Here is a 214,964-nt window from a genome sequence, read left to right as displayed (position 1 = left end):
CTTCCTGTGCCGCTTTCTCCTTAATGCCGGAGAAATTCAGTGCACTGTCACCGTGGACGGTGGCGGAAGCAACCGTCGATAGTGCCGAAACCGGTACTTTCGCCGGAGTTGTCGTTTTCAACATGCTATTTGCGACACCACCCGTTGTGACCAACCGTTTGCCAGCGGCTTCCGGTGGCAATTTTCTGATCGTGGCCATCGCCAAAGGTCTAGCCGGTTCCGGTGCCACGCGGGCGACAATTTTACCGTTCAGTGGTTCAACCTTTGCCGAAAGCAGCACCTTCGGAACGACTTTCTTCTTGCGCTTTTTCGGTCGCATTATCCGTCGTTCCGGTGTGGGAACACCCGACGGTTCCTCGGTGGTAGAGAGATGTTTCTTGTTGACAATCAACCCGTTGTTGATGACGTTCGATACGACAAGTTTGGCTTCCGATCCGCCGCAAAAAAGGCCATTGCTAGTGTTGGAGGTAGTTTTCTTTTTTAGTGGAGATGCGTCGGCTTCCGCTGAACGGAAGATGCCAGAATTGCCGTAGCGACAGTCGGAAGGCGAAAGCGGTCGCTTGATGCCCTTTTCAATGCAGTACAGTGTCTTGGATGGTGGATCCGGTGGTATTCCATTGGCAACCGGTGGTTCAACGAACACCGGTTCTACACAGGAGGAGGGTTGGTTCGGTTTGGTTACGATTGGGCATTGGATTTGTGGTGTCGGTGCCGGTGCCGGTCGTTCGATTTCTTGTGACGGAACGAAACTGCCGGCCAGTTCGCAGAATGTTCCGGATTCGTTGGAAATGTAGATTTCATTGTTGGGTGTAACTTTCAGCTGAAACTTGGACACAATCGGAACGGGCGATGTTTGATGATGTGACTGTGACGGGGTGGTCTCATGTTGTAGATGTGGCTGCTGCTGCTGCTGTTGCTGCACCGTGGGCTGGACCGGCTGAATGAACGGACAGTGCTTCGGAGTTTCCAGCAGCGGAGCGGGTTCCGGTATCGGTGAAGGTGTTTTCAGTAGTGCCCTTGAGTTGACGGTTGTGACGGACGAATCGAGCGGCACCGGCCCCGGAAGGTGATTATTCTCCAGCGTCGGTATCGAGTTCGAATCAAATCCAAACAAACTGTTGGAAAAGTGGAACCCATTGAGGTTGGTGGAGTGGTCAAAGTCCTAAAAATAGAAAAACAAAATAACTTTCAGATCTTTTTTTCCTAGCCAACATCAATCGAACATTTCCGAACCCCTCGGTTACTATCAGCAGGCGTGTGTAAAATAATCATTTTCTTTGCATGGAGGGAGGGGAAGTCGTTTTTCGACAGCCGAATGAACAGCTAATATTGGTTAAGCAAGAAAAAAAAACACTTCATCTCAAAGTACGGACGCATCCGGCACATTTCTGTCAACAGATGACATCATTGCAAAATCTGTTATGTTTGGTGTTTGAAAACCAACATTTTCATTTTTTCTTAAATCGCACTCATTCAACCAAAACCAACATCCTACATACAACAGTGTCGATTCGTTCATTCGTAGCAGCAAAGGTTGTGATGGATTCATGCGCCCCGTTATGAAAAAAGGCAAACGAACGAACGATGAACCAGAATTCACCCGATAGCGAGTACACAAACCACAGGCGTGTTCATTCGTATCTCGTCAAGACAGTGTTGACATCTTTACCGAATAAATCGGACCGTATCTTTACGTCCACAGAAATGGTATTTCGAGGATAAATTATTGTTTCGTGTCATTTTCTCTCATTGTTTAGAGAACGAAAAATTGATCGATCAAAAAGAAAAAATTGTTTCCATTTAAGCCCTTCGTCCAAGTACCATGCGCGCGGGTGGTTTTAGGAAATTTTCGATAGAAAATTTGAAAAATTTGCCTAAACCAAAAACAGACAGCCCGTAAAAAAATAAACCATTGATTGTACAGCATAAGCAATTGATTCACAATTAGATATATGGGTTACAATACATTTTATTGTATCTTGACAAGATTTTTTTCATTTCCAACGATTCAATATATTGTTTCTACGATTCTACAATTGAATTTATTGTACACGTGCTGTTTCAAACAATATGCAAACTGTACATTTTATTGTTTTCCAAGAAAACATATACGAAAAAACTTTATGATTTGAATTGTTACGATACTTAACGACCTATACATTCTATTGTAAAAAGCATTTTCACAATTAATTGAATAGTGTATAACAATACATTAAAATATTTTTCATCGGTCAAAGCATAGTTGTGGCAGGTTTTGTAACAGCAAATCGTATTGTTTTTTTACAATATTTTTTATTCGGGAGGCCTTTGAAAAACTTTTGTCTCTCTGCAGGGCGAAAATGGTTGGAAAATTCGGAGGATTTTCCTAGTGTTATCTAAAATAGTTCTCGAAAATGAGTGTTTTTGTAATCTTTTACGGATATTTAGTGATCTTTCACAGATTTTTGTTCAAATAAACCTTAAGCTGGCTTCTTCAATGAATTGAAGAAAATCCGCATCGTTGCAAAATAATTTGTATTTCATTTAGTACTTCCAAATCATCAAAATACAACGAAATCGGTTATATGAAATTCGTTGATTTCCCATGAAAAGCGTGAAAAGCTTTCCCAAAAATGTGTTCGAATGTAATTCTTGTAGCCAGCATAAGGTTTATTTGAAAAAAGGCGGGTGGGTAATGTCAGAGACATAACTGGATGTCGTGAATACGAAAACAACTGACATGTTCCTTAACACTTCCGAATATCAATTAGTTGATCAATTGTATAAATTATGCACGCATTCCCTATTTCCACATTCTTCGCAAAAACAAAGAAGGCTTCACTTGATCTCGATTACTGTGAATTTCACACAACGAAATCTAACAAATCTAACCAAACTGTTCTTGATTTGAACTAAACTGAGGATAATTACCTTCGATTCGCGAAAACCAAATCCTAATAGTACTTTAGAAAACTTTTAGAACCATTAGAACGGCTGATTTTGTGTGATGCTCTCCACCGTTGTTTTTTCACCAATGCTAATCACTGGCAGCTGTAACGTAACCGTTCTTGTCGAAAGTGAAACCAGCTGTGCAGACGACACAAAACATATCTGCTCGCAGTAGCGATAGAATCCAAACTGGTTCAATTTTTGTTAAGAGGTTTCTTTTTATGTGATTTCGTTTGTAGCTTTTCCACTAATGGGTCCTAATGGCTATAAAATTCGGCTATTTTAATGTCGATTATTTCATTTCGGATTTGCATTTCATTGAAAGAAACTATCAGGGTGCTGTACGGGATTCATTCCTGCCTTTCAGAAGGACCAAATTGTGGAACTCACCACGATATTAAACACTGTTCGGAACATTTTCCTCGAACGATTTGTTGTACAGCAGCAGATATTTTGTTCTCTTCCTCAGAACGCGTTCTGATTGGCTGTTGTTGACATGGGTCAAATGAGACAGGTTTTTCAAAAGAGTACAATAGAAATACTTCAATGCTTTTGCTATACATGTTCAAGTTGAAAAATTTCGATTCTAATGGTAGTTAGATTATATAAATCCTTTCACAGATCACTGAGCTATGAGCTTTAAAAATACGAGCAAGGCAAACGCGCCTTATGAATTATCCTCTTTGATACTCGTTTATACCAAACATTTAAGAAAAGTTTAATTTTGGATTATTTGAGATTATGTCACGAAACTGAACATTTTATCATAAAATTGTGATCATATTTCCGATGGCATGTAGCAAAAATTATGTTGATACAACAGGAGATATTCACGATCAAAAACTTATCAGTCACTCAGAGGGTAAATTTTGAAAAGGCACCTCATAGTAAAGTAAGTCGTATTCACAACAAAAAAATGTTGAAATCGGATGAACCGTTTGTTTTATAGCATGTTTAAAAAAAGTTACATGGCGGACCCTGTATTTGCAACCTTTATCAGTGTATCAACCTTTATCAGTGTTCTGTTGGAAGAAAGATGCGGTGCTGTCTTAAGTTACCATTATTTTATTAGATTAATTCAGCTAATTTAGTTACTAACAGCTAGGTAGCAACTTGAAGAGCCATGATTTAATAAAGAATTTGGATTTTTTTAAAATACATTTCTAAATTTTCAGCTACGTCTAATTTCCATGGGTTGGAAATTTGCCTGAAAATATTTTATATCATCGATAAATAAATGTTACGTTTCATTTGAATTTTTTAAATTCATTGAAGGCTTTCGCTATTTCTGCGATGTGCTCTTTGAACCGAATTTCCAGTGTCCTCTTCGTTTGTCCAATATATTTTTCCCGCAATAAAAATATAAAATTTTGATATATTCCGGATTTCTCAAACTATCTATATGATCTTTTGTAGATCCTAGTACAGTTTTTAATTGATACTTCTTACTATTTAAAACCGAATCCAAACAAAACTTTATCAGTTTGACTTTGAACGGAAGTGCAATATCTGGGTTGAAACATTCCCCTCAAATTTTCTGTTGGTTTGGATAATGTCGAAAGTGTTTGCTTTTTCAACAGTATTAATTTTGATGTGGAACACATCTATGTTTTCTATACAGAACTACAAATTAGAAATTCAAAGTTAAATTCAAGTAGAAATGTGGTCAGTTTTTGAACACTTACAGCTCAGTCAGTTTACTTTCAATCAGTAATGTTATTTCACCAATTCATTGGAAATATTTCCACGATCAATACGTGAATGTTTTTAGACATGTATTTTCAATTATCAGCCCTATTCTGTATTTCGATCGAATCGGATTGTTTCGGATTGTTTCGATCGAATCCGAAATTTGGCATTCTGTAGCTCGATCGATTCGAGTTTTCCATACAAAAGCATGGAAATGTAAATTAATAGCTATCATTGTCCTGCGAGTTCGGATGAAATACCATGTTATGTCGTTCACAACTGCCCCAGGGTAAATTTGACTGCCTAAGATTAATATCTAATGTATATAATATGAACTCGATTAATAAAGAGAAAAAGTTTATCGCTTTAACTGAATCTGCGTGCATACAAAACTTGGAGAAAAGAAGCTTACATATCGAAATCCGTATAGCAAGTATGTACCAAGATATAATTGCATACATTTGGGATATTGATGTAATTTCGTCGGCTACAAAACAAATACAAATCTAGACAGAGTCTATATTCAGGGTTCGCGAGTTCGGTGAAGGTTCCTAATCAAAATCAATCTGAGTAGACTTTCGTGCAATTCCGGATTCAAAAGTGTGACGATTAATTGAACTGTTTGATTGAAAATGTCGATCGTTAGAAATTTTGGTTATCTTGTTCCACATAAATGACTCGAGCATCCCCATGGGGCTGATTCTTGTAGTTTTTTTATTGAAAAAATTGATCGCTCTGAAAGAATAACTAAGAAAGATGAACTATAACCTTTTTCTGTTTAACAAAGGAATTTAATTTTTTTATGAAGGTTGTTAATAGTTTCCAAAAAACTTGAAAAACTATCACGTTTGATGATGCAGAAAATATCATCAACGTATTTCCATCAGCGATTAGGTAGGTTGTTTTTCTAGTCATTCCTCAAGATTTTCCATGAACAATTCGCATAAAAAAGGGGACAGAGTTCATAAGGTACCTTGCAATTGAACTCCCCTCTAATTTTGAAGTAGTTTACATCCATGCAAAGGTGAGTCACTTTGCTTTTCTATAAACTGTTTGCCATGTTGTTGAAGTAACCAATCTTCCAATCTAATCTAAGGATATTCCTCTTTTAAAAAATGCCTAATCCCTTGCTGCAAAAGTAAAAATGGAAAATTCTATCTTTAAAAACATTTGTGAAAAAATTCTAAATGTGAAAAAAATCTAAATTGTGAACTCGAAAATCAATCAATTAGGTTTTTTATCGTGACGACACAAATGAACAAGTATTCATCCTTGACAGTTCAGCGGTACTGTTTACAAACAAGCTTAAACAAAAATCGAAGAGCACATCTAAAACAATCATCTTTACACTTTGCAACTAGTCACTTTTATTTAATAAATATTAAAAACGAACCGTATTAAATCGTGAACAAATGTTTTAAAACTTTATTTAGGCGATACGGACCGTGAATGGTCTGATCCAATTTGTCAATAAACAAACAAAAGAAACTTCTGTTTACAAACAGTACTGCTGAACTGTCAAAATGTGTTCATCCGTTTGAGGTTAGCAGTGACGGTAAAAAACCTAATAGGTTCATTATTCATCCAGCGGTAAAAAACAAAAACCTACTACCAAACCGGCAGCACTGTCACGCACTCGAGAATTGAATCAACATCTATCGCTGGCTGGCTGACTCGCCATCAGCCACTGGAGAAATGAACTCCCCCGTTCCCTCCCGAGAATGGACAGAGGAGAAAAACAGAAATAAACTGTATCGAGGTCGAATCAAGAGCAAAGAGGGGGGCAACGCACACGGCAGGAAGCAACGATGTTTGGGGCAAAGAGCATATCACACAATATACCTGCTATAGGTTCGGGAAGGAAAAATGCTTACCAGCAGCTCCTGGAAGGAGGTGAAGAAACTCATTTTCCTGTTCCGCCGTTCCTGAATATTCCGTTACTGCTGGGCACTAACTGGACGGTTCCGGAAGGGTACTTCGCAGCGGAGTAAAAGAAATCCCCTACTTGGGCACGGTCCGCTACTTCGCCACCGAATACCACTGAAATTCCACACCTGCTCTGGTTTGGGCCGTGTGCTTCTACGAATCCGTCACCATCATTGTCACTGCGTGATTTCACTTTTTAAGATGTTCCGGTGGCTTTTTCCGCAGATTTTACACACTCGTCGGGATGAAATTGGTCAAAGTTTCAGCTATTTGGTTCGATGCAAAATAATGCACTTGGACAAGCACTAATTACTTTCTCTCTTCACTCCGCAGTAATCCGAATAGTGTATACGCGAAATAATGCACATAAGTAAACGCAACGACGACGACGATGAAGCAAAACTCTTCATTTGACAGTCACAGTCACCGACCGAGGTTAGGGAAAATGTAAACGAAATCGAAAGGATTCTTGACAGCAATGTTTTTGACGTTCGAAGCATTTCTCACAAACCGAGATGCCAGATTTCATGCTGAATATTGATTTCATGTACCTTTCATAAATTCAGCTCCATTTGGTAGCATTGTCGAGTCAAGTTTCGTAATGAAAAAATCAACATTCGAATTGAAAATATTTTTAAAATTGTGCAGGTATTTGTCGATCATTTTGTTTCATTGATTTCGATTTTTGGTGAAAAATTACAATTTTATTTTGTAATTGTAGACTGAGACATGATAAAAAAGATTTCATATAACATTTCTTTACTATTATATCACTACCCGGTGGATGTTGTCGACCCGCATCGGCCCGATCATCGGGCCGATTATCGGACCGATTGAGCACGATATAGGGCCGATTGTAGCGCATCGATCGGCCCGTCATCGGACAATTCTGCACCATTTGCATCAATCGCGTCGACCTAAAAAAGCTTTATGTTTACATTATGTATCGCTAGAGAAACAGAGCGAAGGAATATCAAACAAGGCATTTTCGAGCCGACGTCTCCCCGATAGGGTGTGCAAGAGTGTTAAACATTCTTTTGTCTCGATCATGGAGGCTTTAACCTTTAGGTCATTCGCCTCTTAGGGCCAGAAAAACTCTGGCCCTATGTTTGAGGTTGGAAATCCAACCCCGATATATCTCATCACCTGAGTATTGGATATCCGCTCTCTGCTTTGGTATATCTTCACTCTTTTGTTCAACCGATACACTATGTAAGCTCGAAATGCAATCAAAAGGTTTCGTGCACGATGCGTCCGATGTTCGAATTTACTGGGTAATGTCACGAAATAGTAACAGACACAAATGCCAGGTTGTATACTAGTACGTTAAGTACGTAATGCCAATTTTCTATGAAAATATCTGGCATCTCTGCACATGAAGTGATACCGTAACGGCTACGAACGTTACCTACACTGAAAATAATCTGCCCGTTGCTTTGGGTAGTTTTACACTTCTCGGTTGATTTTACAGAAGGCCGTAACAGCAAGTGACAGTTTCTCTTTGTTTACTTTCTCTTCTATTAATTACCAAGCGGTTTACACGTTTATCACTTAACTCTTTGCATAGAATGATGCTCGAAATATTCGACTTCCAAACAGAACTGTGAAATCCAAGAAAATCTTTTTAGATCACATCACAATAATCGAAAGAGAGAGTGAACAAAGAGAAACTGTCACTTGCTGTTACTGCCTTCTGGAAAATCAACCGAGACTTGAATCTGTGAGTCATCACTGGCGCGCGCTGGTGAGCGAACACTTATGTGATTTAATTTTTAAATTTATAGATGGTAGCGCTGGTCTTGCGGTGAAAATCTTTTTCACAGCCAGAAAGAACGAAATTTTAACGATAAATTGCATTTTTGCTGAATTTGCGTGCCTCACGCTTCTCCTATGAGAATCGTTTACATCGTATTTTTTTACCGAATTTTCAACAGCTGAACGTTCAGTAATCGGTAATTGAATTGATTTCTGATCATTCGAAAATTCCTGAATTGTCAAACAACTGCCGTAAACTGCAAACCAAATGGATCTAACGAATGGTTCGTAAAGTTTTTGTGTTTGTTTTCTTTTGGTTTAAATTCTGGATTTGAATGGATTTATGGATTTAAAAAAAACAGCACAAATTGAAGAATAGGGTCTAATATTTTTCGTTCTCAATTAATTGAAAATAATTTCATTCATTTTTATGTTATTTTTAGTTCTAGTACAGAAATATAGAACACCCAATGACTGTACAAGTGAAATTGATTCTGTTTTACTATCACCAATCAAATGTTTTATGTGAATATTAATTATTTGGGTTGGTAAGAATTTGCTCTATTATAACTTCCGAAGTTTTCCAGTCAAACTAGTCCAACGACTTCTCACATAGAAAACAGCTCAACAGTGGACCTCTGTCTGCTGAGTTCATTGAACGAAAACGAAAATGGCACGAGGTTTAATGGTCAGTTTCAAAATTTGGACAATTTATTGGACATTCATCGGACAAACGGTTCAAAGTATTGAACAAATGAAGGATTTCCGATGGACAATTTTTTCTTACAGAGAGGGTAATTCATCCGATTGATGACTTCAAAATTTAGGTAAATGTAAGTTTACCCAAAGTATTACGCCATAGCAAAGCACGCTACCCATTTTTTAGAATCAAGTCAAAGTTTGAGTAGATTACAATCTAATTTTGGGTAGCTTATAGAAGAGCTCGACAATGAGTGATTATTCCTAAAAAAATAGGTAAACTTGATTTTAAGTGTGTACTTCCAATTCAGTATTCATAAAGTTCGATTGAGACGGTCCGTCATAGTCTACCTTCGTCACCGTAAAAATTAGCTGAACGCATTCTTATGAAGAATTAACATACACATAACGTCACCGTCACGGAACATTTTGACGGCCGGCACGTATGTACATTCCGGTGAAGAAAGCATTAAATAAGATTCAGACGATCCGGTACCTTCCGTCATCGTCACTGTCAAAATTAGTTGCATGCATTCTAATAGAGACATTCACACGTTACGTCACAGTTACGGAACGTCTTGATAAGCGGAATGAGTGAACGTTCCGGTAAAGAAAATATTAAACTAATTTTGACGAACGCTGACGTTTCGGTGACGGTGAAGGAAGAAGACGGGACCGTCTGAATCATACATTAATCGGACATAACTGATGGATTTCGTGGCAAACAGCTCATTAATGCCCAAAATTCCTCAATTGGTCGAAGTTGTGGGCAATTTGGTGGATTAATGTCTTTTGGGACGAAAGTGACATTTTTGGTAGTATACCATTCTACCGTTGATTTCGAGTAGTGGCAAGAAGCAAGATCTGGCCAGAAGACAACAGGATCCATGTGGCTTCGAATCATGAGTAGAAGTCGTTTTTGTAAACACTCCTTGATGTTATTTCGCTGTTCATTGAAGCAGTGGTGATGAAGGGTTTCGAAATCATACCGCAGCTACAAATTGCTTGCCAGATCATAGCTTTCTTACCAAATTTTTCGACTTCAATCGATATCTCGGACTGGTTTAACACTTGCCCTTCTCGCACCGTATAATATTGTGATTCCGGCAAGGATTTGTAGGTGAGTTTCACGTAGCTTTCGTCGTCCATGATTATGCAGTTCAAATTTCCAGCAAGAATCGTATTGTACAGCTTTCGAACCCTCAGCCTGATCGATGCTTCTTGTTTCAGACTACGTTTTGGTTGTTTCTGCTTCTTACAGGTTCGAAGATTCAAATGTTCTTTAGCACGAAGAACATTTGACTTCGAAGTGCCCACTTTTTTGGCCACATCCCGAACTGAAACCTCCTTCTTTTGCTCGAACGCATTCAGTATACGTTTATCCAACTGAGGGTTAGCAGGACCTTTTTTTCGACCCGTTTTTGGTTTATCCTCAAAGGTGTTATCCTCGCCGAACTTCCTGATTGCATTTCGCACGGCTTTTTCACTTACTCCTTCCATATTTGCTATCTTTCTCAGTGACAGTCCGCGTTCTGTGCACCATTTGTACACAATTTTTTGACGTTGTTCTGCTGAAATTCCACGCATTTCAAAACAAACTAATGAAAACGAATAAACAACTGCACAAGTGGTTAGACTAGAGTGTAAACAACAGGACGCAGCCATAAAAATTGACGGATTCTGAACCATTGCGAAATGGCAGCGGTTTTTGGTTGCGTCCATGCTTTTTGGGACAGTCTTTATTAAACTAATTTTGACAGACGATGTCGTTCCAGTGACGGCGACGGAAAAAAATGACTATCGGAGTATAAAACTAACAGCTCACATTCATAATTAACATCTAAGTATAATATTGACCTCAATGAACTTTGTTTTAAATAACAAGTAAGGGGTTTTATTATGATCAGTATCTAACGGGGTTAACAGATTGAAAAATTGACATGTAGCTAACTCCTAACCGGGGAAATTGTTTTACCAATTAACTGACCCTGTATATGAAAACACATGGAGAGAAAGTCCAATTGACTAAAATGGCATTTAAAATTAAAATATTATTTCGAGCATATGACTATTTTTCACAAAAGTCATTCTGGAGGTCCAATTTTCGACGACTTTTTCAAGTATTTAAGAGCGTATTCCAGCAACGACACGTTGAATATTTCCAAAATAGCAATCGTTGCTGGTTCACGTATCTGCATAAAAAATAATCGAGTGGCGTCAAATCGCACGAACGCTGAGGTCCATTTCTCGAAATAATGTTGTCGTTAAAATGTTTTTTAATTAAGTTATTTGTTTTTGGTCGTAGTATGACAAGAAGAAATTTTTGAAAGCATAAGAAATTACGCTACACTAGTTGCAAGAAAAAGTGTGCATAGCAAAATTCTTATTAGCAGATGGGACGAGGGCTGCGAACGGTACTGGAGACAGTCAAACCGCAAAAACAGAGATGCTAGATCTGCAGATTTGTCTTTAAATCTGCAGATTTTTTATATAGTGCTGCAAACATTTTTTGTTGTGCAGACTTTTGAAAATCGAGTTTTTTGCAGACTCGTTTTTTTGCTCGTAAAATCAGTTTAGCGTATCTTACTTTATAGAGAAATGGCTGCCAGCAAGACATACTTCATGACTGCAGATTTTTTTCTTATATACAAACTTTTTCAACCCTGGCTGAAAATATTTGAATTTGTCATAGGTCTCAAGCACCCATCTGACACCGGTATGTGAGCACCAGCCATTTGAAAGTATACCGATTACGTTGAGCCCCTCGCGTTTCGAGCCCCAAACACTGCGATGTTTTGATACTCATCGCGACTCTCAAATTGTGAAAATTATCTCCACTTGATGTACCAAAACACTGCCAGCTGTATTTTAGGTAAACCGACAAGTTATTGTGAGAGAGTCGACCCAAAATTCACTAATTTTCGTGCACTAAAGAAGGTAAACGCGTAAAACAAATGTATTGCTGTTTGTTTGTTTACTTGCAATCAGCTGATTTTGAAGTTCCGATTTTGATCTCATCAAGATGGCGTCGTGACCGGTCTCATGACGTTTTCTCTCGTGAATGTCGTCTCATCGATAGCTATTCTACTCTTTTCAATCTGAGAATGGCTAGCCACAATAAACAGTAGCTCCTTCCAAATTCAACAACTTTCGAGAGATAGTTGCCAATAAGGCTCAACTTTGTAATTCGTTTTATGTCGATTCTCATGAGGTGTAGGGAGACATGAACAAGAAAGTCTTGCTTCCCAATGCAGACGGTTTTTTTTTGTGTTTCTCTGCACTCCCGTTGGAAGGAAGCGGTTCAGTGAGAAAAACAAAGTAAATGTTTTGACTTCCAGAATTTGGATGCACTTTTTCGATCCAACAATTAAACCCCGTTTAACATGAAACAGAATTGTAGAAGTAATAGGAGCGCAAAACTTATTGTCTCTGCTGTAAGATTTCTTGCCTTTGTGTCATACTAGGAAGACAAAAGTTGCACTCCTGATTCTTCGTGTATGGAATTTAAGTACCTAAATAGTTGTAATATTTTTGAAACATCTGCATGAACAAGCATTGTGATTAAATTTTTTGCATTTACTTATCAACAGTACCTTTATTCAATATATTTTAACTGATCATTATTCAATTTTTAATCCACGCTATCAAAAATCTGCATTTCTTGCCAAAAATCTCTAACCTGTATATAAGCGACCCTTACACGATCATTAAAAGTGTCATTACTAAGTAATGACACTTCTGCTCGAACGCTCGTCATTACTGCATTAGTGTACATCATTACTTTTTAGCATTACACGTTCATTATTAATGATGAGTAACTACTCCAGCAATAGCAATAGCAATGCTTTTATTTTCGTTTAGCTGAAAATAAATTTGATTTGCCAATTTAAATCTACACTTTGTCATTTTTTCGCGTATTGTTCTAAAGATATTCAGCAATTCCACAAAAAAATAAGAAAAAGAAATAATGTTGGTAATGATGGAAAATCTGGAGTTCCATCATTACTCGTGTCATTACTGAACTCGTAGACCTTACACGATCATTAAAAGTGCCATTACTTTTTAGTAATGACACTTTTAATGATCGTGTAAGGGCCGCTATACAGAAACTTGGTCACAAATTTATTTGAAAAATCTGTATAGCGGCCCTTACACGAGTCATTAAAAATGTCATTACTAAAAAATAATATCATTTTAATTAACGTGTAATGGTGCACTAATGACGAGATTTCTAACAATTTCATCATTTAAAATGACATTTTACGCTTATATATAGCAGCCCTGCTGAGTAGAGACGTCATTTTACACTGTCAAAACAGCTTTCAGATAATAGAGTAATTCCTATTGAAAAAACAAACCTAAAAAACACCCGTTATTTTGAATCAATGTGAGATTTCAATGGTAATCTACCATAGGTTTCTTATTAGGGATCACTGATAGAAAGCTCAATGTCGATATGGTTCAATTTTTGAACATTACTCGATCGACTTGCGTACGACTTCTGTTCGGTTTCAGAACAAATTGGCTCAAATGGCGATACGTTCGTATCACAAATCCGTCGGATTGCGTCGGAATCGGGGTGATTTTTCGGCGACTTTCTCCCTAATTTGCAATTCAAATTTTCCCACTTGGTTCAAAATCAAGGAGTCTTCAAATTAGAAATAAAACAAATGAATTTAGTTTGATTTTTATTATTTTGCCATCCGTGAAGTACGAATTATTTAACAAAACAGTCGTTTCTAATCGCGTACAGTTGCCAGCCTCTGCTCAACCTATGTCACTGAGCCACCTACCGCGCATTGGATTATCGAAACCACATCACTTGAACGTTACAGTAGTCGAATCGATATTTGTTCAACCAAGGTTTGTTCTCGAATCATCACGAAACATAAAAACTGAGTGTCCTATAAGCATTCGTCTCAAGTTGGAGGGTTTTCCATTTTACTTGACTTATCGGATTGATTGGGATTTTTTGAGATTGTCTGCTTGTAGTTAAAACTCAGTAGATTAAAAAAAATTTTTGTTCACTCAAGCCATTCCATTCATTCACTAGATTCATTCTATAGATTAAACCACGGTCTTCACATCTAAAGCAACCTAACTGCGCAAAATTATCCTTGTACTAAATTAGCCTATTGTTTGCAGGATGGTTTCCACCTCTTCACGCTTCTTCAGAAAACTGAAGCGTCGGTAGATCACGGTAAAGCTCGAATCAACCTGCACCACTGTGGAGTTTGTGGGGTTTACTTGAACAAACATGCATTAAGATATAAGTCTAGATATAGAAACGACTGGGAGGTTGGACTAAGAATAAACTGTTCTCACTGTATTCTAAAATCTAAAAACTCATAGTGGGCTAGTATCGGAAACGGACGAAACGGAGAAAGTAAATCGTGCGAGCTCACCGGTTTTGCTTGTTTGTTTTTCTCGGATACTTGGGAATTGAATGGTTAAAGTACACTAGCGTGCTGGTTTCCACACGGTGGATGCACGCAGCTCACAGTTCGTCCTTCAGCAGCGTGTACCGCTTGTCCGACGGTCCCAGGTGTTTGAAGGTGGATTCCGGTGGCGTGGTACCCTTTTTGACGTCCTGATTTGTCGCCACCTCGATGGTGTTGTCGTCGGTCAGCTCCGGACCGTAGTGGAATTCACTGTGCGTGAAGAATGAAACAAGAAAACTGTTAGAGACCGCTGATCAAATCATGCACAATCCGTTCCTACCGATGCAGCTTTCCGCTGTAGAGATCATTCAAGAATTGCTTCAGTTTGCCCGGAACGAACATGTCCTTGAAACTGGGAAACAGATACATATGCCGGAAGGAATCGATCGCAATCAGCGGTAGGTCCGATTGGCTTTTGCCAAGATGATGCAGCGGATGGGCGAACCGCTTTCCGTCAGCCGTCAAGAAGTTGATGTTCTCTGTTGAATGAAAATAGCAATAAAATCTTTTCCGCAACCTCATCGAATTACGTACGTTTTTCGGAAAGCAGTTGACCTTCGATGATTGCCTTATAGTCCTTGATTGATTGGGTGTCGTCCGGAGCGTGGAACAGAATCAAGAACGGCAGGCCCTCCTCGGTCAGTTCTTCGGCATTTTCAAAGGTAATTTCCCGCACCAGAGGAACACATTTTTCCTGAGCCCAAATGTTCAGCTCGTCAAAATTGTTTATGTTTCCTTTGAACACCTCATCGTTACCGTCCGTAACGGCCACGTCCGGTCGGAAAACAATGATGGGTTGTCCTAAACATAAAATAACTTGTAAGACTACCAACAAAAATTAAACCAATCCACGTACCTGGGGGATGCATGGCCGCCACGGTATCTCCGAATCCGGCATTAAACACGCAATCCTCCTTCAGATTGGTTGCCACCCGTCGGAACATATTGTACTCGGGCATATCGCGTCGGTCGAAGTAACCGACCACGATTCGCTTTTTGCTGTCCAGAACTTCCAGATCCTTCAGATTGTGGAACTCCTTGATCGGATCCTCCAGCTGCTTCTTGATGAACTCAACAAAGGCATCCACAGTGCGAGCTCCTCGGAACTCTCGCTTCGTGGGTTGCCCATTCCGAATCACCTTCAGCGTGGGGTACTTGGAGATGTGGAACCGGCTTGCCACTGAGGATTCTTTGTCGCAGTCGACTTTGCCCATGACCACCCGGCCGCCATCGGGGAATGCTTCCCGGACCTGTGAGGAAACGAGAAATTACATTTTAACTATAAATCGAGAACGAAGTAAATTTCCAAAGAGAAACATTGGATTTTGGAGCCGCGGGAGAGCCACGCTTGGGATCGGTAGCACAGAAATACATCGAAAAAATGCATATTGTTTCATTCGGATAGTTACTATCTTAACATTGGATGCCGAACCTAATCCAGCTTCAACTCTAACTGCTCTCAAACCAATTGAGTTTCAGTGTTTTTTTTTGTTTTATTTGAAGTTTTTTTTTATTTGAAATAACTATCCTGAATTAGTTCAATATTTTCAAACAAAAAAACAATTAACCATTGAATTTGACTTGAAATGCGAAAAGTGCGAGTGTCATTATAATTCAACCTTTTATGTGATCATGCTGATATCGAATGATTCAAACATAACACTAAAGTGTGTAACTTCATGACGTTGTTAAAACATGTTAGTTTGAAGTGTCACCATAGTGATGTATATATGTATGTCATATCAATATTTTTGTCGTGAATACGACTTACTTTACTATGGGGTGCCTTTTCAAAATTCACCCTCTGAAAGAGTGATAAGTTTTTGATCGTGAATATCTCTTGTTGTATCTAACGATTCAACATAATTTTTGCTACACGCCATCGGAAATATGATTACAATTTTATGATAAAATTATCAATTGTGTGACATAATATTAAATAATTCAAAATTAAACTTTTCTGAAATGTTTGGTATAAACGAGTATCAAAGGGAATAATCCATAAGGCGCGTTTGCACTGCTCGTATTTTTAAAGCTCAAAGCTCAGTGATCTGTGAAAGGATTTATATAATCTAACTACCAATAGAATCGAAATTTTTCAACTTAAACGTGTATAGCAAAAGCATTGAAGTATTTCAATAGTACACTATTGAAAAACCTGTCTCATTTGACCCATGTCAACACCAGCCAATCAGAACGCGTTCTGAGGAAGAGAACAAAATATCTGCTACTAATTTGGTCCTTCTGAATGCTAGAAACAAATCCCTACAACATATTGATAGTTTCTTTCAATAAATTATGCAAATCCGAAATGAAATAATCGACATTAAAATTCTGTATGCTGCTATTTTTATAACCGCCGTTAGGACCGCCCATTAGTGAAAAAGCTACAAACGTAATCACGTAAAAAGAAAGCTCCTAACCAAAATTGGATCAGTTTGGATTATATCGATACTGCGAGCAGATAGGGTAAGGGCTCCCTATTTCATCTCATTTGTAAGGACGTCGCCTTCAAACCCCGATTTAGCCACTAAAATCACTGTAACTATTTCATATTACTGCTTCATTCGCCTTGCTCCATGTTGAAAATTGATTCACATTTCTTGAAAATTTAACTAATATTTATAAAACAGCTAAAAACACTAATAATGTTTTCATTACTATGCTCCTAATTTCATCTCAATGGATTTTTATCCATCCTATCGTTGATCTTTTATTCATCCTATAAATTAGCAATGGCGACAGCAATCAAAACAAAATATTCCACTATTACACTCTCACCCGCATTCGCATGGCTGCCAGATGGCTGACTAAACGCTGCAAGCTGGAAAAATATGGCTGGCAGACATTCTGGTGACCGACTGCCTCACCGCTGTCAGATATACAACTCAAACGATACAACCGTATCCACCAGGATTTTTCCACATTATTATTGGTAAAAAAATTACACGTTGAATTATCTAATTAATGGGGCAATGGCTTACGGAGATCTAACGAATTATCCTTTAACATCATTTTATTAGTGAAAACAGATAGAACAGATATAGACTTTCTATGCAAAGTAATACATATTTTCTATGAAAATACCTGGCATCTCTGTGCACAGCCGATGAAACACACACACACTTCACAGCGTTATGTTGGCGTATAGCGGAATGAAACCAGTGCTACTAGATTTGCCACAATGGTTATTTCATTAGTATTTAACACGCTCTTTGTGGTAATATTCGAAGCCAAAACAGTTTTATTTAAATATTAATATCAATAATATAATTAAACTAATGTCACGGATACCAAAAACATACTTTTTGATAATAATTTGAAGAAAAACAATTTATTTTTTGTAACAATATGAGATAACTTGGCAACTTTGCGAAACCAAATGAGATGAAAACAAAGCGCAATCAAGTGAACTAAGTGAAAAATTTTCATCTCAAGACTTTTATTGCCTGTCGGGTAATATTTGAAGTTTTAAATCGTTAATTAAACAAGTGGCAAGTGAACATTACTAATTATGAAGCCATTCAGCATTCAATGGTAGTGTAATTTTGCGAAATAGTGATCATGTTTTGAGACGAATCGATTAGTAGATATTCAGAAACATGACGAACTGTAAATCTTGAGACGAAAATGTTTCCTAAATTGAAAAGTGAGTTTATTTTATATGAAAAAAAACGATAACCGAAGAATTTAAAACCATTTTTTTCAATAGGAAAGTGTGACAATAGCTTTTCAAATCATTTTAAAACATTTCACAGTTTGCTTCCGGTAGATTGTAAAATATTATTCATGTTCAAAGTTATGATGTGAAGGGATGAGATGGAAATAGGAGCTCAGATGAAATAGGGAGCCGTTGCCCTATATTTTGTGCCGTTTGCAAAGCTAGTTTCGCTTCCGACAAGAGCGATTACGTCACAGCTGCCAGTCATTTGCATTGATGAAAAACAACGGTGGAGAGCATTACACCAAATCAGCCGTTCTAATGGCTCTAAAAATTTTCTGAAGAACTATCGAAATAAAATATCCTCAGTTTAGTGCAAATCTAGAACAGTTTGGTTAGATTTGTGCACTTTTCGCTGTGTGAAATTCACAGTAATCGAGATCAAGTGAAGCCTTCTTTGTTTTTACGAAAAATGTTCCAAAGTTTAATGTTGTAGATAATTACGCAATTTGATCCTTCTGAATGCTAGAAACGAATCCCTAGAGCATATTGATAGTTTCGTTCAATTAATTAGGCCTATTATTTCATTGATCAACCCAGCGAAATCATGTTTTTTATTGGAAGATTATAATCGGTTGTAAACGCTACACCTACACCAACCATATCAGTATCGCACCCACGTACAACAGTTCAGCCTGGAATTAGATGACGTAAGTCAGCGGCATCCATCGGAATTCGAATTCAACTCATCACAAACACTTTCATAAAAGGTTCTTTTCAGAGCCACCATTATTTTATTATAAAGAACTATACTGGTTATTTCATAATATTTGTGTTTCAGAATGTTAAATGTAACTAATCTGTACTTTAGTTTAGGTGCATCGTTTCAAATTCTACATACAATTTCATCAACTAATTGATATTCGGAAGTGTTAAGGAACCTGTCAGTTGTTTTCGTATTCACGACATCCAGTTATGTCTCTGACATTACCCACCCGCCGTTTTTTTTGGTTATCTTTTTTGAGATTCTGTGACCCCATTGATGTGTGGTACTTACTCGACATTTACGATCTCCGCTCAGTGCGATTAACAGATTAAAGTGTCATTGTATTGATGAGTGATTCTATTTATTCGTTGTTTGTTATGGCGTTAAGAAGTGCTGTTTAAACGGCTTGCCGCATGAACTGCATTACATCACATCCAGAAGAGTTTAAATTCTGTCAATTATTTTCGCAATTTTTCAATTTCTCTGTCCCATTATTATTAATTTTTTCGTTTTTCGTTTTCGTTTTCGCTAGTGTTAGTTGAAATAAGTTCGTAGCAACTTTACGTCATAACCAAATGATTGTTAAGTGCTTGTCATAATGATTGACGACTAAAGGAATGATGCATCAAATTCCCAGTTGCCAGTCTAGAGTTCATAAGAAATATTTCCAGAGCATCAGTTTACATTCTACAGCAATTCTAGCGACTAATACCACAGAAAAGATTGATAACCGTTCAAGACTTAATGATCGTTTAGATACACTACTCAGCCGAAATCTCAAAATCGCAACTCCACTTACCTTATCAGCCGCTTCATCGAATATCGGCTGCAGAATGTTGCTGAACCTACACCATTCCGCGTAGAAATTGATAAATACTAGTTCATTAGAAGCTGAAAGGGCAAACAAGAAAATGTTTTCAAAAATACAACCATTATCAGTGTGATGGAGCATTCTCATACCTAAAGTCATATCTAGATTTTCACTGTTGAGCTGAACAGCACCGCTGTCGGTAGGATTGTAGAAAAGATACACCACCTGCAAACCAAAAAAAAAACATGAGACACGCATTAGTAAGAACAACAACAACAAATTTCATTCAGAAACATTGTTGATCAGTTATTGTCTGGAAACGCGTGTCGATCTAAAGTCAATGCAAATTATGATTACGTTATTAACATGGTCGCCTCGGAGATTATCTGTGGGTTCATTCCATATTTTATCTGTTGCTTTTCCGACATCTTTCACACCTCGTCGTTAACATTAATTTATCTTATCCAAACCCAAACTAATTATCCCTACAATTATGCTACAGCATACAAGTGCTTAAACTGAAGATGAGCTAGTTAAAACATGACCCTTTCCACCATAGCATAGAAATGACATCGGAACACCGACGAACGCGCTCGCCTCGCACTCGTGGCACTGCACATTAACTTGTGCTGATTCTACAAGCCGATTACTACCAAGTGACCTGGTTGGCTGATAGTAATTTGAAGACATGTTTTCTTCCTTCCCATTTCCCACTTTTCAAACCTGCCCTAATGGAGGCCAAGCGGTGCGAACAAGAAAATTCATTCAATGTCGCTGCCACCCACCGATCGTCACCACCAGGAGGGCCATTGGATAGTACTGCAATCAGTGCTACCGGGCGATCGATTCGGTAATTAATGAACGAAATTTGAACTTTTGAAATTCCATCATCGATGAATGATTTGCGAAACATTTATTCATTTCAAATCATGGCTAAAATTCTAGTTTTAATTTTCTATTGATGTTTGATCTTGAAAATGCTACAACAATAATGCTAATTGCTAGTTTCCCGTGTTTTTCGTCTAACACCGATAACACGTCATCTGGCATCCATGCCCTTACGGTGCGCGGTGCCGTAGAGCCGTACGAAAAATGTCAAACGCTGATTCGTCGAAACCAGTCTGTTGTGTTGGATAGAGATTGGTTGAATGAGTGCCTTGCTTATCCACATCTAAGCCGCTATGTAAATACACCTAATTAGGTTATCGTGTTTACAAGTGTCTAACGATACAACTTTATGCTTGATGGGTCGATCAAGCTGTACTATTGATGTTTATTCCACACAAACTTCCGATGCACCCCGAATAGGATACCCGATACTTACCATGAGATAACTGAATATCACTAATTTTGCACGACTCATAGAACACATTTTCAGGTTCCTTCACCGAACCGAACCGGACACTACGAAAACTTCCACCCACTCAAAAACCGTACGACGAAACGTTGGATGCTTTTGTTTATGCGAAATACTGCTTGATTTTCACACCCGAGCCGTATTTTCACCCGTGGCTGCTGTCTAGCCTGCAAGTACAATCAGGTGAGCTGGTAGTACAAAAGCTTTGGCTATTAGCGATGATCACAGACGAGCGGTTGGTGCTTGACCGAATATGAACTGCTGCCGAAAGGTGGAAAAGACGATGACGACACGCGTACGCAGCTAGCAGCGAAGAAGAAAGGAAATTTTTTGGGAAATAATACACTTATTTGCAAGCACCACAGAGCCACACCGATGCTCTCGCCGATGTTAGCACTCCTCATACAGGAAAAATGACGTTGACATTGAATTTGTGATGACAGACTGGTCGGCCAGGGTGACCAGATCGTCTCGTTTTGAAAGAATGAAACATTCAGAGCCGATGCAATGAATTATGAGTCAAATAGGTGATAAATAATTAAATTTAGCTAAAAATTGTTTAAAATACGATTCTATTACGTTGCAATAAAATTTTAGTAGTTTCGTTTCGGTTTCTTCCGCTCAGCGATTAAATTCGAACATTTTGTATTTATGAAATAAAACAACAAATCTGGTCACTCCGCGTTTGAAAGAAAATTCAAAAAATGCGCAGGGCACATAGGTGTCAATTATACACAGAGATGCCAGGTCTGCAGGTTTCTAACAAAAGTTCCAGACATGTTTTGTAAATTTTCTGCAGACTTTCCGCTGTCTTTTGTTTTGCTAGCTGAATCAATTTTGTGCTCTATTCTTTACCTAGTGAATTGAATTGAACTCCAGAATTGTAACGGTAATCGATTTGAGAAACCTCTTCCATAGTAAAACCATGAGAATATGTAATTGAAATGTCATCACTTAGATATAAATTTCAAATAACTTAATAAATATGATGAAAATGAAGCTATCGAAACTGCTTTTGTTTTCGTCGACTGAAGCTTTATCGTGCATGAAAATAGACATATTGCAAACGATCTTCAACTCCATTATCTGAACACAACAATCTTATGTCAAACAAATAAAATAAAAACAATTAGTTAGTAGGAACATTAGTTTCTCTTTGTTTACATTCTTTTTCGATTGTTGTGACGCGATCACGAAGATTTCCATTAGTTTCCCAGTACTAAACGATATTTGAAATTTTTCGGTTTCATTCCATTTACAAAAAGCTGAAAGGTGAACGTGAGAAATATTTAGTAGAGGAGACCGGGGCTAAGCCAGAAATTTTTAGAAAAAAACATCCATTAGAACTAAGTTTTTACCAGGCAATTGCGAGTTATCTATATCGTTGTGAAGATTCAGCCTTCAGCTACTAGTTTGAAAAACTATGCATTATTTTCCATAAAAAGCCGCGGAGAAATGACCAACGCAAAACCCAAAATTTCAAAAAATGCGGATAAAAGCTGGACACTTTTTAGAAAGAAAAAAAAAACATATAGATCAATGTTTTACTCAATTTTCTATACCGTTGTATAGCTTCGACCTTCAGCTTCCATTCCCAATTTCTGACTTAGAAAAACATGCATTAGTTTTTGTACCAAATCGCGATGAAGTGACACACCCAAAATCTTATATTTAGGAACCGTGGGGCTAAACCGGACTATAAAGTTCTACGCAAAAATGAAGAACGAACACAATAGCGCCAACTCTTAAGATAACTTAATAAGCGCAAAAGAATACAAACCGTGTTCGAATAGATTGTCTGTTGGTTTCATCCGAGCGAAATCAATCTTCAGTTCAGCAACGCCATCGCACGGCATCACATTCAACGTATCATGTCAATTGTATGGGTGTGAAGTGTTGCTGTTTTGGCGCGCACGAATTTGACATTTCTCTTCCCTACTTCTATGTACGAGATTCGATGCGGACTCGCCTGAGGGTGCCATGTTCGCATTAGAAGGAGGTTGCCAATGATTTGTTCGGGAAATGTGAGAGCTGGATATCTTGTTAATATGATGTCTTTGTTTCAAACTAGCGTGAGGCAAAATCCTGCTCACTAGGAAACTAGGTATTGCCTCGAAATTGTGCGTCCTGTAGTCCCAAATAATTTATGTTGAAACTGACTTTAGTGTCTTTATTAAAGACTACTTGATACATATAATTAACGTTTTACCCAAATTTATAGTAAATCTAGTTTTAATAAACAATAAGAAATAGAATGGAAATATAGATATCAATACAAAGGTATGTTTCAAGACCTGGTTAAGAATTTCAAGTCGAAAATTATGTGTCCGATTGAGCCCCAAATTTTTTGTTCGGTAAAGACAATTCATTTTCTAGACGCAATAAAAATTTTATTTTCCACGTAATTGAAAGCACTCAATAATCACTGGATTAAGCACGAAATCAACATTAACAAATAATAGAAAAATGAAATTTATTAAAAAAAAATTAATTGAAAAGAGTGTTAATTTGTAGCAGTGTGTAATTTTTGTATCGCAGCAAAAATCAATTGAATGAGGAGGAATATACTGATGATGAAAAACCAGAATTTCAATTTTCATCAAATAATTTCATTGAAATTCAAATTTTACCACACTGGTAACATATATAATCATTTTTCTAAAATTGAATGAAAAAACACAACATTAAAATAAACTGTGCATTGTTACGCAAAAAAACTCTGTAATCGATTCCGTAAAAAATTACCTAATTCAAATGTTTGGGGTTTGAGCGGCTAGTGGAATGAAACTAAAACCGACGACATAACCTGCCACTCGTTTATCAAAACTGTATCGCAAATTTAACTACCCATCAGTAACTGGTAATGTCAAATAGAAATCAATTAGAAAAATATTGATACTGGCAGCACAAGTTGATAAATTTCTGATTTTTAAAAACAGCTCCATAACCATGGTTTCTGTTTAATGAAGACATGTGAAATGTACACAAAACAAATCTCTAATTAGGTGTTTCATTACAAAAAATTAAGACTACCTCAAGTGAAAGACCCTTTTCATGATAAGTTATAAGTGCTCCTGCATCATTATGTATTAGAGCAATCATAGAAAGTGTTGACAAAATTCGGACACTCATCTTAATTCTTGGCTATGGAACACATTTGAAGCCACTTACTGTGAACACTTCAAAGCCCTTGGTAGAGTTTGCAAATAAACCAATGTTGTTCAATCAGATAGAGGCTCTCGTTGATACTGGCGTTAATCAGGTTAGTTACAAATGAAAAAAAAATATATTATATATATATATATATATATATATATATATATATATATATATATATATATATATATATATATATATATATATATATATATTGAAAAATATACTAAAGATGTAATTAACTATAAGGTAATATGGCGGAATTCAATCGCATGGAATAAATGGAAGTTAAATTGTAAAAATGAAAAAGTGCGGAGTCAAACCGTTAATTTGACATAAAACGGAAACACTGAGTGCAGTTGGTCCTTCGGCAGGTACTAAATTAATTTCGGAGAGTATTGAAACATTTTCTGATGAATTTCGTAACTTTTCTTTTGAGGAACTGAAAAGATGCATCGTAATCACAGAAAGAAATGCTCCATAGTTATAATCAAATTGAAGGAACCGGTCGGTCGTCGGTCCAAGTATGGTGTAGTATTATAAACTGAAGATGGCAGCATAGAAGTGTACAAATAAATAAAGACAAATGGTAAATAAATGCAAGTAAGGTTAGCGAGGATATACTGTTGAATGAAATATATTGTGTGAATAATTCAAGAACATCTCCAAACGTTGTTCAAATTCTAGGGTTTCGTTAAATTGAACGGAGAAAGACTTCAAAAAATGGAGGAAAGAATGTTCAGAATTTGTGGAACCATCATGAAATAGAAACCAACATATTAAAATACCGCTCCAACACTCCCTTGAATAGTTTGTTTATTTATTCCGCCGCTAGTTGCTTACTATTTCGTAACAATCTAACAGTGTTGCTCAAGAATATTATTTTTATTATTATCAAGGGGTCGCTACATTTGTGGTAACTAGCGGTAAATCGCTTAAGGACACTTTATATTCTGATTTTTCTTCAGAGTGCCTGGTCGTGTCGTCGCTAAAACGCTTTTGAAAAAATATGAAAGTTAATTCCCATTATGAAGAATTTTAACTATTTTGTTATAATACTAACTATTACCATAAATAAAATAAACCTAGATTCCCCAGTGTATCAGTAATGTTGTTGAGCACCCGTGACACCAAAAGCGCCGTCTGGTGTAAAATGGGTGCGTGAATGCTCCACAGTAGCTAATGGAAAAAAGTACAACCGTTTCTCACTAGAAGCGCTGTTAGTGTCTCCGTAGAATGGGAAATTTATGTTTATTTGATTTATGCTATAACCATTATAGTTACAGACATAATGCAAATAGCATTCGAAACGATAGTATCTGTCTTTCATCATTACGTTAGTATTATAACGAAATAGTTAAAATTCTGTCTAGTGGAACTCAAGAAAACATTCATTTATTTTCATAAACGGTTTACCGAATTTAGTAAAAATTCCTTAGTGCGTATGGAGTTTGAATAGAAAATTCAGTTATTTTAATAACTATATTCGATTTGAACATGATATATTTATTAAAACGCACTTCATGACAACAGATATTTATAAAATAAACAATATAATTTATTTACTAATTAGAATTCCGGCAATCGGCCATTAAAATAATTCATCAAATAAAAATAATATTAGAAGCCAAATAATGAAACATATACCATATTTACGAGAACTTCGCTCATGCAGCGGCCGGGTGAAATATTTCAACGCGTGGTCGTTGGAAATGATTCAGTTTACATGTTTCTCTCTCTCGCGGCAGATTTCAAACAGTTCTCTCCCAGTCACAACAGGTCACTTCAAGAGTGAGAGGGAGTTTGGTTTCCTGCGATGCGGCGAGGCGAAGCTAGCACATTTTCCGAGCCGAGCGAACCTCTCCGTTTCAGTTATGTTTTAAAGTGCGTACCGTAAGGGTGTTGTGTCTCTGTCTAGTGCTTCTCTGCTTCAGTTGACTTCTGCTAACAACAAAGAATAGAATCGATTACCCGCGGTCGGTTAGTGTGTGGATTATCGTGAAAATAGGCAAACTTGAAGTGTGTAAAGTTTGTTTGTGGTGTCTGTCCACCGCGCTATAATTGCGGTGCCCGCGCGAAACCCCGCGTCGAATGTGATTGATTACTCTTCAACAGTACTTGCTGGTGTTGTTTTGTCTGTAAGAAAATAAGAAGTATTTTTTTTGTTTTTATGCCGCCTAGCGGGTTTTAACAACGGCTGTTTCTGGTGATTTTGCGGAGTGTTTTTGTTTCTCTGTTCTCCTTTGCTGCGGAAGCTGCAAATCAGGTTGCTGTGCTCGTCACTGGTCACCGACCAAATTTCGTCCTGTCATGTGTCATACTTGTTTTTTTTTTCGGTGAGCGGAAAAATTGGAAGGATGCTTCCAATGTTTGGAAAGCCTAGCAGCGGCATCAGCCGACGTAATGCGCATTGGACGCCCACGTTGTCCTTGCAGGCTCGAGCGTTCAAGGACACAATATTGCAAAAAAAAGAAAAAGGGTTCACGTATTACGTATGGCAGTAGAATCCATATGCGAGATGAATTTGTTTTCACTTGTGATGTAGATGTTATTTTTGATAACGACGAATCGGTTGCTATGATGGAGAAAAATTTGACAGTGTCACAGAAAAAGGATAATTTCTGTATTGTAACCTTCAATTCGGGATGGAAAAAAGATCTATGATGTAACGCGAGGGTTTGTAAAAGTTTATAACTGGAAGAAACACTTTGAATAGCGCGTTGGAAATTTTGGACAGGTTAAAACTCGCGCTAAATTCATTCCGGACGTGTCGGACGCAAATGGAAAAGCGCATACCCGAACAAACTCGCATAGCATAGTCTGTGAGCCTTTTGATTTCGTTGTTTCTTGGGCTGCTGCTGCTGCTAATGAGGAAAATTGCCTGTTCGCAAAATTAGACGCAAAATCTTGCTCTCCGCGAGCTCTCTATCGAATCTTTGGAAATGATGTTCGAATTTGGGTGAGTTCAACGCTTCGGAGCCATCTACCGTTGCTGTGGCCGAAAAAGGCCATTCGCGGGAGGAGGTGGATGTGGTGGACCGATCCGATACGTCGGACCGCCAGGAAACCAGGGGTACTAATTATCAATTATTGTTACACTTATACGATTCGATTACACGCGCACTTGGTTACCAACCTGAGTATGGTGTAATTTCGGACGGACCGTGCTGCGGGGGCAGATTGGGATGTGCGGTCACGAATTCGACATTCACTGATCGGCTGGATATGCAATGATTTTGGGGCATTTTTCTGCCTAACGATCGATAGGTAGTTTGGTTAAGCGAGGGAAGTGAAAGTTGAATCCGATTGAAGAATGCTTCGTTGAATTGCAGTATTGCTTCGAAATCTGATTTTCGAGAGACAATCCATAAGTGAATTACTTAAATGTTCGGCTTTCATCCATCAATAAGCAATAGTTTAATTTGAATCAGAATTGTAAGTCGGTTTGATAGATTTGGTCGAGTGAAGTTATACAATTTCAGAGTAAGTAGTAGTAAATACAACAAAATTCTCTGCGGATGAGAGAACGATAGTTCTCTATTCTTATCTATCCATCCCTAGCAAAAAAGTATTAATTTTGTTCGATAGCGAGAGCTTTAAATGCACTTTCAATAACAACTTTCAACAAAGCCATTACAGACTTGACGGTTCGTTGCAAAAGGGAATTGGTTTTACAAGCCAGTTGTATTTTCAAGCCTGAAATAATTCTTGTGATCGTAGCTTATGATTCTTTACGCTAAGTCATGAATTTTACGTTCCAAAAATTACATCTTTTTTATCACATTCATTTATTTTACTTCTGATTTGCGTACATATTTCAATGGAAGAATGTCTCTTTTAGTTCTTTGGGAAAATGTTGTGGCCTTCAGAAGGACCGATTAATTGTGTTTTCTCGAATTCAAACAACCAGGCGCTGAATGTAATCGCCATTAAGCGTAAGTTGCACTACGAACACTGTACGGAACGAATCCAACGGTGCGAGCGATGAACAAAACAGATTTCAATCGTCAGTTTCTTGCTAACGCTGTAGGCCAGGGAAATTCTTGCAGTTAAGATTTTTTTTAACCGTCCGGCAGCAGAACTGCACGCAGTGCGGATTGGTTCAATAGTGAAGCAATTTTATAGAAGGCTTTCTTTTTACATGATTTCGTTTGCAGCTTTGCTTGGGCGGTCCTAACGGCTGCAAAAATATAGGGCGATACTGAATTTTTATGAAATAATATGAAGCTTAAATTCAAAGGTCTTATAGCCCCATACAAACAGGGTTGCCACATATACTAGGGTTGCCACATATTTATCTGCATTTTACAGATTTTTCAGATAAATTAATAGATTTTCAATAGCGTGAATTAAAAATTGAATAATGATCGAATTAAAATATTTTGAATCATAGTACTGTTGTTTCTCGAAGTAAAACCATTATTCTGATTTTGTGTTAATTCTTAAAAGAGGATAAAACTTACATAAACGAGAACACCAAGAACAGTAAACACAGATGTCCTATCTGCTAATAAGGATTTTTCTATGCTCACTTAATCTTGCAACTAGTGTAGCGTAATTCGTTATGCTTTCAAAAATTGCTTCTGATAAGATGGGAAGATGATGGCCTCGGACATCATAACGTAAGGTAATAAAAAAGGAAGGTTGCCAATTGCACTATACCTAATAAACGAAAGTAAAAATAATTTCAGAGTGGATTTTAAAAGTTTTTTATCAAATCATTATTTCGAGAGGTGCAAACTTGAAAATAACTTCCAACGTTTTTCCAACTACAAATTCAGACCAAGAAAGACTTTTTCATTTCTTATCACATTCCATATACAGATTTTCAATACAGGTTTTTGATCTCCTGATACAGATTTCCAGATTTTTCTTCTAAAAAAATGCAGATTTAAATGTGGCAACCCTGCATATAAAGCTCCTGAATTTCGACTTCCGGAATTACAAGGAAATATGTGGAAATTTATGAAAAAAGGCGCACTCAATTTTCTCGCAAATTTCTTCAACGATTTTCATAAACTGAAATGCAAATAAAAGGTCTTCAATTTTTTTAAAAGTCTCTGAAAAGCTGATCCAGGTCCGACTTCCGGTTCCGGTTTTACAGTGCTTCCTTTTTTGTGATAATTTCAATTTCATGAGCTTTTTTCACAAGCGATGGCGAAAAGAGGTGCAAGTTTTTATAAGACTCTAGTTGGCAGATCTTGTTAGTTAGTGCATATAAAACTACTTTGGGACTACTAGTTCCCGGTTTCCGCTTCCGAAAGCACCGATAATAGTGAAAAAAAGTTCCAAAAACGGAACTCACTTCGATTGCTCAGCAACGGTTCCGAAAGTATTGGTCGATGAGTGTCAAACCATTCAAATCGTGATTCATAATGACGATTCAAAATTGGTACACAAAAAAAAAACACCACCGGCGCAGCGTGCTTTGCTCGATTTCGTATAACGCGCACGATTGCCACATCTAAATCTATATATTTCAAGTAGAAATGTGTACATTTGTAAATCCTTCATTCAATTTGTACCTACCTGTTAGTGTTATTACGAAATCATGATAATGATGCTTTTGTATAAACATATACTTATTGCCTTTAAGTATAAGTCCTTTAACGACTGGTTTTGGATTGTTGCATTGTTATGGACGGCTTTTCTCAGTCTAAAAAGTGAGGCAGACGATTTGTTTTTAAATTTGCCCGACGTTTCGGGCGTTTTTGATGGCCTTTTTCAAGGGAAAATTAATTTTGTCGTCTTTGTCGATCTCGTTTATTGCAAACGGTAAGAAGTTTGTTGTAGTCTGTTTTTTTTTCAAAATAATGGAACGGATTCTGTATCAACGGCATTAAACACTTTTATTTACGCGCACTACTAATTGGTATTTTCTCTTATAGAAAGGTTATGCAATCTCTTGATTAATTGACTAGTGAAAATTGGCCCGGAGGGCTAAGTGTATCATTCGACACAGTTCATCGAGCTGAACAATGTCAATGTCATACTCGCGTGTCAAATAATGTCACTCATGGAATCAAAATCTTATAGTTACATAGGTTGCTATTGAATTTCATCATGCTTTCTTAGGGTAGAGTGTTTAAAATTGCACACCGTCATTTAGAACGAAGATGCAAAAAAGGGTAAAATTCTTCTAGATTCGATTTAAAACTGATTCAATTTGTAGGTTATATTATTGACCTACTAAACGAAACGACTTTGGGTATACTGGTTCCAAGTTCCGGTTCCAGAAGTACCGGAAATAGTGGTCAAAAAGTCTAAAACGAGACTGGTTTTTTACACAATCTAGGCGGCCAATTGACCCAAAACGTAAGATAAACTGTTTACCGAAAGCGGCTCTCAATTTGGTAATTGGATTTGGGTTTCGCGTACCGTGTGGGATGTGGCACCGTCTTGTTGAAACCACAAGTTAGGCATGTCAAATTCTTCAATTTTTGAAAAAAATAATCGTGAATCATCACACGGTAGCGCTCGCCATTCACAGTAACGTTCCGCCCATCGTCGCCTTTGAAGAAGTACCATCGGCCCATAATCCGCACCAAACAGTTACACTGGTAGCTCCTGGAATGCTTCTGGCTATTTTTCAGATGTGGCAGTTTTACTTGTTGACGTATCCATTCAACGAGAAAGGAGTTTCATCGCTGAACACAATTTTCTTCCTCCAACTTTGCCAGCGTCCATTCATGATTGAATTATAGACCATACTGAACAAGTTTGACAATGATACAAGACACGATTCACGCGTGATCTATCAAAAACAGTGATAGCAAAAATCACCCTTTACAAGCCTACGCTCGTTTGAAAGCTACTATTAAATTTTGGATCAAGTTCGAAAATCAAATGGTTGTCACATCTGGTTCCGGTGATAGAATGGTATAAGCGACGTGACCAACTTACCGTACATTTATCATCGGATGAGTTTTCACGAAGATGACTACGAACTTCGATAAACTTATTTGAAAGCTAACAACGTCAATCAGATTTGGATGGGTTATAGCGAACATTTCCGGTTAATCGACAAATCTCAGTGTTTATCAATGCAAAAAAAAATCCCTGAGACGAAAGAATCGTTTTCGAAAGATTTAGACTCGATGGAAAGCTACTATTAGGTTATTTGATCAGCTCACAATACCAATGGCCGAGGATAGAATCGTACAAATGTTTTAACGAGACTATTTAAATGGTAAGAGAAAAGCATTACCACACCACTAGGTGGATTGCAGACATTGTGGTTATTGATCAATACAATAGTAAAGCAAAATCCTGTCTATGCTCAATTACTGATGACTTGGCACTGCTCCAGAATACATCTGTGGGAGCTTTTGCCGAGCTAACGTTAGAAACTTTTACCGACAATTTCGGCAACAAATGACAGTTAACGGTTGCGTTTTAGTCTTGTTTGGACTTGTCTTATTTTCGCGTTAGGTACTAAATTGACAGTTACCAAATTTATGACTGCCGAGGAGATTACCGAGTACTCGGCGATGAAATTTCGACATTTTTTTCTCAGAGATTCAGCAATAGAATTAAAGTGTGTAGAAAAAACTGAAGAGCTTTGCAATATTTTCGGTTTGGCTTTGGTTCAATTCGACAATTTTCGATATCACCCAGGACCATGGAACTTTTCGTTTGATCAACAAGTCCAAGTTCCTACTTTTCTGTTATATTCAAATAAGTTCGATTACTTTCCATTTTCACTTTCGCTTCGGGTTAACTATAAAACAACTATTAATACGGAAAAGTTGTCCAAATCTTCCAAAGCGGCGGTCCGTGATCGTTTCTGTTTATCTACGGTAAAAGTTCATTGATGCTTTCGCCGCCTCCATCGCCGTTCGTTTTCTTCAGACCCACGCAAAACAATAGGAAAAGTATGATGAATTTGCGTCTCACGGCACGGATGTTGGATGCTCCGCCGAGGTAAATTGTAACTGATAATACACCCGAAAGTGAAACTCCACACACTTGGCATTGGTAAATAGACTGAGGTGACTTCTCAGCTTGGGAACGGCCGCTCTTCTATCGCAAATGACATTACGAGCGTGGTTTATTGTTTCCCCATAACGTAAGTACGGTACCTACCTACCTACCGCTGCGCTGCCGCGCCGCACTCGGAACGAAGGTACTTTTATCGGTGTGTACACTTGGCCTTCCCGCATCTGAACGAAAATCGTGCGCGCTTCGTCGTCACTGACAGGCTGTCAGTGTCGGGTGTATAAATAATGGGAAAGCGCCCCCTACCGGTGGTGCCTCATACATACAGTCCGGTTCGGTTCGATTTGGTTCGGTCCGTGACGATTCCAGTCATCTTCCAGTTAGAAATCGTGGTGCTTTCATAGTGGTGTGTTATTACACCAGATAAAATACTCTACTGCACTGCATCAGGTAATGAAATTATTACGAGTTTTATTACCGATCTTTGCCTTCCTGTACGCGAAAGAGCTCCGTACGCCGAAATAATGAACGAAAGAAACAGAAACAACAACAAAAAACATGAGCAATTTCGATACGGCGCTGGAGGGAAGAGCAAGACAGCAGCAACCACAGCAGGTCGATTGGTTGGTGGAGTAACGGGCAATCGAAGCAACCGGCAGAGAAAGAAAACAGAGAACAAAGACAAAAGAATTGCGCATCCATTTCTCTCCGCGCGTTCGATTCATCATTAACTTAAAAATATCGAATTTTTTTTGTTACAGGCTTTTTGTGAAGATAAATTGAAAACAAATTAAAACAACAAAAGCAAGTGTTTCGAAAAATACACTCACTCCCTCACTCACACAAGCTGGCCGCACTTGTGAGTCCGTTCCGAGTGGAAGCTGGCATCTCGAAAAACTGCACACACGATTTTGATGCTGCTTCTGTTTTTGCTACTGAAGTGGAAGTGAAGTGGCAGACAAATAAAGAGCAAGAAAAAAAAGGAAACCAAGCATAGCAAAAAATAAAAAAAGAGGTAATACAATTGCTTCTGGCTCCCCTTTTGTGTGAATAAGGTTTTGTACATTGTGTGCATTGCGAAAGTCTTGCACATTTCGATCCAATCCGAAAGACACCAAAAACCAAACCAAGCCCAGTGATGGTCAACTGTCAAAAGTGACAGCTGTCAGCTGCTTTCGTCATGATTGGAATGCTCAGACGTCACATGATGCCCCTGCCGGGACGTACGCCGTTTCGCGGGTAGAGAAATTATTATTTGGTCAGCGACCGTTGGAACGTACAGCATCCAACCGCCCACCCCCCCGTTCTTTCGCTGTGCTAAACTAAAACAAAACGTCCGTCGTTCCACACGTGCGCGCCTTCAGTGTCGGATTTGCTCGTGTGAGTGTGGTTCCGCACTTTTTTTGCTGCTCGTTGTTTCTGCTTTGTTTCACTCCCTTCCGGAGAAGATTATCAACCTCACTGAGCCAGCCCCGTAGCCCCGGTACGGTCCGACGGTCGCATCCAAAACGTCAACAAACGGCACAGTTCCGCAGCAGCAGCATCATCAGAGCTCGGCGTCGCGTCGGTGTATTGGTGCGAATGGATCACCGACCGTCGCGTTTCATTGCGAAAGCTTTCGGGTTCCCGGGAGCGGGAGCTTCTTCAGCAAAACAACAACCCTCCGCGGTACCGAAAGGGTGGCCCAAATAAGTTTTCAGTGCATCTGTGAATCTGTGTGTTGGTGTTTGTTTTTTTTTGCTCAGTGATTTGGCAACTGTGTGTGCTTTCTTTTTCAGTGTCTCTTCTTCTTCGTGTGCACGTGTGTTGGTTAATTCAGAGCATTCTACTAGATTCGATTGAAAAGTAACCCGCAAAAAAATAAAGGAAAATAGCCCACCCGGTTTATATTGACCGTAAACAAAAGAAGAGAGTGTAATAGTAGTGAGCCAGAAAACCGTCCCGCCGTTTGTCGTCACAAAACAAAACAAAACAAAACCGACGCGAGGACGACGGGGTCGGCAAACTGACAAGTGAGCCGAAAGGAAAGCTGCTGCAAAGCAAACGACGCCAGAACAGAAAACGTGACACCCGAAGGAGCAAGCGTCCGGCTGCTGTATTTTCTGTAAAGGGTAAGTTTTCACGTCACATCTCCGCTCAACCGCCCCATCCCCCTCCTTTTCCTGGTGCTGTGATTTTATTCAAAACCGTGGGGCATCATAATGGGTTCGTTTGAAGGATGTTCGGTTCCAGTAGGGTAAGGGAATGATCTAGTTTTTAAGTCTTGAAACTTGAAACGTGACGGGTCGGAGAATTCATACGATGAGCAGAGACGGGTTATAGATGCAGACTTGATATCACAAACAAGGACAAAGCTTATGAAACATTTATGACTATGGTTCAGAATTACCTACTCGCAGCTCGTCGAGTCCAGTTTACTCTTCGTTGTTTCGTCTTCGATTCACCAATGCATAGCAGTTGAAATTGAACTTCTCGTTCCGTTCAACTTGAAATTTCTGCTTGAAGAATGCAATTTATTTATTTGTTATCATTGGACTTTACAATCTAACTGATTAGAGTGGGGAAAAGCCAGTTTGAGTGTACCAACACATTCCAATTGTACTATTCTCAAAGAGCCATAAAACATAACTATCTTTTCCAATATGCTAGAATTGATACATAATACATACGTAATTGTTGTTGTTAAATAAATTTCGAACTTGAATTCCGAATCTGAATCAAGGAACTGAATTCAGTTCCAAAATCTAGCTCTGTAACTCAAGTTCCGAGTTCAATTTCAACGTGCAGGTTCTGAATTCTGGAACGGAATTTTAAAAATGGTATTCTGAATCTGAATTAAGGAATTAGAGTATGACACTAAATGCATGAATTAAATTATGGTTCAGAAGTCAGTTCGTAGATCAGACCTAAAATTTTGTTTCAGAATTCAGATCTAGAATCCATGTCTTGTATTTTGCTCCAGAACACTGAAGTTGAATTTCTGAATCTATGTTCTGGATACGAATTCCGAACCTGAGTTAGGGTACTTCCAAAATTTAGTTGAGTAACCAGTTCCAAAAATCCAGTTACAGAATCTAGAATTAGAATTCAGTTCTGAAACTGAAACCTGATATTAAACCGTAAATTAAGTTCAGAATCCAGACTTTGAACTCAGTTTTGGAATTCAGTTCCAGAAGGTTTGTTTTTGCTGTTTGCTGGTTGAAGGTTCTCACTACGCTTCCAGTTTCGTCTGACGTACAAGAAGAAAGTGCGGTAAAATTTCATTTTCTATCGAATAATATAAGATGAAAATGAAATTTATAACCACTGACTGTCAGCATATCCCTTCTCATTCATTTCACTTTTGTTGCCATACTCAAGTGAAGCTCCAAGAATTCATCGTCATTTGAATAATCGTACCTAGTCATTTGAAGTTTTGCTTGCTTAGTGTCAAGTGCGAAGAAGTCTAGTTGCGGAATAAACTAAGCTTTGTTTAGAAGAGAATCGATTGAATGCTGCCCGTTCGGTACGTCAGCGAACGTTGTGTGTGTGTCAGAGTGTAAAGTTTACTGCAGTAGAGCGATCGTCAGTGTGTTTTACATACGGTTTCAATTGAATTGAATGAAGTTTTACTGTACTGAGTTGAACATCGGAACTGAGACCACAGACTAACAGACATGACAGTATGAGTGAATTCTTATAAAATTAATTTTTCGTGATGCACTAGTTCCACCTATAGTGTACTGCGCGAACTATTTACCATCTGTACACCCCTTGTGTCATGTAAAAGTTTTTTTACTAGTTGGTTTCCCCTCGTTTGTCAACACCGATCAGCTGCTTGCAGTGATGCCTGATTTCATCAAAATATTTGAAAATGAATCGTCACAATAAATTATTGGATTACGTTGATAATATATTTAACTTTTTCGCGATGTTGGAAGGTAACCATTTATTTGACTCAACGTTGTTCGTCTAGACTATTTTTTATTGTGTTGGTAGTTTTCATCCGAAATTAAGTGGTGGCAGACCAGAAGCAAGTAAATATTGTAACGAAACGGGTTCGATTTTGTATTGCGTTGTAGGATGAAAAGTAGGCACAATTATGTATATAGTTTTGGCAATATGTATTAAATCTGTATCCTGCATGAATTTCGCATGGAAGTATACAAATCAATACATTACAGGTAATTCTGTATGAATGGCAACTCTGTTGGTAAATGAAAAAAATAAACACATTCTAGATGACAGACAGGATATTTTTGATAGGGTAACGTGGCGCCATCATGACATATGTGAGTACTGTCCCAAATAAAGGAATATTCGAAATGACCGTTAAAATGATTGAAGAATCTAATTTGAGTGTCCTGTCTGTTAGTCTGTGCTGAGACTTCGTCGAAACCGTCGCACGGATGCGGAAAAGGCAAGAAATCGTTGGGTTTTCCTCATTGTTTCAACTAGTTTGAGATAACTAAATTTTTGAGTTATTTATGGTTATCTCACAATCCACCTGGAATTAGAAAACGGCTGATCAGAGCAAATAAATATCATTTTCATTGACTCAAAACAGACAAAAATGGCGGGAAACTCTCAGCTCGGCTTGCAAATTTTTAGAGCGAGATCCACGTGCTTGTGAGGAATTTTGGCAACCGGTAGAAGCCTAGCTGCATTTCGGCTGCTGTCAAAATTTTCCAGGCGAAATTGTGTTATTCTCTCGCCGTACGTGTTTTGTTAATTTCGCTCTTCCTTCTTTTTTGTTCGATTTTATTTGATATTCTTTTGATATTCGCCAATACCACATGTACATACAAAAAAAATCGAATCTTGAGACGAGGTAAATGAGATTGAAATATGGGTATATTTGGTAGTGAGAAAGCAATGTTATTGTCTATAACATTTTCCATAATAAGTATATATGAAGTAAAATTTAGAAACGATTCAATTCGGTTCTGTTAATTTTGTATGGCAAGAATCCTGCAGAAATAGAACCGTTTATAACCGCTAGGCGAAGTTCTCTATCGGAAACGGCTGTGGCATTGTTGGCGGACTCTTGCCGGAATTCTGGCAGAATGCCGTCTAGGGAAATCTGCCCGCCACGTACAAGTGGGCACGTTCCTTCAACAGCACTCAAATAAAAATTCACGTTCGATTCACTTGAAAAATCACGTAGAATGGTTTCAAATGTCAAATTGGATATTTTACGTGACGAAAATGAATGTTATACGAACATCCCCTAAAATGAATAGAGTCATCACATAAGGTTTACGTGAATTGACCAAACGTCAAACAATCTACGTGAATTTCCAGTGTAAAAAACTCGATTTTGAAAATGGCGAGCAGTGGCCCTCGAAGTGTAAGTAGTGTAAATATTTGCGAGAAAAGTTATTTAATTACAATTTTTTACTCCATCGGCCGGACCATTCCAGTATGAAAGTTTCCATGTGTTCAACTGGACCGAGTGCCTGCGTGAGTCCGGAAGTTTACCCGCTCCTGCCGAATGCTTCAAACAGGCCGTCGCACAGTGGTTCAAAAGCGCAATTTCACGCTCTTGATTATTAACTCATAGGAACGTGGTTTTTTAGGTACAGTATCTTCAGCAAAGTTGTTCAGAATGATAGACGCCATCTTTTGGTAAGTTTTATTTATGTGATTAATCCCCCTAAAAGTGAGATAAAAATATTATTTTAGTTCAGAGAAAACATAGGGACTAAGTTACTTCGACAAAGTTACTCAGAAGATTATTTCAAACAAATTTGCTGAAGATACTATTCCCGTAACTTGAGTGTAATTCATGATATAATGTATTTTCTGAAAAGGGTGTCCTAAAACCAGTTTTTGTATGAAAACACATATATTATCAATTTATATGAGTTTTTCATGTTCTACAAAGTTTTTCATCATTAAAAACTAAAAACTAACAATTTTCTCAAACATACTATGCTGCTATCATTTCAGTTTTATGAAATAGAGCCATTTTTCATGGTTTTTATTACAAAATTTCAACTTGTCTATCATCAAAAGGCGCAGAAAGGTCCAGATGAGACTACTTACATATTAAACTACTTGACAAGAGCTTTCATACCGTGGTTGAATTACTCGTCTGCGATCGTCTGCAGGCGAGATATGTTCTTTTCAAATATCCTTGTCCTTGACATTTGCAATGATAAGGTTCATTGCATATCAGATCAGACTTCAGTATATATTCGTTACCATGTCAACTCTCACAATAAATGATTTTTATGGACATCGAAGTCTACAAATAGAAAAGTTTAGTAATCATTACAGACGTTTTTTGAAAGTGGGATAAGAAGCCACGACTTTGAAAAAGGGCAATCATCATGTCGAATTACATTATGTCATTTTTTGGTATTTTTTTATATAGAAAAGCTCTGCGGATAAATAACCTCTATTTATCACTCTATTTATCAATTGAAGTGGAGATCGATAAACGCTTGCTATATTGTACTGTTTACAATGATTAAGAAGTTTCTTTTATACAGATGTCGGGAGTATTATACACGCGAGCAATACAGATCACTTACGAATCGGGATCCCATGAATTGGTTATTAGTTTTATCGGATCCTTTGATTACAAATATTCGTGAATGGCCAAAACAGTCCAAGAAGAATCTGTCGGACGATGCTAAGAGTCTTTTAGCGGGTTAAGAACATTGTCAGCTATCATAAAATAAATACAAATAACTAAAAAATGAGTTTTAATCATACTTTTCTCTGCCATAAGATGACATAACTTAATTCGATTTGATGATTGCCATTTTTAAAAGTCGTGACAAAACAGTTACTAAACTATTCAATTATTAGACTTCAATGTGCAAAATAAATCATATTTTGTGGCAAGTACCATAGTAATGAATATATACTAAAATCTGATCTGACATGAAGTGAACCTTATCATTGCAAATGTCAAGGACAAGCATATTTGAAAAGAACATATCTCGCCTGCAGATGATCGCAGACGAGTAATTCAACCACGGTATGAAAGCTCTTGTCAAGTAATTTAACATGTAAGTAGTCTCATCTGCACCTTTCTGCGCCTTTTGATGATAGACAAGTTGAAATTTTGTAATAAAAACCATGAAAAATGGCTCTATTTCATTAAACTGAAATGATAGCAGCATAGTATGTTTGAGAAAGTTGTGTAGTTTTCAATGGTGAAAAACTTTGTAGAACATGAAAAACTCATATAAATTGATAATATATGTGTTTTCATACAAAAACTGGTTTTAGGACACCCTTTTCAGAAAATACATTATATCATGAATTACACTCAAGTTACGGGAATAGTATCTTCAGCAAATTTGTTTGAAATAACCTTCTGAACAACTTTGTCGAAGTAACTTAGCCCCCATGTTTTCTCTGAACTGAAATAATATTTTTATCTCACTTTTAGGGGGATTAATCACATAAATAAAACTTACCAAAAGATGGCGTCTATCATTCTGAACAACTTTGCTGAAGATACTGTACCTAAAAACCACGTTCCTATGAGTTATTAATTAAGAGCGTGAAATTGCGCTCTTGAACCACTGTGCGTCGGTATGAAGCTAGAGACACTGGAACCATGTAATGCGACTTCAACCTGCATCGGTAGTGTTGTGGGAGTTCTTGGATCTCGACTTCGGCTTCGGTTGGATGGCAGTGACAACATAAACGATTTCTGGAGGCTTGTCGATTTGAGATACCACGACGTTGTTAGTGGCTTTTTAAGCCATTGGAATTATATGACAATTTTCTGAAATAAATGTTTTATATTTCATGGCATTTTTCATTTCATAGATTTATATCAAAATCTGGAATCTCCCTTTCGACTTCAACCAATATATAAAATAGTAATTTTCTGGTATCTAAATTTGATATGAACTGATAGATAAATGTGATATGAACAGTACATTACATTTTACCTATGAAACACGTTACTTTTACTGGATTATGCATTAAACAGCTTTTAAATGCCAGTCCATTAAAATCTACGTGAAAAGTAGGGTGGAAAATATTCACATAACTTTTCACGTAACTATAATATGATTATTATTTTGAAAGAGTGATTCTACTTTTCCTTTAGGTCAAATCCGTAGATTACAGAAATCCGTAGATACAGATAAATCCGTAGGGTTGGCTTCACTGCCACTCAACGACAAAAGTCACACAGACGTAAAGTTTGACTCTACTTAAGCGAAACTTTGTAATTATGCTGTACCTCCATGTCTGCAGGCATTGCATTATTCTGGCTAAATCTACAAAATCTGGCTAAATATCTGGTTTGTTAGAGTGTCTGTCGAAATGATAAAAATCTGGTAAATGCCAGATAAATCTGGAACATTGGCCAGTGAAAACCGTACACTGAAAATCATTTTCACCTATTTTCTAAGGAGAAACCGCTCATTGTCGAGCTCTTCTATAAGCTATACCCAAAATTAGGTTGTTATCTACTCAAACTTTGACTTGATCGTAAAAAATGGGTAGCGTGCTTTGTTATGGCATAACACTTTTGTAAACTAACATTTACCTAAATTTTGAGGTCATCACTCGTTACCTAAAATTGGGGAGATGCACTTCATTAGTTAATTTTGGGTAGGTTTGTCCCAAAATTAGGTAGCGGCTGGTAAGAGTGTATATACTGTGCAGTATCAATATTCAACCCAGAGATGCCAAGTATGCAGATTTGTCTTATATAGTGCTGCCGACATTTTGTTGCAGACTTTTGAAAATCTAGTTTTTCGAAAAACTTGCGTCAAAATTTACAGACTTTTGAAATGGCCACATCTTTTTTTGCTCGCCAAACCAGTTTTGTATTTCATACTTTATAAAGAAATCAAGCCCGCAGATATTTTTCCGGATTTACAGCCTTCAAAACAGACGAAGTCTGAAGATATTCGAAAATTTTGCCTGGTATATCTGATTCAACCGAAGCTTTGAGAATCGACAACGACAGAAAACGGAACACAATGATTTTTACCTGTTGATGCTGGTATCTACAATAGTTTTAATTTACAAAATAAGTTTCTGGGGGTACTTTGATTTATCATGTTTTGGTTACTCTTTATAGCCAAACTTGACAGATTTTCATTATATCTAAGAAAGAATAAAAATATAAATGCGATTGATTCTCATTGCAGATGTTATTTTGGTTTCGTGTTGTCGTAGGGGAACGCGTGACGTTGGCAACAGCGAAGCCAACCCTACAGATTTCTGTATTTTCTACAGATCTACGGGGAAACATCTGACAATCTATGAATTTTGCAATATTCTTCCAGAAGTTTTCACATATCTATGGAAAATATTATTTTTTTAAACATTTTCATAAATTTATTTTTGCATGTCTAATTATAAAAGTATCAATACTTTTATTTATCACCGATCACTCATTCTTGGGAGCTTACCTTCATCGCTCAGAGCTCCAAGCAGTTAATTTTATATAGGGTAACAGAGGTATTTTGGCCCACTTTAGGATTGATTTTATTTGTAATATTTTTGAAAAACTCTTCCGCAATAGGTAATTTAATGTGATAAGCTTCAAATTAATGCAACATGGGTTACTTAACATCGATAAAATCCGAGAAAACCGATAAAGTTTTTCAGGTGGGCCAAAATATATGAAGTGGCCAAAATACCTCTGTTACCCTACATATATGAACATAACTAGACTTGAATCCAAATCTACGGATTTGACCTCAGGATAAAGTGGCAGCACTGGTTGGCATCGATACGCTCTTTCGTAGCAGTGAGAGACGAATATACTTTCTCTCTCTTCTTCTTCGATTAGGCTGTTGGATTGTATTCTTTCATTGAAAATACGTGACAATTTTTAGCTCTGCGGATGATAGTAAAAATTTAGCTTAGCGCACAAAGAAATCAGCAAATTTTTAATCAGCTAGCTGTTCGGTAATTAGCTGTATGTCACTATCAGGCATCTGACACCGGTATGTGAGCACCAGCCATTTGAAAGTACACCGATTACGTTGAGCCCCTCGTGTTTCGAGCCCTAAACACTGCGATGTTTTTATACTCATCGCGATTCTCAAATTGTGAAATTTACCTGCACTTGATGTCCCAAAACACTGTCTGCTGTATTTCAACTAAAACGGCAAGTTATTGTGAGAGAGTCTACTCAAAATTCACTAATTTTCGTGCACTAAACGAGATAAACCGTAAAGCAATTGTATTATTGATTGCTTGTTTACGTTTCAATCAGCTGATTTTGAAGTTCTGATTTTGATCTAATCGAGACAATTGGGGGGCTGCTTTTGTTCCAAAATGGACCAGTTTCTGATTGGCTGATTTTAATGTTGCTACCCGCACATTGTGAAAAGAAAAAACTTTTTGTAGACGAAAATAAGAAAACAAGTTTATTAAAATGTATAATTTTAGCTCACCAATGAAAATGAAATTTTTCAGAGGATGTTTCACTTTTTTTGTCGTGAATACGACTTACTTTACTATGGGGTGCCTTTTCAAAATTTACCCTCTGAGAGAGTGATAAGTTTTTGATCGTGAATATCTATTGTTGTATCTAATGAATCAACATAATTCTTGCGACATGCCATCGGAAATATGATCACAATTTTATGATAAAATTTTCAGTTTCGTGACTTTCTGAAATGTTTGGTATAAACGAGTATCAAAGAGGATAATTCATGAGGCGCGTTTGCCTTTCTCGTATTTTGAAAGCTCATAGCTCAGTGATCTGTGGAAGGATTTATATAATCTAACTACAAATAGAATCGAAATTTTTCAATTTAAACGTGTATAGCAAAAGCCTTGAAGTATTTCAATAGTACACTATTGAAAAACCTGTCTCATTTGACCCATGTCAACACCAGCCAATCAGAACGCGTTCTAAGGAAGAGAACAAAATATCTGCTGCTGTACAACAAATCGTCCGAGAAAAATGTTCCGAAAAGTGGTGAATATCGCAGTGAGTTCCTCAATTTGGTCCTTCTGAATGCTGGAAACGAATCCCTACAGCATATTGATAGTTTCTTTCAATAAATTATGCAAATCCGAAATGAAATAATAAAATAATTAAAAATCTGTATGTATGGCTATTTTTATAGTTGTTAGGACCGCCCATTAGTGAAAAAGCTACAAACGAAATCACATAAAAAGAAACCTCTTAACAAAAATTGAATCAGTTTGGATTCTATCGCCACTGCGAGCAGATGTGTTTTGTGTCGTCTGCACAGCTTTCGACAAGAGCGATTACGTCACAGCTGCCAGTCATTTGCATTGATCAAAAAACAACGGTGGAGAGCATTACACAAAATCAGCCGTTCTAATATCTCTAAAAGTTTTCTAAAGAACTATTAGGATTTGTTGTTCGCAAATCGAAGGTAATTATCCTCAGTTTAGTGCAAATCAAGAACAGTTTGGTTAGATTTGTGCACTTTTCGCTGTGTGAAATTCACAGTAATCGAGATCAAGTGAAGCTTTCTTTGTTTTTGCGAAAAATGTGAAAAAGGGGAATGCTTGCATAATTCATACATTTGATATTCGGAAGTGTTAAGGAACATGTCAGTTGTTTTCGTATTCACGACCAGTGCGGTAAAATTTCATTTTCAATCGAATAATATAAGATGAAAATGAAATTTATGGCCGCTGACCGTCAGCATATCCATACTAATTCATTTGACTTTGGCCGCCATTTTCAAGTGAAGCTCCCGGAATTCATCGTCAGTTGAATAATCGTACCTAGTCATTTGAAGTTTTGCTTGCTCAGTTTCGAGTGCCAAGTAGTCTACCTGCTTCATTGCCTTCGCTCTTGATAGTAAGCAAATTCGAATGAATAGATTTAAAAATGGAGTAAAGTATTAAAAATTAAAACTGAAGGAGGAAACAATTAATTTATGTGTCTTCTGTGATTGATATTTCAGCTATCTGGTTTGTCTTTCATCTATTATCTTAAACCAATTCGAATGTTAACATGAACCTCATTTGAAGGCCGCTCTCACACTATTGAAAGAGATATTTTGTTACTTCAAGAGATGAACTGACGGTGCTTAAACTGAGCCTCGGTTGAAGAGAAAAGAGTGATGAATTGAATGCTGCCCGTTCGGGCCGTCAGCAAACATTGTGTGTGTCAGAGAGTGAAGTTTACTGCATTAGAGAGATCGTCAATGTTTTCCACATTCAGTTTCAATTGAATTGAATGAAGTTTTACAGCACTGTTCACGACATCCAGTTATGTCTCTGACATTACCCACCCGCCTTTTTTCAATCTCACTGTGTAATTAAAATCAGCATCAAGCCGTTTTTCTTTCTTGTGACTTAAAGTGTAAGCAAAAAAGATTAGTTAAATTAATGTAAACTCGAAAGTGTGTTTAGTTTTACGAGAAGAATGAACTGTTGTGTTCCACACTGTGGTCGCACTAAGCATTTCTATCCAAACTTGACTTTTTCCGGTTTCCAAAAGATCCGGTAATACGTCAACAATGGAATCGATTTTGAGTTCAACATGAGATATTTCGTGTTTTGTCATCAAAGCTCAATTAATTATTTTTAAGCATTAATATATATTAAAAAATGCATTCACCAAAACATTTTTCATGTTTATTGCAAATCGAAAACCGAGTATAAAAATTTAAATTAAATAAATATTTTCTCTTAGCATAATGTTATTAAAAAATCTGTGAATATGGCTACACTGCAGCCGATACGTTGGTATTTATTCCACAGGGAGAAAATGACGAAAAGGATGATTCGAAAGGAAGAATAAGAAGCCAGTTGTCAGCTCTTCCCTCTTGGAAAAAAACGTTCAACGGTGGTTCTTCATTGGTCCAATACGTTGGATCATTGGTCCAATGGAAGTCCAATCAATCGTTCAACGGGAGGCCAACACGGGACCTTCGTTTGCCGATTTTGAAACAGACCGTTGAACCGAATGCCATTTTTTTCATTCAACAAACCCGGCAGACAGAGGTCCATTGTTGAGCCATTTTCAACATGAGGAGTTGGAGCCCCGTTGGACTAGTTTTACTGCAGAATTTCTGAAGTTCTTTCCACTTATTTTTTTAAACTGACACAACATACCTGCACAATACTTCTACTTCACATAGAATAACAACAAATCTTCTTTCTATGTAAAGGTAACACTTAATTTTCACACTATATTTGCAAGAGGAAAAACAACAACAAACTGTTCCAGCAAACTGAACGAATATTTCGTGCAATATGTCGTTCAACAAGATCTAAAAGACCAACAAAATAGAACGGAGAACCAACAAAAAACCTGCTGAGAGGGTTGTCTTTAGAGATGGGCAATTCGCTCCTGACCTGTTCCAGTGAATCGAATCTTCAATGTGAGCTGACAGCTCACAGCTCATTTTAAAAGAACCGCAGCTCACCAGTTCACCGCACTGGTAAGGTGGAAACAAGCTACAGAATCTACGGATATACGGCTCTTGAAGAGCGAGTTCTGAATTAGAAGAAATGTGTGCATGAGCTTTGGTTCGTACTTCCAAATGTGCATCTATTCTTCTTTAACAGATTGAATGAGCCATTGTTAATACGAAATCTTACCTCACACTCAGTAGGCAAGTACATTCAGGGATGCCACTTTTGCAAATATTCTACAAATGTGACATAATAATTATCCGCAGACAAGTTAGTTCGCATAGCATTGTTCTTTATGTATCAATCATGCATATGAAAGAAAAACAGAGTAAAAGAACGGCGCCCAAAACTAACCTTCAGTTCAATCTCAATGACCTGATGAGCTGATACATTGAATCGGTTCACTTTAGTGAGCTGATCGGTTCGGAGCTGCTCACCGGTATGAGCTGGTTCGCACATCTCTAGTTGTCTTAGCTTTGCACCAGAGATGCCATTTATACAGATTTATCTGTATTATACAGATTTTTACATGCTCATACAGATTTAATACAGAGTACAGATTTTATACAGATTTCCACAATTTAATAAAGATTTATACAGATCTTACAAAAAATAAGAAAAAAAAAGAACTTTTCTGACAGCTATCTTTTAGTATTTGATTCCAGTGACGAGATAGAAGTCTATCAATCAACGGACAAATCCCATATTTATGTGGAAATCTGTTGTGAAATCCATTTACATTATAATTTGAAACCAATTTGAACTGATATTCAAGAAAATAATGGTATCATGAAACTTTACTGTCAAACTGAGAGTTGTATGACCCGACTTGACGTTGCATATTGGGCGTTGAAATTCCATATCAAATTATAAAGTCAACAATTTCAAACTAGATAAATATACGGAATTACAATTCAATTGTGGATAAAAAAAGTACGGGTGTGTTATGTTAGAGACATAACTGGATGTCGTGAATACGAATAAAACTGAATTCGAATTGGTAGTTGATCGATTGTGTGAATTGTGATACTTTCCCCTTTTTCACTACTAAAATTTTGAACGATGCGCCTAGACTAAAGTAAAGATTAGTTACAGAACCTTTTATGAAAGCGTTCATGATGGAGAGTGACAACTCGTCGAATTCCTGGATCTGAGTTCAAGAACTAAATTCAGAACTTAGAACAGACACAGAATTCAGTTGGATTTTAGTTTTAGAACTGACGATTTTTCGCCATGACTACCAAAATGGGTTGTATAGAGTACAGCAAATCAAAATTTCGCATAATTATTTGGGAGTATTATTAGGTTCTAAAAAGAACCGAATAGAAGAAGTCTGGAATAAAGAACTGAACCTGAGGTAAAGACGTAAATTTAGAATCAATAACAGACTCAGAATTCAGTTTCAATTCAAGAACTACAATTTCGAAACTGAAATCAGTTCCGAAATATAGTTCCAGAATCCAGTTTCAGCACACAGGCTCTGAATTCTAAACCTATATTGCGGAGATAAAATCTGAAACTTGAACTTATAGCTACGACTACTGGAAAGCAAATGAGAGTTGGGACCTGAGCGTATGAGGTTTTAACCATGCAGAATGTGCTCTCTCCGTCATTGCCGGTTGATGATTTCACTCCCTAGATGGCAGTCTTCACACCCTGATGGCCAGCAAACGAATGAGAGTTACGACCTGTGCGTTTGAGGTTTTAACCACGCAGAAGGTGCACTCACCGTCGCTGCTGGATGATGATTTCACTCCCACGACGTCTGCTTCCATCGAACGCACGAAAAGAAATGATCAATTTTCGACCACGGTTCCCCTTTTATACGCATTCAGTTGAAGATATGTGGCTGGCTACCTCAAAATCGTCGTCCTTGCGCGAAAAAGCCAAAAAGTTTTTCGCGTTGTTTTCAAAGTTTGCGAAAACTTAGTTTTTGAGTTGTTTGTGGTTATCTCACACTATTCAATATATTATCCTAAATTCCTGATCATATTTTTGATGAAATGGTGAAAGAATTATATTGCTGCCATTAATACAAGTCGAGATATTCACGATTAAGTTCTGCCCATTCTTCCAAATGGCTAATTTTGAGAAGGCACCCCATAGTAAAGTAAGTCGTATTCACGACAAAATTTAAAAAACTGAAATTTCGCCGTGGAATGTTCTTGTGAGAGCGGCAATGACTGATTGAATCTACCATCCTACAACCACAATCTATTGGAACAACATCTTTTAGCATCATTTTGTTGTAAGAATTTCATTTTATTAGTGAATACAGATTAAAACAGATTTTTTATATAAAGCAATACAGATTTTTCATGAAAATATCTGGCATCTCTGCTTTGCACTATGAAGATTGGAAAGCTTATGTCACTGGACTGCTGCCAACCAGGCTATGAAAATCACCATATATTGAGTGTCTGAGAGCTGATCTGTCAGAACTTAATTTCTCTTGATGTTACACTCACCAGGGCGCTCATTGATTGCCGATGTGATTGATATTATCTTCATTTCTCGTGTCACTGCTTGTTTACGATGTGACTACATATTAATCAAACAGCATTAACATTGAATCATATTCAATTACACCAATAAACTCCGAAGTCCGATGACTTGTTGCAAACAACAATGAACTTTATCATTTTATGTTTATGTTGTTAAAAAGTATCAAATAGTACTGTTGTTGTACCGTTGAATTCCACTATGTCACATTAGAGTATCGAATAGTTCTATAATCGCTGTGAACACTGACAGATGATTCGGTAAATATGATTTTTATTCTGTATAGTTATTCGATCGATGCCGCTTCATCTGTCCCACTTCAATGTTACAAAGTGTCAGAAAAAAAAAATTATTAGACGTTGATAAGTGTCGATGTAATCCAAACACATATCCTGACAATGAGAAGGTTATATGGTCTAAACATTGTATATTGATATTTTAAAGAATACTTGTTGAAAGTTTCAATTCAAACTACCCAGTAAATACAGTATAATCACCGGTTTGGTTAATCAAAATTCTGAAAATGGTTACTCTTTGCAATGGTTGTCATTGGTTTGTCATTGATTATTCAATCCGGACTCACCGTATAACTAGTATTTTTATTTGCAATGTTCTTTAAAAGAACTTATATTCATTCAAGTCCTATTTATTTTGTGACTCGTTAGAAACTGTGTAATTTCCAAAACTGTAGTTTTTGATACCTTCCGACTCAAAAAGAATTTATTAGAAAGACTCTGCCCGTTACATCGTATTCCTTGCCAAATCATAAAATTTCTCTAAGTTTTAGCTGCATTTTGCTGCGATTGGTTCAAGTGTCAAAGCACAATTTAATTGAATAATTTAAAAAAAATAATGTTTTCTTTTTCACCTACAGTCCACGTTGGTTTCCGTTGGCCTAGTCCCTTTGTTGTTGGCATACCGATTACGCTTCAATCCGACCGTTACGTATAAGTCGTCTAATTACCAGCAGCGTGAGTCCCTCCGGTTGGTTTTGGAAATTCACGCAACCAAAACATTCAAACAACAACAACAACCCTTCATCCGGTGCTGCTGGTTATTGAATTAGGGCCAATCGAGCAGTGCGGATCGAAGTGGTCTCGATCCGTTCGGAAAAATATCCGCTGATTCACATACGTCATCTTCGTAGGGCAAAACGAAACAATTCGGTTCAGAGGGAAAGATGAGTTTTTTAGAGTTTTGCTCGACGGATCGATCTGTGCGTTTAGTTTGTTTAATGAACTTATTACAACAGCCCTCGGTGAGGAACAAGAAGATCTCGGAACGGTCTTCTCGGGTGCAGCGGGTGCTTTTGTAATTGATGAATAAATGATTGCTTCCTTCCCGTAGGTACTTCGCTCATAATTCACGCATCCGTGCCTGTGCGTTCATCATTCATCCGATTGACGCCGGATCACTTCGCATCGCTTCGCATCGCAACTGACCGGAGATTTCAACGGGCTTCGGTTATGAGAAACCATCACGAATGTGTGATGGAAAGATGGTACGAATCTTTTCTTATTGGGGTAAAACACCTGCAATGCGTAAAGGCTTTTGCGCAACGAGAAGATGCTGCCACGAAGCTGCTGCTGTTGGTTGGTGGTGGAGGTGGCGATGGCGGTTACGGGGGATCATCGGCCGGTCCGTCCATGTTGATGCGAAATTGGGTAAGAGAAAAGAAGGAAGCTCCGAGAGGCCTTATACCTTCCTTTGGTCTCTCAGGCACTCAACACAGGTCCGAGACAGATCGACCCACATGTGGCTGCGGTGGCGGCGGCGGTGCGGCTGATACGCGGCTTGTTTTGCAACATAACATGTTACACTCACGACTCTGGGCTGCCGAACTCCAACCGGTTGAGAACTGGTATCGATTGGTTACGGGATTCAGTTGAATGCGCTGATTATATTTGACACTTTATAAGTGATAACACTGTTGTTGCTACCGAAGCTTAGAAAGCTCCCTGGCTCCAGTCAAATTAGCAAAAGTCATACTACCGCTGGCTGATTGTGCACCGAGCAGGAAAATTATTTCACCCGGTATTACCATCTAGGAGCCACCTAGGACTGACTGCGCGGAGTGGGATTTCAATTTCATTGGTCGAATTAAAAAGTAATTACCCTATTACTCTTTAGCCGAGTGCTTTCCACTGGCACTGCCGAGATGTTCGCCCGAATTCTCCGCCCTGACTGCCTGCCACGGTTGTTGGCAGGTGCCAGCGAAGTGCTGGAAGGTGAAATGTGAAAATTTTCAAATGGTAGTTTCAAAATTGGAAAAAATCATACATTACATGGTCTTTGATTGAGCGCGGTGGATCTGCAAATTCCGTACCCCGGGCCCGGTGCCTGGTGCCCGGAGTCTGTCGTCTCCTTTCGAGCGAAGTATAGAAAATTGAATCTCTCGCGTCGACATGTAATTGGAAATTTTTGCTCCATGTCTGCTACTGCTGTCTGTTCGCCCGCTGCCCCAAAGCGGAAAGGAGGGCCGAAATAGTATGAAAAATGGAGGCACTGGCGAATGTTGTTTACCGAAACGAATGAGGTAACCGTTTTTCGGGTCAACCTGTCCTCGGTTGACGGAAGGAGACTTATGCTTTTACGGAGGTCGGAGGAGGTGTTGGAGGATAACTTAATCATCTTCATCATCATCGCCATCTCCATCTCCATCAACGTGCCAAAATACTTGGAAGATGAACCGGAGAATCTGGTTGGTTCCACAGCCGCAGCCACCGCCACCGTCACCGCCGTCGCCGGTTCAAGCTCCGATTTACTCTCGACGGCGAAATGATCGTCTTTTATTATTACATTTTAGGCTTGCTCCACTTTTGAATTCCTTCTTCGTCTGCCTGTTTCATCTCATCTCCATCTTATTTTGCTGGAGCATCGCGAGTAGAAGGCAGCAAAAAAAATAACCACAACAACACAAAGTTTTCAAGTGGTTGTCTGTGTGTCACACCATCACCGTAACTATGTTGAGATGCGCCATCCATCCGGGGTGTATGACCGCGGTAAGTGGGAACGGGCATTTTTCGCGTATTCCCGCAAGTTCTGTTTGTAGTTCATTGACACCGCCACCGGGTCTTCTGCAGTTTGTACTTGTGAATGTTTTCTGCATCCTGGCCGGTAGTGATATTTTTAATCGGCAGGTGCATCGGGAACCATACGATAATTTTGCTAGTCGGATACATGATATAGCCAAACTACTTTAGAAACAATTGAAAATTTCACAAGAAATACATTTGGAAAAATTGATTCAGGACCCTCAGCGTGATCGAAATTCGTATAATATTTGCATGAAGCACAACCACGAAACGGATCCATGAACAGATTAATTTATATGCTTTTCGAAGCTCTCATATCTAACAACAAGATCCGACCATTTTATACACGGAACCGCAAACCTGCCTAATTTTTATTACTTTTCAACTAAAAATTTCGAGGTTCCGTCCAGTAACCTAATTTTAGGTAAAGTAGTTCTGAGTAGTTTCCATGATGCCCTTGCAAAAATAAACTGAAAAGTTAATTATATTTACTCACTAGTAAGTCAACACATCACTCAATCAGTTGTGTGACTAATTAAGGAAAAACACTTTTGCTAAAAATCTATTTTATTCTTTAATGTATTCTTTTTCAAGAGTAATACAATCGTTCCAACGCTTCTCAAAATTTCTCGATACCGTGCTTTTGAAATGATTTGTCTTTCATCAAAAAATAGGCTTCACATTCAGCAATTGCTTTTTCGTTTGAGTTTGAGTCGTTTCAGTCAGCGAATAGTCAATAGTCACTGGGGCTCAGATCTGGACTTTACAGTGGATGGGAATTGGTACATTTGCTTGGTGGAACAATGTTTTTTTCTTAGACCTACTACATTGAATCAAAAGTCTCGTGCCTCTCACAGAAATTGACGTGAATAGTTTCGAACCGTGTATATTTTTGTTGAGAACAAACCTCTAGATACCATTTTTTTATGAAAATCTATCCACTAGTGCTTGAATAACAGCTGATCGTATCAGACGAGTTCTAGTTTTCATCAAGCTATCGAATAAGACGCACTAGTGCATTCATGCATAAAAGGAACGGTGAAATTGAATGATTTGCGGTACGGATTGATCCACCATCCCTCGTATTCTCCAGACCTGGCCCCCAGTGACTATTATCTATTTCCAAACCTGAAAAGGTTTCATCAAGGAACGGAATTATCGTGGAATGCTGCGGTCATTGCAGAAACGGAAGCCTTTTTTAAAGACCTTGAAAAATCTTCTTTTTTCAAAAGGCATCAAAATGTTGGAGGACCGATTGGTCAAGTGTATCGCTCTAGATGGAGATTATGCTGAAGAATAAAAAAGTTTTCACGGTTAAAAATCGACTTTTTCTTTGTTAGGCCCGGGATTTCTCATTACATGTAGTATGATGTCGCTTTTTTTTTTTATTTTTGCATTCAAACGATCTAACAACTCTATGTAGTATTCGTTATCCCCCGTTTTCTCCAGATCTAGCCCCCTGCGACTATTATCTATTTCCACAATGGAAAAGGTTTCTTCAGAGAAAAAAAATTTCGTTGAATGCGGAGATCATTGCAGAAACGAAAGCCTATTTTAAAGGCCTTGACAAATCTTTTATTTTCAAAGGAAATCAAAATGTTGAAATGTTGGATCGTTGAAGAATAAAAAAGTTCTCCCGGTAAAAAATCGACTTTTTATTTGTTAGGCTTGGGATTTCTCATTACATGTAGCATGAGGTCGGTTTTCCTTGATTTTTGCATTCAAACTATCTAACAACTCTATGTAGTATTTGCTATTGATTGTTTTTCCTTATTTAAGAAAGTCGATGAAAATTATATCATCTGCATTCCAAAATACTGATGCCATAATCGTCCTAGCTGGCTGTTGTGGGCACTTCGGACGTGGTTCACCGGCTGCAGTCCACTCAGATGATGATCTTTTTGATTCCAGAGTGAAGAGATGGATCCATGTTTAATCCATTGTCACATATCGATGCCAAATATCTGATTTATTACTTGTAAACATGACCAAACACACTTTAGAAAGAGCATTCCCATGGTTAAATGCTCATGCATAATTGTTAACACACTGCATTCTGATATCTTTACGATAGCTGACGTCGATATCACGCAATTTTATGTATGAAAAATGGTTATTTTCAGTGGAGCAGAATCCGGATAACACTTTTGAAGCTAGTTTGTACAGTATTTTTATTCATCACGAAACAACAATGGATTCGAAACAACTTCGTGTGTTAAATGTGATACTTCACTTCAATTGCTGTCACTTTTTTTTCTGATTATTCAAAATATCGCACATCTAACATTTAACGCCTAGTTTTTTGGCAGTTGGTACTTCCTAAACGTCGTATGAATTTGACGATGATAGCGCCATCTCTATGTCAGTCACACGACTTATTGCGTGATGTGTTTTCGTTACTCAGCGGTTGAGTCGTATTGATACGATTTCAGATTGAATGCGGCTTACTTAATCTTAGTTTATTGAACGAAAATCTCGCTGGGGGGTAATTAGGTAATGAGGAATCAAGCACCAGATAGTTTTCATTTTCTGTGTAGATTACACGTGGATAAATAAGAGCCGAAATTGATACATAGATGGCGCGGCCAACAAAATTTGCGTATTATTTCTAATAAGTACCAACCTTCAAAAGATATCTGTCCAAATTTCATGACATTCTGATTTTTGGTCCACGAGTTACGTGAAAGTTTCAGTAGGGCCAGTCCTCAGTTAGCCATACAAAACTGTTTGCTTAGTAAGGCTTGTTCGCAACAAAATTTGAACACACCTTAATAGGTATATCTCTGGAATTACGTCGCAATGAAAATCCGGTTCTGTCAGTAAAAAAGTGCTTTTCTTGTTTTTCTTGCTGGAGGCGGAACAAAAACGAAGCTACCAGAATGATGCGAAGGTGAAGCAAATATTGCAGAAAAGACCAGATCTTTCGGTACGTACTGTAGCAAGAAAAATAAAAGTGTCTTCAACTTTCGTGCATACTTTCAAACACCAGCCAAGTATGAAGTCGTTAAAAGCGAAAGCTGTACGGAACTGTAATGATAAACAAAATGGGACGGCGTAGAAGAGCATTTTAGAACGAAGAAAAACGCCAAGTTCCCTAAAAATATTTAGTTTGGCAGGCAATGTGTAGCTGCAGTCGAGCAAGCCAGAGCTTCATCACCACCAGAACGACGAACAAGGAAATATACTCGCTTTTCTGGCAAGAATTGGCACCTTGTCACTACACCAAAGTTATTGTGGAAATTGAAGGAATGTAATCCAGCCTTACAAAGTTTCGTGGGCTACATTAATAGTGCTGGGGTTCACTGAGAGAACGATGGTGTCTATTACCTTTCTCCGGACAGAACCAGTCAAGAATCCAAACGGAATACGACTGCGCACAAAAATCTTGCCAAGAGGAATTTCATTGGTTTCCTGCTTCCATGTCGTAAAATGCCACAAATCCAGATAGTTCTCATTCCGTAAACGTTAAACTAGATCAGTCACGTACCCAGAGGGGGGGCCCAAGGGGCCCGGGCCCCTCCCGAAATCAAAAACAGATATATAATTATTTAGAAGGTCTCAGACAATAATGTAATACTATAACAGTTCCAGTGGAGAAGTTTAAAGTGTATGTTAAAAACACTCGTAAAAGGCACACCGAGAATTAGCTACATAAGCAATCTTCAGTAACATTATTTTTTTATCTTTGGGCCCCTCCCGAAACGAAATCCTGGGTACGGGCCTGAACTAGATACACCTAGAAATAAACACTTATGCAGTACTCAGAAATTAGTTAGTACGAATATTATCTAGAATGTGGCGAAGTTTGCAAGAAAATAGAAGCAAGTTCTGGTTAAAAAGTATCTCAAAAATTTTCATAGAATCTGAGTTTGTGCACTTCGGTTGGATTATTAATAGAACACACCCAGGATCAAGTAAAAATGCACAAACTCAGAGTTGAGGTAAATAATTGAGATACTTTCACCAGATATGGGCAAATAAGATTAACAAGATGGTGATTGGCTCTTCTTTTCCAGTAAATTGAATCAAATTCTAGATTATTTTCGTACGAAATTCCGCAGCACCACATTGATATTTATTTTTAGGTGTGCGCTTTTCGAATGGCGAAATTCGCATCAAACGAGTGCAAACAAAACCAGCATTTGGCTGCTTCGTGTTTGTGAAAAATTGCTCTCAACAGTGTCTAATATCGTAAAGAATTCCACAATTTGACCCTTCTGACAAAGCCGTACAAATCCCGTACAGTATTTTGATAGTTTCTTTCACTGAAATTTTAAAATATATGAGCAAATGTATGACTTGTGTTACGATTATATTTATGTTATGACTTCTTCTAGATTATGGCTTGAACTTACTACTGGCGCCCTACCCCTTGGAATACAAACGCAATCTTCCGAAATCAAATAGCCCTTTTCAGGACTATACAAAATCTTAAACGGTCAAACGATATCGAATCAGTTGATAGACGAATTTCGCGCTAAATCGTATTCAGAGTTTGCAGCACCATCTCAGATTTGAATGAAACTTGCTATAAGGAGTGTATCGATAAGTAGTTAGCAACATTCAAGCAGTTATTACTCTGAAATGGCTTAATTTTTTGCAGCGTGTTTTGCGGTGACATGTTTGTTTACATGTCAACAACAGCTGCGCAATCGATTGATTTCGGTACGGTTTATCGTTTCAATGATGAGCTGAATAAATCCGGAAACGCGAAAGGAAATTCTGCACACTTGGTGCTCAGAAAGTTATGTTACGTACAACGAAATTGCCAAACGGGTGAAAGTGCACCACACCAGTGTCAAAAATATTATTGAGAAGTTCGGTAAGACCCTTTCCATGAAGGATTTGCCCCGATCCGGTAGGAAAACGGGTCCCAGCCAGCCCGGCCGGGACTTAAAAGTGGTTGAGTACATCAGGAAAAACCCATCGGCGTCGACGCGGGATTTGACGAAGCAGTTCAACACCAGCATCGGGATGATTCAAAGTTCGGAACTCCCTGAAAACGTACAAGAAACAGAAGATGCCGAAAAAGTCCCTGGTACAGCAAGTTCAGGACAAAACAAGAGCGCGAAAACTGTATAACCGGATTCTTCAGAATAAAGACGGATGCATCCTGATCAACGACGAAACTTACGCCAAGGAAGACTCTCGAGCGCTGCCCGGACCGCAATATTATACGAAATCGGTGTACCAGGACCTGGACGACGCTGACACCACGGTGACGATGGAAAAGTTTGGGCAGAAGGTGTTGGTCTGGCAAGCAATTTGTACCTGTGGTTTGCGGTCGTCGATTTTCTTCATGAAGGGCACAATTAACGCCAAGGTGTACGAGGAAGAATGTTTGAAGAAGAGAATGCTGTCACTGCACAGAAAGCATAAGGCTCCTCTTCTCTTCTGGGCGGATTTGGCTTCAGCCCACTACGCCAACTCCGTTCTACAGTGGTTGTCAAAAAATAATGTACAATTCGTGGAAATATATACAATATATCGAAAATTGATGTAAAAATATGTTTTTTTTTTCGCTTTTTTATTCAATAATCAATGTTGCTAACTACTTTTCGATACACTCCTTATACAATGGCTTCGTCACAAAAAACCACTTTGCATACTTAGTTTCTTCCCAAAATGATCTGGACTGTCTTTTAAAAAGGGCCAAACTTTTTTTACCAATTTTTTTTCAAATGGCTGTAGTCGAAAAATGACAAATTGTACAAATAAGTGTTGTATGAGTGGGTTTTACAAAATTAGTCGAGTCTTTGAATAAAAGTATTGAAAGTAATCCTAATCGACTCATACACTGAAAAAAGTTCGATTTAAAAAATTTAAAGTCGATTTGAATCCAAATTCTAAGATCATGTTTGGAAAAACAAAGTCTGCAAAGTGGTTTTTTGTGAAAAAGTCTTCATGTGCAGAAAGTTTCATTAAAATCTGAGAGGGTGCTGCCAACATTTGTTCGAGTTAGCGCGAAATTCGTCAATCTCGCGGTTAGGCTTCTGACATTACCTACTTCAAATTTTTACAGACACCTTAGAGTATGTATTAAAGAAAAGCATTATCAATGATGGCATTACAGACGATTCGTCACATGAATAAAGGTGATACGGAACGCGGACGAATGGAGTTCACCACCACATCAGCTTCGCCAAACGAACCTTTGCCTAAAACTGTCAAATTGGTCATTTGAAGTAGAGCTATTCTCTGACGAAATTCTTCTTTAAATTCATCAAACCGAGATAAACCGAAACAAGTTGGTTTTACAACTTCATAATTCAAGATTTTATCGGGAATCTATCCGGCCGACCTCCACCGGTCGCACCGTTGACGTTAAACCGGAAATCTTCACATAAATTAAAACAATATGCTCGGAGAAAGTGAATTAGTCTCCATATTTCTATCGGGTGATTGGGAGGGGGGGAGCACCTTCTGTCAACAATCGTGTGCACATTCTCATGATGGTTCGGGAGAAATCAAATGAATGGCTTTCATTTATTCCTAGCCCGGGACGAACGACCTTATCGGTCAACTGATGATGATGATGACGACGATGGTGGAACCAAATCAGCATAGCAGGGCATCGCGACTGTCCCTTCTTCTCCTCTTTCTCTTCCTTCTTCCTACGGTTCATTCCAGTCGTAGTCCGCTATGACCGACCGGCCGTTGATCACTTTTAATTGAATTAATTAATAACGTAGACTCTGGTGCATCTTGATGACTTATCTCGCTCGCTCTCCCTCTGTTTCTATCTGTCACTCTCTCTAGACCGTGTTCTCGGTTGGTGGCGGTGCAATTCGAAGACGGCTGTTGACACAATCCGGCGTTCGCATCCTTAGAACCTCAACCCGGAGAGGACGCACAGAACACAAACGACGTTACAAACAGCAGTTGTTGGATTCTTCTTCGCGTCATCGGCTTCATCGGCATCGGCCAGTTTCTAGACGGCACAAAATTTCCGATGAGTTTCTCCGGAATTGAACATAATTTGAATTAATTTCTGGAACCATTTCATCATCATCTGGCACTTTATGACTCAGAATGACCCCGTTTCGTTGTTTGTAATTCGGAGCGTAACGATGCTGAAACATCGGATGACAGACTCGGCTTGACTCGGCTCGACTGCTAATATGCTACTTGACATGCTCAGGTTGTTTTGATGGTGGGTTCATAATTGCAAAAAGGTTGAAAACATTCCTCATACCGCAACCGACCTGACGAAGATGGCTCGGAAAAAAAGAAAGATTTTCTCGCTTGCTCGAAGGTGGTTAAAAGTCAGTGAGCAACCGAAAGCACCAGAACCACAGCCTCGAAGTTTCTGAAAAAAAGCCGCTTTCAACATAGGCTTCGAAAACAAAAAACACAGAGAAAAAAAACATGGATTCCTACCGGTGCTGCAAACCCGGCGTAAGGTGGTTGTGTGGAAATAGCAGACCGTTTTCTTAATTGCTTCGTAAATTAGTAAATGAACCGTTTCGGGGTCTCACCTTCCGCCCCTCTCCGGTTACCACCTTCAGCAGCAGCAACAGCCAGTCTGATTTATTGTGGTTGGTTTGGAGGCTTTTGTTCTTTCTTTGGGTAAGCAGTTTGTTGGGTGGTTGGTTGCTTCTGTATTCTACCTCATCTGTTTTGGCTGCGCTGCTCCGACGGAACCAACGAAAAAACCTCCTAGTAGAAGTTGTCAATCTTTTTGATCGATGAAAACCGTACCGGGCCGGGGCACACCGAAGGAACAGAAGTCATGTACATACCAAGTCATAAATGCCACCCACCCCAACGCCCATCCACCTGTACCGTGGATGAACAACGATGTTGAAACAGCTTTTTCGGAGGTCATTACTGGCCTGGAAAAAATCCCATTCCATCGGTGATGGTGATGGTGAAGATGAAGCCGACGACGACGACGACTGAGCAAATGTTAGGCTAATGAATAATGCTGCAACTTGAGTCTGAACAATGGCTCGTTTAACTCTCCGTACGTCGATTGCTTTTGTTCTGTCTGTGGGGTTGTGAGGGGCGGTGTGTATATGCTTTTTTTCGTCTTCGGCTCTCTTTGCACTCGGGGGACCGGCAATAAGCAGCGGGAAGCCATGACCAGGGTTACCACGGTTGAAATTCATCCCCAACCCCAACTCGAACCAAGTCGATTCAAAATTCGATACGGAAACAATGGACTTCACCATTTTGATTCCATAATTGCGAATTGAATATGCTTTTCATTGAAACGCAGTATTATTAATCGAATTCAAAATAACGCTCCAGCGAATTTTGTTCAAAGAACTGGAAAATTTATGCATTTACTGGACTATTGTGACTTTTTATTTATCTTTTACCTGTTGAAGATGGTACACATTTCTAACAATTTAGGTGTAATGTATGACATAATGCAACTGAATATTGACTTTTGAACCGAGGGCCGAGTGTCATACCTTCTGATCAAAATTGACCGGACTGAATTAAAAAAAACCTGCTTTAATCCACCTAGTGGGGTAATGATGTCTTTCTCATATTACTTTCATTTCCAAAAACATCACTAGAAGATTCAGTGAAAATTTTTTTTTCAAACTTGAGTAAAATCAAAAACTTTCTTGAGCTTAAGCTTGTGCGACCACCCCTGGTTGCCACTCCGTTACTGATCGGAGTTAGCTGAAATTGTACAGGGAATTTCTAGATGATCCGACCTGGGACTGGTAAATCATCCTTCAATGTACATCTTTTGGTGACCCCAAAATTCATTGATCAGTACCGGAGCCGGCCAGGCCCGAACGTAGATTGTCTAAGGAGCGGGAAGGGATGTTAGTCCCACACTTGTTGTTACTAGAGGCCGTATATAGTACTGCGCACTCCAAAAGAGTCACGGGCGAAGTATATTTGTTAGTATAAATTTCAGTAATGGTAGTATTAGCGTGCGACCTAGTATATTCCGGTTTCAAGATGCTCGGATGCACCACTAAACTCACTAATATTCGATACTGAAGTTCCTATTCGAGGAAACTTCCCTATTTTTTTCTAAATGGAATTACCTGCTACGAAATAGACGAGTGAATAGGATTTAGACAAAATAGATTCATTTTAGTGCCATATTTTATAAACAATATCAAATCATTTTAAATCACCAAACAAAGGTCAACAAATTTCACGCGCGTCTTGATTGTTTATTATTTCCACTTTATTATTTTAATTGTTTATTTCAATGTTTAATTGGTTATATTGGTTGATCTGAGCAACTGAGAAAAAAATATTAATTTATCAAATAAACAAGTATTTTCCTCCTATTTATTCAATATACCGATACATGTTATCTCTGTTATTAACATTGCGATATTAACGAAACTGCGCAATAGTTGATTTTTATCATTCAATTTATAATCCTGAAAGACAATCAATAACATGGAAGAAGAAAAACTACCAAACAAAACATTTCCCAGAAGATAACCGAAAATTGATAAATGAAGAGATAATTTTGTTAAACAAAGTAATCAGATGTGAAATGTTGAAAAAATCTGATAACTGAAAAAAAGAAACTCCTGCAACTGACGCCTTTTACGACATGGAAGCAGGAACCCAGTGGATCTATTCTTGGTGAAGTTTGTTTCCGCCGGATTCCACACGGCATCTAGGCTGGCCCTGTCCGGAAAAAGATAATAGGTACACCAATATCCTAGTAGACTCCAGCCCCTTTGAAAAAAATCAAAAACTCTTCTATGTGTAAACTACCATAACCTTTTCAATTTGTTACCAGCTATTTCAAGTTAATATAAATTTTAATGGGGCAACCCTGCACGCTATACGAAATTGAACAAAGCACGCTGTGTGCTTCGTTCGCAAAGGTGATGCACAGTGGTTCGAATCTATAAAAACGTGGACATAAATCAGTAGCTGCCAAACCGTTCTTTTAATGCATATAGTTGCTTTGAAGAAATTATTTACAAATATATACCACGGAATTTGATTCTATCCATAATTGTTCATGGCCTACTTTGACAAAAAAATATAACCATAACTTTTTTTCTGAAGAGATAGAAATTTTTTTTCTTCGACAAACTTTTAGAACTATTAAAAATAATTTACTTTGTCAAATATACCAAAAGTGTAGGTCGCACCGTTTCGGATATACAAAGCGTTTTTGTGGCAACCCCCTTAAAATCAATTTTTTATTCATAACTTGTTTCAAGTTATTTTTATGCATACTTTGTTTGGAATAAATGAAGAAAATAAAAAATCCAATATTTTTGTTGAAGGTAGTGCATAGGTTTGTTGTTTCCTGGTAAAGTTCAAAAATATTTTACCTTTTTTACCTATGATAAAACCTTACACCGAAGCGAAATATGCAACTTTATGCAGCTGATTTTTACAAAATTTATAGGAAAAGATATGCCCAAAACTATAAAAAAAATTCTAAGTGGAACTCGATGGAACTTTTTTCTAGGCCATTCCAAAGTTAGTTTTAGTTATTGAATTATGACAACCCCCTTAAAACTAATTTTTTAATCATAACTTGTTTCAAGTTATTTTTTTACATATCTTGTTTGGAATAATTGTAGAAAATATAAAATAATTTTGTAGAAGGTAATGCATAAGTTTACTCTTTTCTGGAAAAGTTATACATCGTTTTACCCATTTTTACCTAGGAAACCTTGTACCGAAGCGAAATATGCAACTTAATGCAGCAACCTTCCACAACACTTTTAGGAAATTATACTCCTAATCCAATTTATTTTATAATAGGAATATCCTGAGTACTATTCGTGTGACTCATTTTCACTATGGTCGTGCTGAAACCATGAATGGTTAAGAAACGGAGGGTGTCACGCGTCTGCTATTTCTGTAACTCACTTTTGCTGTGAGCGCCAGATGGGCAATTCGTTCCTGAGCTATTCCAGTGAATCGATTCTTTAAAAAGAGCTGATAGCTCACAGCTCTTTTTAAAAGAACCGCAGCTCACCAGTTCACCGCACTGGCAAGCAGGGATGCCAGGTTAATCTGTGTTCCACGGATTTTTAACCTTTTGCACAGATTTAAAAAATGGCACAGATTTTCACAGATTTCGGAAAATGGTCACAGATTTACACAGATTCTGAAATCGATCACAGAATTTTGAAATTGATCACAGTTTAGCACCAAAAATTACAGAGCGTTAGTAAATAGTGAGACCTTTTTTTTTGCTTTCGGCTCTTGAAGAGCGAGTTATAAATGAGAAGAAATGTGTGCATGAGCTTTTGTTCGTTTTTCCAAATGTGTATTTATCCTTATTTAACAGATTGAATGAGCCGTTGTCAATAAGAAATCTTACCTGTCTCTCAGTAGGCTAAGGTACATTCAGGGATGCCACTTTTGCAGATATTCTCAAATATGAAATAATAATAATTCGCAAACAAGTTAGCTCGCATAGCGTTGTTCTTTGTGCATCAATGATTTCGGTCATGCATATGGAAGAAAAACGGCACAAAAAAAACGGCGCTGAAAACAAACCTTCAGTTCAATTTAAATGAGCTGATGAGCTGATACATTGAATTCATTCCCTTTAATGAGCTGATCGGTTCGGAGCTGCTTACCGGTATGAGCTGCTTCGCACATCTCTAAGTGAGCGTCGCACGATCAATATATCATCTTAAAAAATGTGTTGCTTCGCGATAACTCAATTTATTTACACGTTTAAAAATGAAACCTCTTCGTAAAGGTTTGTACTTTTGCAATACTTTTTCATATTTTGATTGGAAAACATTTTTTCCAGTTTTTTAATGTGTTGAACTTTTGATAATTTTTCGGATTTTCAATATTTAAAACCCACTTTGAAAAGGCCTAAAAAAATTGCATCGAATTCCACTTAGATTTTTTATGATATTGTTAATTGTCAAAAAGTAAACAAAATAAAAAATCCCAACAATTTGCTTAAGTTGCGCGTGCAAGCATAAGCATGTTTATGCATGTTTCCGCGCCCTTTGTAGTAGATACTTAGGTAATAGAGGTAGATTCTACGTAGATGAATCCAAAAAAAATGTTTTTAAAATAAAATGAATATATCTCATAAAATAATTTTTTTACATTATTTATATCTTCAGCAAAAATACTTCAAATGTTTTTTTCTTCAAAATGAGATAGAAAACAAAAGTTTTTTTTTGTGAAAACAAAATTATTTTCATTCGAAATTAGTACTACCCCCTTAACAAAAATTAAGGTGCCACTTTCAAAAGAAGTGTAATACAATCTTGTAAAACTTCTTCGAAGACACGTGAGCTCTTAAAAATCAGTGAAAGTCAGTACAGATTTTTGACCGTCTTTTTCCAGTTTTGGACCACTGTGCGATGGTCGGATAGAAATGGATGAAATTGCACAGTATCTGTTAAAATAATGAGAGCTTTAGTTTTAATCAAGATTTGTGAAAATCAGGCGCGGCAACTATGGAGGGGTAAAGCACTTTTGCTCCCCCTAAAAGATTCATTGGAGTGGCCATGCCCTCCCAATATTTTGGCAACTGGAATAAATATTAGAAAATGTACTAGAAATATCTTACGATATGTAACTTTTTTTCTATTATTATTTCTATTATAAAAGGTGATTTTTTTGAGGTTAGGATTTTCATGCATTAGTATTTGCTCAGATTTTTTGAGGTTATGATTTTCATGCATTATTATTTGCTCAGTATGCTCTGACATTTCATCATGAATAGACTTACTAACGAGCAACGCTTGCAAATCAGTGAATGGGCCCTAGAAAAGTTGGCAGAAAATCCGCTTTTTTATCGACAAATTTTGTTCAGCGATGAGGCTCATTTCTGGTTGAATGGCTACGTAAATAAGCAAAATTGCCGCATTTGGAGTGAAGAGCAACCAGAAGCCGTTCAAGAACTGCCCATGCATCCCGAAAAATGCACTGTTTGGTGTGGTTTGTACGCTGGTGGAATCATTGGACCGTATTTTTTCAAAGATGCTGTTGGACGCAACGTTACAGTGAATGGCGATCGCTATCGTTCGATGCTAACAAACTTTTTGTTGCCAAAAATGGAAGAACTGAACTTGGTTGACATGTGGTTTCAACAAGATGGCGCTACATGCCACACAGCTCGCGATTCTATGGCCATTTTGAGGGAAAACTTCGGAGAACAATTCATCTCAAGAAATGGACCGGTAAGTTGGCCACCAAGATCATGCGATTTGACGCCTTTAGACTATTTTTTGTGGGGCTACGTCAAGTCTAAAGTCTACAGAAATAAGCCAGTAACTATTCCAGCTTTGGAAGACAACATTTCCGAAGAAATTCGGGCTATTCCGGCCGAAATGCTCGAAAAAGTTGCCCAAAATTGGACTTTCCGAATGGACCACCTAAGACGCAGCCGCGGTCAACATTTAAATGAAATTATCTTCAAAAAGTAAATGTCATGTACCAATCTAACGTTTAAAATAAAGAACCGATGAGATTTTGCAAATTTTATGCGTTTTATTGTTTAAAAAAGTTCTCAAGCTCTTAAAAAAACACCCTGTACATATTGGCTCAGGTGGCACATTCCTCTAACAAACTCACTGCTGGAAGATTGTGGAGTTAGAAAATCAAGCAACATCTATACGCACCGTCAGTTTTAGAGTTCCTGAAGATAATCTTCTCGGACTATTTTTCTTTATAACATGCACAAATCAACTGTATGTATGTACTTAAGCGCGTAAAATTTTCTTAACCGAATATTTCTAACTTTTTAGTCTCATAAATTTTTTTTTGATTATTCAGGATCCTTGCAGTTGTACACTCTTACAAATTGATTCCATTTTAATTGGGTGTTATCAAGTACTTTCAAGTATTGGCTCGATAGTGAAATTTTACTGCAATATATATCAAAACTGTAGGTTGCCGTTTTTAGGTCTGTACTGAATTTATTTTGTATTTGGCTCAAATTTTTTTAAACGAATTTTCAAATCACTTTATTAATAAATGTATAAATTGCGACCACAGTGTACAGCTCAACACTTCATTATCCTCGTAAAAGTATACACACTTTCGAATCAATATTAATTGACAAATCTATTTTGGTAACACTTTAATTCACTAAAAGAAAAATGGTTTGATGCTGATTTTAATTACCCAGTGCAGTCTCTATAAATACTTATCACAGATGAAATTGAAGAAAACGATGAAATATTCTCTGAAAATTTTCATTTTCCTTAGTGAGCTAAAATGATAAATTTAATTACCTTGTTTTTTTTTTATTTTCGCTATACTTTGCATCATTGCTCGCCTACTCTGCAAAAGTTTTAATTAAAACAAAAGTAGCAATAACGTTAGAGTCGGCTAGTAATCTCTATTGTTATATAACATTCGACTCAGCTCGACGCGATCGGAAAAGGTTTATGTGTGTGTGTACCTTTCGTAGATTTTCATATCTGCTCTCGGAGATTAGTACACCGATTTCATCAAGAACAGGCACGCTTAAAAGCTATTCTTGGGTCAAGTTCGAAGATCAAATGATTGTTCACATCCGGTTTCGGAGTTAAAACCGTTTAAACGCTAACCTAACCTAACAGCTATAGACCTGGGGTGTCCTTTGCTGTATCAAGCATACGTCTCCACATAACTCGGTCCATGGCTGCTCGTCGCCAGCCACTCAAGGCACGGATGCTTCTGAGATCACCCTCCACTTGATCGATCCACCTTGCTCGCTGCGCTCCTCTTCTTCTTGTACCAGTCGGATTAGATTCAAGAACCATTTTCACTGGGCTGTCGACCGACATCCTTATGGCCTAGCCCATCGTAGACGTCCGATATTAGCTGTCCGTACGATAGGTGGTTCTCCTAGTAACTGTTGCAATTCGTGATTCATACGCCGTCTCCACGTTCCGTCTTCCATCTGCACTCCGCCATAGATGGTCCAGGTCTCGTGGCCATAGAGAACAACCGGTCTAATGAGCGTTTTGTAGATGGTTAATTTCGTGCGTTGGTGTACTTTTCTCGATCGTTTCTGAGTCCAAAGTACGATCGGGTTTTTCTGAGTCCAAAGTACGCACGATTTCCTGCCAAAATACGTCTATGAATTTCTCTGCTGGTGTCATTATCGGCGGTCACCAGTGAGCCCAAATACACGAACTCGTCAACCACCTCGATATCGTCACCGTCTATCAATATTCGTGGTGGGAGGTGTAGTGTTTCTTCTCTAGAGCCTCTTCCTCTCATGTATTTTGTTTTTGACGCATTTATGGTGATACGCCTAGCTTCAGCTTTCAGTCCGATGTAGGTTTCCGTCATCTTCTCAAGGTTACGTGTCACAATATCAATGTCGTCAGCGAAGCCAAAAAGTTGTACGGACTTTCGGGAGATCGTGCCACTCGTGTCGATCCTCGCTCTTCGAATCACACCTTCAAGGGCAATATTGAACAAGATACAAGAAAGTCCATCACCTTGACGTAGCCCTCTCCGAGATTCGAAGGGACTCGAGAGCGTCCCAGATACTTGGACGTAGCACATCACTCTATCCATCGTTGCTTTGACCAATCGCGTCAATTTATCCGGGAAACCGCATTCGTGCATGATCTGCCATAGCTGTTCTCGATCGATTGTGTCGTATGCTGCTTTGAAGTCAATGAATAGGTGATGCGTGGTACGTTGTATTCACGACACTTCTGGAGTACTTGTCTTATCGCGAATATGTGATCCGTAGTGGCGCGGGCTCCAGTAAATCTCGCTTGGTACGACCCTACGAATTCCTTAGCTATTGGTGATAGACGACGGCAAAGGATTTGGGAGAATACCTTGTAGGCGACGTTCAGCAATGTGATTGCGCGATAATTGCAATAGTCTAGCTTATCGCCCTTTTTGTAGACGGGACATACCACTCCATCCATCCATTCCTGCGGTAGAATCTCCTCCTCCCAAATCCTAGAAATCATCCAGAGCAGTGCTCTAGCCAGTGCCTCTCTTCCATATTTGAGCAGCTCGCCTGGCAACTGGTCATTGCCCGCGACTTTGTTGTTCCTCAGCTTGCCGATCTCCTCACTTATCTCCAACAGATCAGAGGCTGGGAATCTGTCGTCGGCTGAGCGTGCACCCAGATTGATTCCTGTACCGTTCTCTGTATCTTGTGCTTCGCCATTAAGATGCTCGTCATAGTACTGCTTCCACCTGTCGATCACCTCACGTTCGTTCGTGAGAAGGTTACCACTGGTATCTCTGCACATTTCGGCCTGTGGCGTGTAGCCTCTACGTGAGCGGTTCACCTTTCCATAGAACTTCCGTGTGTCATTTGCGCGGTACAGCTGTTCCATCGCTTCGCGATCTTGGTCTTCCTGGTGGCGCTTTTTCCTCCGGAAAACAGTGTTCTGTCTGTTCCGTGCCTATCTGTATCGTTCCTCGTTCGCCCTCGTGCGGTGTTGCAGCATCCTCGCCCTTGCTGCATTCTTCTCTTCGACCAACTGCTGACATTCGCCGTTAAACCAGTCATTTCCTCGATTCGATAACCTCGTACTTAGAACGGTTTGCAGCAGTGCTACTCACGGCGGACCTTTTGTTCCTCCAGCCGTCTTCAAGAGTCGCCGCGCCAAGCTGCTTTTCCGTTGGTAGACTAGCTCCAGTTGTTGCGCGTATTCCTCTGCAGTACGAATGCTACGTAGCTGCTCGAGATTGAGTCCCGGCGTTCCTGTGCGACGAGTATTGTGCACCGTCGATAGTTTTGAGCGCATACAAACCGCGACAAGGTAGTGGTCAGAATCAATGTTGGCACTGCGGTAAGTGCGGACATTGATAACGTCGGAGAAGAATCGCCCGTCGATGAGAACGTGGTCGATTTTCCGTATGTTGATCAGGTGGATCTCCAGGTGGCTTTGTGGATATCTTTGCGGGGGAAGAAGGTGCTTCGAACTACCATTCCTCGGGAGGCTGCAAAGTTTACGCATCGTTGACCGTTGTCGTTTGTTACCGCGTGCAGGCTCTTCAGCCAGATCACGGACCTGTACATTGCCTCCCGGCCTACCTGAGCGTTCATGTCGCCGATGACGAGTTTTACATCCCGACGTGGACAGCTGTCGTAGGTTCGTTCCAGCTGCGCGTAAAATGCTTCCTTCTCGTCATCGGGTCTCGTCTCATGTGGGCAGTGCACGTTGATGATGCTGTAATTGAAGAAACGGGTCTTGATCTTCAATACGTGCATCCTATCACTGATTGGCTGCCACCCAATCACACGCTGACGCATCTTGCCCAACACTACAAATCCCGTTCCTAGGTTCGTTGCGTAGGTCTTTGCCGATTATTCCGAGTCGTATTTCTTTCTTGATCGTACGTAACATGTGTTTTCCGGGCGGCTTGTTAGGCCTGCACCAACCTCCTGTCCCGCCGGAGGGCCATCGTATCAGCACTGTTTAGAGTGCCACACTGACACAAGGACGGTAATCACTCGCTCTCTGTAAAGAGAAGGCAAGCCCTCCCTTCCCTGTCAGCATACGACCAAGGTCCCACCGGGGTTGGTTACCCGATCTTTCCTATGGTTGCTCGTACCCCATCCGGTACCGCGGGGAGGTAGGGATAGGAGTTACTGGACAAGAGGCTAAGAACCACACCGGGGCCTGAATTGCGCATTGTCCAGTCGTTTGCCAACCAACCGTTTAAACGCCATTCTTCTTATTCGCTTCATTTTCAGGAAGATAGCTCATTCAGAATTTAGATATAATTTCAACAAACTTGGGCTTATTTCAAACCTACTATGAGTTGAATAATTAAGTGTGGAAGGATCATGGAGCAAATTTCCTGTTCGGGAGATATAATCATATAAGTAACGTAACCGACAAATCACACTCTTTCAATTCCGCAAAGTTTGCTCCAAAAGGGTTTAATGCTCATAGTCAAATGTATTATTACTTATACTTTCTGTCTCAGGAAGATTATCGAATGATCGCGACGTAAGCGGTAAAGCACACTTTTGTAAACTACCCGAATCAAGATTAATGAACTCGTAATTCGTTGAATATTAGTTCAAAAATTAGCTTAATAAAAGTCTAGAAATCCCTTCCGATGAATAGACTTTTAGTTAAGATGTATGTACATATATACGTCAACCGGCTTGGCTTAACTTTAAACATTATAGTTTATCGGATTTTTTAAATTTGTCGTGTGTAGAACATGACTCGAAACCCATATATATACCGGGGCTTGATAGCACCGTAGACTTAACAGAAAATAGCAGGCCGCGATCCGTTTTTGCCGGAGCATTATTTCTTTTTTTTAATTTGGATATTATTTTTACCTCAGCCCACGACTCCGTGGTTACGTCTGGTGAACCGTGCCCGAACAAGCCTGCAGTAGGCCTGCAAACTTCACCCAGAGTGGTTATTCAATTTCACGGTATTGTTACCCGCCGCACAAAGGCGCCCAGTCGTCCGATCGTTTCATTGTTTTGCAGAAGAAACTCGGTCATCGATATAATCAGCTCAGTCTCAATCTCTGAATCTCGGTGATGAGAAACGGGCAGAGAGTGTCAAATACGGTCCAGTTTTCGACACGGCACCGGCCGAGTCGAGGCACTGTGGGGGAGTGGGGAAAAATTTTGCATTTACCGGTGTAACCGGTGGCCAGTGTTAGCTAACTGGGCGCGCTGCCGGCTCCCGGATAGCTCAGTAAACTTTATCTTTATCTGACGAACTCGGGCGGCTCGGTGGGTCGACGACACACGAGACGAGAATCGCACGCGATAGGAAAAAAATTCTGCCGAGATTGTGGGTAGACTTTAACCAGTTTTGTTTGACCTGAATTTTTGCCGAGTTTTGTCATAAATCTCCGATCGACGATTGTCACGGTGCCGTTGATTCTCGTAATATGCAACTTGTGAGGTTCGCAGCCTATGCAAATTCACCGCCGTAAGTTATTTTGTCTTTGCCACAGAATGCTTACAGAGACAGGTTGATGATTGGAAGCGATAAAATTAGTTTACGACTCTCATTAAAGGTTTATCGGTTTATTTATTATACAATTTTGAAGCACTGACCGTTTCATAAGATCTTGGAGGCATCAAAATCTTTGAGGAACGAATGTACAACTAGAGATGTCGTCATATCGATCGACTAATCGAGTAATCGGTTAATAACACAGATAATCGATTAAATTTGCATTGAATAGTTTGACAATTATACTCGATTGTTGAATAATCCAGTAATTCAAAAGATCCGATATCCTTATTGACAACAGAGGTGGTTGCAGGGTTACCAGATATAAGGATTTTTCCGTATTCTTCTGATTTTCAAGCACATTGGTAAAATCTACTGAACTTCATTCGGGTTTTGCTAAAAATACTGACTTTATACAGATTTTTAAGAAATTTGGGGTTTTCCATCAATGTAAATAATTTTACAGAATGTTTTTTTTTACTTTGTCATATGACGATAGAGAAACGCAATCAATCGTACCGGTTCCAGTCGACAAAATTTACTGGGTTAAATCATTGAAAACCTGCGCAAGTTGAAACTAATTATCTCTTGAACTTCTACAATGCACCCAAAGTTTGTAGTACATGTACATGAACATTGTGCATTCTGCACATTCAATACGTTCGCTTCAAGTTGCTCTCAGTCACCTTACAAAATACGTTCTTATGAATTGAGTGATATGAAGATTTGCGAAAAAAAATCAAATTTTCATATGTTGCTGTGTAGACATAAAACCCAATTCTAGATGTACTAGTACTCAAGGATGGCTTATTTATTTATTTATTTATTTTTCGCAGCAACAAAAAACCGGCATGGTTCATTTAACATAGAATAGACACCAGCGCGAGAGCGAATTTCTCTCGATGACCTGTCTGAGCATCACGGGTTAGCACGCTGCTGTGGAGATTCTCTCTGAAGCAACAAACGGTCGCTTATTCTCGTTTCGCGATCCGATTCTATATGGGCAGTTTATAATAGCGATAGAATAATTTTACTATTGCCGCTTATTCTAACTATGTGCATATTATAACCTTTGTATAAGTTGTGTCTATGAAAATGTATGTGAATGCTCCATGCTCCACACAAGGGTTTCTAAATTTTGCAACCTAGTATGAGAATCATCAAGTTGAATCATCGATTCGATTTTCTGCGATAATTGTCAACTTGCGATTTTCTCTTGGTAAATTCCACACAGCACCGATCATTATCAGACTGTAAATTTTTTTATAGCCGTGAAATACTCAGAGTATGGAGTGGAGCAAAGAAATGTAGAAAAATTCTCTCACGGTTCATGCATTGAGAGACACGAGTTCTTGTAGCATCTTCTACCGGATTGAAAATGTTGTATACAATATAGAGCAATATCGAGCAGCTTCTGTCAAATTATCGGCAATCATCAACACTGCTAGTACTAATATATGTTTCTTTTTTCTATTTACAGGTAAGGATTACCAATTTTTTACGTGCAATTTAGGAATTCTAATGTTGATCTGAAAAGTTAAAGTAAGTCCTAATTTTGAATCATAGAATATGAAATATAATATTGTTGTTCTATACTGTTACTATTATTTCAATACGCAGAAGTAGAAACTAAAATCCCGCTTAAAAATGTAGTAAAGGCTTTTCGTTCTCTATAATTGATTTACATGCTGATTAACTTGGATTTCATTGGTTATCTGTGAAATAAATCAATAGCCAGTTCGTAAATCTAGTGAAATCTTCTTACTGGCTATAATTAATTTAAAGGTCGGGTATTATTGGCATGGATTGTCTTTTCGAATATTGAACTATCAAACTATTAACAATGTTTTACTCTCATAAACATTTAAACGCAAGAAATTTTCATCTATTACGGGTTTGATGCTTCGTACTTGCTCCTTAAAATACCTCCTGAACTGGTTCGCTCCGTGCAAATTACGGCACAAAAGAGACGAAAAGCTTTTTATTTTGATGATCCCGTCTCAACATTTCCTCAAGCTTTGTTTTCCGAAAAAAATTCTCTTTATGATTATGATTTATTACATGTGAAATAATTCCTATTTAATGTACCAATGAGTTTTCAGTGCTTCACCAGAACCGCCAATAGATTGCGGGCATGAAAATCAGATTTTTTTTGTTATTTGGAAAACGTGGGCATCTATCAAACAGGCTATCCAGCAAATTAAGATGATGCAATGGTTCACTTTTCACGCCCTCGTCCGTCGGTCCGTCGTCGCTCTTGTTGAAGGAATCAGCATTGTGGGTTTTTGCTGTTTTTTTTTGTTGGGTTTGTTGCTAGCTGAAGCAGACTTCTCTTGTGTATTTGGTGGCAGATGGCGGTCTTGTTGATGAGAATGTTTTAATGTTGATAAACTTTTTTTCAAAAGAGTAGAGTGAAGTTTAGCCATTGAGATATTTGGTTTTCGTGAAAAGCTTGCTCTTGATTTCAATTGAAAATTGCATCGATTTTTGTCGAAATTCGCTTATAATATTATATTAAATTACATCTAATGGTTCAATATTTTCATGTCTGTGTAACTTAAGTGTTTTTTACCCTGTACTCGGAATGACGGGCGAGTGTTACGTATGCGACTGCATAATGCAATTCCATCTTACGCAGTTTGTGGTCAAGGCGGAAGGCATCCTTGTAAATCGCTGGTTACCTACGAGAACCAGGTGATTATTTGTCAGTTTTGTGAACTCACTACGATAAAACCTGCACTGACACAGCAAAAAAAGACATCTTCAACCAAAGACAAGGATAACCGTTCAACAACGGAAATTAGTGAACGCAATATTCCTGTTTCAAAAATGCTTTCACTGAAACTGCAATCAATGTACAACAAGACGCACTTGCAATGAACCCAACACTGTGAACAACAAGGAAAACGAAAAAAACATAAACTGACGATGATGATAAGACGAGCCACGGATAAAGTGCCCCTCAATTCTCGTTAGATGAAAATGGACGCTCCTCTTCAACGTGACAACGAGATGCACTAGTAAAAAAAAATTTCTAACAAAAACATGTCTCAATCGGTCACGGAAAGCTTGTATGAGAATAGGCCCGCATAAAAAGTAATCCTTGGAATACCTTAAAACTTCGTCCAAACGGAAGATATTGGGCCATTCTGAAAAGGAATATATTTGACTACAAAGTGGGAAACGGGTTTCAGATAGGTGACTGAAGCCACTGAACAAAACAGAATGTGTAGAGTCAAATGTGAAGTTACAGTATTGAGCTAGAATATAAGAAGTACGATGTTATTTTAATGTAAGTGAAATTGCAACCCTTCGTTACGATGATTTTTTTTCATATAGATATAAATAGATGTTATCGTTTTTCTCTAGCTAGATTTTGTGCGCATACCTTAAATACTCTTAGATGAATAGCTGAAGAAGGTTAAGGCCCGGGACTAAGTGCGATCGTTGCGAACCACTAATGGAGTCACTGTTCGCAAAGATAACACCTTATTCTGGATTATTTTGAGCAATCTTCTGAAACGATAGGGTATCACTCCAAAGCTGATCAGTTTAAAAGCACATAACTACTAATTGTCTATTTCAAGTGCCATCAGTCAATTCCGTTACGCAGTTCACTATCATAACTTAACCGAGATAGTAATAAATAATAAGAATATTTCGAAACGAGTAAACCAACAGGAGAAAGCGCAATTATTAGCAATATAAAATTTATTGAAGAAGGGTGAGGTATTAAATTCTAATTCTTTTAATGGAATGCATAATATCTCAAGAATATTGTGTCAAAATTTCAAGTCGTTTTAAGCAAAATTGAAGTAGCTTACGAGAAATTTCAACGCAACCGTTTATTTCATAAGAATAGAGTAAAAAAAATAGTGCAGCAGTAAATATTGGATTTGAAATTTTGAAGCGGGGGCTCGATAATGTACATAAATTACTACTGCATTGATGAGCCGAAGGCGAAACATAAAACTAAGGAACAAACTTTGAACGAAAGCGTGTCGACCACAAGAAAATTGTTGAGATACAACTAAACAAAAGTTATAGTGCTGTATACATCCAATTCTCTTCTGAAGGTTAAGCTATTTAAGGGGAGCTTCTCCTGTGAATATGCCCGGGATTTTGCGATTCAATGCATAGGGCCCTCATCTTAAACACTATTTTCGATGCTTCCGGAATCGGAAATCGGAAGCCAGGACAGCTGGAATTAGTTTGATAGTCCGTCAATTAACAACGACTAACGGTTGGAATAGTTTCCAGCCCAGCTTAGATTTGGTTCTTGTTTTTGGTTTCGCCGTTTGAAATGACACTATACATTTTTTAAATACTTTTCACCCCGTAATTCCGGAAACGAAAATTTGCTTTCAGATGAAATTCTAAAGCTTTTCATGGGATCATAAGACCTTGAACCTAAGTTTTTGAAAATCGGTCGCGCTCTATCTGAGGAAAGTGAGTAAGTAATCAGATTAGGTGTTTATTTTCGTTTTCTTTATAGCGTGTACGAAAATGGAACAAAGTCCGCTGTGTGCATTGTTTGTGTTTTCTTCTTCTGTGCCAGCTCGTACCGGTGCGTATTGGTTTTGTATAGTCATTTTATATGGCGGTCTGAATGTTTTGACACTCATCGCCCTGTAAACGCGGAACCGGAAGTCAGATCCGGATGAAATTTTACAGTAGCTTTTAAGACAATATGAGCTTCAATTTACATCAAGATTTGTGAACATCGGCTCAAGCATCGCAGAAAAATCAAAGTGAGTTCTACTTTTGGAGTTTTTCTTCACTACCTTCGGTGCTTCCGGAACAGCAAATGGAAAACTATTAGTGCCGAATCAAGTTTATATATCCACAACCGAATAAGTTCTGTGAACTAGAAGTATTTATCTGTCAGTTTTATGGGTTTTATTCTTGTGTTTGTCATCGTTTATGAAAATATACTATTTGAAATTGAAATTTTTCCGCTTATCGCTTATGTTCTAGAACATTTTTAATAAACTCAAAACTTTTGGTTTGAATCTTAGTTTGGGAAAATCGGTCGAGCCATTTCCGAGAAAATCGATTGCATATTTTTGTTACATACACACACATCCACACACACACATATATACTCGCGCTCGGTTTGTCGAGTATATAACATCACAATGATTGCGGTTCTCACTATGATTGTGTAGCCTTTATATAAGAGAAAGGCAAAAACACAACTCGTTAAACAGTATTATGTTCTATGTTTGTTTTTCAGTTCTTTGTGTTTTAAAAACGGAAGATTTGTAGGAAAACTGCAAAAAAATTTTCATAGCTTCTACAGCGACGCTTGTAATAATGACATCGACAGCTACGACGATTCAATGGACGATGGGTCGAATAGTGAACCAATTGTTCTCAATGTCTCACAGGATAACAATGATGAGCAATGAAACCCAAAGTTGCAGTGACATATTTACATAAATTTCGATACCATCAAGAACCCCAAGTCATCCTTTAACAGGGAGTGTGCGGCCTGATACTCATCATCCAGAACCCGAGATGCATGTTTCTAGAATTTCTAACATTTACAACAATTCCTAAATCTAAATTCTTTGAACTATATAATTCATTTCTTCAGAGTTTTCACATTACCTGCTTTCGATCGCATGACCCTTCGTCGTCGGCCTATCGGGCTATCAGGTTCGTGACTCCGGCGCCGGAGAAAGACAATCAACGCCGACGCAAATACAATGCATTCGACAACGGAGAACTTTCATTGCTGGTTTGAATTGTAAGCTTATACTATTGAACTTTCTCCGTAGTCGGTTCTCGCCGCCGGTGCTGCTGCAGTCCTAATTAATCAGACCAGACTAACTTCCCACGAATTCAATGAACCGCACTGAAATTCACCCGGTCCGGGATTCCGTTCGTTCGTTCGTTCGTTCGCACTTCAACACTTGACTTGGCGCAAGCCGGCCGCTTCCCCTCTCTCCGTGCTTCCTCATGGTTTTCCTGCGATCTCTTGTCGCATGTATTTTTCGCGATCCCGTACGTTGCCACTTTCGTTCATCACTCATCTTTTATTTATTTGTATTTGTTCACGGCCCGCACGATCCGCACCGCCGCCGCCGCCGCCACATGGAAATGAGTCCATTGTGATCCACGTTTCGAACGCCACGATCGGATTTCGCCATGATCGGGTACTAAGCGTTCCATTTCGCAGTGCCACGATTCCAAAACGATGGAAATAATTGAAAATAAAAATAAGCAGACATTCCGGTGGGCGAAAAATGAAGCTAGAGCCAGCTGGCACTTGGACCATTGGGGCATTGGAGATCGGAAGACTACTAGCACAATCTCGAGTGTTTAAAAAAAGGTAAACAACTCATTATGGTTTTATTTTACATTTCTTAGTGCCGCCAGTAATATCTTCCATGTTTGTCCAACGATAAAAATGGTGTCCGATGTCCACCCCGTCATATTGGCGGCAAGCATTTACCGGCTGGAAACCAAACAGCAATTAGTCGGTTTGTTGTGTAACAATTTGCGTACAATTAGCAAACTGTTTACCAACCAACACTTTTCCCTCCGACCATCGCCCCTTCCCTTTCAAATCGAGTACATGAAATGAAACGCTTCAAAAAAGAAGAAAAAAAATGATCGGGAAAGTGCGATGTAACTGAAGGAGTGAAAAGAAACTCCCAAAATGAAGGTTGCCTGTTCAGTAGTCTATCAGGCCGCACAGTGGGTTCAAATTAACCTTCAAAAGGCGCGCAACATGGGCATGAGCAACAAACAATTTTCACCGCTTTATTATTTACCAATTTCCAGATTTATAGTTTAGAAGAAGCGAACCGAAGCAACACAGCCGGAGTCGTAAACAAATAGCAAGAAAAAAATCGAACTGACTAATCCACTGACTGATTTAGGTTAAACGCCAAATCGAGTGATTAGTAGCGAATGGTTTTGCAAAACCGCCTTTTGCGCCTCAGTTGGCTTCGGCAATTCGTACTGGCGGAGCACGAACAATGCTCGCATTGAAATCCAGAATCAATGGAGTCTGATTGTTACAGCGAAAGGGAGACAGACGGGGAGATAGAGATAGATGGAAGGCAAAAAAAAATTCCAGAACCAATTGCCTGGCAGATTACGCCACCAGAAGTCGGGCATATTGACAAATGAATAGCAATATTTTACGAGTCTGATGACAAAGCGAAATCTGACAGGATCAGAACGAGGGAGAAAAAAACGGTTCCACATCTTTCGATCACTGTTTTTTTTCTCTCCATAATCATTAATCGAACCTGCATCGCTTGCATATTGACGGACACACGCACACATCAGCGCACATATTTTATGTCATCTCTTATCGATTGTTTTTCTATGGAGATTCGGGTAATTATTTAATGCAGTTACTGCCGACTCTGAACGGTGGTTCCATCAATTGCGTTGGAGTTATTTGGACTGCAAAGATGATAAGACGATGAGGATGCGGTGTACGCTTATTGCTTTTTAATTGAAGTCATGGTTTTTTTCGAGCGATTTACTTTCTTGCAATTGGAATCGATTTTGAATGCCCCTGCTGCTTTAGTGGTAGAGGAATAAAAAGCAACTCATGCCCGAACCGCTTTGCGATCGTAAGAAATCACTTTGTTGAGAGGTGGAATGAATGAGGCGAAATGGTGTCTGATGGTCTCGAGTTTCACAACGAAATAATTCTGCTATTTGTCCAAAATTGATTACAGTTATCAGTTAGAAAGGATAATGTGCGCGGCAGTCGAACATTGAATACCAAACTCTAATTATGTTTGTTTAGTGTGTATATGATTAAAGGATCAAGAAAGATAAAAAAGTGAGTGGGTAATGTCAGAGGCATAATCGTTCGACGATGACATGAATATGAATAAAGAGGATTGCTTAGGTTTCTTGATGCTAAACACTTGCCCGGGACTTGCCATTCCATGTAGTAGCAAGCCCTGGTCAGGATCTGGACTAAAACCTGAACTCTGACCTTCTAAACCTGAATTCTGAATCTAAATTCTGAATCGGGATTTTGGATCTTAATTCGGGAAAATAATGACTGACCAGGATTCTGGAACTGAATTCCGCACCTGGATACTGAATTGGTTGTCTGAATTTTAAAACTGAATTCCAAACCTGAATTCTAGAACTAAATTCTGAACTGTGGAATTGAATTCTGAACCTCAATTCTGGAACTGAATTCTAGAACTGAAACTTGAATCTGGATTGTAGAACTAAATTTTAGACTTGGATTCTCACCTGAATTATGAATTCGAATTCCGAACCTAGAACTGAAACTAAATTCGGAAACTGAATTTTAAAACTGAATTCTTGAACTGAGCTTAATTCTAACACTGGATTCAATAGCTAAATTCTAGATCATAAATCTATAACTGACATCTGGAACAAAATTCTAGACCAGGATTTTGAAACTGGTTTCTGGAACTAATTTGGGGAACTGAAATTGAATTCTGGGCCTGGATTTGGGAACTGAATTATGGATCTGAAGATTAAAACTGAATCCTTCAACTAAAAACTAAGCTAAGCTAGAACACTGGTCCTGAAATTCGGTTCCGAAATTCCGGTCCAGAATTCAGTTTTAGAATTCTAAACCTATCCCGATCAGATGCACATAACAAAATCATAACACAAGTATATCAACAGTTGATATGTATAACAATTTGTGTTATTTTGAGATTTTAACAAATGAAAACAGTTGAAAGTTAAAACTTATGATAACAATATAATAACAAAATCAGTTATGATGTTTTATTTTCGTTTGCAAGACTCATGATAACGTTCATAAATTGGAAAAATGGGTTCTTCCGTTCCTTTAAATAGAAATATAATGATCGGAATTTCAAAAACCTAAAACAAGAAACCAGATCACTAAATAAATTATTCATTTAATAAAAAAAAGTCATTCAACAGTTTTGGATTGAAACGATGCTAAAAGTTGACTGTGATACAGTTGTTCCGTGTTAAATTTGCTATCTAATTTATCACAACTAAGGAGTGTATCGAAAATAAGCTATCCACATACATTTGTGTTGTACGCATGCATTTGTGATGGTTTTTTATGCTCAGATCACTGCTATGCGTTCGGCTGTCAGCTTTCGTTTATTTACTTGTTTGTGCGGTTGAAATTCTGCGTTTTCAAAATGTCGCGTATTGAAAAGAAAGTGAAAATTTAGGTTCTGGACACATGGCTAAGTGGAAAAGGGTATTACTGTACAAAAATTGGCGAAGCGGTTTGGAATTCATCATGCCAGTGTTAAAACCATCATTAATAAGTTTGGGGAACACTATTCTTTGGATGAGTTACCAGGAGATGGCAGAAAACCCGGTTCTTCCAACCCGAAACTAGACCAGAAAGTAGTATCTCTAATCATGAAGACAAAGTCAATGTCAATACGTGGTTTGGCAAAAAAGCAGGAACAAGTGTCGGAATGACAAGCGTTTCAAGAGGCGAAATCACCTGAAGACCTACAGGAAGCAGAAAATCTCGAAACAAAGTGTAGAACAGAAGAAGCGAGCAGCAACAAGGGCCCGGAAATTGCATTCGCGTCTTTTTCAGTGTCCGGATGCATGCGTTTTGATAGACGATGAGACTTATGTAAAGGAGAATTCAAAAACCCTTCCAGGTCTACAATACTTTACTGTCGTCGTTGGGGAGGATGTGAGCGATGCGGACAGGCCGATTCAAGTGGAGAAATTCGGTCGAAAGGTACTGGTATGGCAAGCAATATGTTCCTGTGTATAAATGCAGAAATCTATCGATCTTAGTGACTCCAGAACAGATTGCTGCCTTTATATAAGAAGCATAGTACCCCTCCACTGTTTTGGCTGGATTTAGCGTCTATGCAACTATGCCAAAACCACTCTCAATTGGCTTGCGGAAAAAGGTATAAATTTCGTTGAGATGAATATCAATCCACCAAATTGCCCTCAGCTTCGACCCATCGAACGTTACTGGGCAATCGTGAAGAGGGTCTTCAAGAAGACTGGTAAGGCAGCTGGGAACATGCAGGAGTTCAAAAAAATTTGGTCTCAAGCGTCCGAAAAATGCGATGCAACACTTGTCCGGAACTTGATGAAGAGCGTTCGATCAAAAGTTCGAAAATTCGTGAAGAAATAACTTAAATTTAATCCGGTTTTCATTATGCTCAAGTTTAACCTCGTACAATAAAGGATCAATTTTTAGTTTGAATAAAAAATCGTTTTTTATCAAAATTTGAAAGATAAATTTGTGGATAGCATATTTTTGATGCACTCCTTATTGTTATAAATTCCTGCTTTCGGACTTCTGTAGTTATATCAAATTCAATAATAATTGTGATACAAACGTTCCAAAATCTGTTACGATTTTGTTCCCGCTAGAGTCTTTTTTGTTATGATTTTTGTTATTTCAACAGCTTACCAGCCAAAAATGTTTTAAAATGTGTTACAAAATTTTTCTGAAATACATGACTCCAGTTGTTATAATTCTGTTATTACCATCTGATCAGGTAGAACTGAATTCTACTCCTGGATTGTGGAACTGAGTTCTAGATAATAAATCTAAAACTAAATTCTGGAACTCAATTCTGATCCTGGATTTCGGAACTGAACTCTGGAACCAAATTGAGAAATTGGAATTGACTTCTGGACCTGTATCCTGAATCTGAAGCTCAAAACTAAATTCTGAAACTAAAATTCAGATTTAATTTAGTAACCAAGTTCTTAATTCGGTTCCGAAGTTCAGATCCAGAACTCAGTTTTAGAATCCCAATCTGAGCTCGGAACAGAATTCTGAACCTTAGTTCTGAGTTCAAACTAAATTTTTGAACTGAGTTCTAAAACCGAGTTCTGAACCTGAATCGCGGAACTAAATTCTAGAACTGAAATGAGAAAATTGAAATTGAATTCTTAAGCTGAACTCGACAACTGCATTTTGAACCTGGATTCTGAAAAATTTGAAACTGAACTTGTGTTCAGAACTGTCCAGGGCACCTGGTTGCAGGCGGGAAAACGGAGGAGGTCTAAGCGAACGAAATTGTATCGTTTCCCGGCCTATTTTTTCAAACTCACTCAATCTGTTTCATATTCGTTCTTTACAGCAATTTTTTGAACTGATTTCGAACAGATTTTGAAAATAATGTTTCAATGGCGATTTTTTCAAGCTGTTTTCCGAGCAGTATTTTCACGCTGTGTTGTGTATTGACAATTGCCTTTCTCTATAGAAAGATAACAGAACTGCTGGAAAAACCGATTTTTGGTCGGAGCTTCGGAGACCCACAGTATTATATACCTTTCGACTCAGCTTGCCGAGACTGGAAAATGTCTATGTGTGTACACTAAAATAAACATCCTATTTATTTTCAATAGATTTGTCATATGAATCGTATACATCGTATAATTCATAGAAGTCAGATGGAAACTAGGAATATAGAGGGGTTTGATTTTACACGAGAATGGTCGTGGATCGTGCTGCAAGGGTATGTCCTTACGGATGATAAAATAGCTCTAAAGCATGTTTCATTTTTTTCATTACTGTCTGACTAGCAAGATGATTTGAACTTTTATTTTGTAGTTTTGAAAGTAGTACTCGGATCCTGAAAGAACGGTGAGAAGATTTGTTATGCTTAGTTTATCTGGTTCATCTGGTAACAGCAAATAACCAATGCAACCAGCCAATCCCAAAGTGATAAGTTTAGTAGAAGTGTTAAAACAAAATCGTTTATATAAAACGATTTCATGCAAAATGTAAACACATACAAAATCGTGTACTTCTACTGTACTTTTTTTCAAAGCATGTAAAGATGAGTCATATCTTTAACTTCACAGTTAATTCAGTTTTCGTCGTTAATAGATGTAATATTGTTTCATCACCGAATAAATTTCGATATGCTTGAAGTTACGTGAAGTTTATATTACTGGTATATGGAACTAGAATGATCTCCATTAATCATTATATATAAATTTTATACAACAAGTCATGTGCTGTTCTTAAACCTATCTTTGTAAATTCGGATTGATGCAATTCATTATTGTCCCTATTTATATTGTATGATTATCTATTAGTGATTATAAGGCATGCTAATGAATTTGATTAAGATTGAAAATTTCATTCGCTATAAGGAAATCTTGTAACAAAACTGTTTCAAAATGTTTCATATATGATATTGAATACATCCTGTAGCTATCCTTGGAAATGTCAATAGTGCAAATTCACCAGAATATCATATGATGTCAATGTGAAAATTTAGCTCAGTGTATGTGCAGTGCACCTTTCAAAGATATATTTTATTGCTCAAAATTCTCGGAGATGGCTGAACCGGTTTCCACTTGATTAGGCTCGTTTGAAAGCTACTGTTGGGTCATTGATCAAGTTGGAATATCAAATAGCTATCTAGTTCGTATATCATTAAATATTACGATTTAAATGACGTGAACGACAAGACATACCTTCTATAAAGCTCAATTTTTCATAGGTCGTTTGATTAATCTTGGTTTGTGAGTGATCGAAATAATTTCCACCCAAAGACAATTTTCAAGCTACAAGAAGTTCGATGAAGCAGCCATAAGTACAGAAATAAAAGGAACAAATGCATAATGAACAGAAACAAGTGAAGAATGTACAGGAACAGGTACAGTGTAACGTTTAGTTTATGAAAACCGAATCATAAACAATATAAGTAAATTTAAATATTACGTGCATGTAGGTAGATTTAATTAAGAGTGCAGACAAAACTATAAATCTGAAAAATTGGGCGCACTGGTTCACTCTGACACGAGGCTAACTTGACAGTCAGAGTGAGATAGTGCTGGTCACGGGTCAGTTTTGGGTTTCCGCCGGCCAGCGTGGTTGGACAGTACACGAAGGGCAGAGTGGAGGAGTTCCGCTCAAATCGTGGCTAGGCCACCGGTAGTGAGTTTTTCCCGGAACCAGCGGGTTTCGGTCTGTGCACGCCGGGAAGAGTGGGAGTGTTCCGTTCAAATCGTGGCCAGGCCATCATCAGCCACCAGTTGTGAGTCTCTTTCCGGAACGAACGGCGATCGGACTGTACACGCCGAGCAGAAAGGAAGTTTTCCACTTGAATCGTGACTCCAGCTCCAGCAGTGAGCCATCACGGGATCCCTCTGGAAGACATTGCGCATAAAAACGAAGCAAGTGCCACAGGAATGGTCATTTGTCCGGTGCACAACTGCATTGGCCGAATCCATGGCCACCGTCTATTAACGAGACATCCCGTACTGTCACCGTGCAAAGGTGGAGCCTCGTGAGGCAACTCGACATCACCATCTGGAGATTTCTTCGGTAGTTTGGTGGCGTTTTCTGCAAGGCATGAAGTTTGCTAAAGGCACACCGTGGTGCTAACGTCACCCGCTTGGGCTGCAGCGAGGATTCTAATGGCGGCGGAAGAGTACGTGACGAGAAGGACACCACCACGGGTAAGTCTGCACAAATCTATTGACTGCATGCACGTTGCCTCGTTGTCTTTAGCTCATATGATGAGAATTAGCCACAATTGGTAACAATGGTAACAACAGGAAGTGCAAATATACAAGAAACCCCTGTTTTAATGCTATAATTTTCAATAATAATAATAATAAGGGATTCTTCAAAAAACCTTTTTTGAATATTGATAAGAACAAGAAAAATTTTTTTTTCGGCTTACATTAGCATGACCTTTTCAGTTTTAAACATTTTTTCGCTCTAAAAGACGCTTTAAAATGTTTAAAACACATCTCACTCTGTTGTTCTGGAACCGGGAATCAGATTCGAACAAAAATCAAAAGTAGTATATTTTTATAGACGTAGACGTAGACGATCCTTTTATTTGAATATGAGTTTGTGAAAATCGACACAGCTGTCTTTGAGAGAATGAAAGGAGTTCTGTTTTTGAGTTTTCGATATCTGTTTCCGGTACTTCCGGAACCGAGAGCTGGGAACCGGTATAGCTAAAATCGATTCGTTTGGCCAGCAACTAGCACCTAACCTATAAATTGAAACAATTTTGAGCTAAATTTAAAAGAATTTTCACGTGTTTTTCAAAATCGGATGCAATTTCATACACGCTTCCCTGTGTTTCCGGAACCGGAAGCCAGATCTGGATAAAATTCTAAGTCGACTTATGGAAACATAATATTTTTCACTTGATTTTTAGTTTGCGAAGATAGGTCTGGCCGTTTTGGAGAAATTGGAAAACTGGTAATTTCCGGTTTGGAGCACACGAGCATTTCCCTGGTGCTTCCGGAACCAGGAACGATGATCCGGTTTACTCAAAATCAACGTATTTGGTTACCAACTAACCATACCTGCCTAATTGAAAAATTATACGGCCATTTGAATGTGTTTGGTTTATCCGTGCCGAGTACAAAAATACGCTACTGAAAATAAAGATTTTATACTTATCAGAATGTAACTCCGGAACCGGAAGCCGTATCTGGATGAAATCCGGTAGGGTTATATGGGATGCATTTTGAACCTTACATTTGAACCTCAGTTTGTGAAAATTGGATGAGCGGTCTCTGAGAAAATCGAGTGCACTTTTTTAGTTTATTTTGCAGGATCAGGGTCATTTCGCCGAAAGCCGTTTCGCCGAAAGGGTCATTTCGCCGATTTCTGCAATTGTCCTAATATTATAATTGGAATTGATTTAAAATAAACACAAATGAATGATAATACGTCCGTTTTGTTGACCTACAATTGTACTTCTTGAATAAAGATTGATTCTTGTACTTGATTCATGAACCACAGAACGAAGTTCCCAATGAAACTTGTTGACTATTAGCCACCAAGCATCAAAGCTATTGCATCCAAGCAAATGTTTGTGCTGTTTTCCGTTTACTAAGTGAAAAATATCCAATGCGGCTTCGCTACATCGATTTGATTCGTGTGCTGTCCGACCTCGCTACCGCTCATTCGGACCTAACTAAAACAAAGAAACCTAGTTTTGAGTAGACCGGGCAAACGAAGCGATTACAGGCTTGTATGCAAGAAGCCGCCGCTTCCGATCTTGGCTTCGGTTATGTGGTTGCGCCACATGAGTTATACAAGAGACATAATAACACACAAAAATAATAATATGATGTATTCGAAACTACCCTTTCGGCGTAATGACCCTTTCGGCGAAATGACCTATTCGTCGAAACGACTTTCGGCGAAATGGTTTTCGGCGAACTGACCCGCTCCAGAACCGGAATTTGGATCCAAATAAAATTTAATAACAACCTATGGGACTCTCAGGCCTTCAATTTGAATCAGAGTTGAAGAAAATCGGTTGAGTGGTTTCTGAGACAATTGAGTGCACTTTTTCTTAATTTTTTCACATTTTACCCCGGTACTCTCGAACCGGAAGTCCGATAGGGGTGAAATTCAATAGCAATCTATGAGACCAAGAGACCTTGACTGGCATATTCAAAGGTGAAAACGTTTTCATAACTGTTTGTACCATTCGAGCGGCTAATTCAGATATTTTTTTCGATTCAGTAGTCATTAGCCTACCGGTGTCTACAGTAAATAATGTCCCCCCGATAATCATTACTCCAGAAAGATGCTCAAATCTCGTTTGAATAACATTCTTTTGTGCAGAAAAATATTGTGCTGCTAAAATTCACCCAGAGATTTACCTTCTTCTTAAAAAAATGGACGTAAAGTAGTGTGATAGCCCCTGTATGTCAACTGTGGACATCCTTTCGTTGAGGGACTAAAACCTACGATTTGATTATTGGATTACACTAGCGTCTACATGATTATTCGTTTATTTGACCTCGGCTTTAACCGTTTGGTTATTCGCAGAGCGTCTACACAATTGGTATGGAAGAACTTGGCAAACGAAAATTCAAAGGCAGTAAGTTTCGAAATAGAGGGCTTCTGAAAGCTGGTGCAGCGGTACGTGAAAAGTTTAGAAATGAACGGTGATGTCAAAAAGTAATGTAAATTTGTATGAAAAAAAAATTGTGATAAAACTTAGTTCTTGATAATAATTTTTTTACGTCAAAGCGACCCTTACTTTTCGGATATGGCTAGAAATTCGATGATGAAGTCGTTATTTATAATCAGGCAGTATTAGTAATGTACGTTTTGCGCACTTTTTCCGGTTATTGCTGTCATGTTATCATCTTTAACCTTTAACAGTTTAAGGTAATAAAACTTGTAAATTTTAAAATGCAACCTTTTTTGTACCGCGGACGGACTCTTTTTGAAAGAGATAATGAATGCATAGTTCTTCGCATGTCGAAATGTTAGCCTACGAGTAACTAACAAACAAACAAAATATTCCGTGTGACTGAAATCGACTCCCACAAGCCGGTACCAGTTCAAAGCCAGCTCAAAAATGTGCGAAATATTTCCACGCCTAGTTGGTTTCCCCAACCTGGTGCTGGTGCGTTTTTGTACGTCTCGAGTGATGTACCGTCATTTCTTCATATCTCTCGGCCAATTGGGCATCGTTTTAGTATAACATCTAATTAACACGCGATAGAGGCTCCTGCCGGCGGACACAAAACCGTGAGCGTGTTTAAGTTTATCGTGGCGGTGGGAAAATAATCGACTCGAACAAAACGATTTAATTGCTGAACGAAGACTCGCCTAATTAGACTTGCAATTATCGATTGCAGGCCACCACCGACGGTTGTGCGAAAGTGCGTTACGTGATACCATACGTGGGTTGAGAAATTCTAGACTTTGAAACGACGGCCTGTCAAACATCCTTCATTCTTGTGCTTGCTTCATGTGCTTGTTTCAGCTGTCGTGTTTTTTTGGAAAACAACTTTACCATGCATTAAATTAGACATAAAATTTACCGACTCCGGTTTACATTTCTTTTGGGCGATAATCAATGTTTACTGCGATGGGCAGCGGACCGAAACAGTTGAAAACTACTACTACTCTTATTGAACATCCAAGAATACCGTTTCGATAGAAGCAAAACAGGCGTTTATTTCTCCCTTTACGGAAAAAAAAGAATCAATGTCATGCACTTGTTCGTACGTGGCGTAATTCGTTGGCGACCTGGGTGCGTGTCACTGTGCCGGCAGCTGCCAACGTAACGAACCGACGAAAATTAATCGCTTTAACCTGACTCAGTGCTCTCACAGTCTGCCGTGGGGCGTGGAGTATGATCTAATTGTACGGCGCGTAAACACGACGCCACATAAAAAGTGCACACGGCTGGAAACTGATTGTTTACAAGCATGTGTACTTTTTCCTCCTTCGTGATTTCGCCGAGGGTTGCCACGGCGGAACAAAACAGGAGGGCCAGCGACGGGATACCGAAGGCAATCTGTTGGCTTAACGAATTGTTTAGATTGAACACCGAAACAATCGTTGTCATTCATGGAGCGAACGCGCATGGAAGAGACCCGAAGCTGCTACACTATGTAAACATAGTCCTAACAGTTTGTGTAAATACGGCACCATAGGACTCGTTGCACTTCCCGGAGTCGTAACGATGGCCACTAATGTACTGCTTTCGTTTATTGTTACTAGTGCTGATGCACGATTTAATCGAATTAGAGGAGCTGTCATCAATTGAACAAGTGAAGTTGATTTAGAAATGTGAAATTCATTTGGGAAGAGCTCCATGTAAGTCTTTATCATTGTACAAACATTTTCAGTAAGTTTTAAATAGTGCACACAAAATTCAAGAGTAATTTAATATTAACAACCCACAGATTTGAGGAAATGTAACATTCAAATTTTCCTGATTCTTGATTCTTGAAAAAATACCAATCGCTCAAAATACTGAACAAACTTTAAAAAATACACATATATCAAGTACACAAAGTTTACAAAAAATTGAAGAATACATAAAAGTGCAATGTGCAAAGTGCAATGACAAAAATTAAACTAACTACAAATTTACCAAAACAACAAAAATTACAAAAAAACAAACCTTTAAAAAGTTACAAAAATTACAAAAATGACAAAATTAATAAACAATAGCGAAAATGATAAAAAATAATAACAAATACGACAAAAACAACGAATATGACAAAAATTTGAAAAATGAAAACAAGGACAAAAATTGCATAGATTAAAAATGATTGAAAATTTGAAAATTACAAAAGTTATAGAAATTACAATAAGAGCAATTCCAGGCATGAGTAGACGAAAAGGTGACAAAGTCAGAATCGACCTTCTCCGATGTGGATGAAACTTTGACCTCTCCATTGGTTCAAAACTTATGGTTTGACATATTGAAGCCATGTGCAAAGTTTCATCCAAATCGGAGAATGTCGAGTCTGATAATCTGCTAAGCATTTCTGGAATTGCTCATTACAGAAATTAAAATTACATAAAGGTTCCAAAACTACCGAAACTTACGATAAAAGCAAACTCAATAATTACAAAAAATAAAAATATACAAATATGACTAATGTAACAAAAATTACCAAAATGACATTTTGATCAGAATGGAAAAAGAAAAAAAAACGAGAAAGAAGACAAAATTAATAAAACGACAAATATGAGCAAATTGACTTAAATGAGAGAATAGATAAAACGACAAAAATGACATATGACGAAAATGATAACAACGACAAAATTTGACTGGTAAAGTGACCAAACTAACCAATATAACATATATGACCAAAATCACATAAATGACTAGAAAACCCCGCACATAGGATCCGAAAGCTTTTCTGGCCCGAAGAGGCGAATGACCTTAAGGTTAAAGCCTCTATAATTGATACAAAAAAAAAGTAACGATAATGGTAAAATTGACAAACATGACAAATGTATGGAAAGCAACAAAAATCAACAAAAGTCACAAATATGGTGCAAAATGACAAAAACGACCAAAATCATAAAAATTACAAAAAAAAACAAATATTACAAAAGAATACAAAAATGACAAAAATACTAGAATTACAACAACTACAAAAATTATAAAGATTTCAAAAATTGAGAATAGAGTCAAAAATAAAAAATAGTTGAAATAACAAAAATGTAGGTAGCAAGAATAATAAAAAAACTGCAAATGTGAAAAATGAGAAAAAGTTCCAAAACTGGATAAAATAACACAAATTACTAAGTTTATGTGAAGGAGAAAAAAACCAAAATTTACAAAAATAAAAATAAAATAACAAACAAGACAAAAACAACGAATATGACAAAATTAGAAAAATGAAAGCAAGGACAAAAACTATTAAAAATGCATAAATTACAAAAGTTATAAAAATTAAAATAACAAAAAAAAGTTTCAAAAATTACAGAAAAATACAAAACCTTTAAATAAAAAAACTCAATTATTACCAAAACTAAAGAACTGACAAAAATGAGGAAAAACACCAAAACAGCAAAAATAAAATAAAGATAAATATGCACAAAATGAATGAAATGAGTGAAAAGGTATAACGACAAAAATTCCATATGACGTAAATGACAAAGATCTTATAAATGACTAAAAGGACAGAAGTGCGAAAATTGATAAAAATGACTAATAAACTACAAAAGTCTCAAAAATGGCTCAAAATATAAACGACCAAAATCACGAAGCTTACAAAAAATACATAAATCTACAAAATTCAGCAAACTGGTGCAAAATGACAAAAATTACGCAAATTACAAAAATTACGAAAATTACAAAAATGACTAAATTACTAAAAAACAACAACAAAAATTACAAATGTCACTAAAACTACAAGAAATACAAAATAGAAAAACAAAAAATGCACAAAATACAAAAAAAAACAAAAAATATAAGAAATATAAAAGTACAAATAATATTAAAAAATCCAAAAATACAAAAAATTCCGAAAAATACAAAAAAATACAAAAACATAAAATCATATATTACAAAAATTACAAAACATACAAAAAGTATAACAAAAAAAAAAATATAAAAATACAAGAAATACATAAAATACAAAAAATTAAAAACATACAAAAATTAAAAAAAAAAATACAAACAGTACAAAGCATACAAAAAATACAATAAATACAAAATAAAATACAAAAAAAAATTCAAAAAATTCAAACAATAAAATATATTTGTGTTTAGTAAATACAAAAAATACAAAAAATGCAAAAAAATACAAAAAATACAAAAAAATCCAAAAAATACAAAAAATACAAAAAATACAAAAAATACAAAAATCACAAAAAATACAAAAATACAAAAAATACAAAAAATACAAAAAATACAAAAAAATACAAAAAATACAAAAAATACAAAAATACAAAAAATGCAAAAAATACAAAAAATACAAAAAATACAAAAAATACAAAAAATACAAAAAATACAAAAAATACAAAAAATACAAAAAATACAAAAAATATAAAAATACAAAAAATACAAAAATATAAAAAATACATAAAATATAGGAAATACAAAAATACAAAGACTACAAAAAATACAGAAAAATACAGAAAATACTAATAAAATACAAAAAATACGAAAAAATACAAAACAATACAAAAAATACAAAAAAAAACAAAAAATACAAAAATACACAAAATACAAAACATACCAAAAATACAAAAAACAAAAAAATATAAAAAATACAAGAAATAAAAGAAATACAAAAAATACCAAAAATGCAAATAATACAGAAAAAAACACAAAATACAAAAGAATGAAAAAAAAAACCAAAAAATATCAAAAAAAAATACAAAAAATATAAAACATACTAAAAAAATACAAAAAATGCAAAAAATACAAAAAATACAAAATACATAAAATACAAAAAATAGAAAATATTACAAAAATACAAATATTACGAATATTACGAAAATAAAACAACCATAAAGACAGAAAACAATGACCAAAATTGCAAAATAAAAAAAATAACGAGAAAAAGTGCTAAAAATGGAGAAAATGACACAAATTACAAAATTTATTTAAATGGCAAAAATAACAGACTTGACGAAAATGACAAAATTTATAGAAATGACAAATGGGAAAGAAAAAGATGATACAAAAAAGAACAAAAATTGGAAAAATGACAAAAATTACAAAAACTACAAAATTACAAAAATTGCTAAAATAACAAAAATTACGGCAAAAATTAAATAATGATAACTTTGAATACAATGAATGAAATGAGTGAAAAGATAAAACGACAAACATTACACTTGACGTAAATGACAAAAATCTAAAAAATGACTAAAATGACCAAAGTAGAGAAAATGACAAAAACAACTACAAAAGTCACAAAAATGGTGCCAAATAGAAACGACCTTAATCACGAAACTTACAAAAAAAACATAAATCTACAAAAGTCAACATAATGGTGCCAAATGACATAATTGACCAAATTCACGGAAATTACAAAAAATATATTAAAATTCATAAATTTTACAAAAATTACAATATTATTAAAAAACTTGGACCAGAATTCGGGACCAGTTCTGGATTCAGAACATAGATACTAAATCAGAATTCTGGAACAAAATTCTAGATCTGAAAATGGAGCTGGAATTTATACCCAGATTTTGGATCAAAGTTCTGGAGCTTGATTTGGAAACTAAATTCTGGATCTGGACCTGCATTCTAAACGTAGATTTAGAAGCTGAATTCATGACCTGATTAATTTATGAATTAGGAACCAAATAAGTTTTTTATTATTTTAGTTCAGAAAGCACTGTGGATGACTCAAGTTTCCCAGTAAAAATTATCAATTAAAACTCTACCAAACGAAACCAACCGCCGGTTCAAAACCAGCAGCAATTACAAGGCGCAAGGTTGATTTCAACAAAAATACCAACCTGGCACAAATCGCTTCCAAGGTTTTCCACAGCCACTTGATGATCATTCGGATGGCACGTCTCCTCATCGCCCATTGCCCTACGTTTCATCTACCGTTTAAATGTGCAGAATTTACCACTCAAGGGCAGCTCTCGCAATATCCTGTTTTATTTTTTCAAAACATACCGTGGTCATGAAACTACTCTCAAACACTTTCGGAAGCTAACTTTTCCTAATCGTCGTTGCTCAGTTCCGAACATGCACGCAATTGAATTACGACAGACGAACGGTTTCGGAATTTGGCCGCCGGCGAAACTTGATTTTGAATGCTGCTCAGATTGACCATTAGACGACGACACAGACAACCGGTTAGAGAATTTTTCGAATGCATGGAAAAGTGATGCTTGCGTTAGGCAGACGACAAAGTGCTCTGTCCGTTCGATCTGTGGACTCCCGGGGCTCTCGGCTGTCGTCATCATCGCTATGAATTATGACCCTGCACGAAAAGTGTTGCTACCGAAATTCAAGAGCACATCCGCATAAAATTCACGCACACACGAAAAAAATTAATAGATGAAGCTAGATATAAAAACGCTTGAGTTGTCCGCTTCGAGCTGTGCGTTCAATTAAATATCCCGCTAAGTGAATTCAACAGAGGTGAAATCAAACGGTTAAATGGTGAAACTGTTTTGAAGAAGTCATTTCAATTGAATTATTTCATATGTTGCGAGGTATGTTGAATGCCATTAAATAGCTGCCAATGCCGATGAATTCAATAAAACCATATCTTCCGTCGATTGGTCATCGCGATGATACAGGAAAATTTCAGTTTGTTCGTATTTCTATAGCTTAGGAGACTCAAATTCAAATTCTCCCATCTCCAGGGTAGCTCAATAGAAAAGCAGGACGACAGATTAGAGAATATTTTCCGATTGACGATTTCTTTCTTATCTGTTTTACGGTGGGTATTAATGAAGTGTACTTAAACATAACTCAGAGACTTGAAAAATCGTTTTTTTTTTGTAAAAATAAACTGAATCAGAAATCGTAGGAGATCATTATCGAGTTTCGAACCCTAAATCTTCAATTTAGAGTTTTTAGATTCTTGAATGTTTTGTTGATACCAACCAACCGAGAAACAAACTATTTCAAACAGCGAAGACCACAAATCAAAAAATCTCAAATCTTTGTTTGACGGCAGAAGCAGAGGGAGTATTGATCTCTTACGGGTAGAGGACGTCGTGAAAGTGTGAACTATTTAATGAGCTGCGTGGCGTCCGAGCACAGCTGAACATGTTCGGTTTCTTCTGTTCAATCGGGTTGTTTCTCCGTGTGATTCAAATGCAGAGTAGTTTGAGTGGCAAAACGATTTTCCCGGATAGGAGAACAGTTCGAGTAATAACGTCTTTTGCAAAAATTACAAAAATTGCAAAAATTACAAAAATTTCAAAAATTATGAAAATGACGAAATTATAACAAATATTAAAAACTAAACGGACGAAATAATAACAAATATCAAAAACTAATCACAAAATAGACCAAAAAGCCATAGCAAATAGCAGAAATTGATCAAAATAGCAGAAATGACAAATATGACTAAAATAACAAAAATGACCAAAAGTATAATAGTGACAAAAATACATGCAACAAAAAAAAAGGGAAATAACGTTAAAAATTACAAAAGCGAACAAAATGTCAAAAACGATTTCATGAGTTTATTTTGGTGAACAATAGTTCTGGAAAAATATTGCAAAAATGGACAAAAAAATACAGAACATACAAAAAGTTCAAAAAATACAAAAAAAAACACAAGATACCCTGGATTCAAAATATAGATGCAGAATCCATATCTGGCATCCAAGTTTAGATCTAAAATCCAGGTCCAGGTCAATAATTCCGCTCCAGAATTCAGTTCCAGAATCTAGATTACGAATCCAGGCTCAGAATCCCAGTCCTGGTCCAGAATTTAGGTTCAAAATTCTGTTCTGACTTAGAATTTAGTCCCAAGTTCAGAAACCAAGTCCAGAATTCAGGTACAGTAATTCATGTTCCGAATTAGAATCCGATTTAGGTCCAGAATTCATGTTCCGAATTAGAATCCGATTTAGAACTCTGGTTCAGAATCCTGATCGCGAATCCAGGTTCAGAGTGCTGGTTTAGAATCGAAATTAATTTAGGTGTAGACCATTGATTCAGATATAGAATCTAAGTTCAGAATTCAAGTCCAAAATCCAGGTCCTGATTGTAGGTTCAGAATTCAGATCCAGAACCCAAGTCCAAACTCAAGTTTCAGAACTAAGTCTCAGAGTTCTGGTTTAAAATCCACATTAAGAATCCAGACTCAGATTCAGGTACTAAAACCAGCTCCAGGTCTAGATTCAGAAATAAGATCAGATGTACAAGTTTTCCATTTAGAATCAAACTTCTGAATCCAGAATTTAGGAACAAAATCCATATCTGGAATCCGAGCTGAGACCAAAATCCAGGTCCAGGTCGATAACTCCGGTACAGAATTCAGTTCCAGAATCTAAATCTCAGAACCCAGGCTCAGAATCCCAGTCCGGATTCCAGGTCTAACTGAAATCCGGCTCAGAATCTAATTCCTGGTCCAGGATTTAGGTTCAAAATTATGTTCTGGTTCAGAATCTAGGCACAAGTTGAGAAACCAAGTCCAGAATTCAAATACAGAATCCAGGCCCAAGTCAAGAATTCAAGTTCCCAATTCCGATTTAAAACTCTGGTTCAGAATCTTAATCCCGCATCCAGATTCAGAGAATTGGTTAAGAATCTAAATTAATTTAGCTCTAGACCCTTAATTCAGGAATAGAATCTAAGCTCAGAATCCAGGCCCAAAATCCAGGTGCAGAACGCAGGTTCAAAATTCGGATCCAGAATACCGGCCCAGAAGTTCAAACTCAAGTTCCAGAACTCAGGCTCAGAGTTCTGGTTCAGATTTCACATTTATAATCTATACTCAGTTTCAGGTACTGAATCTAGGTCCAGAAATAAGGTCAGATGTACAAAGTTTCTATCCAGGTTTAGAATCCAACTTCTGAATCCAGAATTTAAGGACAGAATCCATATCTGGAATACAAGTTGAGATCCAAAATCCATGTCCAGGTCGGTAATTTCGGCTAAGAATCCCAGTCCTGATTCCAGATCCAACATTAAGACCGAGAATCCAAGTCCTTGTCCAGATTCCAGGTCCAGGATTTAGGTTTAAAATTCTGTTCTGATTTAGAATTTAGTCCCAAATTTAGAAACCAGTCCAGAATTCAGGTACAGAATCTAGGTCTAGGCCCAGAATTCAAATTCCGACTTAGAACTCTGGCTCAGAATCCTGACCTCGAATCCAGGTTCAGAGTGCTGGTTGAGAATCTTAATTAGTTTAGGTCTAGACCATTGATTCAGGTATAGAATCTAAGTTCAGAATTCAAGTCCACAATCCAGGTGCAGAATGCAGGTTCAAAATTCAGATCCAGAACCCAAGTCCAAACTCAAATTTCAGAACTCAGGCTCAGAGTTCTGGTTCAAAATCCACATTAAGAATCTAGACTCAGATTCAGGTACTAAATCCAGCTCCAGGTCAAGATCCAGAAATAAGATCAGATGTACAAGTTTTCTATTCAGGTTTAGAATCAAACTTCTGAATCCACAATTTAGGGACAAAATCCATATCTGGAATCCAAGCTGAGACCCAAAATCCAGGTCCAGATCGATAACTCCGGTACAGAATTCAGTTCCAGAATCTAGATCTCGAATCCAAGTTTAGAACCCAGGCTCAGAATCCCAGTCCTGGTCCATAATCCAGGTCCAGGATTTAGATTCAAAATTCTGTTCTGACTTAGAATTTGGGCTCAAGTGTAGATACCAAGTCCAGAATTCAAGTTTCGAATTCCGATTTAGAATCCCGGATCTTAATCCTGATCCCGAATCCAGGTTCAGAGTGCTGGTTTAGAATCTAAGTTAGTTTAGGTCTAGATTCTTAATTCAGTTATAGAATCCAAGTTCAGAATTCTGGGTCAGAATCCAGGTGTAGAATCCGGTTAAAAAATCCAGGTTTAGAATTCATATTCAGAATGCCCAGGTATGGAGTTCTAGTTCAGAATTCTAATTAAGAATCCAGCTTCAAAATCCAGCTTCAAAATCCAGCTGCAAAATCCAGGTCCAGGTCTCGATCAAAAACTCAGGTCATGTATTCAAGTCCAGAATCCCGTTCTAGATTTCCGGTATCGAATCCATGCGCGGAACCCAGATTCCAAATATGAGTTCAGAATTCCAGGTCTCGGAAAACAATCTAGAATTCAAATACAGAATCCAGGTTCAGGTTTAAAAATCAAATCTAGGTCCAAAGTTCAGATCTAGAATTCCGTCTCAGAATCCAAATCCAGGTCCACAATCCATGTTCAGGATTACTTTTCAAAATGCTGTTCTGATCCAGAAAGTAGGTCCAAGTTTTGGTTCTGAATTCAAATACAAATTTAAACTATAGTCCGAATACCGATTTAGAATCCCGGTTCAGAACCCTGGTCTCGAATCCAGGTTTAGATTGCTGGATGAGAATCTAAATTAGTTCCGGTTTAGAATCCAAGTTCAGAATCTAGGTTTGGAATGCAGTTTCAGAATTCAGGTGCAGAATCCAAATCCCAACTCAAGTTCCAGAACCTAGGGTCAGAGTTCAGGTTCAGATTTCAGATGTAGAATCTAGGCCCAGAATCTGATCATAATTCCAGTTTTAAAGTCCAGCTTCAAGTATCGATCCAACTATCAGGTCAGGTTCTGAATTCGAACTTAGAATCCAGCGTCTAAAATTAAAAAATTCCGGTAGAATATTCCGGTACAGAATTCAGTTCCAGAATCTAGATCTTGTATCCAGGTTCTGAGCTCCGACTCAGAATCTCAGTCCTGATTCCAGGTCCAACATTAAGACCCAGAATCCAAGTCTTGCTCCAGAATCCGGGTTCAGGATTGGGGCTCAAAATTCTGTTATGATTCAGAATCTAGGCTCAAGTTTAGATACCAAGTCCAGAATACAGGTACATAATCTAGGCCCAGGTCTAGAATTCATGTTCCGAATTCCGATTTTGAACTCTGATTAAGAATCCTAATCCCGAATCCAGGTCAATTCACTTTTGCTCGATATGACCACCTTTTGCCTTGACTTAATGACTTGAGAGAGCGAAGGAGTTGCTTCGTTTGGCCGATAATCCACATTTAGAATCTAGACTGAAATTCAGGTATTGAATCCAGCTTCAGGTCTAGATCCAGAAATAAGGTCAGATATACAAGTTTTCTATCCAGGTTTAGAATCCAACTTCTGAATCCATATTTTAGGTACAAAATCCATATCTGGAATACAAGTTGAGATCCAAAATCCAAGTTCAGAATTCAATTTCGGAATCTAGATCTTGAATCCAGGTTCAGAACACAGACTCATAATTTCAGTCCGGATTCCAGATTCAACATTAAGGCCCAGAATCCAAGTCCTGGTTCAGATTTCAGGTCCAGGATTTAGGTTTAAAATTCTGTTCTGATTTAGAATGTAGTCCCAAACTCAGAAACCAATTCCAGATCCAGGTTGAATATTCCGGTTCTGGTTCCAGAATGTAGATCTTGAATCCAGGTTCTGAGCTCAGATTCAGAATCTTAGTCCTGATTCCAGGTCCTTCATTAAGACCCAGAATCCAAGTCTTGCTCCAGAATCCGGGTCCAGGAATGGGGCTCAAAATTCTGTTATGATTCATAATCTAGGCTCAATTTTAGATACCAGAATTCAGCTACAGAATCCAGGTCTAGGTCCAGAATTCAAGTTCCGAATTCCGACTTAGAATTCTGGTTCAGACCTCGAATCCAGGTTCAGAGTGTTGGTTTAGAATCTAAATTAGTTTAGGTCTAGACCATTGATTCAGGTATGGAATCTAATTTCAGAACCCAGGTTCAACATCCATGGTCAGAATGTAGATTCAGAATTTAGATCCAGAATCCCGGCCCAGAAGTTCAAACTCAAGTTCCAGACCACAGGCTTAGAGTTCTGGTTCAGATTTCACATTTATAACCTATACTCAGATTCAGGTACCGAATCCAGCTCCAGGTCTAAGTCCAGAAATAAGATCAGAAATAAAATCAGCTGTACAAGTTTTGAATCCAGGTTTTAGGGGCAGAATCCATATCTGGAATACAAGTTAAGATCCAACATCCAAGTCCAGGTCGGTAATTTAGGTTCAGAATTCAATTTCAGAATCTAGCCTTCGAATCCAGGTTCAGAATCCAGACTCAGAATCTCATGCTGAAAATCAACCAATTTCTACGACAACAGGCGGCAAATGTATCAAGAAGTTTTTGAAGCCGGATAATTTCAAATCATCGGTACTAATCTTTAGCCAACTCCGAGCACCGAAACAGCTTCGTTGAAGAACAGCAAGAACAAATGTGGTCTCATATTGCTGCCTTGAGGAACTCCCGATAAATTTGAGAACGGAGATGATACACAAGAGCCGAGCTTAATTCGCAGGACTCTACCACATAAGTAAGAGCGTGGAAAGTCAGTAAATTTCTGTGTTGCGCCCAACCGCAACATCTTGCACAATAGTATTCGGTAGTCAAGTCGGTCGAAAACTGCTTTCAGATTTGTACTTTATTCTTCAAACTGTTTACATGTTCAAAGTTATGATTCAAAATCCGAATTCAGAATTCAGGTCCTGAATCCTGATGCAAAAACTTGGTCAAGGTGTAGATTCTGAATTCAGATGCAGATATCCGTTTTCTGGAATACAAATTCAGAATCCTGGTCCAAGCGCAAAAAGTATTTCCGTTGTCCGGTTATGTCTATAGCATTACCCACCCAACCTTTTCTGGCCTGGGTTTTTGTTATTCTTTTCATTTTTTACTACTAAACTATTAAAAACAACTGTTTTTTTCGTGCAGGGATATTTTCGACAACGGCGAAATTAACTACAGAACTCTCAGATTTTAAAGAAAAATGCTGTTAATAAAAGTGTATTTTATATATACATATATATATGGAAAGTTAAAATATTAAATGTAATGAAACGTAAAATTCTATGTATGTTGATCTCGAATTGCTTAATTTTTTCATATAGTGTTCGTTTTGTCGTCTCCCCGAATTTATTTCCAGACATTGAATGATTAACCACCGAAAAATTTCGGACAGTCATGTGAAATAATATCCTACATTCAACTGAAACACTTAAAAATAAAACGATACACGAAACCGTCGACTTGAGTGAGATCATAGACCGGTTTCGGCTCCCAAAGAAGGAACATTACCTCACAGATTTCATTTTCGAACCGAACTTCTTGTTTCAAAGAAAGCAACAACAAAAAAAATACGATCACACATCTGTCAAGATTGAAGGAACAAAAAACTACAAAACCTACAGGATGAATCAAAGGAATTTTTTTTATTTTTGTGTTGCAGGTCCGTAACTAGTTGAACAATTATGTTCGGTTTTTTTTTATTCTGAACTTCACACAGACAGCCAGCCATAGAGATTGTGAAGCGACCTTCCCGTGACGAAAAAAAAAAGGCTAAAAAGGAGATGCCAGTCAGTATGTTATTATATTATTATTTTTCATCTTTTTCATGCCTGATGCTGGTGCTAGTGGTGGTAAGGTATGTGGCAGTAATTTCGATTCAACGTAAGATCGGTGCCCTTTTGACGGTTCTGATGTTTGCAACAGGTCTAAAGTAGAACCACTAACCATTACCGACCGAAACAGAGAAAATGTTCTTATCTCTTACCCGCTGCGTTGTCTGCCTTCCTCAGCAGCCTCCTGTTCTGTGTGACGAAGACGACGTTGCACTTGCAGAGTTCTGTTGACATAAACATAACCTTCTAGTGGTATGGACTATCATCAAGAGTGTGCACACATGTGGCAAACTCCGTGGGAATTCTGCCTACGCCGGCGTGAACCCGGATGTGCCCAATCTAGCGAGCAAACTGGATGGCGAATGGTGTTTTTTTTCTTCGGTGATTTAGTGACCTGTCCTGTCCAAATTCGCACAGCAACATGACCGACGGCCGACAGCAAGTGTGTGATATTTTTGCCATTGAAACGTCAATTATGCCCGTCCGCGGCTCCGAGGGTTGTCGGTCATCTGTCACACCAGTCAAGCACCAAATCGGACGAATCAAATCTTTCTAATGGATCCCTCCGGGAGGGTTCGAAAGTGACCGCATAGGGTGGTTCCCTGTGTTGGAAACAACATTCAGATATTGGAAACGACCACCGTAACGGATCGAAAATATGAAACATCATAATAATAAACTTTTCCATTAGTTTCAAGAACAGCCCCATCCGGTCGAAATCACCGATTCCGCAGACGAAAGCCATCGAGCCGCTGCACCGCCGACTGACCGACCGAATGCAAGCAGGAACTAATAAAACCCGTCTACCCATCCGAACATAAACGTCAAACTCAGATCAAACCTGGCTGGCGGCGGACGTTTTGGTGTTGAGCTACGCTGATGGGATTGAAAATTGGACCTAATGCGATTAAAGCGGGAGTCAAGTGGCGACGGCGGCATCGGTGACTGAAATGGGATTTTTCAACAACTCTCCACGTAATCGCTAAACCGACAGTTTTCTAATCGTGTGATGACCGACCGGCCGGTCGACCGACAGATTAGTGCATATTCAGAAGAAGCGACCCACGGTGAGTGGGGGAGCACACACGAACTGGAAATGCCGACGAAAGAAGTTTTCAATTTATTCTACTAGAAATTGTCGTATCGTATGTGTACCCCTTCGGCATATCGAAAAACATACCACTTTAAATTGTTTAGCTTTTATGAAAAGTTCATAAACTTTCAAAATGCACGGAGAACCCGCAGAATACAAAAATACAATATTGCAATTGTTGTTTCATGTCCTGGTAGTTTCAACTAATATGTTGTTGATTTAACAAACCTATCTGTTGATTTTGTTATAACCATTGAGGTAAACGAAATGGTTGTATTCAACTACTGTCACTTGGCTGAGAACGAAGACAGCAATATGCAAAACAAAAATCCTCTTCATTTCACCAGAAACATTTCATGTTAAAAATTTTCAATGGCAAAAGAACGTCTTCTATGTTAGTTACGTAGTGGCCGTTTCATGTAAGTGAAAGTATGCAGAAGAATATAAGAGTTAATTGTAAAACAAGTTTTCCATGTACCAAATAGATATTCCTACAATATAAAGGTTTTAATTTCGTCTGCCAGAAATGTATTTCCGGACAGTTCATGTCAATGTTGCACGAGTGACACCTCATTGAAACGTTTCATTTTCCGTTTTGGGGTGTATGTCATTGCTCAACCGCAACGTTTCATTACTCGTTTGTGGTGCGTGTCGTCGCTGGGTGTCATTGCTAAACTGACAGCACGATAAATCAAAAAGGACAGTTTAGTTAAATCAACAATCGATTAATTGTACCAAATTTTAACCAATCAAGTTCAGAAAACATTTTAGTTGTTCTGCGATCACTGGATTTTGAGTGTGGTAATGAAATGATTGTGAATATTTTAATTGCGTACTTGGATATAGTTGACAAGGCTCTCACAAATTGTAAAAAAGTCATACCATATTAGGAATATAATTTCATCTTTGAGTAAAACTTGAGTCATTTGATGTTTGAACATACTGCACGGAAAAGCCAGCGATCGCAAAACAACTAAAATATTAGTTGTTTTTCTGATTTTGATTGGTTAAAATTTGGTACAACTAATCGACTGTTGTTTCAACTAATCTGTCATTTTTGATTTATAGTGCTGGCAGCTTAGGAACGACACGCACCACAAAAAAGTAATGAAACGTTTCAGTTGAGCAATGCCAAACACCCTGAACGAACAATGAAACGTTTCAATGAGATGTCACTCGTGCAATTGAGCGAAGACACAATCCCAGCAAAGTTACTTGTATGCATGAAAGCAAAAATATGTCTCAGTTGTTTCAACCAATTATTCAGTTATTTGAACTTAAGACGCCGATTGCAATAAATATTTTTTACTGTTAGCCTCTTCGGGGGGCAGCTAATCGTTCACTGCTTGAACAAAGAATTGAACCAAAAGATTACAATTCTCAAAAGGGAACTCACCAGAAAAATGGTCACAGCGAATTAGGAATTTTTTCTTCACTTGCAGAATGGCTCGCTGGTCAACCTAATGCTACAGATACACTATCAAGAAAATACAAATAGTACCACTTCACTTTAGCAGCAAATTTTTAAGCATTAAGCGGTTTTAATAACATTGACATGAACTGTCCTATAGAATACATTACTCTCAGATGAAATTGAAACATTTATACTGTAGGAATATCTATTTAACACATGGAAAACTTGTTTTACAATTAACTGTTGTATTCTTCTGCATACCTTCACTTACATGAAACGACCACTACGTAACTAACATAAATGACGTTCATTTACCATTGAAAATTTTCAATATGAAACGCTTCTGGTAAAATGAAGAGGTTTTTTGTTCTGCGTTTTGCTGTCTTCGTTCTCCGCCAAGTGACAGCATTTGAATATAACAATTTTGGTTACCTGAATGGTTATGCCAACATCAACAGATATGTTAGTTAAATCAACAACATTTTAGTTGAAACAACCAGGGCGTGAAACAACAATTGCAATATTGTAATTTTGTGATCTGCGGGTTCTCCGTGTGGTAACGCTCCTAGTTGCCGGATTTAGAAAGTGTTGACAGCAAGTGTTGTTAGTTACGTTATACTTGATAGAAAGAAATTGATTTTGGGCACCATCTGACGAAGGCCAGGCGAAATAATATTGAAAACAAATTTGAAGGTGTAGAAAACGATAAGGGCAAACCAAGCCCAGTCGAACTATTATATCACCGAGGAATTTGATAGCAGAAAAAGCACTGTTAGAATATTTCATTTGCTTGGAGCATTTCGATTTTTTCGAGACTGTAACCAACCAAATAGGATACTGAAACAGAAACTACTGGCCAAAAGTCGTGTCCAGAAGTCGTAGAATGAAGTTCTATAAAGCCATAGGTCGAGGGGATACCCCTAGCCAGTTCAAACCCGTTCTTATCGGAAAATTTGTAAGAAAGCTCATATAACACATCACTCAATTATTGGTATTACTAACACACAGATGGCGCTATCATTGTCAAATTCTTATGCCGTTTATGAAGTACTAACATTCAAACGACTATATCTGAAATTCCATGACCTTTCGATTATTCCGAAAAAAGTGACAGGGATATAAGTGAAGCTACTTTTATCATTTTCAAAACAATGGATTCAAAACAATTTCGTGTGTTAATTTATTACTGCTTCTTGATGAAATAAAAATGTGCAAGCTCAGCAATGGCTTCCAAAGTGTTATCCGATCTCTTCTCCATCGAAATGAACCATTTAGTATTGGTTTGCTGAATTAAAACGTGGTCGTACAGACTCCGATAATGGTGAACGTTTCGGTCGGCCAATTGAGGTGGTTACTACTTAAAACATTAAAAAAGTCTACAAATCGGTTATCATTGGTTAGTCATAAATTAGATTTTTTTACATCGATATGTGACAATGGATGGAACATGGAGCCGGTGATCCACGTTCGAATCGTTCAAAGGCACAGCTATTAGCTTTGGCTTCCGTATTTTGGGATGCGATGAATGTCAAAGCTTTCAAACCGCCATATAGAATGACAATATGTACAACACCGGTACGTTCAACGTGGAAGAAGAAAACACAACACGAACGATGCGTGCTTGGTTCTATTTTGTACACGCTATAAAGAAAACGAAAAGGTTACGGATGTCTGCTACTGATGTGTGAAATTGATAAAAGACGGTGCTGCGGTTGATAAAAATTTACATTTTTTTCGAGCTTCGCGATGTAAATTCAATTCTCACAACCGGTAGTGTACCAATACCGTGCCGATGGTGTAGTGATATCAATTATAACAATAATAATAACAATCTATATGCTTATATGCTGTTGGTTCATGCTGTTTAGCTTGTTTATGAGTAATATGAGAAAGGCATCATTACACCACTAGGTGGATTAAAACAAGTTTTTAAAATCTATTTCTTTTCGTTATTTTATATGGTTTCCGAACTTTTTGCTACTGGAAATAGTAAATGATTTGCATATTTTTTAAAAATAAATATACAGTTTTTCAACTTATCAAGAATCGATCTGAGAATGTGCGATTATTTCTAAACAGGAATTAAAACCAAAGCCGAAACATTATTCATTCCAGTGTTTTTTCTCCATTTGCTGTCAATGTTAGTTTCGTCCTCCTTTCAAAAACAATTCAATTATGTTTTGCACGTGCATGACACAACCTAACCAAATTCACTGAATGAACTTCATTGGACAGCTATCGTTAGTTTGTTTTGGTGCGTGCAAAAAAACAAGGTCGCTACCTTCAAACGCTTTGTCGGAAACACATTTTCTATGTGTTTTCTCTATTGATTTCAAGACGGCATATTGAGAATCTGTGAAACACATATTAATCTATGAACCTGACATCTCTGATTACAGTCAACCTCAATGTCTTTGACAATTTAGTAGAACTGTTTACCATCATTGTAAAGCAAACTTAATGCCGCATTGGACAAATAAGAGGCAAAGTTCATGTAAACAGTCCCACTGTACTGTCAATGATGAACCTGAGTTCATTTGTGACGCCACGATAAATTAGGTTTTACACGATGACGACACAAGCTTCCGTTGGTTTGTTTTGTTTTGCGACTGTAAATTAAAAAATTGAAAAATGACGAAAAAGTGCCTGGTAAAAACGTGTTCCACAGTGAAAAGAACTAAAAAGATTGTGATGGACCTCTGATGAACTTTTAAACTGTAAACAAAGTTCATTCTGTTCATTTTGTGAGGTTATGTCATGTTTGTGTAAAATAAATTGAGGTTAGCAGTGGTAGTCAAAAACTTACTTTTCAGTGAACATGTAAACGAATCACTGTTTGCTTTATAATAACTTTCACTCAGTTATAATAACACTCCGTTTCGTGAAGTTATGTACGTGTGATTGTAAAATATCGTTCACAGTATGAAAATCTCTCATATAAATCATTTCTAGTATACAATCAATTTTGATGGTCCGCTGTGATTAAGGCTGTGAACCATTTCACGGTAAATTTTAACTTTTGTTTATAGTCTGACACTCGAGCGGTTATTTTTAAGTTGTCAAAAATAACCCTACTCGAAAACATGGTTATTTTTGACAGATCGAGGGTTATTTTCCGACACTGAAAAAAGTCTTGCAAAGAAAATTCTAGTATCAATTCTTTAGTTAGAATTATTTACATTGCAAAATAAACCCAAATAACTTTCCATCCGTCAAACTTTGACATGGGCCGCAGTTTTAGTTAAATTTAACTACTCGACACAAAAAAAAACGCTCAAGTGTTATACTATGTTCACATCTGCAGAAAATAACATGTTTTAACGATAGTAATATAAAGTTAAAACCGCACTGTTCACATTATACGCATGACATATTACTTGGTATTGAGTTTGTTTATAAACAAACTGCAAAAATGCCTACGTCGCAGGTACGAAAGAAAAAAGTATTTTGACAACATCCGAAAAATAAGAAATAAGCCAGGTACTTCTCCTAGCTATGAAGGATATTATCGTTTCACGATTATTGCCAACGTTTCGAATATTTTTGATCAGCAAATGATCAAAAAAGTCATCTTTTAATTAAAAAACAAAAGTGGTTGTACCAGGCTGCGTTGCCAGGTCGTTTTTCCAAAAATCTGTATTCGGTGCAAAAATCTTTCTGTACCATATCGGTATCAAAGTCTCTTCTACATAAGTAGTAAAAAAAGGTCACCAAGAGGTGTGCAAAAAAAAGGTCCCACGACAACCTTTTTTCATGCCTATTCAAGTTAAAAACCAAAATCGGTACTTATCTGTATGATTCGTGAGTTATCGGTATTTTGGGAGTACATATCTGTATTGCGGTATAGACGGCAAAAATCTGTATAAATACCGAGAAATCGGTATACCTGGCAACGTTGGTACCAGTTTCCAGTTTTCCCAGTAAATCCGAACATCGGACGCATCGTGCAAGAAAGCTTTTGATTGCGTTTCGAGCTTGCATAGTGTATCGGTAGAACAAAAGAGTGAAGATATACCAAAGCAGAGAGCGGATGTCTGATTACTCAGGTGATGAGATACATCGGGGTTGGATTTCCAACCTCGAACATAGGGTCAGAGTTTTTCTGGCCCTAAGAGGCGAATGACCTAAAGGTTAAAGCCTCTATGATCGATACAAATGTTTAACAATCTTTCTCACCCTATCGGGAAGACGTCGGCTCGAAAATGTCTTGTTTGATATTCCTTCGCTCTGTTTCTCTAGCGATACATAATGTAAACATAAAGCTTTTTTAGGTCAGCGCGGTTGATGCAAATGGTGCAGAATTGTCCGATGACGGGCCGATCGAAGCGCTACGATCGGCCCTATATCGTGCTCAATCGGTCCGATAATCGGACCGATGATCGGACTTATGCGGGTCTACTAATTTCACTGGGTTGTTTTATTATGATTACATGGCTACTTGAAGGAATACTGCTGTTGTTGAACAGCTTGTCAATTGACATAGTCGTAAAGTGTCGGAAAATGCTAGCAGGGTTGTGCTTTTCTGACAATTGTATCATGTTATTTCGGGAAAACATGTTTTAATGTGACGTTTCAGAATATGAAATAACGCAGAAGTAAAACAAGTTATTTCGCTTAAAACATGAAATCAAAGTTAAAACTTGTTTTAACTCATAATGTGAACATAGTATTAGATTTCAACCAAAAGTTAAAATTAACCGCGAAATGGTTCACAGCATAGAAATATTATTTGAAAAAGGTTGAGAAACGCTACAGCAGAAGAGTACAAACATCCTCTTTGCGGAACTATTTTTTTGCAATCCAAGTAGACGTGGAAATTTTCCCTACTTGATAAATAAATTATCACTGAAGAAATTCAGTTTGATTAAAATTTCTCGTTCCAAGTGTAATTTAGTTTGGATGCCTAAGCTGGCAAAGATTTGATTTATCAAGGTAATTGCAAAGTATCCCAACCCAATTCACCGGATTAATCGTAAATTGTACAAAACTATTCTGCAATTGCCAAGCACCAACTGCAGCGTTGCGAGTGACACAACTGACAGCTAATCAATCTCTTCGTTTTATTTCTTCCACAGAGTTTCTAGCACAACGTGAACCATCGGTGACAGGCCCGCCCAGATAAACAACAACAGCAAAAACAAACAAGCAACGAAAAGGGCTCGACGACGGGCGCACGTCGGAAGTAAAACGGCCACGAGCTGTTTATTAGTGGTAAGTGGAAGCTTTTCTGATTTGCTTCGATAAATCGCACTGACAGCAGCAGCAGCAACGAAGAGTCGTCAGGCCAAGGGGCCCGTCTTGCGTTACGTGTGTCAGTGTGTGAGCTATCACAACCGCTCGAAGATAAACTTGAACTGGAAAGAGTACAACTCGAAAACTCAAGCCGGTGTCCGGCACTTGACACCCTTTACTGCAGAAGCATGATTCTTCTTCTTCTTCTTCTCCGGTGGATGAGGATGCCAGTGTCAATGCGGGCATCGAAAGTTTCTTTCTTCTTTTTCTTCTTCTCGGGACCAGTCGATTGGTTGGTCTAAGCTTTGTCCATGGCTGCAGTAAAACTTCTTAAGTGGGTGGGTGAACCGTCAGGAACGGACGCACGCCCCCGTCGATTTCTGGAATTTTGCTGTGGCCGAACCCGCGTTTGTAACGGTAAAACCGTACCAACCTCCAGACTGTGTCCGACCAGAGCTTGCTAGGTGCTAGGCGGAACCAATTAAGACTGAAGTCTTTCGATATTCCCTGCACTGATCGAATCATCATCTCCCGGAGCTGTCTTTGGTTATGCTAACGCCTCATTGAGTTATCCGGAGTTACCGCGCGAGTTGCCGATGACGCTCGAGATTACAGTAGCACACTTAATAATAGAGTAATTGAAATCGAGGCCTTCGTCTTGGTCCAGATGATAAACAAGAACATCTGCTCGGTAGAAGTGGATTTGCAGAGGAACCAGCAGGTTTCATTCCGCTCTTGAATTCTCCTCGGGGGAACTAGTTTGACTGGTCGAGCGAAGCAATTTTTATGCCACTCAAGTGCCGCATTTAGATAAACAACAACAATTGAGTTGGTTTGTTGCAAAAGATAGTTGCGAAGAATCCAGCTCCGTTTGGCACATTCCCAATTTACGGGAGAAAATGACCTTGAGTACAGGTACCAAACTAACAAAGAATTTATCCGAACTCTTCCGCACTAGGTGTTACGTACCGTCAGCTTAATTACAACCGTGTCGTGTTGATCCGTTCGGAATCGATAATATCTAGTTGGTCGGTTCCGACAGTTGCAGACATGATTCCACTAGCACGGCGCAAGATCGGCCCTTCACCCGTTCCGGGTGATTTTTTCTACCTCGTTGGTCACGCTTGGCTACGATCGTAGTGGCAAGATATTGAAGGTATTGGTGACGGAGGAGTTGCGAGCAAAATCTTGACTACTCGGTGAGAAAAGAAATGAAAAACTTTGGCCCCGGTACGGAGCTGTGTGGCACCTCCACCTCCACCACTACCATCACCAATGATTTGAGCGTGGACAAAACCAGGAAAAAGACCACGGCGAATGTGGAACTGTAAAAGGCATTCGGATGAAAGTTTTTCCCAAACGTGATGCCGTTTGGATCGATGCCTAAAGCTGAAGAGAGAAAAGGACAGCGAAAGAGACGGTCAGACAGATTCACTTTCATTCGATTGGTGGCGCTCGGTTCGGGTTTCGGTCGGACGTCGGTATGTCGTCCATTGATGGGCATAATGAGCAATTACATGGGTTAGTTCCGAAACGGTTGAATCGACTGCCAATGCAGACTTTGGACTTAGGGGTCCAAGAAACTACCGAGAATCGATTCGTTGAGCTAGAGAAGATACCTGTAAGAGTTCCACTTGATGTTGTTATCGTTTTTGTTGGGACATCCACCTAGGGATTGCATGGAATTTGTGGAACGCGATAAACAAACTATTGCGATAAGGTGCAACAAGATGATAAACGTTGTCAACAATTGTTTTGAGCTGATAAAAATTACGACAATGTTGTTGATGGTTATCTGTTATAATTTTTAGACCGTATTACTTTACAACAGAACATACTGTACAATTTGCGATTTGGTTATGTGAAGCTCGGAGCTTTATCAGTCCGGATGGCTACTTTTTAGGTTATCTATAATTCTACATCGTTTATATCATGGTTTATATAGGGGAGTTCTTTAAGCTAACATTTCAAACGATGTTTTACATTCCTTGAGCCACATGGAAATAAGCTTCTGTATTTTTTCCAAACTACTCCCTCAGAGAGTCATTTAAAACTAAATTATCTCATTTAAACAGTTTTGTATTTGTTCAGCTCACTTAAATCACTCTAATTCTCTGATATTTAAATTTATAGTGCTAAACCTTTTGGTTAATATCTAACAGTCTAGCAGTTGTTGTCGCCACAGCACTAATCTGCAATGGGCTTCTACAAGTCAGTATCACAAATCAATTCGTGATGATTAAAGTTCATGTTTAACGTGTATCGGTGATTTGTTCGCATTTTCAAACCATCTCCAATCAGCGCATTTCACGAGGTTATGTCATGCTGATGAACTACACTCTTACCAGCCGCTACCTAATTTTGAGTCAAAACCAACCCAAAATCAACTAAGGTGCATCTCCCCAATTTTAGGCAACGAGTGATGACCTCAACATTTAGGTAAATGTATGTTTACCTGGCATCACTGGAGATAACCCATTTCTTTTGCTTATTCATATAATATCTATGGTAATTTTCAAATATTTACAAATTACCACGACCATTGTACCATTGTACTAGTTTGTCCAACACTCATGAATATATCATTTTGGAGAATTAATGACTTTCTAACAAACCTGACAAAGGTCCTGTGATAAACGTCAGAAAGATAATTTTGAAAATAGATATCAATTGACCGCTTCCTCTAATCATGACACCAACACAGCTTATACGATGAGAACTGGCTGGCTCCAAAATTGTAACGAGAGTCTTTTTATGTTGTCTTTGAAAAAAAACAAGCTAACCCCAGGGATGCCAGACCATATATTCAAAAATCTGTGATCGAACCAAAAGTCAATCTGTGCAAAAACTGTGTACACTTATCATAACAATGTTTGCATATCGAGATCGTTTTGGCTAGTAAAACAAAAAAAATGTCACTCGTTTCTATGAGCAAATAAAGGTCTGGCAACTTCCAAATACTCTGTCGGAAATACATGTGTACTGCGTTTTCCCTAGCAATTCGTAGACTTTAAGGGGCTCATTGACTTTCAGAAATATGTGAAAATCTGTGCATCATGTTGAATATCTATCAAACGCAGATTAATCTGTGAACCTGGCATCTCTGGGAACGTCCAGCGCAGCGTAAAACGTAAAGCTTGCTTCAGATAGAATTGGAACAAAGACAATTGCCTGTATTTCAGTTATTTATTATTGAATTCAAGACCTTTTTTTCTACAAATGTAGCGTTTTCTTCATACTTTTAAGAAAAAATACGGATAAAATTATTCGTCACGGTTTCGAAGGAATTCTCGAATTTTTCCTGTAACACTCATTAGGCTCATTAGGCGGCGCACACCTTCTTCGTCCATCGTTTTGGCTATCTTATTCCACCAGGTCGTCATCTGATTGATGTCTTTGACAACCCTTCCCTTTGCCTTGAGTCTCCTCTTCATGATTGCCCAGTATTTCCCAATAGGGCAGAACTGGGGGCAGTTGGGTGGGTTAAGGTTTTTCGGAACACACTGGACCCCTTTCTCTGCATACCATTCTTGAACGACTTTGCTGTAATGACAACTTGCCAAATCTGGCCAAAACATTACGGGATGGTCGTGGGATCGAATGAACTGAAAAATTCGTTTTTGGAGACACTCTTTTTGGTATAGTTCCGATGTCATTGTCTTATTTGTAACGAAAACTTTCGTTTTTTGCCACAACTGAAAATGCCTTGCCAAATCATAAATTTTCTAGCAAATTTGTCGGCAAAAATAAATTTAAATTTGGCTGGAACATCCCCCCGAGCCGTTGCCAAGTAAAATTTTTGACCTGGGATTTGCCCGAAGTCAGCCTTGACATAGGTTTCATCGTCCATCAGAAGACACCCGTCGATCTTGGTCAGCACCTGGTCATATAGTTTCCGAGCACGAGTTTTGACCACACTATTCTGTTTTATGGTCCGATTTGGCTGTTTGCTAGCTCGATACGACTTGATTCCTTTCCGGAGTCGAGTTCTCCTCACGGTACTATGGGCAGCACCGAATTTTCTGGCCAAATCACGGTCCGACAGATTAGGATTCCTCTTAATCGTCTTCAAAATCTTACCACGCAGTTTCCGGTCGACAGTTCCACTCCGACGATTGGCTTGAGGCTTCCGAATCGTCGTCAATGTTTCCTTATACCGTTTGATAACGCGCCATGCGGTATTTCTGGGCAATTTCAACTGTTTAGCTAGCCTAGATGCAGACCACAATGGATTTTCCAAATAACTGTGCACAATTTTTTCCCTTCTTTCGACTTCCATGTTGATTGTTTACAAAGTACATTCGATGTGCGGAATGTCAAAAATCATACGTGAAGCTGACAAAATTCCCGACACGTGGGCGCCAAGAACTTCCAAATCCGTCCACCAGGAGCGCCGCAATATTAGCAAAAGTTCGTTACAATTCTAAATGAAGCAAGCTTTAAAACTGATCGTCTGGCAAAAATTTGCATAGTTATTGTAAAATAAAACTGATGTCATTTCTATAAATTACCGAAATTTCTCGTCAAAAATATTACCGAGCAAAGGAATTAAATCATAGTATGTACAAACCTTCACGAAGAGATTCCATGTTTAAAAGTGTAAATAGATTGAGTTTTCGCAAAGCAACACGATTGTTAAGACGAGATGTTGATCGTGCGACACTCACTGCAAAAATGAGTATCAGAAGTTGCAGACGCGTGACGCCCTCCATTTCTTAACCATTCATGGTTTCAGGTATGGCCATAGTGAAAATGAGTCACACGAATAGTACTCAAGATATTCTCATTGAAAAATAAAATTGTCAAAGTAAAAGTAAAAAGTAAATTGTTGTCAAAGTAGGCCATGAACAATTAGGGATAGAATCAAATTACGCGGTATAACATATATGTGCATATATATTATGTCCACGTTTTTATTGATTCGAACCATTGTGCAGCGCATCGAAAATCTCTACACGTTCATTGAACATAACTCCTGATGTGAGCTGCGACTACTCAAATTTATAAACTGGAACAATTTGTCGAAATTTGAGTATCAATTGGAGTAAAATTTACTCAAACTATGACTTTTTGCCTTTCTCACATAGATAGGCAGTGATGGCATTTCACCAGAGTGATACACGCTGGTGTAAGATTCTTGTCTACACAGGGGATGCAAGAAGCGAACATCACACAAAAAGAAAAGCGCACTTCTTCTCAGTGTCGAATAGACAGAATTTGAGTGTGTGCTTGTCGTAAAAGCAGCTAGCGCGAGTGAAACACATTCTCTTCGCTCGAATCGCTCTCACGCGCTCTCGCCTAAATACGCCCAAGTGACCACTGGTGCGTGCTGGTGAGCGAACACTTCTGTGATTGAATTTTTAAATTTATAGAAGGTAACGATGGCCTTGCAATGATAATCTTTCACACAGCAAGGAAAAAATAAATTGTAACGATAAATTGCGCTTTTGCTGAATATGCGTGCCCCACAGTTCTCATATACGAACCATACACCAGAGTCCTCACCGGCGTGCACATTTTGGAGAAAATATCTTCATCCACCTCAGAGAATTTCAGAGCACTGCTCTAGCAATTTGGTGTGATCCATTGCTAGAGTTGAAAGAAAATAAACACTCGCTCTCATGATGCGTGCACACTTTATATAACAGTGGTATATATGTGTGAAAGAGAAGAGCTCTCGTTGGTGTTGTCAGTGCGAGGGGAGAAATTATACTTTCTCTTCGTCACACAGAGGAGATGGACATCTCTGTAGATAAGTTAAGGTCACTGTGAAAACCGTCTTTTGAGCCGAGGCCCGGAGGGTTGACTGTCATATACCATTCGTTAGTTCGTCGAGTACGCAAAATGCCTGTATGTGTACTTTTCTCGGAGATGGCTAGTCCGATTTTCATGAACTTCAAATAAAAGGTCTTGTAAATCAATACAAAGTTCCTGAATTTTATTCAAATCCGACTTCCGGAATTACCGGGTGATATGAGCAAAAAAATGAAAATAAGCGCACTAACTTTTCTCAGAGACAGCTGAATCGATTCTCACAAACATAGATTCAAATGAATGGTATAATTATCTTATACAAAGTTCTTGAATTTTATTTTAGTCCGGTTGACGGTTCTGGAATTACAGGATGATTAGTGAAAAAATTCTTGTTTCAAATTATTTTCTCACTTTTCTCAGAGAGGGCGTGACCGATTTTAACAATCTCACATGAAAGGTCTCATAATTGAAAAAAAAACTCGCGAATTTCATCCGGATCTGCCTTCCGCTTCCGGAACTATAGGGTAAATTGTGTTTAAAATTTAATACCTTCACTTAAAGCACCGAAAGAAAAAACGGAAAACAATTTCTAATCTGGCCTCGAAACTACTCCAATCGGTAGGTTATATCAGTAGACAACCAAACAAATCGATTTCGGCTATGCTGGTTCCCGCATTCTGATTCCGGAGCACCGGAAATAGTGGTTGTTTATTCCAGAATGAATCTTACTAACTTTTCTCAGCGATGGCATGACCGATTTGCACAAACTCAGGTTAAAATTAAAGATCTTATAGTCCCATATTGAATTTTGCATGGATCCGACTTCCGGTTCCGGAATTATAGGGTGAAGATTGTTAAAATATGTATACCGTCACTGGAAGCGGCAAAATAAATAAAGTAAAAAAATTTCTTAAAAGTGGTTGAGTACATCAGGAAAAACCCATCGGCGTCGACGCGAGATTTGGCCAAGCAGTTCAACACCAGAATCGGAATGATTCAACGGATTAAAGTTCGGAACTCCCTGAAAACGTACAAGAAACAGAAGGTGCCGAAAAAGTCCCTGGTACAGCAAGTTCAGGCCAAAATAGAGTGCTAAAACTGTATAACCGGATTCTACAGAATAAAGACGAATGCATCCTGATCGTCGACGAAACCTACGCCAAGGAAGACTCTCGAGCGCTGCGCGGACCGCAATATTATATGAAATCGGTGTACCAGGACCTGGATGACGTTGACACTACGGTGGCGATGGAAAAGTTTCGGCAGAAGGTGTTGGTCTGGCAAGCAATTTGTACCTGTGGTTTGCGGTCGTCGATTTTCTTCACGAAGGGCACAATTAACGCCAAGGTGTACGAGGAAGAATGTTTGAAGAAGAGAATGCTGCCACTGTACAGAAAGCAGAAAGGCTCCTCCTCTCTTCTGGGCGGATTTGGCTTCAGCCTACTACGCCAACTCCGTTCTACAGTGGTTGTTAAAAAATATTGTACAATTCATGGAAAAGGACATCAATCTACCGTACTGCCCGGATCTTCGGCCAATTGAAAGGTATTTGGCAATTGTCAAGCGGCACTTTTGGAAGGAAGGTACAGTGTCCCCAAACCTGCAGGAGTGCAAAAAAAAACTGGACAGCTGCCACCAGGAAAGTCACAAAAGTAACTGTGCAGAATTTAATGAAGAATGTCAAGTCCAAAGTGCGAGCGTTTCACAGAAACTAAGTTTTTCTTCAATATAATCAGTGAAATACGTAAAAATGTAATTTTTCTACAATATATCGAAAACTGATGTCAAAATATGTTTTTTTTCGCTTTTTTATTCAATAATCAATGTTGCTAACTACTTTTCGATACACTCCTTAGTGGGACTCACTTCGTTTTCTCAGATATGGCCTAATCGATCTGAGTACTGATTCACTCTGTAAATTATGTATACTAGTTTATGGACAATCCTTTTGGTTCATTAGAAAGACGAAAAAAGGAAGGCTTCTACTGAGCGTCTCAGTAGAATGCTTTAGTGAGCAAAAATCTTTTTAACTCTTTTATTCATCAGTTAATTTTTGGATTCTGACTTCCAATTCAGACACAAGAAATAAATCATAGAATTGAGCAGAAGGATTTTTGCTTACGAAAACAGTTTTTCAAATTTTCGACACGATCTTCCAATTTTTTACATAGCCATGTTAAAAGATGTAACTTGCGTTGGTCCTAGAAATAAGTTCAAATCACTTTCCCCGAAAATTTGTTGTGAAGGCATTGTTGTGAAGAACTATTTACACATCGCAATTCGATTCAGTTGTTCAACGCTTTCCTCTCTTCTGGAAAATTATGAATTACAGATCGAATAAATTTTTCGTATTTTGATCCAAAACCGGAATCGAACCAATGTGGATATTTGTACTATAAGGGGGGATGAGGCAGAAGAATTTGCTATCCACTATTATCCAGATAAGGAGTGTATCGAAAATAAAGTATCCACAAATTTTTCTGTCAAATTATGATAAAAAACGATATATATTCAAACTAAAAATTCCTATATTGTACTAGGTTAAACTTGAGCATAATGAAAACCAGATGAAGTTTAAGTTATTCCTTCACGAAATTTTTTAGCTTTTGGTCGAACGCTCTTCATCATCAGTTCCGGACAAGTGTTGTATCGCATTTTTTGGACGCTTGAGCCCAAATATTTTTGAACTCCTGCATGTTCCCAGCTGCCTTACCAGACTTCTTGAAGACCCTCTTCACGATTGCCCAGTAAGCTTCGATGGGTCGAAACTGAGGGCAATTTGGTGGATTGATATTTTTCTCAACTCAACGAAATTTATCCCCTTTTCCGCAATCTAATTGAGAGTGGTTTTGGCATAGTGAGCCGACGCTAAATCCGGCCAAAACAGTTGAGGTGTACTATGCTTTTAATATAAAGGCAGCAATCTTTTTTGGGGACATTCATATCGATAGATTTCTGCATTTATAGCTCCGATCGTGTAAAAAATGGGTGACAAACCACAGGAACATATTACTTGCCATACCAGTACCTTTCGACCGAATTTCTCCACTTGAATTGATCTGTCCACATCGCTCTTATCCTCCTCAACGACGACAGTAAAGTATTGTGAACCTGGAAGGGTTTCTGAGTTCTCCTTTACATAAGTCTCATCGTCCATCGAAACACATGCATCCGGACACTGCAAAAGACGCGAATACAATTTCCGGGCCCTTGTTGCTGCTCGCTTCTTCTGTTCTATACTTTTTTTTCGAGATTTTCTGCTTCTTGTAGGTCTTCAGGTGATTTCGCCTCTTGATATGCTGGATCATTCCGACACTCGTTCCTGCCACTTTCTGGTTCAGTTTCGGGTTGGAAAAACCGGGTTTTCTGCCTCTTCCTGGTACCTCATTCAGAGAATAGTGTTCCCCAAACTTATTAATGATGGTTTTAACACTGGCATGATGAATTCCAAACCGCTTCGCCAATTTTCGCATAGTAACACCCTTCTCATTTAGCCATGAGTCCAGAACCTTCATTTTCACTTTCTTTTCAATACGCGACATTTTGAAAACGCAGAATTTCAACCGCACAAACAAGTAAACGAACGAAAGCTGACAGCCAAGCGCACAGCATGCTGTGATCTGAGCATAAAAAACCATCACAAATACATGCATACAACACAAATGTATGTGGATAGCTTATTTTCGATACACTCCTTAGTTACCGAGATCGCAAACTTGTGACCGAGCATTGTCGTGATGCAAAATGACACATTCGTTGCAGGACTTTTTTTTCGTTTTTCTTTCAATATTAGGTTGATTCGCATTATTTGGGAACAATACGATAGTTCCTTTAATCGGTTGCCCACTAGGATGTGACACTTTTGTTATCCCACCATAAGCAGAGCAAACCCTTACTAACGTGAATGATGAATGAGTTTGATGAACTCAGTTAGTACAATTTTCCATTTCTCTAGGCTAGCTAGCTATTCGATGACGACATTTCGAAAGGATGTGTTAAATAACTTCTACATATGAAAAACTGGAGGTAATTTTCTCCAGAATAGAATTTCTCTTGCAGCGACAGACCTAACCTGAGTCAAACACTTCCTGATTGAGAAGGGTTTGGTCGGCAACGGATGGCATCACACAGAACAACAAGCTAGCACGCTCTTCACGTTCAATAACCGTACATGGGGCATAAAGAAAAACTAGCAAAAAAAACGGTACAGCCATCAGTGCTATTGAATCAAAAATCAATAGCTCCAGTTTATTTTTGTATCCGGCGAATGGTGACACAGCACATGAAGTACGCTGTAAAGTGTCCATGGCTCGGTCGGGTAAAGCACACTGCGAACAATTTGCTTGCACAGCAAACTCCACTTGCCGTTCGAGTGCCGCCGCCGCCGTCGCCGCCGAGGTTGTGTTTGGAACCGATCTCCTCACCAGACGCACAAGAAGGACGAGTCAGCAACCACAGCCGGGCGGCGACTTACAAGCCAGTGGAGATATTGACGCTGATGTCGATGAGGAGGATGATGATGATGATGCTGATGCTGATGTCTACATAAATATGTTTGCTCGTAAACGGCCTATAAGCTTGACGTATGGAAATGTATACATTTTCGCGGGTTGAATAACTCTCGTGGGTCCCGCGAGAGTTGCTGCCGCCGTGACTTTTTCCGCGACTCGTACGCGGGTTGTTTAGATTGTTGCCATAATGTTTTGAAAGGTGTTTAGCTGCTTTTGCTTCCACCTGATACATCTAAAGGTTTCGGCGGATTGACGAACCGCAGTCGTGAAATCAGTAGTTGATTTATCTGCCCATTTTACCTTCGTCCAGTTCAAGTTCGTCATTATACGTACATTCGTACGTTGCTTTCACGTTCGCTGCAAACCTTAACCTTTATCTTGCCAAGGAGACGACGAAAATAAAAACGACCTTTCGAAGCAGCTTTTGCCAGCTGCAATGCAGTCACTGCAGCCACAGGCCATAGGGTGATTGCATTCGTAAGGAAACCTACCGAAACAAAATTATTCATCTTTTGGACTTATTCGTTCTGAGTTAAGAATGTATTGAAATTGAAACTAAGATAATCAACGACGAGCGGCATTACCAATCTCCCTATTCAAGGCACTTCTAGTTTATTCCTGTGAACCCACAATCGAATCGTTAATGTTTTTCCGGAGAACCCTACCACAAAACCACACAACTGCCAGCACGATTCCCGAAACCAGTTTCCAGTTGAACGGTACACAGACGGAAGGAGATGGCCAAGGGAAAACGTCCTCCGCTAAACCACCGCAGACAATTTAACGCTTGGTGCCGCTCGGTCGGGTGTCTAAAAGAAGGAACCGTTCGCGAAAAACACGTTCTCAGTGTGTGTATTCATCATCATTTGGTGGTGGGGGGCGGCTGAAGAGAGAGGGATTTGGTATTGATTCTCGTGATGAAACTTGTTGCTCATTGTGACGAGGTCACGGAGGAAAGGGGCCCAGCAGCCGATCGAGGACCGCCGCGAGACGGAGAGCAATGACTCCTAGAACGGTTTTTTTCCTGTACCGATGATGGCGAGAATATTTAGCTAGACGCGGGCGCGCGGTGGAATGTTGACAAGCATTTATGAACTGTTTCGACCCACATGCTGTTATTATCCCCAGTTCCAGGTTCGATGGTTTACCACCACACGCAACATGCAAAGACCCATGAAATTGCATCGCAATGTTGTGACCGCGAGTTGGCTCGATCCGGATGTGAACACCACCCAGACGACGAATGGTTCCGTAGTTTCCCCCAACAGCTCTAGGATGGGCCTGGAAAAAGTCTGGTTGAATCGAACACGAACTGGTTTCGTGGTTTGCTTTGAATGAACATCATCGGCGGTGGATTTTGGAAAGGATCTGCCTCGTGGTTAAACTGCACGAAATGAATTATTAGCGGGAAATTGAAACGTCTAAAACGTAATCACGGAATGGGATGGAGAGTGGAAAGGAAGGAGGTTGTAAAATCGTTTATCAAACAGGTATTCTCGTGGAAATGGTTTCCGACCGGAATCCCTTGGCGAATAAAATGTCATATTAATAGATTCGAAAAATTGATACAAAGAAGCATTAAAATTTGTATCATTCCGATTTATCTGCTGTTGTTTCAATTAGATTCTTTCGCATTTCGGATTTTTATAAAGGTTCCAATTACTTTTTACATCCGAAAACTGGCATTCCAAGCTAGAACAAACTTCCTCAGAAAACTGCATAGAACTTACAAGTGAAAAATTCGGTACAAATTGGCATTGCGTGCAATTTCGCTTGCATGGATTACCATAGTATGCAAGCTTGCAGACTATGACACACAAAGTGCCTCTGCTGATTGTTTACTACTTAGTTTCCTTCGACTAAACAGTGCATTAGCTACTACTAATGCTAATTCTTCCGGCACGACAGAAAAGACATTGCACTTCGGTGCAAACACAAGTGCATTGCAAATAGCAATCACTTTACTTCTGCTTCGTCCGTCAGGTTTGGTACAGCTTCTTGGCACAGAATTTTACCACATGGGAACATCACGGTTGCAAAGAATCGACCGATGCTTGAATAGGTCACTATCTGAAATTGTTATAGGGTAAAGAAAAAAAAGTTTGTCGATTGGGTCACTTTAACGAATATATCTCCGAAACTAGACATGTTTGCCATATGATATTCGAAATTGATCCTTAGCCCAATTTTATTTTCGAACGAGTCTGAAGTTATTGTTATCGGTTAATCCATATACACTGAAGTCTTTTTTTATGCGAGTTTACGTACCGCATAACTCTGAAAATTCACATAAAAAACTGCATAACTCTGAAACTTTTCATTAAAAAACCGCATAACTTTGAAAAGTCGCATAAAAAAGTCGCATAAAAAACCGCATAAAAAAAGACCACAGTGTACAAGAAATGAGTTTCGACGTTTACGTTACTTATGCCATTATGCCACCGGAACCGTAAGTGACAGTCATTCGAACTTCAAACCTGTTTAAAGAGCCAATAGTTGTTAACGATTTTTTTAGTTTTTAGTTGGTTTGACGTAAAGTCACCATAACTAAGTTTAGTTTTTGCAATGACTGAGTGGAGCCAAATGAATGAAAAATTTACAAAAAAGATGATTTTTTCGAAAAAGAAACGCTCAGAGACAGGACTCGATACCATTTCGCCACCCTAAGCATTGTGATATACACAACTCTAACACACGATTAGGCACGATAGAGCGTACATCAAACATGGTCTACATCCTAGCCATCTCACGACTGGTACCGTACTTCCAAATATCTTCTCTGTTCATCAAACACTAGTCTTCTCGCTCTATACTTATATTCCGCTCAAGCACTGAGCTTGTCACCGTCTCTATTGTTGCCAGCCTATCTAGCCAGCGGGATATCGTCATTGCAAAAAAAGCCTAAGTTTGTTGAAATCGGTTCAGCCGTTTTCGAGAAAATTGAGAGGAGTAAAAAAACGTGTTTTGTCGGTTACGTCACTTATTCCATTATATCTCCGGAACCAAAAATCACAGCGATTTGATCTTCAAACTTGGTCAATGGCTAAATATTAGTTTGGGAACGAGCCTAATACTATGTGTACACTGGCCGAAAATAACATGTTTTAACGATAGTAATATAAAGTTAAAACCGCACTGTTCACACTAGAAAAATGGTTGTACCTATCTGCGTTGCCAGGTCATTTTTCAAAAAATCGGTATTCGGCGCAAAAATCTATTTGTATCATATCGGTATCAATATCTCTTCTACATAAGTAGTAAAAAATGTCACCAAGAGGTGAGCGAAAAAAATGGTCCACGACAACCTTTTTTCATATCTATTCAAGCTAAAAAACAAAATCGGTACTTATCTGTGTGATCCGTGAATTATCGATATTTTGGGAGTACATATTTGTATTGTGGTATAGAGGTCAAAAATCTGTATAAATACCGAGAAATCGGTGTACCTGGCAACGTTGGTACCAGTTTTCAGTTCTATTTTATTATGATTACATGGCTACTTTGATGAAAAACTGCTGTTGTTGAACAGCTTGTCAATTGATATAGTCGAAAAGTGACGGAAAATGCTAGCAGGGTTGTGCTTTACTGACAATTATATCATGTTATTTCGGGAAAACATGTCTTAATGTGACGTTTCTGAGTATGAAATAACGCAAAAGTAAAACATGTTATTTCGCTTAAAACATGAAATCAGAGTTAAAACTTGTTTAACTCATAGTGTAGTAACATAGTATAAGTTTGTTGAAATTGGTTCTGCCATCTCTACGTTTTGTCGGTTACGTCACTTATTCTATTATATATCCGAAACCAGAAGTCACAGGTATTTGATCTTCAAACTTGATCAATGGTCCAATAGTAGCCTTCAAACGAGCCTAAGTTCGTGAAAATTGGAAGCTCTGAACTTACAAAAAATAATAATTAGAAAGCTCCGGAAATACATCAAGTAAGCCTAAAATGACAGAATCCCAAATGTAAGAAAATGAGATGTGACGACTAGATAAAACCTCAAATAAATTTTTTATTTAAGTTTTATTAAAACACCGAAAGCTGAAAGAAAACTGAAATATAATAGTATATCTAATGATTTATCAATTTTTTGTTGATTTGAACATAAAGTCGCTATAAATAAGTTCAGTTTTTGTAATTTTCGAACGGAAAAACAAAACAAGTCTTTAATTGCTATGCCCTGATCTTGTGTCATGGAAGATTGGATGAAATCCCATGTTATGTCGTTTCGCCTGAGAAATTGACAACTACCCCAGGGTAAATTTTGAGTGCATAAGACTAATTTCTTATTTATATAAGATGAACTCGATTGATAATGAGAAAAAGATTATCGCTTCAACCGAAATCGCAGAATGGTAGAAATGACAGAGAAACGCTATAAAAATAACAACTTGCACACAAAACTTGAACACAACCTTATCGTATCGCAAGCATTTTCAAACATATAATTGCATACATTTGGGCTATTGATGTAATTTCGTCGACTATAAAAAAAATACAAAGCACGACAAATAGAGTCTATATTCTGGGTTCGCGTGTTTGCTGTTGGTTCCTAATAAAGATCAATCTAAGCAGTCTCTCGTGCATTTATGGATTCAAAAGTGTGACGATTAATTGAAAATATCGATCATTAGAAATTTTGGTTGTCTTGTTCCACATCAATGGCTCGAACAACCCCATGGGGCTGATCCTTGTAGTTTTTTGAATGTAAAGAGTGATTTTTTGAGAGGTATGGAATTTGATTTTCTTGACTTTTTTGGGATGCATTTGGTAGCTCTTGCAATGCTTCTGGCTGGTCTTCTCTTCAGATGCGAAATTTTGTTGTTGACGTATCCGTACAACCAGAAATGAGTTTCGTCACTCAAAACAATATTTTTATAAAAAAATGGATCTTTCTCCAAATTTACCAGCGCCCATGCTTGATTTAATTATAGGCCTAACGACGATTCATGATTGAATTATAGACTAAACTGAACATGTTTGACAATGACACAAAACACGATTCGCGCATGATCTGTCAAAAACAGTGTTGCCAAAAAATACCAGCAGAAAAATAACCCTTTATCTTGCATTTAGTATTACGTTTCCACTCATGGGTGAATTCCATACAGGTGATCTTAAACATCTGAAAGAGTATAAAAAAATACTTCCAAAACCTTTTTTTATCGACCTAGTGGTGTAATGATGCCTTTTTCATATCACTTATATATTCAAAAACATCCTTTGAAGATTTTGCCAACAATTTTTTCTAACTTGAGTAAAATCAAAAACTTTCTTTGGATCTAAACTACCAAAACCTTTTCAATTTGTAAACAGTTAAGTCAAGTTAATATAGATTTAAATGTGGCAACCCTGCACGCTAAATATAATTGAACAAAGCACACTGTGTGGTAGGCGGTGGTGTTTTCTTCTTCCGTATCAGCACATTCGGATGCGTACCGGTTTTGTATAGCAGTTTGGAAATTTTGACACTCATCGCCCTATAATTTCGCAACCGGAAGTCGGATCTGGATGAAATTCCACAGTATCTTTTAAGATAACGAGAGCTTTAATTTGAACCATGTAAAAATTGAAAAATCGTATCTGTATTGTACCGTTCATTATACTTAGTGTAAGTTTAACAACAGGATAGTGCAATCGTAGGATTACGAATTTCAGAAGTTAAATTAGACTAAGAAAAACGTGATTAATCCACCTAGCAGTGAGATGATACCTTTTTTTATCAATCCGCATGTGTTTTTTGCATGAATATTCTTCGGTGTTTAAGTTTTCATTACATTATTTTAATGACCGTCGTTTTAAGCGACAATTTGAGATTGTAATCACTCATTACTTTGTAATGTCGAAACTGCAAATACAATCGAATTTAAATCTAGAAGTGTGATAATCGATTAAACATGCCATGATATGTAAGTTCCACTTTAGAGTTTACGGTAATTTAAGGTACTTCCAGAGCCGGTATTCAGGAACCAGCATAACCCAAACCGATTCGTATGGCCATATGACGAAAAAATTACAGTTTTGAGTACAACTTTGAAGCTTAATTGGATAAAATTCATTAATTTTTGTATGTATGTATAAAACTAATTAATTTTGTATATAAGTTTAATTCAATTTGAATTTTTGTTTCTGAAATTTGATTAGGCTTTTTTGAGAAAACGATTGAGCTTTGAGAAACGATTTTATACTGGAACCGGAATTCCAAAATCGGTATGGCCGAAGTCAGATAAATTCACCAGAATAGCTGTATAGTTTACATTTGTTTCATAATATTTGAAAATCAGTGAAGACATCTTTGAGAAATCATAGCACGAATTAAATTTTTAGGTGCCTTCTGAATCGACAACTGAAAACCACTAAAACTGAAAAAAGTTAATTTTTTTTATCGACTATCCAAATCTGCTAACCCGATAAACCTGATTAATTTATGTGGAATAAACATTTTTATACTAATCACCCTGTATCCCCGAAACCGGAAGTTGGATCTGACTGAAGAGCAAGATGTTTTAAAGAATCTTGAAACTTTTCATTTGCATCTTAGATGATTCTTAGATTTCATTTGAATCTTAGATCGGTTCAGCCATCTACGAGAAGAATGAGTTACACAATTTTGATTTCGTTTCATATATCACTGTACTGTAGTTCCGGAACCAGAGGTCGGAACCAAACATAATTCAGGAACTTTGTTTGGGAGCATACGAATTTTCGTATGAATCTGAATTTGTAGAAAAGAAATTTTCAATTTTCAGAGAAAATTGAGTGAAATTATTTGTCACACACGCATTTGCTGATCTCGACGAACTGATTCGAATGGTATATGGATGTTATGTTCTTCCAGCATTTATTGCTGTAAGTAGTTTAAAACATTATAATTTAAAAAAAATCTGCCATCATCTGGTTTATATATGTCATATTCGAACGATTATGTTGCCAAAAACGAGCCGTGCTAAAATCAGTCCGAGGCAAATTGTCATGAAAAAGGATGCTGTACACAGTCTTTTTGGTACTTAGAAACAATTGTATGTAACAGAATAAAAAATCGTGTTTTCCGTTGCTCCCAAGCATTGCTTTGTCATACAGCGATCAAAACTTCTACTGCTGGAATAGGGGGAAAAGTCGTTTACACAAAAATTTCGATATCTCCGTTAAAAATGGACGGATTTTAACAATCTATGGCTTGTTGAATAGGTATTATCGTGCGGAATCTAAGTCTGAAAACATATTCTGTTTTCAAGGTCAATTGTGACAGATACTGTCAAAAAACTGAAAATTTTGACATAAAACTTCGAATAACTCAAAAAGTAAACATCCGATCTCAAAACCATTCAATAGCGTTTTGGGTGACGGGGAGACCTTTCATTTGCGACTAGTTTGATCAAAATCGGTCCAGCCATCTCTGAGATCTCGACCTCTTAGTTGACAACACACATACAGACACACACACATACACACACACACACAGACATTTGCTCAGTTCGTCGAGCTGAATCGATTGGTATATGTCATTCGGCCGTCATTCGAAAGTTTGAGCGAATTCTATACCTATTTTTTATATATATAAAAAAGTTAAAGAATCGGTTCAACTAAGTCGTTTAAAGTGTTTTAGTACAAAATGAGAAGAGCTTATTGAAGTTGAATATATTAAAAATATTTAAATCTAATAAATAATACGGCATTAAAAATTATTAAAATTTTTAAAAAAATGTGAACGATCGAGTAAATTTTAAATATTTGAGATAGATAATTTAAATATGATTGAAAATTCAAATATAAAAAATGGAACGAAGTTGTAGGTATTCTAAACTAGACTAATTTTACATGTTTAAAATGTTTTTGATAAATAAATTTTTACGATTTTTTTCGGTCTGAAAAATGTTACAAATTTGTAAAGTGTTTTGATTTTTGAATGAAGTGAATGATTTTGAAATCTGAACATTGGATAGTGGAAAAAAATTACATATTTTTTAATTGAAGAAGTTTAAACTATTTCCCAAATAAGAAAAAAAAATCAAAATTTAATATGTTCAAAGATTATCAATTTTTTTCAATATTTGAAGAATGGATGTTGAAGATTAAAACGAATGTTTAAAAAAATTGAAACCGATTAATCTGTAGATCAAAAAGCCCATTCTAAAATCCACCTAGTGATGGCTTTCTCTTACCGTTACCGTAGTCTAAGTCTTTCGAAATCAACTCAGGCATTCCCGAGAAATTGTGGGACATTGAAAACACGTCACATATAAAATGATATATCCAGCAGGAAATGTTCGTCATAGCCATTCCAAACTTGGTCAATAACCACATTGTAGCTTTTAAACTAGGCTTAGTTTATCGAAAATCGTTGAGTCATCTTCGAGAAAATTTAGCTTATGAAAAATGAAAGACAAGTCGGCGACGTCACTTATACCATTGTATATCAGGAATCAGAAGTGACAGGTATTTGATCTTCTAATATTCTAATCTTCAATAGTAGCTTTCAAACGAGACTAGACTTGTTGACATTGGTAAAGCCATCTGAGAGAAAAATGTGTGGTAAAAGGCAACAAGTTTTGTCGGTTACGTCACTTATACCATTATTTCTCCGATATCAGAAGTGACAGCCATTTGATCTTCCTACTTGATCAATGGTCCAGTAGAAGCTTCCAATCTCCGAGAAATTGAGAGGTAATATTTTTTTAGAAGTGCTCACACAGACATTTTCAAATCTCGCCGAGCTGAGTCGAATAAAAAATCAAAAGTTTTTTTACAGCAACTCTATACTGCCCATACTTGCATATCAGTCCCATATGGAAAATCGGCATGTCGAGAAAAGGACGATCAAAATTTTATTTCCGAATTTTTTGATTTATTGTACTACCTAATGCTAAATCATGGTATTATTACATGAAATATCGGTAATACACCTTTGCTATTCCAATATTGCAACAAATGAAATTGTTGAAATTTGCACTGAATGGGACTGATATGCGGGTACTTTTCATATGGGACAGACATGAATTGATATTTTTTTCACATTTTACTGAACAAACCCTCAACTTTTATTGCAATTTCTGAGAGTATATTGAGGATAGATTTCATATCTCAAGCTAACTCAAAATTGGCGAAAATCGATATGGGACAGATATGCGAGTATGGGCAGTATATCCAAAGATCAAATGTAAAAAATTTAAAATTTTGATTTTTTTATGTTGAATTTTTTTTTCATAAAATTTTGAATTCATTAAGTTTTGAACGGCTTTTAAAATCAAGAAAATGCTCCTCTGAGAGTTTGAATGAAGAATTCACAAACTTTGTTTTGAATATTAGGAAATATTGAATACAGAATCATTACGTTCCTACTGACACTAGGAATCCTTTCGGATGGGGGAAATCACACTACAGATACGAGAACAAACAGACAACTAAAAATATATTTTGTGAATTTACATTAATTTTCATGCACAGCATTTGAATGGAAGATTACTGTACAGTTTCTCATTTTTTTTAATACTTTGAATGCAAAAATAAGCGTTTTTTTAGTATACACTCTTGTTGATTTAAAAATGGATGCATCTCAATTTAATTTTACATCTATCATAGTTTTAAATTAGATTTTCAATTTAACTGATGTCTATTTCATAGTACTATTGATTTACATGTCGTGTAATTTTTTTGCTTTGCGGGTAAAAATCATTGTGTATCGTTTTCTGTCACTTTCGATTCTCGAAGCTTCGGTTGAATATCGATACTGCACAGTGTGCGTTTTTCAATGAGAACCGAAAATGACTAAAAGGGAAACGAAAGAAAGAACACAACTTTGAAACTACTGTTCTGCTTATTGAGGTTTATTTTCCCGGTGAAAAAAGAACGACGATCCCAGTGAAAAATTGAAGGCCAATATAATTCGAGATGAGAATGAGAAGTTACTATGTAAGAGCGATCACATGTGGCATTAGACAAATATCACCGGTTTGGAACGGTTACGGAACGACAACATTAATTGTAAACAATTCTTATGGAGACACACAACGTCAACGTCACGAAATATTTCGACGTCCGGTACGTGAACAATATCCGGCTAAAGAAATTCCTAAATTAATCTTGGCGTCGACCGAAGTTGATTGATCGTCTGAATCGTATTTAATACTGGCATATTCTGATGCATACGAACCAGTCTCATTTGCAGTTATGGTTGTAACTTGACTGAAAATGAATCTCGTTCTGAGAAATTGCAAGCGGAGCTGAAAGTGACATTTATTTTTCATCATTTTCGTCTATTTTGAGCCAATGAAAATAGCTTTTATCAACATCTCAATAATAGTGGAAGCAAAATTAGCAACAGCTTTTTTAGAATGACCTGCCGTGAACCCAGTTTACTGGCTAATCGAGTCGGTACGAAAGTTGTTTACTTTCGTGAAGTGGTTTACTAGATTTCGATGAACCCACCTAAGCATTGGTATCAAATTTCACTCCTTCCTGTACGTGCAACTATTCAGTGGAAGCCACTATCAACGACAGAACCGTTTGAATTATCCGCCACACACAACGTACACTACTTCTGGTCCAGGGTTGTCCGTAGGACAATTTTTCATGGGGGAGAATTCAGAGTTATTGAAGGAACTCGGTTCTTGAAAAATTCACTGACTGCCTCTTGAATCCGTCTTTGACAAGACGGATATATTTTGAGGGTTCAATTGGTCAATGTAGCCTATTTCGTCTGGTACGGATTTTATGTAACCAAGTAGCTTCCATTTTGTTTTTCACACCTCCCCTTCGAAGTCGACTCGCTACGCGTCCGCAACGTCTAACATTACTGGCGAACGAGTAGTGCGAAATCCGTTAAACCAGCTTTGCCATGCTGACGCAGTCCAACCAAATCCTGCTGGCTGGGCTGGTTGGTTGATGGCACTGGAACACAAGGATGTTGACAGACAGACACACATACCCACAAGCTGTTCCTTGCCTGTGCAGTGTGTGATAGCAGCTATATCGTGTCGTTATGATAAAAATATCGTTTATGGATGGTTGGATAAGGGCAAACATAACAGCGATGATGGAGGACGGCGGTAGTTGCAAGGACGGATAAGCGGATCAAACTTAGTCGGTCGCTTCTTCACCGCCGCCGGTTTCAACTTGACAGATGGGAAAATAGCGATGAAGAAGAGTTGGGTGCCGCTGGCCACGTGTGCACCATGCAGCGAAGATTACGGATTCGGCGGTTCCCTGGGAGAGCTGACTAACTTCAAGGCCAAGAACGGTTACGTCCAACACCGTTAGTTACTGGGGGTTGGGGGATTTCTAAACGCGAAAATAATCTTTACTGCACAGGTCGAGCCAGGGCGTGACTTAATCGTTTTATCGCTCTGCAGCGCGGCCAGCATGCCATTCGGGCGATTAAGGATTACATGCATGGTGGATAGACGATGATAGTAGCCCCGAAGGCAGGCCTAGCGGACCGGAAAAAACGACGTCCTTGGAAATGAGCTGACGGTAGCTAAAAATATTCTGTTCGGCACGGAAGTGGGCACGTTTCCGCTATCGGGTTTCTGGGAAAGTAGCGGCTCGTGCGGGAATATTATTATTTATAGATGAAGCCGTTCCACCAGCAGTCGATGATAATTAAATTTTTCAATCACTTTGATTACTCATCGCGGTCCGTTGAGTGAATCAGTATAGTTTCTGGTTGCTTCTGATCGTGTTTGACCTAGTTTCTTGGTGGTTCATAAAGACGACGATGGTTTTCCTATCTACGTAAGAGGCTTATCGATTGAAAATTAAATTTAGCTAAAAGAAAAATTGCAGAATCAATAATTTTCCAATGACCTTGGGGATCTGTCCAAGCCTTTCACATTCAATTCACACCCAGCAGCTGGAAACATTTCTTTACACGTGTCAGTCAGACTGGCCGGTCGGTCATAAATCATACAGTAGGCTGTGGTTGTAAGATTGACGAACCCTACGGTCATTGCGAACCCTACGGTCCATAACCAATCCGTCACCTGTCGGCGTAAATTGATTTTCTAACGTCAGGCTCGTATCGAATCGTTTCAGTTCCGTGGACTCGTTTTTTTTTCTTCTGTAAAGCCTTGTTCAAACAAAGCCAACGGGGTCCGGTTGTAAAAATGTGGAATCGGTGGACACAGAGAGGCTATTAAAGTTTTACATCTGTGTTTTTAGTTTGCTCTTACCACTTTATGAGGTACTACCGAGTCGGATTATTGCAGCATGAATGTGGTGCGACGAGTTTTTTTTTCTTCTACCGAGCATGTGAGTTACTGTTTGAAAAAAAAGTGACTTCCTGGAAGTCACTACAGCAAACTAAATGCAAGCTCTATGCAAGTATAATTCGAACTATTAACGTGAACGTTTCAAATCGTTAACCGCGAAATTACCTAATTTTCAGTACTTTCTACACAACTTTGGGTTTCCGTACAATAACCTGATTTTAGATAAAGATTAAGTTCTAGGTAGTTTCCATAAGGAGCTTACAAAAATATATTGAAATGTGAGTTATGTCTACTCAATAGTAAATTATAATTACTCAACGGTTAAGTTATATTGAATCAATTTCAGGTTGTGTGAGGTATATTTATTTTAGCTAATTGGGTGAAACTATCGCTGTTTGATGGTTTTGCTCTCACAATGAAAAAAAATAAATAAGGGGTAGTTTTAATTTTCTGTGTAATTAATCAGTAGTCCTAATCGACAAAAAATCGTTGATGGTTGATTACATTATTCTTTGTCTAAAGAGAGATTGTACACATGTAATTCATCATATAAAAAAATTAAAAATAAACTAAGATGTTAATCTGCATCTTTGTTCACCTCATGAAATTCTTGAACATTCCGCAACATTTTCGACGAACATCAAGCACGCGAACATCGAATTTGCCTGCCGCATGTAGAAACTTGCATTAAAGCTTTGGTTGTATACTTTCGAACAAACATCATGGTTATACTAGTCACCGCTTGTGGCGTGAATGTTCACGTATTCCTGCTTGACTACACTGAAAATAATTTGCCGACTAGCATCATGTGCAAAGCATTTGAAATATCACTACTTGTAGAACACATGAAATTCATGGAAATATACGCTTAACTCATAAAATGAGTGTAAAAACTGTTGATATTTAGTGGAAATCATGCTACATTTATTTAAAATGCACATCAAAACGATAAGATATATCGTTACCTCTAGATTCTATATGAATTTCATACGAATGTCACATTGTTTTTCGCATAGATTTCAATTGAAACAGAGTTAAGTGTAAGAGTGATTCACACGTGGCATCAGCCAACTAACACCGACTTGGAACGGTCACAGAGCGACAACATTAATTGTAAGCAATTCTTATGGAGACGCACAACGTCACGGAACATTTTGACGTCCGGTACGTGATTAATATTCGGCTAAAAAAACTCCTAAATTAATCTTGACGTCAACCAAATTTGATTAAACGTCTGAATCGTATTTAATTCTAGCATTTCCCGATGAAAACAAACCAATCTCATTTGCAGTTGTGGTTGTAAAAGAACTGTCATAAAGCCTAATACTAGGTTTATTGGGGCACACTGACGTTAAAATGAAATGCAGAGGCGCTGCTTGTTTAGATATGATACTTTCAGCAAGAGTTGTCAAATCGGTAGGAAAATTTTAAATTAGTTCATGTTAAAAACGGGCAATTTCATAACAGAAGTTGAAGAAAAAGTTTTCACTCTAAGGTGTTAATGTCGATCGTAATTCATTATGCGAGAGCTAAGGTTTATTTAGTATGGAGGATTCTACTCAGTTTAATGCCATTTTTCAAATGCCCGGGAATAGTAAGTAAAGTATCCTAAATAAATGCTACTCGATCACTGAACGTTCTTGTACTTGAGATGTGAACATTGCACTGGTTTTTGTTTGAAAAACCTGTTTTAAAAATACCTTATGATCAAAAAAGAATCGGAATTTTCATTTTAAAATTCCCGCGCTTGTCCAATCGGTAAACTTTTATTCTCTCAACGTTGGCAACACTTTTATACACATTCTGTCAAATTTTGACGCATATCGTACGATTAGTTTTTGTTTGGCGTCTATACAAAGAAGTTGAAAAGTTTTCGTGTGGCGATTTTTATAATGGATGAAAATTTAGAACAACGGCTCGCCTACGTCACTATCTGCGTTGGAAATCATCTCTTTGGCCTCATCAACACGACGCTGTTTTTGAATGAAATTCAGCTTTTTTGGCACCAGCCGAGAAGTGACGCGTTTCAAACCCAAAACATCAGTTAAAATGTGTTCGGCTGATCCATAAGAGATGCCCAACAACACAGCAATCTCTCTTGTCGGTACAGAATGATTTTGCAACACGATTTGCTTCGCCGATTCAATGTTTTCTTCAGTAACAGATGTTGTTGGGCGGCCAGGGATCTCATCATGATCCAAGCTTGTACGACCACCTTTGAAGCGTTTATACCACTCGTATGCCTGTGTTTTTCCTAGACACGATTCACCAAAGGCCTTTTCTAATATTTTCAACGTTTCGGAACACTTAAATCCATTTGCAACACAAAATTTGATGCACGCACGTTGTTCTAAATTTTCATCCTTTATAAAAATCGCCACACGAAAATTGTCCAACTTCTTTATATAGACGCCAAACAAAAACTAATCGTACGATATGCGTCAAAATTTGACAGAATGTGTATAAAAGTGTTGCCAACGTTGAGAGAATAAAAGTTTACCGATTGGACAAGCGCGGGAATTTTAAAATGAAAATTCCGGTTCTTTTTTGATCATAAAAGCAAAGCCTTGGTATTACATTCCTGTACTGGAATTTGACCTTCTGTTTCAACAGACTTCGCAGCCGATTCAGGGTGTACAGAACCATTGCATGGCTGGTGCTACGATCCTACGGACACTACGAATCCTTCCTGGTCGGGACTCGAACATACGACAACTGGTTTGTAAGACCAGTGTCCTATGCATTGAACCGCCAACCCGGGACATTTTTTGATCATAAGGTACATTAAAAAAGCCATGTTATTTTGTAATTAGACACGTATGGTTAGTTTAATACGTTGACTTTGAGTATACCCAACGCTCATATATTTTTTTTTGATGAAAAACAGTACATTTTGTGCAAAAATAAAAAACAATACAGTACAAAGACTTTGAAAAAACAGTGCATTTCGCAGTACGCATTTTCTCTAACAATAGTGAATAAAAAACAAAAGTGAATTGTTATCGTATGATTTATTTTAATAATTTCAACATGTCTTTGTTATTTCCTTTTTAAAGGTAATTTTTAGTTCACTATAAGCTGAAATAAATGCATGAAATAATCATCAATCATTTTTTGCAAAAAAAACTCAACTTTTGTTTAGAGAATCGGATATTTTTGACGCTTCAATATATTCCTTTATTTGTGATGATAATTTTTTTTGTTTTAATTCAACAAAATTTATGATCAGATGATTTATGTTCATATCAATAGGTTTTTATTGTTTTTCTTTCGTAAGGTATTTTTAGTTCAACACAAAATAATAAAAAAATATAAAATAAAAAAATATTAATCATCAAACATTTTTTTTAGAGAATCGGATATTTTGAGCGATGATTTTGATTTAGTGTATTCTCTTCCATTTATTCAACGATTTTGTTTTAGGCTTTGTTAAGACGTAAAGCCGTCTTGAGCTAGTTTTAATATGATCAGTATCTAACGGGGAAACAGATTGGAAAACCGACATGTGAACACAATGATGTAATGAAAACCGCGAAAATGTTACCGCAGAGACGGGACTCGAACCCGTAGCTAACTCCTAACCGGGGAAATTGTTTTACCAATTAAACGTCTTAACGTCTTAACAAAGCCTAAAACAAAATCGTTGAAGGACAATAAAAGGTTTGTCTACCTTTACCATTGTGTTTGAGATCACACAATCGTCACTGCTGCTACCACACACTAGTGGAGATCCATTAAATCGATGGATGAAACTATCGTGTGTTATCCCGTAGATAGCGAAATAGACAAAAACAAAAGTCTCAAATCAGTATCGTGCGGCAAGAACAAGATGGGTAGAAATAGACTCGTGATCATTGTATGTGTTTCTGTTGAATTTGTTTCCGTCGATACGGGACTGTAAGTGAATACCGTAGTGGCTAAGTAGAGCGAAGCATGCTTAGTTTCGTCCAATCAATTGGATTTTCTCTTCATGTGTTTTCATATGCAGGGTAGTTTAATTGGTAAAACAATTTCCCTGGTTAGGAGTTAGCTACGGGTTCGAGTCCCGTCTCTGCGGTAACATTTTCGCGGTTTTCATTACATCATTGTGTTCACATGTCGGTTTTCCAATCTGTTTCCCCGTTAGATACTGATTCCATTTATTGTTTTCATGTTGTCACTGTTCTTTCTGACGTTTTGTATTGCGGTAAATCGAAATTCGATGCGTCAAAGATATAAAATTCTGTAATAGTTTTCTAATATGGAAAATACAGTACATTTTAATGGGAAAATACAGTACAAATCAAAATACAGTGCAAATCAAAATACAGTACATTTAAAAGTGAAGAACAGTACGCAGTATTTGGATCAAAAATACAGTACGGATACGAGCGTTAAGTATACCGGATCATCGTTCCTGATTCCGGTAGTACCGGAAAAGTGCTCCAAACCGGAAATCACTCCAATTTTTCAGAAACGGCTAAACCGATCTTCGCAAACTCAGATTCAAATGAAAAGTACTACGTTTTCGTTACCTAATGTAAAATTTTATCCAGATCTGGCTTCCGAATTCGGAATTTCAGAAGAAGTGGTCAAAAACTCGAAAAACGGAACTCTCTCCATTTTCTCAGAAATAGCTGAGTCGATTTTCACAAACTTAGACTCAAATAAAAGGGTCAACGTATATAAAAATAGACTGGAACAACAGGGTGAGATGTATTTTAAAATTTTGAACCGTCGTTCAGAGCAAAAAGCAAAAAAAAGAATATTCTTAACTTTTTTTGCACGTATAAAATATTTAAGTAAAAGTTTTTTGAAGAATCCATTAATATTATTAATGAAAACATGAGTTATATTAGAAAGGCATTATAACACTACTAGGTGAATTAAAACTGGTTTTAGGTCGCTTTTAGTGACGGTATAAATATTTTAGTAATCGTCACCCTGTAATTCCGGAACCAGATGTCGGATCGAAATAAAAATCAGGAACTTTGTATCGGACAATTATTCCTTTCAATCTGAGTGCAAGAAAATCGGTTCTGCCATAGGGATAAAAAATTTCGGAAAATTGTTTATTTTTTACATTTTTTTGTAGTTTAACATTTCAAAAATATTGTGTCAAAATTCCAAATCAATTGATTCAGTGTAAGTTACCAAAAATTTTGTTTTGATCACTTTTCGAGAGAAAAAAAATTAAACGGTTTTTCTGAAAACCAATTTTTTGAAGTTCGTGAACACGATCCTGCAAAATCTGCTGAACCGATTCTTTTCAAACTTGGAACATACTTTTTTGGTATAAAATGGTAGTTTTTCACCATAAAATTTGCGGAAAATTTAACGTAAGAGCGCGTTTGTTGCCTAAATATGCCACGAACTGTTAAAAAATCAAAATAAAAATTTGAGAACGACGGAGAGAGGAGAAATAATTCGTCATTTAAGTAAATTTAGGAACATTTTTGATTTCTGATAATTTTACGCCGAGTTATCGTGTTCACCGGGGCAACGTGATTCTCAAAAGAGGTTTGGGGAATTCTCTGTTACCGCCTTGGTTTTCAATATCAACATACGGAAATTTAACTAAATATTCTTTAAACGATGCCTTATAATGTAAAATAAGTTTGAATAAATTTGCTAAAGTTGTTTCTTCGTAAAGAATTAAATAAAAGGTTATTTATTGATTCAAATTATCCCTTACTCCCCCCTTAAAGTATCGTGTTGGGTGCGTATAGTGCTGGTACTTTTTTTTGTTTCGATTATAGAGGTTTTAACCTTAAGGTCATTCGTCTCTTCGGGCCAGAAAAACTTTCTGACCCTATGTGCGGGGTTGGGAATCGAACCCAGGCGGGCTGCGTGAAAGGCATCGACTTACCCATAACGCTATACCCGTCCCCTAGAGTGCTGGTACTTTCGCGCCCTTGAGTTTGACATATTACTCCCTTACTTGTATGTAGGGTAACGGCTGCCTATTTCATCTTATTTTCAGGGACGTTACCTCAACAACCAGATTTGCCACTAAAATCACTTCGCCTTGCTCCACATTGGGAATTGATTCACATTTGTTGGAAATCAAACTAGTATTCAAAAACCCGCTAAAAGCACTTCTTATATGTTCACTACTCTGCTCCTATTTTCATCTTAATGGATTTTTATTCATCCTATCAATTAGTAATGACGACAGCAAACAAAACAAAACATTGCACTATTACACTCTCAGGTTCAAAATTTCGGATTTCTTAAAAAGGGCCTAATCTCAACTATTTTATGGTTGAATTTAGTGATTAAGTGATAAATTATGAACAAAAGTTATTTTTTCGTCTATTTGCTCATGTTTTATCATCTGAATCAAATATGTATGTGAACTGATAACTTCAAATTTCATCCGATATATTCAAGTTTATAGGACAATTTTTAATCACACGTTTGATGACAACAAGGGAATAGTTATTTTTTAGCCAACTTTGCAAGCTTTTGCAATCTTCATTCGTTCGAACTCATATAAATTGAAAAAAAAAACTGTTCTAATTACATAGGATATGTCAAAAGAATAACCACCACGCTATCTTGTGGTGAACACGATGATTGGATTTTTCTATAGGTCATTGATTCTTCTTCACCTATCTATCCGCGAAATATCAAAACATATTGTCATACTCTTTAATAATTTTTACTGAGAAATGGCGACATTTACTGGGAAACGGCTACATCCGGATCCGGATGCAAAATCGACAAGTGACATTGAATGACAACCCGGTAAGAAAAAAACACGACGTCAGTTGGTCCGATGAATGACTCCATTTCTCAGTTGGAAATGTCTTGCATAATTTCGACAAAAGCTAATACACCGTTCGAAAATTTCGGCATACGCATTTGATGATTATTGGTATATTTGTTACTCACAGGCAAGTTCAGCTTCGGATGAAAGCTGCACTTTACCTAGATACCAGTAAATTTTTTACCGTATCTTGGAAACTAACATTTTGATGACTGAACAAAAAAGCTATGTAAAGAGCTGTAAAAAGCGGTAATACGGCAGATAGTAGTCAAAGTCTTTTCACAACCTTGTTGGAATCATTCTATTCAATGACCTTGATCGAACCCAATCCGCACAGGAAAGGTTGATATAATCCAATATGCGCATGCTGACCAATGCATCACGGGTGTAATTACAACAACTGTCAGTCACGCTGCTGGCAATCAGTTATCCCCTATCAGCACCGGTCACGATTCCAATACCCACACGATTTCGTCTGATATGTATGATTTTGAATTTTGCATTCATATGCCAGAAAGAATCAAGCTTTTACGTCATTCCATGAAGAGAATCGTGACAGTGAACCGACAGCATCCCCTTTCGGAAACGAAGTTTAAAATTGTGAGCAAATTGGCAACCCGTTCAATGGCAAGGTCAAACCACCACGTGCTGGACCAGTTCAATAACGTTTCGGACGAGAGCAGGCGCATTGCATCGAATCGCTGCTATGATGATCAATAAAACGCATCACGGAGCGTGACCGGCCAAAACTTTTGTGTGTCGGTCCCGTTATCGAGGGTGGGGTACCTAAATGATGATATCGTTTTAATCCACCCGAAGGTCAACCCACAATACGATGCCCCTGTGTGTGTGGGTGAGGCAATATAATCTGCCCTTCGGCACAACAACAAGCTAACAAGGTGAGTCTCTACCTTTCGTACTCATCCGGTGCTCACCTTTAACCTATGCATAAGCCAATTAGGTTCGTTAACTTTGCATATGAAGAAACCCGGACAAAATCGATGGGAATGGAACTTTGTTTTTTGTTTAAATTCCCCAGAGATGTCAACGTGACGCGGATACTCCCCCGTCAACTATTCGCGATTACTCGCTCGGATTGAAGTAATAAAAAAAAAGCCGGACAGATTAGTCAAATTGACGAAAAGTAGAAATTTGCATGATTCAATCTACGTAACAATGTGACTAATAAATTCCCATCAGTGTTGCCATCATTTGCCTGTGTTGCCCAGCTTTGAACTTCGAAATGGTATAACACGGAAATGGAAATGAAAAGTTTTGCAGTGGATGTTTTTTATTTCTTTTTGTTTTGTAGTTCTTCTTTCTCTCTCTCTCTCGCTCTGTGTACTGTCACTTTCAGTATGTGGTGGTCAGTATAATGCCTGGTTATGATACACTGTCACACCGTAAAACCCATAACGGTGGCGCTTGCCTTCGTCGTCGTCGTCGTCGCTACAATTGACTGGTTGGCAATAAAAGTGAAGCCAATTAAATTTTACCGCGAAATGGGAACTTTCGGGTACGGTGATCAACTCAGGTTATGTTGTACCGTACCGACAACGTTGGGCTGCTGGATAATTGGTAATTGTATCGCCGGAAGTGATTTTATTTTTTTTCTGATTCTCTTGCAGTTGAAGATCGGTTAGGGTAATTTGTCAATTTAGCGCTGTGTGTGGTGCGATTTAATGGTTTCTCAATGGCTGAAATGTTTCGATTAATATAAATTGTAAACTGCAGTGCAATTCATTTTTGCCTTTCTTCAATTGAAAGGTTATGCAATTGTTGTGGAAAGCGATTTTACATAAACAACGCCATCGGCGTATTTGAATTCCTATCCTGACATTACTAATTGAGGTAGAATACAGATCTAGCAATGCATAATTTTTGTATGTGAAATTTGATTCATTTGAAAGTCTTGCTTCGGAATGATGTACTAACACTTTGCTCTTTGTGTTGTTTCGATAGAAGTTCCGGCTTTGAAGTTACGTATCGATAATCCGCTGTATACAAATTTAGTTCACGGGTAAAAATCCATTGCCGGTACCATAATTAAAAATCATGAAATCATGAATCATGTCTATCATGAGTAATAAGTCATGATTTCATGAGCAAAATGATTGATATCATGAACAATAACACATCTTTCATAAATATTTTCATGATATCGATCATTTTGCTTATGATATTTTATGAGAAGGCATGGTTCATGATTTCATGATTAAAAAAGGCGGGTGGGTAATGTCAGAGACATAACTGGATGTCGTGAATACGAAAAAACAGACACGCTCCCATAACTTTTTCGAATATCAGTGTTAGTTGATTGATTGTATGAATTATGCTCGCTTTCTCCTTTTTCACTAATAGAGTTTGAAGCGATGCACCTACATTAAAGTACAGATTAGTTACATTAAGCATTTATTGAAGCTATGAAGTTCGAAGATATCAGATTCTTCTCGAAATTTCAGTACGAGACAATTGCAATGGCCTGGTCTGAAATGTATCGACGATCTTCGGTATGCAAGAGTAATTTTAATACTAATAATGATAATAATAATAATAATAATACAGAATTATCTGTATATGTATATATATACCCTGGCAACCCTGTTTCGCATGGCATATGGCCTTGCTGGACTTAGTAGCTGCTTTAACTTAAATGACGCTATTTCTCACATCACATTTCATTTTATTCCTACTACTGGCAGCGGTGCACGGACAGCCCCTTTGCTAAAATTCCTTTCCTGTTCGCAGAACGGGATATAAAAGAGAAAGTTAGTAGAGCGGCAGCCAGCAATACTGAATTGGCTGTCTAGCTGTTAACAGCATCTTGTGGAATTTTTACGCAGAAACACGCACACAAGAGGAACAGTTAAGGGCAAGGCAAAGTCCCGCTCAAACCGTACTGGTCTGCAGTTCCCAGTTGGGGGCAGAATCCATCGTTTGGTCCGGAAGGGGAACTACGCCGAGCGTGTCGGTGCCGGTGCACCGGTCTATCTAGCGGCAGTGATGGAGTACTTGGCTGCCGAAGTGTTGGAATTAGCCGATAACGCTGCCCGTGACAACTAGAAAACGAAAATGATCCCTCGCCATCTGCAGCTGGCCATCCGTAACGACGAGGAGTTGAAAACCCCGTCCTTTTCAGGACGACCACATCACTGTGATAAAGAAATATTCAAGATTGCTTTAAGTTTAGCCAGTTCTGATACGCCTGGAAAGTAGAATGCGCAAATCAAGTGGAAACCTTTGTTCTAACAATTTGTTCATTTTTGTTTTCGGCCGCATACTAAAGAATTCACGACAAAAATACATATTGATCTGTATACGTGGCAACTCTGTTTCGCACGGCATATTTGTATCTAGTATAAAGATGTGTTCAACATCATCACTTCCACTTTCGCATTGCCGTTCGTAATTGAATGTGTTAGTGACGGTGCAAATTATTTAAACTTCTCGTGTGTGTCTTGTTTTGGCAACAGTTGCTCAGAAAATGGTAGGAAAGCGACAAAATTCAACTAGTTCTTTATGATTATTTTTAGCACTGAAAAGTGCTTTGAATGGGCCTTGCTGGACTTTTTGGCTGCCTTTCTACCGGTTTTCGGTGTCATCGTGCTGACGGTGTCTCGTGCGTTCAGAGTAGCTGCTTTAACTTAAATGACGCTATTTCTCACATCATATTTCATTTTATACCTGCTACTGGCAGCGGTGTACGGACAGTCCCTTTGCTAAAATTCCTTTCCTGTTCGCAAAACGGGAAACAGTGAGACGACAGGTCCTCGATGTTGCTCTCGTGTGTCTTGTTTCGGGAACAGTTGCTCAGCAAATGGTAGGAAAAATGAACCACTCAACTTTTATATGGATGCTCTTGTATATGTAGATGCAGACATCTCGCGTTCTGATTGACTGGTTTTGTCATGGGTTATATCAAACAGGTTTTTCAATAGTGTAGTATTGAAAAACTTCAATTGCAACAACACGTTCAAGTTAAAAAATTTCGATTCTATTGGTAGTTAGATTATATAAATCCTTCTACGGATCACTGGCTATGAGCTTTCAAAATACGAGAAAGGCAAACGCGCCTTATGAATCATCGCCTTATGAATCATCCTCTTTGACACTCGTTTATACCAAACATTTCAGAAAAGTTTAATTTTGAATTATTTGAGATTATGTCACAAAACTGAAAATTTTATCATAAAATTGTGATCATATTTCCGATGGCATGTAGCAAAAATTATGTTGATTCATTGGATACACCAGGAGATATTCATGATCAAGAACTTATCACTCTCTCAGAGGGTAAATTTTGACAAGGCGCCCCATAGTAAAGTAAGTCGTATTCACGACAAAAAATCCTACCGTGTATTAACTTCCTATCGAAACGCGAAAATGTGTAAGTTCAATTAAAGGAGTGTCATTGTGTTACCGCAATACCCGTCGGTTGACTGACACACATTTCACCGTCTTGTTTTTTTACCACATCCACCTTCATGCACAATTTCTGAGCGTCAACACAACAGCCCCTCATGTTGATTTCCACTTCTTCCCGTCTGTCACTTTGTTTCCAAAGTCCGAAAATGACGTAACACGGCTTAGCTTTATAAACCAATGTTTTACAAACCATAAAAAATTAGGCAGCATGGTGCGAGTCTGCGGCGGCACTCGACGATGACGCCGACGACGACAACGGCGACGCATGGTCTCCATTGCGAGTCATCCGAGTTTCGATGAAAACACAAGAAAGCTATAAAAATGGCAGTTGACACCACAGTAGGGCCGGCACATTTTATCGTATTCGGTTAGGCTGTGGACCACGGCCATGGGGAAAGAGGGACTGATGACATTTTATGCGATTACGCGACTGTTGTTACTGCAATTGTTTGGTAGTTGTCGAAGAGACGACATAATTTTCATTGGCCGGTCGGAGGTAATAACTACTTGTTGAGGTCTCGACGACAACACGCAACGGAACTGATTTTATCGCATTTCGAACTCGGATTGTTGTAACGCAAATATGGAACTCAGGGCTCTGATTCGCAGAAATTAATATCGAATAAGTTATAAAAGACATTAGCTTATTACAAGAAGAAAGGATTTTTAAGCCTTGATTGCGATAATGTTCTATGTTCGAGAGTGGTGCGTTTGTTATGATTCTGCAAAGGATTTTCATTATGACTTAAGTGCAAATTGCTGCAGTCAACCAAGCGGCCATACTGGCAATCCTGCCATTATGCTCGCATATGTTGCCGTCATTAATTGCCGCCAGTTCGGCTAGAGTGCGATTCAGAACGGTTGTTTAACAGTACAGACAACTATTTTTATTGTGTCTTGTGTAGCATGTCTTTATTAAGTAATAAAGTCTGGTAGTTCAGTTGTAAAATGTGTCTATTTTTACTTGTTTGTAAGGACACGCAAATACTGTTCGGTGCTGTCCAACCACACACACACACACAAGATACAACACAAATGATAGATGATTACTTTTTCTTTCGATTATTGCTGTACTTTAAGCAGTCCTTCTCTCTAACTAATTGCAGACAATACAAACTATCGAAAAATACTGGACTATTCTGTAACAATTAAAAGGCAAAATGAACAAAGAGAATCTGTCAGTTGCACTGAGGTCGTAACGAAAATTCTATACAGAATTGTCTTCAATTTCAAGTGGACTCCGAATCCAAGGAAACATCTTATTCGGAATCAGTTATTAGTCTGAAGTCTTCGTTAGGTTTTGCACGAACCTAAAAATGAACACGAAAAATGAACAAAATGAAATAAATTTTGACAGAGTGGTTTGTTTGTGTGTTCAGTCTAATTTGGATACAGCTGTCAAAAGATGAACTTGATTCATCTGTAGTTTATTCGTGTCGTTATCGTTCTAATCCTAATTAGGTAATTAGGTTTTTTACCATCACTGCTAACCTCAATCGAATGAACACATTTGGTCAATTCTGCAGTACTGTTGGTAAACAGAGATTTTTTTTTGTTTGTTTATTGACAAAGTGGATCAGACCATTTACGGTCCGTTTCGCCTAAACAAAGTTTTAAAACATTTGTTCACGACTGAATACGGTTTGTTTATTGAGATTTATTAAATAAAAGTGACTAGTTGCAAAGTATGAAGATGATTGTTTAAGATGTGTTCTTCGATTTTTGCTTAAGCTTGTTTGTAAACAGTACCGCTGAACTGTCAAGGATGAGTGCTTGTTCATTTGTGACGTCACGATAAAAAATCTAATTCGAGTTTGATTTGGAATTCATTCGGAACTGGATCAAGGATGCCAGTTTTTTTTCAAATATCTGTGATCGAACCAAAAATAATTCTGTGCAAAATATGTGCACAATTCCCATAACAGCATTGCTGACAGAAATCGTTTTGACGAGCAAAAAAAAGGTCTATTTTCAAACGCTCTTTCGGAAATATATTTTCTCTATTTTTTCCATACCAAGTTGATCACTCTTTTTCGTACAGTCTGTGATCGATTTCAGAAATTTGTGTAAATCACAGATTAATCTGTGAACCTGGCACCTCTAAACTGGATAGCGGCCCTTACACGAGACTTATTAACATCATTTTTAATGATTACTAAGTGATGACATTCCAAATTTGTATGGAGAACTTATTAATATTACCATTCCACGTTCATTAAAAATGGCATTACTTTTTAGTAATGACACTTTTAATGATCGTGTAAGGGACGCTGATGTGTGGGAACTTCCCGCTTGTGATAAATTCTGGCAGCCGACAGAAGCGTGGCAAGATTCCGGCAGCTGTCAAAATTTTGCAGACAAATTTTTCTTCCTTCGTTTTCCTGTTCGACTCCATTTGATATTCGTCAATCCTGCATGTACATCCAAAAATGAAAACGAGTCTTAAGACCAAGTAAATGATATGAAAATACTGATATATTGAGAGAAGAAGCTTTGCAATTGATGTTTGGTAGTGCAAAAGCTGTCTTAGCCCTTCATTCAAATTTGTAATGAAAAAAATAAACCAAATAATGATGAACCGATTCAAAACAATCCTACCAATCTTGTATGGCAAAAATCCGGCAGAAACAGAACCGTTAATAACCGCTAGGTGGAATTCTCTACCGGAAACGGTTGGTGCATTGTTGCCAGCAGACTTCTGGGGGGAAATTTGCCAGACACACGCAAGCGGGTTATTTACCCGATCCCACTTGGTAGGAAATGCCTGGTTCCAACAGATTTCAATATTCAGTGTAACAAAATACGAGGCCAAAATCAAGGATGGCTTTTATCGTATCAAAGAACGTTCACTCCCAACTCTTCAACGATTGAATCAGTGCCATCAAAGAGAGTTGGAAGTCATCGCAACAACAAAAACCCGGCATGGCTCATTTAACATAGAACCGACACCAGTGCAAGAGCGTATTTCTCTCGATGACATGGGGATCTTCTCTGAAGCAACAAACGGTCGCTTATTCTCGTTTCGCGATCCGATTCTATACAGGCAGTTGATAATTGCGATAGAATCATTTTACTATTGCCGCTTATTCTAACTATGTGCATATATTCTTTGTAAAAGTTGTGTCTATGAAAATGTATGTGAATGCTCCACACAAGGGTTTTGATATATTGCCACCTAGTATGAGAATCATCAAGTTGAATCATCGATTCGATTTTCTGCGATAATTGTCAACGATTGCGATTCTCTCTTGGGAAGTTCCACACAGCAACGATCATTATCAGACTGTAATTTTATAAGGGCCGTGAAATACTCAGAGTATGAAGTGGAGCGAAGAAATGTAGAAAAATTCTCTCGCGGTTCATGCATTGAGAGACTCGAGTTCTTGTAGCATCTTCTACCGGATTGAAAATGTTGTATACAATATAAATAGCAATATAGCAGCTTCTGTCAAATTTTCGGCAATCACCAACACTGGCCAAAATTGTTTCATGCTGCTCACCGGTTATGTTTTAAAGATTCTTCGATCTTCCATTTTTTCGGGTTTGTTTTATTTTAACAAATCTTAAATCCAGATATAGAATCCTCTATTTAAAATTTGTCATTATATTAAGTACCATGATAATTCCGGTCGTGGTGGAAATTTCATTACTTGAAAATGGAATCGAGGGATGGAAGTGTTCATATTTTGCCCAGATTTCAAAAAACCTTCAACGATCACTTAATTTACATGAAGTTAAAATAGAAAAGACACAGGGCATGTCAAACCGATTCAAAACCGGTATTAATCCCTAGACGAAATTCTCTGGCGGAATTGGTTAATGCATTGATATAAAACTTTTTCCAAAATTCTATGAAAATGTCGGCAAAAATATCTAGCTGACATTGGCCTGATCGTCTGAGGAAACTTTATCAGCCCCATACCAGCGGGAAGTCGCGGAACCAAACAGCTGTGAGGCGCTTCTACTCACTCGAAAGTGACCGCATATGATTGGTTTAAATTATATTCTATATCTCAAAGTGAAAACAGTTGATCGTCTAACTAAATCTAAACGAAGAACTGAACTTGGGTGCCATATCCGAATCGAATTCTTCCACTGAAAGCAACACGAATCGTTTATACAGGTTTTTGCGTGTCTTTAACACGCAATCCCAACCACTTCCCATAACGATTTCGCACCTCATTTTCCACGTCATTCACCACCACACCGTGCAAAACACCGTGCACCGGGTCTTCATATTCCAACGCAAGATAATTACGAAAAATAGGGGAACAAACGGGCGTTTGATTGGCCGATCCACATTAGCTCGGATTCGGCGTATGGACTTCACAGGAATAAAAAAACTAAAAAAAGATAACATTCATGAGCAAAGGAATTCAGAGAGAATAGACAGGAAAAAAATAAGCACTACACACGTGAGTAAACAGGCACACGCATGATGAATGTTTTGTATCGCTGCTGCTGCTACTGCTGCTGCTGTTCCTCCTCCGTTTTGCATAATAAACATAAGCGAAAACATTCCGGTCAACCCCGCGTCGTCACAGTAACCCACTTTGGTGGAGTTATTTTTTTTTCGCTGGTCCCTATTACTGTTTTTCTGAATGGACTTTATCTGTCTGCTGATCTAGTTATATAGCGTATCTATCAGTGGAATATTGCTAAATGTCAAGTGACCATTCCATGCCATGGAGGGCGAGAGGGGGGCTGTGTGTGTACGGCCGGCGTGTAAACATAATCCAGGTGAAGTGCTTTGGTCTAGTCTAGTTTGATTGTTGAGCTTTCTGTAACAGTTTTACGTTTTGACACTTGTTTGAAGAGAGGGTGATGTGGTGTTATAGAAACCGAACAGATAATCTCAAGATTATGAAGCAATTGTAGATTGTGGTTCAGTGACCAACAAACTTGTTTTTTTTTTGTGATAATGGGGTTTGTTACCAAACAAACATGTGAGCAATTCCAGGAATCAACAGGAGAAAATGCGGCAAATCAATTTGCTCCGAATCTGATGAACTTTGCATACGTCTGCAGTATTCGTAGATTCGATTCAAGAATGATTTTTAAAAAGGACGAATTCATTTTTTGCAGAGTTTGGTAGATAGTTAACTTCGTACGACGGTGAATTTTGTTCGATCAAAGTGTCCTGCGCAGTCCAAAGTAAGCACGATTCCCTGACAAGATGCGTTTCTGAATTTCTCAGCTGGTGTCAGTGAGTCCAAGTACACGAACTCGTCGACCATTTCGATTTCATCACCATCAATCTCAACTTGTAATAGGTGGCTGACATTATCTTCTCTTGAACCCCTGTCTTTCATGTGCTTTGTCTTTGACACATTGATGTCTAGTTCGATCCGCTTGGTCTCAGATTCTAGTCCGATGTATGTATCTTCCATCTTCTCAAAGTTGCGTGCAATAATGTCAATATCATCAACGAAACTCGCGAGCCTTGACAAACCGTATCAGTTTGTCCGTAGTCGTGCCTGATTTTCCATAGCTGATCTCGACCGATTGTGTCGTAGGCTGATTTGAAATTGATGAATACATGATGTGTGGACACCTAATAATTGACCTCTGTCTACCGGATTTGTTGGACGAAAAAAAAATGGCGCTCGGTTCAATGGTCTGTTTCAAAATCGGCAAACTAAAGTCCCGTATCGGCTTTCCGTTGGACAATTTATTGGATATTCATCGGACCAACGGTTCACCGTATTGGACCAACGGAGGACCTCAACTGGACATTTTGTTTTCTTAGAGGAACTTTTCAATCGTTCGAACGATGTTCGAATACACGCATCGTTCGAAACTAGAATTGCATACATTCTGGCCAAATCGTGTATAAGCCTTGGGTGACAACCTTTTTCTAGGGGGAGAAGAGTTTTCATTTCCATCTAGCGAGAATTGAAGGTCACTTTGTCCGTGGCTCATCATATCATCCATTGCTTCATCGTCGGAATTGTCGGTGGTTTCCGTTTTCTTTTTGTTTTCCTCGTTGATCGTAGTCTTGGGCTCATTGCTAGTTGCTGTAGATGCGTCTTGTTGTACATTGATTGCTGTTGTTTGCTGGTTTGATGCTGTAAGCGTTTTTAAAGAAGAAGTACTGGGTTCACTACTTACCGTTTGCTGAAAGGTTGTCCTTGTCTTTGGTTGAAGGTGTCCTTTTCGCAGTGCCAGTGCAGGGTTCACCGTAGTGATCAGGTTGTTCACAAAACTGACATGTAATCAGCTGATTCTCATAGGTTACCAGCGATTTACAAGGATGCCTTCCGCCCTGACCACAAAATACATAAGATGGAATTGTCTTATGCAGGTGCGTACACAGAAAAAAAATTTGCGGAGGGGGTTTCAGAACATAATAATTAAGGACTGAGGACAGTGTATTTCAGGGCGTTTTAGAGGGCTATTTTCACGCTTCAAATCTTATTTTCTCAGAAACGGTGACGAATATCAAAAAACCCAACTGACAATCTCTTAGAAAATTAGTTTAGATTATTCTGTGACAATTTCAAAATGATTCATTGACATTAGCGGACGGGAAAGTTTTTTTTTTCTGAAGGAAGAATTGTATAGCTGAAAACGCCGTCTTTCAATTTGTTCATTGAACTTCTCGTCTTTAGAAGCATGGATCAAAAATCTATCCTGTCTAGATAATCTCATTTAGATGCGATTAGTGCATAAAAACATATATGTTGACGCGATAAAAATGAAGTGAATGTTGATTTTATGAAGGTAAATCCTGCTCCAGTTTTCTGGTTACGTAACGAAAAATAAGAGAAAAATAAAATCGGCTCAGCAAGGCTGCCAAACAAGCAGTAGCTTTATTGGATTTTATGTAATGTTGTCAAGCTTGTAACCGAAAATATCAAAACTTTCTTGGCCACCCGGCCACATCGAGAGTCATTTTGCAACATTTGCGAGAGAGCATGGAGAGAAATGTAATACGCACAGCAAACTACGTGATTTTAAGCGACCTACTGGCCTCAGCCCTTGATTTCCTGACTCATGGAAATATGTATATAATTACTTGAAATTTTTCTTTGATAAAGTCGTTTGTTGAAAATTATTCAACTCATAATTGACTACAATAAGACGACTTTCGCGCTTAATCATATTCGCAGTTGGCTGCATATTCTCAGATTTGAATGAAACTTTTTGGGCGTGTAGACTTTGTCCTAAAATGTCACATTGCATACTTTGATCTAGACTGTGTTTGAAAAAGAGCTGAACTTTTTTTGTCAAATAGTTGAAACGGAAAATGTAAAACCATACAAAAAACTACAAGGATCAGCCCCATGGGGTTGTTCGAGCCATTGATGTGGAACAAGACAATCAAAATTTCGAATAATCTACAATCAAACAGTTCAATCAATCGTGACACTTTTGAATCCGGAATTGCACGAGAGTCTGCTTAGATTGATCTTTATTAGGAACCAACACCGAACATTGTTTGTTTTATACCGACGAAATTACACCAATATCCCAAATGCATGCAATTATATATTTTGTACAAATATCAATATTTAAGCTTCTCTTCGCCATTTCAATATTTAAGATTCTCTTCGTCAAACTTGTGTTCAAGTTTTGTATGCAAGCAGTTATTTGTATAGCGTTAAGTTTATCTACCATTCTGCGATTTCGGTTGAAGCGATAAACGTTTTCTCATTATTAATCGAGTTCATCTTATATAAATTAGAAATTAATCTTATGCACTCAAAATTTACCCTGGGGTAGTTGTCATTTTCTCAGGCGAAACGACATAACATGCAATTTCATCCGATCTTGCATGACACAAGATCAGAGCATAGCAATTAAATTTTATTTTTTTTTTTGCATAAATATCTGTTTATTAATCTTATTTTTGTGTATTACATCAACATTTTACAGTACAAGTGTTTTGACCCTTTGGCCTTTCATCTTTGTTGTTCATACGATTCGTTATTAATATTAGGTGTTTTAGTTACTCTTGTTTTACATACTAATGTTTAATCATAATATTTATTTTAATTATTTATAAAATGTCTACCTACTTATAACTATCCTTAACCTAATACGTACAAATTTTGAATTATTTGTATTTCAGAGATTGAGCACCTCTCTGCAAATTTCGTGCAGTATTGTTCGAATTTTTGTTCTAGTATATCCAGGGAAGCCATCTCATGTACTTCACTAGTCCTTGTCCAAGGGGGTAGATTTAGAATCATCTTTAAGATCTTACTTTGAATGCGCTGAAGCCTAAGTTTGTGTGTTCGTGCACAGCCCCGCCAAACAGGGACTGCGTATTCAATTGCGGGGTAGATGATTTGTTTATAGACAGCCATCTGATTCTTCAGGCATAGTTTAGATGTTCTACAAATCAGCGGATACAGAGACCTAATGAGTATGCTGCATTTTTGAACGATTTTGTCAACATGTGACCTGAATATCAGATGTCTGTCAAAGGTGAGTCCTAGATAGATAACTTCATCTGACCATTGAATGACCTCATCACCGAATCGTATTCTGCATTCGTCTGATGGAACAAGTTTTGGAGATCTTGAATGTGGAAACAAGATGACCTGAGTTTTTGCTGCATTGATCACAATTTTCCAGCTTGTAAAATATTCCGTTAAAGCGTCCAGACCTGTCTGTAGTTTATTCTTCAGAGCATTAATGACACGACCTTTGTAAAGAATGGCAGTATCATCAGCAAATTGTGACAGAACACCACCACCTGGAAGAGGTGGGATGTCTGATGTGAAAATGTTGTATAGAATGGGACCTAGGATACTTCCCTGGGGTACACCAGCAGGAATAGTAAATCTTTCTGAAAGTGCATTATTCAGAGAAACCTGGAATGCTCTATCTGCAAGATAATTTTTGATAATTTTAATAAGATACATGGGAAAATTATACCGATGCAGTTTGAACACCAGTCCATCGTGCCACACATTATCGAATGCCTTTTCAATATCCAATATTGCCATGGCAGTCGTTTTGGACACTGATTTGTTTTGCTGGATGACGTTGTTAACCCTTGTGAGTTGGTGGATGGTGGATCTTCCTTTCCGGAACCCAAACTGTTCTTCCAGAAATATATCCTGTTCATCTGCGAAAGCAAGAATTCGCCTTTGTATTGACTTTTCAAACAGCTTGGATAGGGCAGAGAGTAAGCTGATGGGCCGATAGCTCTTGGAAAAGGAAGGATCTTTCCCCGGTTTCAAAACTGGGATAACTTTAGCTAACTTCCACATTGAAGGGAAGTAACCAAGCTCCCAGCACCTGTTAAAAATTTTAGCTAAGAAGACAAATGAGCGAATACTCAAATGTTTCAGCTCAATGTTGAATGTGTTGTCGAAACCGGGGGCCTTCATATTTTTGGATTTTTTCACAAAAGCCATCAGCTCATTCGCAGTGACTCTACTTTCCTCAGGAACCAAGCTGTCTGATTGGTCAACCTCAGCTACGCTATCAGCAACGGCTCTTTCATATGGACTAACAATGTTAAGTCCTAAATTGTGGGAACACACAAACTGCTGGCCTAGCGCATTTGCCTTCTCTACTGGTGTGATTAAAGGTATTCCTTCAGCTGCGTCCTGGGGTGACATCAGAGGAGGAATAGGCTTCGGTTTTTTCTTAAGCACCTTCGTTAAGGACCAGAAGGGCTTTGAATGTGGGAGAATTTGTCGAAGCTTTTGCTGGAAGTTCCTGTTGCGAAGCTCAGATATTCTTTCCTGGATTATCCTAGTTAAGTTGTTATAAGTAGTCTTCCTATCTAGGATGCCAGTTCGTTGATACCGCCTCCGGTAGATATTTCGAAGTCGGATGAGTTTCTTGGTGACACTGTCGATTTGAAGAGAGGAACTCGGCATAAGTTGTACTGGAACCGTCCTATCACGAGCGACTGTGATTGAATGCTGGAAGGAAGATAGGGCTGCATCGATTTCCATCGGGGAATCAAGTGGCAGATCGATATTAATAAGTTGGTCGGCGATTTGTTGAAATTGGACCCAATCGGTGCGATAATAGTTCCTCCGAGGTTGAATAGGCACTGTTTCTGGTGAAGATCCCAACGTCAATATTACTGGAAAGTGATCAGAAGAGAGCTCGTTGAAGACAACCGGAGAGCTGTCTATGGCGATGTTGCTGATGAATATATCCAAAATGGAATGAACTCCCGATCTGGAAAGTCGCGTTGGTTGATCCGGAGCGAAGATGTTGTATTGTCCAGCTTCGTAATCTTCGGCAAGTACGAATCCGTTTCGATTCTGTCTTCTGTTTCCCCACAGCTCATGCCGTGCGTTCAGGTCCCCAGCAATGATGAATTTGTTCTGTCGTCGAGTGAGCATAGCCAGATCTCGCTTCAATGATGCACACGTACCATCTCGAAGATTGGTTTGTTTGGGCATAGCAATTAAAGCTTCAAATCATTTTATGGCACTTTTTGTCTTGCTGTCTAGCAACAACCTACCACTAGCATGCTACGCGTAGAAATGAAACGTTAGCTATAATTTCGCTTATTTTTATAGATTCGCGTGCTTCCACCAGCTTCGCTTTTGCATCGATTGACCAATCAAAGCGATGCTCTCTTTTTGATACATCGCTTACTCCTTCAAAACCGTCGTCTATGGCAGGGAAATCCGGTATGCCAAAGATTTTTAGCAGCCAAATAAGACACTGTTCGCTACTAATCAAAATGTAAATCATATATTAATGAAAATACGTGCCTTGATACATTCAAGTCGAAACGTAAAAATATTTCCTATCAAATGATGAAATAATATTAATAATTGATACAAAATAGACTGAACTGTAAGTGTTTAAAACCTACGTGTAGTTGTTCTTGAGTTTCTGATTGGCACTCCTATATAGAAAATAAAGATGTGTTCCACTTCAAAAATATTATACTAGTTATTTTTACAAAATCAATAAAATTTTCCAATAACAATAGTGAAAACTTTCATATCGAATTGTGTTTAAAAATTTAAATTCACAAAAAAAACATTTTCCATTTTGAATTAAAAAAATTACAATGTCTTTTTATCGGAAACTAAACTGGAAGTCATTTTCATCCAAGAATTCAATGAATCTTAATTTGAGAGGAGATTATGCAAAATGGTTCAATACTGGACAAATCCGCGGCGATTGAAGAAAAAAAAAGTTTTTTCTAACAAGAACTTTCTCTTACTCAGCCATTTTCTCACAAATTAAGATTCATTGTAATCTTGGACGAATATGACACTTAGTTTAGTTTAGTTTTCAATAGAAAGACACTGGATAAAGAATTCAGTTTGGACAGTTTGGAATAGTTTTCGTTTGAACGACTATTTTTTCTCTCCCTTGGTTCCGAAATTACAGGGAGATGAGTATCACAAAATTTCAAATCCAGAAGTTATAAGTGAAAATGTGGATGGGAGCTAATTCTTTAAAACTAGTCAATAAATTCTTCTAAATTGCAGATCCATTCACTGCCCATACTCGCATATCAGTCCCATATCGATTTTCGCCAATTTTGAGTTAGCTTGAGGAATGAAATCTATCCTCAATATACTCTCAGAAATTGCAATAAGAGTTGAAGGTTTGTTCAGAAAAATGTGAAAAAAATATCAACTCATGTTTGTCCCATATGCAAAGTACCCGCATATCAGTCCCATTCAGTGCTATTTTCAAAAAATTCATTTGTTGCAATATTGGAATAGCAAAGGTGTATTACCGATATTTCATGTAACAATACTTGATTTAGCATTAGGTAGCACAATAAATCAAAAAAATCGGAAATAAAATTTTGATCGTCTTTTTCTCGACATTTCGATTTTCCATATGGGACTGATATGCAATTATGGGCAGTTCAGTTGATAACCAGATAAGTTCACTTCGGCTATTACGTTCCCGTTCAAGCTTCAAATGGAATATTTTACTGTCTCATAATCTGCTACTGCATTTCATTAGTGCACAATAGGATGACAATGATAAACAACCCACTGATATAAAGGTTGATTTTTGTTGGTATCTTTTTGGCAACACTGTTTTTGACAGATCACACGTGAATCGTGTCTTGTGCCATTGTCAAACTTGTTCAGTGTGGTCCTACACGCTCTTTGAACATAACTCATGGTTTGAGTTGCGATTACTCAAATTCCTAAACTGGAACAATATGTCAAAATTTGAGTGAAAAAAATACTTCTTGCAGTTCAGTGCGTTTTCATTCTCGGAATATTCTTATCGTAATAAAGAATGCAAGAATACGTCGTTTTCCATTGCCGTTTCTAGATCCGGTTTAAAAACATGAATCAACGTCAATCATAGTTGTTTTTTGCTTAGTGAAAAGCGCAACATAAGGATATCAAAATAATTCAATTTGGACTCCAAACCGTTCAAAAGAAAACAGGGGAAAGAAAGAAAGGGGAGGTTGCTTTATTCCAGACAAAGCTAAACCATCTTCAAAGGATGGTTTTGATGGCAATGACTGGAGCTTTCTCGACTACTCCTACTGCTGCTTTAGAGGCACTTTTGAACATCCCACCATTAAACATATTTCTTAAGCAAGAAGCAATGTTTGCCACATACCGTATTCACACTACGGGATTCTGGAATAGAAATCCTATAGACCGTGAAACTAGTCACACCCTGCTGTGGCCTAAACTAATAAATTTAGATGAGTATATTCTCGCTCCTAGTGATCTTACGCTTTCATGCAATTTCCCTTCTAAAACTTTTAATGTTACATTTCCTCAGCGTGGAGAATGGCTGTCTGGCTGGATGGAGCGACAACTTGAAGAATATATAACTTGTTACACTGACGGTTCCTTGATGGAGGGTCAAGCCGGTGCAGGTGCCGCGAAATGAGGTTCGAACAATCTCACTCACTGGGTGGTTTCTGCACCGTGTTTCAAGCTGAACTCTGCGATTATCTGTGGAGTACAGGCAGCTCTCCAACGGGGTGTCTGTGGCAAACGAATCTATTTCTGCTCGGACAGCCAGGCAGCTCTAAAAGCACTTGGTGCAAATGAAACCAGGTCTAGTCTTGTAATCGCTTGTGGAACTCAAATTGAAGAACTCAGCACATTAAATGCTGTAAACCTCTTATGGGTACCCGGTCATTCTGGTATTACTGGAAATGAATTGGCAGACGAATTAGCTAGAACTGGAGCAGAGACCAGTTTTGTCGGTCCTGAACCAGCCTTACCATTACCAATTAGCTGGATAAAACACAAGATTCGATCTTGGACAGTGTCAACGCATGCCAGTCATTGGCGAAACCTAGAAAGTTGTGCCCAAACAAAGGCATTTTTACCAGATTTAAATTTGAAAACATCTAAGAATCTATTACATTTCTCTAAGCAAAATTGCAGTATTCTGGTCAGAGCGCTGACTGGGCATTGTAAGCTAAACTATCACATGGCTACTATTCAGCGTGCTGAATATTATTCGTGTGACCTTTGTGAATCCGATTACGGAACTTCATATCATTTGATATGCAACTGCCCAGCATTAACGCAACTACGCATGGGAATTTTTGGCTTCCCGTACATGGATGAACATATTATTCCGGTTGCTCCCTATTATGAATAATACATAAATGATAATTATTCATTCTGAAAAGCTTCTCTCCTAGACAAATGCTATATCAGTCAAAAATATAGCTCTGAATTTCTTTTGATCATATGCTTATTTTAAAGAAAACGTTTAGTAGAAACAGTTTAATAAATTTTTTCTAAAAAAATTATTTTTGAAGCTCTATAAACTAAAGTATCCAACATATTCAATTTGAGAAAAATACTAACAAACAGAAGTATCCAAAGATTTAGTGCTATTCTCACCCAACATAACATCAATATTCTCGTTCATATAATACTTCGTGGTTTTAGGCTTTCTCTTTGTATCATCCAGTGATTGTTAAATGTACTCGTATACTTTCCACATTGACAGGACTTAAAAATAAATCGAACTTGAATTTTATTGAAATTCGTGATTTCAAAGAGATTGGTCGAGAAACAAAATATGCAATATCAAACTACATTGTCACCGACAATACTGACAACACTTTTCCTACCACCCTGCAGTAATATTAATTTCAACAACTTGCACTTGCTTATGTCAATTCCAACAAATCTAGAGCTGGTCGAAGTGGATTACCAATTGTTAGGTCCTGTCCTAGGTTTGGTCTATAATTTAGTACTGATTCGTCGTTTGGTATACAATTTAATCACGAATGAGCACTGGCAAAATTGGAGGAAGATCCACTTTATAATCGAAAAATTGTGTTCAGCGACGATGCTCCTTTCTGGTTGAACGTCAACAAGCAAAATTTCTCCAAATTTTTTTTTTTTGAAAATCAAATCCTATACCTCTTAAAAAAAAAAACTCAAGATTACAATGTCCCATACGATCCATCGAAAAATATCGGTGTAATTTTGTTGACCCTTCGTTAATAAGCGTCGATAAACATTTGAAAATGACGGTAAAATTCCATAGCAACAAGTTCGGAAGGAAGTAAACATATGTAAACATACCGCACAAAACATGTTTGTAACACCCATTCACTATAATGATTCGTAAGATAAGAATATTGCAAATTAAACAGATTCTTAGAACTAATTCTCATTGATTTTTGTTTTCCTGTTTTAAAATCCACTCGATATGCACAACGATTCGACGCTTGTTGTTTTGTTTCAAATAACAATTGACGGTAAACCAAAATCATCGTGGGGTCCTATTTGTATGGTACATGAGAAATCATAGACCATTTCATCTTGAGTTTATCTTTGCTTTATATATCATTAGATTTTTATCCAACTATTTTTTTGAGGTTATGTCAATTTCATGTGGAACCTAATACTCAAGTTAGACGTCCATATAACATTGAAAATTCAATTTTATTTTAGACTCAGAGACATGTTCAACAACTTTTCACTTTCATTTATTGTCTACAATTTATCACAAATAGAGCACGATTTAAAAATGCTCAGAAAACTAAGTTACTAGTCGTGTAAGGTTTTCCTACTTCTGAGATCTGATCAAAACGTTATCTCACTTTCCGACCCGTTGCAGCCGCCATGAATAGTTTCAGTCGGGATTATACACTTATACATAACATTGTTTCACGGCGGGGCGGAAAATCCCGGTCCGGAGACGGTTCCCCGACGGAAACATTCCAGTCCAATAGGTAATCGGCGGAAATCGAATCAGGAGGAGCGCACATCGAGGCAGAATTCTGTTCTGCACATTGCACCGACAGAAAGATGAGATTTGTCTGTTCGATTACGTTGGAATGGAAGTTGCAAATACGAAACGAAATTGTGAACGGCTGATAATTTTATTGCAGTGGTGCTGGAAAAAAAGCAATTTAAGTGGGTTGATAAGGATGAGGATTTTTTTTTAATAACCGAGTCGTGATTTTACTATTCCACTAAAAAATCCACTTCACGGAGAAGTGGCTGCAAAACGCACAATTTTGCAATGGGCCGGCCATTCGCCAAATGAAATGAAAATGCAAATAAAACTCCGAACAGATTCGAGCACAGCTGCAACCCCAGTCTTGACCAATTGTTGACAACGCACTCCATCAAACATGAAGCGTTTATTTTTTCATAGCCAACTTTGGATTTGGTAGTGTCATTATTTCACTGGCGTTGCAGGTCACCGCAGGACCGACAAGCCTCGGCTTGAATATCATCGAAACCACTTGGATGCGTGTTTTGACTTACAAATTGCTCGAACACAAAAGGAGGCGCACCTCGATTGCTACTGTTGTTAACACGGTTGTATTTTTGTAAAGGTAAAAAACGCACCGCCACGATGTTCCCATTTTGATCATCAATTTTGTAGAAGAACGTAGAAACACCGTTTACCCGACGCTCCTCACAAGTGTACCTACAAAGTATTGTTATTATGTGTACTTGTACTTCTACTTCGCGAAGCTTCATAACACCTTTGCCTCCTCCACGAGGTCCTCGGCGGTCAGATCCCCAGACAAAAAAAATCCATTCACTCTCATTGCGTATTCCAAAACCGTGAGGGAGATCAGCGTCAAAACAATAATAATAATTTCTTCCCCGTTGTCACCTAACCGCTCATGCTCCGGCAATGCGTCTGTTGTTGAATAGCTGCTGCTGATGATGATGGTGATCATGGTGTCGAGTTGATGATCGAGCTGATGGTGTATTAAGTGTGTCAAACGACGTGCCATTTGGAATAATAAAAGGAAACCCACCCATCGTCATCGGTTCGGTTGTGCTAAAGTGGTTAACTTGTGCGGAGGTAGGAACAGCTCCGTTTGTGCGCAGAGTAAACCACACTCCCGGTAGATTCTTGCCTCGGGCGGATCAAGTTGCACGTAGAATGTAGGATGTCTGTTCCTGAAATAGACAAAAAAAAAGTCTAGACGAAACGATTAACACATCTGATGCTCTAGGGTGTTTTAAAATTCAAGTTTTGATTAAGCAAGCGATTTGAAACCATCACTTTTAAAGGATTTCAGATACGATAGAAATTAACTATTGGCGTATTTCAGTCGAAAAAACGAGCTCGTACTTCATTTCAATTGCAATTCCGTTCACTGCTGGGAATTGTTCGGCGATGCACGTGTTCAGGATAGTAACGAGAACTAAATTGAGGTTATGTTGTGACCGAATTCGGGTTTGGTTGCATATGTGGTTCGAACGTTTATTTCAATTCATACAGCAATTGTTCGTTCTGTCCATTAACGGAAAATTATAAATTTTGATTACTAGAGAGAGTAAGGAGAGACAGACGACAACTATCTGTTTGGAAAGAATTTGGGTTCAATGTCATTCCAAATGAACAAACGACCTGTCAAATCCAATAAATGCTAATTACTGTAATAACCAATATTTCGTATGTAATTTATTAGTTATTTAGAATTATTTCACCTGTAAACTTGACTGCAAATGAACAGACTTATGGCGCGGTGTTCGTTTGCTTTCTGTTGACTGTGTTTCCATAGATATATGACCATAATTGAATACTGTAGTGACCAAATAAAGCGAAGCATGCTTGGTTCGTCTAGTCAATTGGGCTGACTCTTCATGTGTTTTCATATGCAGGGTAGTTTAATTGGCAAAACAATTTCCCCGGTAAGGAGCTAGCTACGGTTTCGAGTCCCATATCTGCGGTAACATTTTCGCGGTCTTCATTTAATTGTTGCATTCACATGTCATTTTTTCAATCTGTTTTCCCCGTTAGGCACTAAATTACGTTCTGTTGCTAATACAAAACCGCATAACTCTGAAACTTCGCATAAAAGAAACCACAGAAAAGAAACCGCATAACTCTGAAAATTCGTATGAAAATACCGCATAACTCTGAAACTTCGCTTAAAACAACCGCATAACTCTGAAAATTCGCATAAAACAGTCGCATAAAAAACCGCAAATGGAAAATATAGGAATATGCCATATTAATCGAAAGATAAAATAAGTAAGGACAAACTGTCAGTTGCACTAGGGAATTTTTCTAATGATCATCGAAAAATAAGAATGATATACGCCAGAGTTGTCAATGGTCCAGATTTATCTGGCACTATCCATACAAACCAACTCTATGGATTTTTTCCCACTTTTCCAGTGGATTTCCCTAATTTTTTTTATGCGATTACAAAGAATGACCTCTGCATTTATTTACTCTATTTTTCATAGCTCGCTTGCAATTTCTTTCGAAAGTGGAAGTTGACAGGTGGCTTATTGGCCGTCAAAAAAAAAAAAAAAACGCGTGATGTAAATACCGAGTACAAAATAAATACCGAGAAATCGGCATACCTGGCAAAATTGTCTTGCACATACAAATAGGAGAGAGAAATGTCAAATTCGTTCACGCGAATATAGCAGCATGCACAGACAAACCTGCAGGCCTGGCATATCTGCGGAAGATTGATTTCGATGCAAGCTGACAGGGTATGCGTGCTGGCAGCACAGCAATGATACGCACCACAAACGTTACAGTTGACCAGTGACAAACACCATATACGGAAAATGAAATGCTTCAGTGAGGTGTCATTAGAGATGCCATATCTGCAGATTTGTCTGTAAATCTGCAGATTTCGTACATATATTACATAGTTTTTCGCAGACTTTCGTCAAAATTTACAGACTTTTGAAATTGCTGCGACCTTTTTTTTTGTTCGCCAAATCAGTTTAGCGTATCATACTTAATAGAGAAATAGTGACATACTTGCTAACTGCAGTTTTTTTCGGATATACAGATTTTTGCAACCCTGTCTGAAGATATATGAAATTTTTACCTGACATCTCTGGGTGTTATTCCACTTCTGGTGAATCACTCAACGGATAAGCACATTGCATCGTGTTAGTCCGGAGAAAATTCGAGTATTTCGCAAGAAAGAAAGGATTTTCATCGGACTATAAGGACTATTCGGAAAGGACTATAAACGAAAATTAACTTTCAAGAATGTTGCTGAAAAGACCAAGCTACACTCAGGCAAAATAGGATTAGTGAAAATCATAAGGCAAATCTTATGATGCATCAAAAATCACCAAAATCGCCGTTTCAAATGATGAATATGAAAAGTTATAGTTTTCATACGAACAACTTATGAATTCCACAGTATATGAGAAGTTAAGTTTATCATGGAAATTTTGCACTATGTTCCTAAAAATTTCGTATTAATTTCATAAGGCTTTTTATTGGAATTACAATTTTCGTGATTTCAAAAGGCGGTCTTTTAATTCGCATATGATATTCTTGTGGCTGAAAACCATATGATATCATGAAATTCCATATATGTTTTGCCAGAGTGTAGAGAAGCAAGTTGAGAGAATACTAAGGATCAAATGTAACCCAGGTTTATTTGTGTTGGTAATTTGTATATTTTGTACATTTTATTTGGTACGTAAGTCATAGATCTATGTATTTATATATGCAGTGCAACCAGTTTATCAAAGTGGCTTGAATGATTAAGTTTAAAAACAATCTTTTTTCAATTTTTACGTTTCGTTGAACTGCAAACGACACCTAACGGCTCAACATAAACCGCTGAGCAGACGTAAATTCTTTGCTATTTAAAAATCACTTATTTGCACCGAAGTGCCATGTCTATCCTGACGTGCCGAAAGAGCAAACAAAAAGTCTGATCAGCGGTTTATGTGGAACCGTTAGGTGTCGTTTGCAGTTCAACATAAACTTCTGACGCACTGATGAGCTGAATTCGAAACGTAAAAATTAGAATTAGTCATGTACATTTCAGCACAAAACGGTACACATGAGGTACCAAACCCCTGAATGACTACAATCTTTTTCAGCAATAATTTATTCTCAAACGAACGTTAAGCCTGACTTTTTGGATGAAATATCAATTTTGATCAATTTTTTACCAATGTTAGATGGAAAATTGCTTACATTCTGTTTATTTATTTCGTCAAGCAAATGTAGACTAGCTGTAGCTACATTGCTTCAATGCATTTGTGTTAGATTGCGCTACACAAAATAAACGAAACTAAATATTTTCTGTTAAAAAAGCAGTTTTCCGGATAAATAAATAGTTTTCCGCCAACTTTCCATATCCATTGCCTTTCGCGTGTTAAATTCAAGGTTCTTATTTTGCGGGATGACTAATAGAAGATACGTAAGTCTTTATTTCGAAATTATTTCTGCAAGTGAAAATCCACATAGGAATGTGTTTGTTGCTAATCAAATGTGTTAGTGGAAGTAAAACGATGAGATCTAGACTAAAATTTTCGCTTTTCTTGAGTTGCAATTCTAAGCGGAATGAACTGATTTGTTTATTTTTCAATCATGTGGAAGATTTATTGATACAAATCAGGAAAAAAGCGTAAGAATTTGTTTTTAGGCACACATTGTTGACATTACTCACACGCTTGCGAAGTGTCTTGCTCCTAATGGTGGCGGTTTGTTGGTTGGTCACTACTACAACTATATTTCCGGAGCCGGTGCACACCCGTAAAAATTAAACCATTGATTTTACATCATAAACAACTTATTCACAATTAGATTTATTGGTTACAATACATTTTATTGTATCTTGGCAAGATAGTTTTCATTTCCAACCATTCAATCTAGTGTTTCTACGATTATACAATAGAATTTTATGTACAAGTGGTGTTTCAAACAATATGCAAACTGTACATTTAATTGTTTTCCAAGAAAACAAGTTAAATATATTATCAACGTAATCCAATAATTTATTGTGATGATTCATTTTCAAATATTATGATGAAATCATACATTCCTGCAAGCAGCTGATCGGTGTTGACAAACAAGGGGAAACCAACTAGTAAAAAAACTTTTACCTAACACAAGGGGTGTACAGATAGTAAATAGTTCGCGCAGTACAATATAGGTGGAACTAGTGCATCACGAAAAATTATTTTTATAAGAATTTACTCATAGTGTCTGTTAGTCTGTGCTTCTACTTCATTTCATTCGACAAACCCTTCAAGATATTTTTTCGTTTGGTTAATTAAACGACACTTACTGAATATTTTAATAACTATTTGACAGTTTTCACGGCAATCAATATTTACAGATATTTATTTTCGGTTATTGGAAGATTATTTTACCATACGTACGGCATGGTTTTTACCGTACTCGGCGACTATTCAGATTTACCGTATGAATTGTATATCTGTTTACAGAACTCTGTAATGAAAACTTGCGTATAACTGATCGTCCGGTAAAAATTTGCATAATTGTTGTAAAATGAAGTTCATATACCGAAATATCGGTAATTTCTATTGATTACCAAAATTTTTCGTCAAAAAAATTACCGAACAACGGAATTGAATCTTACTGTGTGACATCTAGAGGCTATTGGCGGTAGTCAGTGGATTTTAAGTCCACTGGACTACAAACGATCGCTAAAGACATATAAAAGAAGAAGCAACTGAATTTGAGGTTTTTAAATTAATGAACATTTTCATCTCATCCCTGCGAACGTTTGCGAATTGTTTGAGGTTATGACACATTATTTTCGTTCTACTTGATTTTCTCTCAGCACGCGTTTTTTTTGATTTACTACCCGCCTACCAGGATCTCGGTCTGATGTAAGAAAGCAAACGGTTTGACAGCGCACACGTAACATGTTCCGCCCCCAGCTCAATCCAACCGAGAGAATACGAGAAAAAATGCGACTTTTCGAGCAAGGTTTGTGCCGCCGCAAAGCACACTTTGTTTTTTTTTCTTTTGTTAGCTCGACTGCTTCATTTGTATTATCAAGATCCTTAAGTGTTATTTTATCTGCGGAAAAAAAACCTTTCGTTCGTAGTTTTTGTTTTTGTATAGAGGATCTCATCCCTGCCTCGTTAGAAAACTGTTGTTAATTCAAATCACACTCAGTTTAATGACTGCCTTGACCGACTGTCTGTAGAAAAAACGCCAATCATCGCCGCTTTGCATCACGTTCGTTTTATTTTTTAGTTTTTGCTATCAAAACACGATCGTCATTCGTCAAATCGGCACCTCGATGCAGTTGCTCATTACCTTATCGATTCGCGCCGAGTAGAGTTGTTTATCCTATTCGAACCTTACCCACGCCACCATGTTCGTGTTCACCACAGTCCGTATTTAGTGGTAGTGCTAGTGTAAAGGCGGCTTGACACGTGAGATCTAATCAAAGCGTGTGTTTTCTGTTTTGTCTCGACAGATGCGAGCTTAGAAGGCTCCGGCCAGCAGCGGAGAAGATACTCGGACCAAACAGAACTGCTAGCAGGTGGTGATTATTTCGAACATCCGAACCCAATGATGCCCCCGATCAACCATTCGGCCACTCCCGGAATCATGACGGACGCCCAGGGGCTCATAGTGCCCAAAAAGCTGATCAATCCCTGTTCGGAATCGATGGACCGACAGAACCTGCACCGGGAACTGATGTTCAATCAGAAAATGTAAGTAGTTTCGATGGGAGGAAAATTGTCAAAAACTTAAACATTAAAAATGTTTTTTTTTGTTCCAGGGGTAAAAGTGTCCTCAACCAGAAAACCGAACTGCAGCGAGCCCTGGAGAAGCAGAAGGAGCGCCAGGTGCTGGCCGCCCAGAATCTCGCCAAACAGCAAGCCCAGGAGAATTCGATCGCCAACGAGCTCGGCCGGGTGATAATGCAGCGGGCGGCCCGGCTTGAGCAGAAGAGTTTGGCAGCGGCGGCCGCCGGTTCCCAGCAGGACCAACCGGACTCGATCAACCCGGAATACCTGAATGCCCGTGCAAAACTGCGAGCCACCACGGCGGTTTACTCGAAATAGGCCGCTCGTTTTCAATCGCCGCCGTGTTGCCGCGTTTTTTTTGTTTCGTATTAGTTGGTTAAGATTGCTTTTAGAAAAAAGAAACAGCAGAGCCCCTCTTCAAGGAATCATTTTAACACTTTCCCGTCATTCCCCCACTCCTCCTGTCCCTATCTCTTCTGAACCCGATTTGTGTTAAATAATTAAGTTTTATACGTTTTAGACAAGTGATAACGACTACAATGATTTCCGTTCTGTGTTTTTTTGTTTTTAAACATTGGAGAGTGGAGAAGCTGCTTTGACTCCGGTTTTACAAATATCTTAGGCAAATGAGGATAGGAACGAGGAGAAAGCAAATCGAAACAGAACAGTTCGAATGTGTACGCTCAAATCGAACGCTGGTAATTTGAGTGAGACACAGAGTTTCGGAAAAGGAAAGGCGACATGCTTTAAGTAGTATTAATGAGTTAAATGTCTAATTCTATTGTGTCTTTAGATAGAATGATCTGTTGGATGTATATTGAGAACGTGTTTTGTAAGTTCTAGTAATACCTTAGTATCGTGTCGTGTATCGCCGGGAAGGATTTCGAGCAAACATTAACTGTAGCAAAATTGTGATAGACGGGACAACAGGAGGCAGTAAACCAAGCAAGCACTCGTTGATGTGGCATCAAATTGAAACCGTCGAAATCCTTCTCTCGTTAGCGTAGTAAGAGAATGAATCTTCCATAATCATTACACACCTATAGTTTAAAACACAAAAATGATCAGCAAACTGCTGCTGCTACCTACCATATTCGATAGAAAAGTTTTAGTTCTGGTTTAGTCTGTAAGCAAATGTGCATAAGAAAATGTTAAACAAAATACACAACAAAATAAATTAAAGTAAAACGTCGGGCCTTTGCAGAAAAACGAGAGCTGAAACAAAACAAAAAACAGAAGGAACGATAGAACTGCTATTTTGCCTACAGAAGAGTGTCACAATCATTCGATTCTCAAACCAACATGACAAGTCTGTTAGAGTTAGAAAATATTTACCCCTCCTCCCTTGATCGATGGCATCCCAAAATTTAGAAGAACACAAAAAAACATCTGTTGCAACGTAGAAAGCAATTCAAGTTAACAAATCACTGTCACCATTTCCTAAAAACACATAAACACAAACATCACCACCTCATCACCACATCCCATCAAATCAAAGTATAGAACGTAATACCGAAAGACTATCGAAAAATCTATCGAGTTTGGCCTTGTTAGTGATTCGTAATTAGATTGAGAACTGACTATTCATATTGACTGTGTCCTGAGCCCCGTTCAACTGCGCCCCACCACCCCACCATTTTATCCATTTGATGAATTTGACGAGGGACGGAAGTATTACATAATCCTTGCAGTTGTTTTGAAACGTAAACAATTACATACTATTTAGAAACAAACAGAAAAAAAGAGTTCGATTCAAATGGTTAATAAAATTTAAGCTTACTATGCAACTCTCAACTACACTGTCCGGATTCGGATTGGATCGCATGGCAACTGCGGACATGCGTGAATTTGCGTCGAAGGGCAGTGCATTTAGTAGCAACCAGTTTATTCAGTGTTAAACAACAAACAGTTTCAGTATATGCTAAGAAGGATATAACCACCTAGGTTAGAGCAAATGTGAAGAGAAAACAGGAAAAAAAAACCGGTAGTGATTGATTGTGGCAAATATATAGGGAAGATAGATTGTATGAGTCATAAGCATACAAAGAGTAAAAAAAAACAAACCAGAACCACTGTGTAGCGTAGATTAGTGACAGTTTTAGTACGTATCCTGCAGTCGAATATATATAGAGAGTAAACAATTATTTTAACTGAATACAAACCACTAGAAGTTGGTAGTTTATTGAAAAGGCTTCGAAATTCCTGACCGGTTTCTACGTTTTAAAGCACTTTCAGTTATCGATCAAGGATTGGCGCAGGTGCCGAATTTGAACGCCTAACGGTATGCAACAGCCAATGACACGCATTCCTTGTGGTTTTTTTTATGGCACCGCTGCACTAAACCGGTGTAGCAATTGATTACAATTGCTCAAAGTATTCGATCAACGAAAGAACAAGAGTTTTTTTTCGCACTACATTAATTGCTTCACTGTGCACGATACTGGTAATATATAAAAGTGAAAATTGCCTTTCTGAATTGCTAAACAAATGCGATAATCTCTGTTACAAACACTCACTCTTGTTCATTTGCTTACTTGTTTTTTTTTATTTAGGGGTAGGGAAAGATCTACGGGAGTTAATTGCTGTCAAACGTCAAAGCCTCCAACAGACATGAAATATCCTCATCTTTTGCATCAACATATCAAATTACTGATTAGACTAAAATTAACTAAAACTAGTTTGACAGCAATCTATTTCTATATCTAATTCATGAAGAAAAATGGTTCTACATGAGAAATATATTAATTAAATGTATTAAACAAATAGAATGGAAACTTAAGGGCTGATGACAGTAAGTTTATTAATATTTTGCCGTTTCAAATCAAATTTCTTTGAAACGGTTATGAGATCGGTTAACGATTTTTGAAATTCAGTTGAGAATATTCTGTGAAATTTTCAGAACGATTGATTGAGTTTACCGCTCGAGTTGTATTTCTTTCTGACTGACGAACTGCTGAAAAAATAAATTCATATTTTTTTCTGTGAAACACAGTCGGTTTCAATGCGTTCGCCATTTTGTCCGCATTAATTTCCTGGTAGCATTCGGAAAAAGCAGAGGAATGAAGAGAAATAAAATCGTCCTCAAAGAGATTTTTGAATTGATTGAATAAACTAATTAAAAAAAAGGCGGGTGGGTAATGTCAGAGACATAACTGGATGTCGTGAATACGAAAACAACTGACATGTTCCTTAACACTTCCGAATATCAATTGTATGAATTATGCACGCATTCCCCTTTTTCACATTTATCGCAAAAACAAAGAAAGCTTCACTTGATTTCGATTACTGTGAATTTCACACAGCGAAAAGTGCACAAATCTAAGCAAACTATTCTTGATTTGCAGTAAACTGAGGATATTTCCCTACGATTTGCAAACAACAAATCCTAATAGTTCTTCAGAAAACTTTTAGAGCCATTAGAACGGCTGATTTTTTATAATGCTCTACAACGTTGCTTTTTCATCCATCGAAATGACTGGCAGCTATGACGTAATCGCTCTTGTCGGAAGCGAAACTAGCTGTGCAGACGACACAAAACACATCTGCTCGCAGTGGCGATATAATCCAAACTGATTGAATTTTTGTTAAGAGATTTCCTTTTATGTGATTTCGTTTGTAGCTTTTTCACTATTGGGCGGTCCTAACGGCTATAAAAATAGCCGCATACAGAATTTTTATGTCGATTATTTCATTTCGGATTTGCATAATTTATTGAAAAAAAACTATCAATATGCTGTAGGGATTCATTTCCAGCATTCACAAGGACCAAATTGAGGAACTCACTGCGATATTCACTACTTTTCGGAACATTTTTCCCGGACGATTTGTTGTACAGCAGCAGATATTTTGTTCTCTTCCTTAGAACGCGTTCTGATTGGCTGGTGTTGACATGGAGCAAATGAGACAGGTTTTTCAATAGTGTACTATTGAAATACTTCAATGCTTTTGCTATACACGTTTAAATTGAAAAATTTCGATTCTATTGGTAGTTAGATTATATAAATCCTTTCACAGATCACTGAGCTATGAGCTTTAAAAATACGAGAAAGGCAAACGCGCCTTATGAATTATCCTCTTTGATACTCGTTTATACCAAACATTTCAGAAAAGTTTAATTTTGAATTATTTGAGACTATGTCACACAACTGATAATTTTATCATAAAATTGTGATCATATTTCCGATGGCATGTAGCAAAAATTATGTTGATTCGTTAGATACAACAAGAGATATTCACGATCAAAAACTTATCACTCTCTCAGAGGGTAAATTTTGAAAAGGCACCCCATAGTAAAGTAAGTCGTATTCACGACAATAGTTTTGCATGTAGAATTTCTACATGAATAGATTCTACTTCTACTTGCCCAAATACCTACGATTTTCCATCAACCTAAGAATTCTAGTAATTGATAGTATACGATTGGAACGCTAATATGTATACATACCAATCGTGAAACGGTGTAATCTTGCTGCATACAGCAAGGCACTTTAAAGTATTTACACCGTTTTGAAAATAAATTTTAGCGCTGGTTGATGTCTTCGCTAAGTTTGGGCGAAACGCATATTAGAAGCGTTACCAGAATTTCACTAGTATCGACTAGTGATTGATAGGTGGCCATAGTATTAATCAATTTCAAATGAATGCGTGCGTGTGCGAGCTGAATTGCCACCCTGTAAGAAATTTAGCACAGGCTCTAGGAAGAATTTAACGTCGTTCAAACGTTGGTCCAATGAACGTGCAATAAAATCGTCCAAAGGGAGGTCGATTCGGGACTTTTGTTTGCCAATTTCGAAACATACGATTGAATCGCGCCCCGTTTGTTTCGTTCAACAAACTCGTCAGTTATTGTTGAGCCATTTTTAGTGTTAGGAGTTCAATAAGCTCCGTTGAACAGCTTATACTGGAAAATTTTGGAAGTTTTTAACTACCTATTTTGTTAAATTACACTACCTGTAGAATACTTCTACATCGGGTAGAATAACAACATATAGGTATTTTATTTTATATGAAGGAAACAGGTACATGTTGAATTAAAGCGATGTTTGACGTCTTTGCTAGGTTTAGAGCTGAAAGACATTGTAGAAGTATTACGAGAATAGCACTAGTATTGACTAGTGACTGATAGGTGGCCGTAGTAACTAAATCCACTTGAAATGGCTGCGTACGGGAATGAATAAAATTACTACCCAGTAAGAAATTTATCACATGGGTTATTGAATCGATTTATCTAACATCGATACGGAATTGACCGAGAGGGTTCAGAATTTGTAAAATAGCTCAGAAAACAATGACTAATTTCATGTTTACCTTATTTTTCATCAAATAAATATGTATAGAATTCGCTCAAACTTTAGAACATTTGTGTGTGTGTGTTGTCAGCAGAGAGATCGACATATTAGAAATGACTGGATCGATTTTGATCAAACTAGTCGCAAATGAAAGGTCTCCTAGTCAGCCTGAATCTGTTACAATTGTCCTTGTAAACGAAATATGTTTTGAGGCTTAGATTTCACAAGGTAATAACTATTACACCCATACACCATTCGAATCAGTTCGTCGAGATCAGAAAATGTGTGTTTGACAAACAATTTCACTCATTTTTTTTAATAGATGGCTGAACCGATTTCCCCCATCTAAACTTTAAATGAAACGTCACATACATACAATTTTTTTGTTTTTAAAACAGATCCGACCTACATTTCAGGAGATACAGGATGTAAAAATGTCAAATTCACAAAAATTAATGGAGTTTGCAGATTTTGATAGTCGTTGATCAAATAAACATAATTCAGTTTTACCGGTAAATCCCGGAAGGTACCCAAATATTGTATTTGGAACGCACTACGGTTTATCAAAGAAGACTACATTGATTTTCAAAAATTTCATCCGATTGCATTTGTTCAGAATCCTTTAGAGACCGTTCATAAACCATAAACATAATTCTTACTCCATGGCATCAGAAATATGACTAGCAATTTATGATTGAATGCTCAACAGTGTGAGTTAACCATAAATAACTGAAAAATTTCATTTCAGTAAACCTTGGTCGAAAATCGATCATTTCTTCTTGTGTGTTAGACCGGTCTGAACGCCGTAGTGAGAGAATTCCATCAACTGCAACAACAACAGACCATCTGCGTGGTATGAAGCCTTATATGGATACAATTCTGGAACTGAATTTTGAAACTGATTTCGGAAGCTCACTTTAGGTTAAGAATATAGTTTTCGAATTCAGTTTTAGAATTCAGTTCCGGAATACAGATTCAAAAATTAATACTAAGACTCTGGAACTGAATCCTAGTTCTAGATTCTGGAACTATATTTTTGGAGCTGGTTTTTTGAATGGATTTTGGAACTGAATTTAGTGCCTTTAAATAAGTTTGGAATTCGTATACAAAATTCTGATCCAGGAACTCAACTTCAAAAATCTGGAAAAAAATCAAGGTATAAATACTAGATTCTGATTCTGGAACAAAATTTCAAATCTGAACTTTAACCAAAATTTGTGGAATTGATTTCTGAACCATAATTTGACTCTCGAATTCAGTTTCAAAATTTTGCTCTTTAATTCAGTTTCAGAGTTCATTTTCAAAATTCAGATATTCAGAGTTCAAAGACTGCTTGTTGGAGTTAAATTCGGAACTTGGGTTCTGGACCTGAATTCAGTTCTTTGATTCAGGGTCGAAATTCAAGTTCAGTGTTCAATTCAGAGGTGGAAATAAGCCCATTTTGCGCATGAATATGTGAATCAAGATTTCGATTGTGATTCAAAAAACCAAACACCGCGAATTAAAAAATTGGATAACAAAACTAAATTTGCGATTATGTTTCAAATTGTGGAAATGAAATTGAAGACCTTTCTAGATTTTAAGTAAAACCTGAATTTATCTTATCAAAAATCATTCGTTTCAAAATTCATTACAATATCTACAATAAATATGTGGTATGAAAAGAAAATACTGACTATTTTTATTTGCTGTGAATCAAAAAAATTGCTTATTTCCACCCCTGCACAGTGGTTCAAAAGCGCAATTTTACGCTCTTAATTGATAACTCATAGAAACGTGGTTTTTGAGGTACAGTATCTTCAGCAAAGTTGCTCAGAATGATAGACGCCATCTTTCGGTTAAGTTTATTTATTTGATTAATCCCCCTAAAAGTGAGATAAAAATAATATTTTAGTTCAGAGCCAACATAGAGGCTAAGTTATTTCGACAAAGTTGTTCAGAAAGTTATTTCAAACAAATTTGCTGAAGGTACTATTCCCGTAACTTGAGTGTAATGCATGATATATAATGTATTTTCTGAAAACTGTGTTCTAAAACCAGTTTTTGTAAGGAAACACATATATTTTCAATTTATATGAGTTTTCATGTTATACAAAGTATTTCATCATTGAAAACTACACAACTTTCTCAAACATACTATGCTGCTATCATTTCAGTTTAATGAAATAGAACGATTTTTCATGTTATTTTTTCACAAAATTTCAACTTGCTATCATCAAAAGGTGCAGATGAGACTACTTACATATTAAACTACTTCAAAAGAGCTTTTATATCGTCATTGACAATTGCAATTATAAGGTTCACTTCATATCATATCATATTTCAGTATATATTCGTTGCCATGGTAACTCTAACAATAAATTATTTTTATGGACATCGAAGTCTACATATAGAATAGTTTAGTAATCATTACTGACGTTTTTTGAAAGTGAGATAAGAGCTACTAAACTGTTCAATTTATAGACTTCAATGTGCAAAAAAAATCATATTTTGTGGCAAGTACCATAGTAATGAATATATACTGCAATTTGATCTGATATGAAGTGAACCTTATCATTGCCAATGCCAAGGGCAAGGATATTTGAGAAGAACATATCTCGCCTGCAGACAATCGCAGACGAGTAATACTGCCACGATATAAAAGCTCTTTTGAAGTAGTTTAATATGTAAGTAGTCTCATCTGCACCTTTCTGCGCCTTTTGATGATAGACAAGTTGAAATTTTGTGAAAAAAAACATGAAAAATCGTTCTATTTCATTAAACTGAAATGATAGCAGCATAGTTTGTTTGAGAAAGTTGTGTAGTTTTCAATGATGAAATACTTTGTATAACATGAAAACTCATATAAATTGAAAATATATGTGTTTCCTTACAAAAACTGGTTTTAGAACACCCTTTTCAGAAAATACATTATATATCATGCATTACACTCAAGTTACGAGAATAGTACCTTAAGCAATTTTGTTTGAAATAACTTTCTGAACAACTTTGTCGAAATAACTTAGCCTCTATGTTGGCTCTGAACTAAAATAATATTTTTATCTCACTTTTAGGGGGATTAATCAAATAAATATAATTAACCGAAAGATTTTTTTTTCATGAATACGTTTATTTCTTAAGGCAGTTTACATAAGTTTTTCTTCGCCGTAGCATCACTTTTACATAAAATTCTTATCCTAATTTAATTCTAACATAGTCACAACGTTTTGAATTTATTAAAACATATTCTCTTATAACTTAAATATCATCTTAGGTAACTCGTCATTAATTATGAAATCTACTCGGAAATATTATTTGAACCAAACGATTAACTTCTATAAATTATAAAATAAGCTGTTATTTTCAGACATTTTGTTGATAATTTCATAAACTGTTTCGAGTTTGTTTGTATCATTACATAATTTTTATTCTAATTTAGCTATTGGTTGAACTCATGGACGCAGCTGGGATCAGAACTAAGTCTCAAAAGAGGCCTTTATTAAATTGAAACTCCAATTTTCTTTATGAAATGATAAATAAGTTTCATGTATGAAAGGTTACGACAAGCAAGAATGTCTCGAACTGGGATATTGGATAGTCTACCTTGGGTACGCAAAGAATTTATTAGTTGAGATCTGACATCACGATACTCCACGCATGTCCAAACGACATGATCAATATCCCGATAACCTTCTCCGCAAGCACAATGATTAGTCTCGGAGAGCCCAATTCGAAGGAGATGTGCATCTAACGTGTAGTGATTGGACATGAGTCTGGACATCACACGAATGAAATCCCTACTCACATCCAGTCCCCTGAATCATGCCTTTGTCGATATTTTCGGAATAATTGAGTGCATCCACCGACCCAGATCATCTTTATCCCAAGAAGCTTGCCAGCTGGCAAGTGTTCTTTGGCGAGACGAGCTATAGAATTCGTTGAAAGCAATCGGTCTCTCATAAATTTCACCCTCAATAGCACCACGTTTGGCTAAAATATCGGCTCTTTCATTGCCAGGAATGGAGCAATGAGCCGGGACCCAGACTATAGTGATTAGATAATTATTGTTCAATATGTCGTTCAAGCACTGTTTTATTTTGCCCAGGAAAAACGGTTCAGTCTTGCCAGTCATGTTTGAGCGAATGGCTTCAATTGCACTCAGACTATCTGTGAAGAGGAAACAATGGTTTGGAGATAATGTGACGATTACACTCAAACTATAATGAACTGCTGCTAACTCTGCTATATAAACAGATGCAGGTTCTTGAAGCTTAAATGAGATCGAAACATTATTGTTGAATATACCAAACCCAGTAGCCTCTTCAATTCGTGATCCGTCCGTGTAAAATATTTTCTCATAGTCAATATGCCTGAACTTACTTGTAAATATTTTTGGGATTTCCATCGAGCGTAGGTGTTCCGGGATTCCACGCACTTCGCGCTGCATGGATGTGTCGAAAAATAAAGTTGAGTCAGGGACATTTAGGAGGCTGACACGGATAGGAATATATCTTGAGGGTTGATTTCCTGTGACATATGGTTAAAATATACTGTCATGAATTTTGTTTGAGATCGAAGCTCGACTAGTCGTTCGAAATTATTAATTACCATGGGATTCAGCATTAACCGAAAGTTGGCGTCTATCATTCTGAGCAACTTTACTGAAGATACTGTACCTCAAAAACCACGTTCCTATAGCGCTTTTGAACCACTGTGCCCTGGTTCAATTCTATAACTAAATTCGAAAAATGAGCTAGGATTCTAGAACGAGATTTATTAAATAAATGCTAGATTTTATATGCATTAAGCATTATTTATCATCGGAAATGTGAACGAAGCATGCCAGTTTTATTCGTATTCATTCCAGTTATGTTTCTGATATTACCATCCGTCTTTTAAAGATTTCTTTGCAATTCGAGTGTTGCAGAAAATGTTTGACAAAAGAAAACTTAGAATGCAACATCGGGTGCCTTGGGTCACAGAACAGTAGACAGCTTTGGTCCACTGCTCATAAACATAAACCCTCAATATCTAGACAATCAGTAAAAACGGTAAGTGACTGTATTGCGTCAAGTGTAGAAATCAATTTCGCTCCAAATAAAGATTTTTTTTATTTCTTCTTGCATGACATTATACACCATATTACTATTACGATATTACTTCTAATAAAAAATAATAATTTGTGAGCAATAACCACCCTCGTCATTTTTCTCTTTACAAGGAACAGTATTATTCAGTTTTATCGATTGAAACAATTATAAATTCAATTATTATGAAGGGTACCTTGGGCCTTACAAACAACAAATTTTCAAGTTCAATTTTTATGCATAAATTACAAAATATTTTTTTTTTATAAAACATCACAATGAAGGCAAACTCCAGAATGTGCAATTTTTAAATATCCTTTAAAAGCAAAGTCCTGACATTACATTCCTTTTGTGGAATTTGGCCTTTCTGTTTCAACAGACTTCGCAGCCGATTCTTAGTGTACAGAATCATTGCATTGCTATTACTATGGATCCTACTGACACTAAGAATCCTTCCAGGTCGGGGCTCGAACATACGACAACTGGCTTGTAAGACCAGCGTCCTATGCATTGAACCGCCAACCCGGGACTTAAATATCCTTTACTAAAAGCAAATTCAGCAGCTGGAAGTTTTATATGAGCAATCTATAATAGAGCAAAAACTGGAACAAACGTATCCCCAGCAAGCCGTTCTAGTTTTATTTATACGACCAGTTCTTCTGTCAAATTCAAAACTGGTCTACGATGCCATTCTATTTTTTGTATATTTGAAACACGAGTAATGTACGATTCAGACGATCTGGCTTCTTCCGTCACCGTCACCGGAACGTCAGCCTGCGTCAAAATTAGTCAAAAGAGTTTTCCCTTTGCGCATTCACACGATCCAGAAGATATCCGAAAGGTCAACGTCCGTCAACGGCATGCTCCGTCAAAATTTCTCCAAAAGAATATTTCTGTACAAAATGTTCATTACGACTTAAGTAACAAAAGTAAACAAACCGAGATTTTTATTGCATTTTGTTAGGAATGTCCTAATACACGCACTACCCGAACACCGTTTCTCAATTCACTATAGATTCACTAAAAAATCTGTCAACACATTTGACGTATGTCGAAATCAATGAAAAATAATCATTAATGCTACTTACGTCAATTGGCAATGTTTTGACCAATGTACCAAAGCATAAACCAAAGTGTATGCGCGGACATACGACAAAATAGTTTTCCACGAAAATGCCGATCTAGTGTGATATTATGAAAGTGCGACTTACTGTAGAATTGGAGATATTTAATGGGATCGAGTTGCTACTAAGCTTGTTGAAAAATACGCTGATTAATTTGGAAAGAAACAGATTTGTTTCCAATCGTAGAAACCGTTATGAATCTTCGTCAAACAAAAGCGAAAATTATCTAAACACACTAAAAACGAGTCGACTGTCATTTTTCCACTTGATATGCAAAACTAGCTCTTACTAATGTTTTCGAGCAAAACTGGCTTTCACACAAGTGCGAGTAACAAAACGACGAATGAACACTGTGACTTTCGCAAAACGACGTAACTAACAGAAGCAAAACGACTTATGTGTCAAGTCAACCAGGAAAAAACGACCTATCATACTGTCCAATGTACATGATCAAATTACAAAACGACATAAGTGTCGTTTTTGCCTAAAAGTTATCTTTGTAGTTGAAAATTGTGAATTAGTCACTATGATACGTTGCACGCATACAAATTGGACGATTTAGTAAAGAGATGAAGTTGTTTCAATTACTCATTTTTAAATAGGATTTAAAATTGAGCGATTATTTTTCAACATCGCTTTTCTCGGTTCAGCTGAAATGTTACATACGTCGTTTTGAACCTTTTATGCAGATTTGACGGACTGTGATAACCGCACACATGCAGGATTCATATGATTACGGTATTGAGCCGACGTTTGTTATGTATGGATTAGGTGTCAAGATCCCACTCTTAAACGAAATATACCAATTATAAGTAATTAAACTTATCAGTAGATTTGCAAAGTACGTTACGTTGTTGAGTGGAACAGATTGTTTTATTTTTTCCTCTTTCTAGTTAATTTTGAAAGTGATTTATTCGATTAAAAGGTAGGAAAACAACAGATCGATTGGCTTCAGAAGCTCCCAGATTTTGTATTAGTGGAATACAATTGTGCGAAACTAAGTTCTTCAAATTCTGCGTGTAAGAAAATGACATCACGGACACGGATATGAAACCGAATCGTGTGAATCAGAATGACGGTGACACTACACTTACTTCTTTGAGACTGGCAGATTTCATCGGATATTTACTGTAACCAAACGATTCAGATGCACTACGAATAGCAGATAATCGCAAACTACTACTTTTTTCGAGGATTTAAGCTATACTACTAGTCAGCTCCGTAACGATTTGCGGAGGAGAAGTGAGATCCCGAAACTAAAAATAAAAAATTGCAATCTTCTTACTAGACAGAGTAATGAAACGTACCGGATATTTTTTTCATGGTCCGTTGGGTCGTATCCTTGAACGAAGTTGAATGAACTGTCTTGTCAGTGATTTAAAATAACATTGAGAACTTCCCAAAAAACTGTATGGATCATTCGATGAATATCGAAGAAACAACTCTTTCTCCAGTTTCAAGCCGCATGATTCACAATTATTCTTTCGTAATAACAAACTCCTTTATATGTCGAAGCTTAAGAAAACAGTGCCTCTTTTTTTCATTGTTGCAGATTTTATGTACGCTTCCAATAAAGGTTATAAGTTTTCACATAACTTTTATTAAATATAATCAGAATATTATAGGAAAATATAATGAATATTAACATTATATTGGCTTAAGTTTTATCGATTTTTCGCATAACTTGTATATGGTATTCTTATCAATATCATAAAGATTATGAAGATATAAAATTTATTGAACATCATTTAGATTTTATCTAGAGTTCCATAAAATGTCATAAGTTATCATATGTCTTCTATGAAATATCATCTGCGTACGATTCATAAGACACATCCAATGAATATAAATTATGTAAAGAGTGAGGTTTCATCGTATTTCAACATAAATTATATGGAATATTCTTATAACCTTAATCATGGTAACGTCTATTTATATTTAACGTACACTTCGAATAAAGATAATAAATTTCCATATAACTTCTATAAATTATATTCCACATATGATTCATATGACAAATCTGATGAATATAAATAAGATTTTCATTTCAGTGTGGTATAGTAAAAAATGGCCCATTTCAGTGTTAGATCGCAGTAGCCGTTTACCATTCGCTTCAAACAGTAACCAAATATTTTCTAGTCTATTTTGTTGCTTCTTGCTTAAATTTGATTATACCAGAACACATGGAAATACTAATATCGATGCATCGATAACAAGTCTTAAATCAAGAATCAAATGAAACATCATCGTTACCATATGTATATTATCTATATCAAAGTTTGGGCAAATTGGTTCATTTGGCCTTGGGAAATTCGACTCGGACTTAGTTTTGCCTGATTTTGATAGCATGGCAGTATCGCGATAGTCGGTCATCATCTCACAAAACCGATAGCGGAAGTGGGACCACAGTCGACAGCATAAACATAAATTTCGATTCCTTTCAAATGGCACTCCCGTTATTTCTGAATCGTTTGAAATACTGATACAACAGAGCTCGGCATCGTCGTTGCGAATTCAATTATCCTAAAGCCATCCAGGCAGCCGTCCGGCATGAATTTTTCTCGCGCGTGAACCCAGACAGACATACGACCCACGCCAAAACGTGACTTCATGCTCCAAACGTGTGTGACCCCTTGTGGTTTTTGCGGAACCCCCAACAGTCATCGTTGATGTTGTAGGGGATTTATTAGATTTCGCATATAAAACACAGACCAAAATTTATCGATAGTATTTTAAATTCGTAACAAAAGAACAGCACAAAAAATGCAGTCACGTGAGTTAACTCTTGTCTCTGGCAGTCATTCAAGATAGTTTCTTCGCACAACCGGAATAGAATCACGTTAGAAAAAGACCAGAATTTCAGTTCATTGTCATTGAAACTGGCATTGTGTTGGAATAGTAGTCTGTCGGATCCAAACAAATGAAAACCCACCTGTGGTGATCTCACGATCGACGATGACGGCGGGGACAGTTCCCAAAAGAAGTCACATATATTAGTCCAATAGTTGCGATGGTGAAATCGTCGATTCGACAACAAAAGCAGTGATCTGTGACTCCGTTCCGTGCACCTTTAGGGGGTTGCAATACGATAATTCGTTCTGTTCCGGCAACGGCATGCAATGGCTAGGACCGGTAAAGCCTCGGGGAGGGCAAACAAGCATCGCTTTCGCATACATATTATGACAACTCCATCAGTAATCGGTTGCTGCCCACGGGACACACCCCCAACCGAAAGAGGTAAGAGGTTCATCGTTTGCTGCGACACAAAGAATCAACAGGCCATCCGGCACAGATCCGAACCGCTATCGATGGGAAAATTCCACATTAGAGCTGCATAGAGAGGTTGCATTCTTTTTTTTTTGTTTCGGAAGGGGGCCGAAACCGTTTCATTTGCGAGACGAAAATGAATGTGAAATCATAGACAAAAACTGTTCCACATTGCTCCGAAAAGGAGGACCGGTAAATTAACCTCACATTGGAACTGATCTTGCTGCAGTAAAAACTAACAACCGACCTGGACTGTGTTTTTGGGTACCTGGGTTTCGATAGGTAGTTCCTGGCTGGCTTCCAAGACAAGTGTCCCGCCATCGAACTGCTTCGCGACAAATGACAAATTTTTGCTAACGGAAAAAATATCTACAAACAAAGAATGAATGCTCTTAATCAATTAGTAAGGTATAAAATTTTAAGGCACCTTAAAAACTTAAACGAAAGGTTTTTATTACAGCCTGATGGCAGACGACCGGCCTAACATGCTAATCAATGGAATCCTTCGGATTCTGTTGAGAGCAAATTCGCCGAGAAATTGGCAACTAGTTTTATTGCCTTCCATAAAAATGGTTGGGAGCCAAAGTTTCAGCAGTTTGGTGTTAAGCAGCCGTAAAACCATGAATGCCTTTATAGTTTGGTATTATGACGAGTGCGACAGTTGGGATTTGGGCAGAAGTTTAACGGTATTTCACTTTTGCCTGCTGCATCATGATTTTAACTGATGATTTAAAAATAACGATTTTTCTCAAATACAAATGCAACAAAATTGTACATAATTTACCACAATTTCGATTATTGTTACGCAGGACAACGATTTCCTTAGCATATTTTGTTCGTGAATCATTTCTCTTAACATAATTGAGATAATGGGACTCAAATGTTGCTGTACTTTCTCAATTTCATCATTGAATTAGGAATTGAAAAAAAAAAAAAACGGAAGCAAAAACATCCACAATTTGTCACAAACAGAAATTCGTCAATCAAATATCGCCTAGCAGTATGCTACCTAAAACACGCTTAGGCATATGGAAGTGTCATGGCCACGTTGACGTGAAATTGATTTGTTTTTCGATCTCTTCGCAAACAATTTTGTAATGGACAACGAAATTGGCATTTTGTCCATTTTACGCTGAAAATGGGTTAATAGATTTTACACTTAGGCTGTGAGTGGTTATTTTGTGTCGTTTAGTTAAATTTAACTAGAACTGCGGCCCATTTCAAAATATGACGGACGGAAAGTTATTTGGGTTTTATTTCTACTGGAAATAATTTCAACTAAAGATTTAAGGGCTAAGGCTTTGAAGGCTTGTATCATAAATCTACCGTGACAAAGTCTAGTTAATTTAGTTTAGATGCGATTAGTATATAAAAACATATATGTTATCGCGATAAAAATAAAGTCTTGTATGTTTCTGTGAAACAAAGTCAGTTTCAATGCATCCGCCATTTTTTTCGCTTTGGTTTTCTGATAGCATTCTGAAAAAGGAGAGAGAAATAAAATTGGCTTGACAAAGCTGCCAAACACACAGACATTCAATCTTTGTGAAAGTTGAATATTTTTTCATTGTTCATTGGAATCTGTGTAATGTTCAACCCATACGATAGATTTATGTGATAAAACTTCTCATCAAAATAATAAAATGTATGCTGGCAACCCGGTACAGTTTGCTCATATGCGAGAGAGCACGGGAGAAATACGATGCGCAAAGGGAATTGAGTGAGCCACGTGGTCAATTTAAAACTCAACACGCGGCCCTCTGTCCTCAGACCTTAATATTAGCATTTTCATTGCAAGATTTTTTTCAGTGTCGGAAAATCGATCTATCAAAAATAACCATGCTCTCGAAATTAACCGCTCGAGTGTCAATTTTAACCAAAAGTTAAAATTAACCGCGAAATAATTCACAGCCTTAATTTTAACAACGTGACCGTGAATACATTTCTTTCATATCTGAATTATCCAACTCCATCTCTATAAACATAGACGCCTCGAAAGTGTCTGTATCTGACGGTGTAGCACCAATATTCTATAAAACCTAACTGAAGAACTTACACTACCATTACAACTATATTTCAATTTATCACTTAATAAATGTAATTTTCCTAAAAGAATGGAAAGTAGATCTCCAGTTTTCTTGTCCCAACATTCAAATCGGGTGCAAAATCTAACATTCGGAACAACTATTATCTTATGCATTCCAGAATAATTTGAAAAAATTTTAAATGAAAAACTTTTTCACCAACCGAAAAATGTAATAACAAACTAACGCACGGATAAAAATACAGTTCCGGTACCATGATTTTTTAATTATGAATATCATGAAACGTGTCTTCTCATGAGATCATACCTATTATTGATGACATTATGAGCAAAATGATTTAAATCATAAACATTTTTATGGGATTCATCACACAAACTCATCAGTAATGGGCACGGTCTCTCTAGGAGTGATCTGCAGTCGCCTACAAAGAAGTTTAAATGTTTTCAGTGATTATCTGTCAAAATGGAAAATTAAACCAAATGCAGCAAAAACGCAATTAATTATCTTTCCTCATAAGCCAAGAGCTTCTTTTCCAAAACCAAACAATAATCACATTCTCAAATTGAATGGCTTGGAATTGACATGGTCTGATCAAGCTAAATATTTAGGTTTATCGTATGAAAAAACACTCACTTTCAAGGATCACATTGAAGGAATCCAGGTAAAGTGTAATAAATATATTAAATGTTTATATCCTCTTATAAACAGAAATTCTAAGCTCTGTCCAAAAAACAAATTGTTAATTTATAAACAAATTTTCAGACCAGCCATGCTTTATGCCGTACCAATTTGGTCAAGTTGTTGTTCCACCAGGAAGAAAACGCTTCAAAGGATTCAGAATAAAACTCTGAAAATGATTTTGAAGCGTCCTCCCTGGTTTAGTACAAATGAGTTACACAGACTCACAAATATAGAACCATTAGATGTAACACATGGATCAATAAGTCCCGAGACTAAATCAGAGATGGCGCTTGTAGTAAACCAGTAACCACGTCTTTCTAGAGTACTAACCTTTGCTTGAAACGGGTCAATATTTTAAGTCGATCCGACCAGAAACAGCTGAGTTTTCGAGGTTGGAGTAAAGTCGTTTTGTAGTTTGTTCAAAAAATGGAAAAAACCGAGTTTCGTGTTTTGATAAAACATTGTTTTTTAATGGGTAAAAACACCGTGCAAGCGAAACAATGGATTGAAAAATGTTATCCGGACTCTTGTCCATCAAAAGCAACGATTTGTCGGTGGTTCGCCGAGTTTAAACGTGGTCGTACCGACACAAATGACGCGGAACGCTCGGGTAGACCTGTGGAAGCCGTTACACTGGAAAATGTGAGTGAAGTGACAAAAATTATAATGAAAGATCGTAAAGTGAAGCTCCGTGAGATTACTGAGATGACACAGATATCCTATGGAAGTGTATTTACTATCCTTCATGAAAAATTGAGCATGAAAAAGGTTTTTTCCAAGTGGGTGCCGCGATTGCTTTCGATGGAACAAAAACAGCCTGCCACAAGTCGATGAAAACAATGGCGAAATTGAACGAATTGGGCTTTGATCTGCTTCCCCACCCCATACTCGCCAGATTTAGCCCCCAGTGACTACTGGCTCTTTGCTGATCTTTCAAAAATGCTCCAGGGAAAAAGATTTGGCTCAAATGAGGAGGTCATCGCTGAAGTTGAAGCTTATTTTGAAGCGAAAGATAATTTTTTTTATAAACATGGTATTGAAAAATTGGAAAAACGTTGGAACCATTGTATCACCCTAAAAAGTGATTATGTTGATGAATAAAAAAAAATTTGCAAAAAAAATGTTGTTTCCATTGTTAGTCTCGGAACTTATTGATCCATCTTTTTCCCAGCAGCATTTCTTCTCTAAATTTCGTCGTCAACAATTCAGTGCGTAGCAGCTCAAGTTGTAGTTCTAGTGCAATTCAATATATTAAACTGACGGAGAAGAGTACTCTATCTGGGTAGCAAAACTATTCATTCTTCCATCCACTATATCCAAATTTAAATTTTATTTCATCCAAATTTTAGTTTTTTTGGTTACAGCGTAAGCAGGAGGCAACCAAAATTTTTACTCTATTAAGCTTCCTTAAGTAATGTATAGCTTTTGTCTTCTCATCGAAGACTTTTGTATGTAAATTATGTGAACAATGCATATCAGTGGTAAAAATAAACCACTACAACCACACCAGTTTTGATGAGCCATTAAAATTAATTAGTGGTAAGATCGGAAAGCCATTCGAATGAAATACGCCACTTAGTGATTGTAAGATATAATTGAATAATGACTGAGAATCATGTTCTGAGCTTGCCCCCTTTTGCAGTGTTTCCACTATTTTCTAAGTATCACCTTTCCCTTCGTCAGTGAGATCCCTTTCTCGTGGAAAATTCACAGTTTTTTCCCGTAAGAATCGAACCCGTTGTGAGTGGATAACCGTTTCTTCACCGATGTTCTCCGGCTGGCCCTGGCAAATAAAGCGATAATCTGCAACATTATTTGCTCAAGACGGAACAACCTCCCCTAATCCGTTAATCCAATTACGATTACCCGTAAAACCAACAAACCGTAGCGTGAAATTTCATTTGTTCCTATGCTAATCTTTGCTGCGAGGGCATTCATGTCTTGCCGGGATTGGCTTCGGTCTGAGTGTTCGTTCGTGCGAAAAAAAAAATAAAAACCCATCATCCGAACGGTTCAGCAGAAATTCCGAAATTGAAACTATGCATCTCTGTTCGGGTCGGGGTTTTCTCAGCGTTTTTCCATAGCTGTAAGTGCAACCAGATGAAAGCCCGATGTAAACGAGATGACTTTTTAAGTAGTCCCCCGCGCGCTTGAACCTGAGCTGAGCCGTTGTAAATTACGGATTTCTCCAGCCCAAAAAGCCAACACCAGAAAGGATCAGGAAGGACCGGATAAACGGGGATTTTCGGGTCCGACCAGTCCGAGCATAGATCAAAATGTGTCGAGATCTTGACTGTGGGGAAAAAACACGTTAAATCGTTAATCCAATTTTGCACCCTTTCAGCTTAGGTAGAGGCTCTCTCCGTTTGATTTACAGGAACTTGGGGGTGTCATAAATCCGGTTAGAAATGGTAGTTAATTCAATTAGAACAAAATGGAATGGAACAATCGAACCAGAGCTTGTGTCGGGGTAATTCCGAAGAGTGACAATTTAATCCCAATCAGTGCGATGCAGTTACTGTGAATAAGATTTGCTGATTGAAAGCAAGTTAATGAATTCATTCCTATGCACAGTAGGAAAAATGGAGTTTCCGAACTATATGGAATAATGGTCATATTTTAATTCTTTAATGGAAACTTCTTCGGACTGAGGTACTGCATAAATATCAAATTTACTAAACGATTTGTCTGCTGCTCTCTACTCTATTTTTTTTTTCGTTTTCAAATATAGAGGCTTTAACCAAAGATAAATAATAAAGACATGTATGTGTCTACACTAATTTTAAAAAACCTGGTTCGTACCCGGTACTTTCTAAAATGACCGCACTCACCGCTTGGTGGAGCGCGAGATTAATTGCATTGTTATCATTTCGATTAAAGTGTGCCATGAGTAGGGCAGCATCAAATGTCAACATTGTCACTCATTTCGATACCATAATATAAAAAGACAATAGTTAAAAATAACCAACAAGATAAGCAAAACAAATCGCAAAACTAAAAAACGGAAAAGCACGAAAAATGGGCATATCCAAAGCCAGGTCATCATGCTTATTTTTTCCATATACTCGTCAACCGTAGATTTTGATTTTTTAACATTTATGCAATCTACTTTGACTTTTTCGTAGTACATAATGGAACGTCGGAAATCTACTGTGTTAGCACTTGGAATTGCGAGCCTTTCGAGCTACCTTTACTTCCAACGCGAAAAGTATACAATGTAACTCCCTATACAAATGAGCTAACGAATCGAAAGGTTCTCACGGTTTGACATTTGTGTTATAAATATGATGATGGGAATTCAACAGTGCAACCATTTTATCACCATTGTTGCCAGTTTCATGGAGGACCGTAGATGTGCGCCAAAAAAAGATCGTTTGTGCTTTAACTTTCGCCTTATCGACCCAGAAAAGCTTTCTGGCCCTATGTGTGGGGTTGGGGATCGAACTCAGGTGGGCTGCGTGAAAGGCATCGACTAACCCATCACGCTATACCCGTCCCTAATTATGAATTTTGAATGTTTGTTGAGTTTTCTATTTTTCCTGTAATTCAGAAACCGGAAGTCAGTTCTTAAGTATTCGATCACTGTTTCCGGTATTTCGAGGAAAAAAATGATGAACAATTCCCGCTTTCTAACGTGCAGTCGGAGAACCAATTGCAAATATTTCACGCCAATAATTATTCCGTCTTTAACCAACGAATCGTATAGCCTAGTAATGGAACTTCTTACTTTGTAACAAAACTCGTATCCTTTTAAATATTTCTCGAAGCAAATGCAAATCTTTGCACCCAAGATAACAGCCCTAACTGATAAATGCGATTATGCAAACGACGTATCGCTTCTTCTGCTGCTGCTGAGGTTGATGTTTGGAGGAAGCGAGAGAAAATGGGAATTACTTGGAACCATCAGAACCACTCAACGCCACTTTCAGCATCATTAATCAAAAACCCAGGGGGGTAGCGGAAAGAAAGTTGACGAAGGGAAAAATTTGCATCGTTGCTGCATCACATTTTTCGTAAAATTATCAGCCGATAACCGTCCGATAAGTTCCGACCGGTCCGCCACGTGTTCGACAGCTTTCGATACTTTTTGAGAAAGGTCCAGACCCGGCTGAAAGTGGTATCATCTTTCACGCAGGATGTGACTCGATCGATCGAATATCTACATCAGAAGGAGGATTTCCCTCCGATTGCAACCGAACAGGAAAACTGATTGCGATCCCAAAAAATAAAATCCAACAAAATCTTACTTTCATTGAGAGCCAAATCCTGAAACTTTGAATTTCATGTCAGGTTGCAAAGGTGAATGGATTCATTGTTGAAAAGGGAGAAACAGAATCCTGCCACGCTGGCTGGCATGTAGGGAGCGGAGAGATCAGCACATCCTCGCTGGAGATGATCACATGTGACGATAAAAGTGTCGGGTGGATGGCTGCTGATGGGTTCCTCTCTCGGCACCGAACAGGATAAAACTATCGAATTACGCTAATTTTCCCATCGGTGGAATCTATGGGATGATGTTCCCACACACACCTCTTACCGGCGGATGGATTATCACTTGTGGAATATGATTCGATTCGATCTTTTAGCGATGGAATTCTACCTGCTACACTTGCAGGTTTCTGAATTGTTGCCAATGTTTCATTGTTGATCGGTGAGGACTTCCTGATGACATATGAAGAGACGATATTTTATGGGTAGGTGTTATTCGTCTTAAATTCGACTTAAAACGCGGTATCAATGAAACCAGGAAAAATTGAATACACCGAACAGCAGTTTAACAAGGACTTCGTACAAAACTTGAACTGTTTTTCGCTGGGATACTCAGGCCCTTACCTAGATTTTCATGACGGGAGGAGAATGCTAGAATAGTATAATATGGAACAAGAATATGTATTACTGATGGCTTCAACTATACCTGTTCCGGAAAGTCGGTAAAAAACTTCAAAATAAAACTAACACCGTTTTCTCAGAATCAGTTTTATAATTCCATATGATTCTATTCAATTTGATCGATATCCACCATCCTGGTTCGAAAATACAGGGTGGTTCGTGATCGTGACGATGCCGACAAACTGAAAAATCTTTTCAACTAGCTCAAAACTATTTAAACTCAAGCAATTGTTACAAATAATGCAATTTCCCCGACATGTAAATCAATAGTAATATGGAATAGACATGGGTTGAACAGAAACCGGTTGAAAACCATCATCGATGAAAAACTAAATTGAATTGCATTGAATTTTCAATGAACAGAATCTTTCATTTTACGGTTGGGTTTGCGATTCAATTATTTATGTTTAATTGCCTGCTCCGAATATGTGCATAAAAATAGATGTAAATTCACAAAATATTTTTATCTGTGTAGTTTGTTGCCATACAAACACTTTCTTGTTATATTAGTTTTCGGTTTTGGGAGTAGCGGTCAAAAATTTCAAAACGGAACTCACATGGATTTCTCAGAGATGACTAGATCGATTTTCACAAGTTCATTTTGCAGTACCGGTTTGTAGTTGTTTCTTCTCTTGCAAAAATAGTGTGAAAATTAGGTGTTACCTTTATATAAAAAGAAAATTTGTTGATATTCTACGCGAAGTAGAAGTATTGTGCAGGTATGTAGTGTTAGTTTAAAAAAATAAGCGGAAAAAACTTCGGAAATTTTCCAGTAAAACTAGTCCAACGGAGCTCCAACTGCTCATACTAAAAATGACCTCTGTCCAGGGCCGGTGAAAGAGGTGGGTACGGTGGGTAGTACTACCCACCTGAAAATTCCAAAGATAGGTAATTAACCACCTGAAATTTCTAACGAAAAACAATGGTAATATAAGTATTATTAATGAATATCGAAGGTTTAAGAATAAGTATTATTTATAACAATAAGAATATTTTTGATGTAACTCGGAATAATAAATAAAATCAAAATTATAGAACCCTAGTTCTCAGCTAGTAGAGCAATGGTGTGAAGATATTTCATCAGAAAGATAAGTTGTGATAAGGATCATTTGAGTAAGCAGAAATCTTTTAGTACTTTACTTTTACTTTTTTCCAACCAGAGGAGACGAGCTTAAGCAGCTGATCCATATTGGAAAGTACCGATAAAAAAATAAAATTACTCAAAATCTTTTGACGTAGGGCTACGTCCTTGTTTGCTATACCGAGGTGCAAGTTCAAAATACAGGAAATTAAACTGTTCAAACAATGGTTTGTACATTTACATCTCAACTATTTTTCAACTGATTTTCGATATCATTACACATACTGCTTGGATATATTTTTACGCAACGATTCGAGTAGATGAATCTATATGTTCTAGATAATTGGTGATTCAAACTTCAATGTGTAACGAACCATGTCTAATTTTTCTTGTTTCCCAAAACATTTTATCAGCATTTCCCCGGTTTTCATAAGATTTCTGCTCTTCAATTTCTCCACCGTAACATCATCATCATCGCCCACGGAAGACCGCTCCAGTCGATGACCAGCATGCGGATCACCCACCGGGCCTTCGTAGGACAAGTAGTCGCTAGGGCTAGGTTATTGAGAATATGGTGGGTGAGGAAACAAAACGAAGACCAATCCGTTCAACTTGGCCATTATTTTCATTGACTTGTGGCACGGAGCACGTCTTGGTTAAAAATGGTTTTTTCGATGTCGCATTACAAACGCATCAATAATTCAATGTAATAATCACTTTAGATAGTGCTTTCTTTTTCAATATAGTCAATATTTATTATACCTCGAGTATCCGAAAACTGACGTCATGATTGTTCCAGTTACCTGTTACATTTTCGGACGACTTTCTCCGTATGAATGCTAATATGACTCCGGAGAACAATGGTGGATCCAAGTTTCGTTCACTGTTTCATACAAACGAAAGAAATCCTTTTTTTTGCGACTTAACAGTGCCAAACAGCTCTCTGGATCGTTAACGCGTTGTTGATTTTGTTCAATTTGGAAAAAAACCTTTTATATGCCCAGTTTTTCGCGTAAGATCATAGAAGCACTTCCAGTTAATGTATTAACCATTTCAGCATATTTAATTTTACGAATTTAAATTTTGCGTTTGAAATCAGAATACACACAAATCTTTATTTTCAATGGGTGCGAGTGCGGGTAACACCTCTCAAACCGTTGCTTTATCAGCATACAGAACTCGTTATTTCCATTTTTTTTATAAGTGAACAAGTAACGCCACAGTGAGATCAAGGTGAAAATTTGACATCTGAAGGTTGGTTCTTTTGAAAAATGAGGTAAGTTTTACATTCAGGTCAGTCTTGGGACTTTTTGAGCAATGTGTTATGCACATCAGCGACTGGACTGTTTGTGGATTTGTTTTATGCGCCGTTCGCTTCACACGAGACATATTGCGCGAATTCAGCACCTTCCATCATCAGCCCCAACGAACTTAATGGTCAGAGTAACTAAAATTCTCAAAGAATTAATTTCGAAAATTCGCACACACAAATAAATTTATACGGAACAAGACAGTGCCACTGCCCTAATACTCAAAACAAATATTGGCAGTGATTTTGAATCTAGTTGAGGAACGTATGTCAACAGTTCGAATAACCCCACATTAATTTCATGGCGTATTTTATCCTTAAATGTGCAATTCTGTTTTAAAACAAAATACCGAAAACGCTTCAAACTTCGTATATACACGTTTCATGCAAAATAATAACGAAACAAAATATTGTAAAAAAATCGAAAAATTACCCAATTGTATCGAAAATATGCTATCCACAATTTTTTCTTTCAAATTATGATAAAAAACGATATTTTATTCAAATTAAAAATTGATCCGTTATTGTACAAGGTTAAACTTGAGTATAATGAAAACCGAATGAAATTTAAGTTATTTCTTCAAGAATTTTCGAACTTTTGATCGAACGATCTTCATCAAGTTCCGGACAAGTGTTGCATCGCATTTTTTGGACGCTTGAGCCCAAATTTTTTTGAACTCCTGCATGTTCCCAGCTGCCTTACCAGTCTTCTTGAAGACCCTCTTCACGATTGCCCAGTAATGTTCGATGGGTCGAAGCTGAGGGCAATTTGGTGGATTGATATTTTCTTCAACGAAATTTATACCTTTTTCCGCAAGCCAATTGAGAGTGGTTTTGGCATAGTGAGCCGACGCTAAATCCTGCCAAAACAGTGTAGGTGTACTGTGCTTCTTATATAAAGGCAGCAATCTCTTCTAGAGACACTCAGATCGATTTTTGCATTTATAGTTCCGTTACACTACCGGATGGTTTACTTCAAACAACAGGAGAATATTGCTAGCTATACCAGTGCCTTTCGACTGAGTTTCTCCAGTTAAATCGACCTGTCTGCATCGCTCACATCCTCCCCAACGCCGACCAAAGAAAATCAGTCAATTGTTTTTAGACCCATTTGAAATGTTGACGTCGAGTTAATTTACGTTTCTTTTCACTGAAAATCTCGATGCGTGACAGTCGCAAAAGTACGGGTGAAAATCTTTTCACACAAAATGCTCAAATTTTCACCGTGTTCACTCGTTGAGGGTTCCAAGGAAGGTGGAACAGAAGTTCAATGGCTGTAAAAACCACCAGCTCCCGTTAACATCGTTGGTGTGGGTTTGTGAGGCTTACAAAACGGTATATTTGACAGATTAATTTAAATCAAAATCATAATTCATTTTGCTTTGTAGTAAAAAAATGTAACCAAAAAAAATTTCTCACAAATGTTCAAACTACTTACACTTGAAGGACTTACAGTTCACCATTTTCAAAATTGAATTTTTCACACCGGGAATACACGTACGTTATTTGATGTTTGGTCAATTCACGTAAACGAACCGATGATGATTTTAGGGGATGTTCGTGATTTTTCAAGTGATTCTAATGTGAATTTTTATTTGTGTGTCAAAATAATGAGCACGCTTACTTGTGGTTCTAAAGAATTGGCTCAAAAGTCGCACTGTTTCGTAAAAACCATACCTACCCTAAATTGAATACAACGGGTATTACGACATTTTGGATAAATATGCTTCTCGAAAAATTTGAGTAGATATTACATCCTTTTGTTAACATTTGTAAATGAGTATAAAGTACCAAAGGCATTGGAAATCTATTCATGCTTCACAGTGTATTTATATGTTTAAATGTAAACAAGCATTTTAATGTATTTTACTTACAAACTAGAGCCTGATACGGCTCGCTATCTAAAACACTTTATTTTTTCCATCCTGAATTTGGTAAACTTTTTACTACTCATTCGGGTCGGGTACGGGTAATTTTGTTTTATTATTGATCGGGTACGGGTCGGGTACGGATAATTTTTTTTTCTGATCACTCGGGTACGGGTCGGGTTCGGGTATGAGAATTTCTATACCCGACCATCTCCAGTACAAATTACCGTTGAAAATCAATGTAAAATTCTCATTGACAACCCAAATTTAACAAAGTTGGTAAAAAAATATCATTACAAATCGAATTGGAAGCAAGTTTGGCATTCAACTTCAACAAACACACAGCCAAGTCATAGCGGAAGAAAATGTACACAATTCATTAATTAATTCGAGTCAAAAAACCATCAATCAACGGGAACTTTTTCCGTACTCCGTCAAGAAACGGAATAAACGAGCATACAAAAGGCAAATCAACAGCTTGTGGAACCAAAATCTCATTCTCTGGAACTTTATTGATATAATTTTTGTACCAACAATCATTCATTTTTCACTTCGAACAGAACCATTCTGATTGAACAATAGAAACCAGGCAGGAGAACGAGCCCGCGAAGAAGTATAGATGTGAGATGTGTGACTGAAGCTGTAATAAGGAGGTTGATCCGGTCTGACTCCTGCCGCGAGCCTCGAACGATGAATGGAGAGAACAATGACGGGCCAGCCGGGCAACGATCGAAAATATCAACAGTCGATTTTCGCTACAGGTGGTACTTCGGTTCAGCGCACGCTCCAGCCTCCACTTTTCACGCTCACCAAACCGACCACGATGACACATTCAACAATCCATCAAACTCGCGTTCAAGGCAGAACCCGAACACATAAAAGGACAACACTTTCGTTTGGAAACTGCTTTCTCCTGCGATCGATTGTCATAAGAAAAAAAAACCTCAACCCTTTGACAGAGAATTTGTCCAACATTCAAAATAACCAGACGACAGCGTGGATACGCGGCAGGCCCCCTTCCGAGGAGTGCCAAACCTAGTTCAATTGTTTGTCAATAAATCAGTGTGTGGTCTTCGTCGTCCTTCCCGTACACTTGAAATCGTTGAGGGTCTTTTGCAACGGATAAAAAGGATTGAATTGATTCTTGCGACATTTCAATATGCGCTGATAAAAATACGTTCTGTGATCGGACGATTTTTCTACAGATGATTTCCGTTGAACTATAACTTATTCCATTTCAGGACGAATCTCAATCCATTACTCCGCTATTACCTCGTAACTTCAAAGATTCCGACAATCATCCCAACAATAACAATAATCATTAGCTACTGAATTCCATAAACCAATAACCAGAAGCAGCAGGAGGGTGTTCGTTGCACCGGAGAAGTGCTCGTACTTGTTCCAGTTTTGTGACACAATACAACAATGCAACTGTCAACAGAGAGGAACAGAGAAAAAAAGTGACCTGCACCCAGCTAGTGGCCGCTCGGTTTCTTTCAACTTTGGCCGGCCGAGAAACGAACAACAAAAGTCACCCATTTACTACTACACGACCAGCAGTTTCACGCACCTTCGCCTACGCGGAGATTGACCGTGCGTCCGGAATGGATTCCCATCCCGAAGTACGTACAAATCGAGGCACTGGTGTTACGATCTAATCTAGAACCGATTCTGCGAAACGAAACACTAGTTTTGTCGGTCTGTTATCAATTGGGTTCGTTTTTCTCTCTCCCTCGTCGGTGTCCTTTTGCAACCTGTCACTTATCCTCATTCTGTTACGGGGACCTTCGGTCCGGTTCGATAGATGGAATAAGAGCAAATTTTCTAGCCCGTCATGGGAAAAAATTCGTTTTCGGTTGTGCGTTGCTCCGAAAAAAAAGCACAACAAATTGTCCGCCTAGAACAAAAGCAAAACTGTCAACAAGTCATAAAATATGCGGCAATCCTGCGGAGTCCGTTTCATCGATGCCGACCGTGGCCGTATGGTCGAAACGATCCTTTTTTTGATTTTGAATTTGTTAAGTTTAATGTAGAGCTACAATGTAAATATGAGTGTACTAAAATAGACAAATTAAAAAATAGTATAAAAGTTGTGATTCATTTTTCAAGTTTGGTTGAATCGATCTGTAAATTCGATAGGTAGCAATTTTAGCCCCCAGCTGTCACAAGTGGATGGCAGATTCCTTCTAGGCATACAGTCTGTCCCACCACTTGTACAGCAGTTTATTTGTTTACGTGGACTTTCACCAGTACAACGTCGAAATATTGTGCACAAATGTTGCATAAAACCCGGACTGTCACTGAGAAACATAGCAAAATTGGTAAGAGTACGTGAGATAGCGGTGCGAAAAGCGACGAGAAAGTTCGATGAAGATAACACCTTTACACGGAAAGAAATGCGTTACTGCTGTCATGATTATAAAATCAAGTAACCAATTATTTTTACTTCTAATGCAACCATGAGCAGTAAGTCTTCTTTCTTGAAATTAATCTTGGTCAGAAAATGCGTTACTTGAGAAATGTATTTCTTTCAAAACTCGTAACTTCAATTTTCTACGCGGACATCAATTTAAACCTTCTGTCTCGTGTGATGTGATGAATTGCTTTATAAATGAATGGTAAGGTAAAAAGCTGACATTGAAAATAAAGATCTACTGAATATGTATACATGATCCGTATGTAAAAAATCTACGCCCTTGCGTGCGACCTCCCGGCAGTTAACCGGAGCATTCGTCATGGCGGAAGAAAACATGCGTATAGGCATGATTTTAAGATTTTTCTTCCTTTTATTTATGAATATCTCCTTAGTTTTCGCGACTAAATTGTTGGAGTAGATCTTACGTTTCAGGTTGACACACACATCGATATTAAGCCGCTTCCTTCAACGATCGCTTCGAGTAGGGGGCTGAAGCCAGATCCGGCCAGAGCACCGAGTCTTCGCCCTTATGGCATTTTTTGTTGAACAACGCAAATATAAATTAAAAAAATCTCTGTTCACGGCCAATCTGGAGTGAAAAAAAAGCGGTTTTGACATTCCCTTCTCGTTGATTGTCAGCCCTAGCAGCCTTCTTGGGGAACTTGGTATGTGAAATAAACTTCACCTCGAAGCTCACTTTTTCCGTGAGGGCAGTGCCCTTCCAGTCGTTGGTATGCAGGGTAGGTTAGGTCTCGTCGACCATCACCATCGCCACGTCGCGATTCGCCGGGAAAATCGAGTTAACCATTTTATTCAGCCGCTGCCGCTGCAGCTCCGAAACCAGAGGACGAGACTTCCGCTTCCTAACATGTATGTTCAGGTTCGTCAAATACCTTTTCTCGGTTTGACCGGTTGCACCGACCTTCCGGCTAAGCGCACGCAGCGGTGTAGCAACTTTCCCCCGGTCTTCCTCATCAGCTTCCTTTGGAGCTTATTGTTGCTCAGGGTCATTTGACCGGGCCTTTCTCTAACTGTCTAATAGTGCCAAGATGTTGTAGATGCCGGAACGGGTGTACCCGGTGTCCACAAAGTGGCGCACGGTGTCCGCACACACTTCTAAAGGGAGTTGTTTCACTATTTTTGACATAACGGTTGTAGTTCGACTGCTGGAGCTATCAATTTTTGTCTACTGATTCATGGGTTACTACGATGGATGCTGCATGGGAGGATACGTCAGTATGGGTAAACTCATGAAAGTTCGGTAGTTTGTCTCCTTTTTACCTTTTTTTATAAATATAAAAAAATAGGTATAGAATTCGTTCAAACTTTAGAAAAATTTTCCGAGGCCGAGTGTCATATTCCAATCGATTCAGCTCGACGAACTGAGCAAATGTCCGTGTGTGTGTGTGTGTGTGTGTGTGTGTTTTGTGTGTATGTATGTGTGTTGTCAACTAAGAGGTCGAGATCTCAGAGATGGCTGGACCGATTTTGATCAAACTAGTCGCAAATAAAAGGTCTCCCCGTCATCCAGAACGCTATTGAATGGTTTTGAGATCGGATGTTTACTTTTTGAGTTACACGAAGTTTTATATCAAAAGTATCTGTCACAATTGACTTTGAAAACATAATATATTTTCAGACTTAGATCCAACAAGCCATAGATTGGTTAAATCCGTCCATTTTTAACGGAGATATTGAAATTTTTGGGTAAGCGACTTTTTCCCCTACTCCAGCAGTAGAAGTTTTGAGCGCTGTCTGGCAAAGAAATGCTTGGGAGCAACATAAAACACGATTTTTATACTCTTAAATACATTTGTTTCCTAGTACCAATAAGCATCCTTTTTCATGACATTTTGCCTCGGACCGATTTTAGCACGGTTCGTTTTTGGCAACATAATCGTTCGAATATGCCATATGATGGCAGAATTGAAAGAAATTTAATAATTATATTGATTTAAACTACTTACAGCAATAAATGCCAGAAGAACATAAAACCCATATACCATTCGAATCTGTTCGTCGAGATCAACAAATGCGTGTGTGGAAAATAATTTCACTCAATTTTTTTCGGAGATGACTCAACCGTTTTCGACAAACTCAGATTCATATGAAAAAATGTATACTCCCAAACAAGGTTCCTGAATTATGTTTGGTTCCGACCTCTGGTTCCGGAACTACAGGATGTGAAACGAAATTAAAACTGTGTAACTAATTTTGCTCGTAGATGGCTGAAACGATCTAAGATTCAAATGAAAAGTTTTAAGATTTCATAAAACATATATATTTGTTCCTGGAATCATGAATAATTACAATCTAGGTTCAGCAATAGTTCTTCTAGTTTTTATAATTTTTGATAATGATATCTGTTGTAATTATTCATGGTTTTCGTTAGAGGAAAACGTAGCACTTATGTAGCGTTAAAGAAAAAAATCATGATTTCATGAATATTATTCATAGTGTATTTCCATATTATGAAAATACAGTTTTTAATGAAATCATGGCTGATTTGGCTCATTTATGAAATTGTTTTTGTCCCCGTGTAACATATGTTGTATCTTTGTTGTTAAGACCACCACTTTTTGAACACGCACAATTTATTTTTAGATTCTCGCAAAACGAAAACATGGTTGATGATAGTTTAGATTTTTTTATAGATGGCTTAGAAAAAGATCATATCAACTGATCTTTTGTTCGTTATAAACATGAATGTAGATAGCCGTCGATATTCAGAAATGTAAAGAAATTCAGTTATGTCTCTGACATTACATGAGTTCAATTTTATTCAAGGGCTTAAAAGGATAACTGAGTCTTATAGAAGAAATTTTGTTCATGTATTTTGGTTATACATTAAAACAAATTATTCCAAGGGTCACGAAAGCAAAAAAAATGCAATTTAACAAAAGATTCGGTGTTGACATGATCAATATATACTGATTTTAGGTTCTAAATCAGAAAAATTAAACGCTAGAATAATACAAAAGTAAACAAAAAATCGAATCTCTAGCTTCCGTTCTCACGATCCCATTATTCCCAGGACCGCGGTAAAATGTCATGAAAAAAAAAACGAAACGGGTCTTTATCAAAAGGATTTTTCCCCTAACTGAGTGTGACAGTTATCTGGCCCCGCCCGCGTGCGACAACTGTTGTTTTGGCACTACGATATCAAACTTTCCACAGCCGAATTCCCATGAGAATGCAAGAGCGGCTTAGCGCCATCGGAATTGTCAGAGGGAAAACCTGTCCAATTGTCTTACAAACCAGCGATCCACCTGTGCTCTGTGGTTCAAAAGCGGTCCCGTAACGCCCATCCGGGTTGACGATTTGTTCCCAGAATTCTGCGGTTTCGGGCTTTCTGCAGCTAATTCGGCTTATCTGCAGTGCAGTGCTGTTCCGAACTTGTAAAAGGCCGAACCTTTATGGACAATTTATTGACTTCGGAATGCTTTACAGTCCGGCGGTATCACCTAAATTAAGTATTGTGTTAAACACAAGAGTTTTGTTGGTTCATTTTCCTTGTTCATAAGCGCCACGGTACCTCAAAGTACCGGTCCTGGGCAAATCTCGATTATCTGATGCAATTAACTTGATTTATCTCTAATAACCTATATGTAAGATTGTTTTTACGATCGGCTAGAAATCTCGAATCGAAAGAAAAAGCAACTCCGAAACGGCTAGATTTACGGATCTGAAAAATTTATGTCGCATCGATCCTTTCTTTGTTGGTCTAACAAGTGCAAAATTTGCTACGAATGAAACGAAACCCAGAACTACGGGTTTTCAATCTCTCTTGTTGCGTTTTCGTCCTTTCGGGTGTAGAACTTGAAAATTTGAAACAAAAAAAAAATAGATGCTGCCGAAGATCATCATCACCCTGCTAAGAGGAGGGTTCGTTTGTCGGCGAACGGCGGGGGTCCTCAGCACTTTCGGCAGTTTCGGTTGCCTAAACAAAGAAGGGATGATTTTGCTTTCGATCTTTTGTTTTTTTTTGCTCTAATTTTCTACACTTTCAGATCGGTTTGTCAGCCGATGGTGGTTTAACAAGCGGCAGGATCCTGGATGTACAACCCGGAGTCAGAAGTGCTAGAGTGCTCTTGGGCCAACGGGGCCATCAAAGCTGTCAAATGAATTGCACAAACTGCACTATTAGAACAAGTAAAAATCTTGCATATTGATCTAGTGATTTCTAGATACGATTTCAAATTTATAGAGGCTTCATTGTAGGAATCAGAACGAATTGGCTCAAGTGGCTCGTTCGTAAGAGGTTGAAAAAAAAACTGGTGCATGTCAGCGTGTTGGTTCCGCCTTTCGGTACGGCAAATAGCAAAGTACAAGAGCGAAATTACTTTCAGTTTCTAATGATGCTTGCTCGGTAGAAATGATTTCTGGCGGCTGGGAAGATATCGATTTACACTGACACTGGTATGTAAATTGGACCGCGGCGACTTTCGGTCGCTTTGTTGGACGATTAATCATTTCGAACGGTAATCGTATACCGAAAAGTTATGGCATACGGTCAAGCAGTTCTTTAGATTGTACAAAACAACTTCAATATAAGCTCGGTGCACTGAAAAATTTAACCAAAGAAAAACTGTCAGTGTGATATTACTTTGAATTGGGGACGGGTTTTATCGTGATGGAATAGTCGATGCCTTTCACACAGCCAACCTGTGTTCGATTCCCAATCCCGCACATGGGGTCAGAAAATTTTTCTGGTCCGAAGAGGCGAATGACCTAAGATGTTAAAACGTCTATAATTGAAACAAAAAAAAATACTTTGAATTTTTTATAAATCCGAAAAAAAAATTCTTCGTAACAAAGCGTTAGTTGAGAACTCGTTTACATCAAAATATTATTATTTGGGTCTGTTATTCTGCACAATGACAAAGTTCTGAAGTGTTTAGCATACCACTCGCTTTACCATAATAGTAAGACACCAAATCTTACCAAAACAACACAAAACTTGTGTGATTTTGGAAGAAAGCTATTTTTGCGCACACTAATTGAAGTAAACTTGTTGGTTAAACGTACCTGTAGTTATGGAGGTTTGGCTCTTCAAACCACAACTGCCAAATCATGGACTTTTTAGAGAACTAAGATAACTTTGAAATGATTGTCGATTTTTCCACGTTACAATGCGGTATGAAATTCAAGAACCAGCAAGCTACTTGAAGCTTGATTTGACATTAGTTTCATCCTCTATGACCACAGGAAAAAATCGTGTTAAATCGAAAATCTGATTTCAAACCATGATCGATGTAAAAACAAATTTAAATTCACTAATTTATCAAGGATTGTATTTTTGAAAAACCTTTTTTTATCCACTTAGTGGTGTAATGATGCCTTTCTCATATTACTTATATTTTCAAAAACATCACTAGAAGATTCTGTCACCATCACCTTTTCAATTTGTACCATTTGTACATTTGTTCTGTGTACCATCACCTTTTCAATTTGTAAACAGTTATGTCAAGTTAATAAAGATTTCAATGTGGCAACCCTGCACGCTACACAAAATTGAACAAAGCACGCTGTGAGCTAGGCGGGTGCGTATTCTTCTTCTTCCGTACTAGCACGATGCGTACCGATTTTGCATAATTTTGTATGACAGTTTGAACGTTTTGATACTCATTGTCCTATAATTTCGGAACCGGAAGTCGGATCTGGATGAAATTGCACAGTATCTTTCAAATTGCCTAGAAATTGAAGTGAGTTCCGTTTTTGGAGCTTTTTTTCACTATTACCGGTGCGTTCGGAAGTGGAAACCGGGCACTAATAGTCTCTTTTTTTTTTTTATTGAATTTATTTGGTAGGCTTGGTCACCATGACTAATAGTCTCAAACTAGATTTATATACTCACCAAGTAACAAGGTCTATCAACTAAATTAATTTACCAGTAAATTTTATAAAAATGTGCACCTCGTTTCGCCATCGCTTGTGAAAAAATCCTCATGAAATTGAAATTTTTGCTAATCTCACTGTAATACCGGAACCGGAAGTCGGATCTGGATAAACTTTTCGAGGACTTTTCGAGGAATCTCAAACCTTTCATTTGCGTCTTAGTTTGGAAAAGTCGGTTGAAAAATTTCCGAGAAAATTGAATGCGTATTTTCTCATAGATTTGAACGTATTGCCCTGTAATTCCGGAACCGGAAGTCGGATAAAGATAAAATTCAATAGCGATCTATGGAACCTTTGATTTGAATCTGAGTTGGCCCTGTGGGTCTCGGTTCAGAAGTCGGTTTTCACAGTGATTGTATAGCCTTTCTATATGAGAAAGGCAAAAATGCTTTCTTTTAATTTCAAAATGTATTGAAACATGAAAAATTCTGTATAAAATGTAGCAATGAGAAATTCTCTTTGTTTTCTCTTTCGATTATTGCGAAATATTCCTGCATTTTTTGGTAATTTCTTCAGTGCAGATTTAAAGATGATAGCTCTGGTTATTGTTGTCGGTAAATAATTGGAGAGAAAGATTGCTAAGAGTACCGTAAAAATCGAAAGAGAAAGTAAACAAAGAGAACCTCTCATTGTTACATTCGTCGTTTTGAACATTTTATACAGAATTGTAAAGTAACTTTCATTTCAATTGCCTGTTCCAAATATTGTAATTTTCCCTGTCGGTTAGAAAAGATTGCGATGCAATAAGATAGCGACAAAATGCCGCAAAGATAGCGAAACTGTCATTCGCATCGATTCAACCCCTTCGAGACCACGAGCCAGAAAAAAATTTCGAATAGACCGTTTCAATGACAAATTTCTATTAGTAGAATAATTATTAAGTAAACTTCAATCATAATGAATTCATTTGATAATGCGTATGTGATCTGCCATCGGATAGAACTGGCACGGATTTTTTAAGCGTATGTTATTTATTTGACATAATGATTATTTTGTTAACTTTTCATTTGAGTGTTTGAACAGAATGATTTTACAAGGATAAATTTTTTAAATATTACCACTTAATTCTGTTATAAGTTATGTTATAACTTATAACAGAATTAAATGGTAATATTTAAAAAATTTATCCTTGATTATTTTGTGCTTAGTATGTTTCCTTTTGATTCGTATTTTGTATTAATCGATGCCTTGATCTTTAATACCTCGTGCTTTATTCGAAACATTGTCGCTTTTAACTATAAAAATAAACTACTACAAAAAGTTGGTCGTCTTTAACAGATATATATTTGTTGATGCTTTCAATAAACAATGAAATAATACTGGTCGCTAAGAATTGTTACCAGTTGAAACTGCAATTGACCTCAAACCACCAGTCGATTAATTTTTCTTGTGGCTCTCTATTCTGCCACGATTCCGTCGCATTCTATGTCCAGCTGAAAACCACCGTACGTGCATGAAAATTCATGTAAATTCTCAAAATATTTTTATCTGTGCAGTCTAATTTTTTTAGCAATCTGTCGAACAGCTTACATGATCTTGTTCTAAAGTTTTGAAAATCCTGCTTAAGATTTTGTTGCCTTAAGATTTTATTGCCTTTTTGAACAAAAATATACGACGTTTGAACCGAGAAATTACGTTGGTGCCATATTGAACCTGTATTGGCTAACGACAAACAAAATAACCGACATAGTATTGTATTGTATAGTATTGATATTTTTTGTAGTTTTCCCTTGATGCCAAATCTACTTCACATACTTAGAAAAAATCGTGTAAATTTAAGTCTCTATATATGCACATAAAAGGAGTGTCGCAATTCACATAAATTTAGATTGCAAAGCAAATAAAAATAAGTCAATTTTTTCTACGAGTGCAGGCTTTCACCACAACTGCTGTCAGCCCGTTTGTTTGCAGCCCCTGACGAAGCTAGTTTCAAAGTCAATGCACTGAAGTTCGAGCCAGTTTCGAACCTAGCGAAGTTTGGGAAAAAATGTTTGTTTGATGAAACAACTATTAGCAGAGCTGCTAAATGTTACTATCAACTAGCAACTTTACACGACGAAGATTGGAAAGCTTATGTCACTGGACTGCTGCCAACCAGACTCTACCAATCATCATATATTGAGTAACTGAGAGCCGATCCGTCATAACTTAAATTCTCTTGATATTTCACTCACCAGGACACTCATTGATTGCCGATGCGATTGATATTATTTTCATTTCTCCTGTCACTGCTTGATTACGATTATTATTAATCAAACAGCATGAACATCGAATTAAATTATTTTACACCAATAAACTCCGAAGTCTGATGACTTTTTGCAAAAAAACAATGAACTTTATCAATTTATGTTTATGTTTGTACTCTCATGGATTTTTTTACTTCAACAGGGAATAGAAGAATGAGAGAGAAAACAAAAAAAGTCGTCTGTCTTTGACTGAGTATACTTCTACTTGGTCATAGAACTCTCGTTTGATTTTTCAGAAGGCCGTAAAAGCAAGTGACAGTTTCACTTTGTTTACTTTCTATTCTATCAATTATCAAGAAGTTTCCACGTTTATCACACAACTTTTTGCATTAAATGATTCCCGAAGCTTTCGACTTTCAAACAAAACTGCGAAATCCAAGAAAACCTTTATAATCACATCACAATATTTGAAAGAGAAAGTAAACAAAGAGAAAATGTCACTTGCTCTTACGGCCTTCTGAAAAATCAACCTAGAACTTTCGAGTATCTCATTTGACAGCCACTTTGACCGTACCGATCACGGTTGACGATGATTTTAGTCAGTCTGTCAAGGTCATTTGACATGACTGACAATTTGCAACTCTGACTATGAGTCAGTTTCAGTATTCTTAGGCTGTGAACCATTTCACGGTTAATTTTAACTTTTGGTTAAAATCTGACACTTGAGTGGTTATTTGGTGTCGAATAGTTAAATTTGACTAAAACTGTGGCCCATTTCAAAATTTGACGGACGGAAAGTTATTTGGGTTTATTTTCCACTGGAAATAATTTCAACTAAAGAATTAGTATTAGAATTTTCATTGCGAGATTTTTTTCAGTGTTGGAAAATAACTATCGATCTGTCAAAAATAACCATGCTCTCGAGCAGGGTTATTTTTGACAACATCAAATTAACCACTCGAGTGTCAGATTTAAACCAAAAGTTAAAATTAACCGCGAAATGGTTCACAGCCTTAATCGAAAACGGCGTGAACAGTGTGAATTCCAGAGGCTTAAAAAAATACACAAGCAGATTTTGAATCAACTATAGATTCCATCCAAAGTAAGCGTCGAGCGTAGCGGGAGTATTTTTTGTCAAGTGTCAAATTTTCTATTTTATAACTACACAGTTCGAAAAAAATGTGAAGTTTACGTCTTAAAAAAGGAGCGTCGTTCTCATGGAATCCAAGCTCTTGAACTGGTTTTTTCGACAACGACAAAATAATAGCTAGACTGTCAAATTTTAACTATAAGTTAAATTTTCGTTTGTTGGTCCACAGACTAAATATTTTTGGCTCAAATAATGCATGTTTTGCTTAGAGTGCATCCCACACCTCATAACCATCTAAACCACTAACTGCACGAAACTTGTGGAAGGGAATGATGAGTCGTCGGCCTTCCGTAATGCAAGTGAAGTACCAACATTTTCCCTCTCTCTCCCTTATCCTTTATAATTCCATGAGAAGTGATGGAGTCGCCCGAGAACGGTCGAGTTGTTTTGTTTGAATTTGAGTAGTAATAATTCCAAAGCATTATCTCCTTAGTAACTATTAGTATTGCTCAGTCGACAAAAAACATGATATCAATATGCAAACCGTCAAGATCAATGCAACAAAACGAAATAATAAAAGGTTATTCTTTTGCTGGTATCTTTTTGGCAACACTAATTTTGCAGATCTTGTGTCATTTTCGAACTTGTTCAGTTTGGTCTATAATTTAAATCAGAGCAAATAAAAGTAATTTTCATTGACTCAAAATAGACGAAAAGGACGAGAAATTACTGTCACTCTCAGCATCGCTTGCAAACTATGAGAACAAAATCCATGTCCAGTCAATGACATAAGCGGGAGAGTAGTTTCAAAATTGTGTTTTTTCTTTCATTTTCCCTTTCAGTCATTTGCAGTTCTCTGTGAAAATTCCATAGTAAGCAGTTTCGATATTCAATTGAAGCTGTGAGAATCGAAAATGACAAAATAAGGTTTCACAATAACTTTTACCTGTTGATTCGTTGAATTTGTAGTAGTTTTGATTTCCAAAGAGGTTCTGGGATGTAATTACTTCGATTTGTCATATTTTAGTCACCAGTTTCACAGGTTTTCAATACATCGATTAAAGAATGAGAATTGAAATTCTGCTGATACTCCCTGAAGACGTTAGTATGGTTTCGTCTTGTCATAGAGGAAAGAGTAACGTTGGAAATTATTCTCTCTCATTTTTTTCAATAAGAAACGAAAATACTTCGTCTCTCTTCGTTTGTTCATTTGTTTTCCTCGTCGGTCATTTACGAATGAGACAGTAAAATATTGAAAATGAGGCTGTTGGATTGGATTCTTTCATTGAGAATGCGTGACAATTTTAAGCTCTGATTTAAATATGAATCGTCATTTGCTCTATAATTTAATCGGCAAATTAGGAGGAAGATGAACTTTTTTTATCGACGAAGCTCATTTCTGGTTGAATGGATACGTCAACAAACAAAATTGTCGCATCTGGAGTGACGACCAGCCAGAAGCATTGCAAGAACTACCAATGCATCTGAAAAAAGTCACTGTTTGATGTGGATTACGGGTCGGCGGCATTTTTTTTTGAAAATCAAATCCTGTACATATTAAAAAATCTCTCATTACTACTGTTCTGGCCGAAAGAGAATTTTTAACGCACAGCTAAAACGTTTTAACGCACAGCTGAAAACTGCAATATATGAGTCATTAATTTTTACTTCCTCATAATACATTTACCTGCTTTACATTTGATGGTCTTCTCCGATTTTCGATTCTCGACCCGATCAATCTGTTTTGTCGTGAATACGACTTACTTTACTATGGGGTGCCTTTTCAAAATTAGCCATATGGAAGAATGGGCAGAACTTAATCGTGAATATCTCGACTTGTATTAATGGTAGCAACATAATTCTTTCACCATTTCATCAAAAATATGATCAGGAATTCAGGATAATATTTTGAACAGTGTGAGATAACCACAAACAACTCAAAAATTAAGTTTTCTCAAAATTTCAAAATAATGCGGGAAACTCTTTACTTTCGCTTGGGTTTTTCGCGCAAGGACGACGATTTTGAGGTAGTCAGGCACATATCTTCAACTGAATGCGTATAAAAGGGGAACCGTGGTGAAAATCGATCATTTCTTTTCGTGCGTTCGATGGAAGCAGACGTCGTGGGAGTTAAACCATCAAACCGCAGCGACGGAGAGAGCACCTTCTGCGTGGTTAAAACTTCAAACGCTCAGGTAGCAACTTTCATTCGCTTGCTGGCCTTCAAGGCGAGCAGACTGCCATCGCGAGAGTTAAACCATCAACCAGCAGCGACGGAGAGAGCGCCTTCTGCGTGGTTAAAACCTCAAACGCTCAGGTAGCAACTTTCATTCGCTTGCTGGCCTTCAAGGCGAGCAAACTGCCATCGCGGGAGTTAAACCAGCAGCGACGGAGAGAGCACCTGCCATCATTTGGTTTTCGGTAGTCCTAACGAAAAGTTCAATTTTCAGATTTTAGTTCCGCAATTTTCAGATTTTAGTTCCGCAATCTGAGAATTCAGAGCCTGCGTGCTGAAACTGGATTCTGGAACTGTATTCCGGAACTAATTTGAGTTTCGAAATTGCAATTCTAGAATTGAAACTGGATTCTGAGTCTGTTATTGGTTCTAAATTTAGTTCTTGAACTCAGGATCCAGTTCTTTATTCCAGACTTCTTCTATTCGGTTCTTTTTAGAACCGTAATAATACTCCTAAAGAATTCACTTCAAGTTTCAGAGCTTAGTTCCGGAATATGGGTTCAGAGTCTGCGTGCTGAACTAACTCAAATCGTCACCATTTTTTATTATAAAGAACTATACTGCTTATTTCATAATATTTAATTGCGTTTGAGAATGTTTAATGTAACTAATCTGTAATTTAGTCTAGGCGCAATTCAATTCACAATTCAAACAATCGATGAACTACCAATTCGAATTCGGAAGCATAAATAAAGCGTGTCATATTCGTATTCACGACATCCAGTTATGTCTCTGACATTACGCACCCGTACTTTTTTTTATTCTCCTTCACCTACTATCCTTTTGTAAATCTTACAATTAATTCAATTTCACAATAGTTGCAATTTTTAGTAACTACAGTCTGAATATATTTGTGTTTTCAAATCTAAAGTTCATCAAATGTCAACATGCTTATTTCACGTTCCTTGATCTTGTTACATATTAATTTATTTTTCTCTTATTTTCATTATGTCGTTTTCGCTTGAGAAAACTGAAACTGGCCCGGGGTAGTTTCATCAAACAAACACTTTTCACAAAACTATGTGGATTTAGGATTTAGAAACGGGTGTTTGAGCAAACCTGATATAAAAACCAGGTTCGAGACTGACTTGATTTTCAGTTCAACAACGTTGAAACTAGGTTCGAAACTGGCTTCAAACAAACGGTTTGACAGCAGTTAGAGTGGAAACTGGGTTAGGTTTGGCATAAAGCGAAAACGACATTATATTCACACCGATGATTAGCACAGGCAGTGTTGCCATTCAGTTTCCGTCAAATCATTTTTCGCCAGGGCTCGGATCTCGTTCAATCGGCCTTAGCACAGCTTTCCGCTAGATCCTGATTCCCGATCGTCAACCGAGTCCCAGAAATGATTTAAAACGTTACTCATAACGTGTTCAGCAGATCGAAGGTTTTATATGGGAGATGGATAACAGAATTGAAACATTGAGGTAGCGGTAAAATAAAACTTTTGGACTGATTAAAACAAATGTATGTTTCAAATATACTTTTCAACGAATTCGTTTGTAAAAACCACCCAACTTCTGTTTAGAAAGAAATCAGAGCTATTAAAAGTGTAAACCATAAGCTGCGTTTAAAATTCCTGGGCTGACATAAATGTGCTAACACCTTGACCCTCTACCAGTCCAATGCCACAAATGTCCGTTTAGGAACAGAAACAGTACCGGCTTACCGGGTCTACCGGGTGCCGTGGCTCGCACATTAAGCCAAGATAATCGTTATAATTTCCTTGGAAAATTATATTAAATTTAACGAGCAAATTGATTGCGATGAAAATGTTAAAATCCCACAACGAGACTCCCTTCGAAAGCTCGGGTTGAAAAATGCATCCAAGTCCAGTAAAAAGTATTGTGATTTTTTTCCCTCTTCTGTTGCTGCTTCTGCTTCACATTGCCCCTCCAACGCTACAACTTTTTTTTCCCATCGGCAAATATCACGAGAAAGCGAAGCAGAGCGAGAGGTTGGAAAGTTTTTCGGTGGTGTCGACAAAAGCGTGTGCCTCCTTTCAGTTTCGCCCCCATTCCGGATAAACTCGCCGTTGATCCTCGGCACACAGGTGGGGTCGTAGTGGGACGAAACAATGGGCGTCGGCGGTGGGTCGAAGTTTCATTCAACAATTCGTTCGATATATCTGTGCTCTTGACTCCGACTCCGAGGCGGAATCGATTTGCCACACCATCAAACTTAGACCACCTCCTTCACTCTCTGACTCTTACAGGGAACCCGGGCGTCGAGAAGCCGTGGGTGAGAGTATAACGACCGCATCGTAGCACCCAACCACCACCGATGCAATATGGGAAAAAAAAGGGTTCGGGGAAAATTACAGTACTTTGCAGTTTAATTGCACTTATCGAAACAATTCATTAAACATCTTAACTTCGGTTAAGGCCGCGGGCGGCAGGGTTATCGCTAGTTGGTTAGTAGCGAAGCCCATCATCGGTCGGTAGGAAGCCTTTGTTTTCGCCTGTTCAATAACAACAATAGGGACGACCGACAGCGACACAGGGAACCAACAAAGCAAGCCGACTGAAGGTGCGTCGAAGTCGTCGTAGTCGTCGTGTGTGCGAAAGTGAGCCCAGAATGCGAAACGAGGAAAACAAGTCGAGCGCGCGTGCATAATGAATTCTTTAATGATGGTTATAAAAATCCTAGTAATGATTATAATAAAAGCTGTAGCCCTTAACAAAACATGTTTATCTTTTCGGTGCTTCCTCGCCCCTTCGGGACGGTAGAGGGCCATTCGGTTGAACTTCCTTGTGGTACCATAGGTTAAAAACACTTTGAATCGCGAGGACCGTTTCTTAGATCCTGAATTTGATTTGGGGAGTTTCTGTTTTCATTGGACATTTTTTTATAACTTTAAATAAAAGGCATTTTAAAATTCAGCACTCTTCAAGTTAGTAACCTCCTTATTTTTAAAACAGATTCTTTTATAATTTATGCAGAAAAATTAAACTTGAAAAATATACATTTGGCCCTAGGCATCCTCCATGACGGATGCCGTGAGTCAAACTATCATCAACAACATTTTTTGGAACATTCGAATTGTAATAAAAACTATAAAATTATTAACTTAATTTAACCTGAAATTGAATTATTACAATTCAATATTTGCATCACAATAACTTTCAATTAAGTAGATATACCTCTCTTTCACAGTAACCTTGTGGGAGCTACTCATAGTCAATTGACCTAAAATTGATTCGTCGAACGGAACTTCGAAGTTGGATGGAAAGTATTAAAAATTAGATAGTTTTCCGGTTCTGTGTAGATCATGTTTTTAAATATATTTGGCCAGAACCGGTGAAACATTTTGGGCCCAGGTGGGTAATTATTCGTACCGGGGAGAACAACCCACTATTTTGAAGGATTATTTAGTCGATTTTTAAATAATATTTTGTTTCGATATAACTTTGCATGCGACGCGTAAATTCGAAGCTTGAAGCGTCTTCGATATTTTGTTGTAAAACAAAATTGCGCATTTAAGGGTTAAATACATTATCAAACTACAAAATTTCTGCCAATATTTGTTTGGAATATTAAGTCAGCAGTCTTTTAGGTTCCGTATAAACTTATTTGTGTTTGCAAATTTTCGAAATTATTTCTTTGAGAATTTTGGTTACCCTGATCGTTCAGTTGGTTGGGGTTGATGGTGAAAGATGTCTTGCATGAATCGAAAGCAATGTCTTGGTATTACATTCCTTCTGTGGAATTTGGCCTTTCTGTTTCGACAGACTTATTCTTAGCATACAGAATCATTTTATGGCTAGTACTACGATCCTACTGACACTATGAATCATTCCACGTCGTAGCTCGAACATATGACAACTGGCTTATAAGACCAGAGCCGTATGCATTGAACCGCAAATCCGGGCGAATCGAACGGTGCACAAAACAAATCCAGCCGCTGATGTGCATAGCACATTGTTAAAAAAAAGTCCCGGGACCGACTGAGATGACGTTTGTAATGTCAAACTATCATCATCGTTCAGAAGACAAATGTCAAATTTTCACGTCAATCGCACCACAAACACTTTTTGATTTACGGAAACTTAAAAATAACGAATTCCGTTTATTGATAAAACATTGCTTCCTATAAGGGAAAACCGGGCAAGTCCAGCAATGGTTTAAGAAGTGTTACCCACACTCAGATTAAAAACAAAGATTTGTGGTATTCTGATTTAAACGTGACCAAAGCAAGCAGTCATCCGAAAAAATGTGAGCAAGTTTTGATAATCGTCATGGATGAACACACAATCAAAGTCCGACTGAACTGGAAGTGCTTTTATGATCGTATGCGAAAATCTGGGCATGACAAAAAACCTTTCCAAATAGGTGCCTCGTTCGCTCACAATCTATCAAAAGCAAAAATTCATCAACAATCCAGAGAGCTGGTCGGCACTGTTTAGTCGCAATGAAAAGGATTTCTTGCGTTGGTATGAAACAGTGGACGAAACATGGATCTATCTTTATTCTCCGGAGTTGTTTCAACATTTAGACGGGGAAAACGCAACAGGTAGCTGCAACAAGTATGGCGTCAGTTTTTAGATGCTCGAGGTATAATTAACATCGATTATCTTGAAAAGGAAGTACCAACAAAAGTTTTTAGTTTATAATGCGTTAGGAGTTATTAATGCGTTTGAAGTATGGAATCTTAAAAAACGGCCTCTTATGAAGTAGAAAATATCATCCACCATGACAATGCACCGTGCCACAAGTCAATGAAAATAATGACCAAATTTAACGTATTGGGCACCGATCTGTTTCTTCACCCACCATATTCTCAATAACCTAGCCCCCAGCTACTACTTGTCATTTGATGATCTGAGAGAGTCATCGCCGCAACTGAAGCCTATTTTAAGGCCATGGACAAATCATTCTATAAGTATCATATAAAAAATTTAGATAATAAATAATGAAATTTTGCTCAAGAAATGTTGTTTTTCTAGGTAGTTCCTGAACTTCTTGGACAATGTGGAAGCAACCTTCTCTACGGCAGTATCGAACCGCACAGAGTGCAAGTCGATTCGACACTGAATTTGGTTTTCTGTGAGTAATTTTCTCAAATGCGACGCACTCATTGAAGAGCAGAAATCATATGAAAACCGTGAACTGAAACGTATACGAAACCGTCATATCAATTAGAGGAATGACAATGGTTTGAAAAACAGGGAGAACATTGGAGACATTGTTCGTGGTTGAGTTGTAGATGTTAAAAACCTAACTACTGTCTATATGGTTTTACTTCCATATTTTGAATTTGTACCCCGGTATAGAAAACAAAGACGCAATCCTACGTCAAAAGATTTTGCTTGATTTCATTTATGTGAAGATAAAAATGGAAAGGCGAGATGTGACAGGGTTGATTTTAGCAAACTGAAATCTTTTACTAACTTAACTTTCGCAAGAGGAGTTAAACTTAAGCTTCTCATCTATGCAAATCACTCGAGTCTCTGGTATGCCGAAAAGTACCGATAAAGGTCTTTTACCACTTACTATCCGAACCGACAAAAGAATAGTTATCAGAAGTCGTTACTTACTACTTGCGGCTGCGCTCTCGTACACAATTAATTCTTCACTCTCTCTAATAGTGAAAAAGTGAAATAGCATGATGGGTTTCCATCAGGTAGCGGTGAGTGCAGCGCTACTGAATACCGCTTACAACCTAGGCTAAACAGCCAGCACACTGTGACTCTGGAGGCATAAGCAATGCTTCGAACAAACCTTTCATTTTGATGTTCAACTTGCTGTATAAAGATTGAGAAACATATCCATACAGTGAAGAACTCAATGTATATAAGAATGCTGTCGCAAGTAGAAACTGACAACTTCTGATAACTTTTCTTTTACCGGTTCGTATAGTAAATGGTAAATGACCTTTTTCGGTACTTTCCGGCATACCAGAGACTCGAGTGATTTGCATGAATGAGATGCTTAAGCTCGACCCCTCAGGTATTTGGCAATTTTATTCAACGCGGAAAAGATTTTATAACATCTGTCCAACATTTCTACACCACTTTTATAACACGACTTCTCCTTAGCCTAAAAAAAAGCTACAGCCTCAACGATGACCTCACCATTCGATGCAAATATTTTTCCGGTAACCTGTTTTTTTAAATTTGAAAACGGAAAATAGTCAAAGAGGGCTGAATCAGGCGAATGTGGGGCATACAGTAGCAATTCGAATTGTAATTCATGGAATTTAGCCATTGTTACAATTTACTTGTGACACGATGCATTTAATCAATTGCCAAACCCACTTTGCAAAATTGTGAATACACTTCGATTTGATATCTTTATGAAATAAGTTATCATCTGCAATTTTGCACATTATTTCTGCCTTTCTCATTAGGAATTTCTCGAAATAATGTTGTAGTTGAAATGTTCTTTCAATAGGTCGATTGTTTCGACCGCTGTATGACAAGTGGCACCATCCCGTTTAAACTACATTTCGTCCACACCTATTTCTTTACGAATTGGCAACAAAAATTCATTAATCATGGTTCTGTATCGATTTCCATTCACAGTAACGCATCGTCCTTCCTCATTTAAAAACAAAATTAGGATCGATGATTCCACCAGCTCAAACAGTGCATTTATCAGGATGCATCGGTAATTCTTGAACGGCTTCGAATACGTCAATTTTGCTTGTTGATGTATCCATTCAACCACAAATGCGTCTCATCACTGAAAAGAATTTTGCGCTGTGAACAGTTTTATTTAAACACTGATTTTGAAAATAAATTTCTACGATTTCGAAGTGTTGTTCTGGATTCATGATGATTTGCCAAACAATACTGAGTAGAGACGTCACTTTACACTGTCAAAACAACTTTCATAGAATAGAGTAAACCATATTGAAAGAACAAACCTGCTAAAAATAAACCCGTTATTTGATTTTCTCAAGATGGCTCGGCCGAATTTAACGAACTCAAATGCAAATGAAAGGTCTTAAGGCTCCTTTTAAAGTTTCTGAATTGTATCCGGATCCGATTTCCAGTTCCAGAATTACAAAGTCACAAACTTTTCTTGAATATGGATGAACCGATTTTCACAATCTTAATTTCGAATGAGATTAGGTTCTCAAATATCAATCCTGATTTTCGTCTAGATCCTATATCGGGTTCCGAAGGTATAGATAGGTAGATAAATGCGAAAAAATCAATTTCGTAAGTTGTTATTATAGGATCCCGTTAGTAGAAGGTTATAAAAAACTCATTTCAGACATTTCGGTCCCGGAAGTACCGAAAACGAAGGTTAAAAATTCCAAAATGGAACTTACTCCGATTTTTCGGAAATGTTCCGACTCTCGAGTTCAGAGTTATTTGTTGAAAACCATGACAAATTTCCAGTTTTACTGAGTGTGAATTGAATTTAACAAAACATGGGTTTCCTTGAGGAAATGGTGATTTGATGTCTGATTGAAGTAGTTATTTTGCTATCACAGTTAAAAATAATGAGTTTTACTGTTGACGAAATTCCACATATGAATGTAATCCAATCGAACGTTACTCGTCAAGTAACTGGATTTTTCACGAATAAAGGGGCTCGGATTCAATTTGCTTTACAAGAAAATTTTCGTCAAAATTCACCTATATAACCAATCATTTCGGAACTTTCAGGGAATCAAATCAAAGATATTATTTTATTTTTGCTATGTTCGTTTTATTTAACTTCAATACCATGCCCAAATGAACGATACTTCCTCTTAAAACTACTCATAAGGTCTTGTATAACGTTTGGATGGACAATTTTTTTTGTTCATATCGTCTTTCGATTACATTTCCTTAGAATGTTTCCAAAGCACTTGCTTTATGATAGTTCATTACTTTTTAATTGGTTGCAGTGCTTTCCAAAACATCTTTCCTGTCAGAAAAGCGTAGGACCATTGTGTGATCTTATATGTGAAAATAGACGCTTTTGGAGGCACTCCATTACGTATACGTGCCTATTGATCGTACCGATTGTCACAAATGGAGTGCTACGCTTTGCACATTCGCAAATTGCTTGCTAAATCATGTATTTTTCGGCAAACTTTGACATCTTTACTTTTCTAGTGTCTTCTGGGACATCAAACTTATGATGATCTGCTTAAAGCAGGGGTAACTCTCGTCGTCTATAATGATACAAAGCGATTTTGTCCATATCTGTATATAAAGCTTCCGTGTAGGTGATTTTCCTACCGTATTATGCCGTTCATTGCGAGTCGGTGTCGTTTGAACTTTTTATGAGTTTTTCTTCACATATTCTCGGGTCTTGCACGAAAGTTGTACTAAGATATAATTTTTTCGCCATGTCTCTCGCTTGACTGTTTGAATTTCTCTTGAGAGCTTGTTCCATTTTAACCACTTTTTTCCTTCCGATCAAAAGTTAAACGGTCGTTGTACCGATATAAAACTTCGAAATACCGAACATCCTACGATTCCCAGCTTCCTGCCGATGACACGATGAGAGAGATTCGGATTTTCAAGGTGCATTCGTTAAATCATTTTACAGCGCAGCCGTTTTTCTGACTCCACCTTCGCGACGATTGCTAAACTTCTACCCAATGTGAACTTTACACATTAAACTAGTTTCACTCAAAATTCTGATAAAAATATCCAAAGTGTAAAAAGTGATGCAATTAAAGTCCGAGTTGAGATTTTAATTTATGAATGTTATATAATTTGAATTGGAATTTCATGAAAAATGACAATTGCAGCAGCGTTTTACTCATGCATGTAGTGTTGAAAAGTTAGCGGCAGCGTATTTAAGTTTGACATTTAAAACTGACTTTTATTAGAATCCTCATGTTTTTGTTTTTGATAGCGACCAATAAGCCATTTTTAAACATCCACTTAGAAGAAAAATTCCGATAGGGAATTTGAAGAAAAATTGCGATAGATAGGGAGCACAGACCCTGAAAGGTAATCATGACAGTAAACAAGAAAGAAATGTTTGCTCCTTCATCTGGTGGTGTCAAAATGTATACCTTATTAGTAATTGCAGATGAACCAATCCATATTCAAAGTGGATGTTGACAGGTGGCGTATTTGCATAAATATGTATTCGGTATAAATATATTATATATTAATCGATTAATATGCGATGAGTCGAAGAATTGTTGGTTAATTTTTGAAATGTATGCAAATCTTTCAACTTACCTTTTGTAATTTTTTACTTCTGGATCCACTGAATAAATCAACAAAATGCAGTTTCGTTCTTTTTCGATCTGTTTATTTCTATGCTATTTGTGTGAATTAGGGCGCCTACAGTCAGAGTGACAACATCTCGTAATCCGTAATGTTGGCCACAATTCAAAACATTTGATCCGAAGTGTTGCCATTTTCATTAGCTTTACATTATAATTGACAGGTCTATTGCTCGTTTGGAACAAAGCTAACATTCCAAAGAAACAGTTATCGTCACTCTGATTACAGGTAGTCTAGTGTGAATAATGAAGTTACGCCCACATGGATTTTTCGTGAAATAGGCTGGTTTTCGATACTAAGACAAATCTGGTGGTATTTTTTTTATGTAAAATTCATTAATCACAGTAGTAAAAAGTCAATTCGACCGTCCCACGACAAAAGGGTCTAACTGCAAATGACAGTGTCTCTTTGTTTACTTTTTTCTTTCACAATTTACCGAACTGATTTTATATTTGACGCTTTACTCTTCGCAAAACTTTCAAGGTAAAACTACAAGCTTTCGATTTCGATTGGAATCTTTAGAGAATTTGCAATTATGGCTCCGTAATAATCAAAAAAGAAAGTACAGGGTCCGGCACTCGAAGTGTAACCAATTAAAAAGGCCATAAATTCAGTTTGGAAAATTACTTTTACCTAATTCAAAGTACAAAATGTGTAAAAATAATACAAAATTCAGAATCAATTCACTTTTGATCGATATGACCACCTTTTGCCTTGACTTGATGCCCTGAGAGAGCGAAGGAGTTGCTTCGTTTGGCCGAATGTGACTTGCAGGTATTTTGGCCCACTCGCGGACAATAACTTTTTTCAGCGCCTCGAGACTGGTGTATCTTTTAGTTCGTACTTTGCTCTCCAAAATGGCCCACAGAGAATAATTCATTGGATTCGCATCTGGTGAATTCGAGAACCATTGTGTGGACGTGATGAAGTTCGGAACGTTGTTTTTCAGCCATTCTTGGTTCACTCGAGCTTTGTGAGACGGTGCCGAGTCCTGCTGAAACGTCCATGGTCTGCCACCGAAATGTTTGTCTGCCCACGGCTTCAAAGCAACCTCCAGAATACTTTCCCGATAATATGTCTCATTTACCTTGACGCCAGGTTCGATAAAACGAATGGAGAGCGCCCATCTGCGGTTACAGCGGCCCAAACCATTATCTGTTGCGGGTGCTGCCTCCTGGTGGCCAATCGATGACTCAAATTCTCGTATGAACGGTCGGTCAAGTAAACCCTATCGTTTTGAGAGTTTACGAATTGCTCAATTGGAAAAATTTTCTCGTCAGTAAATACAATGTTCGGAAATTGACCGCTTTCGGCCAAACGAAGCAACTCCTTCGCTCTCTCAAGTCATCAAGTCAAGGCAAAAGGTGGTCATATCGATCAAAAGTGAATTGATTCTGAATTTTGTATTATTTTTACACATTTTGTACTTTGAATTAAGTAAAAGTAATTTTCCAAACTGAATTTATGGCCTTTTTAATTGGTTACACTTCGAGTGCCGGACCCTGTAAACAAAGAGAGGCTCTCGTTTGTAGTTAGGTTGTGGGACTATCGAATTACAGCTTCGACTTTCCGTACAAGCAATTGAAGTATCGTCCATTTATACTTGCCATTTATACAGATTTATCTGTTTTATACAGATTTTCACATTCGCATTCAGAATACAGATTTGATACAGATTTTCTAAATTTAAAAAAAATCTGGCATCTCTGGTTGACATGTAAAATGAAGGGCGAAACGTCCGAAAACAAATGGAACTATAGTTTCTCCATTTATGGTTCTTTGTTTGACTACGATTGAGATTTTTGTAGTATCAAAATTTACGATTGAGATTAATGTAGTATTCAAATTTTTGACGGGTGCATTTTCAAAATTCACCCTGTAGAAGAATGGGTAGAATTTGATCGTGAATATCTCAAGTTGTACTAAACACTGCAACATAATTCTTTCTCCACGTGATCAGAAATATGATCAGCAATTTATGATTGAATTTTCAATAGTTTGGTATGACCACAAAATTCATGACAATCGCTTGCCTTTTTCGCACTTGGACGAGATAGTCTCAGTCGCCTTACACAAGCAGCAGCAGCAGCAAAAAAAGACCAGAATTCAGGTTATGGTGCAGATAAATAAAAAAAAATACTCAAAAAGGTGTTAAAAAGTACTCAAATATTCCCAAGGAACTATTCGAAGTTTTCCTTCACTGAAGGTGTAAATCTACAACAAAAAACCTGTTTTAATCCACCTAGTGGTGTAATGATACCTTTCTCATATTACTTATATTTACAAAAATATCACCAGAAGATTGAGAAGAATTTTTTTTAATCTTGAATAAAATAAGAATAACCTTTTCAAATTCCTTTTCAAATTCTAAACAGTTATGTTAAGTTGATAAGAATTTTTCTTTATTTTGCATCGTCGCACTAAATGATTAAACACTCTTTACCCTACGGTTCTGGAACCGGAAATCCGACCCGGATGAAATTAAACAGCAACCTATGAGACTGTAGGAACTTTTATTTGAGACTGTTTGTGGAAATCGATCAAATCTCTAATCGATCTAAGAAAATAGAGTGAGCCTCGTATTTAACTTTTTGACCACTACTTCTGGTGCTTTTGGAACCAGGAACTTGGAACCAGTATAGCCAAAGTCGGTTCGTTTAGTAAGTAACTAATAAAGCCTACGAATTGAATCAGTTTTAAGCCAAATCTAGAAGAATTTTACCCTTCGTCGCTCTAAATGACGGTGTGAAATTCAATAGCAACCTACAGGACTACGAGATTTTTTTTTATGAGTGACATTATTCGACACATACTCACACACAGACACATACATTGCTCAGCTCGATGAACTGTGTCGAATTATATAAAACATATTGTATGCACTTTCTATATGAGAAAGCCAATAAGTGCACTTTTATTGGAAAGCATCGTTATCATGATCTTGTAAT

General features: G+C 37.7%; 3 protein-coding genes across 10 annotated transcripts in view; 1 reads left to right on the top strand and 2 right to left on the bottom strand.

The window, feature by feature from the left end:
- LOC131425579 (uncharacterized) overlaps nucleotides 1–6,988 on the bottom strand; it is a 9,483-nt gene extending 2,495 nt beyond the window's left edge. The window contains exons 1-2 of the mRNA XM_058587577.1: nucleotides 6,492–6,988; nucleotides 3–1,162 (exon numbers count right to left, since the gene is read on the bottom strand). Of these exons, the coding sequence (XP_058443560.1) occupies nucleotides 3–1,162; nucleotides 6,492–6,524 (1,193 nt within the window). The 5' untranslated portion in view covers nucleotides 6,525–6,988. The remainder of the gene's footprint in view (nucleotides 1–2; nucleotides 1,163–6,491) is intronic.
- A 6,684-nt stretch (nucleotides 6,989–13,672) lies between these two features.
- LOC131425578 (endoplasmic reticulum resident protein 44) lies at nucleotides 13,673–21,458 on the bottom strand. Of its 2 annotated transcripts, XM_058587576.1 has the most exons (8): nucleotides 21,264–21,458; nucleotides 21,001–21,200; nucleotides 19,826–19,901; nucleotides 19,665–19,756; nucleotides 15,295–15,688; nucleotides 14,973–15,239; nucleotides 14,719–14,917; nucleotides 13,673–14,648 (listed from the first exon to the last, which is right to left on the bottom strand). In XM_058587576.1, exons 2-8 carry the CDS (start codon nucleotides 21,046–21,048, stop codon nucleotides 14,495–14,497), a joined length of 1,230 nt encoding a protein of 409 aa, XP_058443559.1. In that variant the 5' UTR covers nucleotides 21,049–21,200; nucleotides 21,264–21,458; the 3' UTR covers nucleotides 13,673–14,494. The 2 variants fall into 2 exon arrangements, with proteins under 2 accessions (XP_058443559.1, XP_058443558.1); XM_058587575.1 differs by having other exon boundaries at nucleotides 21,001–21,458.
- A 4,597-nt stretch (nucleotides 21,459–26,055) lies between these two features.
- On the top strand, nucleotides 26,056–164,541 carry LOC131425576 (protein FAM107B). Of its 7 annotated transcripts, none has more exons than XM_058587568.1 (7): nucleotides 26,056–26,327; nucleotides 32,889–33,142; nucleotides 33,906–34,238; nucleotides 106,687–106,822; nucleotides 161,491–161,604; nucleotides 162,104–162,344; nucleotides 162,413–164,541. In XM_058587568.1, exons 5-7 carry the CDS (start codon nucleotides 161,541–161,543, stop codon nucleotides 162,696–162,698), a joined length of 591 nt encoding a protein of 196 aa, XP_058443551.1. In that variant the 5' UTR covers nucleotides 26,056–26,327; nucleotides 32,889–33,142; nucleotides 33,906–34,238; nucleotides 106,687–106,822; nucleotides 161,491–161,540; the 3' UTR covers nucleotides 162,699–164,541. The 7 variants fall into 7 exon arrangements, with proteins under 7 accessions (XP_058443551.1, XP_058443550.1, XP_058443552.1 ...); XM_058587567.1 differs by having other exon boundaries at nucleotides 161,456–161,604; XM_058587569.1 differs by having other exon boundaries at nucleotides 26,056–26,395; nucleotides 161,456–161,604.
- Nucleotides 164,542–214,964: the final 50,423 nt, after the last annotated feature.

This window comes from Malaya genurostris, chromosome 1 (assembly GCF_030247185.1).
Source record: "Malaya genurostris strain Urasoe2022 chromosome 1, Malgen_1.1, whole genome shotgun sequence".
NCBI classification, from domain to species: domain Eukaryota; kingdom Metazoa; phylum Arthropoda; class Insecta; order Diptera; family Culicidae; genus Malaya; species Malaya genurostris.
Note: the sequence above shows the minus strand (reverse complement) of the source record. Positions and strands in the feature narration are given on the sequence as shown.

Coding starts and splice junctions, on each gene's coding strand:
- LOC131425578 (XM_058587575.1), bottom strand. CDS start 21,048: ATGTGTTCTATGAGTCGTGCAAAATTAGTGATATTCAGTTATCTCATG. Junction 14,918..14,972: donor TCAACTGCTTTCCGAAAAAC/GTACGTAATTCG, acceptor TTCATTCAACAG/AGAACATCAACTTCTTGACG. Junction 14,649..14,718: donor TACAGCGGAAAGCTGCATCG/GTAGGAACGGAT, acceptor CTTCACGCACAG/TGAATTCCACTACGGTCCGG.
- LOC131425576 (XM_058587570.1), top strand. CDS start 161,541: ATGTTCCGCCCCCAGCTCAATCCAACCGAGAGAATACGAGAAAAAATG. Junction 161,605..162,103: donor AATGCGACTTTTCGAGCAAG/GTTTGTGCCGCC, acceptor TTGTCTCGACAG/ATGCGAGCTTAGAAGGCTCC. Junction 162,345..162,412: donor CTGATGTTCAATCAGAAAAT/GTAAGTAGTTTC, acceptor TTTTTGTTCCAG/GGGTAAAAGTGTCCTCAACC.